This window comes from Melitaea cinxia, chromosome 12, assembly GCF_905220565.1.
Source record: "Melitaea cinxia chromosome 12, ilMelCinx1.1, whole genome shotgun sequence".
In the NCBI taxonomy this organism is placed as follows: domain Eukaryota; kingdom Metazoa; phylum Arthropoda; class Insecta; order Lepidoptera; family Nymphalidae; genus Melitaea; species Melitaea cinxia.
In genome coordinates, this window is record NC_059405.1 from 16,707,739 (window position 1) to 16,977,136 (window position 269,398).

General features: G+C 36.4%; 4 protein-coding genes and 3 long non-coding RNA genes across 7 annotated transcripts; 4 read left to right on the forward strand and 3 right to left on the reverse strand.

The window, feature by feature from the left end:
• Positions 1-36,340: 36,340 nt before the first annotated feature.
• Positions 36,341-91,487, forward strand: LOC123658350. Its single transcript, XR_006743861.1, has 3 exons — positions 36,341-36,352; positions 47,207-47,247; positions 91,190-91,487. It is a non-coding gene; the product is annotated as an uncharacterized LOC123658350 (long non-coding RNA).
• Positions 91,488-103,628: 12,141 nt separating this feature from the next.
• LOC123658297 (uncharacterized protein K02A2.6-like) lies at positions 103,629-107,864 on the reverse strand. Its single transcript, XM_045593735.1, has 2 exons — positions 105,299-107,864; positions 103,629-104,803 (listed from the first exon to the last, which is right to left on the reverse strand). Exons 1-2 carry the CDS (start codon positions 107,862-107,864, stop codon positions 103,629-103,631), a joined length of 3,741 nt encoding a protein of 1,246 aa, XP_045449691.1.
• An 8,348-nt stretch (positions 107,865-116,212) lies between these two features.
• On the reverse strand, positions 116,213-119,854 carry LOC123658349 (basic juvenile hormone-suppressible protein 1-like). Its single transcript, XM_045593779.1, has 5 exons — positions 119,764-119,854; positions 118,598-118,731; positions 117,662-118,495; positions 117,421-117,581; positions 116,213-117,291 (listed from the first exon to the last, which is right to left on the reverse strand). The coding sequence occupies exons 1-5, from the start codon at positions 119,852-119,854 to the stop codon at positions 116,265-116,267; spliced, it is 2,247 nt and encodes a 748-aa protein (XP_045449735.1). The 3' UTR covers positions 116,213-116,264.
• Positions 119,855-120,854: 1,000 nt separating this feature from the next.
• Positions 120,855-219,912, forward strand: LOC123658298 (syntaxin-binding protein 5). The gene is made up of 28 exons (XM_045593736.1): positions 120,855-120,860; positions 121,140-121,237; positions 138,388-138,570; positions 140,838-140,879; positions 150,786-150,920; positions 196,636-196,699; positions 197,240-197,456; positions 198,556-198,631; positions 198,885-199,039; positions 199,624-199,787; positions 200,345-200,475; positions 201,100-201,179; positions 202,459-202,613; positions 203,479-203,598; positions 205,907-206,061; positions 206,523-206,640; positions 206,683-206,706; positions 208,156-208,876; positions 209,730-209,819; positions 213,519-213,635; positions 213,707-213,829; positions 213,940-214,049; positions 214,143-214,368; positions 214,783-214,891; positions 215,999-216,088; positions 217,157-217,252; positions 217,928-218,052; positions 219,473-219,912. Exons 1-28 carry the CDS (start codon positions 120,855-120,857, stop codon positions 219,709-219,711), a joined length of 3,969 nt encoding a protein of 1,322 aa, XP_045449692.1. The 3' UTR covers positions 219,712-219,912.
• LOC123658381 lies at positions 152,182-171,664 on the forward strand. The gene is made up of 3 exons (XR_006743865.1): positions 152,182-152,192; positions 162,445-162,449; positions 171,563-171,664. It is a non-coding gene; the product is annotated as an uncharacterized LOC123658381 (long non-coding RNA).
• A 21,483-nt stretch (positions 219,913-241,395) lies between the features above and the next one.
• Positions 241,396-242,010, forward strand: LOC123658511. The gene is made up of 2 exons (XM_045593910.1): positions 241,396-241,526; positions 241,635-242,010. Exons 1-2 carry the CDS (start codon positions 241,436-241,438, stop codon positions 241,901-241,903), a joined length of 360 nt encoding a protein of 119 aa, XP_045449866.1. The 5' UTR covers positions 241,396-241,435; the 3' UTR covers positions 241,904-242,010.
• Positions 242,011-246,681: 4,671 nt separating this feature from the next.
• Positions 246,682-248,292, reverse strand: LOC123658368. Its single transcript, XR_006743863.1, has 2 exons — positions 247,759-248,292; positions 246,682-246,836 (listed from the first exon to the last, which is right to left on the reverse strand). It is a non-coding gene; the product is annotated as an uncharacterized LOC123658368 (long non-coding RNA).
• Positions 248,293-269,398: the final 21,106 nt, after the last annotated feature.

Genomic DNA, 269,398 nt, shown 5'->3' on the forward strand with positions numbered 1-269,398 from the left:
TTATTCTCATCGGAAGTCGTAAATCGTGCTTAGATAAAATATATCTTAATTCGTTTTTTAAATAATTGAATATAAACAGTCGTTAAAACATCTGATCTATGCACATTTTCAAGCACACACAACATACAACTGGGCCTCGTGTGCTCAACGATCTACATTTTGAAAGAAAATATAAAAGCTAGGACACAAGTTTTACCTAAATGTATTAAGAATATTCTGCTAGAAAATAAATAATGTCAAAAAATAAAAATTCTATTAAACTTTCGGATAACTAACGAAGAACTTTTCTTTTTTGCAGGTAAACATTAATTATCGGTAAAGGCTGAACTATGGAAGCATTGGAACCATTGAACATTGGGACCGTGGAGCGGTAAAATATTGGAACTAACAATTAAACTAATTGCAACTCTGGAACGTGTCGCGTGGCGTTTGACGGTCCCTCGTTTGACTATAATTTCGTTAGGTGAGTTAATGCATTTGACAGTTTCAAAATTAATTTTTAACTGACTTTTAATTAAATGAAATTGTTCGATGCGTGAATGGACTCGTTTTGAAGATTTAATTAAACAAAAACTTTTATATTAACGAATCGTTTTCGATTTAGAAAATAATTAATTTAGAAACAAGGATTGAGGAAACAACGATTACAAAGGCTTGATATTATATTTTAAGAAACTTTTAATTTCGGATTTTTGACAATTTTAATTTTGTTTTCGAGGCTTGAATGTACTCATGTTGTAAACATTAAATCATATAATTCTATACTGTTTTGACATGATGTGTAACAATTATACTTCTTAGACTGACGGTAAAAATTAAACTTTAATGATTATTGTTATTATACTAGGTACGTCTTAAATTACCATAGATCTCCAATTATGGTTCCACACACAAGAGAAGTTTTTATTAAAATCTACATATAATATACATATATTAACGTATATGCTCATATTATATATTTAAAGTGGATTTATCGGAGACAATCAGCGTATTGAAGAGGTTCAAGCAATCGTTAGCAGAGAAAGATAGATGGCGCTGTGCTGGCAACTACACGCTTATCCGCATACACTAAAGATGGCGTTCGAAAACCAGTATATTCTTTTTTTAAACTAAATTACGATACATATACAGAGCATTGGCAACTTGATTTATATTTATAGTTCATGTTCATATACAACGCTTTAACGCGAAGCTTCCTTAAGTTTCAACATATTTTAGACTGTAATACAGTTGGATTCACGAAATGGCAGGTTGTTTTTAGAATTTAAGTTTCTTTTGTAATTAATTGATAATTTTATGGCAAATCGCCTTTAAAACCTTCATCCAAGTTTTATAGAAAAAAAAAAAAAAAAAAAACTTTAAGGAATAATGATTTATTGTCGTTTATCGAATAAGTAATTCAATAAATACGTTGTTTTGTTTAAAGGCATAGCACTTTTACTTTGAAAGAGCAAGATAAAAAGACAGGCTAAGTCTACACAAAAAAAAAAACAAAAAAAGTTTGCCGTGGTCTGGGCGTTTTTGCTTGTGTATTGTGTGTGTTCCCGGATTCGTCGAGTTTAAGGCGTTTATTATTATTTGTGATGATATTACGAGATGAAAACTTTAATTTTAAAACGCTGACATGTGCCGTGTATTGGTAAAGTTTAGCACATATTTTTAATTTCGTCGAACTTTGAGTCCGCGACGGAGGTTGAATTTCGATTAAAAGATCCGATCTAAACGGCAAGTTATTAGAAGGTGTCCTTCGATATTACATTTTAGGTACCAAGTTTTATAGTTACAGAATAGGCCTTTTTATGTAACGGAAATAATTTAAGAGCGAAAATTTACTGTAGCCATGACTGGTGTTAAATATTTCGAGATTTTTCTTATACAGACAAAGTCGACGACGTTTTTATTATATTTAATTTTTTACTCTATGTATTATAAATATATAATTACATTACTAAACAATTTATTTTATTCGTTTTTAATGATTGGTTGTTTTTAAATATGTTTGTAATGGTACATTAATTATTATATATTAAGAAAGTTTTAAATCAAATTATGAAAGAAGTGCGTCGAACTGTTTAAGTTATAAATTATTTTTCATTAATACAGAGCTAGCGCTAGAGCTAGTGCTAGCGCAGATACAACAGTGCAGGACAACCGGGTTTACGGGTTCAGTTCCCGCTCGGGGTGGATATTTGTTTTTGTTCAAATATTTTTTTACGGTTTGGATGTATCCTTGTGGGTCTTCCCACCGTGCCTCGGAGAGCACGTTTAGCAGTCGCGCGTTGGTCGCGATTGTTATCATAAATACCTGATTACGATCGTTACTCATGGTATACGCAACCCGCAGCGTGATAGATTAATCTAATCCTTCTCTAACATGGAGAAAGAGGCCTATGCCCAGTATGTTACAGGATAAATCGTAGCGCAGGTTGACCTCAACCCTCGACAGCTATTAAAAATATTTTCATTACTTGCCTGTTACGTTATCTGTCTATTTATATACAAACAATAAATGTTTATGTACTGTTATGAATGTTTTTGCGATAAAATCTATCTATATAAATAAAAACGAATCTCCGATATGTATGTACGCGCAGAACTTTCGGACGAGAGCACCGATTCGTATAATCTTTTTTTTTTGTTTTAATATTGTCAGGAGATGGAGTGTATTAGAAACAGTTTAAAAAAAGCCAAATTTATTTTTTTATAAGCAAGTCGGTAAAGTTTGAGTGTCTGAAAGTTAACGTTATATAAAACAATTTTCCTTTGAAGCGGAGCGTGGTTTATCGACGACGGATAAAAACAAAACACGAGTTCTGGAAACTTCGTTAAATGCTTAACTTCGATAACAAAGAGCCGAACATTTTCTTACTTTATGAGCATTTTCTCATTTGTTTTTAAATCTATCGAAATCTTTGATTGGTTCAGTTGGAGAGAACTTTGAGATAAACGAGACGTGAATTTCGTTTGATAAAGTTTTCTAAAGCCTATTTTATTTCTCGTTCTAAATAAAGTCTAAGATCTGTCTAGGTATTTTATCTAGACAGAGCACAACAGCTAAAATATTTCGCGTTCACGTCTCTTATTTAGACGAGAATTTATTTCAGACTAGTAGTTACTTAATTGTATATTCATAAATAAATTCTACATAGTAAAATACACAGTGAAACGTAGCGGTACTTAGGCGGGATTGACTGAAAGACACATTTTAGATATATTGATTTTATTGAGGAAATATCTTGTTAAAAATCTGTAGTAGTTTGACTTCGAAGTACCTTAACTTTATGTTATTATTACAGTATTACCTTTCACCCGTGGCTTCGCTTGGATTGAATTGTTTTTAAATAAAAAGTATCCTATATTACTTTTAATACCTCCAAGATTATATGTACAAAGTTTCATGATGATCGGTTAAGTAGTTTTCGCGTGAAACCGTAGCGAACAAACTTGTTTTCACATTTATAATATTAGTAGAGATATTATATAATAGAAAAATCTCAAACAGCTGAAACTATAGTCAATTGGATTGGATATTAACGTGACCGTCGATAATACAGTGCAACGGTATTACAGTACTCAGGGTTGGAACTTCATTACTGGACTGCTAGATGGCGTTGAAGTAGCTAGATTTTGAGAGTTTATGACAAACATTTTTTTTTTATTTTTCGTAAATTTTTTTTTTTTTTTTTTTATAAAAAGTATCCTATGTTTCTTCTAATACCTCCAAGAATGTACAAAGTTTTATGATGATCGGTTCAGTAGTTTTCGCGTGAAAGCGTAACAAACAAATTTACATTCAAATTTATAATAATTAATATAAAAAATGTAGTATCAATTAGGGATTAAGGATATTACAAGCCAAACTATACTGATCTAAAATAGAGTTGTGTTTATGAAATGCAACTGTAAGAAGCTAAATATTTGTTACTTTTGTATCGTAAATCTCTTTGTAAACTCAAGCTCCTGGGGGGATTGGGGAATGGGTCGGCAACGCGCTTGCGATGCTTCTGGTGTTGGAGGCGTCTATAAGCTACGGTAATCTCTTACCATCAGGTGAGCCGTACGCTTGTTTGCCGACTTAGTGACATAAAAAAAAAAAAAAAAAAAAAAAAAACTAGTAAAAATGAGTAAAGGGACGAGAAGTTAACGTCCAGAGAGCTGCGTTCACCTCGTGAATATTCATTAGCCGTGAATTCGTTTTTGAAGGCGCGTTCAGAGTCGAGTGTGGATATATTTGCTGTACTACCTTTCAAATGAAATACTGTAGTGAGGGAATAGAATTTTCGCCATGAACACAAGCCAGTCCTGGATGCTACGATCTTTATCCAAGCGTTTCAGATGTCGGAATAATTACTATGTAGTAACGGAATAATTGTGTTGCTTGCAAACGAAAAAAAAAAATGATTTCAATTACACAGACGATTAACTGAGGTAGGGCACAGCAGGAATTTCCTGCTCAAAATATGGAGCAGCCCGACTGGGGTAGTAGCTCGACCTTACAGAAGATCACAGCAAAATAATACTGTTTTCAAGCAGTATTGTGTTCCTGTTGGTGAGTAAGGTGACCAGAGCTCCTGGGGGATTGGGGATTGGGTCGGCAACGCGCTTGCGATGCTTCTGGTGTTGCAAGTCTATAAGCTACGGTAATCGCTTGCCATCAGGTGAGCCGTACGCTTGTTTGCCGACCTAGTGACATAAAAAAAAGACGAGTAATAGAACGTATGTTGATTATTAAATCTATCATACACTATTTTTATTCATCCTTAAGAATACTGTACACTTCCTATCCGTCACTACTGTACCGTGTCCTGTGCCCAAAGGTTATCTGGAAGAAATTGCTCATCAACGATAATATCGCCTTTGTACATCTTTAGTTCAAGATAAGCTTCAAGTTAACGATAAGAATTAACAAACACGCTAGTCGTCACTACGGTTTTCGAAGGTTTCGCCTCGATTTCACTAGGATTCCATATTCAGATCCTGGTTTCCTTATCATGGTGCTACCCTTGGGATAGCTCCTTTCCAACAAAGAAAGAATTATCAAAATCGGTTCATAATCGAAGAAGTTATCGTCGAACATACAAATATATATTTATTGGATATAATCGAATTGAGTAACCTCCTCCTTTTTGAAGTCGTTAAAATATTTGTAGCGTGTTTCGTTGTGAATTGTAATGAGTGATTCGTCCTGTAACAAAACAATTGCTGACAATATCTTACGAAATCACACGTATTACCCCACGCAGGTACTTCAGCAAATTTGGCACATCACTCAGAAGACCTATCAAATGGATGTCTTTTAGTGGTAGTGTGACATGCATACAAATAAGACAATCCATCTTATCCCGGAGTTGAGGGAAAACTTCGGAACAATTCCTACTGAATATCCATCAAACCACAATGGAGCTGTGTCGTGAATTTAATTTTCCCTGACAAGGATAGGAATAGGTAAAGGGGTAGGGATAGGTATAGGGATGGCTACGGCTTCATTCTCACTTATATAATAAAACTATCCTAGTGACACCCGTATAGCGAACTTTTTTGTATAGTCAGCCTTACTCAAATGGGTCGAAACTGTGTTATGTTCTCAGATGTTCAGATATATCCTAACTACTCAAATGTCGATCTAGTTTCACTTTCATCCGTAATCTATTATTTTCGTGGCTTGAGTCGCATTTTCCCCTTTTTAAAACTTTAAAATGTACCGAATTTCGTCGTTGGATTGGATTTCGGAAAACAAATGAAAAGTAACTGGAAACTGTTTCTTATTTTTAATTTAATCTTTGAAATATCATAATTTCGTGGTATTCAAACCAGCCAGTTACAAAGACAACCAAAAAGATTTTATTTAACTTTTTACTAGAAAATACGAAAAGACTTTTTCCGTGACCTTATTATTAAAAACATTTTGAAACTAGCTAAATGTGTTTCAAAGTGCAATCTTAACGCCTCGTAATAAGAGGTTTATTGAAATTTAATTATATGAGCGCTATTGGAAATACTTTCCTTTTCCATTAAAGAGGAATAAGGATCGAAGACATCAAGGGGCTTGCTTCCACGTCGACAGGTCCTACGCCTGATCGCGCGCTCCTTCAGATGCTCTCAACTCTCGTCTGTAACGTATTTTGAAGCATAGATTTAATGACTTCATTTTTTTTTCGATGGGAAAGAGATAAGAAATAATTGGAGTTTTGTTTAAAAATAATATAAATGTTAAAAATTATATAAATATACTAGTCCTTCCCTTGTTTCCTTTAAATATAAATTAAAGAAACACTTGCTTTCACTAGCTAATGTGTAATCATCTGTATATTAAAGAATATGCATGTATTTACTTATATATTATAGTGTGTATATGTTTATGTATACGTATAAGTATATTTGTATTTTGGTATGTATCTTTATATGTATTTGTTAGTATGTACTATGTTACATTTTTGTATATATATAATTTTTTTTATCTTTTATTCATTTTTTTTTTGTCTTTGGTGTTTTTTTATTTTCTTCTTAATGAATACTTCTTGCACTGTTTGCCTCGCTATATCAAACACTTACTCATATGACCATGGGTTGACTGGAAGAAATCTCTTTCAGAGATAAGTCCACCTTTGCCATAAACCTTACTATTATTTTATGTTTTATATGTATTTTTGAGTGCAATTATTATGTGTGTATGATGGTAAAAATCAAGTTTAAATACCTGACACTTAATTAATTAACAATACAATTTTCATTTATACAAATAAATAAAATTGGAGTATCTGTTTATAATATTAAAATAACCGCTTTTTAATAAATGCATATGGATGTATACACGGTACATATACCAAAATAACATTTTTTACAATTTTTGTCTGTCTGTCTGTCTGTCTGTTTGTTCCGGCTAATATTTGAAACAGCTGGACCGATTTTGACGGGACTTTTACTGGCAGATAGCTGATGTAATAAGGAATAAGTTAGGCTACTTTTATTGTAGAAATTTATTTATTTTATAATTCTATCGCGGTCACAGCTAGTTCAATATAAAGTTATAAAGGTCTAAAGTAACAAAGAATTTTATAAACATTACATGTTTTTGCGTAATTTTGTTTGCGTAATGTTGTTAACGCTGTCAATTATTATTTAACTTGGCGTTTGTTTCGTTCTCCAAGTTGGTAGTAATTTGCAACTTTTAAACAGTAATTTTCAAAGAATACCTTGTTAAATAATTATGAAGGAGTCTCATGAAGTTTTGAAAAACATAATTTCAAATATTAAACTTCTGATATTGTTGTAAGTGTGAGTTCGTTAAAGACCCTCTCGTAATAAGAGGGCTCGTTAGGGCTCCGATGGAGGCAGTGACGGGGAAAAGGTGGGGTGACTAGGGGGGTAGGAGGCAACATCCTTTGTTTGTAATCATCACGGGACCCGTAACCGACCCGGTATCGTATTTTGATTCATATCTTGGAAATTATGAATATGCTGGTGAAATGCACCTGTTGACTCAGTTATACTAAATATGCTTAAGTATATTTGTTTTATATATTTGTGGAAACTAATTTGTTTGCTATTCACTGAGGTTACATTTATATTAATGATAGATGATATTTATCTCCTATTATTATTTATCTCTTAATCCTATATATAACACGTTTTCATCGCTTTTACTTTAAAAAAATAAAATTTATTTATACTATAAATATTAATGAAATATTTACGCTTCAGCCTGTAATATCCCACTACTGGGCATAGGCCTCTTTTCGTGACGGTGTGCGCGCGCATCGTAAAAATTTTCTTTCATAATTTTTCCCTAACGCGGCAAAAGACGTATAAATTCAAAAATGATAGTCACGTACTATTTCTCTTTTTTTTTTTAATTCACTAGGTCGGCAAACAAGCGTACGGCTCACCTGATGGTAAGTTGATGGTAAGCGATTACCGTAGCTTATAGACGCCTGCAACACCAGAAGCATCGCAAGCGCGTTGCCGACACAATCCACAATCCCCCCAGGAGCTCTGGTCACCTCACTCACGAACAGGAACATAATACTGCTTGAAAACAGTATTATTTAGCTGTGATCTTCTGTAAGGTCGAGGTACTACCCCAGTCGGTCTGCTCCATATTTTGAGCAGGAAATTCCTGCTGTGCCCTACCTCAGTTCAGTAAACTCTTAACTGCTCTGTAAACTCACTCCAATCTTGTATCAGGCACTTCATGATAATACAAATTTTGGATACTATTTTATCTTCCAAGGTAAGTGCGTCTTAGTTCATAGCACACGCAACTCAGTGACGAGGAATTGAAACGCATGTATTAGATTGCTTACCTTAGAATTTGACGACGATATGATATTTAAAAAATAGGAATACAACTTGAGAAATGATGAAATAAATATAGAATATGTACTACATATGTATTTGAAAAAGTAAGAGGGTATGGCCGAAAATGATTGATCGGTCGAGAACCGACGATTTGTTCAAAGGATTGGTCGTCTTTTGGAAATATTAGTATTGTGATTTCTTAGTCAAATGTGATGTCACTTTAGGATTTATTTGGTATATCGCTGATATGTCGATAGTTTGAGACAAATGTTGAAGACAAATACGTGTTTGTCTTGTTGGTGAATGTTTGTATTATATTTATATGTATTTATATTCTATAGCTGTTGCGTCATCACATCTTTTGTAAAATACTTGAAAGAAAAAGTGAGAAGACATATAAAGCAAATATTGTAATAAAACTGTTTCGTAGGTGTTTACAAATTGCCTTTATTTTCACAACTTCACTCAACCAAACCGATACTAGGAATGCGCCACTTCTCTCTTAACACGTATTTATATAATTTGAACAAAGTCAATTGATTGTCTAAATTACATTGAATTACCAAATAACATATTCAAATACATTTAATTATATAATATTACTATCAACTTAATTTTAACTAAATTTAACACGTACATATCTAAAACAATCCAATAAAATTATAAAATGAATATATTTTAAGTAGAACATTAATATATTTTTTTAAATACCCTACTTTAAAAATTACTAAAATCACAAATTGATAGTTAATTTAAAATACAACCTTATGAACTATGAACACTTTTAGTAGACTTTTAACAATTTTTAAAGGAAAACCAACAATATGTAGATTAGGTTAAAACTTTCATTGGCTATTGTCTATATTATTCTTTGATTTGGTCTGTAATTATATCTAGTGGACAAAGATCTATTCTTCTGAACTAACAATACATCTCAATCATTATACAACTAGCTGTGCCCGCGACTTCGTCGCCGTGGAATTTAACAATAAAGTTATTGTTCAGTTAGCAGAGTTGTAAAATAAATAAGTTTCTAAAATAAAATTAGTCTAAGTTACTCCCTATTATATTAGCTATCGGCTAGTGAAAGTCCCGTCAAAATTCAGCCATTACACAGCCAAAGATTAGCGGGAACAAACAGTTAGACAGATAAAATTTGTAAAAAATGTTTGTTATTTTGGTATATGTACCGTGTACATACATATGAATTTAGAAAAAATCGGCTATTTAAATATTACAAACGGATACTCCAATTTTATTTATTTGTATAGATGTATAGATAAACTATTGAACGTACTCTCCGAGTATTGTACAGATTTACCGAAATGTATATAAAAAACATTATTCCACAATTATGTATATATATATTCCAACATTATTAACAACTAATGACAGTAATGTTACGTTTATGATTGAGGTAAAAAGTCGATCGCGCGCGCCTGAAACCTAATCGCAACTAAATACGAGGACCCTGAGTGTATCGACTGCACAAACTGTAATTTCAAGTCAAAATATTTACGACGCTCCGTCATTGTTCACTGCTACGGAACTACGATGTTATACAGAGATTTTATTAAAGTTTTAATATTCTGTTGAAATATATAGCAGTATAATGTAGTGCAGGATACTTTATTTACTTTTAGTAAACTTGCTTTGTAATAAGAATGTAATATTTATAACAGAAGAAATGTGTTTTAACTATAAAATTCTTAAGCAGGGTAATATTGCCTAGGAAAGTCGTTTGACTTCTTTTTAGTTTCAATGAAAAGAAAATATACACATTAGCGTTACAATTTCTTGATATTTAATGACCTTTCGTACAACATATAAATACGTTTATTAATAATAATCGTAGCTATCTCCCCCCTCCTTCATTTCCGGTAGAATATGTATTATACCTGTATTGTCATGAAAGATGTACTAAGTTTTACTCTATCTAGTGTTAAACAAAAACATTCCTTATCATCGACTACAGAGAACTGATAAAATAAAAAATATTAATAATATCATGACGTCACAAAAAAAACGAGTCTGCTTTAGACCACACGACTGAAGTAACACTTCTTTAGTTGTTCCTACAGTAATGTACGAAATGTAACTCTCTCTCTTTCTATCTTCACTAATTTATATCTCAATTTCAACTTCCGTTCGCCTCGCCCGATCACATTTTTCGTAACGCTCTCGTCACGCATTCACTAGCTTACTCCCCAAGTAAAGCGTGCGTAAAGAAGTTTTACTTTAAAAAAAACAATAAGAAACGAAATATTTACGGAGATAAATGTTTAGCCGATCACTCAAACACACACACACACACACATACACACATACACACACACCCACATACACACACATACACACACACACACACACATACACACACATACACACACACACACACACACACACACACACACACACACACACACACACACTTCAGCCCATCGCAGTCCACTGCTGGACGTTGGCTTCCCCAAGTTCCTCCACATTTTAGCCGATCGCTAAAATATAAATAAACGATTGAATGATAAAAAGCAATTCTGTGAATGTACATTTCACGTAATATGGAAATATAATCCATGCCAATTTGGCACAACATAAAGCCATTTCAAAGAGTAATAAAAGACAATAAATGAACTATTTGCAAAAGAACAACCCTCGTCCACATAATCAACTTCATCAAATGACACGTAATGATTTTTTCATAGTTGTCGTGTTGTTAGTTGTCCATCACGACGAGTGCCAACAAGTATTGACGAGCGACCTTGAAGCGTAGTTTCATTTCCTTTTGATAACGGCTGAGTTGCGCTTTTAAAAGAGTTACGAGAGCAATGTAATTTGCATTTGAGATTTAAATCGGGAGCGAAAAGTATAAAGACGCGTAAGATAATTTTCATTCGTCGTTGATATGGAGTGGCGTGTGTCGTCTGCTAAGTAGTGCTACCTGACGGTCTAATAACGTCGTAATACATATTTTATTTGTGTTCAATAATATGGATATCTTAGGATTTGTTGTGAGTCAAATAAACACATCGATTTCATCGATCAACTTAACTGTTTTTTTTTTTGTTTATGTAAATGTTTAAGAAGAGTGATGTCAGGACGCGAACTTGTCTTTTAACTGAGCGTCAGCGATCAATATCCATGCCATGATGTGTTAAATTTAAAAAAAAATATTTGCCAAAGCCGGTTCATTAGGCGATGAGTTTCATTTAATTCTCAAAGGGTAGCACTAACTACTCTGCAGTTAGGTCACACAATTAAGTGAAACGGAATCGTTACCTCGAGATTGTTACTCTGCTAGCGAGTCAGATAAGTAGCGTCCAACAAAGGCACTAGTATCGAGAGCGGATTGCCGCCAACAATCGACAGCCATATTGAATTCGTTCGAAAATTTTGTAACTTCCAAAGTCTATGAATATTTTATTGTTTTGAAATTTCTTACTCATCGAATCGCTTTTTCGTAATGAAAGAACTTATTGTGTTACACGTTGTATTCATAAAGAGCATCCATCTTCGAGTTTGGTTCTAATGGTGATATTATTACTTTACTGCTACCATATGTTATCGCTTTGAAATATAAGAATTATTTTTAAGCTATTGCATAGCTTCTATCGCGGGCCTTGAGCGCGGGGACCGAATCCAGAAATTCCGTAACGAAAAAACCTCACGCTCCCCACTCCGACGGGCACGGAGGTGTGGCTTGAAGGCCGTGCATCGTCTAACGTCGTTTCAGTTCGGCAGTCTTCGACACGGCGTTGTGTGCGTGCGATTAGACGTATTGTACGACTCTACGAAACTCGCACGAATCGAGACGAGCTGCTCCGAAATCGGACGAATACATAAGCAGCTGTTTATGAGGATATTAAGTCGCAAACTTATGTTTCTTATTTCAGTTATCATAAACCTATAGTTTCAATGATAAATATTCCTGAATAACCAACAGCTACTGTAAGATAATAAAACCCACATGTATTGTAAAATAATAAAAATATTTTAAACAATATTAACTTTTTATTTATTTAATAAAAGAAAAAAAATTGTTTTCTTATCGGTCACCACGCTCAAAAAGTGTAACTTGAATTATTATCAAAGAAAAAGAAATACTGCATAAATAAAATAAATAAATAATTATAATTGCATAAGTTGATACAAAATGCTATGCAATAGCTTTACCGCGGCAGTCCCCGAGTACCACACGTCTTTTTTATTATTATTTGGTCGCTCGCTCGATTTTTAATCGCTTTCAATAAGAATTCTTGCATCACATGATACTTCGAGCAGTATTTGTGTCCCTGTGGTGATTAAGGTGACCAGAGCTCTGGGGGTATAGGGGTTATGGTCGGCAATGCGCTTGCGATGCTTGTGGTATAGCTTGTTTACCGAGCTAGTTGTATATTTAAACAAAACGTGATTTTTTTTGTAGTTAATTGGGAAGTAACAAATCTTGCTTCAGAAACCTACTTTGGAAACCTTAAACATTTAAAAATACACCACACTTAGCACTATAGAGTTGAAACAATATAACGCAAATTACTAAAAAAAAAATATGACTGTATCTAATGTAATATTTATGACATTATGATGAAAATGTTAACATATTCCGAATTAGGTACAAATTCATATTTAAATTACGTAGAACATTTCTCAGAGTTCTCGTATTACGTAATTTCATAGGGGAAATTAATTTGTACGCTAACGTTCAAGGAATTAATCCTTGCTTATACGGAATAAAAAAAAAAATAAATTATTGTTGTAAATTAAATGGTAGATAACCAAAACATATTCTTCTTTTCAAGATTCTGTAAATGACTGGCTATGCTCGCGGCTTCATATGCGTAAATTTAAGGATAGATACTTTCGGCTTCGAAGCCACTTGTATTACACCAGCAGTCGTTACAAAGTCTGTATTTAAAAAAAAAGTTAGAATATAATCTAACATGATTTTAAATAAAATAACAGTTACGACAATAAATACGAAATGTTCCAAGATAAACATATAATCCCGGTCTCAAAGGCAAGAACAAATACAATTTAAATGATATTACACGAAGCTACGGGATTCAGCGGGGCATTAGGTAAATTTCGAAAAAGTCGCGTTGGTATAAGAAATATTAATTTATTTTTCATCCTTACTTATCTTGAGACCTCTGATGACTATTTAATGAATGACCTTAAAGTACCAGGGGATATTATTATGAGCTTTAGTGAATACTAGCGACCCGCTTCGGCTTCGCACGGGTGCAATGCTGATATTAAATATACTACAGAATGTATTTATTTATAGTATGAAGCTAGCTTATAGCATGGTTATTAACATAATAACAACATTCAAATATGCGTCGTTAGATTACACGTTGTTACAGAATGCGTTGAAGAAATAAAGCTTCACTGCTCGTTCCCCGTAGGTGATAGCATGATAATATGTAGCCTATATGTTGACCCGACTTTTTAATAATATTCGTGCCAAATTTGAAGTAAATCCATGCGGTACTTTTTGAGTTTATCCCGGACATACATACAGACAAACAGACAAAAATTCTAAAAACTATATTTTTGGCTTCGGTATCGATTGTAGATCACACCCCAAGTATTCTTTTAAAAAAATATTCAATGTACAGTTTTGACTTTCCCACCATTTTATTATATGTATAGATGAATTATGGAATTATGTTTTGTTAGCTCTAGAATGTTGTCATTTTTGAAGTGAAACTTCATTATTGTTGTGATATGAGACTCAATGAAACGAAAATGAGTCACGATAAAGAAAGACACACAAAAATGTATGGGAGAGAGTGAGGTAGAATATATTACATGGTATTTTATATTCTCTGTGAAAATATTTCTCGTAGGCTACTTTCAAGAAGTTTACTTCTTCTGTAAATTGCACACACGTAATTTTTTTTGTTTCTAGTCTTTATTGTCTATGAGCTACTGATGTAAATTTAGTGTATCATTCATCATCATCATCATCATCATTCCAGCCTATTGCAGTCCACTGCTGGACATAGGCCTCCACAAGTTCGCGCCCAAAATGCGTGAACTCATGTGTGTTGCCCATAGTCACCACGCTTGGCAGGCGGGTTGGTGACCGCAGGGCTGGCTTTGTCGCACCGAAGACGCCGCTGCCCGTCTTCGGTCTGTGTGTTTCAAAGCCAGCGGTTAGATGGTTATCCCGCCATCGGTCGGCTTCTTAACTTCCAAGGTGGTAGTGGAACCTTGTTATCCCTTAGTCGCCTCTTACGACACCCACGGGGAGAGAGGGGGTGGCTATATTCTTTACTACTGTAGCCACACAGCACAAATTTACTGTAAGTAAATTGTAATAGAAATAAAAAATTTAAATAGCAACTCAGCGTTTCGCTGTGGCGAGGAAGTAGCAATTTCTATAATTTTATATTTATTCATTACTAGCTGTGCGCCACGGTTTCAAACGACTTAATTTGTGAAAAAATGGCCTACCTCGGTGAATGGACTATCCAATACAAAAATAATATTTCAAATAGATCCAGTATTTTCTGAGATTAGCTTTATAATATGTTAGTGTCATATTTTCACCCATATTTAAAACTGTCGCTTTGTTGGTAATTAGACTACACAAAAGCCACTTACCGAAGTCTATTTCTATAATTGATCTGAATTTAAAATATCAATTGGGTCATCTGCGGGCTTAGCCAAGTTGACAATCTACAATCGATAACGCTATTAGAAAACTAACCAAATGTATAGCAATGACATCATCTCAACGTTAAGTCACGTGATCATAACGAACGAATCGAAAATTCGTAGACAAGTTTACTCGTTCAAAATGTTACAACGAAATGGAAACTCATTTCTACAACGACGATCACTACATCCCATACAAATGGTAGCCATGTTACAGTTTTGACAAGCGTCAGCGAAACGATGTCGAAATTTTTGAACGATAGCTAAAAGATGGCCGAGACCCAGTAGTAAACGTTAAAAAATGGCGTCTAAAATGATAATATGAAAGAGTTGTGTTAGGACCGAGAATTGTTTATTTACGATAATTTTGAACTATATTCAGCATTTAGCCATGATGATTTTGGAAGAGCCATGCTGAGTTATTATTGAATAGTTATAGTAATTTTAAGTTAGTAAGATTTTATTTACATTGTCTAGCTACAAACTTTTATTCTTTTTTTATAAGAATTAATAAACGCTTTACACTCAACGGCTCCCCCAGTAGGACTTTGTCCTGCGTTGGGATCCGGAAACACACACAATACACAAACACAACACCCAGACCACGACTAACATCTATATGGTCGATATAAATGTCTGTCGGGAGCGGGAATTGAACCCGCGACCGCTAGCGCAACAGCCAATGCATTTATTGTTGCGCCAACGCGTCGTACTTAACGTCGTACGTCGTATGTAACTTTTATGTAGGTCCTTCATATTTAATTTATCATTTACCTACATATGATTAATAAGTTATTAATAGTATTTTGTCAATGTCCAGTTAATTTTATGTTCAATGTAATGTACCTACTTAAATATAAAATAATTAATAAAACATTATTATTATTACAAATAACTTTATTATTGTTTTATTAAAACACTATGATATTCGTGGCATGCACAGTTGGAAAGAAAGGATTTTTCAGTCATTAATACTTTTTATTTACAATTCACTCAAATCCTACATTTTAGGTATTATTTGTTACTTTACATAAAAATCAATTAGCTGCAGTTATTGTACATAAATATTAGTTTCATTATTACATTTTAAGTATAAATTAAAATGGGTTTTGTTATATACAAACAAAAATTAATTGTTCCTCTGATATTGCAGGCAATTTGAAATTGTTTATAGTCCTCAGCTGAGACCACTATCACTACATTAGACATTTTAAGGAATAGTGTTTCACGGAGGTAGCGATGATGGTCTCAACTTGTAAAAAATGGTAAAATTTGCATCAAATTGTCTAATTCTAGTACCAACTAAACGACTTAAAATTACATTTTGGCTTTCTTCCATTGCTATCCTTCGCAATTCTAATCACAACCTTTCCTTTTCTCTTCGTGGAATTTTTTTCCCTTTCCATGAATTCCAGTAAAGCTGCGAACTGTTCTGGGCTTGCTCAAGTTCTATATTCCATCATATAAACCACTTAATTTTTAAGGTTTTATTTTATTTTATTTAGGACAACAAACAATTGCATAATAAGTTTATCAGCGCCGTTATCCACATATAATATTATATACATGGCAGCACAATATTTCTGAAAATGTAAATTACGATCTATTACAATCTAAGAGAAAAGAAAAAATGAATAAAATTAATGAACATGACAGCTAACGAAACGATAAGAACAAGTCCTAACCAATTCTTAAAATTAAAATTACAAAGATTTAACACCTAATAATATTCTTTCAAGATATCTTTCATTCCTATTCAGAATCATGTTATCATAACATTTCGAGTTTTTCTAGAGACAGTAATGTTTAAAATTAACACTGTGATATAATAATAATAAACCAAATATAAGAAGAACTTTACCTTATTTCGGTTACGCATAAAACACTTAATAATTTAATAACAATTTCTTCTTCAGGATTAATGGCTTTCAATAGTTCTAATAACAATTTATAATTTTATATATAACGACGTTGTGACTTTGAAGATAGTTTGACGCTCGTAAAAACGCTAATCATAGACTAAAGTATTAGTTTTTTCTAAAGATGTTGTAGAATGAGCGTTTGACTCAGTCGTGTCAACTTGGCTACCAATTTAAAATGACTTACGCCGAGCCGTTAACGATTGTAGAAAGACGTTCGATACGAAACGTTTGTAACTTGGCTAGGCCTTCTGGTGTCAAGTAGAGAATAATATTAGACGTTAAATCGTTGGTTTGTTTTCATTATTTGTTTGACTAACTACCTAACCAAATTAATTGATTTATTGAGATTATTTTCGTGATTTACTTTTACGTATTTAAATATGTAACCGCTGATACTACCATTTAATAAACTCTTCACACTCAACTGATCCCTCAGTAGGATTTTCTCCTGTGTTGGGGGTCCCGAAATACACATAATACACAAATACGCAATACAAAAACCGTTGCGCCGCGTTGGCGGGAGCCATGGATTGGACCTGTTGCGCTGGCGGTTGCGGGTTCGATCCCCGCACATGACAAACATTTGTATTGGCCATACAGGTGTTTGCCGTGGTTTGGGTGTTTGTGCAGTCCTTGTGGGTCTCCCCACCGTGCCTCGGACAGCACGTTAAGCCGTCGGTCCCGGTTGTTATCATGTACAACTGATAGCGATCGTTATCCATAGTAGGGAATATATCCGCCAACCCACATTGGAGCAGCGTGGTGGATTAAGCTCTGATCCTTCTCCTACATGGGAGGAAGAGGCCTATGCCCAGTAGTGGGATATTACAGACTGAAGTGCACACAAACACAACGTCCAGACCACGACTAATATCTATATCTCGACAAATGTCTGTCGTGAGCGGGAAAGCAAATTATACTAACATTTAATTTCATTAAAATAAACAATCATTTAATGGTTTTTTTGTTTCATTTATCAATTCAATCTGTAACTGACTGTTAGTTTAAAATTTTACAAACAATTCAATTTAGAAGATGGAGCGTTGTTTTCGCAACATTAACGAGATAACTTGAAAAATTCGAATTGAAACCCCTCCAGGAGATTTACTGCCAGATCGAGAAACAATTGCAACTTGAACGCAATCGTGTAATCGAGATTCCTACCCTCTGGTTGATTGAATGCTAAGACGAAGTTTCCTAGGATCGCTTTAGTTGTGCATAAATAGTTTCACGGTCTAGTAATTAACAATATTGACTTTATCAGTTCATCAAAATATATTAATAACTAAAACTTATTATTCGGTGCAGGATTACATAAATGATATAGTTGTGGAGATTTAGCTACGCTGTATTTCATGCAAGATATTACAATTTTTTTCTAAAATACAGTTTCTTTTTTTTAAACAGTTCTCTCTAGTTACTTCTTCGGACTTTCTCGCCGATTCTTCTCTACATAATCTACATTCTCAATTGGTGGTGCTTCACTTTTAAAAATAATTAAAATTTTAATTTGTTAGATGGCGATTCGAAGATGCTTTTGAAGCCTGAATAAAGCTATTTTGGTTTACGAGTTTATGAGGCATCTTACTAAAATTTTTAATTTATATACTTTCTTTTATGTAACTTAATAAAATAAACAAACTATACTGTCATTGTACTGCGCTTCTTTAACAGTGGTAAAGATCTGTTACTTGCTGTGGCGCTTATTGACTACATATTACCTGATCCCGAGGGATAAATAAAATTACTACTATTTAAAATTAATAAATAAAATTCTGTCAAATATTAATTAATTTCCATCCATTCATCACACAACAACAGAGTTAATTATCCTGTGATTAGTGTGTTTGTGCAGTCCTTGTGGGTCTCCCCACTGTGCCTCGGAGAGCACGTTAAGCCGTCGGTCCCGGTTGTTATCATGTACACCTGATAGCGATCGTTACTCATAGTAGGGAATATATCCGCCAACCCGCATTGGAGCAGCGTGGTGGATTAAGCTCTGATCCTTCTCCTACATGGGGAAAGAGGCCTATGCCCAGTACTGGGATATTACAGGCTGAAGCGATATAGTATCGTATGTACTTTAGTGTTATTACTATAGAAACACAGTGCACTGTTAAACTGTTCATTGTTTTTGATGCACTGTTTATCACACAAATTGTATCTATTTTTTTTTTTTGTAAATAAATAAATAGATTCATATTGCGATTACGCCTGTGTGGTACAACGATTGCGAAGTATTTTAATTTACTCAGGTACCCCTGATGTTCATGTCTACATTTCTTTATTGCCATGTCAAAATTTTGTAATTCCTTAAAATTTTAAAACCAAGCGAGTCTCTAGTAGTCAATAAAAGTTTTAGTGCAACACAAAGCTCTATAACCAAATAAAAGTTCATTGAATCCATGACCGAATGGTCAAGCTGTGTGTACTCGAAACGGCCACTCGGTTCAACTCATCCGTATTATTAAAATAGCCACTCAACTATCCCGAGCACTCGACATTACTCGAAGCTTCTCGTTTGTTGTTCACAATTTTACATCGAGTTTTATTGGCCACTCCGCGGTCTCTTTATCGACGCCATATAATCTACATCAGCGTTTCTCTATCTTTTATTTCTTTATATTTTTCACAGGAGTTAAGTGGAGCGGAATATTTTAACTTGAATTTTGAAATTGAAAAAAATAAAAAAAAATTATCATGTAAGCAATAATGGAATATATGTACATATAAAATTGGTATTAAAATGTGTTTTAGACACGAAAAAATAAGCTACACCTCGCGTGTTTTCCTTCGTAACACTCCCGTGGGAACGGGTTGAGAACTAGTCTATATTATATTATGAATCTCTAGCTATTTACGTGCAAATTTTTTATTACAGTCTGTTTGGTAGATTTTGCGTGAAAGACGAACTTAACATGTAAAACCGTGAAATACAGCTAGTATTACAAGTATACCTTCAATAGTTTTGCCGTCGACGTTGTTTGAGGAAATATAAAATTTAACGTCAGCCCTTCTCGGCGAACCTTGTGATATTAACAGCGGTTTATTATCTGCGAGAACTACAATATCATCGCTGTGCTAAAACTCCACTAAAACGGGTTATTAAATTTGCTATACACCCAGAGTTTATTTAAACAGCTACAATTTTAGTATTAAAATGTATAAACGTCCATGTTTTAAGCCTAATTACTTGATAAGGAACCACTTTAATTATATAACGGGTGCGACAAAATGTCAATTATTATTATACTAGCGTTAATTTGAGGCAAAAGCATACTAAAATATTATGTAGCCTAAAACCTTCCTCAGTAAATATCACCATTAGTTACTGAGATTGCCAGTAGATAGTTGAGAGCTCGTTGAAACAAACAATCTTTTAGCAAACATCTTTATGATGATATTAGCATAGATGATATTTTGATCTAGATGCACATCAATCATGGTTACGGTCTAATAAACAAAAGCAATTAAATATACTTAACACGTCCTGTAGATAAAATTAATTTTTACTTCTGTAATCTTTAAATAATTAATATAAGTAAAAACTAGTATACTTTTTTTGGCAAAATCAAAAATACCGAGAAACTTTGGTCACTAAACAGTTGTCTAAAATATTAAGCTAAAGGCCAGTTACTCATTTCAATATGATTCATAAAAATACAATCTATTTCCCCTGACTTTTACCGCTAATCTGAATTTAATGTAATCAATAACAATAGAATTGAGACATATTTATTTTATCTCCTTTCGATAAAATGTACGGTATTATAAAATATCGTTGTTGTACATCTGGGTCGAATAAAAGCCCCGCTCATTACGAAGGGCTCAGTTGTTAGGCCGAAAACGAACAAATTGGTGAGTCCCTCGAGGGCTGTAGACTTAGCTGTTTATCGAGATACATTCACGAATTGTCCGTAACCTTATCACGATAATTAAAAAATACGACAGCACTGAAAAATACTTGGAATTCAGTCTGAAATTCTTGCCAATATTTATATCACAAAAGGTTTAATTTGGCACAGAATATTCGCAAAGAAATGCCGATCCAATTTTAACGTCGAGTCTGGTCACAGGATTACTAACTCTGTTAAATCTACTAACAGTCTATCATAATGATTGTATGAAGATATTATATACTAATATAAAAATATGATAGACATATATGATGAAAATATAATATAAAGCTATACAAATAATAGATTAAAAATTTTAATATAAAATTAATTTTTAACCGACTTCCAAAAAAGGAGGAGGTTCTCAATTCGACTGTATTTTTTTTTTTTTTATTTATGTTACATCAGAACTTTTGACCGTGTGGACCGATTTCGACAATTTTTTTTTAATCGAAAGGTGGTGTGTGTCAACAATTGGTCCCATTTAAATTTATTTGAGATCTAACAACTACTTTTCGAGTTATATCTAATAATGCGTTTTTACTCGTCGACCTACGTTGTAATATACCGCATAACTTTCTACTGAATGTGACACTTGAAAATCCGCAATAACTTTTTATTGGGTGTACCGATTTTGATAATTCTTTTTTTCTTGGAAAGAAGATATCCCTAGCTTAGTACCAAGATAAGGAAACCAGGATCTGATGATGGGATCCCAGAGAAATCGAGGGAACTTCTTGAAAATCCGCAATAACTTTTTACTGGGTGTACCGATTTTAATAATTTTTAATTTAATCGAAAGCTGATGTTTGTCATGTGGTCACATATAAATTTTATTGAGATCTGATAACTACTTTTTGAGTAATCTTTGATAACGCGTAGTTACTTGACTATTTTTTCGTCGATCTACGTTGTATTACTCGTCGATGTAATTGAAGTCGGTTTTTTTTCGTTTGGCAGCAAACACAATTATTTGTTATTTCATTACGTTTTAAAGAAATATTTTTAGTCGTTTAAAATGAACAGATCAATTTAATTTATTGATATAATTAAAAAAAAAAAAAATGGAGTTTTAATTATTACTTTCATGCGCTGAGTGGGTTTAGGACTCGGTGGGTGTCAGGTGGGTCGAAAGTTGAAAAATACAATGCATGAACTGCGAACAAAGTACAGTGTTAAATATATAGATACGGTTTAAATTCACAATTATTGATAAAACTATAGTTTTTAATAGAACCAGGTCAAAAAGTAATAAATTGTTAAGTAAACTTGTAACTTATACGTAGAAAACAATAAAATATAAATTCTTCACACTCAACGCCAAATCAATTAAAACGTTTCCATCGAATTAAACCTAACTGTTATTTTTATACAAAAGAAGTGTATAAAATTGTACATTTTACATACATATTCTTTTTCTGCTTTCTGGTTTACCTTAACGTTGAGAAAAAGGAAAAACCTTTTCGTTTCCGGTGGCGGCGACCTCTACAATCCAGATCGCCTGCTTGATAGCTGCGGGTTTTGTTGAACACTGCGGCAGATTTAGATTTACCCTAATTGTTAGGTCAGCATAAATCCGTCGCCGGATGCCTAAATAATAAGCTTTTTCATCTAAATTTGTTTTGTTGATAATGAAAACAATATTTTCGATTTTTTTTTTTAATATTTCTTTTTTCTGATGTCGTTTAAAAAGAAACTCGCTCGCCTGCAAATGTAAATTTCAGCTAGTTTCTTCTTGAAGCAAGTTTTAAATCATGTATTACACATAGAAACGATTTGAAATGAAGCCAGGACAGCTCGTTTATCGGCACCCTAAAGGGCTAATACACTCTTCATGTTACCATTGTTTTAGGCGCTCCTATAACACACTCAAGTTCTAAATTTGACTAAACTAATGAATGACTACTCCGTTATTTTACTTCCACATAAATACTGGCACCGCACTCAGACTTGTTTGAGCATGATAATTACACTCAGTCAACTCGTATGACGCACACTCATACATAATCAACACTCAATTCAATCTTGTAGAAACGACATCACCTAACTCCCTGTCATCATGTTACGTATAGACATGACCACCTCGCTTACTCAATTCGTGTGGCTACGATCGACCCACACTCATTCACTCATTCATACTCATGCAAACCCGACCACCGTAACTCAACTCGTGTGAACATAACACACACTCATCCACACTTGTACAAACGAAATGATCATACTCACTCTACTAAAGCTATTACTCTAACGTTCAGATAATTTGAATGAATATAAAGGTTACAGTAGCGAATATGGTGTAATAAAATACCGCGCCTCAGCGGGTAGAGCTGGCTCTCTTCCAGCCTCCTCACAGGTCTAGTGTGCTTTACGATTCTGAGGTAACCTGCTTCATACAACTGTGCCCGCCACTTGCAATAAAACTGCAGTAAACTTTTGTTCGTGCATAAAATACTATCATAATTTTAACTGCATTGTCGATATGTATGTTATACTAGCTGTTGCCCGAGGCTTCTTTCGCGTAGAAATTGGTTATATTTACTATAAAACAAGTGCTAAGCTTTACCAAACTAAACGTTTAACTTAAAGCTTAACGGACAGACTGACTGTCACATTTACACGTTTTAAATCTATACTAATATTATAAATCTGAAGAGTTTGTTTGTTTGTTTGTTTGAATGCGCTAATCTCAGGAACTAGTGGTGCGATTTGAAAAATTCTTTCAGTGTTAGATAGCCTATTTATCGAGGAAGGCTATAAGCTATATATCATTACGCTAAGACCAATAGCAGCGGAGCACCAATGATGAATGTTTCAAAATCGGTTATTTTTTCCTTTTGAGAGCTTCCTCTATGTGCGTTGCGTAAGCAGTTTAAGTGCGGGTAAAAGTTAGCGTTAGCCTAAAGTAACTGTTCCACGCGGACGAAGTCGCGGGCAGAAGCTACTATAGGATAATTTTAATGTATACTTTTGTAAAAGAATCACCGTGACCATAGCGTCAATATATTAAGAGTTCCAAAATGACAATCGCGGTAAGTTCTGCAGTATCAAAAGTATTTAAAAAGAGGTTATAATTTGAAAATGATAAGCTCCACATTGTTTTGTGTGAGAATAGATATCCAGTGCTTAGAGGTCCGCTGCTCACTTGTCCAACTTGGCACCGAGCCAGGCTGTAAATGAGAGGGGGAGGGGTAGCCAGGGTATTAACACGCGTTTTCCATGCGGTTTGTCTGTGAAAATTATTCACCTTTAAAACAATGCTGAATACCACCGCCATCTTGCCATCTTGTCCCACTAAAACTTTGTCTCAAGATTTGCTATCCTTTCTCATTAATTTCCATATTTTATGTAATATTATATTCGCAAAGTGCATACTAAAAATACATTCGATCGTACAATTCGTTCTTGCTAATTTGAATATGTTTTTGTCGAGTATGTATTAAATAGAAATCTGGACTGGATTTTTTTTCTATAGATATCGTTATTATTATTCTTAAAGTACCTTAATTAATACCAAATAATAGTTTTATAAATAGATATAGACAGACACATAAACTAGCTCCTAACTGGTTAGTCAGTACTTTCAGCCTATCGCAGCCCACTGCTGGACATAGGCTTCTTCAAGTTCGCACCAGACATCCCGGTTTTCCGTAGTCGTTTTCCTCAGTAATCATCTAGCCTGTACCGTAAATAACTTGAAATTGCCATATGATTGTTGACGTAGTCGTTTTCCTCAGTAATCATCTAGCCTGTACCGTAAATAACTTGAAATTGCCATATGATTGTTGATAAATGATAAAATAATTTTCTAATTACTCTTAATTATTAATAAGAGTATATTAAAAAAGTTAAATATAAAATGTTATTCTCTAAAGTATTCTCTGCGAAATATATTTTAAAATATCGCAGTAACCTGCTCGTTAGACAAAATAACTCTTCTTGTGCTTTTAAAGGCTTTATTCAGGTTAAATTAGCCTGCTTCCGTTCTCGGTAGACTTAAAATTCTAAATGGCTGACGTAAATGTTAGGTCTTTTAAAAATAATTTTTATGAGAAATTTATGTATTTGAATAAGGAAGGAGTATTAAAAGTGTACTTATTTCTGCAGTAGTTCTCTTAGCACGTATGTCGCTTAGCGACCATGACATCGATTCTACCATAACTATCAAATAACAAAATCAAGTTACTGATAGGAAAAAGTAGTTGTGTTGTAGTAGAAAATAATAATTGTACTGATAGAAGAAAGTAGTTAGTGCTGATAGTAGAAAATATATTTTTTATTTAGTCTGTATTTTTAGTATAAAGTTTGAAACGACTAAGTTGATTATAATTTTTTATTTTCGCGATTATAATAATAGTAAGAAGACATATCATATGCTATAAAACTACTCTTTCTCTAAAACTACTATGCTTTTTTTGACTAGCCCGTTGGTGCAATTTGTAGTAACCCTCCTTTCTGTTCCGCGGGTTGCGGTTTCGATTCCCGCCTGAGTCTGCGTGTAATATTTGTATTTATATATTTATATGTATTATATGTATGTATATAAAATAAAATAGTTATAACAGTCGGATGTTACCTGTAACACAAGCATTAAGTTGCTTATCATAGGGACAGACGACCGTGTGTGTATGTTATAAGATATTTATTTATTATATTTATGGACGTAAATTGCAATACAGTTGCCATTATTATTTGGGATTCGTTAAATTTTATCTATCTTCTATCTATAAATAAATGGAGAGCTGTTTTTTCGTTCGGTTATACTGAGAAAACTACTGAACCGATCGGAATGATACTTATACCATAAGATGCAGCGTGTTTCGGAGAAGGTTTTAGTATATGATATGTCGGTGATTACTTATCGCGTAAAATAATATGGACGGACAGAGGTCGCTAGTAATAATATTTAATTGTTAATTTTATATCAGTTGTTTCCACTAACTTTAAGTGGACACAACAAACTATGCTCGTAGATGATCAAGTATATGATGTAATTACAGTTTTTTGTTATTCGCTTTTAAATTCTTCATTATCTTTCTCACAATATGTGGTCAGAGTAAAAGGTTACGAGATCAATTGAAGGTTCATTTCCATATATTTTCCATCACAAAGAAATTCATCCATAACATGCTTCAGACCTTCTGAGTGTTTTCGTTATCTGACGTCGATTATTAGTATCTAATTGCTTCATCTCGATGTCTGCAGATCATTTGTCTGATCACAAAGGTCTATCTGTTTGATGGATTGCTCTCAAAATCAGTAGCAATGTTCTCGGCATTCGTTTGAACGTATTACATTTGCAATACGGCGAGGAACAAGTCGATAAATGCTTGTCATGTTTGACGTGCTCAAGATGATTTGAATAAAAGCAAATTCTGCATGAGTTTGCATCACGTGCTTTTTATTAGGAAATGGTAAACTAGTTGGTCATCCTTTAAGCGGAAACCGAGAAACCATAAAATTGTATTAGCTAAAAGAGATAAAACTATGGTAATAGGAGGGTACGATAAAAGGAGGGGTTAAATAAGAAATAAAGAAATTTGCTTGCAGCATTGTCTTTCACTTACAGCTGAAATAGTTACATCACATCTTGATTTTAAATTGTTGAATATATTTTAATCGTTTTCTATTTTATATTTGCAATAAATTATTAAATAAATAAATAAATATAACTGCTAATGCTAATGTAGAGTAAATTTATTTTCATAATATAAAATTTTAATAATTATTTATTTTAACTGAGATAACCCTACCGTTTCCTGCTTAAAATAAAGAGCAGATCGACTGGGGAAGTGCCTCGATCTTACAGACGATCATAGCTAAGTAATACTGCTTTCAAGCATGTGAGCATCAGGTGAGCTTTACGCTTGTTTGCTGACTAAGTTAATTTATTTAAACAAAATACTAATTAATATGAATATTATTTAATAATTACACTCTTGAGATGTAGTTTGAGAGCGAAATACAAACCGTATCATTAAACATATGTAGAATCTGACATTACGATAAAAAAATCGTTTTTTACCCGTCAAAATGTACGCGTATAATGTGTGTCTATATAGCCGTTCTCACGTGTTCCATTTTCTCATTAGCCTCATAAAACAGATTAAACAAAGAGACGTCGCTATTTCGTAAATATGGACGTATTGTCACTGAACGCGACGCGGTCGTTTCTGCTTTGCTTACTAGCGCAGGTGCTGAAATCTCGAATTTGAGTTCATAATTAATATCTCAAATATAAAGTTAAAAAGGTGTCATTTACTAAATTTTATGTTAAATTAACTCTGTACTTTTTTCTCTTTTTATTGTTTTAAATTGTACCTGAAAATGAATAGTCGAATGAGTTTGAAACAACTTACTACTTTATATTTTTTATTTCATTATTCTTTAAATTCTTTATAAACTAGTATATTTGGTATTTGTTGTTTATCTTGTCGAATTGAGAACTTCCTCCTTTTTTGGAAGTCGGTAAAAAATGAGTGTTTTGATTGGAAGCTACGGCGTAGTAGATGCTACAAAATCGTAGCTTGCGTAGTCAAAGCTATGGCGTAGCTGTTCTACGATATATCAATACATTATTTTTATTTCTTACTGAAGATTAATCCTAATTTAGTCTGAGTCTGGGTGTAATATTTGTATTTATGTATTTATATATGTAATATTTCTAAGTATATTAATTTAAAAAAAAAAGTATTTGACTATATCAGCCGGCGGTTACCTACAACACAAGCATTAAGTTGCTTACCTTAGGAACAGGCGACCGTGTTTATGTTGTAGATATTTATCATTATTATAATTAAGTGTTCATTTGAAATTTAATAGTTAACAAAGTAAACGCTTTGGTTCTATTTATTGATAATTACCAAACTGCCAAAATAAAAAATAATTAAACGAATATTGACGTATTGCAGTTCGAAACATATAGAGAAGAGACCTTACGACAACATAAATAAATGTACCAAACACATCGATAATACAACATCAACAAAATTACAAAAAAAAATTGTAAATTTTACGTCAAGTTAAAAAACGTTGCAAGCGCGCTCTTTAAGCCCGCGTACGTTCATTTCACAGATGTCTAAGTGCCATTTGACATTGTCATTACAGTTTGAAGAACTGACGAGCGGTAATTACACGCGTGAGTCGTATTGTTCGTTATTGTTTATCAGCGATGTTATCGATTTAATTGCTAATTGCACCTTTACAGCCCACGCCCATGAACTGCTGTCATTGGACAGTCGAGTGCTTAATGCGTTCATTGACAAGATGTTATGCTGACAGTATTTAACGGTCTATAAAGGGACATTACGAGACTTTCTGATGCCTCTTTTTGTATTTGAAAGCACGGAATTTGAATTCAGAATATATATTTTATCTTATATATAAAATTCTCTTGTCACAATGCTAGTTACCATACTACTTCGAAACGGCTGGATCGATGTCCGTATAGGGTAGGTTTGAGAACCGGCCAACATCTATTGTTCATACCCGTAAGTTATAAGGGGGAGGGGGGGATTATAACATATATGACAAAACAACGTTTGCGGGGTCAGCTAGTTTATTTATAAGTTTTTAAGCAGACTGTATTAAGCGGTCTTACTAGGACATTTCCAGATCGGATAGGAGAAAGCAAAGTTCCGCAAAGTTGCTTCGCTACAGGTTAAAATCGTTTCATTATCAGAAGTTGGATCGAAACGACTGAATTTTTAACCGACTTCAAATAAGGAGGTTCTCAATTTGATTCTATTTTTCAAGTATGTTAGCTCAGAAGTCTGCAATCATCTGGATTGAACTTCGTTACTTATCAGCTTATTATATGTATGTCTGCTCTACTTCTATAATTGTTTTGTGACTTTATTGAGTCTTATAAAGAAATATATTTATAGACGTTTTGTTAAATAAAATTTGTAGTCGTTGAAATCAGCACAAACATAATCATCAACAATATAAACTTCAAATTTTAAAATTACTATTGTCTTTAAAAGCTCGTACAACAAAATATGAAAGAAGCTATGTCTGTCATTATTAGCAGAGTTTACATAGGAGAGTCATATAACCTAAACCATACATCAGAGCGCATTTGCTAGTACATTAACTATATTATCAAACTGGTTCAGTCGTGTGTAGGTAATGCAGCATTTTGGCACACGGTCGAGATAAGAGTCCATCCGCTGGACTTCCTCTGAAAGTTAGATCGCTTTTAAAATTCTAACATGCTACGTGGCTTTTGTTGAACGTTCCAACTCGTTCATATTGTGGAACTTTTTCAACTAACATCCAGTTTTAAACAATGTTAATTTTGTTATTAGGTTTTGTGATATGTGATTTTGCGTTGAACAATCTCTGTTGTTATAAAAATAAATAATTATTTTGTAGAGTTCAGTAAAAGTTGCGTTCAGGTTTAAAAGTATTGCTACTAATATTACGCTTCAGCCTGTATTAACCCACTACTGGGCATAGGCCTCGTTCCCCATGTTGGGGAAGAATCAGAGTTTAATCCACCATGCTGCTCCAATGCAGGTTGGTGGATATATTCGTGTTCTTAACGTGCTCTCCGAGGCACGATGGGGAGACCCACAAGGATTGCACAAAAACCCAGACGGTAACGGTAAACGCCTGTATGGCCAATACAAATGTTTGTCATGTGCGGGGATCGAACTCGCAACCGCCAACACAACAGGCACAATCCATGGCTGTGACCGTTATGCTAGCGCGGCAGTACTAATATTGTTTTGTTTAATATGTGCAATTTTTTTTTTTTGTTTTATTTATACTAATATTATAAAGCTGAAGAATTGTTGTTTGTTTGAACGCGCTAATCTTAGAAGCTACTGGTCCGATTTGAATTTTATTTTTACTGTTAGATAGCCCATTTATTGAGGAAGGCTTATAGGCTAGTACTAATGAAAAATGTTTCAAAATCGAGTTTTTTTTCAAGTAACTATTCAACGCGGAGGAAGTCGCGTGTAGTAGCTAGTTTATATTAAAAGACATCCAAGTTACATCAGCTCACTGATATTATGCTGTTTTTGTGTTATGCTATTGGTAGTAAAATCTCCTGAAACAATCAATAATAGACTTTAAGTTCTAATCACTAATAGGTATTACGAGAAACTTCATTTTCTTACACTGCAATTTCATGTAAATTTTTATGTGTAGTTATTAATATCTGTTTATTACTAGTGTATGACGTAACAGATAGAAACTTCATTTATTTTTATATTTGTGTTAAGCACGACTATTTTTAATATAAACACGACCGCAGAGCGTTGATATAAGTTATAAATTAAAAATACGTGACCCCGTTAGCTCGCCGGGTGGAAAAACTTATGCTATGAACAAAATTAACGCTGTGGTCGAGTAACATGTTCATCCAAATGTTTCAACTGCAGTTGTAAGTTTGTACGTGATATTTCGGAAAATACGTTATAGATATAGAACTTCTTATGCATTTACGCCGCGTTGGCGCAACGGTTACAGCCGCCTGTTACATTGTGCCTGTTGCGTTGGCGGTTGCGGGTTCGATCCCCGCACATGACAAACATTTGTATTGGCCATACAAGTGTTTGCTGTGGTCTGGGTGTTTGTGCAGTCCTTGTGGGTCTCCCCATCGTGCCTCGGAGAGCATCAAGCCGTCGGTCCCGGTTGTTATCATGTACATCTGATAGAGATCGTTACTCGTAGTAGGGAATATATCCGCCAACTAGCATTGTAGCAGCGTGTTGGATTAAGCTCTGATCCTTCTCCTACATGGGGAAAGAGGCCTATGCCCAGTAGTGGGATATTGCAAGCTGAAGCGATGCATTTATACAAAAGTTTTCTGTATTATTTCTATGCATGTTCTATTTAGTAAAGAGTATATTACACTGAACAAAAAAATTACAAAGTTTATACTTAAAATAGTACATTAGATAAAAACACTACAGAATAATATTATGTACATTAATTTGTGTCTTGATTGATTGATTATGTACGGTTCAGCCGCACATACATATCGCCCGATCAGCAGTTTACGTTAGTTGCACGATTCATTAGCTAAATACATCAGTTCACGTTCACATATCATCATCGTACAGCGCGTTCGTGAGCTCATAATAGCAATTAATTATTAGCAAATATATTTATATTTTAACATTTATTTTTATATCTTTTATCTACCATAATCAGCAGCAGCAACTCAGGTGTAACATACAGATTAACTCTGTAACAATAAACTGCTGGACATAGGCCTTTTTGGCTATGTAAGAGAAGAGCCATACTAACCCACGTGTGATAGTGGTGGATATATTCTCTACTTTAAGTAACTTTCACAATCAGGTGTTGGATAATAACATAATAAATATGTCTATCTCCTTTAGCAGAATCACACCTGTTTCATGTTACTTTTCTGAATTATATTTCTATGAAATACACAACATTTGAGTTGACGAAACTTCCAAGATAACTAAATACACACAAATTACTTACTAAGACAGGAGCCGACAGTAAATATTACGTTCGCGTTCCTCTTGTTTTGTTTCTGTCACCGGTTCCACTTGGCCACACAAACTGGTACATGCTGCCCAAACAGCCCTTTAAGTAACGACAGGAGTAACTTTTGTAAACATATGCCTCATTGTGGTTGGAGATCATTTTGGAAATTTACCAAAATTATAAACGGCACGTTTAATGCTAAAAATTTTATGTTAGTTAAGAGTCACAAAATTGTTACGTCGCAGTCCACTGCTGGACATAGGACTCCTCCAGTTCGCGCCAAATATCCCGGTTTTCCGTAATCCTAATCTAACCTAAAATGATATTATACATATTTGAGACTAGCTATGCCCGCGACTTCGTCCGCGTGGAATTTGACTAAATAGTTATTGTTCAGTTCGCAGAGTTGTAAAATTAAAGTAGCCTAAGTTACTCCTTACTACATCAGCTATCTGCCAGTGAATGTCCCGTTAAAATCGGTCCAGCCGTTTTAAAGATTAGCCGAAACAAACAGACAGACAGACAAAAATTATAAAATATTTTATTTTGGTATATGTACCGTGTTATACGAGTACATACATATGAATTGAATATATAAAAGTGGTTATATTATTATTACAAACAGGCACTCCAATTTTATTTATTTGTATAGATTTCATGATATCAAAAATAACGATGGCATGGTTTTATTTAAATACGATTATTGCATTTTTTTTTTTGACTGATTTTGAAGTTCTTCTACATTCTCTCAAAGCAAACATTTTTATTGTGTAATAAAACTGCTCCTTAATATCAAAATCACTTCTTTTTTCGCAGTTTCACTTCACTAAGCCTTCACATAGAATGTCCCTACTTTCTTGTTTATTTATTATGTATAAGACAATAAAATTATATGAAATTTGTACATTTGACTTAAATATTTTTCCTGTTTTTTAAAGAAAAACCTTCAATATGGGGTTCAGCAGCGGTAACTAATTTAAATTCACTTCAAAGAGTCCAAAATAAAATAATTAAAATTCTATTCCATTATCACCACCTAACTCCTACAAAAACCTTATACGAAAAAACCAAATTATTAAATATTAGACAGCTATATATTTATTATACTTGTATTCTTATCAAAAACATTACAACTAACTCGATTCAAACTAATATACAACTAAAGAAAAAAACAATGTCACATAATTTGAGAAATAAGAACAAACTTGAGCTTATCAGCGTACGCACTAATTACGGTAAAAAAACCATATTGTTCGAAGGAGCACAGCTGTTCAATAGATTGCCGGCCGATATTAAAGAATGCGATAACGTGAATACATTTAAAAATAAGCTTAAGAAATATGTATGTACACACTGTAACTTCTAATACTCTAGAGGTAACTTTACTTTATTGTGTTATTATTTTTAACTTTGTATCTCATTATAAGTGGACTGTGAGTTCTTATGAGAAATAAATTTCTTTAAACCGAATATCCTCTAAGTACCCCTTAACCGTATCTCAAACAGTACAATAAGTAAGAAACTTGTTATGAAATCCATAAATTTTTAGCTCCAAAACTTTTTCATTAAACATTAAGTTCGTAACTTAACAGCAGCCGTGAGTAAAAACAAATATCTGTCAACACTTGACAATAATAAGTTACATTATTCAGTTATAGCACAACTGCAATAGAATAAGGCGGTGTGGGTTCGACTCCCTGGCGAGATGCCAGCGTATATTGGACCAATTTCCAAGTTGGCACGGCACGCTCGTAAATACAGAAGCATCGCTTGACATCCTATGTTTAAATACCCGATCCTACTTTTTTAGTTATGTCGAACTGAAATAGACGGAAATTGTTCTATTCTACATAGTACCAACTATAGTGGTAATATTTTATCAAAGTCAAAAGTAACTTCATTCAAATAGACTTTATTTAAAAACACCTTCTTCAGTAAAATCTTTCATGAATTACAGCGTCACTAAACCTTATTCTTCCCGTGTGGCTACGGCATTAAAGAATATAGCCACCCTCTCTCTTCCCGTGGGTGTCGTAAGAGGCGACTAAGGTATAACACAGTTCCACTACCACCTTGGAACTGAAAAAGCCGACCGATGGCAGGGTCTTCAGTGCGACAAAGCCAGCCCTGCGGTCATCAACCCGCCTGCCCAGCGTGATGACTATGGGCAACACACACGAGTTCACGCCATTTTTGGCGCGAACTTGTTGAGGCCAATATCCAGCAGTGGACTGCAATAGGCTGAAATTATGAAGTCCGATATCTGTTCATCACATGTTCTGTTTGTCACATTGTTAAGATGTTTCCAAAGAACAAATTAGCTTGGAATTTACATACTCATATTTTTCTTAAGTAAGACTACTTCTATACGACAATATTTCATTAAAAAGGCTCTAAAAGAGTATCTGCAGGTTAGCGTGCCAGTTATCTTCAGTAGTAACTACTCGTATGATCGAAGCTGGTGAGAATAACTGACAGGATACGTGGAACTGATAAGATGAATAATTGACAGGTGGAGATGAAATGTCTCTTTAATTGACAATTTAATTACATACCCGAAATAATTGTTGTAAAAGAATTTTCAAACAAAGTGATTTGAGTTTTATGAAAGGCAGAAAATATGGTTCATAACGTATACTAGGTACATGAAACCGTAACAAGTTTGATGTAAATAATAAAGTTGTTGAAAGTCACCCGGTGTTTTATCTGTAACATAATGTTTCCAAGAGTAATGTTATAGAAGCAGCTTTGTGTGTTTATCATAATAAGTAACAAAAGGACGCCTGCGGCGGCGCTGCAACCTTCAAAATGTTTCTGTCTTGGTGTTAGGGTTGACGCTACGTAAACTAACTAAAATTACATGTTTCTTTTGTTTTATAAAACACGTGAGCAAAAATATTTTTAAAATATCGTGAGAATGATAAGAGTTTAATTTTTGTAATTTTTTCTAGACTAAAAATTTTATATAAATTAGTACAAGCAATAAAGTATCAGTGTTGCCAGCGCCAGTTTAGTACACCTGTAAATAAAAAGAGCTTGTAAAACTTACGGAACGTGACACTGACATTTAGCTTAGCCTTTTTTGTGTATTTTTTTTTTTGTGAAATGTTCTCCAGAAGCTATTGCTGAGTTTCGCATGGCAGTTTTTTTATCTTTTTACTAGCAACATTCGTATTTTAAAGTTTATCTGGTAGCCCTGGTGGATATTAACGGCTTCACTAAGCGTAGGTGGTTTTATTATTTAGGCATGAGACCAGTAACTTTGCCACAGACCTTTTCAAAACATTATTAATTTTAAACGCCTTTTTAACGAGCGCACCTGCCTTAGAGTAGATTTTGTCTTATAAATCTTGACCGCTAAGTTTTATACTAGTAGTACTTACAATTCTAAATTATTAAAATTGAACGAGACCAACAGATGTACGAAAGTCATTTCTGCCCACCTTATTCACATTTATAAGTCTTTTGATGGCGAAGTTGATGCTAATTTAGATTCATGCTAAAGTTTTCGATCTTAAGTGTCCACTTTGTGGTACAGTGTGATGAATGAGGGCTGGGATTTTTTTAAAACACCTTTCAAGCAATTGAATAGAAATGAAACAGCGCGTAGATGCTCCATTACTCGCTCCAGAAGACTATAATAACACTAGCGGAATTAAATTTTTAGAACTCCTGATAATTTCTATACCAAGTATAACGATCCTAATTAGATGTTTCTGATGGGAAAAATTACTGAAACCATCTGGTTTAGGCTTGGGTCAAACTCCGAGACCAGAAAATAATTTTTGTGTTAGCATAAGTATCTGCTACAGACGGGAATCACACAAGTGACTGTCACCACTTATAGAAACTATGACATTCCTTCAACAGGGCTGTTATTTGAAACAATGTATCTATAGTTTTGCGTTGTGGGCTTGATTCAAATTGACATTTTTAAAGTCAAGTTCGAGTTCGCTTCTTTAAAAACTCAGCGACGTATCATATTTATAAAATCATTACACGCAGCTGTAGGTCAAGTTTTCAGACGACACTCCGTGCAGAGCTCTGAAGAGGCGTTCAAGAAGTCGAGGACGGTCTGAGAGGTTGCTGTTCAGATTAAAGTATTCTGAGCACGCCTCCCGTGTAATCATTCGAAATATTTGCATGTTTCGTATTTAGCGGAGTTAAAAACAGACGCGTTCGATGTTTTATGGTTTGTGGTTGAGATAATACACAGCCCCGTTGTGACACTTGTGCTGGATTTCTGTTTCAGGCAGGACGCATTGCTCGAAAACTTTTGTATGATTTTTTATTCGGTATGACCGCATGATAAATATCGGCTTTCGATTAAATTAAAAATCATCAAAATCGGTACAGCCAATAAAAAGTTATGCGGGTTTTCGAGGGTTCCCCTCGATTTCTCTGGGATCCCATCATCAGATCCTAATTTTGTTATCATTGTACCACACTTAAGATATCTCCTTTCCAACAAAAAAATATCGAAATCAGTTCATAAACGACGAAGCTATCACGGAACATACATATATAGACGGTCGAATTGAGTAACCTCCTCCTTTTTTGGAGTCGGTTAAATGAATTACTTTTCGAAACGTTTAAAGTTACTTTTAGTTCAAGCGTCATTAACCAATACAACGTAATATAACTACGCAGTGAATTTCCAAACTCTCAAATATATTGCGTGTCGCAGTGAGCAAGATTTAGGAATGAGGCTTGCTTTTATGCGAGTTAATTGTGTGTTAAGATATGGTCAGCCTTCCGCTTGACCGATATCTATATAAGTCTAAGTATTAAGTGCAAGTTAGTCGCTGGAATGAAGGAGTAACGTTGGGTTACTCAGAGCCCTGTGTTAGTATGCTGTTCACGGTTTGATTTACTTGGTTAGTAGCGAGAGAGTCATTCTTCATCTATTCATTCATTCATTTATACTTTTATTATACAACCAGGTATACGTTATATTAATTTACAAAATAAATTAGAATAGTTTCCAAGGTAAAATAATTACAAAATAAATTTGAAGCTGTACAAAATTTCGCTCTAAATATAAATCAACAATTTACATATAATATACTTAAGAGCACATTTTGGAAAGCTCTTGGAGAGCAGGTTGACGATATAATAATCGAGGCATGGTTGCGGAGGCCGCAAGTGACTAACTTTGTTGGCTAAATTAGTTTACTCGCCGCATCCAGCCTGAAGAACTCATTTAGTGTAACGGTCACATAACACTAGGTTATTAAGGCATTTTCTAAATATTTAGTGTGTATTTACGTAGTAGATACGTCACGCAATTTCACTTGATAAGGTGGTATTATATTTTAGCTTTAAGTTGACTGACAGCCTCTCTCAAACAGGAAAAATTATCTGTGTGTGTTAATATATTTTTTAAACAATTAGGTCAGCAAACAATTGTACGGCTGCAACACCAGAAGCATCGCGTAGCACCCCTTACGTCTAATTCCTCCCAGAAGCTCTGGTCACCTTACTCACCAGCTGTGATCTTCTGTAAGGTCGAGGTACATCCCCAGTCGGGCTGCTCCCTATTTTGAGTAGGGTATGTCCCGCTGTGCCCTACCTCATTTTAATATTTATTCTTTTTTTTATTGTGTTTATTGTGTTAAGGAAATACACAGAGAATTTAGAAAGTCTCAAACGGATTATTTTTCGTGCAATAATGTATAATAGATTAGTAATCGTGCAAACGTAGCAATCTGCAGTCGCGTGTCGCAGCTGAATTGCACATTTTTTTTAAACTTATTTCCTAAGACGACATAAAATATGAAGTTCTAAAATTTCAGTAGAGTAAAATTTTGTTGAAGCAACATTTGAATGTTAAAATTGAATTTATTTTAAAGTGCAATTCCGCGAAGCTTAAATATGAAACCACGGCTGCGGCGCCTGAAAAGCTCCCTCAGTGAAGCTATTTTGTAACCCAAAATTGTATACGATTTTTTTTAAAATAGTTATTCACATGTTTCGAACTGGTCATGCTTTAGTGCTTCATCCAACAGTTTTACCGTTGCTGTAAACTGTAGAAACGTTTAATAATAATAATAATAATACACTTTATTGTAGACCAAAAACAGAAATAATACATAGCAATGAAAGCTAAATATTCACAATATATTCATTAGGTACAAAGGGCGGCCTTATCGCTAAAAAGCGATCTCTTCCAGGCAATCTTATAGCAAAGGAATGGTGTAGCGTCAGCATAGGTGTACAAGTTAGAACAAATTTATAATAAATATTCAAATAATTAATGTTTAATAAGGTATTTTAACTAACATAAATAAAGATAACATAAATATATGTAAGATATTACGTACTCATTTTTAAATTTATCTTAGAAAGACAATCGCCATACAAATTAGTGAAAACAAGAAATAGGTCCATACACGGTGTAATAAGCCACTACACTAATATGTACACTACGATGGAATACGTACTAAGACATCATCATTTCAGCTTATCGCAGTCCACTGCTGGACGTAGGCCTCCACAAGTTCACGACAAAAATAGCGTGAACTCATGTGTTTTGCCCATAGTCACCACGATGGGCAGGCGGGTTGGTGATTGCAGGGCTGGCTTTGTCGCACCTAAGACGCTCCTGCCCGTCTTCGTTCTGTTTTTTAAAGCCAGTAAGTTCAATGGGTAACCTGCTATCGATCGGTTGGCTTTCTTAGTTCCAAGGTGGTAGTGGAACTGTGTTATCCCTTAGTCGCCTCTTACAACACCCGCGTACACGTGTCTTGGCACGTACTAAACTACTAAATACTTATAGTGTATAGTGTGTACACTATGATAGAATATTAGATAATTTCGCTACAAAATTAGTGAGATGAATTACGAGAAACCAAGGAAAAAGGTGAGTTACAAACGTTTAACCAATTACTTTCGCATTCATAGGGTCAGACTTGTTACAATGTAGCCATGAAACATCAGAACGTTGGATTTTATAATTAATCACAAAAGAGGCACATCCGGCTGCGGTGAGGGCCTTGTTTACATAATGCGATCTCATCTACCCTCGAGCCCTCAGGCCCTCCGCCCTCAGAGCTAGGTTCGGACGAGACCGCGCATATTTTATTTGAGTTCTTTTATTCACGCTCCTAAACTGTTTATTCTTTGGAATTTATTTAGAGCAATGCCTTTGTGGTCTGGTTTTAATTGGTGTTTGCTGTCTCTTAAGCGGGCAGTAAAGAAATAAATAAATATCTACACAATACACACACGGTCGTCTGTTCCTAAAGTAAGCAACTCAATGCCTGTGTTAAAGGTAACAGCCAACTGGTATATAGCTACATATTTTTTTTTTTCGATAAACATACTGATAAATAATACATATATAAATAAATATTTATATTACACCCAGACTCGGGGTGGGAATCGAACCCACAACCCTCGGAGCAGAAAGCAGGGTCACTACAAACTGCGCCAACGGGCTAGTCAAAGCAGTGGTATGAGGTCAATTGTTATTAATAATAGCTATTACCCGCAACACCATTTGCCATAAAATTATGAAGAGTTATGTGAGACCTTATAATTTAGTTACCCTGTGCTGTCTCATAAGGGTTGTGCTTTATTGTGGGAGAAAAAGTAGATAATGCCATTCTCTGATATATAAATTACTAATTATATTATTATAATTAGTAAAGGTTTTTATCCTGTAAGTAAGTAAAAATAGAGTAAGCGACTGTATTAGAATAAATAATAGTCTTGTTCTGCTCCAGACTGGCTATGCAACTGATGTCGAATAACATTCATTTAAATGTTCATTATTTTTTAGTTGCAGTAAGATGGTTTAGTTAAATATTTAAATGCGCTCAGCACCGGTTCGTAACAGGAGCTCAGGTGTTCGGTTAACGTACGTTTTCTGAGACATATTTAAAGCTCTATCTTTTCTGGGATGTAAATAAAATCCTTGTAAATAATTGCTTGTGTTGCATGAAACGTTTGTACTTATATTCGTATATATGTGTTTGCGTGACATAAAGCTCCTCTGTATAATCCAATTAAAATTTCCTTATTCAAGGCTTCAAGAGCACTTTCATCATATTATAAATTTTATAATTACATTAGTAATTAATGGATTGAATATAGATGATATTTTGTACTATAGTGAATATTTCAGTGTGTCTGGGTGTGTCTGTTTTTTTTTTTTGAAGTGGTACTTCTTTATTACCGTTGTGTATTGAAACTCGATGGAACGAAAATACATCACAATAAATGAAGAATGATGAATTATGTTTTGTCTGAGTTCATTTGATATATGCTAATAAAATTTTGATGACTATATAAAAGAAGGTTATATACATTTTGACTATTTTAACAGTATCGAAATGAAACTTCTTTAGAATCTATTTTTTTTACCCAGAGGAAATCCCTAACGGATGCCTACAGCCCGGGGGAGCTGGAGGGTATGTCCAAGTCGCGCGGGCTAAACCTCTGGGGTGTTCCTTCGACACGCCTGGGCGGAATCACGGGGACGCAGTTGCACTTCCGCGATACCGCTAGCGATTGCCTTAAAAGCTCGACGCGATTCATAACTCCTGAGAGGCTCTCTCGAACACAAAGGTCGCCTCCCTCCTCAGGACCGTGCAATGAGGACATATCCCCCGATCTATCGCCCAAATCTATATAAGTTTTTAGAATATTAGATTTTAGAATCTATATAAGATTTTAGATTAACATGGTTACTTCTATCACTAAAACTATTCATAAGCGGGATATTTACCATGTTTTTTATTTAAATTTGCGGAGCTCGATATGTCTTGTTCGAGAAATTCGTGAACAGTTCGAGAGCCTCGTGTATCCTTGTTATATCGGAGACTATCTAAAAAATATCTTATTCGCGAAATATTTTTTTAGATTCACTATTACGTACTAAAATTAAATTTCATTAGAATATATTTTAGTTTAATTATCTGCTATTATTTTAATTACACTTCAACACTTTTCTCAAAGCTTAAATATTAACGTTAAGGGATTTTCATCCCCCTTAGTAAGTAATTTATTATAAAATAATATATTAATTAAGAATTTTATAATTTTCAACCATTCTCTGCTATTTACGAGTTAGTTTTAAAGTTATAACAATTTCGTAATAAGATTTAAATTCATTCTAAATTTAGTTTTTGCTTCTGTCGGGCGTTCACCTAAGTTTCGTATTTCGCTTGTAATCCCCAGTGAGATGTTCGCTCTCAAAGCTTTATAATTATGACAAACGTCTAAAAAGATTCTAATAAGAGATAAATAAATCATAGTTAAATGAAGAACCAATTTTAATTAATAAATTTCAATCCTAATTTATAAAGTTTTAGATTGTTATCTGACATTTAACTATATCAAACTGCTTCATTCCCGCACGTGACAAACATTTGTATTGGCCCATCATGTGTTTGCCGTGGTCTGGGTGTTTGTGCAGTCCTTGTGGATCTCCCCACCGTACCTCGTGCACCTTAAGCCGTCGGTCCCTGTTGTTATCATGTTCACCTGATAGCGATCGTTACTTATAGTAGGGAATATATCCGTCAACCCGCACTGGAGCAGCGTGGTGGATTAAGCTCTGATCCTTCTCCTACATGGGGAAAGAGGCCTATGCCATATCACATGAAGCGTATAAACAACTACAAGTTAAGTTCAAATTCCAATTTATTTGTCAGATATCTTTAATAAGATACGTATATCACTGACGAGATATTTTATCATTACTTCTGACATAAATATTTTTATGTCTATTACAGCTGTTTATATATGTCTGTGCGTTTGTGTTTGTGTTAATATGTGTTGTTTGGACTCTCAAAATGTTATCTTACTGGGGCTGTTGAGTTTCAGGCATTGTACGAGTCTCTATCTGTATAAATAAAAATAAATGTTGCTAAACGCATTACTCAAAAATGACGTGACCGATTCGGCAATTTTTTTTGTATATTCCTTAAGGCCGACGGAAGATTTTAATATCAAAAAAATTAAAAAATAATCGAAATAAATAAAAATCCATTAACTTTTGACAGAACGAAGTCTGTCCGGGCAGCTAGTTATTCTGTAAACAACTTCAGCGTAATTTGTTTTATCTTTCCGAAAGCTTCCACAATTTGTATAGATGTTGATTTACAAACAGTCAGGTGAATAAAACAAAATGGAAACAGAGCGAAGAGATAATTTTATTGTTGCATCTCACGTCAGAGAATGAATTGTTTGGAAGTTAGATGAAACCATTATTTCTGTTATCGCCGCGAATTTCATTCATATTCAAATTCGAAATGGCTCTTATAAGAACTTCATATTCCATTTTGAAACTCATTTGATTTACACATTTTCTTTTAAGTCTTTGTTTTGTTTTCAATTATTTTTAATCTGTAGTATTTGAATGTGAAAAATATACGAAAAAGGAAAAGAAATCGCTGTGAAAAAGTTACATAAGATCACCTTAATGCAATAAATATTACAATGTCTTTAGTATTTAATTATTTGTTTTTACTATTATGTGGTAGATCGTCATGTTATAACTTCATTATTATTCAAGTCGTTTTCTATTTAGAGATGTTAATTTTGTACCATTTGATAAGCAATTTGATATCAATTGTCAAACGCGTAATTTTGTTAATCACAATTAATCGTATATATGATGGCGTTTTTGTCGTATAATGACGAATCTAGTCGCAACTGTTACGTTGTGTATATTTTAACATTCTAGAGATATAATACAAAAATGTTTTAATATTAAAAAAAAAAACCTGACATTCTAGAGATATAATACAAAAATGTTTTAATATTAAACCTGTAAAAATTTCCATAAAAAAATTTAACATCCACACGATTTTACAGTCTAACGCTATTCAGCTTTTTTTAATCTGTACAAATGACTAACAATTCCTGCAACTATCACAGTTCTATTCGAACGTAATACATTTTTACCTGGCTATTACAAAATCGTTTATATACCCCGGCCGCCGGGTACGGTATTAAATGGCTTGTTTTACAGCCCCACCGCATTTATATCTCCCGGCGCTGCTCGCAAAACTTGTAATGGAATTGTCGAGAGTAGCCGACGAGTTCCCGTTTATTAACAGCGCGGGTTAGAGCATAACTTTGAAGTGCTGCCGCTTTTTCATGCTTACCCAGTTTAAGAGTTTTATTTCTATACTGTGTGGCTACGGTACTAAAGAATATAGCCACCCCCTCTCTTCCCTTGGGTGTCGTAAGAGGCGACTAAGGGATAACACAGTTCCGCTACCACCTTGGAACTTAAAAAGCCGACCGGTGGCGGGATAACCATCCAACTGCTGGCTTTGAAATACACAGGCTGAAGACGGGCAGCAGCGTCTTCGGTGCGACAAAGCCAGCCCTGCGGTCACCAACCCGCCTGCCCAGCGTGGTACTATGGTCAAAACACATGAGTTCACGTTATTTTTGGCGTAAACTTGTGGAGGCCTATGTCCAGCAGTGGACTGTATAGGCTGTAATGATGATTTTTTGTTCGAAGACAAATACAATTATTTGACATTTTTGTAAATACAGAAATCTCATTAAATCGTTTCATTCACGAAGTCAAATGGAAACTCAATAACTATTAATAGTATTTTCAATATTAACGAAGCTTAAACTGTTGAAAGCGATTGTGCGGGATTAAACAAAAATTAAAATACATCGGCGCAATTATCACGGGATCGCGGATGACGGGCGGACTAATTGGACCCCGCGGGATTGTACCGTCGACGTGCTGAGATTCGGGTTGGGAACGAGATTTATTCCGAGATTTGTAAATGTCTGACGGATTATGTTTTGTGCGAAGATTAATATTGAAGTAAGATTAGATGTTACGTGGTAGATTTTACATTTTTGAATGAATTTTGAAGTGGAACTTCTTAACGCACGCTGGAATCGGGGAATAAGCTGGTGAATGCGTGACGAGAGCGTTACGAAAAGTGTGAACGGAAGTTGAGAGGGAGATATAAGTTAGATTAAGTAAGATTTGAAAATAAGGCGTTATAATTTTAATATAGATTACCTAATGTAACCATTTTTGTGTTTCTTGTATACTAGCATTCCGCCCTGGCTTCGCACGGATATTTAACGAGAATTTCAAAATAATTTATTCCCTAATTTTTCTGAAAACATAATATAGGCTACGTCACCCGCGGATAGTGTAACTTTCCAACAGTGAAAGTATTTCAAATCTGTTCAGTAGTTTCGGAGCCTATTCAATGCAAACAAACAAATAATCAAATCTTTCCTCTTTATAATATTAGTATTGACTAGCTAGGCCGGCAAACGTTGTTCTATTTTGCGAATTCTCAAATACATGCAGTATCAATGATACTTATATTTCCGATTCTTTAATAGTTTACTACGCGGTTGTCTTAATTATTAAAAAAATTAAAAAAAAACCGAATCGATTCAGCCATTATCGAGTTTTGCACTTATCAAACACATTGAGCGATTCGTTTAATTTATCTAGTTACTCGGTAAGTACAAGATTTTCTTCAGTCTTACAACTTTAAAATACAAGTCTTTCTCGTCCAGTTCAAACAGACGTCCAAGTTGAAGCGTTAAGTATAGATATTTCGAGCTGCCTCACGCTCAGTTTGACCCAGATAACAGGTACCATGCAAACAGACAAAGAACTTTCTTACGCTCGATTTAAACTATAACAACTTTTAATTTAGTTAAAATAAAGAAAAAAAGATAAATAGTTATTGTAATAAAACCTATGAATATGACAAGCGACCTCTAATAACTAGGAGCCTCGCAAACTTTAGTTTTATTGATGAAATATAATGCGATGTAACGTGTAGTTTCATTAATAATTAAAATGTATGCGTTAAAAGTTTATATCGGTGTGGTCCAACTGTCGCGTCGCCCGTCCTTAAATTTAAAAGCCGCAGCGCATCCGATACGAACGCAGCGATGACGAATGTATTTCCGACAATATCTACCTGTATGTAAAAAAACGAATCTGAAAATTCATAATTATGAAAGACTGCATCCAATGGGATAATTATTATTTTGCTATGGACGTTATTACCAGGAAAAGCTTTTCATAAAAGAAAATTAAAAATAAAATCAATATATTCACAAATAAAAATCGAAATGCGAGGATCGCTGGGTCAACTAGTTACATATAAATAATTGTGTTTGCTTGCAAACGAAATAAAAACAGACTCCAAATATTACATCGACAAGTAATACAACGTAGGTAGATGATAAAATAGTCAAGTAAATACGAGTTACTAGAGATATCTCTTAACTTACTTGTCAGATCTTAATCAAATTTAAATGTACATGACAAGGACAGCCTTTCGAGAAAAATTAGTCTAATTGCGAAGCTCCTACTTTTTTGTAGTTATTTAACAAATATATGTACACCAATATAAATACTAATATTAAAGAAGCAATAATAATAATAATAATAATAACAATACTTTATTTCAGACTAGATTTTAGGTCCATATTGGGTTAGTACAACAAAACAACATCTATAATATAAAAATGAGTCGCTGAATGTGTTGCTAAGCGCAAAACTCGAGAACGGTTGGACCGATTTCGCTAATTCTTTTTTTAAAATATTCCTTGAAGTACGAGGATGGTTCTTACGGAGAAAAAATTCTAAAAAAAAAAAATTTTAATTTCCTGAAAAAGTCTAAAAAGAACACGTTTCTATACTCCCATACAAAAGATTTGTGATAATACTTAAAAGTCAATTTGAACTTTAATACCATACGATAAAGTTTGTGTTAGGCGATACGAAGTTCGCAGGGTCAGCTAGTTTAGAATAAAAAACAAAACAAAATTATATTAAAAAATCAGAACCAAATATGTCATTGTAACAAAGAGTACAATTCGAAATATAAGTACTAGTGCTAGAAATACCGCTAGTGCAAACAGTCAAATGAGAACAAATCAGCCGATAAATGATCACAAAGGTACTGAGACGAGAAGCCAGCACAAAGAGGTTCCGGTTTGAGATCCGCCTGAAGCTCTGTACACCATTCGGTACTGTTAAACCTCGGCTAGACATGTTGAATACAGACGAATGGTTTCGCAAGCAAGCAAGTTTTAATAGAACGTCTAATTAAATTCACAATGTTTAAAAATAGTAATTGATAATTTATGAATTGCTTTTTAAATTTATAGTATTATTTGAAGATTTTTTTTTGCAATTGTTGTATTTAAATGTAATCTGCGTTGTAATCACACTCTATATGTCAAATATGTGTTGGTGTTTCTAGAGAGTTAATTATTCTATCGTCAGAACAAAGAGGAGAGTACTTTAGAGGAGCCACTAAGTAGAATTCTCAATCCGAGTTGATTGGATCAAGATTGTTTATACAAATATATAAAGGTATTTATGTTATGTATACTTTTATATAGATAGGGTATTTCTATTTCATTTTAATACGGCTCTCGGTGAGATTCAAACGATCTTCTGTATGTTCACAATCAGATAGAGTTCGTGTTCGCGCCCGAATTATTCGTCATTATTACTTATCTTATTATTCTACCCATTCGTCCGGTCTGATCGTTGCATTACAATCGACGTTTCCCCTCAGTTGTGGCGCTCTTTTGAAATAATACACGTTTGTTTAGATTCCCTTTGACCGTTGCTCTGTGAGTTCGTTGTTTTTATAAAGATTTTTAACTTTGTCTCACTCTCAAGCGTTTCGTTTGTTAAATATTTTCGCCTTTGAGACATACTCGTTGTTAGAGTCACCGTTTTGAAGTGGAAAACTTGACGAAATATATAGTATTTTAATATATTTATTATTATTTTTTATTTCACTTGTGTACCCGTCTAATGGTTTCTTTTGTAGGTATCACAGATCAACTATCGCATGAAAAAAATTGCAATTTTTTTTTAAGTATTAGTTTGTCATATACGACCTACTGTTGGTTTTGTATCTTCGAAGGACAATATATAGAAATCGGATATTTTATAGATCAATTTACGATATCAATAAATTCTTTCGGAATAGGGTATAAAAGTCAAAATGTATTATCACGAATTACATCACACGTTCACCTATTACTTTAGAAATGCGTATATTTGTGTGAGACTTTTTGCTACATCTAGTATTTATCTGTTCGAATATAGATTCGAATGGATAGCCATTGTGGCTCTTTTTTTGCAGTTCATTTCCATATAAGGCCTCCGGTATGAAAAAAATATGAGGAGTAGATCTACTGGACGAATGACCTCATTACGATTCTCGCAACGCCATCTATCGGATCCCAATAGGATTCCGATAGACGACGTTTTCTAGTATAGTATAATGTATATACCTTTTTTTATAAGTAATAACCTTGTTCTTAGACAAGTAAGCCTTTCTTGTGCATATTTAGACAGACGATCATGTTTCATCATGAATTGTAATTTCATGATGATTGAATCATGTTTCCATCATGATAATTAATGTATTTAATTTAATCCATTCAAATCTCCTTGAAATGGGGTAAGTGAAATGGCGTACATAACGTTATGAACACGGACGTATTGAGGAAAATTTTAGTTAGTTAATAAAAAAACTAGATTTGTTCGTAAGTTAATATATGTACTTGGGTGCGAGAGTAATGGATAATATGAACTAAATTAACTTTGACTTGAGGCGGGAATCTAACCCAAACCTGGAGCAGAAAGCGATTCACTGCTAACTGCGCCAACGGGTCTGTCAAAACAATTATAAAGATAGTGCATGTGCGGTTAGAATTTCTTGTATAAATAAACGCTTAAATAAAGGCTTCACACTCAACAGCCCTCGGTAAAATTTTCTCCTGTGTGAGGGGTCCACACACAATACACAAGACCAACGCCCAGACTACGACAAACACCTATATAGCAGATACAAATGTCTGTCGTGAGCGGGGATCGAACCCGCGACCGCCAGCGCAACAGCCAGTGCTATGACCGCTGCGCCAACGCGTCGTATATTCAATTAATAAATTCCTTCTTTTTCATTCCAGGTAAGAGCTAAGAAAACAAAAGTCATCGAATTACTTCGAACGTGAGTACTGTTAAAAAGTGTATTATCGTAGTTGCCATAGCAACGGAATATATTTGACATATTTTTTTTTATAAATATTTCAGCAAAAAGCGTACAATCGTACGGTACCTGATGGTAAGCGATTACCGTAGCCTATAGACGCTTGCAACACCAGAGCATCGCAAGCGCGTTGCCGACCTAATCCCCCGACCGATAAAATTGTTGAGTTGACAGATTTAATAGAGGTATAAATCGTGTGTTATGTTTTAAATTAAGATTTAATCTTATCGAGATTCAAATAAAGCTGTTCAAACTAATTTACTAATTATATAATTGTTCAGACAGTGTTATTTTAAATGTATCTCAAGACAAAGCGGTGAGGATGCAAAGATAAACACTACTGAGATGTGTGTGGGATCAAACACGTGTTACTGTGTACTTTACTAAATAAACGAACGAAATTAACGTCAGCTTATACTGCACTAGACATCTACTGAGGTAGGGCACAGCAGGGAATATCCTGTTCAAAATCGGGAGCAGCCCGACTGGGGAAGTGACTCGACCTTACAGAAGATCACAGCTAAATAATACTGCTTTCAAGCAGTGTTGTGTTCCTGTGGTGAGTAAGGTGACCAGAGCTTCTCGGGGGGGTCGGGAGTAGGGTCGGTAACGCGCTCGCGATGATTTTGGTGTTGCGGGCGTTTATAAGCTACGGTAATCGCTTACAATCCAAATACGCCATCAAAATCTGTGTAGCAAATATCAAATGAACACAGACAACACGGCAAGAGGGACGTAGGTTTAAATTAAGTAAACGGAACGCTTCCATAAATCATAATTAATAACAAATAGTAATTACGCGAGTAACTATCGAGGGCGGCTCCGTCTGTCTTCATCTCAGATGTAATTGTGTTTTAATTAGTTTGATGGTTTCAACATTAAATAATTACGCTTGGAATCTTCTCTTTACGTCAAGTTTCTGCATTATAAACAATTCATATTATACTTGTTATTAACTATTCATAACTAATGTTAAAATAACCGCTTTTTAATAAATGCATATGGATATACACGGTACATGTACCAAAATAACATATTTTATAATTTTTGTCTCGTCTGTTTGTTCCGGTTAATCTCTGAAACGCCTAGGCCGATTTTGACGGTACTTTCACTGGCAGGTAGCTGATATAGTAAGGAGTAACTTGGGCTACTTTTATTTTAGAAGTGTATTTATTTTATAACTCTGCGAACTGAACATTAACTTTTTTGTTAAATTCCACGCGGACGAAGTCGCGGGCCTAAATAAACCTTCCTCTGGAATCACGCTATTTACTAAAGAAAACCGCATTAAAATCCGTTGCGTGGTTTTAAAGATCTAAGCATACAGACAGCGGGAAGCGACTTTGTTTTATACTATTTAATGGTATTAGCAGGGATTATATTAATAATAAAGATGTGTGGGTCTGGTATCGCTGATTTTCATACAAAACTTGATTAAATCTGTAATTGATAGTTTTTTAAAAGAAATAATCTTAACCGGCTTTCTTATACATTAGCATACTTTGTACATTTAAGTATATTTTATATTAAATTAGAGAAAATAATAGATAAGAAATGAATGATTCGATATAAAAATCTGAAAGGGCATCCAAAGTTCCGATAGTAAATGTATGAATAATTCACTGGCTGAGGTTTAGCTGTTTTGTTTCGATCATAATATATTCTGTTCATTGTATAGACTCGACGTACAAGCGCTTTGAATACGAATAGCGATCGACTTGTTTGATAAATTTTATATGAAACGAGCGAACTTTTTCAATTTTATTAAATGTTCATTACTATTTTTCAACTAAAAATCGGATTTCGAAAGTTTAAAACTAAATTGCGGGTCGTTTTATTTAACGTCGATTTCACGGTCCGGTCGGCCGCTTAATGTGGTCGTACACGGCTATTGTGTTTTGTTTTTGATTAAAATTACTCAGTTGTTTCAACTTCTACTGTGTTATTATTATTTTTTTTATGTCACTAGTTCGGCAAACAAGCTTACGGCTCACCTGGTGGTAAGCGATTACCGTAGCTTATAGACACCTGCAACACCAAAAGCATCGCAAGCGCGTTGCCGACCCAATCCCCAGGAGCTCTGGTCACCTTACTCACCAACAGGAACACAATACTGCTTGAAAACAGTATTATTTAGCTGTGGTCTTCTGTAAGGTCGAGGTACTACCCCAGTCGGGCTGCTCCATATTTTGAGCAGGAAATTCCTACCTGTGCCCTACCTCAGTTAAAAGCTGTGCCCTACCTCAGTTTAATTTATATTTTTCATTCGATAAGCAATAACTAAATAAAATCAAACTTCAACTATCCTTGTAATGATTATACAAAGAAATTTCAAATAATTTTATTAGTCTAGATAAATTACTAATTATAGGATGGCCAGAGAGATATTAGAATGGCATATGTTGGAGGAGGCCTTTATCAATTGACAAACGGACTTACAGAAAGTTAAAAAACACCATATGCGTGAATAATTTTACTATGGTATATATGTAAACAATTGTAAATCTTATATCCGAGTAAAGGCTTTTTATTTTATTTTTATTTATATTATTTATATAATAAACTACACTTACTACTCACGCCCCGTGATTAAACTCGCGTTAATTTAAAGGACAAATAGCCATCCTCGGTAAATGGGGCATCCAACACAAAAATTTATTTTCTTTTCAATTCGAACAAATTTCTTCTGATATTAGCGCGTTTAAACAACTTTTCAGCTTTATATATAACTTTTAAGCTTTATAATATTACTAGCGACCTCTATCCGTCCATACTTTTTTACGCGATAAGTAATCACCAACATATTTTATACTAAAACCTTCTCCGGAACACGCTGCATCTTATGGTATAAGTATTATTCCGATCGGTTCAGTAGTTTTCGCAGTATAACCGAACGAAAAAACAGCTCTCCATTTAAAAAAAATAATAGTTTTCATTATACTATGATAAATCTTTTACATTACATAACAAAAGAACATTTACCAAAGAAACCCGCGGCTTCTTATTCGCTGTGTATTTGCGGACACAAAGCCGCTCATATCTCATCCTCTGAACCCAATATACGATTTATATTTGAAACGCTCCATTGACCGCATAATCTGCGACCTGATCAGCATTCTCCGATACTTATTCTTATGTTTACTGGCTTGTCAGAAATAGTAAAATTGGCTAAAGAATACACTAGAGTAATTATTTATCTATACTATAATATTATAAAGAGGTAATGTTTTTAAGTTTGTTTGTAAGTAGGGGGTAATCTTCGCAAGTACTGATCCGATCACGAAAATTCTTTCGCTAACAGAAAGCTACACTATTCAGGAGTAACAAAGGCTATATCTTACTGTGATCGAACAAAAAATTCAGTGAAAAATATATACGAAAAATATATACGAATTATTAAGAGCCATTTCACAATTTTACGCTCTGCAAGTTTAGGTAAATTTGGTCGCATCGCGCGAGTCGTACGAGCCGCGCGATCTTTGTGCTAGTAAATATAGTGTGACAACCAAAAGACCACCTTGATCATTTTCTGATGTATAATAAAAATTATAACTATGGTATAAAATGTTTTTTAAATAATTAATTTCTTAAAAATTTCAAGTATGTTATATAACAACAGTCAATAAATTTAAAATAAAAATAAAAAATCAATTTTATGAAACAATTTTTTTTAATTGATTTAGTTTTTTCAGTTTACGAATGAATCTAATATTTACGATATGAATAAAATAGCATTTTATGACATCGACACCGACAAACATATTAATTAACAAATAACAAGACAAACAGATTGAAATGCCTATTTGTATTGATAATGTGAGAAAAGAAAATTAAATTATACATTTGTTTACAGAAATTATCATTATATTATTTTACAGTCATTTTCGTAATATGTTTATTTTATTTATATTTTATTATGAAAGTATCAAATGCGTTTTATTCGCTATAACAACAGACGCTTGGCGCGTGTGAGCGTAAGAGACGGCCGCGCAGAATTTGGCGTGGACCTTACCTCTAAGAGCGCTAGCGCTCGACTGATTTACTGGGCTTGATGCGTGGTAATATATACTATCTTTTTATTATTTAATATAAAATGTATTAAAAATGATTACATCTTTTAATTATTTTTTTTTGTATTCCTTAATGATGTTAGTTTACTTTGATGAAGATAGTTTGTTAAAATTTCTTAGTTTTCTAAGAAAAATATCGCTTTTAAAATTGTACTTATTTGGAAAATATTCGTAACTTTAATTTTTTTTTTTATCGTTTAATAGAACAAATGGAATAAAAATCTGCGATAGTGCGCAACAAAATTATATTCCACATATTATGATATATTTTTAAAATGGTTTCAACGTAGAGGTTATTGAAAAGTAGGACTTCAAAGTATACATTGCGACCGTTTAACCAGGGAGGAGGCTGATGAAAAGGTTAATAATTTTATACACATAATATAAATCAAAATTCTGATCCGACTATGGACTACAACAAAGGTTGCTTTATTATATTTCAAGAATATAAATTACATTATTGCATCCAACACTGAGATTAACGACGTCAAAATATTACAATTTCGCGGATTGTTACCGATTTTTGTGAAATGGCTCTTAAGTATATTTCAAAATTATACTTTACAAGAATGTGTGCTTAAATTGAGACAATACCTGAAGGCATAATAAATGTCGAACAGAAAGTAAAAAAGAGAAACATCTATATTATTACTATATTTAAATAATTACTGTAATAGTAAAATGACAATTCTATTTTGACGGCCATTTCAAGAATTTAAATAAGGATTTGATTTAAACAATCGATAAGCGGTTGTTTTTATTTAATTTCATTTCCTTTTTTGTGTTTTCGATCTACCCTCTTTTATAAAAAGTTATAAAATGTAAATATATATTTTAATTATAAAATGTAAATATATATTTTAGTTATAAAATATTATTAATTTAATTGAATTTTAAGTTATATTTTATTTATTGGGTTAAGAGTTGAAGAAGAAGACAGAAGATGAGGAACAGAAGTAGAAAGAAGGAGTAACAAGGTGAGCCCGGCGTGTGATCTTATTGGTAGTGTGGTTGTCAATCTATCATAAGACACACGCGGCTCTCCCTGTCTCACTCGCAACCGACCACACAGAAGAATCATGACCGAACAGAAGATTCATCATATCATTCATTAATTCATTCATGTGTTTCTTCTTTTCCAATTTGGAAACCATTTTTCAATTACGATTGAGATAATATTTGGTAAGCTCATGGAAATTAGAAAACATTTCAATGTGATGTTTTCATTGAAAATATCTGTAGCTAGTACGAATTGCAAATTTTAGAATATAAATGGAAAGGGTGTAAGGGCTTTTCTTTATTTATTTTTAAGTAATACAGAAGATGACCAAGGTCTTGAATGATTGGACTAGAAGATTCGTTTTTTTTTATTAAGTTTGCGTGTGTACGTTCTGACTTTCTAATATGTAAGTTCTGACTTTGTAAATGTTGTTCATATGTTACCAGCTGACCGGCTATTTTTTATCTGTATTAATTGTAGACTTACACGGTTCCTACCCTAATTCTATGTGTGTAAGAAATAAATATATTAAGCGTTATCTAAATTCGTTAAATACTTTTTGAGATCAAAATTTTATAACATAAAAATTGCAATTAATTTAATCTTTCCAAAAATAATCAGTAACACATCTGAATCTTCTTTCTATTTATAAAATAATATAAAATAACTACAGCTACGTTAATATTAATATAATCTATATTTACGTAAACTTTTCGTCAAACAAACGACCTTCGTTTCCTCTCGGGAGGACCTTTTACTTTCCAGTTACCACATAGCCACGAGTGTTAAGGAATCTGTATGCGGAGTTTGTCCTATTGAAGAGGGTTCGGGCGCAGGAAATGACAGGCCACAGGGTCCACTCGTAAAGTGCGAATTTTTACACAGCCGTAAATATTTATACATGTATATTTGATGTCATTTATTTGATATGATATTTACATTAAAAGGTGCATTTAAAGGAGGGTTTAATTTACAAAGTTTTTATGTATTTTTTGTGTTAGTTCCTTGTTCAATGTTCAAAACACAATCAAACTCTCCCACTATCTGCTAGGTACGACTTAAGTATTCAAAAATACATCATCACTGCAGCCTATTGCAATCCAATGTTGGACATAGGCCTCCATAAGTTCCCTTCAAAAATGGCGTGAACCCTGTTGGACATAGGCCTGGACAAGTTCGCGCCAAAAATGGCGTGAACTCACGTGTGTATATAAATACATATCATATGTTAAACGCCAACTTTATTTATTCGTTTTAATTAGTGGTTTTCAATTTTGTTAAAATAGTCCGGAGGATTTCAATTTTACGCTAATTAATAGAGTCAACTTAACTGGTTTTCATGTTCGTCATATAATAAATAAAGTAGTGGTTGTTGAAATTCGCCAATAATTATTTTAAATTATAAGTTTGAACATTATTAAGGTGCTATTGTCAAAGACTATACTTCTATAATAATAGTATTATGTGTGTCGAATACGTGCTAGTGTGTGTAATTTTTTTTTGAACTTGTTTTAATGTATTTTTTACGCATAATTAAAAAAATATGAGCATTCTGCACACCTTCTCTATATAAACTATAAGTGTAAGGAATTTCATACTTCTCCGTCCGCACAATTTTCGTAAAAAGGGGTACATAGTTTTTGCTACTCGTATTAATATATAGATTGCCTGATTGCTCTATCATTGTATGTCAAATTCATATATATCTATAAACTTTCAGCTGCAAAATGAACATATAGATAGCGTAAATAATAAGTTAAGCTTTATAATTTATGTTAATTACAAATTAATAGGCTTTGGGTAATACCTATGAAATCCGACAGTTAATTAACTATCAAACATCAAGCGAACACTTTGAATACAAAATTATTGATCTGGGGGATTGAGGGTTGAACAATATATATCCGCTTACTAAATATGAATGTAAAATACTACAGTCAAATGGCGTAAATATCTAGATTACAATGGGACTGAGAATTATGCTAGTCCTCAACTAATACCTAATACTCTAACACATATATACATATGTTCATTACCACACATGTCCACATATACATACACTAAGACCTACATACACTAATACACATATACACTGACACATTCATGCTTTAACAAATACATACACTAACCCATACATGCACCACGAAATGCACCCACTTAAGTGTGAGTATATTTGTAATAATTTTACAGATCTAATTGATGTAAATAAATTCCATTCGGTCAGGATGTGGAGGGACTGGCAATCTGTAATACAGGTCTCCTAGTACAGTCGCCAGTCGCTCACACAATATTTCTTTTTTATTGTTGAAGTTTGTATTTTGTGTACCTGTATTTTGTGTGAGAGAGAAACAAATAAATATTTTATTTATTTATTATTATTATTATCATCGGAAAATACGAGCGTGTACGTGTGCACTTCCGACTTCTGCGCAGTCGTGTCAAACTGGATAAGTCTTTTATATTATTGTCTTCGTCAATGTCATAACAAGGTTGTTATGACAAATTTATTTTTGACGAAAAATAAAAGTACAGCGATACATAGTTTGTTGTCACGTAGTTATACAACCAGAGCTTCTGGGGGCGAAGGGGATAGTGTCGGCAACGCGCTTGTGAAGCTTCTGGTGTTGCAAGCGTCTATAGGTTACTGTCATCGCTTACAATCAGGTGAGCCGTACGCTTGTTTACCGACCTAGTTATATACATACATACATATATATAAAAACAGTGATTTACGGAATTGTGATTTGGAAATAATTATTTATACTGCAATATAAATCAAAAACGAGTGCGCTTTAGACCAGACGACTGAAGTAACACCAAACTTAAGAGCCATTTCACAAAAATCGGTAACAATCCGCGAAATTGTACTATTTTGACGTCGTTAATCTCAGTGTTGGATGCAATAATGTAATTTATATTCTTGAAATATAATAGAGCAACCTTTGTCGTAGTCCATAGTCAGATCAGAATTTTGATTTATATTATGTGTATAAAATTATTAACCTTTTCATCAGCCTTCTCCCTGGGTAAACGGTCGCAATGTATACTTTGAAGTCCTACTTTTCAATAACCTCTACGTTGAAACCATTTTAAAAAAATACGTAATATGTGGAATATAATTTTGTTGCGCACTATCGCAGATTTTTATTCAATTTGTATCTCTATTAAACGATAAAAAAAATTTAAAGTTACGAATATTTTCCAAATAAGTACAATTTTAAAAGCGATATTTTTCTTAGAAAACTAAGAAATTTTAACGAACTATCTTCATCAAAGTAAACTTACATCATTAAGGAATACAAAAAATAATAATTAAAAGATGTAATCATTTTTAATCCATTTTATATTAAATAATAAAAAGGTAGTATATATTACCACGCATCAAGCTCAGTAAATCAGTCGAGCGCCAGCGCTCTTAGAGGTAAGGTCCACGCCAAATTCTGCGCAGCCGTCTCTTTCGCTCACACGCGCCAAGCGCCCGTTGTTATAGCGGATAAACCGCATTTGATACTTTCATAATAAAATATAAATAATATAAACATATTACGAAAATGACTGTAAAATAATATAATGATAATTTCTGTAAACAAATGTATAATTTAATTTTCTTTTCTCACATTATCAATACAAACAGGCAGTTCAATCTGTTTGTCTTGTTATTTGTTAATTAATATGTTTGTCGGTGTCGATGTCATAAAATGCTATTTTATTCATATCGTAAATATTAGATTCATTCGTAAACTGAAAAAACTAAATCAATTTAAAAAAATTTTTTCATAAAATTGATTTTTTATTTTTATTTTAAATTTATTGACTGTTGTTATATAGCATACTTGAAATTTTTAACAAATTAATTATGTAAAGAACATTTTATACCATAGTTATAATTTTTATTATACATCAGAAAATGATCAAGATGGTCTTTTGGTTGTCACACTATAATTACTAGCACAAAGATCGCGCGGCTCGTACGACTCGCGCGATGCGACCAAATTTACCTAAACTTGCAGAGCGTAAAATTGTGAAATGGCTCTTAACTCTCTCTCTTTCTATATTCACTGACATATCTCCCTCTCAACTTCCGTTCGCCTCGCCCGATCAAACTTTTCGTAACGCTCTCGTCACGCATTCACCAGCTTACTCCTCAAGTCAAGCAAGTTTTACTTAAAAATAAATGAAAATTGTCCAGTTGTTTTCATATTACCAAATAGTTTGATATAAATAAACTATATTTCGACAGCAATATTGAAAGGTTTCCTGGAAACAGCAACAGGAAAGGCCTTTATTTCCGGGCCAAAGTTGAAAGTTGAGTACGGCGCAGTTGCACGAAGCGACCTGGATCGTTGGACGTATCACCTCATTGACTGTAATTCAATAACTGCTTATTTTTCTATTTCATTTATAGGAAAAGAGTAATCGCTTTTTACCATTTAGCTCTTCGTATTCTTTAGGACTTCATTCCTCAAGAAGGTCGTACTTAAGTAACTTCCTTTAGAAGTTTTAGACAACAGTGATTATGATTTGTAACTATTTTGCTATTATAAGCAACGTGACAAGACATTCCGCTTTGAAAGGGAACGTCACATTTTTCGGTCCGGTGTCCCGGTGTCCTTGAAAATAACCCTGGGACGCAAATCTGTCCCGTTTTTTCGAAATGGTGTTTTTTGTATTTAGTTGGATAAATTGATTGCTTAGTACAATACACGTGTTAAAGGATGTCTAAAAAAGCACATGTCAGATCTCGATTAAATTGAAATCGAAACTACCTGACAAGCACCACAAGCAAGCAAGAATCATTAAATTGGTAAGTTAAAAGTCCTGAGGTAACACACAAAATACAGTCAAATTTAGAACATCCTCCTTTTTTTTTAATGCAGTTAATAAAAACAAATAAAAAACTGCTAATTAAAAAACCGATGTCCCATTGTGAGCCGAAACAAAAATCACTTTAATTATGAGTAACAGCGAAATGTATTACAGCTTTTTTTTGACCCAAGGGAAATCCCTAACGGATACCCTCCGACGGCCCTCCTCACGGCCAGGGGGAGCCGCGGACTATGCCCGATTCGCACGGACTAAAACCCCTGGGGTGTTCCTTCTCTCGCCTGGGACCAAGCCAAGGTGACGCTGAGCACCTCCGCGATCCCACTGGCGTTTGCCCAAACTAGGACCCGTTGCATAAGTGACCTCCGAGAGGCTCCCTCGAACAATGTATTACAGCCTAATATAGGTTATATTATTTGATAAAAACGCTTTCTAATTCAAAATGTTTAAATATATACATTACATAGAAGAAAATATTTTTTATGAAATTAAAAGTAAGTACTTACAAATAAATTTAACAATATTTTCCGACGTCAATAAATATCGTGAATGTATTTAACGTCGTTCAAGTTGTTACGTGAACGAAATATACAACGAATATTAACCAAGTGCGGAGTCCGCTCACGTGTTCAATTAGGGTCCTCATGCTTAGTAATTTTAAAGGATAATTTTGAATATGAGATTTAAATCTTAGAAGTAAATTGAAAATAGCGACGACCTAACTGATAAAGTAACTTTATAATTGTCTTCAATATTATACTAGCGTCGTAATAATATCCACAGCAACATTTTCAGCTGAAAGCGCTGCACTCGGGTCCGCTTTAATTTGTATGAGGATATTACAAGTGTTTTCAGCTTATAATATACAAAAATGTAATTAATTTTTCTTACATTATTCTTATACGTATTAAATATAATATACTTATATATAAATAAATAGCATGTAATATAAACATATAAATAAATACACAAATAAATATATACCTATTATATTAATTATAAAGTAGGTAATGGTTAACATAAATATAAAATTGAATAATTATTGACAGCACATCATTGAAATCTTAAACAGTAACTAATACTAGGATTTTAAAGCATAAATCATTTTTGTTTTTATTTTTATATGACTAACAAGCGTACATTTCATCTACTGGTAAGCAGATACCATAGCTTATAGACGCCTGCAACACCAGGAGCATCGCAAGCACATTGGCCACCCTTCCCCTGAACCTCCCAAAGAGTTCTTGGCCACCTTGCTCATCACAAAAACACAGCGCCGCTTGAAAGCTGTGTTCTCCTGTAAGGTTGAGGTGTTTCTCCAACCATTCCATTTCCAACTGTGCCCTACCTCCATATAATCCTTACAAACATAACACATAGAACAAGTAAACAACATTACTTCATCAAATCGCAGACAGATTACGTAACACATGGTAAAAACTATTCGTAAATTCATTCGCACAATTTTCCATTTACCGATTTTGAATATATAATCACAGTAAGCGGATTACGAAAACAACGGCTTCGATCGCTGTGTGACGCGGCGAAACAGGTTCTGACGGGCTGTGTTTATGTTACGTTCATTACCATCGCTTAGAATTAATAATTAATAACGTTTAATTACTCATATGGGCGGTTACTCGAACATTATTATAAATACGTCGGTAATATTAGAATAGAAAATTTGAAGTGAGAACCTGTCAATATTATCATAATTTAAAATATAAATTATTCTAAGAAAACATAGGCTTGTCACCGAGTCTCAGAATAGGAACTCCGTTAATGTTAATACAAATGAAAGCAAGTAGGTACTGATAAAGTAGTTCATAATAAGATATTGCGTCTATATTTGTGTTCATTGATACTTGATTGATTTATGTTCATACAGGACACGACTTGAAAGAATTTGACCGTTATCTTCCGGATAAGATAACCTCAGTCGGGCTGCTCCAGATTTTGAAGATGATATGTCCTGCAGGCGCTATTTCAATTATAAAATTGATTTTAAAAAAGAAATTACCACATTTCTTGCTGGCTTGTCTTTGTAAAATCTTCATTCGATTTATGGAGTTTTAGGGATTAAGCCATACCATTTTGTTTGCATGCTTAGCATTGAAACTTTTGAGCGTCCACCTATGATATATTATGTTTTCGAAGTAAAGGAACGATCTAGAAAGAATTTACCGCGCTTGACAAACAAAAGGTAACATCCGGTAATTTTGTGATACAAGAGATTTAATTACTAACAGCTAAAATATGGTTTAATAGCTAAACAACGTAATGTCAAGCGAATTTCTCATAACACGAATACCAGTAATATGGAGAGAGTCATTTCGTGAACGTGTATTAATTAGCATCACGTACATTTTCGTTCCATCGAGAACAGCATTACAGAGCGCAGTGTAGCGCAGTGCTGTGGTCTAGCTCGCGACTGCTCGGAGAATAGAAATTTAAGTCATGTTCGCAATTGGACGAGTTTGAGCTATGGTTATTAAATTTACAATTTTGCAAACAAATTGCAATTTCGAAATGTTATGGAAATTTATCTGTCAATAACTGCGGTCGTAATTAGCTGTGGATATTGATTAGGTACATCAAAATAGGGGATGGTTTTTTCGGGTTTCGGATTTTTACTTAGTAAATCAAGTGACAGAATATTTTCCCATGACATTTGAAAGCATGACAAACATTTTTATTGGCCATACAGGTGTTTGCCGTGGTCTGGGTGTTTGTGCAGTCCTTGTGGGTCTCCCCACCGTGCCTCGAAGAGCACGCTAAGCCGTCGATCCCGGTTATTATCATGTACACCTGTTAGCTATCGTATATCATAGTAGGGAATATATCCGCCAACCCGCATTGGAGCAGCGTGGTGGATTAAGCTCTGATCCTTCTCCTACATGGGGAAAGAGGCCTATGCCCAGTAGTAGGATATTACAGGCTGAAGCGTACAGATAATTTTTCCTGTTTGAGAGAGGCTGTCAGTCAACTTAAAGCTGAAGCGTTATATATAATAGCGTATCAGGAAGAAAGAAAATCAGTGTTAGTTTCACATTAACTAAATGTTATTAATTTAATAAAAATCGATATAACGGTAATTTGTAAACAGACCATTTAAAAATGCTTTTGAAAGCAACTTAAATAAAAAAAAATCTCATATTTTTTCTTGAATTTGTTGTTTTTTTTTTTTTTTTTAAATTTACTTTAACGTCAGTCATTCAGAAGGTTCGCGCGTACATACACAAACTGAGGTATAGGACAGCAGGGAATATCCTGTTCTCTGAAACTCCTAAAATCCGGAGCAGTCCGACTGGGGACGTAGCTTTACGTTGACATTACAGAAGATCTCATCCAAATAATACTGCTTTCAAACTCCGGCTCCCCCTGGCCGTGGGTATCCGTTTGGGATTTCCCTGGGTCAAAAAAGCTGTAATACATTTCGCTGTTACTCATAATTAATGTGATTTTGTTGTGTTCCTGTGGTGAGTAAGGTGACTTGAACTCCTGTGGTACATTGGGTTAGGAACGGCAACGCGCATGCGATGCGTCTGGTCTTGCAGGCGTCTGTAAGCTGCGGTGATCGCTTACCATCAGGCGAGCCATACGCTAGTTTGCCGATCTGAATGTGTAACAACACATTTCAGCGATCCATTTTTTATACAGATGTGTGTATTACATTATAATGACGACTAGCCCGTTGGCGCAGTTTGTAGTGACCCTGCTTTCTGCTCCGAGGGTTGTGGGTTCGATTCCCACCCCGAGTCTGGGTGTAATATAAATATTTATTTATATATTTATATATGTATTATTTATAAGTATGTTTATCGAAAAAAATATGTAGCTATATACCAGTCGGCTGTTACCTATAACACAAGCATTAAGTTGCTTACTTTAGGAACAGACGACCGTGTGTGTATTGTGTAAATATTTATTTATTTAATTATTTATTGAAGCAACGTTTTAATATTTGCTCTCAACAATTCCTCCGACAATGCAGCTTAATTTCCTTTGATATTCTAATCCGTGTTTCTCTGGCTCGTTAGACGCGTGATAAGCTCGTGAAGGCACACAGACGTTGTTTGCGTTATATTAACAGAATATGTGTTTTAATCTCGCGCTCATCGTATTGGATTTTGGACAGCGATTAATTTGCTGTTGGCTTCATTATACGCTTATACAAATGTGTATAAAGTAACGCTGGCTTTGGCTGGATACACGGCTAAATTTATAAATGGTACAGTTGAGTTTCTTGCAGAGTTGTCTCAGCAGAACCTTCAATACCATTCCGGGAGTAGGTTCACGTGAATTGAAATTTACTATTGTACAATGTCGATTAAAAACTGCTTTTTATGGTTATAAGAATTAAATAAATTTTGAATATGATTACTTAAATTTGTTTGTAAATTGTAACGCTCTTTGTTACTTCTTATTACATCAGCTATCTGCTAGTGAAAGTCCCGTCAAAATTAGTCCAGCCTTTTGAGAGATTAGCCGAAACAAACAGACAGACAGATAAAAATTGTAAAAAAAAATGTTATTTTGGTATATGTATCTTGTATTCATCCATATGCATTTAGTAAAACACGGTTATTTTAATATTACAAACAGACACTACAATTTTATTTATTTGTATAGATTTAGAAGGTAATCAATGTTTCGCACTACCTTACAATATACATAATTATCTCTAATAACCCATACATAAACATCGATCCGGTGTAGTGGTGCACTTAGTCGCCTAAAACAACGACGGTGTGCGGGTTCAATTCCCGCTAGGGATAGATATTTGTATTTGTACAAATGTTCCTTTCCGGTTTTGATGTCTGTCTTTGTACATCTCCCCTCCGTGCCTCGGAGATTACTTTAAGCCGTCGGTCCCTGTTGTTATCATAAATACCTGATAGCGATCGTTACTCATTGTAGGGAACATACCTGCCAACCCGCAGTGGGGTAACATGATAGAATAAGCTCCAATCCTTCTCCTACATTGAGGAAGACGCCTATGCCCAGCAGTGGGATGTTACCGACTGAATTCTAGTTGTTTTGTTGTGTTTTTACTACAGCTCTGCAATAAAAACTCGACTACCTTATGTCACTGTATGTTAAAATGTCAATTACATAAATGATCTTGAAACACACGCTTAAAAGACATAAAAATCCCTTCTCAATCGGTTAAAAACTATTTACAATACAAATAATATTCGATACTTCGTAAAATTGCTTGAGACGGACTCGCTTTAATCTTTAAAAAAGAATAGCAACCGATCCATTAGTGACGAGCTGAGTCAGATATCGCAAGATTCAATTGCTATCTGACAGGGGAATGCTTTTAGCGGTCGCTGGATCTGGAAATAATTGATTTAACTAGCGTTATCCAGAATCTACATATAAGAGGTAACAGATTACGTGAATTAGTAAAAGAGAAGATTATAATAAATAGTAAGACAATCAAAAAAATAAATAAGTAGTATTGTATCATTTGGATAATCACATATATGTATATCTTGTGTTGTTCAAGTAGCTATACTCATTGTCGTTGTCGGGGATAAACACTGCATGCCAGAACACAGGTTTCCCTAGTATGGCAGCAGAGACGTCTTAAATATAATTGCTTTGTAAATATTTAAGTACAAATGTAAATCTTTTTATTTGGAAAAAATAAAGTAGTATTATTATAATAGGAATGAACGATACGAATGGTTATACAAATGTCTTTCACTCTAGGTGAAAGACATTGAAAATCTAAGTTTGTTTTGTGAGAGAGTGTGCTCTTCGGGGTACAGTAGGAGACCACAAGGACAGACATCCCAACAACAAAAGGAATATTTGTATACAAATATCCATCCCGAGCGGGAATCGAACCCGCTAACCGTTTTAGGCACCTACACGCACCACTACACCAGAGGGACTTTTGAACTTTTCTACAACAGACATTAAAAATCGTGATTGCCATCAACGTCGGTGGGTCAATAGCAATCACCGTTTGTAGATTATTCCATTATTCATATTAGATCTTTCCATTTCAATAATTTATTTATCTATTTACGTTATTCATTGGTGCTCCGCCCCTATTGATCTTAGCGTGATGATATATAGCCTATAGCCTTCCTCGATAAATGGGCTATCTGACACTGAAAGAATTTTTCAAATCGGACTAGTAGTTTCTGAGATAAGCGCATTCAAACAAATAAACAAACAAACTCTTCAGCTTTAATTCTAAAATAAATAATAGTATAGATTTATCACCTCATTCGGCCGTTATTGATCGTTCTCTCACCATCCTAAGCAATAATTCGCCTTGCTCGCACCAACTTCGACCGACGCTGACAGCTCGGTAACTAGAAGCTAACCGTGCGCTGCCTTTGTTTACAAAACTCGGAACTTCTGAAGCAGCGTCCATCATAGCGTTGTTTGCTTAAAATTATTTGCGCTCCCGTTGTGTTTGTATTTATTATTTTAAGTAAATAGTACTATATTGAAGGCATTTAAATTTAGTGTTATGAATAGAGGTTTTAATTATGATTTTTTTTAATAGTTAATCGTGAGAGACGATTTTTCAAAATGATTTAATCAAACTTCTCTAAAGTAGGAAATCACGTTTCAAGTAAAATAGAATATTATTACATAGTATAAAACGAAGTCGTTTTCCGCTGTCTGTATGCTTAGATCTTTAAAACTACGCAACGGATTTTGATGCGGTTTTCTATAGTAAATAGCGTGATTCCAGAGGAAGGTTTATATGTATAATACATGCATAATATAGTAGAGGATAATTGATAGTTTTAGAGGTTTCCAATGTGATGTCGTAAATAAGCATATTTTTGAGCTTACATTGCAAATATTTATTTTATATTTTTTTTTATATTTAGTATCAGCATTGCATCCGTGCGAAGCCGGTGCGGGTCGCTAGTACGGTAATAAAAATAAGTTAATGATAAGGTACAAAATTAATGGAAGCTTTCGGAAAGATAAAACAAATTACGCTATAGTGTTTTTCGTAACACACACACACACACACACACACACACACACACACACAACACACACACGGTCGCCTGTTCCTACGGTAAGCAACTTAATGCTTGTGTTATAGGTAACAGCCGCCTGATATAGCTACAGATTTTTTTCCGATAAATACATATTAATAATATTTATATAAATAAATACATATATCACACCAAGACTCTAGGCGCGAATCGCTCTCACGACCCTCGGAGCGGAAATCATGTTCACTGCAATCTGTGCCAACGTGCATGGTGAAGTTAGTGTTACCAACAAACTATTTCAACTACTGAGAATAATGCGATCAAATACAACCCTTTTCAAAAGGCGTTAATTTTTTTTTGTGTAACTACCCTCACCTTGAGAGTATTTTTCGTATTATAATTAATAAATCGCGTGTCGTACTCCTGCATGCGACGTGAAATCTGACATTTTTGTGTATTTGTACAGAATTCTCTTCCACCGCTGTTACAATTTAGCTCAAATATTATTGTAATAAATAATAAAGGGACATGTGTTACAGTTTGATTTATTATGATTAACTAGCGTTACATTCATACGCATATTTTTGGTAATAAAATATTTGAGGCAGAATTTGTGTAATTTTTTTTATGTAATCTATGTTATATGTTAAATCATTTGTTTTTTTTTATTATTATTAAAGTTGGTTTTGTAAATCGACATAAAAAATGGGTTTTGGTTTAAGACGGTATATTCAAAAACAACATACAAAAACAGTAGTTCCGAAAGGAAAATTTCCAATTAAAATATTAAAACAGATCGCTCTGATAATTAAAATGTGTCAAAATGAATGCACTAATTGTGTGAGTGATGTCGTTATCTGAATTAATCAAATCATCTTTTGGTCCTCTCTTCCGCTTTGAAACTTTAAACTGAATGTATCCGAACATGTTTTACTTCATTGTCTTAATATTGTACGTAGAGTCTACCCATCTTATTTTAAAGAGCTATGTTTAATAAAACATTTTTTTGACTGTAAACTAAAGGCTTTTTTTTTAAATTGAAGTCAGTCGGGAGCAGCCTGACTGAGGTACCTTGATCTTACAGCATATCACAGCTAAATAACACTGCTTTCAAGCAGTATTGTGTTTCTGTTGCTGTAAGGTAGCTCTGGTCACCTTACAACCTCAAGGGAATTGAGATAAGGTCGCCAGCGCGCTTGCGATGCTTCTGGCGTTGCAGACGTCTATAAGCTACGGTAATCGCTTACCATCAGGTGAAACATACGCTTATTTTCCGACTTAGTTGTATAAAAAAAGTCTGTTTCTACCATCTAATTCTAACTTCTACAAACAAAGCATAAGTCATCAATTTTTTAATAAAAAAATAGCAAAAAAAAACAGTTACTGCGATTCAAGTTTAATGACAAGTATTACTGACTATAAAGTTTTTAAAAACACTAAAAAGTTTATATATAATACAGATTTAAAAAAAAATTAAATCCGCTTTGGGTCGTGTTCGAAAAAGAATAAAAAATTCAAATTGAACATTCATCTTACAACGCACAAGTCACGTTGATACCAACAAGCGTTACGTAAATCCAAAACTACAGCGGAATATAAACTAGTTTTATTGAAATATTCTGTCGATGTGTCCTTTAAAATGATATTGCATGCAACTGCAATTTTGTATCTGAGACGTCACATACGTTTGATACAGATCTGAATTCATAACGGCGCCATTTTGAACATTACAGCTGTCACTGTCAGGATATTACGAATTAATATTTGATGTTATGTTATCAATTTTAGTAAATTCTCTCTGCTTGTTATTACATAAATATGAAATTACGTTTCTTGATTTTTAAACAAAAAAAAAAAAAAATATATACCTAATAACGTAGCTGTGCATTTTAAATATATGTATATAACATATTTGACTAGTTCGTTGGCGCAGTTAGTGGTGGCCGCGCTTTTTGATCCGTGGGTTGCAGGATCGATTCCCGCCTGAGTCTAAGCGTAGTATATATATATTTATTATTTCTATGTATATTTATCAAAAAAATATTGGGCTATAACAGTAGGCAGTTGTAACACAAGCATCAAGTTGCTTACCGTAGGAACAGAAGACCGTGTGTGTATGTTATATGATATATTTATTTATTTATTAACAATAATAAATTTTGAAGTAAATTTGTGTTCATTTTTTGAGCTTCCACCGAAAACTGTAATTAATAAAGACGTAACCGCAACTGATGATTCTCATCAGTTTCATGCAAGGAAATTATTTATTTTTATTACATTATTGCATATATTTGTTAAACAGCAACAAATATTTAAATAATTACGCTGAAAATAATTGTATTTGAACATCATCAATATCCGTATACGATTACATTGTATTTTCCGGTTGAACTTCGTTGTTACGAACGAAACAAACCAGTACAGTCTCTATTAATTCAGACGTCAATAGAACAATGCAGTCCAATTCAGAAACCGAACTCTTTGTGCCGCCTCCCCTGTAATTCCAAATCCTTCGCATTACGCTGCGCTCCGGCTAGGAACAGCGTATTTGTGGGATTATAGCTAGGTAAATAATGTCTCATATGGCGTTTGAATTAGATAGCTCTTTGTTCTAATACTGACGTCATAAAGAAACAGTTGAAATATTTATGAATAAATCTCTGAAATGTACGTATGAGTACGTTTCAAAGGACTGCTTGGCTATAAACATTTTTTGTGTGTTTGTTACTGTCAAGTCAAAATTTGTATAAAATAAAATTATAATATGTCTGCATATGTCACGAGACGAGAGATGTACTGTGTGGCTACGGTACTAAAGAATATAGCCACCCCCTCTCTTCCCGTGGGTGTCGTAAGAGGCGACTAAGGGATAACATAGTTCCACTACCACCTTGGAACTTAAAAAGCCGACCGGTGGCGGGATAACCATCCAACTGCTGGCTTTGAAATACGCAGGCCGAAGACGGGCAGCAGCGTCTTCGGTGCGACAAAGCCAGTACTGCGGTCACCAACCCGCCTGCCCAGCGTGGTGACTATGTGCAACACACATGAGTTCACTTGAGAATCTTGTGGAGGCCTATCTCCAGCAGTAGTCTGTATAGGCTGTAATGATGATAATGATGATGTCACGAGAACAAAATAAAACAGCTAGTATTAAATAAATATTGTTATTATACACTACCGGTCGTATGTTTCTAAGGTAGCCATTGCGTCAGTGGCCTAATCCAGAATGGAAATGGAGATGTAGCACGTGGTTCAATAAGTCCCGAGACTAAGTACTAAAAAAAGGTCTTTTTTATAAAATTAATTTTTATTCATCAACATAGTCTCCTCCAAGAGCGATACAGTCCCTCCAACGCTTTTCTAACTTTTCTATCCCATGTGTGTAGAACGATTTGTCTTTGGCTTCAAAATAAATAAATAAATAAATATTTACACAGTACACACACGGTCGTCTGTTCCTAAAGTAAGCAACTTAATGCTTGTGTTATAGGTTACAGCCGACTGGTATATAGCTACATATTTTTTTTTCGATAAACATACTTATAAATGATACATATATAAATATATAAATAAATATTTATATTACACCCAGACTCGGAGTGGGAATCGAACCCACAACCCTCGGAACAGAAAGCAGGGTGACTACAAACTGCGCCAACGGGCTAGTCAAATAAGCCTCCGTTGCTGCGATAACTTCTCTATTTGAGTCAAATTTCTTACCCTGAAGCATTTTTTTGAGGTCTGCAAACAGCCAGTAATCGCTGGGGGCCAAGTCTGGCGAATAAGGGGGATGAGGAAGCAATTCGAAGCCCAATTCGTTAATTTTGGCCATCGTTTGGCCATCGTCCTGGTGAAACACCACTTTCTTTTTGTTCATGTGAGCCCGTCTATCCGCAATTTCGTACTTCAATCGCTCCAATAAGCACATGTAATAGTCACTATTTATATTTTGCCCCTTTTCAAGGTAGTCGATGAAAAGTATTCCATGCGCATCCCAAAATATAGACGCCATAACCTTACCGGCCGATTTCTGAGTCTTTGGACGCTTCGGGCGGCTTTCAACAGCCGCTCTCCACTCCGCTGCCTGCCGATTGGCTTCCGGAGTGAAATGGTATATCCAGGTTTCATCTATTGTTACATACCGATGTAAAAAATCTTTTTTATTATGATTCATCAGCGCCAAACATCGCTCTGAATCATTGATACGTTGTTCCTTTTGATTAGTTGTAAGCAAACGCGGCACCCACTTAGAAAAAAGCTTTTTCATGGCCATATTTTTATGTAAAATAGTAGTAGTGTAACACTACCAGCCGAAATCTTCACTATCTCGGCTATCTCTCGCACTTTTACCTTCCGATCTTCCAATACGATTTTGAGGACTTGGTTAATATTTTGTTGAGTCACTGCTTCATTTGGACGACCTGAGCGTTCCCCATCATTGGTGTCCATGCGACCGCGTTTGAAGTCGGCATACCACCGACAAATGGTTGCTTTAGAGGGAGCTGATCCTGCATAACATTTTATAAGCCATTGCTGTGCTTCAACGGTATTTTTTCCCATTAAAAAACAATGTTTTATCAACACGCGAAACTCTTTTTTTCCATTGTATCGAAATTACAACCGTAGCGTCACTTAAATGTTTCAAAATCAATAATTTTATTGTTCCATTTTTAAAAATTTGACACATATTCTTGTATTGATAGCCAGTACTTTTTAAAAATCAAAAGAGTTTTTAATATATGCGCCATTTCCAGGTTAGTCTCGGAACTTATTGAACGATCTAGTATTATTCGGTGTACCAAATGACAGACTCATGAATGTCAAAAATATAAGATTTTAAATTATCGTGGTTATTTTTATTGTAAAAAGTATTCAAAAACTGGGATATTTATCATGTTATTTATTTTCATTTTGCGAAGCTCGATACTTCGTGTCTAGTAAAAAAGACATTCGCAGTTAATGTCGAAATATCGAGATACGCAAAATGAAAATAAAAAACATGTAAATATCCCGTTTTTTTGATCTTTTTTAGAAATAAACACAAATTAAAAACCGAAAGAATCGAATCAGTCACCGTCTGAAACATCGCCGAAATGTCGCGACTTTCATCAATTGTTAATAGTGACAAAGCTTAAAAACACTCAAAGTATTGTTCGTCAATATCATTAAATGTAGCGGAAAAATTGACAATAATATCAACAAAGTATAAAACATGCAAAAAAATATTGTTCATTAAAGTGACAATCTACGAGTAAATCCATTTTCGATGCTCAGTGTTGTGGCGGACATTAATCCATTGAGTGTGTCGGTCCGGTCCGCTGCGCTGATACAATTGGTTTCAAAGCACAATGTAGCATCTACCCTCACTCTGGTGTACGTGCTAGACACACATGTCACTAGCCACTGTATATTTTTGCTACAGGAGTATAACAAAAGAACTTTTTCGGATTTTATCGCGGTTTATTAATTTTTTACATGCCCGACGTTTCGGCGATCAAATCCAAAAAAGTTGTTTTGTTATAATGAGTGAAATTCACGTAAATATTAGAAAACAATACATGAGTATAGTTTAAAGGTGTTATTGTCATGGGATTATTAATGAGGGTCGGTTTTCCTGTAATTTTGATTTTTTTTTTGTTAAGTTAGTTTAACAGGTGTTATGGGATTCGTACTGAAGCTTGTGCGGTTTTCAGTGGCTTTGATTTTTCTATTAAATTAGTTTATTTGTCAGTTTGATCATGATTTGTTGATTATTGTACATATATGTATTAGATAGCGAAATATAAGTGTAATATTTAAAGTCTTAGTCTACTAATTATTATTGAAATACTGAAATATACCGGATTAATTCCCTTAAAATATTATTAGTGAACAAATGAAATTAATATTATGAAGGTGACTGAATAGAATGAATGATAGACGAAGCTGAAAACTTTTGTTGTATTTTAACATAACCTAATTTAATTTTTAATAATTATCGTTGTAAAACACGTTTTTTATTTGGGCTGGTTAATAATTATGAAGTTTTTTTTTAAGAAAAACTCCAATACATCTACAAGTAGTCTGGAATAATGAGTTAAGTAGTGGCCTTAAATTTAAGTAGGTATTATAAAAGAAGCCCTTGAAAGCCTTTGAAGTGCTACATTGATCTTCCTTATAAAATTATATATTTTATCACATCAAGATGCAGTCCAAATTTTCATAGCTTTAATTATTTTTAATTCGAATCAAATTTTTCTATATAATAATAGCAATAAAAAATTATAATAATGACATAAAAACAAACAAAAATATCTATTTTAAGCAAAGAATCAATGTCAGTGAACACCAAAAGGGTCTCTATTGATGACTTCTGTTGAATTTGCATTGATTCGTTCTAATAATTCAGGAAATTAGACACTTTTATTTCCTTTCCCAAGAAATCTGACAGAACATTCCATAGCTTCAAAGGAAGGCTATAAATTTGTGAAAAACGGTGTAGTAAAATGACTTCGGAAGGTTTTATAAAATATTGTCCATTGCTTATAATAAATGATAATAAATAAATGATAATAAATGTTCTTTATTGTACACCAAAGATAAATACAATATATTTAGATTTACAACGCAGCCTTGGCTTTTTTTTATGTAACTAAGTCAGCAAACAAGCGTACCCACGGCTCACTTGATGGTAAGCGATTACCGTAGCTTATAGACTGCAACACCAGAAGCATCGTAAGCGCGTTGCTGACCCTACCCCCAATTCCCCCCGGGAGCGATTCGAGATTTTAAAATAGAATGATTAAAAACTACTAAATAGCCTAAAAAAGGTTATTAATCAAACAATAACCCTTCCACTATTAATAGACAAAAAGGTGCCTTATTTTGTAGTTGTTTAGAGCCACTTTTGCTTAAAGGATTTAATTATAATTTATATCTAATACATGTTCTACTATAAATATTATTACGTGCGTACATAATGGTAAGGTAATAACAGAGTGATGCAGCACCGAAGCCTGTATAGAATAGATAAGTTTCCAGCAAACACAGGTAATTATTTGGCTTGCAAACAAGTGCCGACTTTGCCGCAGCCCCTCACGGTGTGGGCGAAAGTTGTAATCCCTAGCCACTGGAATTTGTAAAACGTTGAATAGTGATGGTTTTATTTTAACTTCTGTTATCGAACTAAGTTTACAAAATAGTGTTTCATTTTCTAGTTTAAAAACGTACTAAAATCTATACTAATATTATAGCTGAAGAGTTTGTTTGTTTGTTTGAACGCGCTAATCTCAGGAACTACTGGTCCAATTTTAAAAAATATTTTAGTGTTAGATAGCCCATTTATCGAAGAAGGCTATAAGCTATATATCATCACGCTAAGACCAATAGGAGCGGAGCATCAATGAAGAATGTTTCAAATCGGGGTTTTTTTCCCTTTTGAGAGCTTCCCAAACTAGTCCAGAGAAACTGCCACGCGGACGAAGTCGCGGGCACAAGCTAGTATTAAATATAAAAAAGACATTTTCAATTCGTACCAGTAGTAAACGATAAGGCCGCCTTCGCGTTCATGTTTCTTTGTACCTAATGGCTCTAAATTTTATCTTCCTTGTTTGCAATAAAAAAAATTTTTGACGGGAGTAAAATCCATCATGGACACCCAGCGCTGGGGCGCCAGAAGGTTATGTCAGAGTCCTAATGACTAAAAAACCACCACGTGTGAGCAGTCGTCCGCCTGGGTGGGGCGAGATGGGGTCGCGGTAGCATTCGCCACCTCGCCCCGGATCAATAACTTGCCTATCTTAACGTACGAGTGTGCTTTAGACCACACGACTGAAGTAAAACATTTTCAGCAAAAGGCTGAACAATAGGCCTGAACTGTGTCTTAGATATACGAAACGTAACTAAGAGAGAAAGAAAATGTGCTCCGTTCGCCTCGCCTGATCACACTTTTCGTAACGCTCTCGTTATGTATTCACCAGCGTACTTCCCAAGTCAAGCGTGCGTAACGAATTTTTACTTCAAAAACTTCGTTAGAATTTACAAAAGTACTATTTCAAAGATGCGATCTTCTAAATTGGTTTTAAATTTATCGTAAAAATCCCATTTCAGTCTACATTATCTAAGTAAAGATTTAACAATAAATTCAAAGTCCTTTGATTCTAAGTTAGATTTACTTGATTTATATAAAGCTACCCAATTAATCATCATTTCGAATGTAGCGTTATCTCATTTGTAAAAAAGGAAAACGGTAAAGGAAAAAGCTCTTAAAAATACTTTGATGAATTCAATAAAAGTATAATTACTATAAGTAGAAAATACAACTGTCAGTAAAGAAGGTTTTGATAAATTGATACAATAGCAAAGATTTATTACCATAAATTTAACAAACTAATGCACTTGATATCAATTCCTATTGTAATCTGTTAGATTAATTACAGGTCCTGCCGTGAGATTCAAACACCGCGCTACACAGTCACGATACATAATGTATAAATTAGTATTATTTATTATTGTGTTACCTACACGTTGGATATTATGATATGATATTAAAAATGTTTGAATGAAATGAATGAATGAAAACATTTATTTCGTCATAAGGTAATATACACACTTAACGAAACTCAAAATAATGTCAATTACAGAAATAATAATACAAATAAATTAAAAAAAAAGCTCGTAAATAATAAAAGAAAGTTAAGGCAGCAAAAAATCAAACAATAAAAATGTATCAATTAATTACAACCCCTGTATATATCCTTGTTGTAGTCAAACTAGTTACGTATTGGTCGCACTAAGTAACATCGCAAACAATATCGCATTCATATATACCATAAAATTTCTCGATATAAAAATGATAATAATAAATAAGGCCACAAACGCAAATAAATCAATTACCTATATATTTTCAAATTAAACTATTCAGTCTAATTCGTAGATAGTTAACGTTATTAAATTTACTGGTTTCCTATTCCATATATATAAGATTCGTAATACCAGAAGAACTTTAGCTAAACAAGTTTTAATTGATTGAATTCAGATAAGATGCCTTTGAGTCTTCTTTTCACATCTCTATTCACGCCGGGCGACCCTTCAGAGGGCTCGCATAAAGGGTTTTAAAGCGCCCGTCAGTTATCATTAAATCTTGGATAAAGATTGGAATTAGGCTTCATAAACATCACATATACGAAAAATATAGCACTTGTTTTATGATAAGAAAAAAATTACAAATTACTGAATAACCTCTCATAACTGTTGTACTCTCAGTGGGTCAGTATTTATGTATGCATGTATGTATGTGTGTGTATGTATGTATCTATGTATGTATGCATGTGTGTATGTATATGTACATGTGAACTTTGAATGTATATATTATAAAATAAGTATAGAGTTTTTTTTTACCTTTTTGTTCAATATTTTTTTACTGTATCACTCTTGTGCTTATGAGTCCCGCGGTAACATCTAACATCATTTCTCACCACCATGGGTAGACTGGTAGAGATCTCTTTTAGAGATAAGTTCACCCTTGCCTAAATGATTTGTGATTATGTTTTTCTTTTTAAGTGCAATAAAGAATATTATTAAAAAAAGCATACGCGCTAGAAGTGAAACTTTTGAAAAGTCGTAGGAAGGTAGGTGATCACGTGCTCGTGAAAAAGCTCGTAAGTGCCATACAAAACGTGTCGCTTTAATGTATTCTATATTATTCTCTCCTATACATTTTTGTGTGTCTTTCTTTATCGTGACGTATTTTCGTTTCATCGGGAATCAAATCTCAACGATTCTAAAAAAAGTTTAACTTTAAACAATTTGAAAGCAACTTATTTATCACGTAAAAAAATAAATAAAGTATACACTACACTTAACCATGTCTTCTAGTACTATGAGTTAACAACAAAAAACAAATCTAACTTAAGATCAATGAAAATAGTATGTATATAGGTTCCCAAATACGGACAAAATATCAAAAATTAAGTAATTTGACTTCAATATACTAGTCGTCTAGCTTTGAAATACACAGGCCGAAGACGCCTGCCCAGCGTGGTGACTATAGGCAAAAGACATGAGTTCACGCCATTTTAGGCGTGAACTCATGGAGGCCTATGTCCAGGAGTGGACTACGAAAGGCTGCTGTGATACAAGTCGTAAAAAATTTTTAAATGAAATTATTTAAAAAATTTAAATGACAAGTTTTAAAATGAAAGATGAAAGATATATCTTATAATCTACACAAATAAATAAACTTGGAGTGTCTGTTTGTAATATTAAAATAACCGCTTTTAACTAAATGCATATGGATGTATACATGGTACACAAATCAAAATAACATTTTTTTTTACAATTTTTGTCTGTCTGTCTGTCTATCTGTCTGTCTGTTTGTTCCGGTTAATTTCTGAAACGGCATGACCGATTTTGACGGGACTTTTACTGGCAGATAGCTGATATAATGAGTAACTTAGGCTACTTTTATTTTAGAAATTTATTTATTTCTTAACTTTGCGGACTGAACAATAACTTTTTTACTCAATTCCACGCCTACAAAATCGCGAGCACAGCTAGTATATCTATAATAAAATATTAAATAGTTGAAAAGTTTTTTGTTTTTTTAAACGCACTAATCTCAGAAAGTACTGGTTCGAGATGAAAAATTGTTTTTGTGTTAGATGGTACCCCAAAGAAGGCTATAGGCTACTTTTTACTCAAATCAAAGCATGTGAAACCGCAGCGCACAGCTAGTAATGTAATAAATAATTCATAAAAATCGTCCCAACAGCAATTTCAGTCTTGCAACTAACCCGATTACATATTTGCTGACAGTTTCTGATTACTCAGAAACATTCCAATCGAGTGGACTGTACTAACTTCATCGTAATCTGGAACAGTGGAAACAAAAAAAAAATCTTGACAGATTTATTATGCTAGCTGAATTGCTTCCACTCTGGTACAGGATTGGAGTTACTTTTAGCCTTAGATTGTGTTAAAGTTTAAAAATATTTTTTGCTTAATTAACCGTGAATATAAATTGGCAAAAGTTGAACTGAGCTAATCTAATCAGCCTAATAACGTCCCACTGTAGAAGAAAGGCCTTTTCTCCATATCAAAATTGAAAATAACTTTATTTAATCGTTCCAGCCTAACGCAGTCCACTGCTGGACATAGACCTCCACAAGTTCGCGTCAAAAATGCGTGAACTCATGTGCGTTGCCCATAGTCACCACGCTGGGCAGGCGGGTTCGTGACCGCAGGGCTGGCTTTGTCGCACCTAAGCCGCTGCTGCCCGTCTTCGGCCTGTGTGTTTCAAAGCCAGCGGCCAACTTTATTTAAATAGGCTTCAAAAGCACCTTCGAATCGTCACTGACGCAATCTTTAATACGTCTACCTTATGAAAAACATCTGGCAGGGAGACTCGAGCTCCAAGATCGTAAATGCCGCGAATAGCCCTTTTTAGCAAAATAAATACAGTCTCAATATCTGTAGCATTACACCACAGCAAAAGACAGTAAGACATAACACTACGGAAATAGCTAAAATATATTAAACGTGTAGTAGCAACGTTGTTCAGTTGTCGAACTTTCCTAACTGCGAATGCTGCGGAGCTGAGTCTACCATTCAAGGATGACAAATGGGAATTTATATATAGAATACGATAGAAGCTTTGTACTACGCTCTCTATACCTTATCCATGGTGATCAACTTTATAACGTTCCTATCATGAGTACCAATTGCTACCGGATGTCTATGATAACATCGATAATCAACGGCTTTGCGTCCTCTGCCAAGCACAACAATGAGAAATACCTAGACCAGTAACAAATATATACGTATAAATATCTGCCCACACAAAAAGTTACAACTCTACATCTAATGAACATTTACAAGCTATTTTTAAACTCTTCAAAGTACAGGAGACATCGTTATCGCCGAAAATGTCGAAAACAAGAATCATTCGAACTTCCGAATCTGTCCAATTAGTAACACAATAATTAATCTTTAACTGGTATAATTTCTAAATCTATTTATATTTCGGATAAATACACTGATTTTATCAAATAATACTTTGTTAGTTTATAAAGGAAAAGAACTTTTGTTTAGAACGTTAAGCAATATTGTTTATGATGAAATATCGTTGTATGTCAAAGTTATCCAACGCTCGATAGATGGCGTGCGGATGAACGTAGATCGCGCTAAAACTTTGTTTACGCGGTATAGTGTGTGAGATTAGTAATTACAATAAATGAGCGATCGGTGGTCGGTATCGGCGGTCGATACGTAGATCAGAATACTGTCGTGGTTTTAAGCCTACTTAAATAAAATAAATAAATATTTTATTTAAGTAGGCTTAAAACCACGACAGTATTCTGGTTCACGCACGTTCGTCTGTTCCTAAAGTAAGCAACTTAATGCTTGTGTTATAGGTAGCAGCCGACTGGTATAGCTTCATATTTTTTTCGATAAACATACTTATAAATAATAAACATATAAATAAATATTTATAATACACCCAGACTCGGGGTGGGAATCGAACCCACAACCCTCGGAGCAGAAAGCAAGGTCACTACAAAATGCGCTAACGGGCTAGTCTAAAAAAATCTAAAAAATCAATTTAAAGTTTGTGTTGTATACTATTATCTACAATTTTTCAAAACAATTATTGCATTCCTTCTCAACTCTGCTTTGTTCTATCTGATGTACTATCACAATACACTGTAGTATTTCTAGTTATCATTTCAAACCCATTGTTCTCTCTTTGCTAGGATATGTTATAAATCTCCTATGACATCTCTGAACAAAGGTTTGAACTTTAAAAACATTATTTCAACAGACATCCCGAGTTGTAGCGATATACTCGTATTTCCAAGTTATCTACGAAGCTGTTCATTTATCTTGTATTTTCTAAAACAAATCAAGATAGAGGATGACAATCGCTTATTCCCTTATCGAAAACTTCTTTTAGTTTTCATCTTATTATCGTAACTCATTGTATTTCGATGACATTATTATACTCGTATAATCATTAATCATTGTATTATACTCATTTGTAAAAAATAGGTTAGAATACTGTACTTTTGTGTAGAGTCCAATTTAACCGAGTTCCAAAAAAGGAAGAGGTTCTCAATTCGATTGTATTTTTTTTAATGTGTGTTACCTCAGAACTTTTGATTGGGTTGTACGGATTTTGGTGATTTTTATTTTAATCGAAAGGTGGTGCGTGTCTTGTAGTCCCATTTCAACTTATTTGAGGTCTAATGACTGCTTTTCGAGTTATATATAATAATGCGTATTAACAACGTAAGTAGACGAAAAAAATTAACAAACGCACTAGTAGTCACTACGATTTTCGAGGTATCCCCTCGATTTCTCTTGGATTCCATCATCGGATCCTGGTTTCCTTATCGTGGTACCACCCTTGGGATGTCTCCTTTCCAACCAAAAAAGAACTATCAAAATCGGTTCATAAACGACGAAGTAATCCCCGAACATACATACATTCATACGGTCGAATTGAGTAACCTCCTCCTTTTTGAAGTCAGTTAAAAAAAAAACAAAGAAGATTAAGTTAGCAAGATTCCATTTAACAACTACCTTTTGAATTAGAAAGAATAAAAGATCACGACACAATAATCGATCACGATAAAAGACACGACCAAAATGTCCATAAAACTTTATTACGACGACTTCAAACGCGCTCCACAATTAATTAAACGTCCACTATATATCTCGTGATACCTATATATGTACAATAATATAAATAAACAGTTCGTCTGTACGTTCACGCAACAGCTGAGGCGGTAATTGGCCCGTTGCTATGGTGACGCGGGTCGGAGCGACGGTGACAAACAAGAATTTGAAGATATTTCCAGAATTTCGGTTAAAGGGTTCTCGTAAAATCGTGAAATTGATACCGTCTACAAGTTTATTTCTTGTGTTTTCTCTAACGTTATTTCCGTGGATAGATGTGGCAGTTTTAATTTATATTAGTTTTTTTTTTTTTAGTACAACTTCTTTATACGCTTGATATGGGGGGTAAGCTGGTGAGTGCGTGACGAGTGGGTTACGGAAATATGATAAAAATATATAATATAATATATATTTCTTATGTGCGTGTGTATGTCACTGAACTTCTCCTAGACGGTTGGACCAATTTTCATGAAAATTTTTTGTGTGAGTTCAAGGGGATTCGAGGATGATTTAGATTCACAATTTGGTCCACTGGAAAATGTTTATTTAACTAATTTCTCATTTATAAGTAGTTTTTAATTTTGGAACGTTTTACATAGGATCCGGTAGACTGCGCTGTCATCGCAGCATCAAATATTAAATATTATTTTATTTTAATTTCAGTTTGTCCCGACAGTTGGTGCTGCGATCAAATTGAGAAAAATATTTGAAATTTTGTGTTATGGCAAAACAACGTTTGCGGGGTCAGCTAGTATATTTAATATAATATTAATAAGTACGAAGCGAACGGAAGTTGAGAAGGAGATATAAGTTAGTGAAGATAGAAAGAGAGAGAGTTACATTTCGTATATTACTGTAGGGGCAACTAAAAGAAGTTTTACTTCAGTCGTGTGGTCTAAAGATCACTTTTTTTTTGTTTTTTGTTTTTTTTTTTAAATCCTCTTAACATATTTTTTCTTCAAGAATATGTCGATTGTAATGTTATTTTTTTTTCTTTTATTCAAACCTTTGAAGTTATATACTTAGTACAAACGTACATTTTGGTTATTTATTTTTGGTTATATATATATTAGCTGTATGTACCCTGCGTGCGTTGCTACGTTTTTTTACTTAAATGTTTTGGTCGTATCAACTCAGAAATCTTTGTGGGCTCGTGCACAACACTTTGCTGAAGATCATGACATGATCAAATGCATAGGTTACGGATTCTATGAAGGACATACCGACAAACATTCATTTTTATATATAAAAAACAACAAATAATTTCACTCTTAGGTAAAAAAGATTAAATATTTATTTATCTATTACAATATAGAAATAACTATTTAGACTTGCGTATGGATATATATAAGACCAGCGACCTCTATCCGTCCATACTTTTTTACGCGATAAGTAATCACCAACATATCATAAACTAAAACCTTCTCCGAAACACGCTGCATCTTATGGTATAAGTATTATTTCTATAGGTTCAGTCGATTTTGCAGTATAACGAATCAAAAAAATCTGCTCTCCATTTATTAGTACAGATTAAAATTAAAATAACTATTTCATCTTTTGACTCATCATCTCAATTTTAAACATTTTTGACCGGTCTCCGACACGGTCAGTCGGAGACGCGGGTTCGAACCCCGCTGGAGCGGTCAATTTTTGATATGATATTCAAAAATGTTTACTATTCCTAATGTGTGGGTAACACAAAAATAAAATCGTACATCTCAATTTTTCTCACAAAATTATCGTTACGTAAACATTACACCGGGTAATTGGCACCATTACCCCCAGTTACCCTGTGAGTAATTGCGTTCAATTAGTCTAGAGACTGAGGTGCCGAGACATAGTCAATCAGATACACGGTAAAACTTATCGACTTGTTGCAACTGGATACGAATATTCATGAAGTATTACAACTTAAAGTAACTTGCTAGCGATCCTTTGTTTCTAGAATTTACATTTTGTTTTAGATCTGATGAACTTTTAGAAGAAGAAAAAAATACGCATAATATACGCATATTCAATTATATCGACAAGTAATACAACGTAGGTTGACGTAAAAAATAGTCAAAGTAAATACGCGTTATAAGAGATAACTCGAAAAATACTCCTCAAATCTCAATCAAAATGGAATATGACAAGTTGGTGCTTATGGAATTATTAAAATCAGTTCGTCGGTACAAAGTTCAAAAAAAAAAAAAACTAAACCAAACAATTCGCAACAAAATGAAAATCCTTGTATATGAATAGGTTTTTAATTGTAAAGAGACTGTAATATATTTATTGAAAAGAATTTTAAGTGAAAACAGAATAAGAGTAAAACTATGTCATACAAAAAGTATAATCAGTTAAAAGACAAAATATATACAACAACAGTAACTGCTTGAAGCTATTTACCAAGTCCATATTTGAATTTAAACAGTCATCCCTACTATCCCTACTATTATCTATAATATAAAATGAGTCGCTGAATGTGTTGCTAAGCGCAAAACTCGAGAACGGTTGGCCCGATTTCGCTAATTCTTTTTTTAAAATATTCCTTGAAGTACGAGGATGGTTCTTACGGAGAGAAAAATTCTAAAAAAAAAATTAATAAAATTAAAGAATCGACTGTTAGGCGATACGAAGTTCGCCGGGTCAGCTAGTTATAAATGTAAGTTTGTTTGTTACGCTTTCACGTGAAAACTACTTAACCGATCAGAGGTATTAGAAGTAACATAGGATACTTTGTACTAAAAAAAAATCAATGCAAGTGAAGCCGCGGGAAAAAACTAGTGTTAATATAATATCAAGTTGTAGCGAGTCAGATGCATTTCTATTTACCGCAATGCATCAGCTAGTTCTCCAGAGAACAGAGATTATTCATACAAAGCTAACATTGATCAAACTCACTCCATTGCAACAATTTCAAGCAACGAGAGAACGCGATCACTCCAAATAAAACAAAGTCTAATGGGAAATATGAAACTACATGATTCGCATTACAATTGTTTGATTTTCAAACATACAAATATGTAGACAGAGGCTCCTGGGGCTGCGCTGAGTTGACAGCGGGAGTAGGGTCGAAAATTCGCATGTAATATTCGTAGTGGAGTAAAAATGGAGTTCGCAGTTTATTTGACTGAGATTGGGCATGGCAGGATATATCTTTTTCAAGATGTGAAGAAGCTCGAAGTTCCTCAATCTCATACAAGATCACAGCATATAAAGCTCTTAAGAGTTGTCGATGTCGTGTGGTGAGTAAGGTAGTCGGAATTTTGAAGATAACGAAGTGGTGACTGGAATAGTGGGCGGAGTGTTTGTGATGCTACTTGTGTTGTATGCGTGCATAGGTCTGGAAAGACTGATTGTGGTTGGAAGCACGGACGGCAAAAGATCGCGCGGTCGTTCACCAACGAGACCAGGTCAAAAACTCATCTGCCACTAAGTTTTACACGGTCGTAAGAGACGCCATGGACAGAGACCGGTGGAGGCAAATCATCCGCACCAGATGCAACCCTGATGCTGACCACGATCCTCAGACATAACCGACAAGAGATAGGTCACGGTAACCGCTTTCCATCACATGGACCGTACCCTTGTTTGCCGCTATAGTGGTGTATGAAATATTACAACAGTAATGGCTATAAAGACTAATTAGTTTGTCATTGAAGCGGTCAATTAGCTGTTATTTGCGTGCTATAATGGCTGAAACAAAATGCAAGCATTCGCAATTTATGCGTTTTATGTGTATACTAGCTGTACCCGCGACTTCGTCCGCGTGGCATTTAACAAGAAAGTTATTGTTCACTTCTCAGAGTTAGTGAAAGTAGCCTAAATTACTCCTTACTACATCAGCTATGTGCCAGTAAAAGTCCCGTCAAAATCGGTCCAGCCGTTTCAGAGATTAGCCGGAAGAAACAGACAGACGACAGACAGACAGACAAAATTTATAAAAAATGTTATTTTGGTATATGTATCGTGTATACATACATATGCATTTAGTAAAAAGCGGTTATTTTAATATTACAAACAGACACTCCAATTTTATTTATTTGAATAAATTTATAACATAATTAATCGTTTGCGATGTGTGACATTGTATCTATCGGCGAAATTATATTTTTGAATAAAAAGTAAAATGGAGAAATTAAGTCTTAATTTAGTAGTACTTTTTGTTTGTCATATAAAATTAGATGACAGCTGCTTTTTATAATAATAACTAGCGACGCACCTCGGCTTCGCTTGGGTGCAATGCTTGATACTAATTATAAAATATAAAATAATATTTGCAATGTAAGCGCAAAAAAATGTGTTTATTTACGACATCACATTAAAAACCTCTAAAACTATCTGTTCTCTGATTAAAATTTTGGTTTATTATGGTCATTTTTATTTTATTAATTTAAAATCAATAAATCATTTAGATGTTTGCTAAATTCACACTCATCAAACAGCTTTCTTATCAGATTTCAGTTACAGTTGCGACTAACAGCGGCCTGCTAAAAAAGTTTTACGATTGATAACCCTGAACTCAGTGCGTAGATATGTATTTATAGGGACCACGCCAAACCGTTTTATCCTAGAGTATTATTAATAGCTCATACGTACACCAATCGATTTATTTCATTACTGAAATTTACATGAATATGTGACAGCTATATTATGCATATATTATACATATAAACCTTCCTCTAGAATCACTCTATTTACTAAAGAAAACCGCATCAAAATCCGTTGCGTAGTTTTAAAGATCTAAGCATACAGACAGCGGGAAGCGACTTTGTTTTATACTATGTAGTGAACTAGTGATGATGAAGTCGCCATAAAAATAAGTAGAAAAACAAAGAAACAGACGACTGTTTTATTACAAAGTATCTATCAATATTAAATTATTATCAATGTTAATAATATAACGTAAAACTATCATCAAAATCTCTCAAATAAGACTATATCCGCGTACTGCCTGGCAGGCCATACGATCGATTGCCACAATTTACTGTATAAAAAATGATTACCAATTTATCCAGAAAACTCTAAAATAAACATCTCAAATGGGGCAATACATTTAAAAGTTTGTGAAACGAGATCTGTCGACCGCTAAGTAAAAAGTTGGCAAACAGACGCGTCTCCTCGGGATGAGAATTAAGAAATGTCAAGATACAATCGGAATGGACGGTCTCGCTGTAATAAACTTCTCGAAACTTTCTTTGTTAAAAACGAGCGTCGTGTTTGATAATTTGAATAAATTAATGTACTTAAAATTGTAAATGAAGAAAACAGTTATAGCTATAATTCTATTTGTTTACTAGCTGACCGCGCAAACGTTGTTTTGCCATATATTTTATTAACCCTTTAACCCCCCCTTATAACTTAGGGGTATAAAAAATAGATGTTGGCCAATTCTCAGACCTACCCGATATGCACTCAAAATTTCATAAAAATCCGAGGAGTATTGTAACTAACGCTGTGACACGAGAATTTTATATATGTATAAGACTAGCTGACCTCGCAAACGTTTTTTTGCCATATACTCGTTTTATTAACCCAATTAATTAAATAGATTCAGTACGAACAAGCGAACCGTCTTCCGTCACCGAAGCGTCTTCGGTGCGACAAAGCCAGTACTGCGGTCACCAACCCGCCTGCCCAGCGTGATGACTATGGGCAAAACACATGAGTTCACGTTATTTTTGGCGTAAACTTGTGGAGGCCTATGTCCAGCAGTGGACTGTATAGGCTGTAATGATTGATTGATTGATTGAGTACGTAATAATAGTACGAGTAATACAACATAGGTAGACGAAAAAACTGTCAATTGATACGCGTTATTAGAGATTATTTATTAATTATTTGAACTTGGTTAAAAATACTAACCTTTGTGTCATTTTGTTTTCAAATTCAAACGGGATCGGACGGCGTAGCATGTTACATTATTAAAATATCGTTTATACAATAGAACCATATAAAGTCGTTCTCTATAGTTCGTTCTTGAGCGCTTGCTGTGCTGTAATTAAGAAATTTATGCAAATTGAACGCTACTCATCCGTGAGCCGGAGTTATTAGCGCCGTTATTAATTCTACTCGGAACAATTACTTGCTCACGTTCATAGAACTGACGAACTTTGTAATTTCTCTTTGATGTTGTAATACTTATTCTCGCGCGCAATTTTACGCGGATATAACTTCTTAGTCTTTTGAAACTAAACTTACAAACAATTTTCATCGATGTACAAAACTTTAAAAGAACATAAGCCCAAACTCTTAAGAAGGACACCTATTTCTAAGTTGTAGACTGTTACTTAAACTTATAAACTTAATATTAAATTAAGAGTGTTTGAAAGAACTTCGACGCAGTATGGGACGTCCTCCGGTTCGTTGGACCGACGATCTACGTAAGATTGCCGGTGTAGGCTGGATGAGGATTGCGGAAAACCGGGATGTCTGGCGCGAACTTGGGGAGGCCTGTGTCCAGCAGTGGACTGCCATAGGCTGAAGTGATGATGATGATGATGAAAGAACTTCTTCTAAAATTACTATTTTTTATTTATTCTTGTGATGGAACTTTTTTTACTGCAAAGGACTACAGTATTTAAATTATAATTATAGAACTAGTTGAAAGGCGAGTTAATCCAGGCAATTAGTCTAAATTTATTTTTTCATATAAAGCATGCTAACTTAATTTACATAGAGACAAAGTATATAAAATATTTTACATAATTGACTGTATAAATCTCTAGCTATGTATTAATAAATAGAGAAACGATTTTTTTTTCGGTTATACTGCGAAAACTACTGAATCGATCGGAATAATACTTATACCATAAGATGCAGCGTGTTTCGGAGAAGGTTTTAGTATATGATATGTTGGTGATGATTTATTGTGTAAGTATGGACGGATAGAGGTCGCTAGTTGAACCTAAAAGTGTGCAAATATTTCTCAAGAAAATAGCATCGTAATTATACTTCGAAGCAAGGATATGAAAAGGGCGAAATACTAAAAAAATGTAGTGATTTTTTTTAATAATTTTTTTTTAATTTTTTTTTTTACATATGTAAAAAATATAAATATGGAATATGTAAATATTTACTACCAATAAAAATAAATAATATATTGATGAATTGTAAGTTTTATAAGTCAATAAACATGTTTTGTTTTACAATTAAGTTTACTATCATTTGCAAAGTATTAGAAAGCTCACTAAACAATTCAGGGTCACCGAGTTTCAACGAAAAATCGAACACAAGTAAAATTCAGTTCGATCGTCGTTTGATATATATAAATGACTTATCTCGAAGATTCCATGACACCCCTGAGGATTCTCCCACCCCGTAGCTGACTCGCTTACAAGGATTTGTGGCCTCCCCTATCGGATATCTTTTGTTGGAAATATCACATTGTTCGCGCCTTACAAATTGTGTCTCCACAGAAATGCGGAAAACATTACATTATCCCTCGTTTTCACTCGTGATGTTTTTAGTGGCGAAATGTTTGCATAATTTCTTTGTGATAATGATATGAATCTCAAGTTTTCTAACGTTTCCAACGGGACTTTTCTTTTATGGAGAAGGAAAAGGTGAACGTTTAGATACGTGAATGGTCAAAAGGTCCTTGATAAAAACAGCCTTATCTCTGTCGTTGTGGGCATGTTTTTATGAAATTAGGTACTAAAAATTGGTGATTTTATCATTACTTTATAATGCAATACCTAGTTCATGTGCAGATTTTTTAAATTTGTCTTAGATATATATGGAAATTTGCGTAATTTTAACAACCCTTTTTAACCGACTTCAAAAAAGGAGGAGGTTACTCAATTCGACCGCTTTATTTTTTTAATGTATATTCGGGGATATAACTTCGTCGTTTATCGTCGTCGTCGAACCGATTTTGATTATTCTTTTTTTGTTGGAAAGAAGATATCCCAAGGGTGTTCCCAATCCCTATAAAATGAAAAGAATTTAATGAAAAGTATTGTTATGTTTATACCTATATGTTTTCTTTTCTTGATACTTTTAGATGACTTTAAAATCTAAATCTATTAAATTAGTCAAATTATAACTAATTTTACAACAATAAATTGAAATCGGTATACTAAATGCTTGTAATAATTACCTACCTATATCCTACTATACCTATAGTACAGCTAAAAGCGCTGTAAAGCGTCACTCTTCATAGTATGAAATTCGGCATAAAAATAATTGTGGTTGCTAGCAAACGAAAAAAAAACAACTTCATGGTACCATGATAAGGTAACCAGGATCTGATGATGGAATCCTAGAGAAATCGAGGGGGACCCTCGATTTCGAAATCTTAGTGACGACTAGTGCGTTTGTTAATTTATTTCGTCTACTTACGTTGTATTACTTGTCGATGTGATTGAAGTCGGTTTTTTTCGTTTTCTTCTTCTTAGTCGCACACTCTTGTCAGAGTGGTCGTGGCTGCGCTGACGAGGTACATAGTGGGGTGTTTGGTGGGTTGATAATATTTTCGAGGGTAGCTCTCCTGGCGATGTGCTTCCATTTCCCTCTGTTGGAGGCGTCGCGAGTACACTGGACCATGGTGGACTCAGTAGCTCTTATGATGACGTCTGTCCAGCGGGTTGGCGTCCGACCGCGTGCTCTCTTGCCTTCCACCTGGCCCTGCACCACTAGTTTCTCCATCGAGTTCTCATTTCTAGAGATGTGCCCAAAGAACTTCAGTATTCGTAGTTGTACAGTTGATGATAGTCTGTCTTTGATACGAAGTTCTCTGAGGATGGATACGTTGGTGCGAAACGCCGTCCACGGGATCTTTAGGAGGCGCCTCCAGCACCACATCTCTAATGCATCGATTTTACGGCGATCCTGCAGTTTCAGAGACCAAGTTTCGGCTCCATAGAGAAAGATTGGAAACACAAGGCATTTCATCAACCTGACTTTAGTCTTCTTGGTGATCCTTCTGTCTCTCCAAATCTTTCCCAGTCGTTCCACAGCAGACCTGGTCATGGCGCACCTTCGCCTTATTTCGTCGCCACATCCTCCAGTACTTGATATAGTGGAGCCGAGGTAAATATAGTTCTGTACCACTTCGCAATTAGCTATTTTGTGTACATTGCTTCCACTTTGTTCAGCCCGGTCCACTATCATCATCTTCGTCTTGTCTCGGTTGATAGCAAGTCCGAATTGGAGGCTGATATTTTCCAGACGGGTCAAAAGATTTTCAATGTCTTCTCTAGTCTGTGCGAGAAGGGCAGTGTCGTCAGCGTATCTAAGGTTATTTATCACGTGTCCCCCAACCGATATTCCTTTGTTCCAATCTTCCAGGACAATACGCATAATGTACTCTGTGTAGGTGTTAAAGAGTAATGGCGATAAGATGCATCCTTGTCGTACACCGGCCTCAGTCTTAAAATTACTTGAAAGGGTATCATCCACTTTTACCGCTGCAGTACCATCTTCATACAGCCTCCTCAACAGAACTATTAAATGATGCGGTACACCCATTTTTGCAAGTATTGTCCAGAGGTGTGTCCATATGACCGTATCAAATGCTTTGCGAAAGTCCACAAAGCAGATGTAAAGGGTTGTATTGAATTCTCTGGCCTTCTCAATAATCTGACGCAATATAAGAATTTGTTCGCGAGTGCCTCTTCCTTTAACAAATCCGGCTTGCTCGGGTGCGATTTGACTTGAAAGGTAGGCCAACAGCCGTCTATTTATTATGTGGAGCATCACCTTACTTGCATGCGATATCAAGGATATGAGTCGGTAGTTGTTGCATTTCTTGGTGGACCCTTTTTTGTGCAGTGGAATAAAAATGGATTTCGACCAGTCGTCGGGCCATATTCCGGTCTCCCATATTTTACTGCAGATGGTGTATAAGACATCTACTCCGGATTCTCCCATTACTTTGAGGACCTCGACTGGGATTTCGTCACAACCTATGGCTTTATTGCATTTTAGGTGTTTAATTGCTGCTCGTACTTCATCGCGCATTATGTCGGGTTCACGGTCACGTATATCGTAGGAAAAGCACGTGAAGCTTGATGCCGAGTTGTTGGAAAATAGTGATTGGCAATACTCCTTCCACACATTCACTATATCCTTTATCTCTGTAACCGTCATCCCAGCGGAATCCTCAATAGCCCACGTCTTAGGCTTAAATTGGCGTGTTATGTATCGCACCTTATCGTACAGATCTTTGGTCTGATATTTGTTAGAGTGCTGTTCCAGTTCATCACATATCCTACCCAGATGGTTATTGCGGTCACGTCGACAAGCAGCTTGTATGATAGCTGACTTAGCATTCAACTCAGTAATACTAGCACCACTGGCTTTAAGTTTTCGGCGCTCTTCAACCATATGCCAGGTGTCTTCCGTCATCCAATGCTGTCGTTTTAGTATGACGGTTTTCGGCTGTGACTCCGCAATCGCTTCCATAATATACGTCCTTGCCGAGGTCCATAAGAAATTAGAGTCATTATTTCCGATGCCTGTTCTCCATGCGGTATGTCTGCTCTGTATTGAGGTTGCGAGTAACTTTGGATCTTTCACCTCTATTCTTTTAGCCATTTTTATTTGTCTTGCTCTCTGCAATTTCAGTCGTATATTTCCAATGAGCAGTTGGTGGTCGGAATGACAATCAGCACCCGGCAAGGTATGCGCATTGGTTATTGAGCTTCTCCATCTGGTTCTCACCAATATGTAATCTATCTGATTGCGGTGCTTGCCGTCGGGGGATGTCCAGGTATATAGGCGTCTAGGATGGTGTTTGAACATCGTGTTTGTTATGGTCATGTTGTTGTCGGCAGCGAACTCTATGAGTCGCTCTCCCCTTGGGTTACGGACACCATGGCCATAGTTCCCAACAATATGTCGTATGCCTGTATCCATTGTGGTGTTTCCTACCTTGGCGTTAAAGTCACCAATGATGAGTAAAAGCTCTCTTTTAGGAATTTTAGCTATAGAAGACTCAAGTTGACAATAGAAGTCTTCTACTTCTTCATCTCTGGCAGAACTTGTAGGAGCATAGACTTGAATAATGTTGAGTGGGGTTGGTGATGCGCTAAGTTTAATGGACATAATTCTATCATTAATAGGGTGGTAGCCAAGCACCGAGTTTTTCCACGATTTAGGGATCGCAATAGCCACACCCGAAAAGCTACTTTTGTCGTTGCCGGAGAAGTAGATAGTGTGTTTCTCTGAGTCAAAGTGGCCGCTATCTTTCCAGTGTGTCTCGCTGATTCCTGCGATAGTGAGTTTGCATCGCTCAAGTTCTTGTTCCAGAATGTGAAGCTTCCCATCTTCAAGAAGCCCCCGAACATTCCATGTACCTATGCGAAGATTTTTTCTTAAGTTGACATTTATTCTTCTTCCAGTAGCATTTTTTCCATAAGATGCCTGGTTGCCCGCATCCTGATGGCCGGTATCCCATTTCACACCCTCAGCCCCGGAAAACTCAGGGCGCCGGTCGCTACGCGGGTTGCCAGGCGGTCTCACAGTGTCTTTACGCATACTCATCATTGCAACTCTCATGGGATAAATAATGTAGTAGGTTCCCGTTACTTTCTACATCGCGGTACTGTAACCTCAGTGGTTATAGTAATCCAAGAGTGAATCGGATCAGAACATATGGTTCATTCGCTTCACTTCGGTACTGATGGTAACCGCTGCCCTCCATCAGGATTCAGGTACTACGCCCCTGTGGCTTGCTTCCTCCGCTGGTTAGTCCGTACCAACAACTGTTGTCTCCGCATTTACCACCGTTGAGGTCTTCACCCGTAACCCTGGGTAGGGGTTCTGCGTTATACCCCGCAGTACTGGGTCCCTGCTGAACTTCGCCATCTACACACTCCGGCTTACTGAAGTGTAAGATGCCCACCCCCGCGACGTGGACGCGCCAGACAGGACCTACCCAAGTGAAAAGTAGAGAAGGTGACTCTACTTTCCCAGGGGCCGGGTTAATGGACGTGTATAATCCACGCCCAAAATTTTTTCGTTTTACACAAACACAATTATTAGAAAATACTTGTGCTAAAAAAATAATAAGAGAAAGAAAGAAAGAGTATGAGAGGAAGATGTTTAAGTTTAAAATTGACTCATTTCTTACCCTTGGTTATGCAAATATACTTACAAAAAGTATAAACGATATTAATGTGGGAATGTATCTACAAGCAGATGCACGAACAAATGACATTTTTATCACAAATACCGTGACCCGTCGTCGAGGACAACAACTGATTAAATTAAAATATTCCCGATTCCCGAACTCAAGTTCATGAAGTTATACAATCAGAGACTTAAGACGTCTGAAAACAATCGACTTGAAAGACATTCAACACTTGAATACACTTAAGAGCGTTTAATACCCCCTACTTACCAAGTGATCGATGTATTTCAAGGCCTATCTGACAAATGAACTGTGAAGGAGGGGAAATTAAAGCATCGTTATTTTGGTTTGAAGACAATGTTCGGCGAGAGTATAGAATTTTGCTTTGTTGACAAGTTGTTTGGAAATATGCATCTATGCTAATAGAATTTATTAAAATCAGAGCGAAGTAATACTGCGCTCAAGCAGTATTGTATCGTGGGGTGAGTAAGCTGACCAGAGCTCTGGAGGGGGGATTAGGGTTAGAGTCAACAACGCGCTTGTTATGCTTCTTGTGTTGTAGGCGTCTATAGGCTACGGTAATCGTTTACCATCAGGTGAGTGTTTCTGGCCGACCTTGTTGTATTTCAAAAATATTCAATAAAACATTTGTCCAATGGCTCATGACGGAGGAATAGCTAAAATCGCGTAATCCAGTTCAGCGAAGCCATAAACTAAAATTAATGAATTATTAACTATTAATAATTTATGAATTATTATCTGTATATAGTTCCAACGAACACAAAAAAAAAACTTCCAGTGTATTTATTTATTTAGTATCACCAACGGAAAGTATATAACACGTTTATAAAAATAACTAGCGACCCGCCCCGGCTTCGCACGGTTGCAAAAACTATCAGTGTTCCTCTACTATGTAACGCATGTATTATACATATAAACCTTTCTCTGGAATCACTCTATTTACTAAAGAAAACTGCATCAAAATCCGTTGCGTAGTTTCATAGATCTAAGCATGCAGACAGCGGTATGTTTTATACTATGTTATAATTATGTTCGTTCTCGAACAAAGGGTATTTAGAAATAACCCGAAAAACTAACAATCATATCCGCCCAGTAAAAAGTTATGAGGACACATGACAAAAATCGAAAAAATAGTCTAGGTGAGATGCTCCAATTTTTTTGAATTCTGTTGAAAAGATTTTTAAAGATAAGATTAAAGTTTAAAACTAACTTTAGAATAGTGTAAGAATTACTCCCAATGGAGTATTAAGTTCATTGGACTGAATGTTCGTCTCATTTGTTACAGGTAAGGAGATGAATGTGCTCCGCGTCGATGGGTTCGAGCCAGCTTCATTGTCTCCAAGGTACCGGCACTTAGTGAGAAATTCGTTCACATTGCTTCAAGTGAATATTCAGTCGAATAGCGAATGAAAATGTTCAGAAGTCTGTTACGAGTTAAGTGGATTACACAAGACGTACAAGCGGTGCCACCTGTTGACACGTAGCTCCTATGTTCCTGGTCCATTCTAATGATTATGACATTCTATTCTGTAAATTATAGTTGTCAATAAACATTATTCGATCAAAATTTAGATAGAAATCAATTTGTTACGTTTTTTTTTTTTACTCCTATGATATACAAATTGCCCTTATTATTTGTGATCAAAAAACATGATCAGCTGTACGTATAATATTTAAATTTGTCTATTATTACTAAAATTACATCTTACATTACAATCACCTTATTGTAAATTTCAACCGCTACACGAACTCAAGTTAATATATTACTTTAAGACAATAACCTTGAATGTTAACACTAAGGAAACGTGTTGTCTGAAAGAAGATGTAGGGACAAAAATTGAGAAAGGTATGCTCAGACGGTTTGGCCATGTCGAGAGAATGAGTGAAGAACAATTGACGAAAAAAAGTGTATAAGGCGAGTGTGAATGGAAAGGTTGGAAGGAGTAAACCTAGGCGGACGTTCAGAGACCAAATAAAGGATGTCTTAAAAAAAGGCCAGGTCAAGAGTACCCTAAACCGAAGAGCATGCATAAAGGTAATAATGAAAGTGGAAGAAGCGAAAGAAGTATGTAAGGGTCGTAGCAAGTGGAAAGAAGTGGTCTCTGCCTACCCCTACGGGAAAGAGGCGTGATTATATGTGTATGTATCTATGTATGTATGTTAACACTAAGAGTTGCAAACGCAGTTTTTATTATGTATCATTGTTACCAACAAACTATTTAAAAAATAAAGGAGGGAATACTTTTGTTTCTCGAATAACTGCACCCATTAGGACGTCTTTTTTGTTTCTTTTTGCCCGTCGAGGTTTGTATAAAATAGTCGTGTCAATATTATATTTTCTCATTAATAACAATCCCCCTCTCTTCCCGTGGGTGTTGTAAGAGGCGACTAAGGGATTAAACAGTTCCACTGCCACCTTGGAACTAAAAAGATCGACTGATGGCGGGATAACCATCCAACTGCTGGCTTTGAAATACACAGGCCGAAGACGGGTAGCAGCGTCTTCGGTGCGACAAAGCCAGCCCTCCGGTCACCAACCCGCCTTCCCAGCGTGGTGACTATGGGCAAAACACATGAGTTCATTCCATTTCTGTGCGAACTTGTGGAGGCCTATGTCCAGCAGTGGACTGTATTAGGCTGAACTGATGATGACTGATGAATATTCATGTGTCTTTCCGCTGCGTCTCGAAGAGCACGTTAGGCCGTCGGTCCCAGTTGTTATCATATACATACACCTGATAGCAATCGTTACTCATAGTGGAGAATATATACGCCAATCTAAGCTCATATCTTTCACCTACGTGGAGATTGAGGCCTATGCCCAGCAGTGGGATATTAGATACTGAATCGATGATGTATAGATTTAGTGAAAATTAGGTCGCTCATCTTGGGAACATTACCGAAGATGTGTTGATAGCGGTAAAGTCAGCAACGCGGTTGTGATAGTTGGATGCGTTCATAGCCTTTGGCAATATATTGGCATCACACTTGGATGTACAGGTTGAATTATACAACCAATAATGATTGTGTATGTTATTGTTTATTTTTCTCAACACGTTGTTTTAAATTCTAACATCGTCACAACGCTATGGAATTCATTATTATGTATCCAGGCCAAGAAGGCGGGCACCAGAGCTTAATGTAGCGTCAATTATGTGCCGAGATTAATGGAGAAAGAATTTTATTACACGCTTCGTAATTGTAGCAATAGTTAACACTGTTCTTGTTTTACTACTTATGATTTTATATTACTGGCTCCGGTTAATCCATATTCGTCTGCCTTGCTTATTATATTAACTAAGCAGCTATATGGGCAAAGAAAGTGAAAACATTTATTGCACGTACAGTATAAAACCAAGGCGTACGACAAACAAACATAAACAATATTACAACAAATACATAGCTAACAAGCAAACACATAATCACAATACGAGAATACACCAAACAATTAACAATTTAACTTATTATATAATATACATTTTAACACAACAACGCATTACTTAACACGGTTCTAAATACTTACAACATGATTTAGCAAATTGAGTCGACTCATATCAAATAGTATTATTGGAGGCCAACATACTAGTCAATAATCTCCTGCATCCGCACTCACCATCGCGAACAGCGGCCGGGAGCGCCTCATGACCGTTCTGCGCGGAGCGCATATACCACATGCCCTTGTCGCCGGGTTATCTATTTTATTATTTAGTAAATGGTAGTAAGGGCATACTTTCGCCTTAGCTCGAGTATGTCCAAGCCTACCATACCATTTACATAAAGAGTGTATACAACGAGTAGGAGTAGAAGACGCGTTGGATCAACGGTCACAGCACTGGTTTGTGGGTGTTACGCTAACGGCTAAGCCTTCGGTCCCAGTTGTTATCATGTACACTTGATAGCGATTAATACTAATAGTATAACATAATACCGCCTACCCGCATTAAAGCAGCGTGGTGGATTAAGCTCTGATCCTTCTCCCTACATGGGGAAAGAGGCCTATGGTAGGTTGACAACTCGCTTGTGATATATTTATGCAATGCAAGGCAACCGCTTGCCATATTTAGCCCTAAAGTTATGAAGAAACAACAGTTTCTTACCATTTTTTTAAATATTGCCACTTAGTTTTTTAACTCTTCTTAATCTACTGCCGGCCGGTTGGTACAGGGTGAGACTGAAACCATAAAACTTATAATTTCGTTGACAAAAGGGTAAATATGATTGATGATAATAAAACACTACTAGCATTTTGCATATTCTATACAAAAAAATGTAACTCGCGGGAACCAAACCCGTTAATATTCCATCAGATAGCACCTACTTAACATGTACCAATTACCCTTGTTGAGGTACACTCAACTGTTGCCTTTTAAACATACATTAAACACCTTTTAACCTTAAACAAACAAATGTCAAAAACAACAAATTAAGCGTCAACAAACAACGATGAAACATGAGAAATATAACCCGTGATGTTTTAGAAGGGTCTCTAATTTAATACATTATATATGTTAGCGAGAAGAGTAAATTTCTGCTCCTTTTATTTTCAAACGGTTAGCGTAAAAAATCATCTGAGACCAGAGAAAATAAAATATAAACGGCAGATATGCTGTAGTGGCTTATAGTAGAAAAAAATGTATTCTTGGTAAATTATGTTCATTTGGCTTTTTCGCACCTAAGACGCTGGTGCCCATCTTCAGCCTGTGTATTGCGGTCCTGCGGTCACCAACCAGCCTGCCCAGCGTAGTGACTATGGGCAAAACACATGAGATCACGCCATATTTGGCGCGAACTTGTGGAGGCCTATGTCGAGCAGTGCACTGCAATAGGCTGAAATGATATGGTGATGATGATGTTCATTTGTTTTATGACTAATAATCTAATATATATTAATTTTGTGTTATTATGTTCATCGTAAAGGACTTAAAAGTGCACAGTATATAATTTTCAACAGAAAGCGTTATAATTTTCTCAATTTAAATTTTTGAAAATTATGCAGAAAAACACACTTTTTTATGGTTTATAGGGACATAAATTAATGAATCTGGCACCGAAGATTATGGATTCAGATCACTTGAACAGGTTATTTTTCTGGCGTGTCAACTCAAACGTATTATTTCGAACGACCCCCAGGAGGTTGAGAATTCGGTTGAGGTAATCCATCGAGTCTACTAAAATAGAATATTTTGTTTATCATATTTAATGTAGGTACTATGCTTATACATTACCCGGCAATAAATAATACATATCGACCATTGGAAAGAAACAATCAGCTAATTTCGACTTTAAACAATCGATTGCCATGTGCGAGCGTAACACATATGACCGCTAATTGTTATAACTACAACGCCAAAGAGTTGTTAAACAAACAAAAAAATCACGATTTAAAACAATTAGTTTGTAAAGAAAAGCAATTATTCCATTTCTAACTGCTTGCTCTTTGCCCTCAAAACTGTAACCAAGTCCCTTTGGTCCTTTTGCCCGCCTCGGAGCCGACCTGAATAAGCTTTTAATGGATTTGTACTTGAAACCGTTTGAAATAGCACTCTTCGCCGCATCAGAGATTAGATCTAAATATTTGTATCTACTTCCAAAGTTCGGTTTCAATTGAAATGGGATGGGTTTTTTCATAATCTTAACAAAGAAAACTTTTCTGTTCGAAATGTTCGCTAAGCATCCTCTGAGGTTGAAATTATTATCAATTCTGTTATTGTATACGATGATTGGCATTTCGTTTTGCTGAGGAAAAATCCAACTACATTTATTATGGGACTATTCTACTATTAATATTATTTTCATTTGACCTGTGACTTTACACGGAGACTTTTTCTGAAAGAGCGAGAACACAAAATCATTCACTTCTTTATTTTATCTCATCGTATTAAAAAATTCAATCTTGTTGACTTTCAACGAAGACAATTTTTACGTTTACTGCCTTGTGTTTGTACATTTTAAAAGTTCGTCGGTCTTGTCTGGTGTTTTACGAGCGTCAACGATGTTCCGACGAAGAATGTGAGACTCGCTTTAATACTCAATTTTTTTAAACTTCTTGTGAACGAACGATGGCACTTTTTATGAAAAACGTGTTTTATCAACGAAACGAAATTTTTGTATTGTTCACGACTGCACTTACATTTTATACTTGTTCCATTTCAGGACTATACTTACGATTAGCTCTTCTTTAAAAAATGTTATTTTTTTTTTTTAGTTTTCTAGAAAATATTCAAACTTATCAAAGGACGAAATTGTTTCAATTTTAAATATACTTTCTTCTTCTGCTAGGAACAAGATTCAAATCTTAATCTGCTCTTACTGAGATTTGGCAGACACATTTCAGAACTTCCTCCAAAACATGCAGCCTTCCTCACGACCTTTGCGTTTACCACGAAAAGCAAGATTACTTTTGACAGCGGTGACACTAAATTTGCAACCACCCTACCAAATCCATATGATATATCCATTGAAAAAGTTTAATCATATATAAAAAATTGCATTTAGATTTATTTGTAAAGGCGTGGTCGTAAATCAGACACAGGTGTTTCAGTAACTGCTGAATCTAATCCGACTGAATATATGTCTAAATATCTAGACAGACAGATCTAACGTGTATCTGGAGTATACTAATTGATGTTTGTTTTATTCATGAAATAAAATACAGTTCGTGGTTTGCTTACTCTTTGTTTAAAATAAAAATTTTATTTATCAAGGGTTCCCCATCATTCATTTTACAAATTTTACAATTTTGAACCGATTCGGAACGTAGATTCTGCAGAGAAGAATCGGAAAGAAACTCCGCAGTTACTCTTTGGCACATAATATATAAACTGCATTTAAGTATAAAATTAGTAGGTAATATCTTGCATGAAATAAACTAATGAACTGAAAGCTCGAGCTTGTCCTGTGGTGCCGTTTATATTTAATCGAGATCTCGTGAATGTTGTAAATTGCCGATGTAAGATAAAGTCGGTCGTTTGAGAGCAAACGCAATTTTTCTTACAATAACATTGAGTCAATCTACTTGTACATATCCAACTCTATGACGGCCAATGTTCTTGTTTTTAGGTTATGAAAAGGGTTTTAAGGTACCCTGGGGTGTTCTGACTTACGTTTCACGATGCCTTTTAGTCCTAAATGACCGTCGAAAATTTATATTTTTCGACCTTTTCATATGACATTGACTTGGTTTAACGCCAAAAGGTGTTGCAGGAAAAATGGAAACATTATTATGTCTAACTTCAGGTATGTCTACGTAATATAAATATTAAATGCCTCTTTGTCTACAGAAACTATTTCTATTCCCTTTTATTACTACACCTGTATTTTTTTCCGACACACATATAAATCCTACAAACACAAACGGAATAATTGTGTTTGCCGGCAAACGAAAAAAACCGACTTCAATTATATCGACAAGTAATGTATGTATGTATGTATGTATCCGACCGAATTTCGGCCATGGCGACCACTTCGACCCCTTACAGGGCTAGGCGCTGGTGCGCACGGAGATGGCTTATATAGCCGATTTTTGCAGTAAACTCCCTTGCACAAAGTGGGCAAGTGAGCTTACCGCTCTCATAGTTAAAGTGAATGGCGGCGAGTGGACGGTCCCTGAGCTCATCGCGCTTGGCGTCGAGGTCAGCTAGTCGCTGCTCCTCAAATTCACCAGTACGCTCCCTCACGATCTCGCGCCATTCCGGTCGCTGTGCTGCCAAACTCTCCCATCGAGAGGGCTCTATATTGCATCTTTTCATGTGACGTTTCAGAACATCTTTGTATCTGAGGAGTTGTCCACCATGCTTTCGCTGGCCTTCCTCCAGCTCAGAGTAAAAGATGCGCTTCGCCACTCTCTCCTCCGACATCCGTGATACATGACCGCACCACCGAAGTTGGCGACGCATCAAATATGCCTCAATGCCACCAACATTGGCCCGTCTTAGAACTTCGGTATTACGTACCCGATCGGACCATCTGATCTTCATGATGGTGCGCAGGCATTTAAGGTGGAATCGATCGAGAGTGCGTATATGACGACGATACACACACCAGGTCTCGGAAGAGTAGAGAAGGTTTGGCAGCACGATCGACATATAAACCGAGATCTTAGTAGCCAGCTTAAGGTCATGCGAGCAGAAGACCTTGGAACACAGCTTTCCAAATGTTGCAGCTGCAGCACTTATCCTGCTGTTGATCTCGGCATCAAGGTCACAATTAGCTGTTATAGTGTTCCCCAGATAACGAAATTTATCGACCTGTTTCAGCACATCCTCACCAAGCTTAATGGTCAGTGTCTCCCGACCATGGATGTCTAGAGACATTACTTCCGTCTTTTTAACGTTGATCTTTAGGCCGAATTTGCAACATGCTTGGTGGAAAGCGGACATCAGCTGTTGCAGGCCGTCTGGGGATTCTGCCAAAAAGCACAGGTCATCGGCGTACATGATCTCTGTGATCAATGCATAAGAGACTTTGGTGCGCGCCTTAAGTCTAGCTAAGTTGAAAAGACTGCCATCAGTGCGAAAGCGAATGCGAACTCCTTCAGAAACAGCTTGTAGGATCTCCTTGACTACTACTGCAAAGTATAGGGCGAACAGTGTGGGTGCTAGGACACACCCTTGCTTTACCCCACAAGTAACGGGAAAAAAGTCGGACTGTTCGCCATCTACGGAGACGCAGCACTGCATATTGTCATGCAGGAGTCGCAGAAGTCTCACAAACTTCTCTGTGCATCCTAGCTTTCCCAGTACTATCCAGAGGGCTTCGCGAGGCACACTGTCGAATGCTTTCTCCAAGTCAACAAAGCAGAGATACAGCTGACGTCCCTGTTCTCTGCTTTTCTCCTGAAGTTGACGCACCGAGAAAATAGCTTCACATGTGCCTCGGTTAGGTCGGAAGCCAAACTGGGTTTCAGGCAGGATCCTTTCTGATAAGTCCCTTAGGCGGTTCAATAGAACTCTGGCAAAGACCTTCCCAGGAGCAGATAATATTGAAATACCGCGATATGAACTACAGTCAGAACGATCGCCCCGGTTCTTGTAAAGGGCACTAATACGAGACAATTTGAAATCGTCTGGGACTCGCTCCTCCGCCCACATTCGGACAAACAGTTTCCAAAGAGACGTGTGCAAATCCTTACCGCCGTACTTCAACAGCTCGCTTGGTATATGGTCAATGCCAGCTGCCCGCTTATTTTTCTGCTGTCTGATGGCGGTGACAACCTCGTCGAACGTCAGTGGCTCATCTAGCTCGATAGATAAAGGGAGTTGAGGCATTAAGCTGATGTTTCGCAGATCCGCTGATCGATCCACGTTGAACAGAGTGTTAAAGTGTTCAGCCCAGCGTTTTAATACTTCCTCCTTGCTAGTGAGGAGGTGTGAACTGTCTAAAGACCTCAGAGGTACTTTTGCTCGGCAGGAAATACCAAGCAGCTTTCGCAATTCGCAGTAAAACTCCCGAAGCTGATTAGTGTCAGCAAGCCACTGCATTTGACAAGCTTTGTCACGCCACCACTTATCTTTTATCTGACGAGACAGCTTGCGCAATTCTTGGTCACTCGCTTTGACCGCCGCAATGTTTCCGCCTCTTCTACTGTGCTGTCGCAAGAGTTCCCGATGTTTGTCGAGTGCTGCCCGGAGAGCCTCATTGTTGTCATCGAACCAGTCTTCACTACGCCGGTCTTTGGTGCCCAATGTAGCTAACGCGGTTTCCATAATATGACTAGACATAGCTCCCCAAGCAGCACTGACATCATCCGTCTCATTAGCAGGCAACAGATTTCCCAATAAGGCTTCGGCATATTGTTTTCTAGCCTCGCAGCACTTTAGCCTATCCACGTTTAAACACACAGGCTTTTTCTCTATGGATCTACGAGGCCGGCGGAGGCGGAGTCTTAGCTTGGTGACAATGAGTCGATGGTCAGTCCAACAGTGCGCACCTCTCATAACACGGGTGACTTGTACTTGACTGATATCTCGTTGCCGTATGATGGCGTAGTCTATCAAATGCCAGTGTTTAGACCGCGGGTGCATCCAGGTTGTCTTGTGCTTAGCGGCAAGCCGAAACATAGTGTTCGATATCGCAAGGTCGTATTGAGCACATAGACTGAGCAGCAACTGACCATTGCTGTTCATGTTGCCGACTCCATGTCTGCCCAGAACTCCAGGCCAAGCCTCATAGTCTCGGCCAACTCTGGCATTGAAATCGCCTAGCAGCAATATCTGCTCTTCGCTGTTGATGTTGTTAAGGCATTGAGATAATTCCTCATAGAATTTGTCCTTGATGTCATCAGACTTGTCCAGCGTTGGTGCATAAACACTGATGACATTAAGGTAGTTGTCCGAGTCCAGGTGAAGGCGCAGCGTGGTAACGCGGTCCGTGATGTGCACAGGACATTCATGAAGTCGCTTTGTTAATTGAGTTTTGATGGCAAATCCTACCCCAGACCTACGAGGTTCAGATGAAGGGGTACCCTTCCAGAAGAAAGTGTAACCGCCTCCAACCTCCACCAGCTCTCCTTCATCAGCGAGATGTGTTTCGCTGAGTGCAGCCACATCGACATTATAACGAAGAAGTTCACGAGCTACTATAGCGGTTTTGCGTTCGGGGCAGGCGTTGCCATCTCGGTCAATGAGCGTTCTTACATTCCACGCGCCAAATATCATGGTAGGCGGTTTCATGATTGTTTTACTCTTTCTGTTACGTCGACCACGAATTAGATTGATGCAGTGGCAGCCGCGGTTACTACCACTTTCCGGGTTGGGACGAGCCTTTTTTTAGGGCACCTTTTCTAGCCCCCTCCTCGGCTGAGCGAGGAGAGCAGTGCCTCCCTAAATAGGGCTGCTCTGTCACCCCAGGTGCTGCCGAGTTCGCATTGTCGTCCCATACTTGCAATGCGAAGGCGACCAGGACGTGTATTCACGCCCCTGGGGCCGCCTATGTGTAGGTATCAGACAAAGCCCGGCTCGCATCCCGCCGGACCTCTCTACCTCAACCCATCGCCATAGGACTTAGCGTACACGGAGTCCATGAATCGGAAGCAGTCAACTGCGCAGGATATATTAAGGTGCGCGAGCGTTCGCGCATACGCAGGCGCACACACTCGTCCTCCCCCTCCCTAATTCAGTGGAACGGTGAACCGATACGACTGTGGAAGAGGTCGGATGATGTGTCTGGCCGACGGTAACTATACGCCCTCTGCCGTCGCCCTAGGCCATCCACCTTGCCTTGCTGAATCGCCGAGTGTACCAAACCCCTTCGCAATATCTACATTGGGTTGCCACCCTCGCCGAAGCAGACAGCCGACAAGTAATACAACGTAGGTAGACGAAAAATTAGTCAAGTAAATACGCAGTATCAAAGATTACTCCAAAAGTTGTTATCAGATCTCGATGAAATTCAAATATGACCACATGGTAAACATCGGCTTTCGATTAAATTAAAAATTATCAAAATCGGTACACCCAGTAAGAAGTTATGGGGATTTTTCGAGTTTCCCTCGATTTCTCTGGGATCCCATCATCGGATCCTGGTTTCCTTTTGCCTGCAAATACAATTATGTGTTAGAAAGTAGCAGAGTATGCGTCAGACGAAAGCCAGAGGAATTCCATTCACTTCAGCCTATCGCAGTCCACTGCTGGACATAGGCCTCCCCAAGTTCGCGCCACACATCCCGGTCTTCCGCAATCCTCATCCAGCCTACACCGGCAATCTTGCAAATTCCATTCGTAACATTATAAATAATTAATTTGCGTTGCATTAATGCAAGAGAAAGAAATGAACCAAAGCCAATTGTTACGTTTTAGTCAACACAATATAGAGTAAGATCAATTTTTCTTTCATAATATTCAAATGTCATCAGATGTTTCCGCGATATTGTGCCCTTGTTCAAACATGTCAACATAATTGGTGTTTTTTGGGAGTCGTCTCGGGTTTGCGCATTTTGTCGCTTATCTCGGAGTTCGTGTCTCCGCTCCTTTTTATATTTTCAAGTCTTAGATTGATTACTGTTTGTAAGAAACTAAAAACTGTAGTACGTAAATATTTTGTTTTATTTTGAGAATTAACTGAGTTTGACTGAGTTAGGGTACAGCACAAAATTTCCTGCTCAAATATACTGTTACTGAATAATACTGTTTTCAAGCAGTGTTGTATTCCTGTTGGTGAGTAAGGTGAACAGAGCTCCTGGGGGGAATTGGGTATGGATTCGGCAACCCGTTTGCGATGCTTCTAGTGGTACAGACGTCTTCAAGCTACGGTAATCTCTTACGATCAGGTGAGCCGTGTGCTTGTTTGCTGACCTAGTTGTATTGCTTTGGCTAAGATAAAGTATGTATGTATGTAATGTATAAGTTACTGGCTTTGCTCATATTACTCACTCACTAGCTGTGCCACATTCACACGCGTTAATTTGAGAAAAAAATAGTCTATAGGCTTCCTCGACAAAAGGGCTATCCAGCATAAATATAACTTTTCAATTCAAAGCAGTTGTTCTTTAGTTTAACTTGTTTAATGAAAAAAAAAAAAACTTTTCAGCCTTATAATATCAGTATAGAATTGTAGTTACTATCATTATCATCATCATTTCAGCCTATACAGTCCACTGCTGGACATAGGCCTCCACAAGTTTACGCCAAAAATAACGTGAACTCATGTATTTTGCCTATAGTCACCACGTTGGGCAGGCGGGTTGGTGACCGCAGTACTTACTGGCTTTGTCGCACCGAAGACGCTGCTGCCCGTCTTCGGCCTGTGTATTTGAAAGCCAGCAGTTGGATGGTTATCCCGCCACCGGTCGGCTTTTTAAGTTTCAAGGTGGTAGCGGAACTGAGTTATCCCTTAGTCGCCTCTTACGACACCCACGGGAAGAGAGGGGGTGGCTATATTCTTTAGTACCGTAGCCACACAGTACAGTAGTAGATACTATGATTGCCTACAATTGTATGTTTCGTTTCTTTATCACGTTCAGAGCCAAAACAATGACTTTGTTATGGCATAGTTTTTAATCAAAATACTTTTTACCACCCCCAACGGCCCCAGCCCCGGCCAGTTGTTAATCACTTAAGTCTCTCAAAATAAACAATTATTAAACAGAGCGAATAGTTTCGTCGAGAACTTTGTAAAATTAAATTGTATCTGAAATAATATTTTCTGTAGAATTTCGACAAAATGTAGCATTATTATGATTCCTTTTGAAGTTAAATTTTAGTCAAAATATGCGTTTCTCATCATATCATTCATTCTCCTTTGATAAAGTATTTCGCGGTATTACAAGTTTCCATAAGACCTTTCTGGCACGTAATGAAATACAACTTAATAAATAATTTCTTCAGTCTCTTGCGAGAGAAACTAAACTTTGTTTATAACTTGTGCTTGAGAAATCTCTGGACTCCTGGGGATCCTACGAAGGCTTATTGAAAAGAAACTACGTTCATCCGGTTACAGCTTTAATGAGAGACTGCTTACAAAAGATTTATCTTACCCTCAAAAGACTAATTAAATAAATAAATACTACCTACATCACACCTCCACACTTAAATTACTGCACACTTAAACTAAGGGATTTTCCAATATACAAATACTTACTTTTAAAAAACTATCTGTATCAAACTTATATCTAACTTATATCTAACTTATATCTATTACAACCACACTATCTACTTAAATACTATGACGCTATATTAAACATGATTAAGTATATCTAATTAATGATTTCGTGTTCTCAGATAACTAACCTAATCAAACTCAAACCCATATCTAACTGGCTTTTTACCAATACGGGTGGGACGCTTCATGGGACTCGTGGTAGGTGCGGTCGGTGATTTATTATTAATCAACGGCGAGTGTGACGCGCTCACGTTACGGGTTGGCGAATCCTTTGTTGGAGATGCATCAGTCACCAGCGGTGGTTCCTGACCTCCTACTTCACCACTACCCGTCCCCTCACTATTCCTAGGCGTCGCTACTGTCGGTGGCGGCTGTTGCTCGACGACATCCTCACTGGCCTCCTCGGGCGTTGCATTTGGGTATATTATACTAGAACGTCGACTTCTGCGCCTAATCTGATCTCTATGTCTCGTTAGAAGTCGACCGTCATCACTATTTACTACATACCGACGCGAACCTTCTTGGCTTATAATTGTTCCCTTTACCCATTTGTCCTGACTTCCGTAGTTCCTAGCCCACACCGCATCGCCCGCTGCGTGTTTTCGGAGCGGCTCAGTGCCAGAGCTCGTCATCTGCCGGCGCTGTGCCTTCTCCACCTGGTTTCGGCGCGCGTGATCTCCACGCAAGAGGTCTAAACGCGACCGCAACGGTCTGCGCTGCAACAGCATAGCAGGGCTTTCCCCTGTTGTGCTTTGAATACTATTTCTATAAGCTAGTAGATAAGTTTGTAATGCTGTGTCAATATCTACGTCATCACGGATGGCTTTCTTTATTGCTCGCTTGCATAGTTTGACGGCATTCTCTGCTGCCCCGTTTGAAGCCGGATGATACACTGGAGAAAACGACTGTTTAATACCATTTAAAGCTAAAAACTCCTTTAACTCTGTACTCGTAAACGGCGGGCCCTGGTCTGATACTACCTCTAATGGTAGGCCAAAACGCGCGAATAGCGACCGCATTACCTTAATTACAGCTGTAGCGTTGGTTTTATTCATTTCAAATATCTCGATCCACTTTGAGCTAGAATCAATAACTATAAAGAAAATTTTTCCCTGATACGGGCCTAAAAAATCTACATGTAATCTACTCCACGGCTGGGTTAAATATGGCCAACTGCGAGGTGCGGCGTGCGGCGGTGCGGTCGCTTCCATCGCACAAGTCTCGCACGCCCGGCACGTCGCTTCTATGTCTGCGTCTATATTGGGCCACCACACATAGCTACGAGCCATAGATTTCGTCTTCACTATACCCATATGACTAACATGTAATTGTTTTAAAATTGTGTTTCGTAATGACGTTGGTATTACAATTCGGTAGCCCCACATAATACAACCCCGTTCCATATATAGCTCATGTCGTCTGTTAAAATACGGCTTCAACACATCGTCTACACACTGAGACGGCCACCCCGACTGTATGTAAACCATCGCCCTGCTCAGCACCTGATCCCGAGCCGTTGCTACGCGCACGTCATTATTTGTCACTGGCAAAAAACTTTCCGCGAAATTTAAATAAGTATATTCGTTTACGGTTTTATTTTTATTTGTCTGTTGCGGCAGTCGTGACAGTGCATCGGCGCAGTTTTTGGCAGACGCAACATACTCTATATCGTACGAATAACCTGAAAGGATAATAGCCCATCTTTGTAACCTAGACGCCGCCATAACTGGTATACCTACTTTACTACCAAAAATGTATGTTAGAGGTTTATGGTCTGTCCTCAAAATAAATTTCCTACCGTACAAATACTGGTGAAATTTCTTGATACCGTATATAATGGCTAATGCTTCCCTGTCTATTTGTGCGTACGAACGTTCAGCCGAGTTAAGTGTCCGCGAAGCGTACGCAATGGGCCGCTCGCCCCCGGGCGTGATGTGTGAGATGACGGCGCCGATCCCCGCGGCGCTGGCGTCCGCCGTCAGCACCAGTGGCAGCTCCAGCGAGTAGTGCACCAGCACCTCACTCGAGCTCAGCGCCCGCTTCACACGCGAAAACGCCGCATCGCACGCTTCACTCCAATCGTATCTCGCACCGACACGCAACAAATTATACAGTGGTGTAAGGATTGAACTTACATTTTTTATAAACTTCCCGTAATACATGACCATCCCAATGAAAGCCCTTAACTCTGATACGTTTCTTGGAATCGGAGTTCTAACAATAGCTTCTACTTTATCTTTAGACGTATGTACCCCTTCTTTACTTATGACATGCCCTAAATAATCAAGAGATTCCACAAAGAAAGAGCACTTTTCTTTTTTTACTTTAAGACCACTGGACTTCAGGCGTTCGAAAACTTTATGTAAATTATCTAAGTGTTGAGACGTGTCCCTCCCCGTTATTATAATGTCGTCTAAAAATACTCCCACGTGAGGCATATCTGCGAACAATTGCTCTAAACACCGTTGAAAAATCCCTGGGCTCGACGACAACCCATATACTAAACGTTTATACATAAAAAGCCCTTTATGAGTGTTAATTACCGCGTATTTCCTAGTATGATCCAGTTCCAGCTGAGCATACGCTTGTGACAAATCTATTTTACTAAATCTTTCACCCCCATGCAAGCGAGCCAAAAGATCTTCTACTTTAGGTAAAGGATAACGGTCGACCTCCAAAACCTTATTCAAAGTCAACTTAAAATCGGCGCAGATTCGAATTGTACCGTCTTTCTTCACAACGGGCACGATCGGTGTTGCCCAGTCTGAGTGGTCGACGGGGGTGAGGATGTCGTCGCGCACCAGCTGTTCGAGCGCGCGCTCCACCGGCTCCCGCAGCGCATACGCCAGCGGCCGCGCACGCATGAACACCGGCCGCGCTCCCTCACGCACACGAATGCTCACTTGTCCTCCCGTGAACCGCCCCAGACCGTCCGCAAATACTTCACAATATCTGGAACTAAATTCCGAGAAGTTAAAACCGGTTTCACAATTATTATTATTGACTGTATTATACTGTAAATTTGACACTAATATGTTCAACTCCGCCATCCATTGTCTACCTAATAAAACTGTATTTCCATTTTCAATAATGTACAAATCCAATATCTTTTTTGTATTATTATATTTTACAACTGGCCTAATAACACCCACCGGGCACACTAGTTCACCCGTATAATACCTTAAAACTAACTTTGTGGGTTTAATTTGTAAGTTTGAAAACATTTTTTGATATAACTGGTAATTAATACAAGAGATTGCACTCCCCGTGTCACATTCCATTTTTAAGTCATAGCCTTGCACACATAAAGAAATCATAATAGGCTTACACTGTCCAATTGATAAGCGATTAATAGGTACTATTACCTCGTCACTGTCGCTATCCGCCGAGTAAGCGCCACTGATGCCGTCGCCGTCGCTTCTCTGTCTGTTTTCTTGCATATTATGCAAAGAATTATTTTTTATCAACTTCGGACACATCCTCTTTAAATGTCCCTCTTGAGTGCAAATTCGACATACGTATAGCTTAAATTTGCACGTATTTGAATTATGTTTGCCCCCGCAAACTCTGCACTCGTCATGGCCCGCTCCGCTTGTGGTACTCGAACCGCCGCCGCTAGCTTGCACTGACTCACGCGCCACGCGCGTGTTTCGCCTCGCCGGCCGGTTGCCGCCGCCGATCGCCCCGCGCCGCTCGCTGCCGCCGCCGGTCGCTCCGCGCCGCTCGTTGCCGCCGCCGGTCACCCCGCGCCACCCGTCGCCGCCGCCGCTCTGTTGAAACTTGTGCACGGGTACGGTCGCGGTTTCTTGTGTGCTGCTGCCGTTCCTGCCCCTCGTACCATCCTCCACTAATGCTGCGTTCGTCTCTGCCGCCTCCATTGACAAGGCCAGCTTATACGCTTTGTCGATAGTGATGCTGTCGTCTTCGGTAAACAATTTCTGCCGTATGTCATCGTTTACCAAGCCGCACACGAATTGGTCTCTCATGTTTTCTTTTAAGCTGTCTGCCGTAAAAGAACAATCCTTGCTTAGTCTTTTTAGTTCCGAGAAGTATGTCGCGATATTTTCACCTGGTTTCTGGATCCGTTGCCGAAATTTAAACCTTTCAGCCAACATACTCGGCTTGGGGTTTAAGTGACCTTTCATTACTGCCACAAGCTCCGTATAAGTTTTTGAAGACGGTTTGTCCGGGGTACAAAGGTTAACCATCAACTCATACGCACTATTACCAATGACCGTAATTAAAGTTGCGACTTTCAACTCACTTTTTACATTATTGGCAATAAAATATTGATCTACACGATCCACATATGTGTCCCAATTGTCCTTAGCCACGTCAAACGCACCGATCTTTCCAACCGCCATCTTTTGTGCTCACTGTTCGCAACGCTATAATAAACACCGCACAGTCCCGGCACTTTTACACATATTACAATCAAACACTGAGTTTATTTAATGTACACGCGTGATAATCGTTATAATCGTCGCCACTGAGAAATCTCTGGACTCCTGGGGATCCTACGAAGGCTTATTGAAAAGAAACTACGTTCATCCGGTTACAGCTTTAATGAGAGACTGCTTACAAAAGATTTATCTTACCCTCAAAAGACTAATTAAATAAATAAATACTACCTACATCACAGTGCTAAAATTGTACTTACACCAAGGTGAAATAGACATAACCTTAGAACGGTTAAAGAACTATATTATCGATTCCATACTACACAGATATACTTGGAACTCCAAGTACAGGAAAATTGCCAAGTAAAGGAAGTTATTCATTCGAAAACAAAAAATAAAGCCACTTATACTCAACGGCTAATTATACGTTGGAGGTAACATGCGATACATAATAATATACAATAATGGCGAAAACACTAAGGGAAGTAAGACGACGTATATCTGTATCGTCAATAAGCCCGAATGAAAAGTTTTTGTAAAGGCTGACGAAGTTAGAAGAGCGTATCAAACACGTAGTTGTAGCAACAAACAGCGCTTCAAAAATTGTATAAACATTTTTTTTCCATTGCTGTAATAAAGACATTTCTAATTATTGCTGTTCGCTACGCTTCAGCCTTGTAATATCCCACTGCTGGGCATAGGCCCTTTTTCCCCATGTAGGAGAAGGATCAGAGCTTAATCCACAATGCTGCTCTAATGCGGGGTGGTGGATATATTTTCTACTATGAGTAACGATCGCTATCAGGTGTACACGATAATAACCGGGACCGACGGCTTAACGTGCTCTCCGAGGCACGGTGGGGAGACTCACAAGAACAAACACCTAGACCACGGCAAACATTTGTATGGCCAATACAACCCGCAACTGCCAGCGCTACAGTCGCTTCAATTTTCTAATTATTTTTTCCTAATATATATTTATCACAAACATTGAAAAGTTAATAATTTTATTTTATTTTCTATACATACTCGTAGACATATACATTATTGTATGAATTAGATTTTTTAAATTAGAATCTTATTTAAAAAAAATATTGATAGCTCAAAGCTTTCTGCTGAAATGGTTTCTCAATAACAAGCCACCGATTCTGGTCCCAGCTGAAATATTTATCCTTTATTTATTTTTTACAAAAGACAAATCGCCTTTGATCAATCTTAGATGAGAAATCGTACAAATTCAAAGCGTTTTGTTGAAAGTATTTAAACGTTTCTCAAAAGTAAATTGTTTTCAACTCTTGTAAAGGATTTAATTCTTTACTTGTTAGATCTATTTCAAGAAATGTTTCAATGAAAGCTGAATGTGAGAACGCTTTGTACGTTTTTGATCCAATGTGACTCCCACGTTAAAGTTTTTAGGCTATTGCAAATGTTTGACAATCCGTAATTGAAGTCGATCTTTGTATTATTATTTATTTTTTTATCTTTATTTGTTTATTTATTAAAAACACAAAAAAGAAGATATAATTTAGAACAATTTGATACAAATCAAATAAGTATGCAAAGGTTAACTAATATTATAAAGCTGAATTTATTATTTTGTTTAAACTGCTAATCTCGGAACTATTAGGATATTATTTTACAAGGCATTTTGTCCTTAAATTAACGCTTGGGATACAGCCAGTACAAACATTAAAGTACTCACAGTTAAAGTATAATATTAGTTACATTTTTCTGTATAAAAACTGTTAAATAATGGACGCTATTTACATTTTACATACAAACAAACATAACGAATATAAATAAAAACGTTTATGGTAGACAGCCTTGCCTATAGGTACTTCACTCTAAAAACACGATTATAGCATCACCTACGCTATATTAATCAATTCAAATTCAGATCCTGTCAATAAGAATCGGCAATAAATTCTCCTGTTGCTTTTTAAAATATCGCTAAATGATTAAAGCCATCAAAACACCATCCCTAACACATACATTACAATACTCATACATAAATTTCAATATACAAAGTACCAAAGGAAAAAAAATTGAAAACGGAAACCAGCAAACACTACGACTTTATCACGTTATAGATAACACAACAAACGCGATCAATCTTTTAGAAGCACAGTGGGAAAACAATGGTCTTTCTGAATGAGAGCAGATGGAGCGCCGGATGAATACATCCTCGCACTGACGCCGCGGATTGAGTGATCTGGACCGAGCCGATTGTGCTTTAGTACTTTGTTGAAAAATATTAATACCAAGGTAAATTTGTATCGGAAATTATTTATGTCTCAACAATGTATTGTTTAAAAGTAAAGCTCTTGATGATCAACGTTAATATTTAAAAAATATGAAAATATTTAGTAAAATGTATTGTACCTGTTGCGCTGGCGGTTGCGGGTTCGATTCCCGCACACGACAAACATTTGTATTGGCCATGCAGGTGTTTGCCGTGGTCTGGGTGTTTGTGCAGACCTAGTGGGTCTCGCCACTGTGCCTCGGAGAGCACGTTAAGCCGTCGGTCCCGGTTGTTATCATGTACACCTGATAGCGATCGTTACTCATAGTAGGGAATATATCCGCCAACCCGTATTGGAGCAGCGTGGTGGATTAAGCTCTGATCCTTCTCCTACAAGGGGAAAGAGGCCTATGCCCAGTAGTGGGATATTACAGGCTGAAGCGTAGTAAAATATATTTTATATCAAATAGTTAATAGAAATAAGAAGTATAAAATCGTAAGTCGTTTTTGTGTGAATATTAGAGATTCGTTTAACGTACATAATACGAAACTGATTTCAGAACTAAATTTTTACCTGCCTTCAAAGAGTATCGTAGATCTTTATAAATAGGAGAGATAACAGGCCATTAGCCTTGTAATACATCGTGTATTGGGGCTCGCTGAAAATCAGCGCCGGGACTAATAAGTAGGGTAACATGCCGAGTGAGAATAGTGAGGACCCATTTTCGAGAACTCGAAGACATTTTAGAGTGAGATAAAAATAAAAAATGTATTCGGTAATTCTTGTAAATTTTATGAAGTAAAAATTCATGACGCACGCTTGACTTGAGGAGTAAATGAATACGTGACGACAGCGTTACGAAAAGTGTTATCGGGTGAGGCGAACGGAAGTTGAGAGGAAGTTATAAGTCGTGTGGTCTAAAGCACACTCGTTTTTATTAGTTTAACTTTTCTATTTTATTTGTAATATATGTGAGTGAGAGAAATTATTTATTTAAATAATTTATTTTATTCATCAGCTCAGACTTAGAAGCGGGTTAAATTTAGCTAACAAGATTTTACCTAAACATACATACTCCTGTGCTTACCATGTTTATTGTTTTGTTGAGGTCCCCATACTTCGGCAATGTTTCAATCTGTGACTGAGACTGTCTCCCCGTCATCATGGCGACAATAAACGTGGTACGAGTAAGCACTCAAACAAATATAAATTTAAACATGAAAAGTGATCGCGTTAACTTAAAACAACATACTTAAATACTTACAAGTTTGCTATACCCGTGCGAATAATTCGCACTAAATAAAGTATAATAATTATCGCCTTTTGTACATTCCTTTTTTTTGTTATTACTATTATTATTTCTCGCTTGTTTCTTTTTCTGTTATGTTATTTCTATTGTTTTTGGTTGTACAATAAAATATATTTGTATTGTATTGTATCATTACAAAAAAGTATTCATACGTGAGTTGATTTGACATTGATTAAAAAATACTGAACGTCAATCATGTTGACGTTGTTTAAAAATTAAAGCCGTCATATATATAATTTTAATAATTAATTAATTTACAAAAACAAAATTAATAATAAATTTAGTTTTTGATGCCGGTAGAACAAGCAACTATCTATAAAATGATATATAATTTACGTGGAGTAATTGTGAGGTTTTTTCTAAAAAGGGTGGCAAACATTTTAAGCTTAGCGTATTAATATATATGATATTTCACGTTAATAAAAGCTTTTAAAAGTGAGCTTGGTACTGTGCTTGTACACAATTCATCGTGTTTTTTACAATTTGTCATTTATATTTTATTAAATGTATTCATTCACAATAAAAATTACCAACGTACTTACTCCACTAAAGTTCCAACCATCGTAGACTACATTTCAACCTACACTGTGATTTCCGCTCCAATACACCCGGGTCACATACGAAGCCACGATCATTTTACTGTGAGCGCTAGATACTAGCTACTATTTCGAATAAAATTTTACAACGAGTATTGGTGATACAAACTGGTATTTTGTATTTTTTGTTGTTTAATTTTTTCATTTTCACTTTCGAGGGAACTAGGCTGAATAAAAAAACCGACTTCTATTACGTAAAATATAATCAAGTAAATGAGTAGGTGTTATTAAAAATATCTCAAAATATTATCATATCTCAATCAAATTTAACTGAGGCCACAAAACAAACATCTTTCGATTATAAACCACCCAGTTAAAAGTCCTGAGGTAACATACACTCAGAAACTTTTTTGAAGTCTGTTAAAAACTATTTAGTATTAGGGCACTTATCATTCACGGGTACGTGATGTGAAATCGACTAAATATACTCGTATATTATACTGAGTTTGATTCAATAATTTCCTACAAGTATTTGAAAGACTATGAATAGCCTTGTGCAAATATTCCCTGAACTTGCTTGCTTACTTTTTGCGTGCCGAACACAGGTTTCCCTAGTTTGGCAGCAGATACATCCTGAATATAATTACTTTGAAATTGCTTTGTAAATATTTAAGTATAAATGTAAAAAAAATATTTGGATAAAATAAAGTATTATAATAATTATTATTGATGCTATAATTTGAGGGCTTAAAGGATCGATTGTAGGTACAGATAGCTTTAAACGAAGACCAGTAACGCATCCCCAACTACTGTAATCTCCTCGAGGTGTAACGTTTGTCACCCTTTTAATATAAAAAACTTACAATATTATTATCGGCTTAGAAACAGACCCAAACAAATTACAATTTCCGCTTGCATATCGATTATAAAGCTGCCAATTTTTTTTTTCAAAAATTTTTTCAACACAGAATACGGTTCTTCAGTTTTACTAAAAGTTTCAATTCTTATAAAGTAGATTTTCACAAAAAAAAACCGGCTGCAATAAATCCTCGTCGCCTGTTGCACGCGCTGGCGCGGGCGGGCAGTGATTGATGCAACTTACAAGGTATAACGTCTGTTATACTTTTTATTGAACCGACGTTTCAAAATAAAGTAACACGAACTCATGTGTTAACAAGCTAAATAGTTTTGTTTGAGAAGTGCTATATTTCCTAAAAAAGCAACTAGAGGGCGCTGCTAAGTAAGTGTAATGCGTGGAGACTGGAGGCGTGAACTTTTGTACTTAACAAATATTTTCTTCGTTTCAAAATACGTTCGAATCGTCATTAAACATAAAAAATAAATAAATTGTCATTAATAATTGTATTTATTTATTAAATAAATAAATAAAGTTCTAAGTTAAGCCATAAGCTATTCATAATGCAGGTTATACTGAGCAGAAAAGTCACTCGGCAGTGCTTACAGAACTTTTTTTTATAATTTGCCAACACAACACACAATAAATTATTAATAAAACAAATTCAATCATATGTATAAAAGCAAAATACAAAACCACACGCATTATTATTTCATAATCTGAATAAATATACATTCACTCACAAAAACTTAGACAAAGTTATTCACATTTCAACTTACAAGTGTTCACGGTGGCAAGTGTGCAGGTCGATACGTCAGAGGGCGCTCCTGTTGCTCAGCCGTGATTGATGCAGCCGCCTGATGAAGCAGATGACGTAACGGCTTCACTCTGTTCCGAACATTCATCACTTTTGCTCGCCTTCGACTTTATTAAAGATATAACACGAGCTTTATCAACTTTCTTTGTTTTCTATTTACGTGGACGGATTTCGTTTAAAAGAAATTTCTCGCTGATTTTTCTCGTTAAGTAGCTGAATGTAGAATCGGTAATAGTTATACGATAATTATAATTAATGAATTGATATTAACGACGATTTCAAAGTTGATTTTATCTTTCACGCCTCGTTTAATAAAAAAATCATTTTGTTTTTGATTTGATTGATTGAATTGTATAGTTTTCAGACTCTAAATATCTTATACTATTAAACGAGCAATTCTTGTATATATATATATATATAGAATCTGAATCTCGGAAACGGCTCCAACGATTTTCATAAAATTTAGTATTTAGGGGGTTTCGGGGGAGATAAATCTATGTAGCTAGGATTCATTTTCAGGAAATGTCGTTTTATCCCTGTTTTTAGGAATTGAAAAAAATATCGTTAGAATACGAAGGTAAATTTCGCATAAGTCAATGTACTTGAAATAGCTCGGTGGGAAATCGGCCGCTCGGGATCAACCGAGAAGATCATGGTTCAAATCCACATGTTATAATTAATTATTAATTATTTTTTCTTTTTCTTTTTCTAATTGCACTCGTTATTTTTTATTTAAATAGACTGTTCTTATTTTTTATTACTGACTGTTCGTATTTATACTTTATGATTTCCAAAAAACACGATTTACTAAAAATACCAAGCTTAGCTCGGTCACCCGGGTGTAGTGTAGTATATTATTGGATAATGGCGTCCGCCACCAACACCTACATAAAAGCATAGCTAGGAGTTTGAATTAAATTACTATTTACCTAATAATATGTCTATTAATTTTATAAGTCATTGGTTAGTCTTCTTTTCTATTTAGCTTTGTGTAATTTTCTCAAAACATACCTAAAAGAGATCGTTTTTCTGTGATAAAACCGCCTTTTGTACTTTTTTGTGTTATCTTATTTTTATTGTTTTGTTTCGTATATATTTTGGTACACGATGAAGAACGTTGAATAAAATGCCTAAGCTCGTTTAAAACTCAATCAATATTGGGAATTTATACCCAATATTTGAGACTTTGTTGCTACAATACAATATCCAACAAAGAGATAATTATTTTAAATTGAAAGTCTGCTCATATCTCACAGCTAGAAAAATGCCAAGGTAATAAAAGGCATCTATCGTAACCTGAGCGTGTCAAAGTCTCAAGAACCTAGACACGGCTTGATAGACAACGTCTGAAACAACAAAGGGTCCGAGCTAAACGCCTCAAGCTCGCATTTGCTGCCTTTGTTGGACAGAAATAGACCTCTGACCCTAATACGTCGCTAATGATTCTTCTAAGCTTACAGTAAAGTGAGTAATGATCACAATAATGCGTGGAGGAAAATTCAATTTTACACATTTTTGCAAAAACTCATTCAAATATTATAACTCCGAAAGCGATTTTGTTTATTTGTTTGTTTTCCTATTCAATGGCTAAAACCTATCGCCGTTAAATTAATCATGAACTTAATTTAATACCCAGAATAGACATAAGCTATCTTTCGTCCTGGAAAATGCACTATTTCCTAGTTATTAATAGTGTTATAAAGGAGGGTATTTTCACAGATAAAACTCTACGGCGCGACCGGATTTCTACGGAAATTACAAAAATTACATAATTCTTGTCTGCCATACGTACCAAATACCAACATTATATAAAGTGTGTTTTGTATTGCTCGCGTTTTAATGAATTTATCGCGACGCTAAATACGATTATCGGTGTACTTGCGCGTGTAATCGATTGAAATGAACTTCAAAAGGTGTAAAGTAACAAGATAATGCAAAAACTAGTAACTGTTTGAAATATTTCAAACAATAATTATTTTATTACCAGCCGAAAGATTTCAATGTTTAAAATGCTTAAACCGTTTTTGTTAATGTTTTAAAGATGCTCAGGATTTTACCAGTCGGTATTTCAAAAGTTTATTATACAAAGCGAGTAAGTCTGAGCGAGTAGTTGAAATAGTTTAATGTATCGGAAACAGTTGCAGAGAAATAATTAAAAATTCCAATAGAGCAACGCTCGAAATATGCTAAAGATTCTCTCTGTTAATATTAAATATCTATGAATATTTACTTTTGGAATAAAGAACTTGCATATGGATTGAAACAATTGCATATTTATGAGTGATAACTGAAATAACTGCTCAAACTATCGCTTAATTAATTCGAATGTTTCGAAAATTATGTTTCTCTTTAAAATCGAATCTTTTTTTTTTTTCTTTTGTATATATCTTTCCGTTACTTTTTTTTTTGAAAAGACCCAGTTAACCAAGTTGATGGTATTATAAGATTGGTCTCTGGTTTTAAAGGTTTGTCCTTATGTTAGCAAATACTTGTAATTTTCGTAGTTATAAAATATGGACACAATGTTATAGGGAGAAAGAAAAGAATGTAATAAATAACTTGCTTATTTTATTACATAAAGTACAGAAGATATGCATACCGCCCTACATTCTTAACATTTTGTCAGCGCTCATCATCATGACGTCCCTGTAAGACCACTTGACTAACATGTCGGTGTCTAAGTAGGTGAGGTCGTCACGTTTCATGACCATTTCTGACATATCGATGTCCTTAACAGTGTTGGAGATGCCCATGTCTTTTCTGTAGACGTTGATATCGATGAACTTCATGTTGCTGTTGAAGAAGCGGGTCACGTCGATCTCTCTGTCGAATGGGAAGCCGAGAGGCATGGTGTCGAAGCAAACGGAGAAGTAGCAAGCGTGACGGTTCTTCATGACAGACATGTCGATGGTGGGTAGAACTAGGCCAGTGCGTACAGGAGTAACGATGACGAAGAGCTGGAGAGGCATACCGCCGCGGTTACCGAGAGGGAGAAGTAGTCTGTGGCTCCAGCCGAGACGCTGTCTGTACCAGGAGCTGTCGACGATGCGGTCAGTGCTGTAGGTGGTGTCGACGAGATTGTCAGTGAAACGACGAGTCCATGGCCTGTCGCCGATCACGTTATGCATTTCATGTGAGTCGCGCACAATTGTGTTCTTGCCGGTTTCTAGTTTATAGAGGAAGCTGTCGATCTCTACCATGTCGAGGCGTTTGTCGTTGAAACTCAAAAGGCGACCCATGCAGTCATATTTTGGTCCGATGAACAAACGTACAACAGCGTCAACGGCCTTCTCAGAGACTACGTCGATGGTTACCTTGAAGGGTTGGTGGTTGAGGCGGCGCATGCGAGCTACGTAGGTCATGTCAGACTTCTTCTTCTGAACCTCAGTCTCGTCAAGGTACAAGGCGTTTGTGATGTCCACGTCGTACTCATCCATGAAAGTGACCAACCTGTCAGTAACGAGACGTTCTACTTTAACTCCGTCGAAACTGAGCTCTTCCTTGGTGTATCTGGGCAAGTACTTCTTGAAAAGAACTGCGTTTTCAGTGATTCGCTTCATCATCATCCAGAATAGAGGATCGCGCAGGCAAGTTGTGTACATGTCCAATGCGGTCGGGATGTAAGTGTATCTGTAAATTTAAAAAATTATGTCATATTAGCAGCATTAGCAATGACGAATATTTTACTGAAATTTGTATGAAAACTGAATTTCAACTACTCAAACAGAAATAATTTGATGAATACAATTAAGAACTCACTTGTCGAAGTTGTAAGTACCGTAAGACATGATTTTTCTGAACAAATGCACCAGGTGCATGACCTTAGCATCGTCCTTGGCGAAACCCATACCACCGAGAAGTATCCTAGCGAGGTTCTCGAAGTCCTCAACCTTTTTCAAACTGATAACAGTTCCATCGCGCTGCAAATAGAAAATTTTAGTTAGTCACGATTATTGCATTAAATTACAGTACACTTTAATAATATTCAAATGACACTTACGAATTCCATGCGACCCTTAATGATGCCCTCACGAATGATTCTTTCGAAGTCATCAAAGCGAAGCTTGTATTTCATGTTGTTCTCGTTGATGAGCACCATGTTGTTGCTACGTACGGGCATCTCGTCTCCAGTATGTAAGCGGATCTTGGGCCAGTAGCCGGTCATCATGGGCTTGTGCCAGTCGAGCACCTTGATGTCGCACATCTTGTGCGCGAGACGCTCCAATCTGTATCTTGCAAGCAATTGTTGATTGGCGTACATGACGACCTCACCGCGACGCTCTTTGTTTAAGCCGTATATATCGTCAGTCATCCAGTACGGGTAGTACATGTGCAGGTAGTAATAGAACGTGTTTAGGTCGATGTCCTCGGTGAAGTAGGTCAGGCGATCACTTTCGCTCATCACGTGACGTACACCCTTGCGCCAGTCGATGACAACGAGGTTCTTGTCGGTGACCTTGATGCCGTAGTAGTCCATAACCACGGGGTCCATGGCGGCTTTGGTCATTTTCATCATATGAGCTTTGTTAATGATGTGGCTGTCGACGAAGAAATAGGGGTAGATTTCATAGGGAGCAGGTAGAGTCACGCCGCGGCAGTCTTCTCTGTGGAACACGGCGCAGGTGAAAGCGTACACGAACATGCCACCGTTGATGCGCTCACGGAGGAAGCAGGCGGTCCTGATGAAGGTGTCGAAATCCTTAGCAAAGTACAGCATACGGAAGACCATAACGGCCTGTTCGACGTGTCTGCTGTTGCTGTGCACGAACACTTCACCGCGTGGCAGGAAGTCCATTTTGTAATGGTCGATGAATGTCTTCACTACATCGACTTTCTGTAAATTACAGTTTAAATTATGTTAAATAAATACAGTAAATTACAGTTTAAAATATTATATTTATAAAAGCATCTTCTCAAGGAGGCAATCCTATCTTACCAAGTACTTGTCGAAGTTCTCCTCCAGGACCCAGTCCCTGGCGACCTCCCTGATGTCATCGTAGACCGTCAGCTGGAGTATGTTGTTCAGTAGCTTCATGCAAAGCCATTCCTTCGTCTTGATGTCTACATTGACTGTGAATAAATATTTTTTTATAAAATAAATCCATTTCGTCGTGTGTATTGATGCCACATTATTGTACAAGAGCCAATTGGTTTAAATAATATTATTAAATATTTCTAGAAATATCCAAATATATAAAATTATTCTTGTGAAATACAAGCTTATATATTTATACTTTTGTACACTAACAAGTACATTAAAAATAAACAAAAAAATATGTACTGAATAAAGTGCAAAGGCGGTCTTATCACTGATAGTGATTTCTTACAGACAACCCGTCTATAAGGGAAACATTTGTAACATATAACAGGCACACGGTGCAATTTACAACAATATACTATGTATAAGACTCATATATACAGCGTATACAATACACCAAAAACTATATTCACATATACATAAACGTACACATACACGCATACACAGAATAATATGCACTAAAAATAATTACATACATATATAATACATAAATGAATAATTATTTGCTAAAAATAATATATAAATTTATAGAAGACTTCGAAAGACATTTTGTATCTTTCATCATTAATACATATATAACACAAAAATTTCGACGAGACCTGCGTGATACAAATAATTAAGTTTATATAACACCAGCCGTGCCCGCGTCTTCGTCCGCTTGGAATTTAACAAAAAAGTTATTGTTCAGTTCGCAGGGTTATAAATTAAATTCTAAAATAAAAGTAGCCTAAGTTATTCCTTATTACATCAGCTATCTCCCAGTGAAAGTCCCGTCAAAATCGGTCTAGCCGTTTTAGAGATTAGCCGGAACAAACAAACAAACAGACAGACAGACAAAAATTGTAAAAAATATCAAGTTATTTATCATATAAAGTTATTTATAATTATAGAACCATAATTATAATAATAATACACTCAACGGCCTCCACTAGGATTACTCCTGTGTTGTAGGTCCGAAAACACAACACAAAAGCACAACCGCCCACCACGCAAATGCCTGTATGGTAAAATGTACACCATGTGCGGGGAACAATATAAATTAATTAATGTAGAAATAAAATTACCTAATCTTTCCCTTCCAATGACGAAGCCGGTATCCTTGATGACGGTGGCCGAAGCCGCGGCGAGAACCGCCGCTAGTATGACAAACTTCATGTTGACCAGATGCCGACAATCTCCAACACCGAATGTGTCGACCAATCGTCGACACGTCTATTTATACCAATTGTAATTAATATTTTCTTATTTTTATCACCTTTGCCAGCTGCTATTGTTACCTCTATTCGATAACCTCTTCCCCAGGTGAACTTTAGCTACACAATCATTAAGCGCATAGCAATGGGCTGATTCGCTATCAGTAATTTTGTATTGTTATTGAACATTTCGATCGATATATATTTTTTAAGTATGGTGAGCGCATATGAACAATAAAAAAATATATAAATATCTGTACGATTTTATTTTTGTGTACCCACACATTAGGAATTCTAAACATTTTTGAATATCATATCAAAAATTTACCGCTCCAGCGGGATTCGAACCCGCGACGTAGTAGTAGTAGTCGGAGACGCGGGTTCGAATCCCGCTGGAGCGGTCAATTTTTGATATGATATTCAAAAATATATATAAATATCTTATAACATACACACACGGTCGTCTACTGACAGATATAGCAACTTTTTTTATAAAAAATAAATAAATACAAATAATACACCTAGTCTCAGGCGTAAATCGAACTCACAGCCTCCGAAACAGACAGTAGGGCCACTACAAACTGCGCCAACGGGCTAGTCAAAAAAACTTTAGTCCTTGTAAAGTATTATCAATATAAGAAATTGTAATGTTATATGCAGTAATAATCACCTGCCACGTGCACATGTATGCACTTATTATACGCAGGTAAATCTTGGAGTTGCCATAAGTCCGCCCATATGACGAGACATTCTATAACTTACTATAATCTTAAAACTATGTTTAATTATATATGTGGTGTGCGCTATAGTAAAAATCAGAGCCAACAGACAACCACAGCCACAGAGTAACAAATGTAGAGTCGGTTTTTTCTTCGGTTATACTGCGAAAACTACTGAACCTATCGGAATAATGCTTATACCATAAGATGCAGCGTGTTCCAGAGAAGGTTTTAGTATATGATATGTTGGTGATTACTTATCGTATAACAAAGTATAGGCAGAAAGAGGTCGCTAGCATATATAAACCCTAATAACAAGATATATATAGCTATCTGTCCATCTATTATCTATGAATCTGTTGTTCACATAAAAACATTATTTGTTCGTCATAATCTGTTGAATCCAGATTTTTTTTTTATTACATTCTCTATTTAGTAAGTCATAGCGTAGTTCATATAAGTGAAGTAACCATTCAAAACCTAACAACACATATGAATATGCTAAAATATTTTCTTCAATTGTTCCAGACATTCCGCCATGGGTTTCCTTTCTCCCCGACGGCGCTGGCGTGGGATCCTATTCAGAAGCTTCTGGCCATCGGAGACAAAGGCGGCAACCTCAGACTGTATCCTTTTAATATAGAACACAGTAAAATTACGCAACTAAATGATTTGATGGTATCGGACTCGCTTCAGCCTATTGCAGTCAACTCAATGTGAGCGAAGCCGCGGGTTAAAGCTAGTAAGTAATACATAAGATATTAAATTCAAAATGATCTGATCAAAAAATATATTATGACATCTGAAAAGTAATTCTCACAAAATCAGTTTTTAAGCTTTAATGGTTACTATTAGCGCTAACTACTACTAATAGTTATTATATCTACTGTATGGCTACGGTAGTAAAGAATATAGCCACCCCCTCTTTTCCCCTGGGTGTCGTAAGAGGCGACTAAGGGATAACACAGTTCCACTACCACCTTGGAACTTACAAAGCCGACCGATGGCGGGATAACCATCCAACTGCTGGCTTTGAAATACACAGGCCGAAGACGGGCAGCAGCGTCTTCGATGTGACAAAGCCAGCCCTGCGGTCACCAACCTGCCTGCCCAGCGTGGTGACTATGGACAAAAGACATGAATTCATGCCATTATTGGCGCGAACTTATGGAGGTCTATGTCCAGCAGTGGACTGTATTAGGCTGAATTGATGATGATTAGCGCTTTAAATTATACGAACAAGTCCATGTGCCTTGACCATGACTGCAACATCACCGAAACATCAGAAGCTTCAAAACGACTATCGCGGTACGGGCCGGTTCCACCAAATGTGGATAAAATTAATCTTGCACGTAAATTACGAATAGATTTTAAACAGGAGGTAGAATTAAGACCTGTTTCTCCTATTAAACTATAACTGTCAGATTCATATTTGCGAATAGAAATATAGTGGATTTCGGTGGTAAATAAATACATCAAAATTTTTTATCTGTTGGATACTACACTATCCGACAAACGGCGTTATCAACAACCTATGGCACAGATGCCAAGTCCCATAAAAGCATCTTATAACATTGTTTGCCAGCGTGTGTAGTCGAAAGTTCCCGAATAATAATTGACCAAAATAACATATAATGTACGTAAGGAGCGTGTTTTTATGACTAATACGTAAATAGTTACATGATTAATAATCGAGTTGCTACGCCTAGGTCGTACAGATTAATCACTAAGTGTTCAACCAAATATAAATCTTATTGAAACGTGATAAAGTTACAAATCGTAAAACGTGAGAGTTAAATTAAGTGGTTGGGCTTGTTTGCCAAGTTTTGCTTTAACTTTTTCTTGCGGTTTCGCTTGTTTATGTTTAGCGTAAATTTTTGTCCTAAATTCTTTATAAAATGATGTTTAAATTTGTTGTTTCTAATTTGTACGATTTTATTTTTGTGTTACCCACACATTAGGAAATTCTAAACATTTTTTAATATCATATCAAAAATTGACCGTTCCAGCGGGGATCGAACCTGCATCTCCGACTGACCGTGTCAAAGATTTTCATTGTAATATGAAACTTTGAATAGTTACGGGTTTTTCTGAGTAAAGAACTCACTATAGACCGCGCCACAGTCGCTTAAAACGAATATCAAAAAAAAAATCAATCTAGCGAGTACATCGTTTCATAGCTTAATTGACTATAGCACCGACACGGTATATATATATATATATATATATATATATATATATGTATATAATTTTTCTTTTACCTACGTACTATCCAGTAAAAAGATCTGAGGTAACATATAAAAATAAATACGAACAAAAACCGCCTACTTTTTTTGGAGTCGGTTAAAAAAATAACAATTTGATACATAACAATGTTGCAGTAATTCGGCCTGTTATCACGCGGCACTTGACCGCGAGTAATCCGTCGATAACCGGCCTATCTCCCGTTCACTTACGGGTTCAAATATTACTTTATCTTATTTGCAACAAATTCTTTATTTATTGTTTACTTTCACTATTACTAAACTAGATAACGACCGCGGTTTCGTCTGTTCTGATGTTTAAGCTAATGTTTTACTAATTACAATCGTAGCGGCTTAGAACCACGTTCTGACTTTTGCATTTTGTGGTTTAATGATGGAGTCTACGCTATTTGAGAGTTTGTTCATAAACAGCTAAAACCGCGACTTCGTTCGAAGTTAACCATTTTGATTTTTCAATTCCATAATCAGCAGGCTTACTCTTGAAACTCGATCCTATTTGAAATTTAGGATTGGGATCGAGAACTTGTCAATCGGTACTCTTGAACACTACACTAGCGCACGATTTGACTCAATTACAGTGGAATTTTATGTAACTAATAGAAATTGGGATTTCTCGATCTTACACATTTTTTGCACTCTTGACAATATTTTGACGTTGACTATCGACTTGGAAAACGTGATTGGGATCGAATTTACTCGTTTCATTAAAGTTAACTTTTTAGTGTTGGATTGTGTATCTTAAAGTATTTTTTATTAAGATAATGGCGCGGCTGGTGCTTATTTGTAACATATTAACTATGTATATTTTTATATTATCAACAATATCACAATCACAGTATTTATGTTTCTAATATTTAAATAAAAATCACAGTATTTAGGTCTCTAATGTCTTTTGTTTTAACTATATTAATAAACTTTTGTATTCACTAATTTAAGCTTAACACTGGTCAAATTGCAGAAATTATTACAGAAGTAAATAAAGAAAGAAGATAACTTAATTATAAATATAACAAAGAAAATACGTAATTAAGATAATTTGAAATTTAGAAGACTCAAAATTGGGCCAGTCGTGTTTTTTTTAACAACAACACACATTATGCCAGAATGTATAGTATATCTTGCGTTTTTATGCTTAAAAAAATCAGTTTAAGGTTTAATTTAAGGAATTACAATATAATAGATAATAATTAATTTTTGGAGACACATTATAATTTAAAAAACATAAAATTTCATGAGTTAAATTATTTTCTTATTATTTTTTATTATAATGGCTACACCGGGAACCGATCGTCAATTCGATTCCAATTTCAATTCAATTGGAAGCTCGATTTGGTCAAGAGTACCAAAATATTACAGATTGGAACTGGAACTGTATTTAATTCGTGTTTTTGTGAGATTGGGATTGAAGTCAAGAGTGCTTAAGCCTACAGGAGAATCGAAATTTTCGATTTTAAGAGTCTCCACATTCCTAACTCGTTCTGTAGACCTGAATAATTTGCCAGCAAGTCATGCCAAGTGTCATTCAAAAATATGCCTGTATAATACACAACCACATAATAGACAAAAACAAAAGCGTCTGCGGAGGCTGTAATGCTGTATAATTTGTATTAACTAGCAGTTAAGCAACGGTCACAGTACTGGTTTGTGGTTGGATCCGCGCACATGACAAACATTTGTATTGGCCATACAGATGTTTGCCGTGATCTGGGTGTTTTTGCAGTTCTTGTGGGTCTCCCCACAGTGCCTCGGAGAGCACGTTAAGCATAGATCGCGGTTGTTGTCATGTCCACCTGATAGCGGTCGTTACTCTTAGTAAGGAATATATCCACCAACCCGCACTGGAGCAGTGATGGATTAAGCTCCCTTCTCCTACATGGAGAAAAAGGCCTAAGCCCAGAAGTGGGATGTAATAGGCTAAATAAATATTTAAAAATATATATATATTACAATAACAAACCCTGTGATTACCTTCTAACAATAGACTAACTAAACCCCCTCACTCCTATATCCTCACAAGGCGGGTATGTACTATCAAAACAGCTAATTAAGAAACGTAATTAACCTCTAAGCTTGAGAAAATTAGGTACAAGTTCAACCCCAGGCGCCATTGTTAGCATTTGATACATCGTAAGACAGAATGTAATTAGCAATTAACTGTAATCAATAATTCTAAACTAATTTATGAACAAGGTATGTTCAGAGCAATTGCATTCCCTCTTTGTATCCGCTGTCAGTAATATAACGCCACCGACTTTTATGGTGCCCACACTGAGAGTAGTAACTCTCTCCACTCCTATTATTATATGATATCCCTATAACATGATGATGACATCCCCATTACATTTTTTTTAATTCCGATTTTTATTTGAATTTGACGAAAAAATATCTGTTAAAATTTTCACAGCGTTAAAATATTAGACGAAAAAAAATTCTCAGTGGTTCAATATACTGTAATGGTACAATATACATAGCTTATATTTAAAAAATATATAATGTTTTAATAATTAAAGTATTTTAAAACCAATTAAACGATAGTATAACTTATTTAAATTATCTTTAAAAAACTTATAATAATAATTCCAAATAATACTAGCCAAAGCTCTTGTCTCTGCTTGTGTTGCTTGCTTGCCACCCTATTACAAAAGAAACTCTCTAAATAACTTAAACACTATCATAAAGCAAAACTGTCCTACGTATGTTCGTCCGTGATATTTGTCACTGCATGTTACCTCTGGCGTGCGTCCAACAGCAATGGAAGTACCAACTACTCATATCCGTGCAGCAATGTCTCGGAAATTACGTCATTTTTCAGTTTTAACTCACCGAAGTAAGCTTAATGTTTTTCGGGAAATAAACTACACTGACTCTCTTCGTACTTAATACTTAATATTGTTGTTTCTTGGTAACAGGTTCGATAAATTGTTGTTTCTTGGTAACAGGCTCGATGAATTGTTGTTTTCCTTGCATAATAACCAACCAAAAGAAATTAGATAATCATTCATAGGCCTCTTTATCCGTGTAGATGAAGGATTTGAAATCTAGGTACTTTACGTGTACCAATCTATCTTAATAATATTTAATATTTTTTTAATCTTAAAATTATTATTCATTGTGGTAAACTCACAATTTATTTATTTGTTTATATCATATTTATATTACACATATATTAACTTATCATCATCATCATCATCTTCCTGCCCTTATCCCAATTATGTAGGGTCGGCACGACATGTTTTCCTCTTCCATTTCACCCCACATTCCTCTCTATTATTCGTCACTTCAGCGCTTACTCCTTTCTTTCTCATACTATACTCACACAATCTATCCATCGCTTTTTCGGTCTGCCGATCGCTCTTCGTCCTTCGACATTCATCCCTAAAATTCTTTTACCAACATAGCGGTCATCCCTCCTCATTACATGCCCATACCACGCTAACCTATTGCTCCTCATTTTCTCTGTCACGGGTGCTACTTTCAAACTTCCCCTTATATACTCATTTCTAATCCGATCTTTCCTCGTTACTCCACACATCCATCTTAGCATTCTCATCTCGGCTGCGTGCACTCTTCTTTCATCCGTCACACGGTTTTGTAAGTTCCAAGGTGGTGGTAAAACTGTGTTATCCCTTAGTCGCCTCTTACGACACCCACGGGAAGAGAGGGAGTGGCTATATTCTTTACTACCGTAGCCATACAGTAGATATAATAACTATTAGTATTTAATTTATAAAATAATATATATATTTATTAACAAGCACATCCGCACGATACCCGTTGTATACGGTGGATTTGACATGAGCTCTCGCGATCTCTCGTTTTTTAAATTGACATTTAAATAAAGGAACGATCTAGAAAGTCTTTACCGCGCATGATTGAGTTTTTGACAACTGTGATGTTATAGACGTCTTCAAAAGTCTCTCGCTTAATTTTAGATATCGATGTTAAATATCAACGCATAGCTAAATTAATTATCATCAAAATTATTGATATTTTAATTTTAATTCGTTAATTAAAATCATTAATGATTTTCATTTCAATACTTCGTTAAACTCGAAATTTATTGAATGAAATAAAAATAAAAGTATCAAAGAAAATAGCTCATTAAAATATTTCATTCCAATTATATATTTTTTTTTAAATAAATCTTCGCTGTCAGAGAATTTAGCAAATTACGCGTTAAGACTCGTTGTAATGACAAAAAGGTCTTTTAAGAAAAATTTCGAACGCGACGAATCTGAAATTACCGCCACAATAATTCGAAAGAGTCGCCATCTTTTTAAATAAATTCACTGGCAATTAATCCGGCTCGTTGGACGCTCGCTCGATTCATTTTTCTCTCACGAATTTAATTTGAAACTTCGTAAGAACTTATCCTTATAAATAGACTTCTTAGCGTCTTTCGAGTTTTGTGACTTTTTTGTTAATAAATGTCACCGCACCCATTGTTGGGTAATGTGGAACATTTGAATAATTGCTGACTTGGGTGTTAAAATTATTAAATAAAATGGTCTCGACTAACTCATTACCGCTAAGCCTGAAAAATTGAAGCCTGTTACATTAAATTTAGGAAGGCTGTTTTGCAATATATGCACCGAATGGAGTAGTATTGTTTAACTGACTTCAAAAAAGGAGGAGGTTACTCAATTCGACCGTATATATATGTATGTTCGGGGATAAATCCGTCGTTTTGAACCGATTTTGATAATTATTATTTTCGTTGGGAAGGAGATATCCCTAGTTCAGTACCACGATAAGGAAACCAGGATCTGATGATGGGATCCCAGAGAAGTCGAAGGAAACTCTCGAAAATCCGCATAACTTTTTAATGTTTGTACCGATTTTGATGATTTTTAATTTAATCGAAAGCCGATGTTTATCATGCGGTCACTTGTAAATTTCATCGAGATCTGATTACAGCTTTTGGAGTAATCTTTGATAATGCATATTTACTTGACTATTTTTTTAGAAATATAATCGCTTTAAATATTATTGAACATAACACAAAGTGAAATGTTAATGAACCAAATTTTATCATCGCGAATAATAAACAAAGAAGTTACACAAACAGTAAATACACAATTAGTGTACAGTTGACGGCCTTATCGCTAGTAAAGCGATCTCTTCCAAACACCCGACTTGGTAAGAACAATTTAACAGATAAAGACGCAACTTAAAAGTAATAAAAAAAGGTATAAAATTTATTCTGGAATGATATGCTATTGAATAATAATGTAAATTTAAAGTTTGTATTAAAACTATATTAATACGTAAAGCTTATTATTCGGTGCAGAAATACATAGATAACAAAGATGTGTGGACTTATTTAGACTTGGTGACTGTATTTCATGCAAGATATTACTAATTTACCATCAACTGCTAAACCAAATCAAACTGCAGGGTTTCTAGCCCGTTTTTACATTCCGAATCGGTTGTAGCTTCACTTTTAACAAGAACTTAAATTTTAATTTGTAATATAATGATTCGAAAGTGATTTCGAAGCTTATTTGAATAAAATTATTTTGATCAAAAGGAATGAGAGAAAAATGTATCGTATCGAAAGTGAAAAACCGAAATATACGAAATGTGTATTAAACACTTTGTTTTGGTTGTTTCATTAGAAATTATTAAGAACTTTTTTTAAAAATTCATTAAATGGTGCAATAAGGCATACAATTTTGTCAACATCATCATCATTTCAGCCTATCACAGTCCACTGCTGGACATAGGCCTTCACAAGTTCACGCCAAAAATGGCGTGAACTCATGTGCAGGTGTTTATACTACTACAGTACTACCACGGTAATCGCTTACCATCAGGTGAGCTGTACGCTTATTTGCCGATATAGTTGAATAAAATAAAAATCGGTTTTATTTCTCTAAATTATCATTTATTGTGTGAGCAAACACGCTATTTATTGAAGATTTGGGTAGGAAAGCCGTCTTTTTGGCAACAGAGTTGTAATCATCTCGCTACGCTGATTCTGTCCGGGTCGCCGATCCTACATATCAGGTAATTTTTTTCTTACGATATTTTCCTAAATCACCGACCGTGAGATTAATATGTACACTATATATTATGTCTACTTACATATATACATATCTTTTACGAATAGATTTACTTTTTTTTTTTTTTTTTTTATTTCTTTAATAATAAGGTTATTCTTTATAAATAAACAAATTGCGTTGCTCTGAAAATAAGGGAAATGACAATTTATGTTTATTATTTATGATTCTTACTGTATTAATTATATTTTGTTATTATTTTCCGTTTTCATCAAACACCAAAATTTTTATACTTTTATTATTTTTTCATGTCATCTGACAATGACAATTCAAAATACTAAATTTAAATATTTAGAGATAAAAGAGGATACTCTTTACGCAGATCTTCCAATATTTATAATTAGTGTACTTTGGTATTTAGTACCTTGGGTTGCTTCAAATTTTGGTCAAGATATTCCTACCTTAAGAAAACTATTTATATTCATAATAAAATATTATTCATATTTAATATATATATTTAGACTAGCTATGCCAGCGACGTCGTCTGCGTGGAATTGCACAAAAAAGTTACTGTTCAGTTCTCAGAGTTATAATATAAAATAAAAATGAAAAATAAAAATAGTCTAAGTTACTCCTTATTACATCAGCCAGTGAAAGTCCCGTTAAAGTCGGTACTACCGATTCAGAGATTAGTCGGAACACACATAATACACAAGCACAAACCTCCAGACCACGGCAAATATATGTATCTACATACAAAGCAGGAAATAATTTCAGCCTAATACAGTCCACTGCTGGACATAGGTCTCCACAAGTTGGCGCCAAATATGGCGTGAACTCACGTGTTTTGCCATAGTCACCGCGCTGGGCAGGCGGGTTGTTGACCGCAGGGCTGGCTTTGTCGCACCGAAGACGCTGCTGCCCGTCCTCGGTCTGTGTATTTAAAAAGCCAGCTGTAGGATGGCTATCCCGCCATCGGTCGGCTTCGCTAGTTCCGTGGTGGTAAGCAGGAAATATTCTGCAAATATTGTAGAGTCCGTCTGGGAAGGTACCTCTACCTTACAGAAGATCACAGCCAAATGACACTCCTCTCAAGTATTGTTGTGTTCCTGTGGTAAGAAAAATGGCCAGAGCTCCTGGAGAGGAAGAGGGATAGAGTTGGCAACGCGCTTGCGATGCTACTGGTATTCCAGGCGTATATAGTCTTCGGTAACCGCTTACCGTCGAGTAGGCCATACGCTTATTTGCCGCCCCAGTAGTGTAATACTACTGGTATAACCGCTAAGCCAACATGTTGTCAATTGACTTGTTTATACATGTTACAATACACTCATATTTCGTAACGCATTTAACATACATCAAGTGTCGCATCATCTCGCTTCAGCTTCTAATCCGATTAAGATGTGGAAGCATTTGATGACAAGTACGATTGTGTAATATATGTAGCGACATACAGATTAACATAACACTCGCACAACACTGCCTACTCTAATACTCATTGACTGAACTGTTTCAGTAATTTCACCGTTATACTTCATTATGTTTGACAGTGTGCTGATCATCCTTATGCTATTAAAGGCAATTTTGTTTTTCTTGTAGTACAAGGAAAAAATAGATACAAGCCCTTCCGAAAGTTTTCTAATCTTTGCTAAGAAGTGTTAGAGCACTATCCGCTACTACCCAATCAATGAATTCTTATTTTTTTTAATAATGATTGAGATCCACAGGCTACAACTTTATGCATTCGACCTGTAATATTCCACTGTTGGGCATAGGTCACTTTCTCCATGTAGAATAAGGATTGCAGCTTAACCCACTACGCTGCTCCACTGCGGGTTAGAAAGCCAAAGAGGAGTTCGTATGTCAAAATAAATATTCGTACAAATATCTGCTCTAAATTGATTGAAACCAACAACCATCGACGTTAATGTTATTTCCAGCTATACCAAAATGGGAACCCTCTAAATTTACTTGATTCTTATTACGGTAACCCGCATAATATTCAAATATTTCAAGACGCTAATACAAAATCCGAAATATAATCATACATTCCTTTGACAATCAACAAATTTCTTTCAACTTGGTACACAAGGTGAAAACGAATCAAGTTAAGTGAACACGTATCCAACATTTGCGTAACAATCTAAATAAGTGTCTGCCCACCAAATTTGTCCTACGACGAGGCAACTTTAGGCTTTTTTTATCACTTGGCCTTCGCCCTTCACCCCTGTGACCACGCGACCGCTCGCCTGGAAACGAAATTCCATCAATTACCGAAGTAAATTGAGTTTACGCTTTTATGGATATATTATTATCTCAATCGTAATGGAAATATTTCGATATTATTCAATTTTGATATCATTTTTTCTGTCTTGACATAATCTTGAACAATTTTTCTAACAGTTATTGGCTGCCTTTAATATTGATTCGACAGAAGACTGTATGTTGCTTCGTTATTTGATTTATCAAAATATTTAATTTTCTTTGTTTAAGAAATTAATTTTAAAGACGTTTTATTAAGTAAAAGGTTCCGTAGCGTCCGCCGCGCTGTTCTTCAAGTATGACTATCGTACTAACAAGTGCGAGCATTAGCATTCATTTATACGACCCTTATTAGATCATTAAATATGTATATCATAAATATATTTTTGTATTTCTACAAATTTTAACTTCTTGTCTAGGCGTATGACTTTGTGAAATTTCGCTCCTTGCCTCGAAGGACACGTAAAGCCATCGGTCCGGTGGATATCATACATGTCATAGTAGGGAAATTATCTACCTACCGTCAATGATTACCACAGTGTATTAAGCATCAAACCTTCTTCTATTGCCTTGTGAAATTATGCCTTCATCCAGCTGTAGCATACGATAATTCAATAAATGTCAGTAATATAAATTCATAAATACATATTCGACGATAAATAACATTGTTATGTACCAATATGTCAGCCACATTAAAAGTTACATATTGTGTTCACAATTATATGAATCAGAACTCTAGCTATTCAGACAATAACTCAGTTGAATCGAATATTTCACGTTGCCAAACGCTAACGAACTAAACTAGCTGAAACAACTGAGCGAGACGTATTAGCTAATGCTGTTACAAGATTTTAAATTGTATCAAATAAAGCCCAGAATACGTAAATAATCTGATTGCAAAAGCGCTAGCTTCGTGTGTGGTATATTTGTTCGACTCAAAACCTCTGATGAGGGTAGTTGGAAATTTTCCAATTGCTTGCTTAACTCAATTTATTATCATTAAATTGTATATAACTAATGATGTATTTAAAATTAAACCCTATAATTTTTTTTCTAAATTTTGTGGATTTGTCTGTAGCAATGAGATTGTTTCGTCTCTGAAAGTATGGATAAAAATTAGAATTTCTTCGGCGACAAACCCAGCCCTGCGGTCACCAACCCGCCTGCCCAGCGTGGTGACTATGGACAACTCACATGATTTGACGCAATTTTGGTGCGAATTTGTGGAGGCCTATGTCCAGCTGTGAACTGCAATAGGCTGGAATGATGAAGAATTTTAAAAAAGAAAAGTTATTAACTGCGCTTATTTTCGAATCTGTCGGTAATTTTTTTAAAGCCTACTATTTAACTTATGTTCAACATAGGCTAAACATCGTGCTGTAACTCGTATCAGCAGAACAGCAAACATAAACATAGACAAATATGAAAATCGAGTGAATTTATGCCAAAAACCATTCTAGCCTCAGATTAAATGCCCGTAAGCCGAGACAAACATGCAATAGATATATAATTGATACGATCAGACAGCAAATATACGACAATGTCGACAAACGTTCGGCGATGGAGACTGTGTTTGTAGCAAGACAAATGTTAGGACAAATCATTATATTACCTGTACGAGTGTTTGTTCAAAGAGTACATTATCCGCCGTCATATTACGAAGATAGCAGTGACGATTAAAACTATCCCTTACTACCTTGAGGTATGTTTGTATTAGATCTAAAATGATTAAAATTTTCACAAAAATATTTTAAAGTTACGAAAATGTCTCTCTTTCTTACCTACATCAGCAATAATATAGAGTAAAAAAAATATATGAACCAAGCAGCTACACTGATAAAGCTAAAAATTTATTAAGTCCTCTAAAAATCAAAAATGATTAAAATACTTGTAAATTATCATTTCGCAGCAGAATATCTGCAATTTAAATAATTATTTAATTTTAAAATCTAACTTTAGATTTTAAATGAAACAATTACTGGCTCGAAAGATAAATGCAATACAGCATAGCTGGCAAGACAGCTAAGAATTACTTTTTAACTCAATATACTTATTAGAATTCTTCTAGCATCAGATAACGTATATTGCAAAGCTTAAAACGAAAAAGAAAAAAGAAATGACTAATTGGTTCATTTCGTAAATAAGGTTCTTTTCAAAAGGAATTATACTCAAAAGGTTCTTATATTGATTCCACGTTGCGGGATCAAATAAAGTCAAAGTAAAATTCGAGAAAATTCTATACACATAATACTCGTACCGTTTGAACAAAAGAATTCGAAAGGAAACGAACGTTGTGGTATTAATAAATGTGATGTCATTTAATGATGTATGTTTATATAGAATTTTTGTTTATGTCATCATACAAATACATAAAGAAAAATGGGTTTTCACTTATATTCGAGTCTAACTTATAAGATAATAGCGACCCGCCCCGGCTTCGCACGGGTGCAATGCCGATACTAAATATACTACAGAATGTCTTTATTTATAGTGTGAAGCTAGCTTATAGCATGGTTATTAACATAATAACAACATTCAAATATGCGTCGTTAGATTACACGTTGTTACAAAATGCGTGGAAGAAATAAAGGTTTACTGCTCGTTCCCCGTAGTAATAATATGTAGCCTATATGTTAACCCAACTTCTTAATAATATTCGTGCCAAATTTGAAGTAAATCCATGCGGTACTTTTTGAGTTTATCCCGAACATACATACAGACAAACAGATAAAAATTCTAAAAACTATATTTTTGGCTTCGGTATCGATTGTAGATCACACCCCAAGTATTCATTAAAAAAAATATTCAATGTACAGTTTTGACTTTCCTACCATTTTATTATATGTATAGATACTCTCATATGGAAAAATTAATGATATAAAAATATTTAAACATTCTCATTGATTACACGCTCTAAAGTCGCTGTAAAAGGTAATAAAATATATTTTGAATTTTATTTACCAAGCTAATTGAGTACCCAATATACCTTTGACCCGTGGCCGTCACCCACATGAACCCAACAGAAACTGTTAACTCGCAACAATAATTTCTGAAACAAGCTCTCACAACCGACACACAAAACTTACGTTGTTCCATAGTAATTGTTTCAATTATATCACCAACAGTCTAACAAATAAATTTATAAATAACCAAATGACTAAATAATAATAATAATAAACAAATATAAAACGGCGTCAGGGATCTATGGAGCCCCGGTTAGAACGAAGTTCCTTTCGCTTTTTGGTAGACGTTTGCTGTACGGTCATACTTTATTTTGTAAAATATCAAGTTACAGAGTTCAATTGAAAATTTTCTTATAAATTATATTTACTTTTATATAATAATTTAATATAAGGAGTAAAGGGTATATATAAAAAGCACAAAGCGGTACACGGAATAAATAAATAAAATTAAAAAAAACGTACTACAAGAAATGTCGAGAAAAAGTCTTGTTACGTTCTTTTCGATCTCGCTCCCATCCCGCTCAGTGCGTGTAGCGCGCGAAAAGGAACTTCGTTCCAATTACCAAATCTATTTTTCAGTTCCGAGAGTTATAAAATTAATATATTTCTAAAATAAAAGTAGCCTAAGTCACTCCTTACTACATCAGCTATCTGCCAGCGAAAGTCCCGTCAAAATCGGTCTAGCCGTTTCAGAGCCGGAACAAACAGACAGACAGACAAAAATTTTATAAAGTGTTATTTTAGTATATTTACCATTAACGTGTACACATCCATATGTATTTAGTAAAAGGCGGTTATTTTAATATTACAAACAGATACTCCAAATTTATTTATTTGTGTAGATTGTGAAATATAAACTAAATATGTCAGCGGTGAGTAATTTACTGTCGTCAAGAGTTTGTAAATTAAGCAAAGGAACGAATCGTATCTCATCTCGCCTGAACGCTAACTGAACACGAAAATATTCATTCTCATTTTAATGAAGCAACTTTACCGTATGCATTTTAAACATAGCGAAGTTTTGCCAATTTCCCTCGTAACTCCGAACCCCTGCTTGATGTACGGCCTTCCTTGTTTAGATTATAAATTAATTTGTAACTTACACTGCTGGTGGATGTTTTCAAACTATTATTAATAAGCGTAAACAACGTCTTACTTTTAATATTTTAGTAAAAAATTTAGAATAATCTAAAACTTAGGTATTCTAGGATGAAAATTGGACAATGTTACCATACCTGTTGACAAAATGTTAACGAAATTGAGATTATACTATACTTTATAATTATACTAGCGACCCGAACCGGCTTCGCAAGGTTGCAAAAATTATCAAGTGTTGTCAACAATCATCGTCTACTATACTATACATGTATTATGCATATAAAACTTCCACTGCAATTACTCTGTTTACTAAAGAAAACCGCATCAAAATCCGTTATATATTATTAAAGATCTAAGCATACAGACGAGCGGTAAGTGACTTTGTTTTATACTATGTAATGATATTATTAGAAATTGACGAAAGTGAAGCTAGACTGAAAATATTTGAAGAATATTGGAAGTCATCAACTAGAATTTGTCTATACCATAAACTATAAATAAATGAATCGGTCACAGAGACACTGCTGCGTAGAGGAATATACGGGAATCGAGAAGCATGAAAATGGAAATTGTACTGTACCACAATAAGTATACTTCTAACACAAAGGAGCTCTTAGCCCGCACTATCATATCCATTATAATAACAATTCTAACGATAATTCCAATGTCTCACAGGCTCTGTGACGTAAGCTGTGATTGCTCATTATTTTGCACAAGGACACACAAGATTACAATAATTTCTTTGTTTTTTCATGCTTAAATATAAATGTAAACATAAGTAGACGAAAAAAATTAACAAATGCACTAGTCGCCACTACGATTTTCAAAGGTTTATCCCCGTTTTATCCCTTGGCATATCTCCTTTCCAACAAAAACAGAATCATCAAAATCGGTTCATAAACAACGAAGTTTTTCGCCGACACACAAAAAATATTTATACGGTAGAATTGATAAACCTACTCCGTTTTTTAAGCCAGCTATAAATAGTTTCATTTCTCGATTATCATTAGCACTGGAAACCAAATAAAAATAAAACAAGTAATAAACAAAATAAGAAATAATGGATAGAGTGGACTAACTAATCACTAGGAAGTTAAGATTTTAATTTAAGTATTTTTTTATGTCACTAGGTCGGCAAAAAAACGTACGGCTCACCTGATGGTAAGCGATTACCGTAGCTTATAGACGCCTGCAACACCAGAAGCATCGCAAGCGCGTTGCCGACCCAAATCCCAATCCCCCCAGGAGCTCTGGTCACCTTACTCACCAACAGGAACACGATACTGCTTGAAAACAGTATTATTTAGATGTGATCTTCTGTAAGGTCGAGGTACTACCCCAGTCGGGCTGCTCCATATTTTGAGCAGGAAATTCCTGCTGTGCCCTACCTCAGTTAGTAGTAGACTTAATAAGGAGAAAGATTCGAAAATTCATAAACAATTTCTGTGGTTCCTTTAAAATATGTCTATAGTCCGAGCCGAACAATCAGATCAGTATAATTTCTGCCTAAATAATTAACATAAAACCCGAAGACGCTTGAATATTCAGTAAATCAGGTAATTCAAATTGGTTTTGTCAATCAGCGTGTACAATTTAATCAACGTTAGTTTACAAAACATGACCCTTTGAATATTAGATCAGGCAGTTAAGAATGTTATCCTTTAATATTGATACATCGCTAAGTTCAGGTCGCAGTTCGGTTTATTATTCATTATTATTTAATAATCACTACAATGTTTCGGATGGGCCATTAGATGGACCATAAAATTGCGCAGTATATGCTCTGGTTTCGATAAATATTATGGGTCAGATTGATATGACACGTTCTATAATTAAAACTGGGAAAGAATTGGATAAAGGTATTTTAAAGTCTAAGCAATACGCATTAAAATAAATCGTTTTAAATTATAACATCAAATTCCAATACATAATGGATTGTTAAAAAATTAACTGTCGTGTTATTGAAGAGCGCGACAATTTATTTATTTGGTTCACCAGGCCGGTTGCTTAGATTAATTTATAAATATTTAATATTGTAAAAAAAAATATATATATAAATGTAACTGGACTAACTAAGTGGACACTTCACATTTGAGATATACCAAAACATATTATGTTTAGTAATATATTTTTTTTAATGATTGTTGAGTTTATTGTTGATTTTATTAGTTGTTGAGTTTCTTGGTTATATATCAGAAACATTTTCAATTCGAAATAAAGCTGAACAAATTACTTACTAATCTGACGATCGACAAAACATCCATCAGAGCAATTAATAATTCTCAATTTCGACACGTTTACCGCAAAACGACACATTTCAACGTAGCTCGCTCTGCATTTCAAACGCATCTCAAACAACGAGCAGGCACGCAGACGGCTCCGGACAAACAAACAACCCTCTGTGGTCGTCACCGCAAATATTTGCATTTGAAAGTACACTGCTATTAGGTTCATATAGAATCACGAATTCAACGTTAGAGATCTCAAATATTTTTTTCAAATGCACTATACATTTGAAAGTACTTGAATTTTAAAAACAACTTGAATGTATTTTTTCGTGGGAATCTTCGACTTTTAAGGACTTACAAACAGGGATAGCAGGTCTGATCTAGGACTGCACTTAAAAGTACGCTTTTAGAAGCGCTTACCTTCTGAGAACATGAAATAGTTTTAATTTAGTCTAAATGCCTTTGACTGTATGCACTCGTGTATTGCAAACAGAGAGTGGAGCCTGTGTAACATATCTTGACAGGACGTGCCGCCCGCCCCCGGCTCCGCATTAAAGTAATGGATGTCTAACAAATGCTTTGAAGTCACCCTGGAACGAACACGACGCATTTTATGTTATATTAATGTTTGGTATTTGAATTATTTTGTCTTGCATTCACAAAGCAATGGATGTTGTGTGGAAAGATAATGTACATGGCGCGCTCTCGAGTGGGAGTTTTTGTTTAAGTTCGTGAATTTAAATCTTTTTGGTAGTCACTTTAATTTCATCATCGCTTTGATATTAAAATTTTGTGACTGTTTTGACTTTAAGGTCATTTTTATTAGAAATAAATATGTATGTTTCTTAGATTTAAATTTGTAAATAAAACACACTTATTTTAGAAACTACAACTGAGTATCTACTAGATATTTACCAAAATTTTCAAATACCCAACTGGTTTCCTGAACCGCTCCTCAGACTAGGTGGTCCTGGCGTAGACGCACACGTGCGCCATGAGGTGGGCGAAGCGGTTCTGCACGTCAAGTTCCTCATCAACGAGGGTGCTTTAGTCACTGCGACCGCTGACGACCAGCTCCACCTCTGGACCTTCCGCCAGAAATTGCCCCAGAGGGTCCAGTCACTCAAGTTTCAAAGAGAACGGTGAGTATTTTTTACATCTCCATATATACTCAAAGATTAAAAGACTTGATAAAGTTCTATTATTTGCTGTTTCACAATAAACTGTTTAATTGTTTCAAAATTTGCTTACTCCTTCTTTCAATGTTAAAGCATGCCTTCTAAATTCTTCTTTTTTAAACGTATATATTTTCTTATTGAAATTAAAAAATTCGTTTTATCCATCTTTTTCATTTAATTAATACGTTTCGCAAATGCAAATGATGTATTTTATGATAAATGTGGCTTTTAAGTGCTATAATATCAAACAATAAATTAATTTAAATAACTTCCCATTTACATACAAAGGAGGATAACGCCGACGTCGAATTACAGCTAATAACGACCGGGAACAAGCAAATGACAGTAAAAACGGTTTATGGTTCAGCTTTTATCGTCCATTTTATTTAAAACTCATTGTCGCGCTTTATTAACTTAACTTAATAACTCTTAGTTTCGTTATCGACAACTTAATACATTCAGTATGGCTGCAAATGTTTCCAAATTAAATTGATTTGAACATTTTTTAACATTTTTTAGTATCATATCAAAAATCGACCGTTAGAACCGTAAAATTATCATATCAAAAATTTCGATCCAGCGAGTACATCGTTCCATAGCTTAATTGGCTAAAGCACCGACACGGTCAGTCGAAGATGCAGGTTCGATCCCTGCTGGGACGGTCAATTTTTATATGATTTAAAAAAATGTGAGGGTAACACAAAAATAAATAATAAATTTAAATTGATTTGGTATTAAAGCTCAGTGAAATTTTACCAATGAATCGAAAGTACTTGTAATAATAAGAGTTTACCAAGCTACTTACGATCCTGATATAGCAACTTACGTAATTAGCCTTTGTAGCAAACACTGTAGGTACTCTTCACTCGCAACTGCAATAATCGTATTGTGTTGCTACGGTAAGCAAAAGTTGGGAGACGACGTTGTTTAATATCAGCAATTATCACCATGCATCTAGAACAATTTGGCCCTACCTTGAGCAGCTATATTTTAAAGCTGATAGAATATAAAGAATAAAAATAAAGCGAAAGACATATAACTTTTTCTGAATAACGTAGAATTTTTTTTTTTTTTTTTTACTTTAAGGAATATTGAAATGCGTCAGTTATTTTTCATCAATTATATATTGGCAAAGAAAGTTTACATTTCATTTCGATGTCTTCGTAATATTTTCTTTAGGTAACTCGTATCTGTTCGTTTTTTTTTTTACTGTCATCTGTTTAAATAAAAACGTAAGTGAACGTGAGTCAATAAGAGCGTCACCTGGTATTAGATTGATCAAATTTTAGATTTTTTCAGTTTGAAAATTAAATTAAAATTAAACTTGGCGAAGAAAAATCCGATTTTTTTATCTTTGGATTACGAATGGAACAGGATTAGGGCAAGAATTTCGGGACAAATTAAAAGGCTTGTTTTCGGAATGTGAACAGGATTAAATTGTGTCTCTAAATGAAATATATTTATCAGAAAACATTGGCGCTGCCTGTAACACTCATTAGCTTCGAAACCATATTGAAACAATACAGAAATACTTTCCGGTAATTGTTGTAACCACTAATGACTATGGAAATCCATTTGTGATATTGAAATTTTAAATAAGAAATAAAATTCCGTAGCTTATAATACTCTAGAATTACACACAATAACATTTAAAAATCCATTTGAAAATGTTCGAGTTTATTTTGTGCAATTAGCTATCTACAAAACAGAAATAATATAACGAATTACTATTTAGCCTAAAATCACTAGAACAAAATTAGTATCTAATTATCACCACATTAGTACAAATATAGACAGAAAGATACATTTAGCTTCAATAAAGCACTAACTAAAATTTAATTTTCACAATTTTGCAAAATGAACTAGTCTTAGACAGATAACATAGAAATCACATAAGCGTTTTTACTTGTCTTTTGAGGACAAACACTAATTCTTATTTACTGTTAACACTTTAGGATCTTCATGCACTAAATATTACTAACAAAATGATATGCGGTGGCAATACATCTGTTTCATTCTTTTACCGTTTCATTAATTTCATCAATCTTTTTAAATTATATTTCTCTATCATTATCATTACTTGAATCATTGATTTCATCTCTAAACTGTGATTCATCATCAATATCATTAACTATATCATTAATTACCAGTTCGTTATTGCCACGGTGTATCGGAGTGTATCGTGTTGTATATAAAGCACTCTACTAGGCGTGGTTTGCACATTGTTACAGATATCACATCAAACTATCACGACAGACTAAAGAACTGAAGGGGTGAGTGTGTGTTAGTTTGATGTCGTTTGTCTGTTCGTTTGTCTCTCTGCACGACGAGACCACCCCGACACTCCCCACAATAGCATGGCTAGCATCTCCACAGCTAAACTTGTACACGATTCGCATGTCTTTGATACTTTTATGTTGCTTGCTATTTCTATCTCCGTTTCCAATTTCCTGTAGAGATTATTTCTGTGTCCCTTTGTACCTCTATGATTATGTGAAAATTGATATTATAATAAATGCGTTAAATATAAAAAATACTAAATGAAAGCAAATTAAAAAAAGAGGTCACATATTTAATCAAGAACTTCTATTCTTAAGTGTATGATTACGTAAAGCATATATTAATACCGTATAAAATCAGACGATACTAATGTACTAAGTTTAAGTATTATATATATCGTAATTACTCTTTAAAAACTTCGTTTAAATGCCTATTGAGAGAAACACACAATGCTCTAAACGTTACATAAAAATACATAAATATTTATGACCGCTTTTGTTTTCGAAACATTTCCAATATCCAATATACAGGACAATATGAATGTATTAAACCCATTTGAAGGGTCGACGACAATTGCTTTCCCTCTATCGTCGATCATGTCTAATGTATTTTGACAGCTATGTCTATGGGCGTAAAGGTCGATTTAGGATGGCCGATGCATTGAATTGTGTCACGTACCAACTGCTTTTACGCTTATATTCCACGTGCTTAGTTTTAATTAAGCTTGAATGGCTAGACTAATGACACGAACTGCTTTGTTTTACCAAGGTACAGTGTTTAATAACATACGTCTCCGGTTAAACTTGCCCTAAGTAACCTACAGAATGTGTTCTCTGAATTTGTACCGATATTAAATATTTGGGTTGGATAGTTTTCAGACAAGAATATTTAAATTGTCTATGACTTGCAAGTCTGTCTTATCTTATTGTTCTATAGATGGTGACTTCATGTTAATTGTACTCAAATATTTGCAAAATATATAAATACACTTAAAAATAACGACTCGAAATTTTGATTTTTACAGAGAGGTAAAAGCGAGCAAGCATTTTCAGGAGACGAAAGCGTTAAAACGTTAACAACTAGATTACCCTTAACATCTAAACATCAGATGGTATTATAACAATATAAATAAGAGAAAATTACAAGTAGCAATTTCGTTGAGGATTTCTCGCTATAATTCGTACGATGTAGATCGTTATTTAAACCGACATACAGCGCAATTTGTAGGGCTCATTTCCCTGAGCGCAGCACTCGAGCTCCTCCATTACCAACTAATGCGACGTAAACTTATCACAGTTTTTACGTCAGGCTTAAAAAATGACTTTGCACGCTTTCGTTGATAACGTTTTCATGTATCCACGCGATCATAAAACAAGGGATACGCCCGGATGGGTGTAAGCTTGCCGAAATTACACCTACGAAAAACACAAAGCTAAAACTCGGCACATTATGCTGACGTTCATTTCGTATGCAAAATAAATATCGTAAAACTTAACGCGTGCAAACGGTGCTCGAAAACCGGTACAGTTTTCGAATGCTCGTGAACCACATTCAGCAAAAAATGTCCACTAATATAATCACGTTTACAGAATTACCTTAATTTTCATTTTGTTACTTTAAAAGCCGTTAAAAACTGCCTACTTTCAAAATCACGTTCACTAGTTCTTACTTTTGATATGATTTCAAGTAATTTCAATATGTAACTTTTGATTTGAGTTTTCAGTTGTTGTTTTTTTCATCATCATCTGACTCCATTCATGGCTGACGAGGTTTAATCAATAAGCAATTGCAGTATCGCTTTCATTTTGCATCTGGTGTAATAGTGGACATATGTTCAAAAGCTCTGATTGCTTTTCACGGATAAATATGTACAGCTAACGAAGTCTGGCGCAATTACTGCAACCAATTAAAAATATCTGTCTTCGTAAATTAGTTCTCACCTGGCGTCCTCTTCAAACGATGTTATTTTTAATTTCGTTCAGCGCAGTGGCTTTGAAAACTCGCTTTGTACATCTTTTAATTGTGCCCCATTCATCTCTCACGTGGATACATAATTTCAATTTATTTCAATATGCACAATCAATTGCTAGCGTCGCAGCTTTTCAAGCGTGAATTTCATTTCATTTCGAAACACGAATGAAAAACATATTTGCAGAAAATAATATCGTGAAACCGATTACAACGTGCAATGGAAGGGACTATGCTTGAGGACGAAAGTAATACACACATAGCCCACAGAATAAGTTGAAGTGGCAGTGGGCTGGTCATCTGTGTCGCAGGACCGATGACCAAAGGCGATGGATTGTGAAGTACCGGGATGTGTGTCACGAACTTGGTGAGGCCTATGTCAGCAGTGGACTGCGATAGGCTGAACTGATTGAATGACTGATTTCTACGTGAAACAGATAACGTGAAACTGATACATACGAGTATTGAACAGTAACTACCGAACTATTATCGTCAAATTAGTTTTTCACCACCATTTGCCTTTCATTGTAATTGTGGCACCTCACGCGACGAGCTCGTCACCGTCAGGCTACTTACATAATCTATAAAATAACTTTTATAATACTTTACCGTAATAATTTTACCGTAATGTGATCTTTTATCAAAAATAAATCATTATATAATTAACACACACTCCCATCTGCTCCTAAGGTTGCGAATTCGATATGTTTTTTCTCTGTGTTTTAGGACATATAAATGAAACCAAAAATGTATGAACCTATTCAAGTAGACTTCAAAAGCACATTTAAATCGTCATTTTACAAGTTTAAATTATATTAATGAATCAATGATAGTTTACGTGAAGCTACCACCGATTCGGAATATAAATTCTGCAGAAAAGAATATGCATGAAACTCCGCAGTCACTCTATTGTATATAGACTTTATATCTCATATATACTATTTCAACTTATAAACATATATTTATATGTTATATATATAAAATTCTGAATATGTCCTTTATGAAATTGTTATTTATTACTTTAAATAGTCGGTGTTTTCATAACTTAATTAACGCGGTGACAGTAAATGTGTTGAGTGCCTAAAAGGCTTCACTGAACACGCTCACAGCCAAATCTGAATATTATTACGTTGATTTTACATTTTAATCTTTAATTGTTACATTTATAATATTGCCACATCTATAGTAAATTGTTTCTCCTATGTTTATCAACCGTAGTGTTCATTCTTGTATCGACTTGACAAAAGTAGGTTCTCATCTCGATTTTAGTCGACTTAGTCAATTCGATCGATCAATTTTTCAATCGAAAGGTGATGCTTGTTATGTGTCCTGTTTAAATTTAATCGAAATCTGTAAAGCATTTACTTGACCATTTTTTCGTCTACCTACGTTGTATTACTAGTCGATGTAATTGAATTCGGTTTTTTTTTTCGTTTGCGAGCAAACACAATTATAAATTTAATATTCGAAATGTTATTTAGGAACCTCCGATATTTCGACGTTACACACGTTGGTCGCGGGTGACTGAGGAACTACTTTAGTATTCCGATTGCAGTATTAGTCGTTATTAAATATTTTTATTCGTGGATCTCCCCACCGCGCCTCGGAGAGCACGCTAAGCTGTCGGTTCCGATGGACCAATCCTTCTACTATACGGAAGATTGCTAACCAGGGTTTAAGTAAAGAAATATTATACTACGTTTGACGTAAATCCATTGTTGCAAGTTCCAAACAGTGTGAAAAATAGTTGCAACGAAAAACAGTAGAACCGACGTATTCGGCTAAATATGGCGACGAAAATGCTGTCAAACTGTCACCACAACTTGTGGCAATGTATGAAGGGAAATTATCACCAGATGTTACTTGAAACAAAAAACTTTAGTTTCAAAAATAGAATATTTGCTTAATCTATGCCCTGTTTTAGAATTGTTTAAGTGAGGGATATAAATTTACAAGCTTAATAGGAAATTAGATTTCGATTTAAAATATAATAATTGAATTTAATGGCTTTCATTTTTGACAGGGAAACACTATCGATTTCGCCAATGTCACATCACTTCATCACATCACTTCAGCCTATCGCAGTCCACTGCTGGACATAGGCCTCCCCAAGTTCGCGCCACACAACCCGGTCTTCCGCAATCCTCATCCAGCCTACACCGGCAATCTTACGTAGATCGTCGGTCCAACGGGCCGGAGGACGTCCCACACTGCGTTTGCCAAGACGCGGTCGCCACTCTAGGACCCGTCTACTCCAACGGCCATCGGTCCTGCGACACAGATGACCAGCCCACTGCCACTTCAACTTGCTAATTCTGTGGGCTATGTCGGTTACTTTCGTTCTCTCGCGGATAGTCTCATTTCTAATCCTGTCTTTGAGAGAGACCCCAAGCATAGCCCGTTCCATTGCACGTTGAGCGACTTTAAACTTGTGGACCAGTCCCTTGGTCAGTGTCCACGTCTCGGCTCCGTATGTTAACACAGGCAGGACGCATTGCTCGAAAACTTTTGTCTTCAAGCATTGCGGAATCTTCGAAGTGAAAACTCGACGGAGTCTGCCAAACGCCGCCCAGCCCAACCGAATCCTCCTATCGGCCTCCTTCTCGAAGTTGTTGCGGCCTAGTTGGATAGTATGGCCTAGGTAAATATAATCCTGAACAAGTTCGAGAAGGGTACCATCGACCGATACCGGTATCGGTATGACTTGGTTGTTAAACATAACTTTCGACTTATCCAAGTTCATACAGAGACCGACACGTCGGGAGGACTCGTTTAGGCCGGCCAGCATTTGGCCTAACTCATCCAGCGTCTCCGCAAAGATGAAAATATCGTCGGCGAAACGAAGGTGAGAGATGAATTCACCGTTGAGGCCAATGTCACGTAGGATAGAAAATACACGAAGGAGAATGGTCGGAGTGGTTGAGATTGCAAGCTAAATCGACTATTACAGACAAAAAAAAGAAATGGTCGGGCTTTCGTAGTTGATATGAGACTTACACTTCTGCTTGTTGCTACTGTACTTACATCATCATTATAAGCACAGCAGCTTATACAATAAAGTATCAATGAAACATATTTACAAAACTACCGCAAAATAACATAACCATATACACAGCAAAACTAAATATTTTTTATTTTTTCATTCAATAATCTACCCGAACCCGCAAAGGAATTAAAAACATCGAAATATATAAAAATACGTTATGTATATGTAGTCTTTCGACTGAATGGAAGGTCCTTTTTCTATATTTGCAGGGCACGGGCGTAGGTTATACTCGCATTCTTTACAATACTATGTAGGTAGTACTTAAAATGATTATAACAAAATTGTAACGTCCACCGAACACGTGTCTATCGTGTGGCGGAGGGAATAACTCAGAGCAGTGCCTAGGACTTGCGACCCAGGTGTAGGTTTAAGGAGATCTCCTTTGAGATACGTATCAACGCTCACCTTCACTGCTCGAGTTATCCGCCATAATATGTAACAATTAATTCGTATGCACAAATTAATTATCGAATGAGTCTAGGTTAAGCTACTAGCAGGATACAACAAATGTATCGTGCCAAGCCAGAGCCAAGACTGCCTTAGCCGAGGTGACACCGTTCGTTTTATACACGTCAGAACAATTCGAGTAATATAATAAATGAGGGTAGGTGACTATCGAACGTTACATGTGCTAGGTGGCGCGATCGTTACATCTGTTGTTTATAAATTCCTTTCTAATTGCGTATGACAGCGCTAGTATTGACATATACAAAACCCGGTCTCACTATAAACAAAATACATACATAGGTGAAAATAAACAAAATATTTTTTGGAGACCGTTACACGTAGAGACGCGTGGGTAGATCAAAAATAATATCAACTAATCAACTTAAAAATATCTGTAAACAACAATAGTTTATACGAGATTATTTTTGCTTATCTTCTAATAGATTCCGAGGGTGATGTAATCGGGGCTGTTTCAGATCCGCTCTCAGTTGATTAGGGTGAAAGCCTCTGAAGCCGATCGGCAGTTCTGGAACATTCCGTCTTTGTATCAAAGCCTTTTGTCGGACGCTTTTTGATTAACATTACAATTGTAATTCACTTACACACGAGTGTATTCTAATTGGTGTGTAGATTGTTTATTAATTAATCCCGCTCTCGAAACTTTTAAACCGTATTTCGTGATTGTTTGACGCTGTTTAAACAAAAACTTTTTGCTTCGACGTTTGAAATTGAATTTTAATTTTTGTTCTTGTTCGTTTCGTTTAAATCTGTCTGAATCAGTCGCTTTGTTTATCTATTGTATGTGTTAATTTGTTTTTGTTTTTAATATCATACAGTAGTTTTTCTTTTTAACCGACTTCAAAAAAGGGGGAGGTTCCTTAATTCGACCGATTATATATATAGAGATACCTTCGAAAACCGTAGTGACGACTAGTGCGTTTGTTAATTTTTTTTCGTCTATTTACTTTGTATTACTTGTCAATGTAATTGAAGTCGATTTTTTTCGTTTGCTAGCAAACACAATTATACAACATTTTACAAGTATTTATCACCTAAGTGAGATTTTTAAATTCTCTTGTACAAGTTTCAGTTTTATTTCGTAAATCTTTTAGTTTTTCTTATAAACAATACATTTTTAATGTTAGTACTAAATTATGAAGTAAATTTAACTGTCAATATATATCAAGAACAGGTGAAAAATTGATAGCGGTTTTATTAACAGCTCCTGAATATTAAAAATTAAAAGAATAACTGAAAAAATAAATTAGAATCTATAGTAAGTATGACCTAGGCAAAAACCTTTCAATGTCATCAATCATTCAAAATCTGTTCATCTAGTACGTGTACATTGTAACTTCACGTTTTTTTATGACTATACTACTTCTTATATTTTAAAGTTAAATTTACACCAAAGATTCAGTCAGTCAGTTCAGCCAACTGCAGTCCACTGCTAGACATAGGCCTTCCCAAGTTCGCGCCAAAGATTCATCTATTATTAATTGCGTAGAAATGTCTCGTATATTTCAATAAATGACAAGAAGCAATAATTGTCTATTTATCGCTACTCAGTCGCTATTCGGATTGAAACATTCCTGTCGATATGTCGAATTGACATTGAAACAGAACCTGCCCTCGCTTGAAATAGGTCGGAATACCCTTAATATTATTACTATCGTTATTTTTTTGTTTCGCCGAGGAACCCTCCCCCGCCGCGACACAATATTGTTAGCCTAATGGGACTATTGTGTTCCAACGGGGAGTAAGAACTGTTGTTTTTTTTTTCTTTAAAGCTGCACAATGCTGCACATCTCTGTAGAGATCTCTCAGTAATTACTTTATAAAATGGGTTAAGCGTACAATGGTTTTTGGGTGTCTTTACTTACTTTTGTAATGCAATAGACGCATCTGGAACAACAAGGTTCTATTAGATATTTGAATGTAATAAAAATTTCATCTTGAACTTTTCAATGTAACTTTGTTATATATAAAAAAATTAATAGATAAAGCTTATTACTCGGTGCAGGATTACATAGTTGATAAAGATGTGTGGACTTAGTGACGCTGTATTTTATGCACATGTTACTAATTTTGTACTAAAACACAGTTCATATATTATTTTTAAAAGAGTAACTGCGGAGTTTCTTGCCGATTCTTCTCTGCAGAATCTACATTCCGAATCGGCAGTAGCTTTACTTCTACAAATATAATAATTAATTTTTAAAGTTTTAATTTGTTAAATGACGATTCGAAAGTGCTCTTGGGGCCTATTTGAATAAAGCTCTTTTTGATTTTGATTTTGATTGACGTACGGTACTAGGGTACAGTAAGAAATACAGCCCGACTGGGGAAGTACCGTACAGGTGATCACAGCTAAATAACATTTCATTAACGTTGTGTTTCATCTACACGATACAAAATAAAAAGCATTTCGCAACGTTATTATGATTAGTTGTGGTTGCCTAAGACTGGGTGAGCAGTGAACGAACACTTAGATATATTCCCTAGTGAGGGTAGGGCACAGCAGGAAATTTACTACTCGGTAGTACCTCGACCTCACAGAAGATCACAGCTAAATAATACTGCTTTTAAGCTGTGTTGTGTTCCTGTGGTGAGTAAGGTGACCAGAACTCTTGTGTCTGTTTATGTATGTTTATATTTTTAATGATAAATATATGAATTATTTGCTCATGGATATACCATTTCTTCCCTTTTTTCTTCTTTATCCGAATTTTACTAATACTCGATTTTGCACACCTACAAACGTCTGCTCTTGTACGTCCTAAGGTTGGCTGGTAGAGAATGCTTTTAGCATTAAGCCCGCCTTTTGTACAATTCTTTAATGTATTGTGCAATAAAGTATAAATAAATAAATAAACAAACTCCTTGGGGATATTGAGGGTAGAGTCGACAAAACGCTTGCGATGCTTCTGATGTTTCATGCGTCTATAAGCTACAGTAATTACTTACCATCGGGTGATTCGTACGCTTGTTTGCCGAGCTACTTGATAAAAAAAAAATTACACTTCGTAACTTTCGTTCACCAGGCGATCCCTAAAAAAATGTGTTTAGAAATTGGTGTATTGTGTTTCTATTTCATTACGTTCAAAGTGAAAGATATTCTTTTTATTCTCGACAAACGAAATGTGACCTGGGAACAATGACGACGTCAAGATAAAACAAAATCAAGTTTAAGGGAATGAAAATGGTATTTCAATTTACTTATTCAAATCAAAGGGTAACGTTACCTTTGTTGTTTGAAATAATTTTAAATTGTCCTTTTGCCTTATAATTTGACTAGCCTGCTGGCGCAGGTTACAGTGATCTTGCTCTGCTCCGGGGGTATCGGTTTCGATTACCACCCCGAGTCTGGGTGTAATATATATTTATTTACATATGTAGTATTTATATGTATGTATATAGAAAAAAAAGTAGCTATACCAGTCGGCTGTTACCTATAACACAAGCATTAAGTTGCTTACTTGTTGTAGATATTTATATTTATATATATATTATATACAACATTCGGAATCGGTGAAATTTATAGCTATAACTGTATAATATATATTCATCTCATATAACCATCATATATCATTCGGTTTTCACCTATGGAACTGTTTATTTATTATGTATACTAGTATTATAAAGTTTTTTTATATATATTATAACACACACACACACACACACATACACACACGGTCGTCTATTCCTATGGTAAGCTACTTAATGCTTGTGTTAGAGATTTCTATAGTACACGCTAGGTGGCTCTGTTGTTCGACAAAAACGTTGCACACCTTCGTGACTCTAATATTATTATTATTGCGTTTCATCCGTAAACATTTTAGCCTCATGCGCCTAAAGAAATTTATCAGGAAACTAAATCAATAATTTTGTAATACTGTAGTTCCAAATATATCGTATCCTAGCACTAACCCGATCTCGCTTATATTTCATTATAGAGAATGAACACTTGTAGCAGGTGAGCGACAAATATAAACAGTACGATGGGACGCGACGCGATTCGAAAATATCAAAAAAGATGATATTTAAAAATATATTTATGTCTATACCAGTATAACGTCATTTTTAGCATCACTGCTGCTACTATTTCACACGATTTTTCTTCCAATAGTTTTTCATGCCAAATGTCTTTCGTTTTTAAATTTCCTACGATGTTACATACACATCACGTAAATAAATAGTATTACGTCGCACTGTGCCGCGTCTAGTCATGTCAATTAGCTTCTAGTCGTGTCAAGTCGTGTCTAGTCGTGTCGAGTTGTGTCCAGTCGATTCGAGCCGCGTCGTATCGCATCCCGGCGTTTTACATAATTTTTCGTCGCTCACCTACGCCTAAACGTAATGATCCTCTCCTGTAAACTAGCTATGTGTTTGTTGTTCCATTGTTGTACTGTTGTTTAATTTGTTGAATTGTTGCCAGGATAACCTGCCTGCACTTGCCTCTGCAGTCGAAATGGATCCACGTGGGAACAGAGCGCGGGAACGTGCACGTGGTCAACATAGAGACGTTTGCCCTCAGTGGCTACGTCATCAACTGGAACAAGGCCATCGAAGTGTGAGTCGATTTATTTATAATAGTTAATATTAACGAGTAAATAGGTCACCTGGAAACATCACCTGGTACTGGACTTGATTGCCATTAGATTCAAGGGTTTCGGGAAGTTCTAGCGAGAATAAAATCCTTAAAAAAATAATTAATTAATAATTCATTCACTAACGCAAAAGTAGCAAGAATTACAATGAATAAAAAAAATATTAAAATGATTATAGACATAATTTGTGGACGAAGGAAGATCACTCGGCATAATCTGTCAAATGAGAAAATGACCCTGTTCAGAGCTGTTCAAACGTACCCTTCTATATCTTCTGATTCATAAATTAGTTATTAATTTTGTATATTGAATGTCTTAACCTCATCAACTCATATTAAGGCCTGGAATTTCAATTGAAGGGACCATTACATAATTCACTATCAAACGACGGTATCAATTTTATATTTATTTCGTTTCGTTACAGTCAAACAATATGTGTTCGTTAAATTATACGCTATAGAGAGAATGATATTACCAAAATAAACACATTGTTTGAATTCATAACGTTCATAATAGTCATAGAAAATACAATAACTAAAATCATTTCTAATTTTAACGTACAAGTAATTGTATGAATCATTTTTATAAAAAAAATTCACAGATTAAATTTGTAAGCGTATTAACTTCGAATTCAATAAAAAACGACTCGAGGTTTTACTCGAATGTTTTTATTGTGTACGAACTTTGGAGTAAATAGCCTACGTAATACTCTTTATTGTATCTCCTAATTTACAATCAACTAGCGAACCGCCTCGGCTTCGCACGAGTGCAATGCTGATACTAAATAATATAAAATAAAAAAATATATATATAATATATGTGCAAAAAAATGTGTTTATTTACGACATCACATTGGAAACCTCTAAAACTATCTGTTTCTCTACTATATTATGCATGTATTATACATATAAACCGTCCTCTAGAATCACTCTATTTACTAAAGAAAACCGCATCAATATTCGTTGCGTAGTTTTAAAGATCTAAGCATACAGACAGCGGCTACTGTGTAGTGATGTCTATCACTACACAGTATAAAACAAACTCGCTTCCTTTTGTCTGTTCATTAATTTAATAAAATTACACGTAATACATTAAAGAAAGATCTGTCTCTAATTGCATCATCATATAATCTCACGAATATAAAAATAGTAGGTTGAACAATATTCAGACTTGATTAAGTAAATAATAAAAATTATAATCATGGTCATAATTCACATAAATTAAAAACCTACAACGTTTGAATTAAATCCCAAAAATGCTTTTATGTATAATTTGTACATATTATTTTATATATAAAGAAATTACCTTTCTTTAAACATTTAATCTCCTGAAGCAAATGTGAAATGACACTGTTATATGGCACGGCAAGATGGTCGACTTATGAAAAAAAATGGCGGCTGATGCTATTTATTCGCAAATACGGAAATATAAACGCTCTACATTCAATGGCCCCCAGAAGGATTTCCTCGGAGGTCCAGAAAGACATACAATCGTATTGTTTTCTAATGTTTACGCGAATTTTACTCATTTAATGAAACAACTTTTTTCGGATTTTATCGCGGTTTATTATTATCTTTTGATTCCCGACGTTTCGGATACTTTACAGCAACCATGGTCACGGGAGGACTGAGGTGTCAGACGTCCCAACGTTACAAAGTTATTCGAAACTACCCGACATACATCAATATCTTATATAGTCCTATCTACGCAGAATGTGCTAATTGAGTCTTTAATCTGTGGTGAATTATGCTTGGTTTTTGATTTAATTATATTAATAATGGGGTCCCAAGCAGGCGGTAATTGCCAGCCATCTTCTCTATTGAAATTTGGATGTTTTTTAATTTCAATAGCCTCACGGATCATCCTTGGTAGGAATCGGTGTTCTTTTGCGAGGATCTGTGGTTTATCGAATCTAATATAATGGCTAGCTGTGTCTAGACTGTGTTCACAGATTGCGGACTTAGTATAGCGACGATGTTTTAAGTCTGCTATATGTTCCTTAACGCGAGTTTTGATCGATCGTTTTGTTTGTCCTATATAAGAGAGACCACAGTCACAATCAAGTTTGTATACTCCTGCATCTTGTAAGGGTATATGACACATTCTGCGTAGATAGGACTATATAAGATATTGATGTATGTCGGGTAGTTTCGAATAACTTTGTAACGTTGGGACGTCTGACACCTCAGTCCCCCCGTGACCATGGTTGCTGTAAAGTATCCGAAACGTCGGGAATCAAAAGTTAATAATAAACCGCGATAAAATCCGAAAAAAGTTGTTTCATTAAATAAGACATACAATCCACTAGCAGAAACGCACAGACTACAACAAACATCTATATGGGCAATACGAATGTCTGTCGTGAGCGGGGATCGAACCCTCGACCGCCAGTGTAACAGCCAGTGCTGTGATCGCTGCGCCAACGCGTCTTCAAAAGAAAGTGATAATTGAAAAGAGTGAACATTAAACATCGTTTCGTTCTTTTCAAAGCAACGCATTATCTTAAAGATTTATTTTATATGTATATAAATACAATAGATAATAAGTATATATAATAAGCTAAAATTGACCAATTGAAATAAATAATATATGGAAACGTGCTTGAGTTCGTAGTTGTCGTGGTCAAACTATACATTTCGATTGAACACAATGTAATTGTTACTCTACACTCGAATTAATTATTTTTATTTGTTTACAAATAATGTACTTGTGAGTATGCAATGTAAATGTTTGCTTTAAATATGTAACGAATGAGACTGACATCTACGATACAGGCTATGCCTAGTTTAGATATCGTGATGTAAAATAAAGGAATGTTATTGTAAATGTATTAAGCTGTGTAATAAATAAATAAATAAATAAATAAAAATCCTTTCAGTCCTGCTAGACACGGCGTCGTCGGGATTGTTCAGAGGTGAGCCGGACAGTCCCCATGGAGAAGAAGTCTGGCCTTTTCGCCGAGGCCAGCCTGTCGCTGGAGGGATCCTGTTACCTACAGATCCGGGACCCTCCAATTAAAGCCGCTGAAGGCTTCCGCAAGGGTTTGCTCGGTATTGCACCCTCAAGTGCTGAAGCCGACATACGGTCTAGGACTGCCTACCCGGGCATCCTGGATCACCCGTAAATGGGTTCCCCTGCGATACCAAAAAAAAAGCCAACGTATACACACAATTTCTAAATGGAAATTGTTAACTTAATGACCTTAACAAGTAGAAAAAATATTACAACAAGTAAATACGACCACACAACTGTACTTAACAAAACCCATTAGTCTATCATACTGTCTATTAATACAATTCTAGTAACACATAAAAATGCAAATTTCATAACTTAGCCATTTGATACTCATCAGTAAAACAATGAACGATGGATATTAAATAAACACGCAAACAGTTTTTTATCAGACTCAACGCTTTAATTAGGAAGTGCCAGGAATTATTTTAATTATGAAAAGGCGATATAATAAACGTTGAAATGGAATGATAATGCAAATAACCCCAACGACCTCCCCCCTCATTAAGGCCAATGTAAATAATGAAATTCGGCGCGTCGGATGTGCATACAAATCATTAGTAGACCCCGGTGAGCTTTCAAGTCCGTTTCTACAAAATTTTCTCCTGTACAAACAGGGAAGGAAAACGAATTATACGTAGCTGTTGAGTTTCTTGCCGGTTCTTTTCAGCAGAATCAATATTAAACCCTACATTAACTATATTTAATTAATAATGACATGAAATTAACTTTGTTTAAAACACACACACATATATATATATATATATATTTTTTTTTATTTTTTTTTTTTATTTATTTTGTTTCAGACATAAGTAGTCCATATCTTAATGTTAGTATTACAAAAACAACTTATATCTAATGTTAGTAAATCAATATAAATATGAATAAAAGTAAATAAAGATATCAAACAACAAATAAAATCAATACAAATCCATAACAAGCAAAAGTAAAAAAGTAAAAGTAAAAGTAATAGCTATCTGGACCCTCGTCAGTCAGAATGTAGCCGTATCCAGTGGCGCAGTATTGCTGAGTCCCAGCGGTCCGCCAGTGCACTCAGAATGCCGTTCGAGCTGGTTCGTAGCCTCCGGAGCATGGATGCACACCTCTTACGAATAATAGCCTTAAAGCTATCAACATTAAAGTTTAAAATTTATCAACAGTAAACATTTCGGAGGCACTGCAGTAACGCGGCAACTCGAGCAGCACTCTGAATGCATTGTTGTACTGGACTCTCAGGGCGTTGTACGCACGCTGCGTATACCTGACCCAAAGGCTGCAGGTGTAGAAGGATTGGCAATATGCCTTAAACAGAGTTATATATTGGCCACAGCATCTGTTGCAGATAATTGTTGCAGCGCTAGTGTGTTGGTAGGATCCCACATCGTCGTTGATGGCTATAGAACCCTACAACAGACAAAACACTTCTTACAGACACATAACTAACACAATAATGATATTACAAAATAATTACAAATAAAAATGAAAATAATTGTTTTTGCTCGCGAAACGAGATTTAAAAAAAAACTTAAATTACATCGACAAGTAATGTAACGTAAGTACACGAAAAATTAGTCAAGTAAATAGGCATTATGAGATGTAACTCGAAAAGTACTTGTCAGATCTCAATTAAAATGGGCTATGAGGTTGGGCTCAGCAGGAAATTTCCTGCTCAAAATATGGAGCATCCCGACTGAGGTAGTACTTCGACCTTACAGAAGAACATAGCTAAATAATGCTGTTTTAAAGCTGTGTTGTGTTCCTGTTTGTGAATAAGGTGACCAGAGCTCCTGGGGCATATTGAAGGTACGGTCAGCAACACGCTTGCATCGCTTCTGGTGTTGCAGGCCTACGGTAATATCTTGCCATCAGATGAGCCGTACGCTTGTTTGCCGTCCCAGTTGTATAAAAGAAAACTTGACAAGTCTCTATAACGTTGCAAGACTTAAGTGACGCTAGATTCTCCCGTAAAACATTAACAAAGAAAATTTAATTCTCAAACATAATCAAGGGCCACAATTTAATTGCAACGAAATTTCAATCTCCAAAACCTTGTTTATTCGCTTTACTGGATAATCGGGGAATCTGAGCTGCTAACCGGTTGCTGGAGCACAAAAGCCGGTTAACCGGCGACAGAATCAATTAACGGCAGCATTCATGTCGTCTTGCCGGCGTTGCCCGGACAGTTACGGTTACACGCGACCTCTGATAATAGATTTAATTTTAGAATCACTAAAGAAATTGTTTAACGTGAAATTTTCATCTGAGATAACAGAAGGCGGGACAAAGGATCGTTTATTTTTCCGGATATTTTACATCCGGATAAAATACCGGATATCCGGATAGATTAAATGTTGCTTCAGAACTTTTGAATGGGTGGACCGATTTCGATAAAAAAAAATTAATCGAAAGGCGGTGCGTGTCATTTGGTCCAATTTAAATATATTACATTATTTGAGATCTAACAATTACTTTTCGAGTTATATCTAATAACTTTTTACTGGGTGTACCGATTTTAATGATTTTTAATTTAATCGAAAGCCAATGTTTATCATGTGGTCACATTGACTATTTTTTCGTCTACCTACGTTGTATTACTTGTCGATGTAATTGAAGTCGGTTTTTTTCGTTTGCGAGCAAATACAATTATATAAATCTTATTTTATATTAATTTAAAATATTTTTGTTATAAATATATATAATACTAGCTGACCCCGCAAACGTTGTTTTGCCATACATGTTATTAACCCCCTTAATCCCCCCCTCCCTATAACTTAGGGGGATGAAAAATAGACGTTGTTCGGTTCTCAGATCTACCCGATATGCACACAAATTTTCATGAGAGTCGGTCAAGCCGTTCAGGAGGAGTTTAACTACGAACACTGCGACACGAGAATTTTATATATTAGATGTAATTTATATAATTCCTAACTTATACTATTTATATCAATAAATGTAATTTTTACCAACAGACAAAACACTCGCTAGCTTATCAGATGTTCCAAATAACCTACTTTTATGACCATACTAGTATTCTAAATTATTGTTTATCTGGATCGTGTGGGTCTAGTTGATTAAACTTATGTGATTTACTTAACAAGAACAATAACATTTCAAGAACTCTTCCAACTGGATTATTTTCCAACGTGATTTCATCCGTGTTATTTTTATAAATAATAATAAGGGCATGTTTCACCAGTTTCTGGTAAATTCTATCAGGCTCATATGCTTACGCTTATGCTTCAGCCTGTAATATCCCACTGCTGGGCATAGGCCTTTTTCCCCATGTAGGAGAAGGATCAGAGCTTAATCCACCACGCTGCTCCAATGCGGGTTGGCAGGTATATTCCCTGCTATGAGTAATAATCGCTATCAAAAGTACATAATAGCAACCGGGACCGGTGGCTTAACGTGCTCTTCGAGGTAAAGCGGGGTGACCCACAAGGACTGCACAAACACCCAGACTACGGCAAACATCTGTATGGCCAATACTAATGTTTGTCATGTGCGCGGATCGAACCCGCAACCGCCAGCGCAACAGCCACAAACTAGTGCTGTGACCGTTGCACCAACGTGTCATCAGGTTACGAATAGAAATTTCTGAAAGAGTAAATAGAGGGGAGATACAAAATACATCATATAACTATCTATTGGATACCGCTATACGTCAGAAAACTTTATCAGCAAGAATTGAAACAGGATTATAGAAAAGCAATTAATGCAAGAACATAGCTTTGAAAGACTTTTTAGTCTCAAGTAGCGTCGTGTTCTTGTGGTGATTACGGTGGTCTAAGCTCCTGTGGAGGGTTAGGGGTAAGGTCGACAACACGCTCGTAATGTTTCTGGTGTTGCAGGCGTCTATAAGCTACGGTAATGGTTAGGTTAGTTATATAAAAAAAAATGGTTGTAAAGTTGACTTACGGACGATAGTTTTACGTAATAACGTCCTAAAGAAACATTGATGAAACATTGCATACTTTTATGAATTGTATTGAATTATTATCAGTGTATTATTTCGAACTGCCAGCTCTGACGTCACGCGAGAAGAGATAAATGTGTCACAAGCCAACGCTTGGGCCGGTCGTGCCTCTCTATCTCTTGTTCCGCGCTCTGGCTTGCACGCTCAGGCTCAAGGGGAACGTGACACTTTTTCTTGCGTGCAGCCGGTGTTCATGTCAAAAAAAAAAACTTAATCAATATATTGTCTCTTAAATCTACGAAACTGAAATATTAATATATATTAATGTATGACGCATTAAAAATAACCTTTAAAAGGTAAATTAATTAATGTCATTGAAGTATATAATATATAATTGTTCAACAATTATTACCTAAAAAGGAACATTTCGCATTGTACTCGGTCAGGAAGGCTTTCATTAAAAGTAGGCTCAACTTTATCTTTACATTTTTATGGCGAAGTTACGATGGGTTCTCACTGCCCTTGTATTCTTACGTATTTTATAAAGGGCGGAAAAATGGCTTTTAGCTTTTTAAGAGAATATTTCGAATTACTTTTTATTAAAATTTGTTGAATATTTTTTTATTAATAAAAGACGATGGTGCTAAAATTATATTTTAATTTACAAATTGAAGTTCTATGTACAAACTGTACGCGTTACTTTGTTTACGTTTACATGGTTCATCTTTAATCCGTCTTCTAAATTTTACTAAATTTTAGAATAAAAACTATCCAGCGTTCTAGTTCGTAATGTGGACTCAAATCACACTAACTTTCGTTCAAGAATGGTCTGTAGCTTCGAAGTGACGCATATGCAAGATGCGGAAAGACAGACAAATAGTCAAAAACTACATTTTTTTGGCTTCAATATTATGTATTAGTTATGTGACCGCCTTCGCACTTTACTTAGAATATTAAGTTGTAATTGTAATTTTAAATTTGCAATAAACTATTAAATAAATATATCTAATACTAGCGAGCTCTGTCTGTCCATATTGTTTTACACGATAAGTAATCAGCAACTTATTATATACTAACTCCTTCTCCGAAACACGCTGCATCTTACGGTATAAATATTATTCCGATCGGTTCAGTAGTTTTCGCAGTATAACCGAAGAAAAAACCGGCTCTACATTGATTGGTATAAATAAATAGATACAGAGATGACTTAATAATTTATTTTCAATATACAGTATAAACGTTATAATTGTGTTTGCAGGCACACGAAGAAAAACCGACTTCAATTATATCGACAAGTAATACAACGTAGGTAGACAAAAAAATAGTCAAGTAAATACGCATTATCAAAGATTACTCCACAGATACATGATAAACATCAGCTTTCGATTAAATTAAAAATCAATAAAATCGGTATACTCAGTAAAAAGTTATGCGGATTTTCGAAGGTTTCCCTCGATTACTCTGGGGTCCCATCATCAGATCCTGGTTTCTTTAGCATAGTACCAAACTAGGGATGTCTTCTTTCCAACAAAAAAAAAAGAATTATCAAAATCGGTTCATAAACAATGGAGCTATCCCCGAATACACATAAATATATATATTTATATACATATATATACGGTCGAATTGAGTAACCCCTCATTTTGTTAAAGTCGGTTAAAAACTAATATGATTGTCGACTAACGACTGGTTTCAATAATCTCTAGTTTTGCCCACTAGCGATAGAACTTTGACACAATTTGTATGGAACTTACGTCAAAATTCTATCTTAATAAGCAAATCCAGAGAGTATAAAAACTGACTGTAAGTGAATAGTTACTTATCGAACTCCCTGTGTAAGATAACCCACAGAAGTGTGTAAAAAATGTCTATACTTATACCCCATTTAACACATATCTTTAGAAAATAAACACAGCGCGAGCGTCTATCGAAGTCGTAAAAAAGAAATTTATTGGCCGTTATTTTTATTATTTAAAAGGCCAAGTGAAGCCTGTCTATATGTGTAGACATATATTACTCTCAACCTCACACTCACTCTTGTGTCTATATGTATAGACATATATTACACGGTTATGTCCTGTATTTACTTAAGAAAAAAAATCTCAGTATTTAGAATATAGAAGTATTGAGACAATTTTTTTTTTTTTTTTTTGTTTAAATCTGACTGAAGTAACTGGCTTTTAACTAAAGCATATGTCTAAATTTATGATTGACAAATTATAAAAGCCTTATACTAAAGCCCCATTACGGTGTTACATTAAAAAAAGTAACTGTTTAAGTTATTTGCCACTTCTTTCCATTAGAGTCATATAAAATCCAGTTGTCTAATCAATCAATCCATCTATGTCTTTTAGTGTTCCGTGGCATTCTCCTGGTGGAAATTATTATAAAATTGGTCCACCAAAACAGTTTTTGGTTTCATCCGTTACAAATATAAAGAAATTCAAATCTTTTAATAATATTAATATAAATTTAAGTAGGCCTACGTGAGCACGTTTGTATTGTCACTTAAAGTCTGTCGTGTCAGCTTTATGGGAAGCTTCTTCAGAGACTGAATTTAGCGGACGGAGGAGTATGAAATTTTATACACTTATAGTTTATATAGAGGAGTGTTAATTTTTTAATTTGTGCATAAAAAACACATCAAATCAATAAAAAAAAACATTACACACACTACCATATGTATGTGACACACACTGCATATACATGTATACTCTTTTGTTTATTGTCATAGAAATACAGTCTTTGACAACAGAACCATAATAATGATCAAACTTATAAATTTAAATTAATTATGGTCGAATTTCGACCACTGGACATCCGCTGGTAATATCTGAATATAGAAGAAAACTAAGTAATTTTATTGCCAAATAATAATTAAATATGATTACAATTTCTTGCTAAATGAAGAGTCATTTCACTTAATATTTATTTAAATAAATATATTATACTTAATGTAAAACTACCTTAACCAGTATGTATGGCGCGAACTTGGGGAATCCCGGGTTCAGCAGTGAACTGCGATAGGCTGAAGGCATGTAATGATGAATGTAAAACTACCACCGCTTTCGAATGTAGACTTGACTGAAAAGAATCTACAAGAATTTCAACAATTTCCTCTTTTTTAAAATATGTATCGTGAATAAGGCTAACAAATTTAACTGCATGTGAAAAGTAGCTTCAAACCAGTAACCTTCAACCTATAAACAATTAATCTGATAACGCAGACAGTGACACCCTGAAGACGTCTATCACGCATATTGTGTTACTCCCACCCTTATTAGATGACCGTGAGTTAGACCGGCATTAGTAGCGCTAACTGCACCATACCTCAGTGTCGCCTCGTTAACCGTGGCAGGACACAGCAGGAAATATCCTGCTCAAAATCTCGAGCAGCCCGACTGGGGATGTACCTCGACCTTACAGAAGATCACAGCTAAATAGCATTGCTTGAAAGCAGTGTTTCCTGTTGGTGAGAAAGGTGATCAGAGCTCCTGGTGATTTTTTTTTAATCAAAATATTAAAAAAATAACAAAACTGATATATATATTTGCATAAAATATAACTTGATAAAAATATCTTAATTCACATCCCTAACATTTTAACCTACTTTTGTCTTTTATTACATATATACGTTGTCTGTCCGTCTATACCCAAAAACATAAACGTGCAATCTCCACAACGCGATCGGACCCACGATACGAGTATAGGTGTGCTTAACACGGGCTCGTGATCAACGTTTTGTGAGATATTTTACAGCGGAAGACCCTCGTAAATATCGGGATGGCGATGAGAAATCTCCCCCTGGAATATGAATCGATTTCGAAATGTTCTGTTGTGGAATGTGACTGGGAATTCACAATTATTTTAATTTATAATATTAGGTATACAAGGTAAAAGTAACAAGTCCATAAATAATCAATCTAAAATATATTCTCTTTTAACACAAGATATAATTACATTTTGATAATATTCTAACAACTAGGTCAAATATTGAAATTCATACTCCAAACAAGGCTATTTAATACTTTTTAATCCCAAAATTCAGAACGATTCCCTTTGGAGGAGGTATAAAAGTCAAACTGATTACTTACTGTAATTAATTAAAGCGTTGCTCGATTTTATTCATTATTTTTTTTACGAGTAGAAAATATTTTAAAGATTACCCTGTAGATATTTCAAAGTCTTTAAATTGTTAATTTCAGACGCCGCGTTGGCGTAACGGCCACAGCACTGGTCTTTGCCGGTTGCGCTGGCGGTTGCGGGTTCGATCCCCGCACATGTACAAACATTTATATTGGCCATACAGATGTTTGCCGTGGTGTGGGTGTTTGTGCAGTTTTGTAGGTCTTCCCACCGTGCCTCGAAGAGCACATCAAGCCGTCGGTCCCGGTTGTTACCATGTACACCTGATAACATTCGTTACTCATAGTTGGGAATATATCCACCAACCCGCATTGGAACAGCGTGGTGGATTAAGCTCTGATCCTTTCCCTACATGGGGAAAGAGGCCTATGCCCAGCAGTGAGATGTTACAGGCTATAATGGCTGTAATAAAGTAGGAGTGTACCTAGAAATAAAAGTAGGTCAAAGATTTGTATTAGATGTATATATGTGCTTGACCTACAAAAACCTAGCATTTTAATATTTAAATTTAACGTAGTTCAAAGTCTAGCTCCAGGGACGAAGAAAGGTTCTGCATGTTCTCCTTTACAACATAAATTTACACAAAATACTTCGTTCTACAATTTGGCAATACAATTTGCTTATCAATAAATCGAATCCCAAGCGGATAAGAGATCAAACTAGACTTTATTTTGTTCGATCCTATATTTTTATTTGTTACGTGCTTACGTCTTTCATTGTTTTTTTTTTTGATTTCGCTCACGATTGCTACCTTTTCTTATAAAGGCCGTGTTTCATCGGTTGTGGATAACGCTATTTGACGGTTAGCGGTATCCGATAGATAAAAAATTATTATAGATTATTCCTTTATACTATCAAATTCCATTATATTTGTGGCATATTTTTTTACCGCTCTTAATTCAGACAAAACACCAACGGCTTTACGAGTTCGATGCCCACATACATTCATTCCATACAAACATTCGATTTACAAATATTTCTTTCAGGTTTGAATTTCTGTCCTTATGGGTCTCCCCACCGTGCCTCGGAGAGCACGATAAGCCGTCGGTCCCGGTTGTTATCATGTACACCTGATAGCGATCGTTACTCATAGTAAAGCACTTATTCACCAACCCGCAGTGAAGCAGCGTGGTGGATTAAGCACCAAACCTTCTCTTACATAGAGAAAGGGCCTATGCTCAGAATTGGGGTGTTAAAGTCTATTCGTAACTTATTTGCTGGATAAACTTAACCCACAACCGGTGTGGTTAGAAACTGTTCCTAAGCCTATATATTACTATATAATGTTCTGCTTTATATGAACCAATAAATGTTTTGAATTATCTGTTTCTTATACTTAGAAAAGTTTGGCTCAGAAATTACCGAATGATCCGAATGAATAAAAACAGACGATATAAAAATAATTATTAAACTGTGCTTATAAAACCTTTTTTTTAAAGTTAAAATGAAACTTTTAATAAAACCTAAAAAGTAACGACCTCTTTGCCGCTAAAAAAATTTATTTTCAAGAAGCTGGCTGTTTTGTATTTTGAGAGATTTGAGTATAGCAGCCATTTTTATAAAAGTTTTCTTTTAAAGTATCACATTACATATTCCCATGTATTTGTTATTCTAAACAACAAAAACACTTCGACACAGTTTATTTATATTGCCTTTGTTTCAAGTTCTTGTTTAGTTTTAGTTAGTGTAGTAGTTTCAAGTTTTTGTTTTTTAGCTGTACTTGGATGTGCTGATGTAACCAGAAAGAGGATATTTTTGGTCAATTTAAAATTTTATCAAATGTTTGTATAGTGACGGCAGAACTCATTGCAGTTTCAGAGGCTTTAAAATATCTCAGTACACTGAATAACCAAAATATTGTCATTTTCACGGATAGTAAAAGTAGTTTACAACATTTGGCTCGATGCGCCTCTGGATATAGCAGAGGTGTATCGATAGCCTACACAATCGCAAATATTTTAAACGAACTTCGGATTAGGAATATAAATGTGAAGCTGCAGTGGGTTCCATCGCATATAGGTCTTAGTGGTAACGAGAAAGCTGACTGTCTAGCAAAGATAGCTGATATAAATGAAGGATTGGAACTTCATATTTTACCTACTTTTTCAGAAAGTTTGACCAAATTTAAAATTGATTGTCATCAAAAATTTAAAGAATATTTTGACCAAAGAAGTAAAGAAAAGGATATATGGTACAAAATTATTCAAATGAGTCCCCTCGTTTACCTTGGTTTATAAAAGCAAGAATTGGTAGGAAGTACATCACTACAGCATTCAAATTACGTTCAGGCCATTTTGCATCCAAAAAGTTTGTCTTTTTAATGAAAAAAGCTGAATCCCCTTACACATGCGTCCTTCTAGATGATGTACACCACATACTAAGTGAATGTGATAAATACGAAACGGAGAGAGAATCATTGATGAAACGATTTAGTATAAATAAATTTGATATGGGTACTTTTTTTTCTGTGTTAACAGAACCTTTGTCTGATGCAGCAAATTTGTTAGTTAATATAGTCTTACATCAACAATGATTCTTTCTCCATTTCTTAGACATAGTGAGAATTAGGGTATGATGGGGCTGGCGTGTCTATGTAGACAAAAGTCCCTAAAAAAAATAAAGAATTAAAAATAAAAAATGTTCTTGTTGTGAGTTTGACACGTGATTGGCGCAGAGTTCCCAGCGGTACTTTATGTACTCAGCTTTATGTAGGTACTCATCCGCCAAAGCTAGCTAGTTAGCCGGATTTCCGTTATCATACATGTGGATATTTAGACATCTTTAAAGGATACTACGCCAACTAGAACTTTTGTAGTTATACAGAGAGGCAAAATGTTGATAATTGATCATGCTATATTAAAAAAGCGATGTGACAAAATTTACACATCAATTAGTCCATAACAACACAGGCATATAAAATTAAGTCAGTACCTGGTAGAGTAGTAGTAGTCAGTACCACTCCTGGTTTTTCCCTTATAAAAACTAAGTACGAGTTAACTGACGAAAGCGATTACCGTAGCCACCAGACACGTAACACCAGAAGCACAGTAAGCGTGTTGCCGAACCTAACCAACCCAACCCCCCTCCCTCACCTAGAAGCTCTGGTTACCTTACTCACCACAGAAAGCACAGAAAGACGACACTTTTTGAGAGCAGTATTATTTAGCTGTGATCTCTTGCAAGGTCGAGATACTTGCCTACTCCACTTATCATTACTATTTTTTCATGATGCCCTACTTCAGTTAAACCTAAGATTCTTTTGGCATAGTATTTGTTGAAGAGACATTCGTGTTTGTAAGTGTGCATTTTAAATGTTCATTGAGACGCAAACATGCAAACACGCAAACTATTAAACAAAAGTGGCGCGGACTGACAAGCACTTTAACTGTAAATAGACGTTAATATTCCGAAAATTAACAATTTTCTGGCCAATTTCCTTAATATTCCACTCCCGTGAACATTTCACAAAGTATTACCAAACTTTTTTATAAAAAGATGAAATGAAATGGTTAATATCGTTCTTAAGTTATGGCGTGACCGAGGGAAATGGGATCTTTTTATATAGATTTCCAACTAAAGTCTTTAATTCAGACATGCAATGACTTTGCAACTTTCCAGTAATTATATCTTCATTTGAAACGACGATTAAACTATGAAGAATGTTTCCGATATTCAGCAAGTTTCTTCTTGTTTAGTTTTTAGTCTAAAGTTCCAGCCACCTTCTCGTTACTTATTTCTTTTAGCGCTCGTGTTAGCACTATTTCTATTTACGAAACATTAAGACATTTATAAAAAATATCTTTTCCTCATCATTATCATCATTACAGCCTATACAGTCCACTGCTGGACATAGGCCTCCACAAGTTAACGCCAAAAATAACTTGAACTCATGTGTTTTGCCCATAGTCACCACGCTGGGCAGGCGGGTTGGTGACCACAGGGCTGGCTTTGTCGCACCGAAGACGCTGCTGTCCGTCTTCGGCCTGTGTATTTCAAAGCCAGCAGTTGGATGGTTATCCCGCCACCAGTCGGCTTTTTAAGTTCCAAGGTGGTAGCGGAACTGTGTTATCCCTCAGTCGCCTCTTACGACACCCACGGGAAGAGAGGGGGTGGCTATATTCTTTAGTACCGTAGCCATACAGTACATATTTTTTCCTCGCTATTTCATAAATTTTATTGAAACATTTATTTGTTAAATTTAGAGAGCGTGCTTTTGTATTTCACTTTTATATTATACGTTTATAAAATCCGCTAAAACATCATAATAGTTTAAAATTATAATTATAAAAGATAATTTAGAATTTTGAATACATAAAGCGTACGTGAGCTTAAAGCGTTGAAAGCGCTTTGTAAGAATAACATTTTTAAACTAATACTATGTGCCTATTAGCTTTAAAAGCGCTCGAAATTATTATTATTTGCGGCCTCGGGGTACGTACCACATAAATTGTTTCGTGCAAAACTTGCAAAACGGTTATCGTTTGAACGAAAAATAGTCTAAAAGTACGTTCCTCGTTTGAGTCAAACGTACACTACGTTACTGAGGGCAAAACTTTCTCAATAGTATTGCAACAATGTGTTTATAAAATCATGCTTTTCGAGGCGTTATTATGAATAACTTTATGGTGTATAGGCTTCGGGAGGGTGTAAGGTCTTATATATCATACAACTTAAAATAACTTTTAGAGTGAACAATTTTTAATCATACGATCATAAATAAAAATTAAAATTCGAAATTAATCATTTCAAAGAGATAAAACTAGTACTATATATAAAAAAATACCGAAAATATCGATCTCTTGATCAGGACATAGTGGAAAAGTGGTCTGTTTCGAAAAACATGTATACCCGCCAACGCACTCTGAAGCTGCTTGTTAGATCTAGTCACAACTCTTGAACATATTACAATATCCGTAAACATCTAAAAACAATTACTTGCACGTTATAATGAAACAACTTTTTTGGGGTTTCATCGCGGTTTATTAAGGTTTTAGATGCCCGACGTTTCGGATACTTAACAGCAACCACGGTCACGGGAGGACTTGTCTGAATAATCCACAATAAAATCCGAAAAAATTGTAATGAGTGAACTTTTGTGAAAACATTATAAAACGATACACTTGCACGTGTTGCACGTTGCAAATTTATTTATTTATACTTTATTGTACACCACAACTACATTTTAAACAATAAACACATTTAAAAAATATTTACAGGCTGTGAAGTACAATGGGCGGACTTATTGCTATTTAGCCTTTTCTTCCAGACAACCCAAATAATAATTTATCATGAGCAATAAACGAAATAAATTAATAATTAATAAATAGAAAGCAGACAAAACAAATACTAGAGGCTATATCAAAAATGGCGAACATCAAAAGCGTCGCGTCCACGAGTACGTCCATCTGTCACCGCCACCGAATTACGTTCCAATCTGTCACGACTGCGAAACAATTTTAAATATTGATAACTGTCTAAATTAAACGTCAACATAGTTGTCGACACGTAGTTAACACGTGACAGGTGACAGGTGACACGTGATCTATGACACATAAACTAATGTATTCACTTTGTGCTGTTCAATAAAAGTAAATTTTATTGTTTAACAGCTTAAACAGGAATGTTACATCTACAGAAGATCAAAAATAATACTACGCTTCGCTTCAGCCTGTAATATCCCACTACTGGGCGTAGGCCTCTTTCCCCATGTAAGAGAAGGATCAGAGCTTAATCCACCACGCTGCTCCAATGCGGGTTGGCAGATTAAAAAAATAATACTACTTATTAATAATTTTTGAAGTAAAACTTGTTTAAGCACGTTCGACTTGCTGAGTATGCTGGTGAATTTGTGACGAGAGCGTTACGAAAAGTGTGATCAGTTGACGCGAACGGAGCAAGAGAGGTGCGAGCACACATTTTTTTCTCTCTTTCTCTCATAGTAGCCAATTATATTTCGTATGTCTAAGATACAGTGCAGGTCTATTGTGCGGCAGTTTTACTTCAGTCGTGTGGTCTAAAGCACACTCGTTTTTTAATGTTGTGTTTCAATCTCGGCTAAGGTAATCAGAATATCAGAAAAAGGCTAATGTACCTACTTCGTGTTAATCGACTTTAAAAAAAGGGGAAGGTACAATTCGACTGTTTTTTTTTTTAAATTAGAGCCGGTTGCATGGTCATCAGGTGTTTAGATATTTTTCGAGTCACCACGACATCTATCTTGTGCACTAGGTAGATTTAAGTCGTTCAGTTGGTTAACTAATCGATTCAGACTATAAAATCCCACTTTTGGGCATAGGCCTCTTCATGTAGGATTGGAGCTTAATCCACCACGCTGCTCCACTGCGGGTAGGCGGATATATTTCCTACTATGAGTAACCGCAAGACGCACCACTACATCAGAGCGGTTGGTAAATTATATGTACTTACTATTTATGCATATACAAGCTGGTGCTCGCGATTGTTGCGTTTCTTTTGTATTGGCAAACAAATTTTAATCCCCTATTTCAATCCCTTCAAGCCTTTTTTTCGTGATAAAATATATCCTATGTCGTTTCCCGAGATTGACTATATATCTGTAACAAATTTTATCAAAATCCGTTCATCGGTTTATGTATGAAAGCAATATAAACAGAAAGAGTTACTTTCGCATTTATAAGTATGGATTAATGTATGGGAAAATGTTAAGCTTACACTAAAGTTTAATTTATTCGGGATTCTTCATTTAAATCACTGAGGTAGGGCACAGCAGGAATTTCCTGCTCAAAATATGGAGCAGCCCGACTGGGGTAGTACCTCGACCTTACAGAAGATCACAGCTAAATAATACTGTTTTTAAGCAGTATTGTGTTCCTGTTGGTGAGTAAGGTGAGCTCCTGGGGGGATTGGGGATTGGGTCGGCAACGCGCTAGCGATGCTTCTGGTGTTGCAGGCGTCTATAAGCTACGGTAATCGCTTACCATCAGGTGAGCCATACGCTTGTTTGCCGACCTAGTGACATAAAAAAAATCCTTTAAAAATTAACAATAATAAGTCCTACAATTAAAAATGCAGTCGAATTTATTTTTACATGGAGAAACGTTATTAAAATTGACACTGCAATAGTCGCACGAACTCCACAAAGCTCGTTCAAAAGCTCGTGTCTATCGACGCTGACTAATGAAGTCAATTAAAATTTTGAAATTTTCCGCAACTTCACTTTTGATCATTCACGATCTCAGTTCGAACTGATCGAGTATATTTGACAATTGTCGCTACTCGATATAAGTGTAAAAGTGACAAAACACTAGAAAAATAAGGTCTGCACCGTTTATTTATATTTATATTTATATGTGGAGGAGCGCCGAGCGAATTCTCAGGTCCCTCAACGCGATGTATTTTTTTAAACGACTTCCAAAAAAGGAGGAGGTTCTCAATTCGACTGTATCTTTTTTATGTATGTTACATCAGAACTTTTGACCGGGATGACCGATTTCGACATTTTTTTTTTTTTTTTAATCGAAAGGTGGTGTGTGCCAATTGGTCCTATTTAAATTTATTTGAAATCTAACAACTACTTTTCGAGTTAGATCTAATAATGCGTTTTTACTTGACGTTTTGTTCGTCGACCTACGTTGTATTATACCGCATAACTTTCTACTGAATGTACCGATTTTGATAATTCTTTTTTTGTTGAAAAGGGGATATCCCTAGTTTGGTACCATGATAAGGGAACCAGGATTTTTTATCTGATACACTTCGGAGAGTGTGCGCAAGAACTCCATGACCTGATTCCCCCCTCCCCCTTCCATCATCGTACAACCAGACGCTCTGCGTTACGTCACCCTTATATGGTTGACATTCCCCCTATACGCACTAAGCGATTCGCTAGTACATTCTTGATCCGTACGGCCAAAGAATGGAACTCTCTACCAGCGTCTGTGTTTCCCGAAAGCTATGACCTGGGGATCTTTAAGTCGCGAGTGAATAGGTTACTTCTAGGTAAGCGTACTCCATCTTAGACCGCATTTTCACTTATCATCAGGTGAAATAGCGGTCAAACGCCAGCCTATCTATGTATAAAAAAAAAAGGATCTGATGATGGGATCCCAGAGAAATCGAGGGAAACTCTCGAAAATCCGCAATAACTTTTTACAGGGTGTACCGATTTTGATAATTTTTAATTTAATCGAAAGCTGGTGTTTATCATGTGGTCACTTATAAATTATATCGAGATCTGATAACTGCTTTTAGAGTAATCTTTGATAACGCGTAGTTACTTGACTATTTTTTCGTCGATCTACGTTGTATAACTCTTCGATGTAATTGAAGTCGGTTTTTTTTTAGAATTATTAATACTCGTACATACTTAGGTACTTTAAGATTGACTTTCTTTAATTTTTTTTTTTTTTTTTTTTACTTTTTAAAGGCAACTCAGGTTCTTTTGTCGGGGTTACTTTTTTTATTTTTAAATTAATTTTTCATAACTAAAATTCGGTAATTTTGCGAAGCTCGATATCTCGACATTATCTACGAATGCCTTGTTTACGAGATTTTTGTATATCATATTATATTTAACTGTTAATAATACAGTCAATAACTTATTCAAATAATTTAAATATATATATAAACGAAAAAAAAACATTATAATTTAAAAAATTATGTCCAATCATTAATATTTCGTCAATACAACTCGCTTAGAAACATCTTTTGAATCGACAACTAAGAAATTTATTTGAAGCAACATTTCCTTTGATACTTTGAGAAATACGCCTTACAAAACCTTTTCATTAACAATGATACAAAGTTTACCGTTACTTAACATCAAGTGAATAACTTAAATAATTCCAAAAGCCGGCCGTTTGATATTTTTATTTCTGTACCGATCGATTTTCCCCGGGGCATTACGAAATTCTATCCAATCTAAGAAGAATCACTTTCGATAAATTGGACGGATAGGCAAAACCTAAAGGACGGGCCTGTCTGAAGGTTGAAGGGTATTAGGGCTGTCGGTTGTGCAAAGGCTAAGCCTTTCTTAGCGACCTCGTATACAGAGCTACGAGGTATGTAAGGATTACCTGTTACCTACTAGAGGTTTTATTGTATTTTATTTTGTAACTACTTATTGTTTTTTTGGATTTAGTTTATATGTACATATACAACTAGATTGAAAACCTTATACCTGGTCTTTACGCAAGAGGAGAAGAGGTTGCTGACTGACCAGGGATACGGATCCGGGGAGGGATCGCGCGTCTTAACCATCCACGAGGCGCAGGGCCAGACCTACGAGGACGTCATAGTCCTCCAGACGAAGACGAGGAGGCTCAGGATCCACGACAGCGTTTCGCACGCTGTAGTCGCGGTGACTAGACACACCAACATCTGTGTCTATTACACCGACGACAGGGACGACGCAATTGGTCGCTTTGTGGCGAGGGCAGTGGAGACCACGGACAAGGAAATACTCGAGCACAGTCTCAAGATGGCGATTCATCATAGAGACGCCGCCGTCACTGAGAGTGTGCTCGATATGTTGAAAATTTTTGGCGTGTGAAGAAATTTGTTTCAGTAAATAAATAGGGTGTACATAAACATATAAAGTTAGTGTTAAATTAAATAGTATTAATTACATATTACAAAACGTGTGCAAAATAATTATACATGTGTACCAAATTAATTAGGATAAATTATATAATATTGACTAAAAAAAAAAAAAAAAAAAAACTTACTAACAGTAACCTAGGCTAAGTGTATATTGTAAGTAGGCCAGCAGGCCATAAGTGTATATATAAGGTAACTAGGACATAAGTGTACATATACGGTAACTAGTATATAAGTGTAAATATAAACTTAGATAATAAAACTGACAGTAGGAATACAAAAAATATATAATATATAGTAATTAATATATATAGAAGTAAATTTAGTATAACTTTAAATTTTTGGTCGGTGGACTCACGTAGGATTAGAGATACTAAGTCTAGTTTAATTAGTCCTCTAAGTTGCATGTGTAAGTACCAAGTTATCGAAACTAACAAACTAATATTGGAATAATAAAAGCACGGGCATTATGAGCTCGTGGATATATATTGTTATAAAAAATAAAAAAAAAAAAAAAACTAGATTGAAAAACAAGAGCACGACTCACCTGATAGTAAGCGATTACCATAGCCATAGCGACTCTGCAACACCAGAAGCATTGCAAGAGCGTTGCTGATCCTATCCCCAATTCCCCCCAGGAGCTCTGTTCACCTTACTCACCAACAGGAATAAAACACTGCTTGATATTTAGCTGTGGTCTTCTGTAAGGTTGAGGTACTACCCCAGTCGGGCTGCTCCATATTTTTAGCAGGAAATTTCTTGCTGTGCCCTACATCAGTTAGGAGCGAAATCATCGAGTTAAGTGATTAAATTTTAACTAGTTATGGTTTTATTGGTTTCGTTTGCGAAACAAATTGTCACTTTTACAAGCATTCATAACTATATTAATAAATTGAAACGTTCATAAAATTTGTTAACATTTTTTATTATTTGCATCACCAAATTAGTTTCCCATATACTCATCAGAACTGACTAATAATTTTGACATCCTATTGTTCTGACATATGGTAAAAATATCAAAAAACCAGAATATATTCGTATATCTTCAAGTAGGTTTGATACAGGAAATAGTTGTCGAGTTCAGTTAGCTACTGTATGATGTAAATGTTTATAATATTATATACATGATAGCCTTCGTGTTCGACCTTATTTTATTCAACTTACAAAAAAATTATATTCCAATTTTCAAATGCTATTTTTTTTTTTACAAAAACCTTGTTTCATTAATAATATTATAAAAACAACACACAAAAAAATCAATGAGCTTTAGACCACACGACTGAAGTAAAACTTTTTTAGTTGCTCTTACAGTAATATACGAAACGTAACTCTCTCTCTTTCTATCTTCACTAACTTATATCTCCCTCTCAACTTCCATTCGCCTCGCCCGATCACACTTTTCGTAATGCTCTCGTCACACATTCACCAGCTTACTCCCATTTAAAACATTTCCAAAGTACAGGCCAACCCGCTATTTTCACAATACACAATATTGTACGAATATTACTACCGGGTATTAACCCGGTGTACCCACGTAATACCTACGTGACCAGCTGTAACTAAGTCAGCGCCTAACCCAGATAAAATAACTGTGAGGCGGGCCGCGTCCTACAGATAAGCCCGCGCTAACAGCTAACCAAAAGTATCATTACTGCTGATATACGGTCATACCTAACCTATGAATGTATCCCACATGACTGCGTGGCCGTGGGTTAGTTCCCTTTAGGCAATCGATTAATTACAGCCTGTCTGTGGTGCATTGGCATTGTTGACGATATTAAAATTAATCTGTCAAAGTAAATTACGTCCAGACGGGATGGTTGGCGCGAGCTTGGGAAGGCCAATTAAAAGTAGTGGATTACGCTGTCACTTGTATCTGAAAGTATGGTATGCTTTTAATACTAGGTCGTTCAATAAGTCCCGAGACTAACCTGGAAATGGCGCATATATTAAAAACTCTTTTGATTTTTAAAAAGTACTGGCTATCAATACAAGAATATGTGTCAAATTTTTAAAAATGGAACAATAAAATTATTGATTTTGAAACATTTAAGTGACGCTACGGTTGTAATTTCGATACAATGGAAAAAAACGAGTTTCGCGTGTTGATAAAACATTGTTTTTTAATGGGAAAAAATACCGTTGAAGCACAGCAATGGCTTATAAAATGTTATGCAGGATCAGCTCCCTCTAAAGCAACCATTTGTCGGTGGTATGCCGACTTCAAACGCGGTCGCATGGACACCAATGATGGGGAACGCTCAGGTCGTCCAAATGAAGCAGTGACTCAACAAAATATTAACCAAGTCCTCAAAATCGTATTGGAAGATCGGAAGGTAAAAGTGCGAGAGATAGCCGAGATAGTGAAGATTTCAGCTGGTAGTGTTTTCACTATTTTACATAAAAATTTGGCCATGAAAAAGCTTTTTTCTAAGTGGGTGCCGCGTTTGCTTACAACTAATCAAAAGGAACAACGTATCAATGATTCAGAGCGATGTTTGGCGCTGATGAATCATAATAAAAAGGATTTTTTACGTCGGTATGTAACAATGGATGAAACCTGGATATACCATTTCACTCCGGAATCCAATCGGCAGGCAGCGGAGTGGAGAGCGGCTGGTAAAAGCCGCCCGAAGCGTCCAAAGACACCGAAATCGGCCGGTAAGGTTATGGCGTCTATATTTTGGGATGCGCATGGAATACTTTTCATCGACTACCTTGAAAAGGGGCAAAATATAAATAGTGAATATTACATGTGCTTATTGGAGCGATTGAAGTACGAAATTGCGGATAAACGGCCTCACATGAACAAAAAGAAAGTGGTGTTTCACCAGGACAACGCGCCTTGTCACAAGTCCGTGAGAACGATGGCCAAAATTAACGAATTGGGCTTCGAATTGCTTCCTCATCCCCCTTATTCGCCAGACTTGGCCCTCAGCGATTACTGGCTGTTTGCAGACCTCAAAAAAATGCTTCAGGGTAAGAAATTTGACTCAAATAGTGAAGTTATCGCAGCAACGGAGGCTTATTTTGAAGCCAAAGACAAATCGTTCTACACACATGGGATAGAAAAGTTAGAAAAGCGTTGGAGGGACTGTATCGCTCTTGGAGGAGACTATGTTGATGAATAAAAATTAATTTTATAAAAAAGACCTTTTTTTAGTACTTAGTCTCGGGACTTATTGAACCACGTGTTACGATTATTTATGTAAAATTACATAACTCTGACAAACAACGTTATAAATTAACAGCAAAAACATTTATTATTTGTATATGTTGCAGTCAGAACTCTTAACCAGTCAAAAGTACTATTGACTAGCGAAATCAGTCAAAAGTACTTTTGACTGGACAAGTTGGTCAAAAGTGGTTTTGACTGAAAATTATTGGTTATTAGTACTTTTGACTGCAAATTTGCGGTTAAAAATACTTTTGACTGACGCTCTCCGTCAAAAGTAGTTTTAACTGCAAAAAAGCGTCAGTCAAAAGCACTATTAACTCGTTAGATGTGAATAAATTTAGTCAAATGATCCTGATAAACCATAATAAATTTATGCCCACAATCTTCTTGCGACTGCATGTCAATCAGATCGACTTGGCAGCGGCTGTTCATTTCAGTGTGCAGGATCGGTTTCTAAACCTGACCCATCCTTTTCTTGCTTTTCTTCCTTTGGCATACTTCGCACATTGATAAATATATATTAATCATTTCTTTTTGTAACATTATCATACTTTTTTGCCGTTTCATTCTTAAGTCTATCGCGACCACCATGCCCTATAGAAATATGAGCAGCATCAATAATGTCGTAGATTTCCTCAGCCAGCAAAACTATTTGACAGGTTCTGTGTTTGTAACTAATTTTTTTAAACCACAAACTTCAATGTGTTAAAGCGTTGTAGTCTACTGTACTGTAATGGTGTTTCCTGTTCATTAAATTTCGCGTCTTCCACATTCATTGCAAACTTTTCAAATTTTTCTTGTGTCATCACATTGAAATGACTATCTTTCATATCTTCCATCGCTAAAATTCTTTGCAAAAAGCCTTCTTTCTTTTCGTAGTCACTCATTTTTGTTCTAATATCAGCACGTTCTCCACTAATAATGAGTAATATAAAAGTTTATATGTGCGTTTGTCGTTATTTTTATGGACCACCTTAACTTTGTAAGAGTTTTGACTGATACAACCAGTCAAAACCACTTTTGACGGAATCATTTAGTCAAAAGTACTTTTAACCAGCTCCATTGGGAAAAAGTACTTTTAACTGTTATTTTAGTCAAAAGTATTATTGACTAAAGCAAACGGTCAAAAGTACTTCTGACTGATTTTGCTAGTCAATAGTGCTTTTGACTGGTTAAGAGTTTTGACTGCAACATATATATTTCATAAGTATTTATCTAATCTTTACTATTATTATTATCATTTTTAATGTTATATTACTTTCCAAATATACCTACCATTAATTGTTTGTAATTTAAACTTACCAAAGGTATTTATTAGTTTAATACGAAAATGAGTTTTTTTTTTTGTTCGGTTTCATCGTCTTGTTTGTTTTGTTGTTTTCCTTTTCTTATTTGCACGTTTGTTAATTTAATTTTAAACGTATGGAGGGTCGTGATTGGCCGTAATGATTTTATTTCATTCTTTTTTCTTTTATAACTTATTCTGTGCTGTGTACCATCCCTAATAAATCTAATATATAAAATTCTCGTGTCGCGGTGTTTGTAGTTAAGCTCCTCCGAAACGGCTTGGCAGATCATCATGAAATTTTGTGTGCATATTGTGTAGGTCCGAGAAACGAAATGTTAAGGGTAGTCCACCCCTGTTTTTTTTTCATTTTTAGATAAATTATTTATTTTTTATTTTATTATGATTTGGCGTTGAAAAATACATACAACCCTAAATTTTCACCCTTCTACCACCAAACCCTATTTTTAAATAGCGTTTAGCGGCAAGACAACGCTTGCCGAGTCAACTAGTAAATATATAAAATAAATGTTTCGTTATTAACTAAATTATCTCACTCTTGGCTATCTAGGACCTTCGACTGCTAACTATGTCCCATTAAATGGGGGGTTTTGTAAGTATAGATTACGTTCCACGTGAATAAAAAGTTCCTAGTCAATTTTAAAATTTTACTTTGTTTTAATATATTATATATTGTAATATATAATATACATATATAGATATACAAATATAGATAAATAAGTTATTACTTAATCAAAAAGTAAAAGCGCGTACAAGGGTACATGGCGAGGTCTGATAAGGACGAAGACGCGCGTGGGTCTACGGATAACTTACATATTATAAATATACCCGATACTATGTTGTTATAGCCAAAATCCGTTAATGTTTTTGACCTTTATATCGACCTCTCGTGTTACCGAAAATAAGCGTTATCGAAACTATGGTTTTAGGTGAATCTTTTTAATTATAAATGTTTTTGCGTCATGTTTTTTTTTTGCTGTAACTTGTTATTCGTTAAATAAAATAAGTTACCGATATTATGAGTGTTGCATCTTGTATGTAAATAGCTGCTCATGACAATAAATACAAGAGAATAGTGGTATGGTCTAGTTGCAATATTGTAATTGCAGATTTAATTTCATAATTTTTATTAAGAATACAATGTAATGTAAAATCTTTTTTTTTTTGTACCAATAGGTCGGCAAACAACCTGGTGGTAATAATCACTACACCGACACACAGGCTCTACTGATTTCAATTGAAAACTTCTTATATATAATATTTTTGTACGTTTTTTCCTTAAATGAAAGCGAGCGAAACCGCAGAGTAAAGCTAGTAAATAATAAAAATCATGTAAAATAAGTATTTTCATATCCCTTTCATTTTATACATACCCACCTAGCTTTCGTTTTATATAAATTCTCCAACACACTATCACAGTTAACAGAGTCAATGCCACATGTAATCCTTGACAATTATCGGATGTCCGACGAGATTAGCCGAGATTACGAGTAGCCTCCAGATAGCCAGCTAAGAGCCTAAGATACGCAAGCCATCTAAGTTATTAACCGTTAGTGGCCTCTATCAAATGCTTTTACTTATACGGGACTACAATAAAGTTGGTTTTAATTCGACTGTATTTTTTATATATGTTACCTTTACTGGATGTTATTTTTTTACTGGATGGACCGATTCGGATGATTCTTTTTTTTATCAAAAGATGGTGCTTGTCATGTGGTTCCATTTAAGTTTAATTGAGATCTGACGAGTACTTTTCGAGTTGTATCTACTAATACGTATTTACTTGACTATTTTTTCGTCCACTTACGTTGTATTATCAGCACGTCGTGTGGTGTCGGCCGAGTAGAATAGAACAACCCCTTTTCTTCCCGTGGAGAAGCAACCGAGGGATAAACCTGACTTAAAATCATGAGGGTCCTGGAGAAGGAAAACTTCATTTGAAACCCGGAATGGGGTCCGTCAAGCATTCGTGGCATAGCTCTAAAATGCGAAAGACTCCTGCAGCCGAACTCGATCCACACGTATCGACTCGTCGTTCCTGTGGGTCTAGCCAATGAGGTCGAGTGGGTGGCGCAGACTTTAAACAACTCTGCGTTTCCCTGAAGAGTGTCTTAGGCAACAAAGTGTCTGTTTGACACTGTCTAAATCGTCTGCAATAGACGTACTAAGGCCAATTATTGCGTTGTATTACTGGTCGATGTAATTGAAGTTGGTTTCTTTTTAGTGAGCGACCAAAAACCAATATAATCAGACCTAATTCTGATGGAGAACACAAAAGAAAAGAAGAACCCAATTTGGAAGCAAATTATGCGCGTACACACGTTACCGCGATGCAGATTACGTCTATTAATAAAACCCAACTCATTGTATTAGTTACGCAGTAAAATCTCGTAATAAACACTATAAACTTTGCTTTTTGATTTCCTTCCTTGTAAATAAAACAATATGTCCTTGTAAACCTCTATGAAATAACAATGTCTCCAAACCCCCCAATTGTTCATATTAAAACACGGCTATTTCATACGGCCTTGATAATACTAGTACCGACTTATTAGTAAATACGTTATTACATAATGGATGCCTTTTTGCTCGATTTTGTCAATCATATACCTATAAACATAAACCGGTTAACTTAGTAAAAAGTTATAAGATGACGCACAGATAAAATACAGTCGAATTATCTCCCTTCCTTGTTTGAAGTCGGTTTCTACATGATTGATTAACTTAGAACTTAACATAATCAACCGAAAATTAGTTTTGATTTTAAAAGCATATTGTTAGTAAGACTACATGTAAATGTGTGAGCAAAATTTTTTTATATGTAACAACAACATAACAATACACTTTATTGTACACCAAATAGAAATAATACATATCAGATTGATTTTAACAGAGTATCATAAGGTACAAAGGGCGGCCTTATCGCTGAAAAGCGATCTCTTCCAGGCAACCTAGGGGCAGAGGAGATGGTATTGTGTCGGTGTAGGTGTACAAATTGAGACATAAACGTGTGTATTAATCATATTTTGTGACGCCTAAAACTAAAATCTAAACCTAATCCATAATTTGTAAATATTGTTCTGTAAAAATTGTGTCCGAGTCACAACTTTTTAATAACAATAACGGTTGTGCGTTTGATTTTAACTCATGGCAAAAAATCTGGGCTATTCCACTGTTATCATTTGTATTTGTTCAATAGATTATACGTCTGTGAATATAAGTGTGAAGCTTTTTGAAGTAAAAACTTTTTTTGGTGCACCGCACACACATTTTTTCGTAGGTAGTAAGTTAGGCTGATCCGTCACGCTCTGAGGTGAAAGGCTCGATCGGGTGAACTCGGGACCGCCGAATGTAACCGAGCAAGAAAGATCCAGCCAGCTGCTCTTCGCTGCTGAACGGTGAAAGGCTCGATCGAAAGAATTCGGGATTTATTGCGTTATTGCTTGATTGCTATTGCCTATTAGATTTTCACTTCTGACGTGCGGTCTTAAGAACACACTCTATTTTTATTATTTTTCCATTCCATTTCTGATAAGAAACTTAATAAAGGAAGCAAGATAAAGTTAGTGACAAGTTAGTAACATTGCAAATTATTTTTACTTGTAACTTTTGGGTTGAGATTTCTGTAATTTAACTGTCAATCTCATTGCTACCAATATGTATAGTTTTAGTTCTGGCTCACTATAGATACTCGTATGTTTTACCGATTCACGCGCAAATTAAATATATTCTATTGTAATTCAGTTATCAATAGTTAGTTATAAACTATACTTATTATCTTCTTAAGCCGCACTACGCCTGGTAATTATTTATTTGAGTTGTTGAATCCCACGACACAAGCATTGCCTAGTATGGGATTCACTGTTCCTTTCATGTAATGTATATCTTTACAGTTAAATAAACTATTTTTGATTTGATTTGAGATACAATTTTAAAACAGCGCGGTACGTGCTCGTTCGAGTGATATATGACATTAATTTAGTGCGTCATATCTCTGGACGCTATAAATTGTCCCTTTAAAGTTCACGCTACATCGATACTGCGGGGGTTTTGTAATATGTGTGATATTTTAAACCTGACTGCACATCGTGAGAATTTTATTTTTATAACTATCCAAACCTATATTAATATTATAAAGCTGAAATGTTTATTTGTTTTGATAGCCTATTGACTGAGGTAGTATTTTTTTCCCTATTTAGCATCCAATGTCCATGTTCAGAAAAAGCCTTTTAATTTAATAATATCTTACGGTCTTGTGACCGTGTGTGAGTGTCCACACAAACACACACTTCATATTAATTAGATTATGTATGAATAGTTAAATGTAATTATAGTAAATTAGAAGTTACCAAGTGACCCGAGCGCTTGATTGCATTCATTAACAGTTTATTAGAGGCTGCTGACGCAGATCATTTGTGACGTATAGTTAGTCCATCGCTGTAGATATTACTTCGAATCATTATTCGAAGTAATACGACGATTACTACGATTGTGCTTGTAACATCCCACTGCTCGGAATTGGCCTCTTTTTTCATGTAGGCAAAGGATCGAAGCTTAATTCATCACGCTATATATAATATGAGTAACAATCGCTATCAGGTGTATATGATAACAATTGGGACCGACACCTAACGTGCTGTCTGAGACAAGGTGGGGAGACCCACAAGGACAAGGTTTAACTTTTAAAATAAGCTTCAAAATGATATTTAATAACTTTTAAAAGTGCCTACCTAAATAAATACCACCGTAGGGTAATCACTAGCGAATATCATTCACTATTATTAGCATTTTTTTCTGAAAGACAATTACTAGAATCTCCTAAAATGATGTAATTTTGTTTTTACTTAATATATGACATTTCGACTGAAAATCCTAGTTTTCGATCCGCATCCCAATCAGTACTAGGATAGCATAAACCGGAAACGATTTGCTGTCGTCCGTTGGATTTCCGCTTTCAACTCGGTTTCCATTGGATCATGATCGAATGTGTTTGAATTTATTTTCAAACACAATTTCGGAAAAATATAAAAATATTTATATACCTAAATATTATATAAATATTTTTATATTTTTCCTTTATAAAAATATTCCAAAAATATTGAATTAAACTAAAAAAAAAACGAGTGTGCTTTAGACCACACGACTGAAGTAAAACTTACGAAACGTAACTCTCTCTCATTCTATCTTCACTAACTTATATCTCCCTCTCTTTTTTATTTATGTTCGGATATAACTCCGTCGTTTATGAACCGATTTTGATAATCCTTTTTTTGTTGGAAAGAAGATATCCCTAGTTTGGTACCATGATAAGAAAATCAGGATCTGATGATGGGATCCCAGAGAAATTGAGGGAAACTTTCGAAAATCCGCATAACTTTTTACTGGATATATCGATTTTAATGATTTTTAATTTAATCGAAAGCCGATGTTTATCATGTGCTCACATTTAAATTTCATTGAGATCCGATTACAGCTTTTAGAGTAATCTTTGATAATACGTATTAACTTGACTAATTTTTCGTCTACTTACGTTGTATTACTTGTCGATATAATGAAGTCGGTTTTTTTTTTCGTTTGCCTGCAAACACAATTATGTTACGCTTTCGTCACGCATTCATCAGCTCTCTCCCCAATTCAAGCGCGCGTAAGGAAGTTTTACATCAAACATACGATGATTTCTTTAAAAGCGTATTTAACAGTTGTATGTTCGAGCTTTGTATTTTATTTATTTAACAATTTGTTATACGTACAAAACTACATACATAATATATTTAGATCGTATATGATAAAATTAAACAATAACCTAGAGTACTCGGCTACATATATTTTGAGTAGCCCGTTGACGCAGTTTGTTGTGAGCCTGCTTTCTGCCCCGAGGGTTGTGGGTTCGATTCCCACGACTATTCTGGGTGTAATATACATATTTATTTATATGTTTATACATATATGTAGTATTTATATGTATATATATCGAAAAAAATGTAGCTATACCAGTCGGCTGTTACCTATAACACAAGCATTAAGTTGCTTACTTGTTTTAGATATTTATATTTATTTATTTATATTTATTTATATATACAACATTAGGAATCTGTGCTAACTTAACTTTAAATATTCTTAATTCATTCAAAACAAATATAATTTTCATTTAATACGATTCGTACTTTTAAAACCTATTTGAAATAATTTTTAATTTTGAAGTAACTAGAAGTTAACTAAGTCTAACAAAAAAAGATTAGAGGTCGTCTTTTGACCCCCAGTGCTTGCTGTTTCATGCAGTCTCACCATTAGTTCAAATTCAATTTAACTTTATTACCTATATCGAGCAACGACATCTAGTGAAATAATTTTAAAGTTTGATTTTGAATTATTCAATACATAGTTGCCGTTGCAAATGGAACGGTGCAGCGGTGATTCGTGTGTTTTGTAATAACTAAACTTAGTATGTAAGAAATATTGTTTACTAACCAAAATGAGTCACTGGTCACTTTAATAAAGAATATTATTATTATAGCACATTACATCAAGATTTGGTAATCAAGACACTTTGAATCCCGGCGCAGCCGTAATTCCAATAATTTATACGTACATTCGAAGCAAAACCATATTTACTGCGCTAATATGCTAATTTTAATGCGATAAGTTGAATATATATTGACGTATTATGTTATGAGATTAACCTACAATGTTTTGCTGATACTATTACAAAATTTTCAGCAAATGTGACTTTAATTCATCATTCCAGCCTATTGCAGTCCACTGCTGGACATAGGCCTCCACAAGTTCGCGCAAAAAATCCGTGAACTCATGTGTGTTGCCCATAGTCACCACGCTGGGCAGGCGGGTTGGTGACCGCAAGGCTGGCTTTGTCGCACCTAAGACGCTGCTGCCCGTCTTCGGCCTGTGTATTTCAAAGTCAGCGGTTAGATGGTTATCCCGCCATCGGTTGGCTTCTTAAGATCCAAGATGGTAGTGGAACCTTGTTATCCCTTAGTCGCCTCTTACGACACTCACGAGAAGAGAGGGGGTGGCTATATTCTTTGGTGCCGTAGCCACACAGCACGACTTTAATTAGATATCAAATTATTAATGGATTAGTTTATAATTTTGTTTTCTCACAAACGAAAAATATCCATCAGTTACATCGACAAGTAATACAATGTCAATTAAATACGCGTTATTAGAATTAACTCAAAAAATAGTCATCATATCTCGATCAAATTTAATCGGCTCACATGACAACCATCAGCTTTCTAAATAATAATCATCAAAATCGGTACACCTAGTAAAAATTCTTGAAATTAAAAAAAACATGCAGTCGAATCGATATCCCGCTCCTTTTTCGAAGTCAGTTAACAAACTTTTCCTCGTTTTTCAATAATTTTGTTTGCTAGAAAACGAAAAAAACCGACTTCAATTACATCGACAAGTAATACAACGTAAGTATAGACGAAAAAAAGTAACAAACGCACTAGCCGTCACTACAATTTTTGAAGATTCCCCTAGACTTATCTGGGATGCGTTGATCAGATCCTGGTTTCCTTATCATGGTACTACCCTTAAGATATCTCCTTTCCAACAAAAAAAGAATTATCAAAATCGGTTCATAAATGACGAAGTTACCCGCGAACACATAAAAAATATATACGCTCGAATTGAGAAACCTCGTCCTCCTTATTTGAAGTCGGTTAATAAATATGTAAATACACTTTTCTTCTATAATGTATTTGGCCGCGCGTCGTGTCGTTCAATACAAATATGACAGCATCGTAATTTTCACCAAAATGACATTCAATTTGCGATTAAATGAGCGCCCCGGCTTAATATATTGATCGTCGTTACCTCGTGTGGGGGAGAATCTCAGAGATCGGTTATTTTACGCAAAAAATAAATTTGTAGATTATAATTTGTCAATATATACAATACAATCTAAACTTATAATAAAACTCATCATCATTATTACCTTAGCCTAATACAGTCCACTGCTGGATAGGCCTTTACAAGTTCGCGACAAAAATGGCGTGAACTCATGTGTGTTGCCCATAGTCTTAGTTTGGCTATATTCATACCTAATAAAACTGTGACAACTGCAATTCTCTGCATTGAAGATATTTGTCTATTATTATTACTATTTATTTTTATTTAATAGTTGATAATAAGGTTATGTATGCACTAGCGACCCGCCCCGGCTTCGCACGGTTGCAAAAACCATCAGTGTTCCTCTACTATATTATGCATTTATTATTATACGTATAAACCTTTCTCTGGGATCACTCTATTTACTAAAGAAAACCGTATCAAAATCCGTTGCGTAGTTCTAAATATCTAAACATACAGACAATGGGAAGCGACTTTTTTTGTACTATGTAATGATGTATGCATTTATTTAAATATTTTGTATAAATATTAGTATGTATATATTAGCAGGTTAGTTTATTATTTAACCGCACTACCCTGTCTCGAAATAGACATTAATTTAGCTTTTCTTTACTTGACTTGTCTGGATGAAATGGCTAAACAGCCGTTAGTCTGCCCATTGTACTTCACCGTCTGTAACCGTCTTATAATATGTTTAATGTGTAGCATGTAGTTTTGGTGTACAATAAAGTATAAGTATTTATTTAATTTTATTTTATTTAGTTAATAAATGTATTGGATTTATTTTATGAGAACACTTTGTTATCGCCTAAAATGTCTATTTTTTTTTTCATGTTTGTTTGTCTGTTTATCTATATATTGGTTACGAATCGTGCCGAAACTACTAAGTGTGAACTGTGCGAACTAAAGCGAGTAATAATTGTGTTGGTACATCCAGTAAAAAGTTATGTGGTATAATACAACGTAGGTCGACGAAAAAAGCGTCAAGTAAAAACGCATTATTAGATATAACTCGAAAAGTTATTGTCAGATCTCAAATAAATTTAAATGAGACCAAATGACACACACCACCTTTCGCTTAAAAGAAAATTTGTCGAAATCGCTCCACCCAGTCAAAAGGTCTGAAGTAACATACATAAAAAAAAGTACAGTCGAATTAATAACTTCCTCCTTTTTTGGAAGTCCGTTAAAAAGAGAAACTTCATTGCGTCACGCATTTATTCCAAAATATGCAAATATCTCCTGGACATTTTCTCCTACAAACTTGATAAATCTTATTTAGTAAAAAAAGCTGTTAGTGTCGGACGATTCAAGCAATTGTAGACAGTCTTAGAACTGCTGGTCTGAAGTTATACTTTAACTTACTTTACTTAAACTTTTTTTAATATTTAAAAAAAAACGCAAGCCGATAATAAAACAAATAGACATTGGAATCCACGGAGCTGATTTAAGATCGACGTCATTGTAAAGAATGTAATTCAATATTTTGCGGACAATCTGTTCATTCTTCATAAAAACTCAAAATCTTTTGTGATATTCCCTACAGTCATGAAAAATCTTGCACCATCGCCTGAATTATTCGCCGAACCTTTTTCAGGTCTGTAATCACAAGAAATCTCGTACTATCGTTATTTTCTTCCAACAAGTCATATAATAGCATTACAGTATAAAATAAGAACAAAATATTTCCCACAAACTCTGTGCAGCTTCATAAAAACTGTAACTTATTACTTAAAGCTGCTCCAGCAAACTGACGGGGCTGCGGAACAAAATCCCTGATGTAACTTACTCCGATATCCCGAAGCTTGATAACCAAGCTAACGTCAAAATAAAAGTTAACTAATAAATTAACGGAATATAAGCTAAACTAAATGAGTCTGTTAGTGTTCCACTGCTGGGCAGAAACAACTTCTATTGGAGTAGATTCGGAGCCTTATCTATAACGCTGCAGTAAGGATGGGTTAATATCTTTCTTACCGAGAGTAAGGATCGTTAGTAGTTATTAACGATAACAAACAGACGACTTGACTTGTTCACAAAGATACGGTGAAATATACATCGACAAAAAGTCTGGCCAGAAACAAATTATAAGTATAAATACCAACATTAATCCTCTTCGAAAGGAAATCGAACCTATGATCGTAAGCGACGTTGGAGCTCCGGTATTAAACCTCAATCAGTCGCTATTATAAAAAAAAAAAAAACAAATTTTTAACTTTTGAGCGAAAAGCGTTACTTACGCATATTTTTTTCATGCAGTACTTTGTTTAACAATTAAAACCAACATTTCCAATTATTCGAAACATTAATCAAAATGTAAGAATACTGCTACAATAATTGTGAACGATTTACTGAAAAGCAACATGGCGGCCGCGTACATTCATTAGTAGTTTCGCGCCAACTGATCAGTGGAGTTTTACTCATTAAATTAAATGACGACGCGTTGGCGCAGCGGTCATAGCACTGTCATAGGCTGTTGCGCTGGCGGTCGCGGGTTCCATTCTCGCTCACGACAGACATTTTTATCGCCCATATAGATGTTTTTCGTGGTCTGGACGTTGTGCTTGTGTATTGTGTGTAATTCCGGACCCCCGACACAGGAGAAAATCCTACTGGTAGTTGAGTGTGAAGCGGTTATTATTATTATTTATTTGTAAATGAAACTGGACTTTTAATTATCATTTTCTTTATATAATATTGTACACAAATATACAATCTAAATTGCATTTTAAAATATTTAAACCGAAATTAGTTTTAATTGATGTTGGGAGACCCGATTCATTTAATCACCACAAACCAATAACTTTAATGCAAAATTGTTGCCACCGTTCTTACCGCCTAAATTAAATTATCGATTATCCCTTACGATACTACTCGTATATAAAGGACAAAAAGGCGTTGCTTTAGGAACAATGGGTTTCATACAGAACGTGTAAACCAATATAAAATAATTATATGATGTATTGATAATTTTTAAAAGATTAATTGATGAGCTTATGGTCGACTCCTCTCAACAGAACCTACATTCCGAATTCATCACATCATCATCATCATCACATCAGCCTATCGCAGTCCACTACTGGACATAGGCCTCCACAAGTTCGAGCCAAAAATGACGTGAACTCATGTGTATTGTCCATAGTCACCACGCTGGGCAGGCGGGTTGGTGACCGCAGGGCTGGCTTTGTCGCACCGAAGACGCTGCTGCCCGTCTTCAGCCTGTGTATTTCAAAGCCAGCAGTTCGATGGTTATCCCGCCATCGGTCGGCTTTTTTAGTTCCAAGGTGGTTGTGGAACTGTGTTATCCCTTAATCGCCTCTTACGACACCCACGGGAAGAGAGGGGACATTCCGAATTAGTCCAAGCTTTACAAATATATTTCGTATAATTACGATTGAAAGTTCCTTTAAAAAAATAAACTCATGATCGATTGACACGATTTGATTCAAAATACAATACCGTGGTAGATACAAGTAAATCCGCCACGTATCTGCCTGGATCTATACTGTGACACGTGCAATGTATTTTCATTACAGATGTCCAGTTCGTATGAATACAAAACGTTTACCATTCGACTGTCCATCTAAAAATATTTGTTATTCGAGGAATTTATGGAGTTTATGCGAATGTGGAAAACTTGTTCTATTTGAATTGGAACATGGTATGGCACATTTATAACAGCGAGTAACTTTTGCAATTATGGTTACGAATACAATCTCCAATCTCGACAAATTTTACAAACTACATTTGTACGTTAACTGAGAGTTTGTACTCGAAACTATATTTTCACCGCACTCGGAGCCGTTCAATGTAAAAATATTGAATTATTATTTTTTACCAGATACATCTTTACTTGGTTTTGCACATGTAACTTATTCTCCTTCGGGAATTTTGGATGTCTTTTTTTTTTAATTAGTAAGAATGACGCTTTTCGGATATCATCTGATTAATCTATTCATCATTTCATTAATACCAACTTGAGTTGTGCGCAGAGTAATCCGCTTGGTATTATCATCGTTTAATTTTATATTTGCTTTTCAGTTTCAGAGTTTCATACTCTTCTCTCTCTCTTTTCAGCCTGTAATGTCCCACAACTGGGCATAGGCCTCTTTCCCCATGTATGAGATGATCAGAGCTTAATCCGCCACGTTACACAATGCGGGTGGGCGGATTATACAACGTGTCATAGTTTGATGTATTTTGGCTGATAATCTTGCTTGATAGATAGGCTAGAAGAGATAAATTAATATCATCAAAAATCATCAAAATCACTCTAACTATATATTCAGATAAATAATTTAAATTTAAAAAATTTGTCACACAAAAGTTCTCCTTAAAATTTCTACTTTTATACTTCACCTGTTACATACAAATGTACAGGTTCGCCGCAGGTTAAGTGAAGAGATTCCTTTTATCTATAAACAAGGCTCTTAATTGCACCGGCGTCGTTATTATGAATGAACTAAAGCTGCTCGAAGCCCTGCGGCGGTCCGTCAAGTACAATGCCCTGCGACGCGTCGTTATAACGCCAGAGACATTTATAACGTCAGTTTCCGTCAATTAGGCAACGTAATTAGTTTTTTTTTTCAAACTATATAGAGTTATTATTACATTGTTCCTTTTATTGTTTATTAAAATTTCATCAATGTCGTGTACGAATTGGGACACAAAGGAAGTCAATTACGATCGAGATGACAACCTCAATAGAATTTTCGAGACCAATAAAATCGTTGGTATTTTCTAGCCAACACATGGATTTAATATATTTTACTAGTGATAAGATAGCTAATTAATATTTTTGCTATTGTCACGTAGAATATTCAAATTCTGTTTTACGGAAACATTAACGTAGCCTTTGTGTATTAAGACAGAAACAGAGAGAGCTACAGACGAGTAAATGCAATTTTGATACCGCTCCACGTACAACAATAATTTTATTAGAACGGAAATGATTATAGTATTAATGTAAATTAAATACAATAAATAAAGATAGACAACACTGTTAATTTTTCCTATAATTAAAAAGAAATTTTGCGAATAATACAAAGTATCTTTAACTTTTTTAGTTGTTTTAAGTAATATTTTTTATCAGCTTTATTATTATTATCATTTTCTATAAAAAATCCGACGGTGTCGTTGTCCAACATTATAAAACTAACTCTTCTTAACTAATTCACTAACTCCTCCCTCTCTTTTCTATTATAAACAAGTACACACCTAACTTACATATTTAAAATCGACATTTCGAGAATATTTTATTCCTGTTATATGTGGACAATACGAAAGATAGCTTACATTTCAATATCAAGTGCCACAGATGACATGACATGGAATGGCGTCGGCAACATGGCGGCGCACGGCGCCGGACTTGTTTTGTGCACTCAGACATTTACTACGCTTTATTTACTCTTGATTACCAACTGTTGCCTCAGATATTTATAATAATTATATACATCTAATTATATAGAATTTTTTCATAATAAATGCTTTTTTGATTTTATGGTTACTTTTTAAAACATCTACATATATATAAACAGAAGACTCTTTTTTCTTGAAATTTTTTACAGACGAACTCCAATTTTAATGTAATCAGATTAAAAATACAGGACCTTAATCTTGTATACAGTCTTCAATTATCAGGATTAATATCATAACACAAATCGAGGCTTTCCAATTTCCGTTTTACGGTGCGACAAAGCCAAATTCTACATCATCACATGCATTATGACTTGCTTAGTAAGTAAGAGGCTTGCTAATTATGTTTGATGATTTTTTTATGTTTTTTATACAACTAGCTCGGTAAACAAGCGTACAGCTCTCCAGAAGCATCTTAAGCGTGTTCTAGTCGACTTCCCCAGTCAGATTGCTCCATATTTTGTATCATAAATCATATACCATTTATTAATTAAAAAAAAATCCAAAACATTTAACTGATATTTCTCAGCTTTAGACTTTTTTTATAATAATTGAATGCCTTCTACTTAAGCTCAATAGAACTGTCTTTATTAAATTTTATTTTGTATTGATTACTGTCGGAAAATTTTACTTCTCATTCCCGAGGCCTTCAGGGAGAAGAGGGTGAAGTGTGCAGTCAGTGACCGGAAGTGATCGCCGGAAGGTGTTCGATGAAATATTCTAATACCCACTTTCCGTTGTTCCGGTTTAAACAATTTACTCGCATGCGCCTAGGTTTAATTTAATACTAAACTACTAACCCTCACTCCAGCCCTCCAGTGATATTTTTTCTTTCAAATAAAATTATTTAGAATAGTTTTACGAAACTCTATGCCTTATTGTTTTGCGCTTGTTATCTATTTACTAACAACTATCATTATCGATATAAATTCGACGCGATGTATTTTTTTTTTTTTAGAATTATTAATACTCGTACATACTTAGGTACTGTAAGATTGAGTTTTTTTAATTATTTTTTAATTTTTACTTACACAAACGTGTGTAGAGAATTGTAAAAGAAGGTCCGAATTAAATATAAACACAGACCAAAACGAAATTTAACTATCATAAGAGATAATAAAAAAAATGAGTGTGCTTTAGACAGCACGACTGAATTAAAATTAACGAAACGTAACTCTCTCTCTTTCTATCATCACTAAGTTATCTCCTTCTCAACTCCCGTTCGCCTCGCCTAATCACACTTTTCGTAACGCCCACGTCACGCATTCACCACCTTACTCCCCAAGTCAAGCGTACATAAAGAAGTTTTACTTCATAAAAGTACTTTTAAAGGGTTCGATATCATGAAGTGTAAATCGCGAAGATGATTTAAAAGACACAATCCCTTAATAATAAATACAAGTTGCTCTTCATGCTACAAAAATAAAATTTACACAATTATATTTAAGTTAGTCACGCGAATGTCGAAACTGAGCTAATTATGAAACTGAAAACATGAAAACACTATTTTAATAGTACTAAGGTTTCCGATACTTAAGTTAGTGCGCTTACGTGAATTTGATACTTTATTGGTTACACACACACATACTCACACGCAACTTTTTAACTAATAATATATATGTTATCGATATTTTAAATTAATACTTTATATGTTACGTGGTCGCGACTTTTTACTGTTTGCATTTATGTTTCTTGTTGAAATTTCCTGCTCAAAATATGGAGCAGCCCGACTGGGGTAGTACCTCGACCTTACAGAAGATCAAAGCTAAATAATACTGCTTCCAAGCAATTTTGTGTTCCTGTTCGTGAGTGAGGTGACCAGAGCTCCTGGGGGTTTTACAGTATAACAAAAAATAATAAAATGGTAGGAAAGTCAAAACTGTACATTGAATATTTTTTTTTAAGAATACTTGGGGTGTGATTTATAATCGATACCGAAGCCAAAAAATATAGTTTTTAGAATTTTTGTCTGTTTATCTGTTTGTATGTATGTATGTCCGGGATAAACTCAAAAAGTACTGCATGGATTAACTTCAAATTTGGCAAGAATATTATTAAGAAGTCGGGTCAACATATAGGCTACATATTATCACGCTACTGTCTACGGGGAACGAGCAGTGAACCTTTATTTCCTCAACGCATTCTGTAACAACGTGTAATCTAACGACGCATATTTGAATGTTGTTGTTATTATGTTAATAACCATGTCATAAGCCAGTTCACACAATAAATAAAGACATTCTGTAGTATATTTAGTATCAGCACTGCACTCGTGCGAAGCGGGGCGGGTCGCGAGTATAACAAAAAAAGTATCAAAATAAGTTAGGTCCATCTAAAACTTTCATACTTAATATGATAATCGCACCAATATTTCAGTTAGCCGCGCCTTGTTGGGCTAAATTATTATCCATTACTAAAATTGTATACAATTACAGTCGCAATAAAAACTTTCCCGAATAATACAAAAATTAAACATACACTGTTTATAAGAAATTACTCTTTACGAAGCCAAAATCTGGGTTTTTTTCAGCCCATGTCAGCTTTCTTACTCTACTACGGATCAGCTCATTTAGCCGTCATTAGTCGACTAAGAGAAAGCTCTGCGAACAACCGCTACGGTGTAAGGGTTCGAGTAGTCGCCTAAAACACCAGCGGTTTGCGGATTCGATTCCTGGTTTGGTTGTCTGTCCTTGTGGGTTTGCCCACCTTGACTCGGAGAATTAAGCCGTTGGTCCCGGTTGTTATCATAAATACCTGATAGCGATCGTTACTCATATTAGAGAACGCATCCGCCCATCCGCAGTGGAGCAGCGAAGCGAATGAAGCTCCAATCCTTCTCCTACGAGGCCTATGCCCAGCAGTGTGATGTTAGAGGTTGAATGCGTAGCCGACTGTGTCACTTCTAACTCTGCTAATATCTAAAGACACCTTTTTGTCATGATACTAATTTAACTGAGGTAGGGCACAGCAGGAATATCCTGCTCAAAATATGGAGCAGTCCGACTGGGGTAGTACCTCGACCAGAAGACCACGGATAAATAATATTGTTTTCAAGCAGTATTGTGTTCCTGTTGGTGAGTAAGGTGACCAGAGCTCCTGGGGGATTGGGGATTGGGTCGGCAACGCGCTTGCGATGCTTCTGGTGTTGTAGGCGTCTATAAGCTACAGTAATCTCTTACCATCCGGTGAGCCGTTGCCGTTGTTTGCCGAACTAGTGACATTAAAAAAAAAGTATAGAAAACAACTTACGTTCTTAAACATGGGTTATGGTATTCGCATGTATAATAAAATCCCACAAACGATTTTGGAATTGTCTCAACATAAATTTAATGTTTTTATTTAAAAAAAAATTAATAGATAAAGCTTATTACTCGGTGCAGGATTACATAGTTGATAAAGATGTATGGACTTAGTGACGCTGTATTTTATGCAACATGTTACTAATTTTGTACTAAAACACAGTCTAATATTATTTTTCAAAAGAGTAACTGCGGAGTTTCTTGCAGATTCTTCTCTGCAGAATCTACATTCCGAATCGGTGGTAGCTTTACTTCTAAAAAATAAAATAATTTATATTTAAAGTTTTAATTTGTAAAATGACGATTCGAAAGTGCTCTTGTAGCCTATTTGAATAAAGCTGTTTTTGATTTTGATTTTGAACACTTGTAAATTCAATGATCATTACTAACCTTTATTTATTGCGAAAAATTTAAAATTAAAAAATTACTTCATTCAAATAAACTTCAAAAACTTTTTAAAACTTTTAAATTTTACAAATTTAAATTATAATTGGTATAAATAATCAGTAATGCTAAAGTTAAGCTACCACCGATTCGAAACGTAGATTGTGCAGAGAAGTATCGGCAAGAAACTCCGAAGTTACACTTTGAAAAAAAAAACTATGCATGGAATACAATGCCAATGTCTACCATTAACCTTAAACCGAATAACATGCTTTCGGTATTTCATATATTGTGAGTTGAAGTGTTACATTGGATATAAACATTTTATCTTCAAACGAATTATACGAATCAATTTCATTCACTCGCTTACGACTCTCGTCGTAAACCAGAAACGGGAATAATGCGCGTAATACGCGTATAAAATATCAATTTGTCTCAGATCGTTACGATAAGAGCAACACCATGGTTGATCCCATAAATTCATGACCAACTTTATGCTATGGTATGGAAAACTATGGACCAAATTGAATGTCAGATTTTATAGCTTGTGGTACTTTTTATGTTGGTTTTCTTTACCATTATTCAGTGTAAGAAAAATATTCTGTTCTCGATTTAAAAAAAAAATGTGTTTACAGGTAAACGAAGAAAAACCGACTTCAATTATATCGACAAGTAATACAACTAAGCTAGACGAAGAAATAGTCAAGTAAATACGCATTATCAAAGATTATTCCGAAAATTGCAATCAGATCTCGATGAAATTTAAATGTGACCACATGATAAACATCGGCTTTTGATTAAATTAAAAATCATCAAAATCGGTACACCCAGTAAAAAGTTATACGGATTTCCGAGTTTCCGTCGATTTCTCTGGGATCCCATCATCAGATCCTTGTTTCCTTATTATGGTACCAAACAAGGGATATCTCCTTTCCAACAAAAAAAGAATTATCAAAATCGGTTCATAAACGACGGAGTTATCCCCGAACATACTTAAAAAAATGTATATATATATATATATACGGTCGAATTGAGTAACCTCCTCCTTTTTTGAAGTCGGTTAAAAAACGAGTGTGCTTTAGACCATACGACTGACGTAAAACTTACGAAACGTAACTCTCTCTCTTCCTATCTTCACTAACTTATATCTCCCTCTCAACTTCCGTTCGCTTCGCCCGATCCACACTTTTCGTAACGCTCTCGTCACGCATTCACCAGCTTACTCCCAAGTCGAGCGTGCGTAAAAAAGTTTAACTTCAAAAAAATTATAGATTTATAATTCCTAAAGATAACATATGGCATACACACCAAATACTCATCAAAACGGACAAATTAATAACTTACTTCTTTTCAAATTGGCTATAAGGCTTTTTATTATGTTTGTCAAGAGGACAAAAGTAATAGAACCAACGCAGGCTTTACTCCTATGCCACATTTCTAAGCGACTTCCTCATAACTCTTTATTACGGGTGTACGGATTTTGACGATACTTTTTGTAATGAAAAGCTTGTGTTTGTCACGTGGTCCTATTTATATTTGATCGAAATCTCGATTTTCCGAGTTATTCCTAATGATGCGTTATTAATTGATTGTTTTTTAGGCTAAATAGGCTATATTACTTGTCGATGTAGATTCAAGTCGATGTCTTTCTTTTACAATCAAACTAAATTATTTACACAATATAATTTCTATTTGTAAAGAAGTTTCCTTAATATTTATAACAAAAATAATAAATCTATGCTAAAAACACAATAATTATACGCAGAGAATAATACCACCCCTGTATAGACATAGTATCATCAAAGATTGCAAGCGATTACTGAGGGAGGCTGTCAGCGGCCGCCGCGACGTCGCAACAAGTGGCGCCGCGTCGTCGGTACTAGCGCGCCGTCACGGCGATCTCCACTTGTTGAGACGTGTTGATAACACTCGGGATATTTAACGATTAAGTATTAGTTATTCGCGCTATAGCAATCTAAATGGTGTTGCTATTTTTGTTGTCTTTTTAATGAATACGTAATAACGGTTGTGTTACTAACGTGTACTAGAATGTAATACGTTTGTTGTTGGTTTTTTCAAGTTTTTATTACGGTACATGGAACAAATTTAAAAAATTATTACGATAAGCTATAAACACGTGACGACTCATGACAAAAAGAAATTACTTTATCCAATTCGTTTCAAAAGCACTTTTGAATCGTTATTTTGCGTCTTAGAATTGTAGTGGGTTCATTTTTAATAAATTAATTATAGTTAATGTGACTGATGACTGTGAATAGACGCCGATTGGGCGCAACGGTCACAGCCATGGATTGTACCTGTTCCGCTGGCGGTTGCGGGTTCGATCCCCGCACATGACAAACATTTGTATTGGCCATACAGGTGTTTGCCGTGGTCTGGGTGTTTGTGCAGTTCTTATGGGTATCCCCACCGTGCCTCGGAGAGCACGTTAAGCCGTCGGTCCCGGTTGTTATTCTGTACACCTGATAGCGATCGTTACTCATAGTAGGGAATATATCCGCCAACCCGCATTGGAGCAGCGTGGTGGACTAAGCTCTGATCCTTCTACACAGGGAAAGAGGCCTATGCCCAGTAATGGGATATTACAGGCTGAAGCGTAGTTAATTTGAAACTACCACAGATTCAGAATGTGGATTCTGCAAAGAAGACTCGGCTACAATTTTTTTTTTCAGTGAAAACTTTTTTAACCGCGTTGGGCAAAAAAAAGCTTGGTTCTTATTGTTTCACTTCTACTTATAACTGCAACTTTAGGCTTGACACGTAGCGAATAGAAACTTCCGACAGAACTAGAAATAACATATAATTATATCATCAGGTTTTAACTATAGAGAATAACGTTCAACATCAAATATCTTTATCAAGTAATCGGTGAATTGTACATCATTAAATGGAACAAGTTGCCTCGACTATAAACCACGTTTAAAGATTCTAAATCATTTTGCACTTTTCGTAATTAAAATTCTCACTCAAACAACGAGTAGGTTAGATTAGATTGTTTGCGAGAATTTCTACTGTAGTCAGTAATTGTATTTGTATGAGGAATACATTTTAAAAGGAGGTGAGTCTTTGTGAGCTAAAAAGATGTTATGAAAAATATTTTATCAAGATTAAAGATTTTTCTATTTTTATTATAAACGCGAACTTTAAAATGTTTTTGACCTATTTCCATCTTTAATATTTTTTTATTGACAAATTGATTGACATCTTGCATAAAGCTTCTCATTAATTCATCAATAGAGTTTTAATTATTAATTAGTTTTTATTATACTATCATTTTACATTTATGTATCAGTCAGCCGTAACTACACACAAGTAATAAGCAAGCCCATTTTAGAAACAAATGACCGCTTGTGTGTGTTAAAAGTATTTATTTATTTATTTTATATAAAACTTTTTATTAATTCATAAAAAAAGTTGTCAATAAATAAGTATCAATTAGTTTTATTACAAACAGCTTAAAAATAAACTTGGAAACACTTAAGATTCCTCGCGAGCGTGTCTTCGTTTTACATCATCTGCGCCACTTGACGAGTTTCTTTTGTTGCAGGACGAGGCCGAATCACCCCGGCGCCGTCGTTGACGTCAGCGAGAACCCGCTAGACGCCAGCAAAGTTAGTTTTTATCACTCGGATTAATGTTCAGACTTACGTTGCAAACGTAATATTGAGAAAAACTTTTTGATGAATTCAAATAAAGTTACTTTAAATATTTATTAATCTATACTGATATTATAAATCAGAAGAGTTTGTTTGTTTGTCTACTTGAACGCGCTAATCTCAAGAACTACTGGTCCGACTTGAAAAATTATTTCAGTGTTAAATAGCCCATTTATCGAGGTAGGCTATAGGCTATAACTTTAATATTTTAGTACCGCTGCCGCGGGCCACATCTAGTCATGTATACGACAATACATATACAATACACACTACGACGAATTTTACGTACTTTAAACAAATTATTTAAAAAAAATATATTTGTCGAAGTATACCTGTTTACCTATTTTTGTCGTACTCCAATTAATAAGTCATAGATTAATTGTTATTCATCATTATGACTGCGAAATAGCCATATATTGCGACATCAAACAACATCCTTCATCAACAGTATATGGTTAACCATAAATAATATCATGGTGTTATCCACAATTTCAGTTAGTAATCGCGTTCGAAATGGGTCTGGTTGTCGTTTGGGACTTACGCGCGCGTGCAGCGGAATGGCGCGGGTATTTGGGCACTGGAGGCCCCGGGGACGCCGTGCGCGCTGCAGCCTGGCAACACGATGGCAAGCTGATGACCGCCCACGCGGATGGGGCCCTCGCGACCTGGAGCATGCGGTCTCCTAGACCGACTTCATTGTCTTACCCACATGGTGAGTCATCATCTCTAACTGACTGAGGCACATCAGGAAATTTCTCGCTCAAAGTTTGGAGCAAAACTAGACACCTCAACCTTACAGAAGATCACAGCTAAATAATATAAGTCTCAAGTATCGTAGTTCCCGTGTTGAGTAAGGTGCCCGGATCTTTTAGGGAGGGTCCCATTGCATATATTAGGGTGTATTCATTTATTAGGACATTTCGTGAATGTCAAGTTTTGTATGAATATTCTTTTCGACGATGACGTTGCTTTATAATATTTTCCCAATATTAATCAGTTCTGCTTGGTTTTAGTGATTTTTTTTTGTCATATCAGAATATTACTGTCAATTAACCCTTAAAACAATAATATCTGTGAAGATAGTTCCCCCTATATGTTATAAACTCTTGTAACATGCATGAATGTACGGGGATTTGAATGTTTATCTAACAATCAGAGATTAATACTTTCAATAAAAACTAATTATTAATTATTATGACACAAGTTGAAAAACCTAAATTGTTGCTGATATTTTAATGAGCTTTAAATTAAAATTAGTTCGATTTCAAAATGTAGTTAACGCGAGTGGGTTCAAAGCACTTTTTAACCGACTTCCAAAAAAGGAGGAGGTTCTCAATTCGACTGTATTTTTTTTTATGTATGTTACATCAGAACTTTTGACCAGGTAGACCGATTTCGACAAATTTTGTTTTAATCGAAAGGTGGTGTGTCCCAATTGGTCCCATTTAAATTTATTTGAGATCTAACAACTACTTTTCGAGTTATATCTAATAATGCGTTTTTATATGACGCTTTTTTCGTCGACCTACGTTGTATTATACCGCATAACTTGATGTACCGATTTTGATAATTCTTTTTTGTTGGAAAGGGGATATCCCTAGTTTGGTACCATGATAAGGAAACCAGGATCTGATTATGGGATCCCAAATAAATCGAGGGAAACTCTCGAAAATGCTAGCGTTAAGTGCTAATGTTATTGTTAAAGAATGTGATGAAATTATAAATATTGAGACGACATTTTATTGGTGTAAATTACAACAAGAGACCACAGACTACAATATTGACACTTATAAAAAAAAAACTGTTTTCAGCAAAAGCGAATAAAGACGGAAAACCGGAACCATGCAAACCGATACTCCGATTAGAATGGAAAACTTCGAGAACTGGGTGAGTAGCCCATCTTTTATTTTGTACATATAAATAAATAAACATAGATAGAACATATCTATAAGATGGCAAAATGTTTCTATTAAACAGAATTGTTAGAACACTCACTTGAACCAGATGACCATCTGGATAAAATCCTTAAAAAATTAACGATCCTTTTGTGCATTGGCCATTTTTAATGTAAGGTAAATATTTGTACCAAGCAACCTCTATAAACCTCATCCTCAAGTCATGAAATTTTACAAATTTCCAGAGAAAGTCTCGTGATCTTCTCCGGAGGCCTGCCGACCGACAAGGCTGGTCGGACGCACAGTATCACAGTTCTCAACGGAAAGAGCACCACCGTGCTAGAGATGGAACACAGCGTGGTCGACTTTGTTACCCTTTGCGAGAGCCCTCATGCAGCTGGTTCGTTGATTACTTATTATATTTATGTGTTCTTAAAGTTTCGTTCATGAATACACACAACCTGTAATGGCTAACACCAGTTAAACCACGAATGCTTTGCTGACCCTAGAAATAAGCGGTAGTTGAAGGTAGTTAAGCATAAGGGATGGGGATCAAGAAATGATAACATGATGTATGGAAACGCTAAAGCTCCGTAAGACCGTTCAAAGAATAGGACATTTCTTCCAGAAAGAGTGGAATAAAAAATTTGTCTTACATTAAGTAGTCAAATAGAATTATTTTAAAATATTTGTTAAATTTAATTATAATATGAAGTTATTTATACCGTTGGACCGACGATCTACGTAAGATTGCCGGTGTAGGCTGGATGAGGATTGCGGAAGACCGGGATGTGTGGCGCGAACTTGGGGAGGCCTATGTCCAGACGTGGACTGCGATAGGCTGAAGTGATGATTTATACCCACAAATATTGATATAGTATTGATATACTTAGACATCGTAGCAAATTTGTTGACAAATGGACTTGACTCGATACACCCCGATGTCATTTATGATTGAAATAATCGAAGAATGTCACATTCCAGATTACCAGGAACCGTACGCGATAGTCGTGCTTCTGCAAAATGATCTGGTCGTGATCGACCTGCTGACCCCCGGCTACCCCTGCTTCGAGAATCCCTACCCTATGGACATACACGAATCGCCCGTCACCTGCTGCTGTTACTTCGCTGATTGCCCTTCGGACTTGGTAAGGAAGTTTTCTTTTGGGTAGTTTGATGTAAAAAATCCCAAAAGTTAGATGAACTCAAAATCTTTGATAACTTTAAAAATGGTTTCAATCTATAAAATCAAGTTTTTTTGTATGAACAGGAAAGTAGCACCTCTATCTTTCAGAAAATTTTCAGTTTTCTTTATTGTGAAGATTCAATTAATATATGAAAGACATATCATCACAAAAGCGTCACAAATTTTTTAGATATTGCCCCAACAATGACATTATACTCGTAGAATTTTCATTGAAATCAAAAAAACGAGGATGATTTCGACCACAAGACTGAAGTATAACTTCTGCACAATAGGCCTGCACTGTGTTTTAGATGAAAGCAACGTAACTGGCCATGAGAGAAAGACAGAAATAAAATGTGTCTCGCACCTCTCTCTCTTGCTCCGTTCGCCTCGCCCGATCACACTTTTCGTAACGCTCTCGTCACGCATTCCCCAGCTTACCCCCCAAATCAAGCGTGCGTAAAAAGTGTCACTTCAAAACTATTTCAATAGTATTGATTTGACATCTTTGCTTCTCAGATTCCAGCATTCTACTCGGTCGGGCGGCAAGGCAACAAGAAGGCAGCCGGCTTCAGTGAGAAGTTGTGGCCTATCAACGGGGGGGAGTGGGCGCCTGCGTCCTGTTCCTACAGTGAAATTATTCTGACTGGGTAAGTCTTACCACCAATCATGTATTATAATTTCGAATATCTTTATATATATATATATATATATATATATATATATATATATATATATATATATCTTGTGTGCGTGTGTATGTCACTGAACTCCTCCTAGACAACTGGACGGATTTTGATGAATTTTTTTGTGTGAGTTCAAGGGGATTCGAGGATGGTTTAGATTCACAATTTGGTCCTCTGGAAAATGTTTATTTAACTAATTTTTCATTTATAAGTAGTTGTTAATTTAATCCGGTAGACTGCGCTACCATCGCAGCATCAAATATTAAATATTATTCTATTTTAATTTTAGTTTGTCCCGACAGTTGTTGCTGCGATCAAATTGAGAAAATATTTGAAATTTTGTGTTATGGCAAAACAACGTTTGCGGGGTCAGCTAGTTGTTTCATAGAAAACGTCTTTGTTTGATGTGTTGGTAAAATGATCGCTACCTTTAACTTTTGCGTTTTTGCCCGTGATGATATGTGACGCTTGTGTGGGGTATCAATTATACACATTTACATTTACTTACTGTTTTTGTCAAAAAGAAACTTGTTACAATAATCAGACTACCAAAGAATAGAACGAACAAACATATTTCTCTCATTTCAGACACGCAGACGGCAGTGTGAAATTTTGGGATGCGAGTGCAGGGACTTTACAAATTTTGTACAAATTAAAATGTTCTAAAGGTGAGTAAAGTTAGTCCAAAAAGTTCATTATAAACTTTTGAATTCATCACTAATATTTTAGTAATATTGATAATATCTTTATCTACACTAATGTTGTAACATTCTACTTATGTTTCCAATACTTGACTTATAATTACTACTGTTATAGCGCAGACAAAAAAACACTCAATTTAAGCAATTTCACATGATGGTATAATATCCACATCGATATCGTAAAATCTCATTATAACATCGCGCGCATGCGCGCAGCTGCGCTCTCATTGGTTAGATTTTAATGGCGGCAAAATCACTGTGACAATACACGTACGCGTGAATTTAATTTAATAAATTAAAAGTTAAAACTGGATAGCGACGATGATATTTGTACGCCTCCGGATATTCTAGAATTGGCAACAAAATTAACTCACAATCTTTTGCCAGAAAAATCTAGAAAATTATATGAAAAAGAATATAATAACTTATTCCGACTCCGTCTACGAGCTCTACTGCTTGCCCCGCGACCGCTACAGCTGCTGGAGCAATAATTAACATTAACTTTCAAAATTGTACCATCCAAAATTTGAACAATTATTATAAATAAACTATTGTCAGCTTTTACTCTTGTTGTTTGATTAATTGCATTAGTGAAGATAAAGTAGTGTATGCAACTGCATATAACACGGGTATGAAAACACTCGTTACTATTATGAAACTCGCTGCGCTCGTTTCATAAACTCACACTCGTGTTTTAATACCCTTCATTATATGACAGTTGCTTAAACTACTATTTTGTAACTCGTTTGAAAATATTTGTAATTTACCGTATGCGCGAACAATACGTGCGCGTTTGTGTGCGTGCGTGTGTAACATGTTTTCTTGAAGGTATGTGTATGTTTGGATCTGAGTGTGTATATTTGTGTGAGTGTGCGTGTTTCCTTGTAGAGATGTATATGTTTGGCTGTGTGTATGTATATGTGCATGCGTGTGTGTACGGATGCATGCAACTACCCACCACCGTGTGACGGACCAGACGGGCTCCTCATGTGCGTGTGCGCAGTGTTCGGGCTACGAGGAGGAGTCCCCGCTGGCCATCCAGCAGGCGGCGCTGTGTGTGTGTATATGTGCGTGTGTATATGTGCGTGTGTACGGGTGCAAGTAGCAGCTCCGCTCGTGTGCGCAGTGTTCGAGCGGCGCGCGGGCTACGAGGAGGAGTCCCCGCTGGCCATCCAGCAGGCGGCGCTGTGTGTGTGTATATGTGCGTGTGTACGGGTGCAAGTAGCAGCTCCGCTCGTGTGCGCAGTGTTCGAGCGGCGCGCGGGCTACGAGGAGGAGTCCCCGCTGGCCATCCAGCAGGCGGCGCTGTGCGCGGAGTCCCGCCGCCTGTGCGTGGCGCTGCCGCACGGCCACGTGGTGCTGTTCAAGTTCCGCAAGACCGAGCAGGCCGCCGAGACGCACGTGAGCAAGCTCGTAGTCCTGTAGATATTTTATATGTAGATAGGTGGAAATTGCTGCTGTGTGGTTATAACCACCTTCACTCTTCCCGCGGGTGTCGTTAAAGGCAACTAATCGATAACACAGTTCCACTTCCACCTTGGAACTTAAAAAGCCGACCGATGGTGGGATAACCATCCAACTACTGGCTTTGAAATACACAGGCCGAAGACGGCCAGCAGCGACCTCGGTGCGACATAGCCAGCAGCCCGCCTGCCCAGCGTGGTGACTATGGGCAAAACACATGAATCTGCGCCATTTTTGGCGCGAACTCGTGGAGGCCTATGTCCAGCAGTGGACTGCGATTGGGTACTATTAACTGAGGTAGAGCACATCAAGAAGTTTCCTGTCCAAAATATGAAACAACTCGCCTGGGGTACAAACTGGGGTCAAAATACTCTTCGACCTTACCGTACCTTACCGAAGATCACAGCTAAATAGTACTGCCTTCAAGCAGTATTGTGTTCCTGTTGGTAAGTAAGGTGACCAGAACTCCTGGAAGGGAATTGCGGACAGAGTTGGCAACTCGCTTGCGATGCTTCTGGTGTTGCAGACGTCTAAATGCTACAGTAATCGCTTACCATCTGAAGAGCCGCTTGTTTGCCGACCTAGTTATATAAAAAAGAACTAAGTTTATCTTGGAATTATCACGTAATCGGAAGTCTTTATCATCGACTCAAGCAGAAGTGTATGCAAGCGGGTTTGGGATGTAAATAATACTACAACTGAATTATCTTCAAGAAAATGATTAGCCAATAGTTTATTGACATCTCAGCCTATTATATATTTATGTAATAGTAAATAAGGCGCATTCGTTTTAACATTTCAGGTAGTAGAAATTCCGGTAATCAGTGATGCGGTGGAAGAGGAAACGTCTCCAGAAGTGGAAAGCACTAGATCTGCCTCTTTCAGCAGAGGTGGAGAGAGCGTTGAAGGCGAGGGCCGGAAGGTAAAATTACCCCTACATTATTTATTAGATATAAGCCTTATTTATGAAGTTTAATGTAATGCTTAAAAATGATATTATTGTTTTGTTGCTAATACTTTTTTGTATGTTATATGTAAATTACAAGTAACAGTAAGGTGCCACTAAAATAATATTTAATAAGATTTGTCATACATACTTTCGCATAACCAAAACCAGTTGAGTTAGCGAGTTGATGGATCCACGCTCTAGTTTTGAAACCGTTCCGTACTGTAACAGTTACGTAATGATCCTCCACATACATAATTCTTACGCTCGGTTCCGGTAGCACTTGTGCGTGACAGCTACGTAATGCCCCCCGACCCCCCCTCACCCCTTCACACACACACGGAAACAAACACACTCCCCCTCCTTTTTTTTTATACAATGATGGGCTTGCGTTTGACCACTATTTCACCTGATGATAAGTGAAAATGCGGTCTAAGATGGAGCACGCTTACCTAGAAGTAACATATTCACTCGCGACTTAAAGATCCTCAGGTTATAATTTTCTGGAAACACAGACGCTGGTAGAGAGTTCCATTCTTTGGCTATACGGATCAAGAATGTACTAGCGAATCGCTTAGTGCGTATAAGGGGAATGTCAACCATATAAGGGTGGCGTAACGTAGAGCGTCTGGTTGTACGATGATGGAAGGGGGAATCAGGTTATGGAGTTCCTGCGCACACTCTCCGAAGTGTATCCGATAAAAAACCGACAGGCCGGCCACCCTCCGTCGATGATGCAAGCTTTGCAGCTTTGCAGCGACCAGTGCACTATCACCGATGAGCCTCCTGGCTCGTCTCTCAATTGACTCGAGAAGCTCCAGCTGGTACTTGGCTGAGCCATCCCAAAGATGAGAGCAGTACTCCATGCATGATCGAACTTGCGCTTGATATAAATTTAGAAGCTGTTCCGGAGTGAAATACTGTCTCACCTTCGAGAGGACGCCCAGTTTTCTGACAGCTGTTTGAGCCTTTGTCTCTATGTATGAGCCGAAATTGAGGGTGGATGATAAAGTAACGCCAAGAAGCTCTAGGCGGCCGGTTATGGGCACGGGCACACCTCGGAAAGAGGGAGTCAGATGGAAAGGACTCCGCTTTGCCGAAAAAAGACACGCCTGGGTCTTAGAGGCGTTGAACCTGACCAGGTTTGCGTCACCCCAATCGCAGACAGCTTTAAAGGACAAGTTCAGACGCTGAATCATAGCTTCCCTCAGCGATTGGATCTCAGACCCACTCGCTCGTGCGTTGGACACGTAACGCTCGACAACGGTGCTGTCATCTGCATACCCAAAGGTTCCGGGTTTGAGCAGGTCGTTGATGTGCAGCAAGAATAACGTTGCCGAGAGTACAGACCCCTGAGGAACCCCGGCATTGATGGCCAAACGATCGGAATCGCAACCGTCTATGACTACGCGGATCGATCGATCCCTCAGAAAGTCAGATATCCAAACACAGAGAGAAGCGGGTAGGCCGTATGAAGGAAGTTTGCTAATAAGGCCGTCATGCCAGACCCTGTCAAATGCCTTCGAGATATCGAGCGAGACCGCAATGGCTTCCCCGTGTTTCTCGATAGCCTCACTCCAAATGTGTGTGGCATACGCCAGAAGATCACCCGTGGAACGATTACGGCGAAAACCAAACTGTCGGTCACTAAGGAGATCGTTCTTCTCAAGGTGTGCCAGGAGCCGGTTATTCAGTATACGTTCCATACTCTTACAGAGTATGGACGTTATGGAAATAGGTCTGTAATTGACAGGGTTAGCTCGACTGCCCTTTTTGGGCACAGGCTGCACGTTAGCTTGCTTCCAGGCTTTCGGCACTTGTCCTGTCGCTAGAGAGAAACGAAACAGACGTGTCAGCTTCTGACTCCTTACCAGCCTGGCCCCGTTAATCCAACAGTTAAGCCTCCTTTTTCCTTTTACCCAACTACCCAGCCTAGTTTATGCTGCAACAGTTCCGTAATGACCCCCCACTCCCCCTAATTACCCTCTTGGCTACCTCTACCAATGGCGACGCGTTGGCGCAACGATAAGAGCACTGGCTCATGACCGTTGCAATAGCGTTTGCGTGTTTGATTCCCGCACAGTGAATACATTAGTATTAGCCATACACATGTTTGCTGTGGTTTGAGTGTTTGTGTATATTAATAATTAAGAAATCGTAAAGTATTTGGTCCAATAAAGAATTTATTATTGTGTTTCTGGGCCCCCCACACAGCAGTTAATGAGTAATCGTACTTAGGGGCGGTGAGTGCGAAGCGCTTGTTTATTTATTTCCCCTCCCCCAGACCGCCCCGGGTGCGCTCCGGGTGCGCAGCAGCGCCGGGGCGGGCGGGGCGGGCGGGTCGCGGCGCTCGGCCGGCTTCCAGGCGGCGCTGGTGGCGCTGCAGCAGGGCGCGCCGCACCCCGTCACCGCGCTCACGCTCAACTCCTCGTACGGCCTGTGAGTAGCTGGCTTCGTGATTTTAGTTGTACATTATCTAGCACGAATTTCAGAAATGAGTGAATTTTGGTTAAATTTCGTTAGATATTCAATGTGATTTATTTTACTAACGAACATTTAAGCAGTCGTTAAGAGTCGCTTTATATGGTCTATCTGGTCCTCGAAATCGATTTTGAGTACATAGGTGGTTTTCTAGCGACGTCATCGGTACACAACTGAATAAATGTTCTAATTGAAAAATAAAAGTTTCACGTCCGTCGTGAATGACGAATTGGAATGACGGTTAATCTTTGCTGATACGAACTGAATCTTTCGGCCGTACGTTATTAACTCTCGCCGCAACGTACTACGCGCGCTGTCGCCTACCTTCCTTCGCTACGTACACACTACCCGACGCCCCGAGCTGCCCCGCTCGAGGCGGAGGCGGTGTGGGCGCCGGGTGAGTGAGAGCCGTTGCGCAGCATGGCGTGGGGCGGCGAGCGCGGCGTGGTGGTGCTGGACGTGTGGCGGCGCTGCGTGCTGGCGGCGCTGCCGGCGCACGCGCTGTACCTGCCGCACCCCGAGCTGCGCGCCGAGCGCGCCGAGCGCGCCGAGCGCCCCGAGCGCGTCGAGCGCGTCGAGCGCCGCTCGCCCGACCTCGACCAGGTGAGCGCCCGGGCGCCGCGGGGCGCTGCGGCGACTGACGTGACGTGACGTGACGTGACATGACGTGACGTGACGTGACCTTGATATAGAGACTGGTGCTCAGGCTATACTGAAGCGGAACGGTACCACGTGACGTAATGCAAATTTACATTACGTTGACGTAGCCACAGTTTAACGCGAACAATTTACCAATGACATTAATTATATTTATCATGAGAAGCTGAATTCTAGTCAAGATTGGGTATTGCACGGTTTTTGAAGCCGTATATTTTTCGCGCCTTAATTATTGAGACTATAACTGTCAGTGTAACCGAAGCATCCAATATAGCTATAACCAGTCCGACACGATCACGGTGGTAACGATCGCGGTCGGCCACGTTACATCATGTCACGTCGCATTGCTTCGCGTCATGTCAGCTCACTTAGGACTGCGCCTGAAGCCGATATAGACACTTAGATGGTTTTATTTATTAGGATGTATATAGTCGGATTGCGACATCACTTTGAGACGAGCACGCGCAAACACTGCGAGATTCGAGTTTTACGTATTACTATTGTAAAAATTATTGACAAAACACTAATATCATATCTGTTAAAGTAATTCTTGAAAGCCACCGGATGTCTCCTGTCGATTAATCTCGTATCAAACTCAAGTATTTGACGAAACAGGAAAGTATTCGAAACATTTTCAAGTTCTAAACAATCTTTAAACTCAGTATAAATAATACTGAATACTTAAAAGATTAAAATTAAAACACGTAAATATAAGTACGATAAATTAGTTGTTGAAGTAGAAGCTAGACCGTTCCGTTTTAGCTCGATGTTGATCAATGAAATAGTAATTTCTTCAAAGGCAATCTTTTCACATTACATTTATTTTGCTCTTTTGTTTTATTACATTTTCAGTTGCTAAAATCAAGGATAATTTAGCTGCGCTAAACGTCCCTGGTTCGATCCCGATGTTATTATTTTTAACTGTTTAATTTTTTATTATTTTCATTTATTAGAATTTAGCGCTAAGGGCGTCCCGGCTTTTCCCGTAGTGACATTTGGCATGGCATTTAGACATTTTTTACACTAAGCCTGTCTTCACTATTCTACAACGCCTATCTTCATAGATATCGACAAGTGCCACTTGTTAGATTTACATTATATACTTACAAATGATCTTCTGATATGGCTGTCGTAAGTTTGCCATGTCTCATACAACTCAAGCTGAAAACTAAAATACAACTGCTCTTCCGAAATTAAACTTATCGTTTCTAGCGAATATGCGTTCATTACTTATGTAAGTATCAAACTAATTTTATCTAATGAAAAAGCTATTTTGGAAGGGCAGTTTTTAACAAAATTCTGGTCACCACGCCCGAACACGGCCGGTAGATGCCAACGCTCGATGCGTGGTCGAGGTCGAGCTCTACAAACTGATGTATTCCCCTGTCCCTGAAGTTGGAGGAGTCACCGGCCAGCCCCGAGCCCGCCGAGGAAGCTCTACCGGACCCGAAACTTGACACGAGACGCAAATCCACTCCGTGGAAGACCTTCAATCTAAAACGACAGCTGTCTAAAGTTGACCTTAAATTAAAAGCTGCCTTTGCGCCTCCAGAAAACGAAGAAGCAATCGAAAAATCAAACTCTCAGTTCTATTCCGATACGACCGGTACCGGTACATCCGAGGTAGTCATTGAATCCAGCACCGAATCGCCCGATGGCGAGGAGATGGGAGAGAAAAAAGTAGAAGAAGACAAAAGCCAACTTTCGTCACCCTTAAGAGTCTGTTCCGACGTTTTCGAAAGAATGCATAGAGAATTACAAGAGAAACGATCGGCGGACGTCTACGACAGAATGCACAAGGAACTGCAGGAAAGGTGGCAAGATAAAGAACGCGGCGAGACGACACCCGATATTTCTCCCTCTCAAATCGGTGATGACGAAAAAGCGACCCGACCCGATAATCTTCCGCTCTTCGACGAAGACGGGAAGCCGCTACGACCGCCTCGTTCGAAAGGAAAGAAAAAAGAGGATCCGACCAGGGACCAAAGAGACCAGAGATTGCTGTCGGTGCCGAATATAAAGTACAGCAAGCAGGAATCGGTAAAAGACCTGCGGAAGAAGCAGGCGACGAGCCAGCAGTCGCAGTCGTTCGCCGGGAACCTGATGCGGCGTTTCAGTAAGTATCCGCAGGAGCCATCCTCACCTCACATCATGCCGTCTCACGCGGGTTGCGTTCTCTCGTAGCACTAGTCATCATGTAACATAGTGTAGTTACCGTTGCTCTGGGATTGGAATGGTAATGGTATGGCCAATTTTTTATATCGTTTACTAATATTGTAGATAAAGTTTTATCAGATAGAAGTTTTTGCTCGTAGATAATCAGTAGTTACAATTTTTAACATTTAAAAACATATAATTACGTAATAACTAAACGAACTGTTAAAAGAGTCGATTTTAGAATTCACAAGATAAAGGATAACCATATTAAAATATATCCATCATGCTTTTCGCTTCTTGTGATATTTGGCTTTTTATTTATTTTAAAATTTAAGTATATAATTTTGAAATAGAGCGTCATAAATGGTGCATATATAATATGTAGTGATATGTATCTATATACGATCACGTGTATAAAAGTACACTGTATACATGCTGGTATATTATCAGTAGCCAAGATGCAACACATTAGGTAATCGCTGTGTTTTTCTTTCCCAAGGACAAGGACTCATCCGACGAGGATTCGAACTGCCTAAAATATCTATTCGGTGATTTATTCGGTAAATTTCTATCTTAAATAATTAATACTGCATCGAAAGTAGGCGTTAAGATCTCTGTGTTGTCGATGTCCGTTTGAGATGATGTTAAAGTAAAGAGCTACAGTAGTCGGAACCTAGCTGTGCACCTCCCCGCTTGTTAGCTTCCCATCAGTCCATAGCGAGCTAACGACGCGCCCGGGACTTGCGACGGTTAGCCGCCGAACCGTTCGAATAGGTGCTGCTACACTTTTCTGACCGATCTGCTTTCCCCAGGAGAGTTTCTAGCGAGACTTTGCCCGAGAATCGAACGAAATGTCGAAGAGGAAACAAACGAGCAAGTAATAGAAGTGCCCGAGATTATAGGTATGGATCTCCAGATAACCGGCTAACATCAGCACACGACTAACAAGGGACCAACATTCCGAACACGCCTGACTAATCTCGATGTCCTGGCGCAGAGTCGCCTCGTCGTTTCTAAGTCCGCGTCCGCGTCCCGACCCCCGGACCGGGGTCTCTATCTCGCTTTTCATGTCATTTATGTACATCAGGTGGCGGTTTATTCGTTTATGTACTCTTAATTTGTTTCCTTTCATTTCTTTTATCTATCATCTTATTTATACGCATACTTATATTTATTTTATGAAGTATCAAATACGCTCAGCGGTCGGTTTAAGTATGTAGGTAGATGCAGTGTTCTTACCAAACACCTTGACCTAATACTGTACTTTGCGGCTTTCATCTACAAACTCAGTTAAGCGGTGTGTCAGTAGGTAATCGTCGGTCTTAACGAGATTTCAAGATTATTTAAGTTACGTGTCTAAATTTTCAGATATATTTGTACGAATAGATAAACCGACATACTCCAGTGATAGCACGAGTGACGCTCACAGTCCACGGCGCGGTAGGGGTGCGGCAGGTCGGACGTGTGTGTGTGTTGTAGATGAACGGGCCCGGCGGCGGGGGCGGCGGGGGCCCGGCCAGCGGGGGCCCCGGCGGCGGGGGCCCGGCGGGCGGCGCTGGCGGGGGCGCGGGGGGCCCCGGGGGGCCTCGCGCGGTGCGGCGCTCGCGCTCGCAAGGTACCCGCAAACTGCACAAGTGCCTCTCCACCGCGTCCGACGTGTACGCCGCGCCCCCCGCCCCGCAGCATTCTCTACTCACGACGCGACAGTATTGCAGTTTTGGTAGTACAGTCACCTTTATACGACCTCTCGGTCTTCCTTCCGATCTAAACAGTCGCAATTTCTCCTTGCGTTTTGTTTTTTTTTTTCTTTCTTACTTTGATTTTTTGAATTTTATGTTCGATGGCGAATCGCTGGAGATGCGTTGAGATCGATGCCCGTCTTTATCGTGTGCCTCGTGCGTCTTGTTAAGCTTTGGCTGGAGAACGTATCAAAGAGCTGACGGTGTCAACCGCTTAATGTTTATCGCGCTTAAACGTTGCATCGCAGTAAATATCATATTTGTTGAATGTGAATGTTGTTCAAAACGTAAAAAGTACGCGTTTAAATCGAGCGATCTCGCCTTACTGTCATCTTTTTCTTTCGTCTATGTTTTTATTTTTTATATTTTCTTACTGATACTACAATTACTTCACCTTTACAACCTACCACTGAACTTTCACGTACTGTCTGAAATTGAAGATTAAACCTGTATTACTTTTAATTAAATTAAATAACAGCGTATAAATCTTCAATTTCATAAGCATACGACCATAACTTATTTTTTTCTAATTTTGGTGAAAACCATTAAAATTTTGCCGTCATTAATCTTAATTGGCTCTAACGTCTTGTTAGACTTGACAAATCATGCTCATTCAAAAATCTGACTCATTATTCTTGGACAGAGAGCATGCGTCTCTAAATTATGTGTATTTATTTGATCAATTTCCACTTTCAGATCGGAATCATTTAATAGGTAATCATTGCAGTCTGCCACATCACCGTTTGTTATTTTAATTTCTAGCTGTTCATATTGAGTAGTGTTCTCTTCCTGTGTTGTACCATGTCGACATTAGAATGATCAATAACTGTGTGTCCCTGTCATGAGAGCCAATTAGTTGTTTTCCAAAAAAAAAATTCAAGTACTGGTTCGCCCTCTACAGTTCTTCCGCTACAAACTTCACATATCCCAACATCGCACCACGAGTCATGTTTGCGTGCTAGAAGAATTAGTAAACGATAATCATCTTACAGCATTCAACTACCTACACGAGACAATCAAACACATGCCTATAGAGCACACGTATGACGTGTAGCGCCTGTAGACGACGAGCCAGCCCTGTCAGTAATATGTGGTGGCAATGCTTTAACATGTTGTGGTTTTTGTCGATACAGAACCAAGCATTCCGCAGACTCTCGCATCTATGGAGTACTTACAAATAATGCAACCAAATGGTACCCTATAAACATATGCATTGAAATTTTTACTTTTACATTTGTTTAGTTTTTATCTTTTGTTTCGTGGCTTGTCACGGACTCCGGTCCTGTATTGTCACACGGTAGCTGATTGTTATATTACTTAGAGTCGAAATTGTGGCTGTGACTTTCCTCCGATGTTTCCTACACTGCACCTCAACTGCACCGTACGAACGACTTCCGGCATGACTCTTAGACATAATAAAAGGTGACTTACTACTAAAAACTATCTCTTCTCTATTCTATCACTTGCTCAGCGTACGAACGGTATCTCTTGTATGTTATATGTGCATTCTATGAGCGAGGCTTTACATATTGTATACAATACACGATCTTTAATTAAATTGTCTTTTCTAATTATTTTCTGCGTTATCGTTATAGTGTTCAAAGTTTTCAATATTACCTATCACGAGCGGTCTCACATTATTTATTTCTTTGCCTTACCCGCAACTTGTTTTTACTATTGTATTTACCGCAGAACATCTGACCTCGAGTGCCGGACTGATTCGAGCGGTCGCCTCGGTGACTGGCACTCGCTCGCTATTAATATTGTTATTACTATTCTTACTAACCGCTGTTGAGTACATGACATTATCTTTTTGTTTCTAGCTCGACCACAAAGCAAAAAGTTTAAATGGCTCGTTTTTGGCTGCCTCTATGTACGGCTGTCCTTATGTCTATGTATGCTTACAGTAATATCTTTATTCAATGCACTAGACGCATGCGCCGCTATGAAATATTCACTGCACCATGGATACACATACATATATAGATGTCACTTTTTTCTTTCATCGAATTGTTTGTCCGTCCACGAGTACGCTTCACATTATTTTAGTGGGTCATAAATTTTTAAGAACTGAGCGGAAAATTAGCTGATAGTAAATTTAGGGGGTAACGATGAATGCGAGTTTGCGCTTTATAGTGTTAGTGTGATTTAGAATGGCCATGTGGCGAGACGTCACAGCGGCCAGGAACACCTCGCTTGTGCCTTCTCGACTTCCAGTTTCACCGTACCATACCATCCCTGCATCTCATCCATTACCATTAACTCTGCTCTTGGTTCGCTTCATTCGACATTTTCATTTCTATTCCTGTATGTCTAATGTATTATGAAAGTGTTAACTGTGAATATGTAAAGAGATCGGGTGTGACTCGCAACATCACCATCAACTTCATTCATTAAAACCTCTGTAAAATTCTGTCATGAGCTAATCGAGTAACTTGGGAATAAATATTATGATATAATATAGTCAGTTGTGCAAATAAGCTGAGATTGGACGGGCATGCAACAGAATGGTTATCTAGCATGACTCCTCTTTGATATTTTAATCTATTATATATTCGGCACAGAAGTATGCTGCAGCTGAATGAATGGTTTCAGCTAATTTCACAACCGCACATAACCAGCTAGCTCTAGAGTGCAACTTCTTAGTCTAACTGTGAAAGCGGTAGCGGCTGCGACAGGTTGGAATCGATTACCCAATGTGGTTTTTTTTTTCATTTCAAATTAAATCTAATAAAGCAGCCGTCACCGCAGTACAAACTAAGAGTCCCTTAGCATGCGTGTATAGCGTGGTATTGGACTTTTAGCTAGGTGATAGTCAAAGCGGAGAGATAATCTGTCTATTTACACCAACCGGCCGCGTAGACAAGCTGGACAGCTCGTTCTCGCGGTCGCGCTCCAGCTCCATGTCCAGTCTTGAGAACATATCGCAGGAGGGTATCCAGTGCCTCGCCTTCGCCGACAGCTACACGAAGAGATCCGGTGAGTCACCACTTCTAACACCATTACAGTCAAAGTTGTTTCTTCTACTATCCAGTTACTCTGGATTTTAGATCCTACGACGTTGCTGCCGACGCTGTGGATTGGAACGACACTCGGCTCAGTGCTAACGATGATGATCAGCTTGCCGGAGGCCGACCTGCGACACACGCAACCAGTCGTCGTATCCACGAGTGGTAACTGTCGTCACCGTTAACATCATACATATAATTTCTTGAAAAAGCACAATCTCACATAAATTTGTTCATAGTTGTTCGACTTCAATTTCTTTCGTTATATTTTCCAGGTGGTCCCATATTTAGGTTAAAAGGTTCAATATTGGCAATGTCATTTTTGGACTGTAATGGTGCTTTAATTCCCTACTCGTACGAGAGCTGGAAGGACGACAGTAAAGATGTGAGTCACAAGTACAACACTATTTAACAATCTACGTCACAGGCCAGTGGTGTGTGTATATTATGTGTGTGACGGGGTGGTCGCTTGCCCCAGGGCCGGGAGCGGCGCGAGCGCACGCCCACGAAGCAGGGCTCCGCGGGCAGCCACACGAGCCCCACGCCGGCGCCGGGCGCGGAGGCGGCGGCCGACCGCCAGTTCGTGGTCATCGCCTCGGAGAAGCAGGCGCGCGTCGTGGCGCTGCCCAGCCAGAACTGCGTCTACCGCCAGCAAATCGTCGATACGGACTTCGTCGTAAAATCTGAGATCGTCAGCTTGAAAGGTATTTCATTCAAGTTTCGAATCCCGTTACAAACTAATGTAAAAGAAATTATTGTTAAAATTATTTATTTGTATTAGGTATTGTTTATTATTAATGTGATTTTATTATTTTATTATTGTATTTTACAAATTGTCGTGACATTCATTAATTTTTCTAGTTGTTATAAGAATTGTTTAAGAGGATTTGTTTTATGAGTCAATTGTTACCTGAAATAAAGAAATTATTATTATTATTATTATTTAAAAGACTTGTTAATAACGGAATTGTAACGTTATCTCATCCAAGCCTGGCAAACTAATTATATAGCTAACAATAAAGTTTTGTATTATTGCAGCGAATTAATATTAGTTCGATCGATTCAAATACGATGAACTATACCGTGATGAACTATCGTCATCTATTTGTGCATTCCAGATAGCGTATGTCTAGTCAACTACTTGTCGACGGGCCACCTGGCAGCGTACAGCCTTCCCTCCCTGCGGCCACTCGTGCACGCAGACTTTCTGCCACTATCCGAACTCAGGTAACCCGCTGGCCTATATATTTAAAATCTTTCATTCTCCACTAACTTTTTTCTGTGAAAACCGAAACCGAACTTTGACTAATGCGCTAGAATTCTTTTTAACCATTATGCGGAATGATATTGCTAATTCACGACGTCAACGGTTCAGTTTCAATTTTTCGCATTGTAATAAAAAATAACTTTTACCTTTTATCGAGCAAGCAATAAAAGTGAATGACTTGGTGTCGAGGCTCACGCCCTCCCACGGAGACACGACCACTCTTAGACGATTACACGCACCCGACCGAGGCACTAAATGATAAACGGCTTGTTTTTATATTTACATTCTCTAGATACAACTAGCTTCGCAGTACCAGCATGAGAATGCTGTATTTATATACGCTAAAAAGATTTAAAAATATATCATTTTACGATTTTTACATTCATTGCCAGTCACTGTTCAAATCATGTTACACATCTGCTACTTTATCATTTGGGAGCCGACGAAGAGACTTCCTTTGAGTTATGATCGATGTTAGATAAGCTGGTTTGATGTACGACCATTCTTTAAAGTAATAATAAAAAAGTTGTTTCCTTTGAACGTGAGCGAAATGAATGTACCAGTCGTGCACCAAACCAGTGACGATGTCATCTTTACTCGGACACGGCCAGCACCGAGCCGCTAGAGGCTGCCGCCGCGCTATTTTGAATCACGAAGTAGACAAAATTTTGCAAATCTGTCGAGCACCTCCTGTGCTTTCGATATTTGGCACTCTTCATCTATTTTTCAGTTGAATTATCGATACCGATCGGACATACCGATACCGAACACGACTCAAACACATCTCAAGACAGAATGAGCCGACACAGACTCACTCTCCGTTCACGACTCGCCACTTGGTGCTGATTTGTGTAACGACACTAACCCCGCGGACACGCTCGATAACCATTCTATGTGCTCGACATCCGACCGCATTCTAGTGCTAATGACGTACCTCATAGCGTGTAACCCTCATAGAGCTCGATGAAAACTACTGACCGTGCATCACTAGTGCCCCGCGCGCCCCGCGGCCCCGATCGCCGCGGGGCGCTCGGCCTTGTACTGACCGGTGTCTGTGTTCCTGGTAGCTTCCAGACACAGTCCAAACAGAGGGGTATCGTAGACCCTATGCTCTCCATATGGGGCCAGCAACTGATAGTTAACGAGGACACGGACCAGTAAGTCTTCGTTCATAGCGGAATTGCGTTAGCCATATACCATCACCCCCGGTGTCGTCACGCGCTCCTCCGTTAGTCGTGCTAGTGTTCATGTTACCCCTAGCTTACGTTCCTCCCCTGCGATCATTGGACCTGGACATGGACGAATCCTATCTATCAACTATTTCAATTGGATTTCTCTTTCGATCAAAATTCTTTTCAGTAATTTAACTTGTCCCATCAATACCATTGGCGCACATCTGATACAACTAAAGATACACAAATAATTGTTTTAAGACATCTCGCGTAATCGAAAATATATTTTGCTGTAATGCGATAGTCGTAACTACGAGGAAGGTGTTTCGAAACATTTGGTATCTTTGGTCTGAAAGATCTTGCATATCGTTTGCAATTCGCTCCAGTCCGTCCGCCGCTTGCGACCCAGCTTCAGTGCCCGCTCCCGGCTCCTACACTCGCCCCACACCACACTACACCGTCTCACTACACGCACACGTTTTGTACCACTACATCGTTTCCCTCCTGACATTATACTTCACACATTATTGTCTTCTTTTTCTACTCTTACTCTTTCTTTTCTTTGCTCTACGATTAATCTTATTTCTAATTTCTAAAGCATGCGAGCTTCAGAATGTTCTAGAACTGTTCTTCGTCTGGCATTATCATTTTAAATATAAGTTACGCTTTTTAAATTAAGTAGATGTTTAAATATTTTAAAGAATTTCCGACAGAATAATCAGAGGATAAAAATTGAAGGTAAGATAAAATTCAAATTTTTGCAATCCATTTAATAATTAGGTTATATTCTATTCTTATAAATTTTAGTAAGTACTTAAGGATGAAACAATTTTGTTTTATAACAAAATGTAGCATTTGTATGAAAAGTCTTTTTCTGAAGACTTTAATATAAAATACGTACGAAAACCTACTGAGACATAAAACCGTTGATTTATTACGTAAAAAAATATAAGAATGTAAATTTTGCATTTTCTTAAAATTGAAATTTTGGAAAGAAACAATATTTTGAAGATGGTATAACTCGATAATAATTCTGTAACTGTGGTCTTGCAGAATAGCGAAGACTTTCTGCTTCAGCAACCGCGGGCACGGCCTGTACCTCGCCTCGCCCACCGAGATACAGAAGTTCACCATTGACGCTGAATTCTGGTGAGTCCGATCAAAATCCAGTAAAATATTACTTCATTCACGTAAGCTTCAAAATCACTTTCGAATCGTCATTTCATCAATTAGAATTATATTTCTTTTTAATGAATGTACGTATTTTAGTTAATGCGAAGTGTTCTATATTTCACGCGATGTAACGAAATTGACACTTGTAACCCTATTTTACCAAACATGTCTATAACTCATTTAAGAACTAGATCTTGTAATCAAGTCTCTTATTTCCAAAATGCTGTGTGGTTTCGGCATCAAAGAATATAGCCCCTCTCTTCCCGTGGGTGTCGTAAGAAGCGACTAAGGAATAACACAGTTCCACTACCACCTTGGAACTTATAAAGCCGACCGATGGCCGGATACCCATCCAACTGCTGGCTTTAAAATACGCAGGCCGAAGCAGCGTCTTCGGTGCGACAAAGCCAGCCCTGTGGTCACCAACCCGCTTGCCCAGTGTAGTGACTATGGGCAAAACACATGAGTTCACGCCATTTTTGGCGTGAACTTGTAGAGGCCTATGTCCAGTAGTGGACTGCAAAAGGCTGCTGTGATGATGTGACGATGATTTCCATTAAGTAGGCCTCTGTTGAGAATACAGAGCTGGTGCTATATGATAATTAGTGAGCTAAATAAGTGTATACGAACGTTTTCGATTACCAATTCCAGTCAGCAGCTAAACGAAATGATCGGCGAGTTGTTCCTGCCGCGTGACATGCCCGAGCCGCCCAAGGAGAGTTTCTTCCGGGGTTTGTTCGGCGGAGGGTCCCGGCCGCTGGACAGGGAGGAGCTATGTTAGTATTAGAACCATATTTAATTAATTTATTTCTCGATTTCTTTGGAAATGAAACTGATTTTAATATATACTAGCTTTGCCCCGCAGTTTAAACCATCTTAATTTGTAGGGAAAATAGCCTTAGTCTTCCTCGATAAATGGACTACCCAACACAAAAATAATTTTTCAATCGAAATCAGTAGTTCCTGAGAGTAGCGCATTTAAACAAACAGTCAACTTTCAGATTTGCAATATTAATATACTTAGATAAATAGATTTGCTTGCAACAATTTTACAGTCGCATATAATAAAAAAACGTTTGATTATTTCATATCTATCTGGGTGTTTGGTACTCGTGCGCGGTAAACACGGGTTTAATTCCGGGATAAAAGTAGACTATATGTTGCTCCACAACCTTTTCTATCTTCTAGTGAAAGTCTTATAAAAATCGGTTCAGCCGTTCCAAAGATTAGCCCCGACAAATAGAAAGACAGACAGACAAAAATTTTAAAAAAATCTTTGTGTTTTAGTATCGTGTAAATAACTATATGCACTCGAAAAACACAGTTATTTTGAAATTACAGACGGACACTACAATTTTATTTATATGTATAGATATAGAATAGTCATGCATTTTTCCTGTATTCTCATTTCGTTCTAGTGTCCAGAAAAAGGACACGTCCCCCAAAGTCGAGCTTACATTTGCAATGTACTTTAATCGAGCAACTACGCAGCAGCAGTAGCAGTACTTAGTACGCAGCTACTGAAATTTAGTAACAAAATCAACTAACTGAGTTGCTAGTGGAGAAAGTCGTTTTTCTCCTAAACCGGACATTAGAGTTAAGGTAGAGTATAATACTGGACTGAAAAAACGGTTGAAAGAACCGCTTCCTCTCAAACTGTTTAGATAAGAAATAGTCATTCCACTTAGATTAATCTACGTAAGTGTATGCTGTAAACTGAACTAAGTTCGACCACAATCACGATTCAACCAGAAATTCCTACCGCTGGGCATAGACCTCCTTCTCCGTGTACGATAAGAATCGCAGCTTAATTCACAACACTGCTCCAGTTCGAGTTGGAAGATTTACTCCCTAGAATAAGTAACGATCGCTATCAGGTATTTACGATAACAACCGGAACTTAACTCGCTGACGGCTTAATGTGCTCTCCGAGGTACGATGGGGCGAGCCATAAGGACAGACATCCAAACTGTAAAGAAATGTTTTGAACAAATTCAAATATCCATGTTTGTATAGGATAATAGTAGGGAATAGGGAACCGCCAACCCGCAGTGGGGTAGCGAGGTGGATAAAGAATTCTTCTCCTACGTGGAGGAATAGGCTTATGCCCCGCAGTATGTATCCAATGTCCACCCCGAATGGGGATCGAACCCGCAAACCGCCGGTGTAGTCGAGCGCCCGCTATGTCTCCCGCAGTCGGCGAGAGCAGCGGCAAGCCATCCCGTGCGGTGGCCAAGCACGTGCCCGGCGCCGCGCGCGTGCAGGCCGTGACCGGCGAGGTGGCGCGCGCGCACCAGCAGGTGCTGGAGCGCGGCGACAAGCTGGGCCAGCTGGACGAGCGCGCCGAGCGCATGGCCTCGCAGGCCTCCGAGTTCTCCAGCTCCGCGCACCAGCTCATGCTCAAGTACAAGGACAAGAAGTGGTACCAGCTGTGAGCCCCGCGCGCCGCCGCAGCCGAGCTCTGTCCCGTTCGACTACTTGGCACTTTTTATAGATACGATACGAGCGATGATTGGATCGCCGCAGTCGTCGAAACGTGTCGACCCGTGTAAAGTAATGTTTATAAATAAATGGATAATTATAAAAGTGAGCTATTGAAATTTTAAGCATTGGATGACAATAATTTTGTTACACTTCTCTGGTGTTTGATTTCGCGCCGAACGGCGTTCGTTCTTCTGTCGTTCTTCGCTCCCGTTCTGGATCTGTCGAGTGCCTCTGGCGCACATATATTTCCGGGTGCCACCGTGTTTCGTTGATCCGTTTCCCGTTATCGTTGCTTTACTTTCGAAATATTCTAAATTATTAAATCGTAAATATATTTTAGGTACGAGAAAAGCATTAAAGATATTTTAGTGATAAAATTTAACGAGTAGGATGAGGTGCGCCCTCGACGACGAAAGCAATACAAGGCGCGGGCCGCGGCCCGATGGACCGGACCAATAGGTGTCGTGTCGTGTACCTGTAGCGGAGTAACTGACTCGAGCGATAAGTAATATTACGTGTAAAAATAACGAAGTAAGCCGCACTACGTATCGCAAGTAATAGATAAGTGGGGGCGAGGGCTCCCGGTAGCAGTAGCGTAGTCTCCGTGTATCGCGCAAGAACGCCGCTTGCGACTCTTTCTGGCATCCCATTTTACCTTCCGCTAGTTTCGTTTAGCTCATAGCGACTTTTGTACCTCGTGATCGACCCTTTGAAAAATCTCATAAACCATGGACAAAACATGGACAAATGCAGACCAAATTCGCATACCGGGCTATGAGTTCTTTGTGATGTATGATACAAAGTTTATGGGATTATTTGACATGGGGCTCTCGTGTAGTCTGATGCCAAAGGCGACGGTTTCGATGCTCCGTTTTGTATATAGTCTGTCGTTACGCCGTTCGTTTTAGGATACTTTATAGTTTGTTTAGAGATTTGCGGATACGACCTAGCGTTACTATTAAAGGAATATATAATATTAAACTGGTGAAGCGTGACACTGAAGCTGTTCCGGTGTTATATTACAAATAATAATATTTTAACCAGATTATTTTGGTATGTAGACGTATACACAGCCGATGGTAGATTTGATTCGAGATATTTAATATTTTCTTAAATATATTTCGTGTTACGCTTATTTGTTATAAGTCCGAGGTTCCGAGGTGCGTAGATGAGGCTGGTACGTCTGATGTAGATCTCCGACTTTCTTTGCATCTCTCTATTTTAGGTATGAAACTTAAGCACATTTTTGATTTTATTTAAATAAAAGCAAAGTCAAAAATTTATGATATAATTGTTTATAGTGATAATTTTACATTGCACATAAATGTTGTAATTAATCCTGAAAAATATATTTTATATTTTTAATTATTTTAAATTACGTTATTATAAGTAAAAAATATTAAATCAATAAAGTTAGAAATATAGTTTAAAAAAAAATATGGTGCTTTACCTACACACAACATATATGTTTGTTTTTCTTGACAAAGTATTAAATGTACGTTAAATTGTTAATTTAATTCGTTAGTTGAGTTGACCCGACATGTGCCTCGTTCCGTGCAATATATTACATGTGATGTGTCATACACGTTAAGTTTAACAATTCTATTGATCGTTACTAGCGACCGGACCGGACTGGACCGAACCGGTTTGGACCGGATGAGTTATTTGCGCTTTCTATATACTTTTAACTAAATGTTCCCATACAGATGCTATTCATTCGAAAATTATGGGACTAAATTAATATAAGGTTTGTAAATAAATAAATAACAAAACTTGTGGCAAATTATTACTTGTTAATCTTTAATAATCGTAGTTCATTTCAATATTGTTTTGTATGGATTAGACGACTGTCTCTTTTGTAAACGTTCGGAAAGAGGGGAGTTATAAAGTTTAACTATAAATATTGTATATAAAGGATGCTGTTGAATTATATTATTTAGTTTGGTAGATGATTATAGTCATTATATATAAATAAAACATACAAATAAAATTATATCGAAATCAATGTGGTTTTTATTCCAACTGCCTTCCTTGTGTGAGACCCAAATATTAAACAAATGTAATATGTCTTTGAACACATTTTCGCCTCTATTTTTATATATTTCACAGTACACTACTATCTATATGATTGCGTATGATGCGTGATACGCTCCGCAGATTGAGTCATCTTCTACCCATTCCTACTAAAATTGCTCTTGCACATAGTCTCCTATTACCAATTCTTGATTATGCTGATACTTACTAACTTGACAGTACAGAGGAGCAGCTTAATAAGCTTGAGCGCATTCAGAATTTATGTATAAGATTTGTATTTAGACTACGCAAATATGATCATATTTCGGAATTTCGCAAATAACTCACGTGACTCCCAATTCGCCTTCGCAGGAATACTCATATCCTTAACCTACTTTACTCTATTTTATTTAATCCCATTACCGCTTCCTGTCTGAAAGAACGTTTCAAATTCCTTGATTATTCCCATGAACGCTGTCTTCGTTCTGACAGTAATTTTCTTCTTGAAATTCCTTCTCACTCCTCTTCCTTATAAGATAAATCTTTTACAATTCAAGCCTCTCGCCTATGGAATACCTTACTCTTAAATATCAGACGTGTACAAACACCTGCAACTTTTAAAAAGACTGTTTGGAAGCATTTTCTTCAAACTCAACAATAAACAAGTAATTTATAATCATAATGTATGTATGTATATTAGGGTGCTTCTTATTTTTCGACTTTTGAAAAATTAATGCGTCAGTCCGCCATTCGCGTCTATCACCTAAAGATGAACCCTAGTTTTTTATTTATTTTAGATAGGTTTTTAGGGTTCGCTACCTTGTGCCAAAGTTTGAAAAAATTACTATAATGATAACTTGCAGCTCAAGATACATAAGACAGTTATATTCATCATTTATATATGATAATTGTGTTTGCTCGCAAACGAAAAAAAAACCGACTTCAATTACATCGGCGAGTAATACAACGTAGATCGACGGCAAAATAGTCAAGCAACTACGCGTTATCAAAGATTACTCAAAAAGTAGTTATCATATCTCGATAAAATTTATATGTGACTACATGATAAACATCAGCTTTCGATAAAATTAAAAATTGTCAAAATCGGTACACCCAGTAAAAAGTTATTGCGGATTTTCGAGAGTTTCCCTCGATTTCTCTGGGATCCCATCATCAGATCCTGATTTCCTTATCATAGTACCAAACTAGGGATATCTCCTTTCCACCAAAAAAAGAATTATTAAAAGCGGTGCATCCAGTAGAAAGTTATGCGGTATAATAAATACAACGTAGTTCGACGAAAAAAGCGTCAAGTAAAAACGCATTATTAGATATAACTCGAAAAGTAATTGTTAGATCTTAAATAAATTTAAATGGAACCAAATGAGACACACTACCTTTCGATTAAAAAAAAAATTGTCGAAATCGGTCCACCCGGTCAAAAGTTCTGATGTAACATACATAAAAAAAATACAGTCGAATTGAGAACCCCTCCTTTTTTGGAAGTCGGTTAATAAAAGCATACTAATGCAACTCTTTGTCACATAATTCCGTACAAGGGCACTCGTAGGGGTAAATACCTCTCTCCCCCTCCCGTACGCACCAGTCACGCCTTGAGATAGGCAACAAACTAGTAACAAACAGTTATATTGAAAAAGTTACACTGAATCGCTGCGAAAAAAGTGTATAAGTACTATTTTATTCGAGCAGTAGTGGTAATGAAAGTAAAAGTTCAACATCCAAAATTTTAGTGAGACCGGGTCTTCGACGTTAAGAAGTCTGACTTAAACGCAAACGCGGCAGAAAGAACGAATTCGAACGCTTGGCTCCGGGTGCCTTCCCTCCGCGCCTTCGGCTTAAACAAAAACACTCTAGGGATAGGGTAGAGCAAGACCACGTGGACAGTGGAGTGCTCCGATTCGGTTTTGGGTATTTTTCGAATTTCTATACCTATATTCTAGCACGCAATGTTACTAATTTTATTAGAATATTATGTCTGACGCGTTATTTTGTTTAAAAGTGTCTATTTGTTAGTTGTTAAAGGTCAGTTCGTATCGTATTTTTATCTTGCAGTAAAGATCGTTTTTACGTAGATTTGTTGCAAAATAACGCGTGATAGTCGCAGTACGGAGCATGAGTACACTTCCCGCAGCACGAGAATTAAGGTAGAGTCAGAAATAACAAAAATTAACCTCACATAAAAAAATCTATCTGTAATGTACATTATAGCCTAAGTTTAGTATAGTCTCTTTAGACCCTGACGCTTTAAGATACGTAGAAAATATTTTTTTTTATTATTGTTACAGCCTATACAGTCCACTGCTGGACATAGGCCTCCACAAGTTTACGCCAAAAATAACGTGAACTCATGTGTTTTGCCCATAGTCACCACGCTGGGCAGGCGGGTTGGTGACCGCAGTACTGGCTTTGTCGCACCGAAGACGCTGCTGCCCGTCTTCGGCCTGTGTATTTCAAAGCCAGCAGTTGGATGGTTATCCCGCCATCGGTCGGCTTCTTAAGTTCCAAGGTGGTTGTGGAACCTTGTTATCCCTTAGTCGCCTCTTACGACACCCACGGGAAGAGAGGGGGTGGCTAAATTCTTTAGTGCCGTAGCCACACAGCACGTAGAAAATATAGCAGGCAGTAAAATTTCATTTGCTGAAAAGCAGCTATTTTTTTTTTTTTTTTTTTATATATAGACTAGCGCTTGACTGCGATCTCACCTGATGGCAAGTGAAGATGCAGCCTAAGGTGGTGCGCGCTTGCCTAGAAGATGCCTATTCACTCTTGATTTAAAGATACCCAAATTATAGTTCGTTGGAAAAACGGAAGCCGGAAGGGCATTCCAAATTTTTGCGGTGCGTATTAGGAACGAGGAAGCAAATCGTTTAGTGCTAAACGCTTATCAGCCACGGGACGATTACAAGGAACTATTGACACTTTCTATAATATTTTTGGGAGGTGTGCCTAATAAAGGGATATCATTCAGAGCTCCAGCAGGTCTTCATCGCGCACGATGGATCGCAAAAGCAATTTATTGCCTTGAGGCTCCTAGGACATTGTGGTACATGTACGAAGAACTTGTTGTGCTTGCTTTTTTGATGACGAAGTTTTCTTAAAAACAAACAAAAGATGGTGATTTTGATGGTGAATTTTTTTAACCTAATAGTTATATACCCCTAATCCCTAAATGTTACTTTAAATATAAAATAAAAATTACGAATTAGTTTTTGTGCCTTAGAACAAAATAAAAGGGTCATAACGCGCATCATAATAAAAATAATTAATTTAATATAAAGAATTTTACCCAATTATGAAGCACCCTAATGTATGTATGCACGTATGTATGTATGCATGCATGTATGTAGGTATGTGTGTATGTATGTATGTGTGTATGTATGTATGTATGTATGTATGTATATGCTCAAATATTTGAATATTTATTATACACTTGTTGTAACTTGTACACCTATGCTGACGCTAGACCATTTCCTTTACCCTAAGGTTGCCTGGTAGAGATCGCTTTTTAGCGACAAGGTCGCCCTTTGTACCTAACAATATATCTTATACTATTAAACGAGCAATTCTTGTATATATATATAATCTGAATCTCGGAAACGGCCCCAACGATTTTCATGAAATTTAGTATACCTACAGGGGACTTCGGGGAAGATAAATAAATCTAGCTAGGATTCATTTTTAGAAAATTTCGTTTTATCCCAGTTTTTGGACAACGAAAAAATATCGTTAAAATACGAAGGTAAATTTCGCAATAAAGTTGTAATGGCTACATACCAAGCTAAGCTCGGTCACCCAGGTACTTCAATATTCAACGGAGATGAAACGGCCGGGTTAGGGCTGTAGGCTGAGAAACCGGCAAACAATCCTAGCCGAGTCAAATAACACCGCCTTCTGCATCCTGGCTGCGAGCAAACCGTCCCGGATCTCCAGTTGCCTCAGATGGTGAGCCAGGCTAACGGAGAACAAGCCGTTGGCAGATATTACGATAGGATCGGATTTCAGTGGACCTCGCATCCCACATATCAACAATCTCGTGCGCCAGATCCAGATATTTAAGTTTTTTCTCAGTTTCGGCTTTAACGAGGTTCTCGTCATGCGGGATGGTGATGTCCACTAAATACACCCTCGACCGTGCCCTGTCCATCACCACGATATCAGGCTTGTTCGCCAGTATCGCCCTGTCTGTGACTATAGGCAGGTCCCAGTAGAGCCGGACTCCGTCTGTACTGGTAATACGGCATCCTCTGTTCCTGGAGACCGTATATAAGAGCAAAACTCCGCTAAGATTAAAAAAAAATATGTTAATTTTTACCGCAAGGCACCTACCCTGCCGAAAATTCCTAATAAAAAGCGATCATTTGTATGGGAAGATACAGCAAAAAAATCATTAAATATATTTTGTCAAAATAGAAGCAATAGACAGACAATCTTTAATAAATAAAATGACTAAGTTTTTTGTCTCTGATAAAATGATGTGAGACTTGAGATGATGAAAAGAGTTGAGAACCATAATCAGCGCGTTCCACCTAAGGCCCACAACGCCTCGATTACGACCGCTGAAATTGCCGTTCCAGTAAGGGAAAAAACGCCGCAGGCGTTATACTTGTAGGCGAATTTTATAAGTGAAACGAATGTTTGGGCGCTGTCAGGTGTCAGCTGTGTGGTCGCAATATGGCAGCATGGTGAACATACAGCTGTGGGGGTTGAGTGAATATTACGCGAGGAATTGGAATAAACTTAATTCAACATGGATTCCCGGAAATTAATCGTTGCGTTCTTGCAGAATCAAAAAAGAGATAACATTCACAATTAGACATTGACAGTTTATTTTTTTTTTTTTTTTGAATTCCTGCCACGTTTTGATGAAAGCCAACTTTGACCCACCTATCTAGACGATGTGGTCGCGAACAGTGACGTCATCACTGACGTCGAGCGATCTCACGATGACCACAGCTCTTAGGTAAAACGATATGATGGGCGTTGCGGACAGTGATAGCACCAATCGCACAAAGCATCAAAGCAAAGACTAACGTGGGCTTGATTTTTCATTTCTTTCAATTGCGTTTCATCTCGAGTGTAATTAGAAAAATAAGTATTTGTTCATCGTTTTATTGACTTATTTAAGAGCGGTTTAACTAAGCGGTGGCTAAGTATTGCTTAGCGAGATTTTTATAAGTAAGACCGTTAATGTCATTATTGCTAAAACAGATAAGTAGTCCTATTACCGTTTGTGATTTTGGGTAAGGTGTTGTGCATCGTATATTATCATAACTTTTACGCCTAATAGGAAATTAATGAACTTAGCTTACACTTTTATGTTAAATATAATTGTGTTTGCTCGCAAACGAAAAAAAACCGACTTCAATCACATCGACGAGTAATACAACGTAGATCGACGAAAAAATAGTCAAGTAACTACGCGTTATCAAAGATTACTCAAAAATTAGTTATCAGATCTCGATAAAATTTATATGTGACCACATGATAAACATCAGCTTTCGATTAAATCAAAAATTATCAAAATTGGTATACCCAGTAAAAAGTTATTGCGGATTTTCGAGAGTTTCCCTCGATTTCTCTGGGATCCCATCATCAGATCATAGTTTCTTATCATGGTACCAAACTAGGGATATCCTCTTTCCGGCAAAAAAATAATTATTAAAATCGGTACATCTAGTAGAAAGTTATGCGGTTCGAATTTCTATATCTATATTTTAGCACACAATCTTACTAATTATTAGAATTATAAAGCTCCTTAATCCTCCCCCACCCCCCACCCCCTTATAACTTAGAGGTATGAAAAATAGATGTTCGATTCTCAGACCTACCCAATATGCACACAAAATTTCATAAAAATCGGTCAAGCCGTTCCAGAGGAGTTTAACTACAAACACTGCGACACGAGAATTTTATATATTAGATTATGTCTAATTTGTCTAATTTTAATATGTCCTACAGTGCACAAGTATTTATTTAAGCTGATATATAAAAACTATGGGCTTAATGCATCTATATAGTTAAAATAAATAAATAAAACAATAAATTGTTTTTAATATATATAATATGTAGTTTATTGAAACAAAAACTAAAGTTGTTGCTCTGAAAAGAGAAATTTATTTTTTATAAAACATCACAAATTATTTTTCAACATTTCTACACTTATGTACAAATTATTATCATTACAAACCTACAAAGAGAAACAACAATAAATGCTATCGCTTTAAATACTATTTTTTCACAATCAGAATTATAGTTATTTATTTTAAAAAAGTTTACTTTTAAAGTACAAAAATAACTCTTATTTTGACTATACATGTAACAACATTTCTATACTTATTTACAAATTATTTCCATTACAAACCTATAAAGAGAAACAATATTAAATGCTATCGCTTCAAATACCATTTTTTTTTTCACAATCAGAATTATAATTATTTATGTTAAATAATTGTGTTTGCTCGCAAACGAAAAAAAAACCGACTTCAATTACATCGACGAGTAATACAACGTAGATCGACGAAAAAATAGTCAAGTAACAACACATTATAAAAAGATTACTCAAAAAGTAGTTATCAGATCTCGATGAAATTTAAATGTGACCACATGATAAACATCGGCTTTCGATTAAATTAAAAATCATTAAAATCGGTACACCTAATAAAAAGTTATTGCGGATTTTCAAGAAGTTCCCTCGATTTCTCTGGGATTCCATCATCAGATCCTGGTTTCCTTATCATGGTACTAAACTAGGGATATCTTCTTTCCAACAAAAAAAGAATTATCAAAATCGGTACACCTAGCAAAAAGTTATTGCGGATTTTCAAGAGTTTCCCTCGATTTCTCTAGGATCCCATCATCAGATCCTGGTTTCCTTATCATGGTACTAAACTTGGGATATCTCCTTTACAACAAAAAAAGAATTATCAAAATCGGTACATCCAGTAGAAAGTTATGCGGTATAATACAACGTAGGTCGACGAAAAAAGCGTCAAGTAAAAACGCATTATTAGATATAGCTCGAAAAGTAGTTGTTAGATCTCAAATAAATTTAAATGGGACCAATTGGCACACACCACCTTTCGATTAAAAGAAAATTTGTCGAAATCGCTCCACCCAGTCAAAAGTTCTGATGTAACATACATAAAAATAAAAAAATAAAAAATAAAAATACAGTCGAATTGAGAACCTCCTCCTTTTTTGGAAGTCGGTTAAAAAGTTTAAAGTATTAACGTACAAAGCCAGAGAGAATCTATCGTTTGATAAATTTAAATAATATCCTTATGAAGAGTTATTAAAATCTAAATTCTTTTATTTGGAATATACATATTTGATAGCTATTAATAACTCTTCATAGGGATCTAAATTATTTATATGAATCCTCCTCCTCCATGAATACTCTCCGAGCCAAAGAGTAAAATCTTGTTTCGGCCTTTGCCTGAAGTGTTTCTTCAGACCCCGCCACTCCCTCTGAATTTTCTGTGTCCCATCTGGTGCCACAAACTTAGTGGGGTCACTATGGTTGATGATTTTGTGGGTATATCCATGGTCAGGAAGGCTCATATAAGGTCTCCAAGAATCGGTGTGTATGATTGAACCTTCAGCGACATGTTTTTTTATAAGTGGCACCAATATCTCTGCAGATATTTCATTATCGGGACACACTTCGAGCCTGAGGTCATCGTTGCCATCTTCTATCATTCCGATTACCCAATGACCTTTAATCTGCCGTCCACGATTATATTTCGTTTTTCCACACTTTAATTCATCAATTTGCACCACTTTATGAGGGCCCCCTATCTTTCCTTGGGCCCTTTGGTTTTGTATTTCATGGACGGCAATTACCTCTCTGCAATAATTAAACCAGTCACAGATTGTGTGGCAGGAAATAACTGGACTATTTTCACACGCCAGTTCTATCTTTGTTAGATGATAAGACAGTCCTTCGCAGAATGCATACATGATCTGAAAGATCAAAGTGAGAGGCATTTTGACATGCTCAAACCATGTCCCTTTAGCACGCGATTCATCCTTCTTCCTGCAATTATTCCTCAAACACCTGAATCTGCCAAATTGGCCAGCATCCCTAGTAATAACCATCGGTTTCTGGTGAAATGGGCAAATCCTTTCTGTTCGAACCAGACCCCTCTCCTCAGCAAATTTAACACACTGATCAAATGTGCCCAATTTAGAAAATATTTTACTCCAATTCCACATTGATCTGAAACAAATTAAAATATAATTGAAATTAGATTGAAACTAGGTTGATTTAAAATATATATAAGATAAAATTAAATTCCTGTAAAAATGGAGGCTAGAAGAATTTAAAGCTATTATAATACCTTTGAGCTCGTACTGTTTGCATTGTGTGACAAATCGACACTTTTAAACAAAATAACGTGTCAGACATAATATTCTAATAAAATTAGTAACATTGCGTGCTAGAATATAGGTTTAGAAATTCGAAAAATACCCAAAACCGAATCGGAGCATCCCACTGTCCACGTGGTCTTGGTCTGTCCTACCCCTAGAGTATTTTTTTTTTGTGCCGCGGAGGCGCGGAGGGAGGCCAGCCCTCGCCCGCCGTGCTTTCGCACCTAAGGGCGGAACGGCTGCACTTCCCGCAGCGCCGGAGCCAAGCGTTCCTCTAACTTTCGAAATTCTTCTTCTAACCTCAAAACTTAAACCATGGATATCTCCATAACCATGGGGTTCTGAGGTGTGACAGTGGTACCAGGGGTAGCGTTCCATACCCTCCCCCTCCCTTCCCCCCACGGTCCCGAAATTCGGTTTTACCTAATCTAAAGCTTTACCAAAATGGAAAATAATTTATACTAATAAATTGCATAATGAAGTCTAAACAGTACCCAATTTTTTTACGATAATTTTACTAAAAACACTTATAGTCTCACCAAAACATAACCTAATGACTCAAATAAGTTGAAAAATCCATACAAACAGTTCAACATAAGTATATAAAATAAGTTAAATTAAATAGATTTACCTGATCTCATCCGAGGAGAGATGTATTCTTCTGCCAGATGAACCAGTAGGTCTATACACCGGCGTCGTAACAAACTCGTCCTCATCCGAAGAACTTGTGATAGCCGGTTGACTACCACCGGAACCGGGTGCTATGCCTATAGGACCAGCAACCGGTTCATCGAGGATAGATTGCACAGTAGGCACAAGCGGCTCCATTGAGTCCATCACTCGCTCACTACTCGAAGACGGCATAGAAGAAGAGACCGTGACAAGCGGCTCTATTGAGTCCAACACTTGCACTTCACTCGACTCTTCAGAACAGACTCTTCTTCTCTTCCGTGAGGTATAGGGCTTCGAAGATGCCATGGTAATCACACGTTGTTTTCGAATAGAAGTACGTGAAAACGATCTCGACCAAATCTCGACCACATCTCGATCTCGACTGCAAGAAATCTGACAGATAGACGTTTTCAAACATTTAACGATAAAATCTCAAAGTCTGTTTCTCTATGACTTGTTTATGGATATAAATTTGAAAGTACTTTGGAAAAAAAAAATACAATTATTATCGATATTAACAAGAAATCAGAATTGCTTAGATTATTAAATCTCAAAAAAGATTTTTTATAAAATTTATACGGATAAATCTAAAAACACCCAAAAAGTTAGAGCAGCATATTTATGGCGTATGTCAATTACGGTAGAGAATTACGAATACCAGTAGACCTATTGACTGGAGGGGCACCGGAGGGACCAAATACCGTACAAGACTATGTCAGCGATTTAAGGGAAAAAATGCGCTATATACACGCCTTGATTCGGGAAAATGGGTTACAGTCAAGTGAGAACATGAAAACCAGATACGACCGGAAATCGAACACGAGCGGCTTCAAGGAAGGGTCACTGGTGTGGCTGCATAACCCGACCCGCCGGAAAGAGAAATCTCCAAAGTTGCAGACCAAGTGGAAGGGTCCACACAAAGTGGTTACCCGACTGAATGATGTGACTTACAGGATTCAAAAGCAACCAAGAGGGACATTCAAAATGGTACACATAGACCGTCTGGCGCGTTACCGTGGCAGTAACAACGATGCTCGGGACGAGCATCTCTAACGGCCGAACCCAATATTCAATCTAAAGATAGAGATAGGTAGTTATCATCGACTGCTAATAACTAACTATCTATCCTTTGTAGTTGTCCCAATAATTCGCCTAGGGGACTACTATCTCCAGTTAGCTGTAGATAGACCGGCTACCTGAGCTCTTCCTTACATTCCAGTATACGCAGCGTCACAGACGGCCTCAGTTATGTTACACAGATGTTTTGTAGTATTTAAATTTGTCATACAAATTTTATTCATATTAAAGTAATCTTGTTTTATAAAAATATGGACAAATTAATTTTTACACAGACTTTTTAATTTATAATAAATGATATTATTTTAATACGGAATCCATGGTAAATCTAGTAACGGAACGTTTTAACACGACACGAAAAGACGCTACGACGCCATTACGCTTTATTGAATCGTTGTTTCGTTTGAATTTGTATAATTTTTTTACAAATCAAAATTCAAATTATACAAATCATTGCAAATTATAGGTACAATCATTCACCAAATTGTTTTATTCACAAGATGAGTAAAGTAAGTATTATTTCACAAGAAACATATTATTTTTATTCAATTAATTGTTGCAAAAGAGCAATATCACTTGAACTGCTACTTGAACTTGAGTCTGCCATTATTTTTCACTCGAAATTAATTTTATTTTAAACAAAGAAAATACTTTTTCAATTAATAAATCTTAGTTATCCCCCGAAAACTATAGATCGGATATTGTTGTTACTAAAGATAACCAACGTTACTGACAGATAGAACTCTATTATTAATGGGACGCTTACACTGTCATTTTCATACGAACTGTTATCTCTAGTAAGCTATCCTCCCTCTCGTCGATAGACAGCTTTGAAGGATAAGATTGCCTATCGTCGACAAGTTTATTGGGTCAGTAAAATGAATGATAGATAGATATTTCTGTCTCTAGTAGGACATAACCAGAGATAGATTGAATATTGGGTTCGGCCGTTAGAGGGGAGTAGTGTTACGGAAACAAAGAAACTAGCGCCATCTAGCGGCAACCATTGAAACCACACAAAGACAGCGATAGCATGAAACTCTCTACTCAATACTAGATGACGTTAGAGGAACTACTGTGGAACTATATAGAAGTATAGTCTCGAAAACCGGGTACATACGCGAACTTTCCAGAATGGTCTGGGCCTCGTGTCGGCCGATATAAATAGCCGCAGGTAGGCGAGCGACTGCAGTTTAGTTTGAGCGATCTTCGAGGCGACTTCAAGAGTGAAAACTAGTGATCAAGAGTGGTACTAGCGAAACCTACGACATTGGCTACGACATAGGACATTGTTAGTGCTTAGTATTTGAACCTAGTGCTTTGTGTTGGACCTAGTACTTGTGAATAAAGTCTTGAAAAGAGTCAGCAGGTTTTTCTCTCCGTAACAATATTATAAATAATACTGTGTGGCTACGGTACTAAAGAATATAGGCACCCTCTTTCTTCCCGTGGGTGTCGTAAGAAGCGACTAAGGGATAACACAGTTCCGCTACCACCTTGGAAATTAAAAAGCCGGCCGTTGGCGAGATAACCATCCAACTGCTGGCTTTGAAATACACAGGTCGAAGACGGGCAGCAGCGTCTTCGGTGCGACAAAGCCAGCCCTGCGGTCACCAACCCGCCTGCCCAGCGTGGTGACTATGGGCAAAACACATGAGTTCACGCTATTTTTGGCGTAAACTTGTGGAGGCCTATGTCCAGCAGTGGACTGTATAGGCTGTAATGATGATATTATAAATAATATTTTCGTACAATTTCAATTAAGTCATCCATTTTAAGAGCCAAATAAACTATTATTTTACAATTTACGTAAATAAAGAAGCGACGCTAACGCTTCATAGCACAACACTGTTCACATTAATCTGACGTGTCTTGATGGCACCGTTTCAGCACCCCCGCAACCCGCTTACCCGACGCGAATCGGGATCGGTTCTGATGCGACAAATCAGAAGCCATCACGACATTACACAACACATCAATATAAACGTTGTCAACACAATGTATGATACCGATTCTGTTCTGATGCGACACAAATATAAATCCGCCCTAAGTGACGCCATTTTGTTTGAAAGCATCTATCTGTCAGTCGTTAAACGTCAGTTCGTATCGCTTGTTAATCTTGCAGTCGAGATTGTTTTTACGTACTCCTATTTGAAAATAACGTTGGAAAGCTGCGGAACGGAGCACGAGTGCACTTCCCGCAGAGTCGGAGCTCGAAGGTATTGTAGTAGCTTTAAATTCTTCTTCTAATCTCAAAACTTTAACCATAGATATCTCCATAATATCTCCATAGCCATGGGTTTCGCATAGTAGGAATGGTACCATATGGTAACCCACTTCCCCCTCCACACCTCACCCCCAAAACCCCATAAATCAACGCCCGATCCTGTAGACTAGCCCTTTTTTAATTTTGACAAATTGTGCTAAAGCTTTAGATTAAGAACCATCGAATTTCGGGATTGTGGGGGAAGGGGGGGGGACTGCCCGTGATACCACTGCCACACTTCGAAACCCCATGTTTATGGAGATATCCATGGTTAAAGTTTTGAGATTAGAAAAACAGTTTCACCACTTTTACACGTTATTTTCCCATTTCACACGTTATTTTCACAAGTTATTTTCAAACGGGAGTACGTAAAAACGATCTCGACTCCAAGATCAACAAACGATACAACTTAGGCTACTCATACTCCGTTCCGTAGCTTTCACAGGTTATTTTCACATTTCGCACATGATTTTAACATTTCACACGTTAATTTAACGTTTTCACACGGTTTTTTAACAAACAATACAACTGATGTTTAACAACTGAGAGATAGATACTTTAAAAAAAATGGCGCGCCACTTAAAAAAATCCTAACCTATCTAACTTTAATATTAGACCGTTTATAGGCATAATTTCGTTACAAAAAAAAATTTAACCTACCACCTTTGATGTTAGAATAACACTTGGCTCCGGCGCTGCGGGCAATGAAGCCCTTCCGCCCTTGCGTGCTAAAGCTCGCTCACTCATGCTTCGTTTCGCCCTTCCGGCCAGCCCTCCCTCCGCGCCTCCGGCTTCTAAAAAACACTCTAGGGGTAAGACAGACTAAGACTACGTGGGGTGCTCCTATTCGGTTTTAGAACAAAGAATTGTTTTTGGAACAAAGTTCCTTACGGCAGGCTTGGAGGAGATAGGGGTTTTGCTGGGCGACCGAACAAAAAAAAAATGTGGGACTAAAATCATAAGAAAAATATATATCAGAAGTGACGTAATATCAGTCAAACGACTATATAATATGACGTATGTAAAACCGAACTCATTTAACATTAACAGTTATAAATCTATACTAATATTATAAAGAGGTAAAGTTTATAACTTTGTTTGTATAGAAGAGGAAGATCCCGTCCTTTGATTTGTATATTAGGGGTCAAAGCATTCACTTCACAGATAAGGTCAAATTCTTAGCATTGTTCTCGATTTCAGACTGAGCGGATTTTCTCATATAGACTACATTATTAAAAAATGCGAAAAAAACATTAATACCCTTAGAGCAGTATCAGGTGTTTGGTGGGGTACCCACCCTTACACTTTAAAATTAATTTACAATGCAATAGTACGAAGTCATCTGGATTATGGAATATTTATCTTAGACCTCTTTAACAAGAGTGACTCAGAAAAATTAAATAGAATTCAATATAAATGCCTAAGAATTATTGTTGGTGCAATGAAATCTACACCAACAAATGCCTTACAAGTAGAGTGCATCGACCCTCCTTTACATCTCAGAAGGAAATATCTGTGCAATCGTTATGTCATTAAAGCTCTCCAAATTTCTTCCCATCCCTTATGGTCTCGACTAAACGAGCTTTCCCTTCTTTGCTCCAATAGTATGAGAACTCTCCCATCCTGCCTATTAGACAGCTTTCTTAAATTCACCAGATTACCCCATCCTCTAGCATCATATCCCTCTAACCCTCTTTTTAATACTTCCTATCAAGCTTTAGTATATCCCCCTCCCGTCATCACAGATGTTGGTCTAGTTAAAGGTGCATCCGGTACAAAAACAAAGTTTCAAGAAAAGACTTATTAAAATTGGTCAGACTTTTTTTCACATCTATACAAATGCATCAACGCTCTCTCCGACATTGAAGAAAGTTGTACAACTAATTAAATTATTTCAATGTTTGTATGTATTTTAGATGCCTGATGATGGTCCTGATAAAGGATCGAAACGTCGCATGAATTTGTAATTAGTGGTTTGATTGGCACCTTATGTCCACTTTCCTGCGAACCGTCAAAGAATATTTATAGCAAATGGAGACAACGATAAATAATTGTTCACTTTATTTGCATTATTGTAGAGGTGAGCGCCAATGATATAAAATTGCTGTTTTGGAAGAGATGTATTATGTGGCGGTATTGTACACACCCTACTTCTGTTGCGCTTTTGAGAGGGATTATATATTAAACCTTTGTGCTTACGAAGTATTGACTGCATGATGAATATCTGCCTGACAGTGAGAACAGAAAATTCACGATATAGGAGTGCTGTGGAATGTCTTCGTGGTCTTTTAGACAAAACTTTGATAATTGCAAGCTGCGCACGCTCCAGTGGTAGCAGCGTAGTAATATTAGTGCCTCCCCATGTGACAACACAATACTGAAGCAAGGTCTGAACAAGTGCATAATAAACATTCATTAGTATGTCACGGTCTGCAAACATCCTAAGTTTATAGAAAATAGGAATCAATTTTCTTACACGTGCTGTTAAAGCCTGAACATGTAGGGACCAGTTGAGATGTTTATCTATAATAATACCAAGATATTTTGTGTTGGGGGACAGTGACATTCACAATCGTCGTCTGACTTATCACAATGGTGAGCTCTTATACAAAAATCACTTGAGGGTTGGGTATTTGCACGTAGTGAAAATATCATATATGTGGTCTTATTCAGATTAAGAGTCAGCAAGCTATCATCTAGATATTTTATAATTTGTTTCAATGCATTTTCTGTGTGATTGTGCACCTCTGCCCAGTCTTTCCCATGTAGAATCAGCGCTGTATCATCTGCGTAGGTATTTATTTCACAATTAGTTAGTCGAAGACCACACAAACTGTTGATGTATACCAAAAACAATGTTGGACCAAGGACACTGCCCTGTGGGACTCCATATGTTAACTTAGTGTCACTACTGGTGCAATTTCCTATTTTGACACATTGGGTACGATTCGAAAGGTAATGCAATAAATTAAATTGTAAATAAATTAGGTGATTATTTAGCATTGTGAAGTTGTAAATAAATTATTAACAATATTCTTGTTTATGTATATAGTATATTTAGTGCTTGTGTTGTTTTAGGTTTATAGTTTGATATAATATAATACCTACTATTTTGGCATTCTTCAAAATTCTACTGAGGTTGCTACCTCTAATTCACCGACTAATCTCCGTCGTGTCTTCTCCATCTTACGTGACATTGACAAAATCATCTGTGCTATTCGACACTAGTGAAAGCCATTAATTGGGAGCCAAAGTAAAAGAAGAAGAAGAAGAAGCCATTAATTCTAAATTCATTCATTCATTCAATTACTTCCTGTTAATATTTATTCTACTCTATGTTAATTACTCAAGAAGTAAACACGTTTATTTTCGTATAGTTTTTAAATCTTCAATACGATATTAAATATAGTAAATGAAACTGCCAGTGCTAATAGTGGAAAATTAATAAGCGCAAAATTAAATACAAAAGTATTAGTTTTTAAATATAGTTAATATACATGGTTAATAATTAATATTGTATATATAACTCTGCTCTGCTTTGTACTTGCAATAATCGATACTATAATTTAGAATTGTAGACCAATAGATTTTGGAAATTGACTACATATTTTTAATTATGATTATGCAGTACATACTTGCTACGTTTACTGTTTATTCATTTAGCATATAACTTTTTTTGTAACAAATACTAACTAAAGCCAAATATAGTAGAATACCATTACTATATTTTTAGTAGTATTAAATAATATTCCTGAATCAAAGTTTATAAGACTGATTACATTAATAATTAAGGCTATAATGTACATGACAGGTGACTAATTTATGGGAGGTTAAATTTTTGTTATTTCTAACTCTAACTTAGTTCCGGTGCTGCGGGAAGTGCGCTCATGTTCCGTTCCGCGACTTTCACACGTTATTTTCGAACAAATTTTCGTAAAAACGATCTCTACTGCTGGATCAACATACGATACGAATTGACCTTTAACGACTGACAAATAGACACTTTTAAACAAAATAACGCGTCAGAGATAATATTCTAATAAAAGTAGTGACATTGCGTGCTAGAATATAAGAGAAATTCGAAAAATACCCAAAACCGAATCGGAGCTCCCCACTGTCCACGTGGTCTTGGTCTGCCCTACCCCAAGTGTTTTTTTTTTAAGCCGGAGGCGCGGAGGGATGACAGCCGGAGCCAAGCGCTATTATATCCTCAAAGTTGATAGGTTGAATACTTAATTCACGAAGACACTGATAAATTTAAATGAAGAAGAAAAAGAACCCAAGTTCCTTTTATACTCATTAGCGGGAATCATTTCTTAAGTTTCAGTAATTCCCCGCGACGTAGTAAAGCTAAAGCGGTTATTGGGCAGTTAAAAAGCACGATTTGTGGGGAATCCCTGTATATTATTTGTGTAACTGTTCGAAAGAGGCAAAGCAATACAGCTTTGGTAAACATCAGACAAAGACAGCACTAAGTGATGAATGGAAGTTAGTGTTGCCAAAAATAGTGCAAAATATGCTAAAATTTGTTCTAAGTTTAAAATTGTACCAAAAAATACCATATTTTGAAATTATACCCACAAAAAACCAGATCAGTTTTACGGAGCCCAAATTATACCAATTTAGTACTGAAAATACAGAAAACGGTCACTCTGATACTCATAAACAATGAAGTACGCGCGAATCTATATCTAGGGGTGTCCTCGCTCATGGAGTCGTGACTACGTCTAGTGATGTGCACTATAATGACTTATTAACTATTGATAAAATTATTAGGAAAAATAATTACATACTGAATGTACATACATATTGGCGTACAATAAAGTAAAAAAAACTGCGCAATTTGGATCCGCCATCACCTTTCCTACCACCGAACCGCTGTTTGCGGCATACCAGCTGTTTCTTGACGGAATAATAAGTTCTCCTGTGGCCGTTAGGGAAGCCAGTATCACCAGCGAAACTAGCGGATATTCAATCCATATTACATCTCATTACACAAGATGCAAAGAGCTTTTATAATAGTCTCATTAGTGATTAATGCAATAGAAGACGTCATAGATGGACTATAATCGGCGCGGCGAACCTTGATCCCTATGACAGTTCGTGTTAGTGATGGGTCGTGTCTTTGGTCGTGTCGCAAATTTTTTTTTTAGGCAAAGGCGTGGCTTGCTTTTTTGCTTTTTGTTTGTTAATTATAGCGCTCCAAAGTTTTCTCAATATGGTTTTTGCTAAATATTTAAATTTAAATTTTTTTGCTAATTATATAATTTTTTTGTTATTGTAGGTTATAATAATATTATAGGATATTTTTAGATATAGCCACACTATTTGGTCGGTCACTACGACGCGACGCGCGCGATTTCTCGGCGGCCGGGGCCCGGCGCCAGTGTTGCCGTTTTAGCCATTTTGTGGCTAGATCTAGCGGATTTTCAACGGTTTTAGCCAAAAAACAATTCATTTTAGCCACCAAAATAAATCTAGCTACTTCTGGCTGCTTTTTAGATTGTTACTGCATACGTATTTTTATTACTATAAAAAGTCCACCGACTAATACATACCACCATACGGTACCAATACTACCAAACTAAAATACATAGTTAATTTTAGGCAGTACCAATAATGTCCGCATTATGGCAGGGGGATTCCCGAATGAATGTTTATCTTTAACGTAATTTAGGTTCGATCGAATGAAAATGGACCGTATTGCTATTGCTGTTGAGCCTAGTTTGTTTTGCATAACGTTAATAGGTACTACTCATGTCAAAATGTCAAACGGAGCGCAATGTTGTTATTGTTTACGCATACGCATTTTTTTTTAATTAAAGCGTGTGAAACCGCGGGGCTCAGCTAGTATATTATAGTTAGTAATTCAAAGTAAAGTAAAGTTGTCGTAGTTTTTTTAGGTGTATTTCAAAACGAATTCAAGTTCCAATAAAGCATCAGCACAATTTAGTATTGTGCTCCACTGAGTCACATTATGCTCTGTAATTGGAAAACTCACACTTTAGCCACTTCTAGCGGAATTTCGAAAGTGATTTATTTACAAAACTAGCAACTTTTTTCTTTGATGTAGCCACAAACTAAATTGTCCTAACGGCAACACTGCCCGGCGCTCGCTTCTTCAGTACGAGTGCTAATGCCTTGTATGCGCCACGTGTTTTTTGTTATCGGAGTGTTACTTGTTATTACTGTTTTCTTGTTATTACTGTTTTTTGTTTTTGTTGCTGTTTTGTTATTGCTGGTATTGAAAAATGCCGAAAAGACTACGAAAAACTGTACTCAACAGTGAAACGCGGGAGTTTGTTGTGCGTTTGCGAGATTACTTTGCTCGTGAACAACAAAATGGCGGCCCTTTGTTGCCACTTGACAACGTACGCGACCGTGTTGCTGATGCTCTAGGGATTGGCAAGGCTACCGTTTCCCGAATCACAAAGGAAAAGTTCGGCGAATCATCGATGGAGGAGAACAAACTCTCAACTCCAAAGAAGAAAAAATGTAATAGGGTACATCCCGTCACCAGTCCAGATGATTTCGACATGTCTGCGATACGTAACCATATTTACGGCTACTACTTCCGAGGTGAACTGCCGACTTGTAAAAAGTTATCGACGTCGCTGAAATCAGCCAGTTTATTTAATGGCAGTATGACTTCGCTCAGAGTAGTCATAAAAAAATGCGGATTTCGATATGGGAAGTGTGATAAAAGAAAAGTGTTAATGGAGCGTAAGGATATAGCATTGATGAGGTGTGATTTTCTACGAAAAATAAAGAAAATAGAGAATTGGGACAATGTGGTCTATCTGGACGAAACGTGGCTTAACGCCAATCACACAGTCTCCAAAACATGGACAGACGATACAGCGAAATCCTGTATCAAAGCTCCTGAAGGCAAGGGCCAGCGTTTGATTATCTGCCACGCTGGTACAGCCAAAGGTTTTGTGCCTAATTGCTTGTGGGCCTTCAAATCAGTCAAAACTACAGATTATCACGAAGAGATGAATTTTGAAAATTTTAAGCAGTGGTTCATAAAACTTTTGGATAATCTGCATGAGCCCCACCATATTTTGATGGACAACGCCCCATACCATTCCGTACAAGTAAACAAACCACCCACCAGCAACAGTAATAAAGGTGAAATACTAGAGTGGCTGCAACGCAATGGTGTGGAGGCTGACAGTCAACTGTTAAAAAAAGAGTTGGTTAGATTATTAAACTTACAAAAACTCCAAACAAAGCGGACATATTTTTTGGATGAAATGGCAAAATCTAAAGGTCACACAGTGATTCGGTTACCGCCATACCACTGCCAATATAATGCCATTGAGATGATATGGGCGCAAATCAAAGGTGGGTAATTTGTATTTATTTTAACTTTTATGTACAAATTAAATATGTACTTTTACTTCAATCTCACTCTTTTACTTTGCATCATACTCAAAATAAATATTGTTTCAGGTTGTGCAGCCAGGCTTAACACCACTCCGCCATTTACAGCCAATAAAATGATGACATTATTAGAAAAATGTTGTAGTGAAGTGACTCCGGATAATTGGAGGAAAGTCGTAGAAAAGACCAAAAAACTTTGCTACGATGATTGGGATCGAGATGTGCGATACGACACTCTTGAAGATCAACCATTATTAATAAATGTAGGTGACAGCAGTTGCAGTTCAGATTCCGAGTCTGAGACGCAAACACTCATGTCATTATCAGATTCAGAATAAAATACAGAGTGTAACAAAAGTAAGGAACACATGCAAACCCTAAAGTATTATCACTTACCTTTGTTACACCCTTGACCCTGTGTAAGTAAATAAATAATTGTTAAACAGATTTTGTTTCATTTCATTTTGTCCTATAGCTGTTATTTTTTAATTTTTTTGGGTATAATATAATCATGTGCTGTGTGGCTACGGCACTAAAGAATTTAGTCACCCCCTCTCTTCCCGTGGGTGTCGTAAGAGGCGACTAAGGGATAACAAGGTTCCACAACCATCTTGGAACTTAAAAAGCCGACCGATGGCGGGATAACCATCCAACTGCTGGCTTTGAAATACACAGGCCGAAAACGGGCAGCAGCGTCTTTGGTGCGACAAAGCCAGTACTGCGGTCACCAACCCGCCTGCCCAGCGTGGTGACTATGGGCAAAACACATGAGTTCACGTTATTTTTGGCGTGAACTTGTGGAGGCCTATGTCCAGCAGTGGACTGTATAGGCTGTAATGAATATAATCATGTGTGTATGTATGAATGGTATGATCGTAATATTCTGTTCCATTCCATAATATATGAACTAAAATGTGAGTATGAAAAAAAAATGTGCATTCGTTCCCATTACCGACATTTTTTTATCGATACTTGCCGCCCTAGTCGATAAACGTCACACGACGTAAGTTACCCGTATATTCAATGTACTCTGTGACGTAAGTTTTGCAGGACGTAAACATAAATTCAGATTGAGATAACTTCTTGTAAATGTTAAGAATTGTTGAAAATATCAACGAAATATCATTACTAATGGTATAAAGCTACGTGGTATAGATACGGTGGATTTCGAAATCTAATTTAATGATAACGTCAAATAAACGCATCTAAGTATATGTATAATTTAATATATTTTTTGGTAATTAAAGCTATATTACGATATTATAAATACACAGTTTTATTTGTATCAGTAAATCCCTGGGGTGTGGTTCTTTTTTAACCGACTTCCAAAAAAGGAGGAGGTTCTCAATTCGACTGTATTTTTTTTTTGCATGAGAAAAGCTATCAACTAGTAAATGTTAAAAGGAACCACTTGCAGACTCTCTTAATTATCTAGAAAGTTTAAGAGTATTCAAACCAAATTTGTATACAAATACTTTAATTAGTAATTTATCCATGAATTTAAATAAAATATATATTAAATTTGCTTCATCTAACAGAGCTGCACATGTTTTTGTAAACTCTTTGATATCTTAAAAGTTTGTTTTTGCTGGGTGGTTCCTCTTTGCACAAATACGGACAATTTGTCCTACAGTGGACAAGTATTAAGCTGATATATAAAAACTATGGGCTAAGTGCATCTCTATAGTTAAAACCTATACATATAATAAAATGGTAGGAAAGTCAAAACTGTACATTGAATATTTTTTTTTAAAGAATACTTGGGGTGTGATCTACAATCGATACCGAAGCCAAAAATATGGTTTTTAGAATTTTTGTCTGTTTGTCTGTATATATGTCCGGGATAAACTCAAAAGGTACTGCGTGGATTTACTTCAAATTTGGCACGAATATTATTAAGAAGTCGGGTCAACATAATTATAGGCTACATATTATCACGCTATCACCTACGGGTAACGAGCAGTGAACCTTTATTTCTTCAACGCATTCTGTAACAACGTGTAATGTAACGACGCATATTTGAATGCTGTTGTTATTATGTTAATAATAACCATGCTATAAGCTAGCTTCATACTATAAATAAAGACATTCTGTAGTATATTTAGTATCGGCATTGCACCCGTGCGAAGCCAGGGCGGGTTGCTAGTAAATAAATAAAACAATAAATTGTTTTTAATATATATAATATGTAGTTTATTGAAAAAAAAAACTAGTTATTGCTCTGAAAAGAGAAATTTAATTTTTATAAAACATCACAAATTATTTTTCAACATTTCTACATTTATGTACAAATTATTATCATTACAAACCTACAAAGAGAAACAACAATAAATGCTATCGCTTTAAATACTATTTTTTTCACAATCAGAATTATAATTATTTATTTTAAAAAAGTTTACTTTTAAAGTACAAAAATAACTCTTATTTTAAATATTCATGTAACAACATTACTATACTTATGTACAAATTATTTTCATTACAAACCTACAAAGAGAAACAACAATAAATGCTATCCCTTCAAATACCATTTTTTTCACAATCAGAATTATAATTATTTATTTTAAAAAAGATTACTTTTAAAGTACAAAAATAAGTCTTATTTTGAATAAACATATAACAACATTTCTATACTTATTTACAAATTATTTTCATTACAAACCTATAAAGAGAAACAACAATAAATGCTATCGCTTCAAATACCATTTTTTTCACAATCAGAATTATAATTATTTATGTTAAAAAAGTTTAAAGTATTAACGTACAAAGCCAGAGAGAATCTATCATTTGATAAATTTAAATAATATCCTTATGAAGAGTTATTAAAATCTAAATTCTTTTATTTGGAATATACATATTTGATAGCTATTAATAACTCTTCATAGGGATCTAAATTATTTATATGAATCCTCCTCCTCCATGAATACTCTCCGAGCCAAAGAGTAAAATTTTCTTTATTTGGCCTTTGCCTGAAGTGTTTCTTCAGACCCCGCCACTCCCTCTGAATTTTCTGTGTCCCATCTGGTGCCACAAACTTGGTGGGGTCAATATGGTCGATGACTTTGTGGGTATATCCATGGTCAGGGAGGCTCATATAAGGTCTCCAAGAATCGGTGTGAATGATTGAACCTTCAGCGACATGTTTTTTTATAAGTGGCACCAATATCTCTGCAGATATTTCATTATCGGGACACACTTCGAACCTGAGGTCATCGTTGCCATCTTCTATCATTCCGATTACCCAATGGCCTTTAATCTGCCGTCCACGATTATATTTCGTTTTTCCACACTTTAATTCATCAATTTGCACCACTTTATGAGGGCCCCCTATCTTTCCTTGGGCCCTTTGGTTTTGTATTTCATGGACGGCAATTACCTCTCTGCAATAATTAAACCAGTCACCGATTGTGCTGCAGGAAATAACTGGTCTATTTTCACACGCCAGTTCTATCTTTGTTAGATGATAAGATAGTCCTTCACAGAATGCATACATGATCTGAAAGATCATAGTGAGAGGCATTCTGACATATTCAAACCATGTCCCGCTAGCACGCGATTCATCCTTCTTCCTGCAATTGCCCCTCTTACACCTGAATCTGCCAAGTTGGCCCATATCTTTAGAAATAACCATCGGTTTCCGGTGATATGGACAAATCCTTTCTGCTCGAAGCAGACCCCTCTCCTCAGCAAATTTAACACACTGATCAAATGTGCCCAATTTAGAAAATATTTTACTCCAATTCCACATTGATCTGAAACAAATGAAAATATAATTGAAATTAGATTGCGACTAGATGATTTAAGTCAAATTATGGTAGGTCTATTGACAATCGCGATCTAATTATATTTTTGTTACAAAAAAAATTACTCTATCACCTTTGAGGATATAATAGCACTTGGCTCCGGCTGCATTCCCTCCACGCCTCCAGCTTCAAAAAAATACTCTAGGGGTAGGGCAGACCAAGACCACGTTCACAGTGGGCTGCTCTGATTCAGTTTTAGGTATTTCGCGAATTTCTATACCTATATTTTAGCACAAGCCCCCCCTTTCACCCCCTCTCCCTCAAACCTCATAAATTAGATCCTGATTGTGTATAGATTAGCCATGAAGTCAAACAGTACCCAATTTATATACGATAATTTTACTAAAAACACTTATATTCTCACCAAAACATAACCTAATGACTCAAATAAGTTGAAAAATCCATACAAACAGTTCAACATAAGTATATAAAATAAGTGAAATTAAATAGATTTACCTGATCTCATCCGAGGAGGGATGTATTCTTCTGCCAGATGAACCAATAGGTCTATACACCGGCGTCGTAACAAACTCGTCCTCATTCGAAGAAGTAGTGATAGCCGGTTGACTACCACCGGAACCAGGTGCTATGCCTATAGGACCAGCAACCAGTTCATCGAGGATAGATTGCACAGTAGGCACAAGCGGCTCTATTGAGTCCATCACTCGCTCACTACTCGAAGACGGCGTAGAAGAGGCCGTGACAAGCGGCTCTATTGAGTCCAACACTTGCACTTCACTCGACTCTTCAGAACTTCTTCTTCTCTTCCGTGAAGTATAGGGCTTCGAAGATGCCATGGTAATCACACGTTGTTTTCGAATAGGAGTACGTGAAAACGATCTCGGCCAAATTTCGACCACATCTCGATCTCGACTGCAAGATATCTGACAGATAGACGCAAAGAGTAGGTAATATAGATTATACACTTATATACTGGTATAGATACGCCACTCAGAAATTAAAATTGATGTATCACGACCTCCCCCACTAACAGATGGCGTGCACATACAATTTTATTTCTATAATAATACTACAGGTGGCGCTGTTTATTTATTTTTTACCAGATTGATTATTATTTAAATAATATACTGTATGTACTTTTCACACTTTTTCCACTTATTTATTAATACAAACAGTTCGTATTAATAAATTGGTGGAAATAGTGTGAAAAGTATTTCATATTTATCATTAACTTTTATCAAAAAGTAACAAGTATAAGAATATTTTCTATTTTTTTTGTGTTAAGTATTAAAAATTCTATTTTACCTAATATTAACAGATAATCGAGGGTTTAAAAATAAAACACCAGTACCATATAGAATTTATAAAACTGTTGTTTATTTTCATCTTTTATTATAATAATCGGATGCTTGTTTTTTAACATGATCATTCCTATCAAAATTTCAAAATTTTCATTGGTTTAACTTCTCTGTATGAGGATATTCCCATTTGGGAAAGCGATGTAAGGGTCCTGAAAATTTTTAATATTCTTAAAATATTGCTTTATACATAAAAGTGATACTAAAGAGACATAGTAATGAATTCTAAATGCCATGAAAGGAATAAAAAGAGTTAATTATTACTTCTATTTTATTAAGGGTGTGATTTAAACAGTTTGCAAAGTATTTGTATCATTGTTAGCAAAAAAATATTACTGATTAGCTAGTACAATTGGGCAACAACATATAGTCAGCAAATATTTCTAAATCCGTCTGCAAATTGTATTGTCTCTGAACAGTTATAGTATATTTTTTTTTGTGGCTGAATATATGTAAAAGCAGCAATGAGTGACCCATGTGCTGGTAATATAAGCCTTTAAGATAATTATGCCTACTGAAATAGTATGCCAAAAAATACCTAACTGCAAAATTAAATTAGAAAAACAAAAATTCGAAAGAAAGGGATCCCTATTTAGTAATATTGGGATAGTGTCATATATATAGCTTTATTTTCCACCCACTTTTAACGAAGACTGCTGATTTTGAAAAAAAAAAACGTAATCTATTTTTATTGCTAACCAAAATTTAAATATGAATGCCAATCAATCTAGCTCCGACAAATAATTATTTTGCAGTATGACTGTTTTTTTTTGTAGATACATAATAAGACAAGCTGCTTGCTTATGTTTGAATTACTAACTATTATTATGATTTTATAAAGAAAAAAATTTTGCAGCCTGATTTTATTATTACTGAAAAAATCCTTGTATGCTTGCCAAATGATTTATAGACTGTTTTTCTTGCTAACCAAATTTTAAAATGGCATACAAATTAATTACTTCTTTTATAATTTTTTTTACTGAGTCGAATAGAGAAGAAAAGAGTAATCTTGGTATAATACTTAATGTCTAAATACTGCTTTGAAACGTTTCTTTAAATAATTTGAATACTCACCATCAATATCACATTTGAAATAACATTTTAATTCAGCTGATTTCGGCATTTTAAAATACTTAATCAAAATTGCAAAAATTGTAATCCGTGTAATAAAGAGCCAAGTTAACAGTCATGCAATCAGTCCGGGGTCCAAATAACAATCCAGGTAATGTCGTAACACGTAGAAGATCAAAAAGTCCGTAAACAAGCCAAAACGTAGGGAATAACACAATAAAATTAAAATCACTACGAACACTGAACAAACACAAATAAACGAGTGATTCAAAATTCAAATATGGCCGACTAATGCACGATGGGCCTCAATAATATTGCCACGGCAAAAAATATTGGAGATAAATTAAAATATACTTATATTTTATAATATATTTTTTTATACCTATGAATCGTACAAAACATGTTTGATTGATTATTTAAATTAATTATATTTGCAAAAATTCTAGACTCTACTGCTGCTACTGCCATCTATTTTTGGCACATTAATCTATCACCCCGAACTCACCCTCCTCCTCTAAAAGATGGCGTTAGTTTGTATGAATATTTTTGAATTGCGATATTGTATGAGAGTTTCACACCCCTGGTAGGTAAAGTAACTTGCTTAAACAAGATAGACGTTTTCAAACATTTAACGATAAAAATTTCAGTCTATTTCTCTATGACTTGTTTATGGATATAAATTTGAAAGTACTTTGGAAAAAAAATTACAATTATTTTCGATATTAATAGGAAATCAGAATTACTTAGATTATTAAATCTATTTATTTATTTATTAAGTTGCACCAACAAGATAAACACCAATACATCACAAAAAAAAGTAGCTTGAATATAGAATGTTGAATATTGAGTGTCACCTCAATTACAGTTGCAAATCACAATGCGAATTAGACAATTTTTACTTCAGTTGAACATAACAAGTAAATACTAAGCAACCAACATTGAATTAAAATGTAATTATTATAATATATATAATAAAACAATTAGAATAACATTGATTAATACTTAACTATTATAACCAAATGAAAATATAAATATAAATAGACGGTATAAGCTAGATTGAATTAAAAATTCTTCTTTTTCTTTGGTTTAAGAGGAAAGGGTACCGAAGAGACTTTTCAAAAATAGGTATTTGAATAAAATGTTTCTGTCGCGCTGCATGCCGCTACCGCGCCCCGCACCATCTCCGCTCCGTTTTTTCTACGTGTGACTGTCGCGTTCTTAGTGTGCGTGCGCCGGCTATTCAGCTATTAATTGTTGACGATATTTGAGTATTCGCATCTTTCGTTTCTTATTGACTACGAGTACATATAGCGCATAGTGCTATTTTTCTGAATTTGGCTTGTTTTATTGAATTTGTTCTGCATCGTATTGCTGTGATTCGGCTTTACTATTATTGGATTTCGTAAACTACTTATTATTATGTTTTATTATTTTGACTTGGATACTCTTTGTGACTTGATACATTACTATATTTTTGTGGGTAATTATCGAAATACTTAGGTACTTTATTTATGAATTAGGTATGTAATTACATGGTTGAGGTGTGTGTAAGAATGGGTATTGAGATACATACATAATTATAGTGTATACATGTAGTATATAGTATAAGTGTAAGAATAATATATATATTATGTAATGTAGTACATACATAGTATAAAACGTTTGTCTTAGTACCTAAATAAATCACAACAATTTCACACATTATGTACTGTACACTCACAAAAATCATGAAGGCGGCTTTTTCAATTATTATTTTAATTATGTTTTTTTAGTTAGGCAAATTACGTAATCTATTCAATTTTTTTAAAGAGTGGTTGATTAACATGACATAACATAACAATACACTTTATTGTACACCAACAGAAAATAATAATACGTATCAAATTGATTTTTAACCGACTTCCAAAAAAGGAGGAGGTTCTTAATTCGACTGTATTTTTCTTTTTTTTTGTATATATTTTACTTCAGAACTTTTGACTGGGTGGACCGAGTTCGACTTGTACGCAAAGGAAAAAAAGCCGACTTCAATTACATCGACATGTAATACAACAAAGGTAGACGAAAATATAGTCAAGTAAATACGCGTTATTAAAGATTACTCAAAAAGTTCTTATCAGATCTCGGTAAAATTTAAATATGACTACACGATAAACATCAGCTTACGATTAAATTAAAAATCATCAAAATCGTTACACCCAGTAAAAAGTTACGCGGTATAATACAACGTAGGTAGACGAAAATAGTCAAGTAAAAACGTATTATTTATATAACTCGAAAAGTTGTTGTTAGATCTCAAATAAACTTAAGTGAGACCAAATGACACACACCACCTTTCGATTAAAAAAAAAATTGTTGAAATCGGTCCACTCAGTCAAAAGTTCTGAAGTAACATACATAAAAAATACAGTTAAATTGAGAGCTTTCTCCTTTTTTGGAAGTCGGTTAAAAATAGAAACCGATTTTACACGTCTATAGAATTCCTAAGTCGACAAGCTTGAACAGTGAAAGATTTAGTATAAAAGAAAGAGGAGTGAGAGGGAAATTCAAGAAGTAAGCTTTCCTCAGAACGAAGACTGCGTTCATTGGAATCACTAAGAAATTTAAATCGTCGTTTTAGATAAGCAGGTACAACAGGGTTAAAAAGAATAGAGTAAAGTAAGTTGAGAATATACGTATTCCCGCAGTAGGGAATTGGGTGCCACTCAGGGCGTAACTACTGCCGTATCAGCCGTATCAATGATACAGGGCCCCCTATTTACAGGGTATTACAGGTAAGGTGTGTAAGCAAAAATTAGTAAAATATTATCCACAATGTCACTTAATCTTGTGCTTCCTGGAAAAAAGAATAAAAAAATGGCATACATACCTATAGAGTTTTCACTTCAGAAATGACTGAAGTCTGAAAAGCAATCCCCTTTTATCCAAGTCAAGCGTGCGCCCAATTGTGGATAACATTCTGTATCGTTTATTTCGGGATTCAGTTAATCATTATGAACAATGAATTAATCTTTTTTTATATAAGAATGGGGCACACAAGCAGGCGAAGCCATCTGATTTATAACGGCTACCGTCGCCCATGGCCTTTAGAGAAAAGATGTAGACACTAGACGCTTGAAAACCCCCAAATTTTAGTAAGGTCATTCCACACTTTGAATGTACGCGGAAAGAATGCACACGAAGCTCACACATTGGTTGCAAACCACTGGTGGATACTATTAGCACCACTAGACTTCTTGGCATCGAAAGAATGCAGAACACGACAAACGACACTGCTCATAGTGCACATTACGCATCGCGTGCTCGCACCGTGGAATGCTCGATGGTGCTTTTCCCTCATCGTCAAGAGTTGAATTCGACGCAAAAAGAGTGCAAAGAATTTTCGCTTACTTTTTCGCATAATGTGCCAGAGAACCTTCAGGTTCGCGCAATGATGGAAGTGTAGACTAAAAAACGTTACCTTCGACAGCTTTTGTAAGAAACAAAAGGCACGGGTTCCATTTGGAAAGCCCAATAGTCTCTCGCCAATTCTGCTGTGTTTGAACTTTGCCCTAGCGATTTACTACCTGTAAGACCTGGAGGCAGCGTTGAATCTCTTCTTCAGGTTATGCGCCTGTGAATCCCCCTTATAGATGCGGAAGATTCATAGGAATTCACTAATAGTATTGGCCTCACAGGCTGAAGCGAACGATCCCCCGCATCTATTGCTGCAGGTCAAGGCTAATAATTCTCCAGCTTGGAACTACAAGCTCTTTAAATTAGCTTAAAATCCGAAATTCAAAACATTCATTCCATTAAAGAACTCATGGAATTATTACTGATAAAATTCAATAACCTTGCATCCAGTTTTCCGGAGGTATTAACTTGATGTTTTTCAAAACTAAAACTGATAAAAAATTAACTAAGGATTTCGATGGAACAGGAACAGCTACAGCAGACTACACTCACTATTGTCTATTCTAGGAGGAAGTAATAACTTATAATCAATAAATATTTATTTTAATTCAATGCAAGAATTTTTTTGTGAGAAATCTTTACCCATCATTTGCCTGCCCCCCCCCCCCACTAATTTTGATACAGGGCCCCAAGGTTCCCGGGGTTCCAAGGAATGCTACGCCAGTGGTGCCACTTGAGTTTTTTACGCAATTCAGAAATATGATTCTATTTGCGAAGTCCAAATACGAATCGCATAGGTACATAGATTCGACCTAATTTAATAATCTGCTCCTCAGTAATGTCAAGAAAACAACTAAGCAATTTTTTACCGATGAAAAAAACAGAGAAGGTTCTAAAGTCGCTACGTACCTATATTTATTTATGTTTGACCATGCATAACTTTTTACAGTGTACTGTGTGGCTACGGTACTAAAGAATTCAGCCACCCCCTCTCTTCCCGTGGGTGTCGTAAGAGGCGACTAAGGGATAACACAGTTACACTACCACCTTGGAACTTAAAAAGCCGACCGGTGGCGGGATAACCATCCAACTGCTGGCTTTGAAATACACAGGCCGAAGACGGGCAGCGGCGTCTTCGGTGCGACAAAGCCAGTCCTGCGGTCACCAACCCGCCTGCCCAGCGTGGTGACTATGGGCAAAACACATGGGTTCACGTTGTTTTTGGCGTGAACTTGAACCTATGTCCAACAGTGGACTGTATAGGCTGTAATGAATGAATAAACTTTTTACAGAGTATTCCGAAATTGATAAAAAAATATATTGGAAAGAGTAAACCCCGAAGTTGTTTTTCGCCTAGCAGGCGAGGAAGAAGCGCGGCTCGCAGCTTGCTTGGCATAGGCATGGGAAAGAGCAGAGTCCTAATTTTTTAAACTTTCTTATTCTATTTTTTATTAGTATTACGGTAATAATAATCATAATATACTTTTTTCAAATCCTTGTATTGAGCCCTCTAATTTGATACCAAAAACAAACAACACAGGTTTTTACCATAATTATCATTGTTATTTGTTAGCGAAACCCTTCGTTAGCCCAGGTTTACACAGTGTTACAATAAAAATCGCATATACAAATACGGTTTTATTGTAGTTATGAAAAGAGAAATTATTTAATTTTGTTAATACGAATTTTAGAAAATATCGACTAAAAATTACATCACTAGTGTATCGATATAATTATCGACTATGAGGCATCACTTCGCTGGCGTATATACGTATTGCTTTGACCCTTCCCTCCCCCAGACCTATCCCCCAAAAAGCAAGAAAGGGACAACTGCAGCTCAGACCGTTTTAGGTAGATAATTTTTGACCAAAACAGTGTTTCGTAGTCGACTGTTTTCTCCTCAAAACATGACAATTTTTTTTTAATTTTTTTTTTAGAAAATAAAAGAAGACTTCGGCTATGCCCCTATGTTCTCATTTTTTTGAAAATATGCATATATTTTTTTAAATGAGTGTCTGAAAATGTACAAAAAATTATGCAAGATTTCGAGTTTTTGAAGTCTCCTAATTCCTATGATAATAAGAATATGAAAAAAATCAAAACATAGGGGCATGGTCATGGCAGCAAAGAGTTCTATGACACAAAAATATTTGATCTAGTGTCATTATCCAGGGAGAAAACAGTCGACTACGTTTGTATGGAGAAAGAGCCGGTACCCTTTCCTCTTAAGCACCCTTGCGGAATTGCCAGTATCAGAGTCGATGCTTCAATGTTCGGTGAGTGTCTGTTGTTCAGAGAGTTCAAAAGATTGACAAGACGTTGCTTATTAACAAGATTTGTGGAAGTACAAGTTAAATAGAAAGAAAAAAGTTTTTTTTACCGATATTGAAAGGAACTGTTGCTCTACCTAAAACAAAACACAACAAAGCTTAGTAGGACATTACTCTATAGTCTAATGTTATTTTCTGCAATAAACGCACACAAAGTAATTATATATATATATATATATTATATATATATATATATATATATGTTATTTTTATTATTGTCTTGCATATACAATGCTCAATATTAGCGGTACAGCTATTTCTGATGATAATAGATAGTATAATTGTCCTTTTCTAGAGATGCGGCTGTATTGATTCAAAATATTGTTCTTAGTGCCTAGTGCGAGTTTTATTCACAGAAACATGAGAGAAACGCGTTTATACGTGAAGATTATTTTGCATGGGAATTTAAACACTGCAGCCTAGCACCTCCCACAACCAGCTTTTCTGATGCGAATCGGGATCAATTCTGATGCGACACATCAGAAGTTATTACGACATTACACAACACATCAATGTAAACATTGTCATACAATATGTATGTTACAGATTCTGTTCTGATGCGACACAAATATAAATCCGCCCTAAGTAACGCTATTTTGTTTGAAAGCGTCTATCTGTCAGTCGTTAAACGTCAGTTCGTATCGTTTGTTAATCTTGCAGTCGAGATCGTTTTTACGTACTCCTATTCGAAAATAACGCATGAAAGCTGCGGGACGGAGCATGAGTGCACTTCCTGCAGCGTCAGAGCTAAGGTGGAGTCAGACGCGAAGCTCGAAGGTATTGTAGCAGCTTTAAAATCTTCTTCTAATCTCAAAACTTTAACCGTGGAATCTCCATAGTCATGGGTTTCCCCACTTCCCCCTCCGCCCCTCACCCCCAAAACCCCATAATCGTCTCCCGATCTTGTAGACTAGACCTTTTTTAATTTTAACAAGTTGTTTTTCTCTCAACATGAAAATAAGAAAAAATACATTTAAAAAACGTGTGCTTTAGACCACACGACTAAAGTAAAATTTTAGTTGCCCCTAGTAATACATGAAACGTAACTCTCTTTCTATCTTCACAAACATATCTCCCTCTCAAATACCGTTCGCCTTGCCCGATCATACTTTTCGTAACGCCCTCGATACGCATTCACCAGCTCGCTCCTCAAGTCAAGCGTGGGTAAAGAAGTTTTACTTCAAAAACTGGTCTGAATACAAATAAAAAGCTCATTGTGACCAAACCAACAGATTGGCTAAATTATTGCAAGTCAGTGTTGTTAACCAATCGGCTATGTTTTGCCTATTGCGGATCGCCTCACTGCGAGGAATAAGGCCGCACTGCGGTCGGCGCAGAGGACCATCGCGGTGAGGGTGATCTAGCTGCTCTAGCCGGCGACCTCCCGTGGGAGCTCGTGGCGGAGGTCCTTACCGAGACCTACGTCTCGGGTAGGGGGGCTCTCGGTGAGAACCCCACGTTGGACGGGATCCTACGGGTACGCCGGATGGGGCAAGAAGCGCTAATGCGGAGGTCGAGGGAAGACCTGGCGGACCAGCCGTATGGCACACGCGTAACGGTTGCCTTGCGCCCGGTCCTCGGTGGATGCGCCGTAAGCGCAAGCCCTTCACCTTCCGTCTGACGCAGGTTCTCACCAGGCACGGCTGCTTTGGTGAATACTTGTGTCGGACGGTGCAAAGCGAGCCGACGACTGGATGTCACGATTGTGGCACGGCGGTGGACTCTGCCCAGCACACCCTCGGGGTGTGCCCGAAATGGGCGGCGCTGCGTCGCGATCTGACGACAGTCCTCGGAGTTGACTTGTCACTGCCGAGCGTTATCACCGCGATGCTCAGCGACGACAAGTCCTGGAAGGCGATGGTCTCTTCTGCGAGACAGTAATGTCCCAGAAGGAGAATGAAGAGCGAATGAGAAAGGGGGGCCGACGAGGCCTACGGGGGTGCGTAGGAGGCGCTACTTAATGCGTTTCCAGTAACGCCCCTATGCCCGTGTCGGGCCGGGATGGGATCCGGTCCTGCTAGACATGGCGTCGTGGGGATTGTTCAGAGGTGAGCCGGACAGTCCCCGTGGAGGAAGTCTGGTCTTTTCGCCGAGACCAGCCTGTCGCTGGAGGGATCCTCCAATTAATGCGGCTGAAGGCTCCCACAGGGGTTTTGGTCGGTATTGCACCCCCAAGTGCTGAAGTGGACATACGGTCTAGGAATGCCTACCCGGACATCCTGGATATCACCCGTAAATGAGTTCCGCTGCGATACCAAAAAAAGTTTTGCCCGTTGAATACATTTGGGTTCAATAGAAAATTTTGCTTGTGTGAGGTAAAGAAATAAAACTACAGTGATTGAGCAACTTTTTTTAATAAAACTTTTTTAACTATGATATAATAAATACAATAGAATACATTACGAGCATTTATTATGTCTCGGGCGGGCGGGCTTCGGGCGGGGAAAAGTTGAGGGGTGGGGGTAGAAGGAAAAGGGGGAAAGGGTTATTACACCGCGGGCCCGACGCCCCGAAGGCACAGTTCTCGTTAGCTAACGGATTCATCCGTATTACACCGTCCCTATCCAGCTTGTACACACATTACATGCTACGGAGCTTCACACTGAACGCGGATCAGCGCGATTTTCAACTTTGTAATATTTCATAATAAATCCCAACGCAAGTCAAGCGCGTTCGTGTTCGTTCGTCCGTCAACGCAAGTCCGCGTTTCGTGGGTTACACTAAAATGTAACTGGCAAAGAATTGATCCCCAGAAATAAACTGAATCACTAAATAAGTCTTACATCGTATGTAGTAATGGCATTTAATTCTATCCTTAGGTCAATAATAAAAGCATTTTGGGTGATTTGGCTCAAGGAATGTCAGCCGAAATTTATAATATTTTCATTTATTAATACTAAATTGGCAAATTATTTCGATACATAATAAATTCACATTTAAAAAATACAAAAAGCCAAAACAGTTGTTAACAAACAAACTTACATTAATTTTTTTACCACATTGCTAGACCTCTACTTGTCAAGGTGTGATTTTTTTATAATTTCTTTATTACTGGTCTGTAATTCAACAAGTTTTTAAAACGTAGACAAACACGCTAAGGAGTTTCCGTCACCAGTAATAGACCACAACACCAGCTCTTAATTTTCAGACTTTAATCTGTTGTTCTGTAAGTAACTATAAGAAATAATAGCATGTTACACTTTCGTGGTGTGTACGAGGCTTTTAAAAATTTGATGTTCGACTTATATTACGAAAAGACGTATTAAATAGTTACGGGATGGAAAATTTTATAAGTTTTAAAATATCTAAGCGCCACCAGACGCGGTGGACGGCGCTGTCGGAGAGGGCAAGGTCAAGCCTACAGTATATCACAAAAACACGTCCTTCGTAAAAAAATCGAAGCGTAACCAGACCGAATACAAACGATCGCGCGGAACAATCGCTCGACCGATACAAAACACGCGTATAATTAACTACCAAAATGACTATAGTATATTCAAAATTTGTAAAAGTTAGCCGCATTAAGACATCGAAACATCTTACCACGGAGACATCGCAGTTACGGAAGATCACGGGATCGTAACATCTCGACATTGCGATTCCGTGTCATTGTTCACATATCGTAACGCGCTGCGAATTCGATACATAAATTGGTACCACGGTTCCTTTAGAGAAAGAGCGGAGATACGAATTGCGCCAGATCAACAACTGCCTATGCCTACGCTTACGACAATGTATATATAAAACGTGACAACAAGATCCAAAGGCAACTAATTGCACTAAATATTTTATAAATCGTTCACATTTCTCAGCGCGTACTGCTAACGACTATAATACTGGGGCGATGTCGACGCCGCTCGGACTTTGGGTCACTAAACTTATCAACATATATAATACAATATCAACTTTATTGCTAAACCCAAGCAAAGTCCGCACTCGACAACGGAAGTACAAATCCGACGATATATTTATGTTTAATACTAGTATAAAGAAATTTTCTGTTTTGTACCGTAAAGCGAGTTTAGTTTTTTTCTCACTTCATTTCATTATGACTAAGTCGTGCGCGGCTGGAAGTGAACGAGACAATGTACAATATAATCTTATATTTAGCACCTTTTAAGAGGCATTCACCCCGTGATGACCGACTTGAGTCGGGAAGATCGAGCCACCGACAGACTGCGCGTATAATTCATGCTCAGCGTACTTTAGTACACGATACAAGGTACCTACGCATGTATATGTGCAGAGGCGTGATTTTATTTTTATGTCTAATGACTACAACTACCACAATGAATTAAAAAATAATGTAGCTGAGCTGTAAACGGCTTGTACAAAACGGCACAAACTTGTGCAGCGCTGAAATCGTTTTCATTTCATACGTCGATTTAAGTATCAATTCCTGTTTCGTAACGAGAATTGATACTTAAATCGACGTATTTGATAAATTTATTCGACATAAAATAACCATCTCTAGTGAAAAAACGCAATTAAAACGCAGCTCGGAGGTGGCCTAAAGATAGATAGGACACAATGTGAGTCGCCGCGTGGCGAGATCCGTCAATATTCACTTTACACTCTTTCACTCGCCGTACATTCACAATTAAAGATTCGCCTAATGTGCTCCGAAAGTCATACACACAAAACACAGATGAACGGGTAATTGCACACATACGCAAGCGACTACGGGTACAACTTAACAGTTTAACGATATGAACGTACAATATGTTTTGACACTTGACACGTGAATATGAAAGACTGAACACTCTTGACCCTTGAACACTTCATATCGAAACGATAAAGAACCCTTTTTATTTCATTTACACGGTTTAAAAATGATAATATAGTATACAAAAAAAAAATATTTGCACGAATTCATAACATTAAAAAAATTGTATAATAAAAAAATTTAAATACATTTTTACCAATTATTACAATCAATGTCGTAATATTTAAATTGTAAAGTCGATACTAAGATATTTCACTTAACGATAAGTTTAATATTTTAATGAAAAAACGGACGTGACCGCACCATGACAAAAAACTGATGGTACAAAAAGGAATTCTTTCATCGCAATCATTAGACTACAACAAAATCGTTAAAACCCACGATAATTTATATGCAATAAAAGTATATTAATATTATAAAATGATAAATTTTACAATATAATAAACTTTATATAGACATTAGTTTGACGCTGCGTTAGAGACAATAATATAAGCCAATCAGCACCGCTATACAACGTAAAGTGAAAATAATTGAACCGGTAATAAGCGGCCTTTTACGATAGTTCATTGACTCAAACAATAATAATCTTTTGTAAATATCAAACGAAGCGACAAGTGCAATAAAAATATAAAGAATATAAACAAATTCCACGAACGACCCAAATACATCTCAAACTTGTAACAATGGCCGCGCGATAATGGCGCGATATGTCGTTAACGCGACTCGTATGACGCGACACCGGAACGCGTCGATATGTTCACTGATATATTATACGATATGGTCGAAATTAATTCTGCAGTAATCGATGAAAACTATCGCCGTTGTGAAATATTTGCTCTCATCATCATTAAGTCAAATTTATTTGGATAAACTGCATTGTTTTTGTAATAATTTGTCGCAATGGAAGTGCTTTTTTTTAGTTTTTTCGTTTAAAAAAAAGTCCTGAACATAGCTTTAATAGACCGTTAACAAATTGAAGAAACATTAATATATACAGTTTCACACAATTTTTTACCGGCAAAAACAAATTTTGAACAATTTACGCTTATTGCGCAAGCAACCATAGAATTCGAGTAACTTGTCAACTTATTCATAATAATACCTAATACAAGACTGCACTACCTATGTACATAACAGATACAACAGTTTGTTACTAACAACGCGAACCTCTCGAGTAGCATCGAATAAAATTCATTACTTAAAAACTAAAAACGACCGCCATTTTTGCACAAGATGGCGATGAAATGGCGCCAAATTGTCTTTTTTTTTTAAATTCTGTCGAGGATTGAAGGGATTTAACTATGAAATATATTTTATAATCGGTTTTTTTATAGTTATTGTATATTTTTTTATGGAGAATATTTTCATTCATTTATATATTTAAAGAAAACGACTACCGAAAGAAAAATTGACTGAAAAATTCAACTTTTTTTTAAAGTATTATACATAAAATTAATTATATTACAAATAACTTTCTCATACCTCCAATCCTCGAAAAAATCGGTATAATTGCAGCACAAGCTATTTACATGTGACTGATCAACAAGCTCCAATTTTCTTGTAACACGATAATATGACAAGCATTTAACTTTTACTCAATAATAATAATTTTAGCGACGTGTAAATCACGCAAAACTTTTTGAAGTGAAAACTTTTGACGCACCGCACTCACATTTTGTCGTAGGTAAGTTAAGCTGATCCGTCACGCTCTGATGATGGCCAATGAAGTTTTCACTTCTGCCGTGCGGTCTTAAGCACACTCTTTTTTCTGTGCACAGTTAATAACTTCATTTCAACGAATTTTCACTCAAATTCGATTAATGAACCCATTGATAATAACTCATTTTGGAATCATAATTAACTCATCTCATGAGAAAATAAGAAAATATATTAAATATGGTTTAATTTCGAGGAGTAGAATTGACTATCTCAGTTTACGTATGTTGATTTATTTAGCTAACAAGTTGAACGGTAGAGTGTTTGTTTGTTTGTTCTCTTGCTTAAAGTTATTCTAAATGTTTATAAATTGTGATTACATTGAAAATTTGTTTGTGATCGAAGTGACTGGAATAACATCAGCATTTATTAAAGATACATTAGTATAGTGAACTCGCGTCGATCATTTATGTTATAATACATTTTTTATTGAATATTTTGTACCCGTCGATTTGTAAAACAATACATAGGAACAAATTAAGTGACAAATACATTAAGAATATGAAACCGTCCACTAGCAAGCTCGGCAAGCCAAAGTCGAATTCGACGACAACTGTGAAACGCTACAGAATATCGAATAACTTACGCTCCTTACATCTAGACACATCTATCGGTAAAAAAATGTAAGATGATATCATCACAGATCAAACACTGGTTACGATTACATATTCAGAAAGTTAATTGAACGCTACCTTCGACACCGCTGTTCCGTTAAATAATAAAATTGACGACGTCATCCAGTAACGAGCCATCGACCGGTCGTACGGTACGATCATGTGTTTGATTTTTATTAATCGGTGCGATGGTTCGCTACTGCATGACACCGTCCCAGTTCGAAGGTCAAGGGGTGGGGAGACTCGATCAGCTATCTGCGATCGAAGTGTCCTCAGTCGCGTTCGAGCCGTCGTCGGAGGTGGACGTGTCGCTTGCGTTGACTTCGTTGGCCCCGGACAGCGTGTCGTCCGCCGTAGTATCTCGCTTATTACTTGTGTCTTTAGAGTCTTGTACTGAGGTGGAGGTACCAGCGTCTTGGGTATCACTTGCGGTAGCAATAACCTGCGCGTCACTAGTTTTACTAGAAGCCTGCGTGTCACTAGTTTTATCAGGAGCTTGAGTGTCACTAGTTGTGCCAGGAGCCTGGGTGTTACCAGCATTGCCAGGACCTTGCGTATCATTATTTGTACTAGGAGCCTGGGTCTCACTAGTTGTCTCTGGAGCTCGTGCGTCACTCGAGGCTCCAGTAGCCTGTGTGTCGCTAGCTACCACAGAGGCCTGCCCGACACTAGTTTCAGCAGTGTCTTGCATCAAGGGTTGGTCAGGTGGCATATTGAAGAAAGCGGTGAGCATCTTGCTGGCCAGCAAGATGGTGAGCGCGTCCTTATTATCCTCCTCGAAGCCGCATTGCTCCATGCCGCGTTGAAGGGACGCCATTTCCGACGTCTCGTCTCCTCCTGTAATGTAAATAGAAAATTCAATGAACAGACACGACAGTATAAGCTACACATACAGCTAATAATATACCACTAAGCTGAGTGGCCGACTTATGTTTGGTCACACTACTGAAGAATATTTATTTTTTCTGGTTTAGTAATCTTATGTTATTTTGTAATCAAATAAAAATTATTTTCTGTCTCTTTATAACTACACCGATATTATGTATGTTTATATGTATAAATGTTGGCTCGTAGACAAAAGCTCTAAAGGTAGTTTTTTGTTCAAAACGTTTCACCGTTAAGGAAACATATTTTTTTTTCATTGATCAATTAATTTATTAAGCGTTGAAACAATTTAACAACTTGACAGGGCAGATTAGGCTGATAAAAATAAAGATGGTGCGAGCATGTGTACGATTGTGCATACCCGTGTGTGCGTGCGCACGATTGTACATACATCATTGTGTGCGTGTGTACGATTGTCCATCCATCCCTTTGTGAGGTGTACGATTGTGAATACAGTCCTGTGTCAAGGTCTTACCGCTCGAAGGCCAGAAGGATTCAGTATTCGCGAACGGGTCGCCCTGTCCAAAGGCATCGTTTTGTCCGAAATCATCGAACTGCGCCCAGCCGCCGTCGTCGCCCGCTGCGTCCTTCACCACGCCGCCATCCCACGCTATACGACATACAAATGAACATTAGATCAACCTGAGACAAGGAAATGATGTAAAATAATTCAAAAATAAGAACATTTAAATAAATGTAAAAAGGATTTACTTACTCAAGAAAACGACGATAATATAGATATATAACTACACGATAAATGTACATACACAAGACATAGATATGAATACATATGTACATGCTATAAATGGCATGTCATGAAAGAAAATGCTCTTGTTAATTTGGATTTAAAAGGGTATTGACTGATTTACTGGTGTAAATTGATGATAATAACAAATTCTATAAGTATGCTACATGGATAGTACTGGAATTAAAGGAAGATAGAAAAAATGAAGATGAAGATAGACCATTAATCGACGATAGGACCTAAGGCGATGGAATAAGCATTTTTAAGGATCATGGAGATCATTAGGCTATATTATATATATATATATATATATATATATATATATTATAAAAGATACAAAGTAGGACCATGCGAAGCCGAATAAGAAGCTATAGGAAGAAAATGCAAGTGATTAAAAGCATGAAATGAGAAATGACCTTTAGGCGAAATTTTATTGCGCTTGGACCGGGACAAGTCACCGCTTGAATGAAGCCCCAGATATTAAACTATATCTATGTGAATAAATGGCCCACCATTACACACAGAAGGTATATTGTTTGAGCACAGGCATACGTGCATATAACGGTTTTCATTAATTTTTTGACTTTGTAGGAGTAATTACAAGACCAAAAATTCCAGTCAAGGGTCTATGGGGTTAAAATTTTCATTTGCACTAACAATAGCTGCTGCAACATCCACAATACTAGATTGTCGATACAATTGTAAATCAGCAGCACACACGAAACATACAAAAAACATCTTCTACGCATAATTATCTCTTAAATATATAAAATTTCTTAACTTCCTTCTGCGTAATCTGTTAGCAGATAAAGGAAAAACACTGCGAGAAATTTATGAAATTCTGGATAAATCTGAAAGTTTTGATTGATTCGAAGACATCCAAAAACAGGAGAAGTTAAGTGTCTGGAGGCAACCGTACCTACTGAATTATCACTAAAACTCTTCAATTTTCCATTACTGTAAAGTTTTCTGGAATTTCCAAATTTGCTATATCAGAATTATCAATTGTGATATGGATATAACGGCGCCTGCGCCTATATTATGCAGTGACCTGTACCGAACCAAGCGACACTCAGATGAGTATCTAGTAACAAAGAAAATAAAGTTTAACCGGCCAGTCCGGTCCGATCCCGACCAGCAGTTAAATTACATCTAAGGCTTGATCCACATAAGAGTGTTGATCTCAATCCGGTAGAATATTGTTAAACGAGAAACAATAGAGGGATCGTTACTGGGAGTCTGATTTTATCGAAACTTGACTGTTAGGGATAGGGATTTAGGACTTAACAATATTACTTCTTTTTTATGTCACTAGGTCGGCAAACAAGCGTACGGCTCACCTGATAGTAAGCGATTACCGTAGCTTATAGACGCCTGCAACACCAGAAGCATCGCAAGCGCGTTGCCGACCCAATCCCCAATCCAGGAGCTCTGGTCACCTTACTCACCAACAGGAACACAATGCTGCTTGAAAACAGTATTATTTAGCTGTGATCTTCTGTAAGGTCGAGGTACTACCCCAGTCGGGCTGCTCCATATTTTGAGCGGGAAATTCCCGCTGTGCTCTACCTCAGTTCTTGTATTAAAATACAGCTTGGATCAACACTGAAATGTGGAGTGGCCTAAGGCTGTATACAGGTGGAGAGGGCCGGTAGTACTCACGCCAGGAGTCCGGTCTGGCGGCGGGCTCGTCCTCCGGCACGTCGTCCCACATGCTGCACGAACAGTACACACACGGTTTATTTCTGACCCGGCGACTAACGCTTCTTACACAACTAAAGGTCCAAAATTAAATATATTCGGGTCTTACGCCGTGGCGCCTATCTTATCTTAATATATATAAATGTGATAACCGATTTTAATCAAATTTGAACACCGTGTGCAGTTTGATCCAACTTAAAAGATAGGCTATATTTTATTTTGATATATTATGTTATTATTCAGAAAAGAATAAGGTGATACGAAGTTCGCCAGATCAGCTAGTAATATATGAAATTCTCGTGTCATGGTGTTAAATATTGAATTCCTCCGAAACGGCTCGACCGATTTTAATAAAATGGGCATATCGGGTAGGTCTGAGAATCGGCCAACATCTATTTTTCATCCCCCTAAGTTATAACGGGGGGGGGGAGGGTTGAGGAAGTTGCTAACATATATGGCAAAACAACGTTTGCGGGGTCAGCTAGTTTGATTATAAAATTATTACTTTCAATTTGTTGACATTGACATATAATCGACGGAGTTTTTTCACCGGATATAAGCCGATCTGGTGACGAATTGACTATAATATGTACTTAACTCGGTGGTATCGACTATAAGTATAATTTTATTATGAATATTCGAAACGAAAGTATAGTACTATAGCTAAACAATGCGAGATTATCATTTGTTGAACTAAAAAGGGATCCTAACTCAAATAACGTGATACTCACTTCTCATCGAATGTCGGTTCGCCAACCTTTATCGTGTGTTCCCTTGATTCGTTCTGCGAAAACAAAGCGTATTATATTTATTGTAATTTGTGATATATTTTTTTTTGAGGTAAAACTTCTTTACGCACGCTTGACTTGGGGAGTGAGCTGGTGAAAGCGTGACGAGAGCGTTACGAAAAGTGTGATCGGGCGAAGCGAACGGAAGTTGAGAGGGAGATATAAGTTAGGGAAGATGGAAAGAGTTACGTTTCGTCTAAGGCACACTCGTTTTTTAAGTTGCATATAGATTATAGATATGTAATACACGGAATAATACACTGAAACAAAAAGCATAGCCACTATAAAGTGTGCTAACGGCCTACTTTTATATTTTCCATCTTCATAATGTTACTCATGGCGCCATCTATTGACGTTTTAATAAGTTTCTGTTTCTTTCCACTATATCATTTATATAAATTAATTTATTATAACTAATGGCCCAAACTTTATCAAGTTGTTCATTTCAACAGTATACTTGTAACGTATTTTAAGTTAATCGAAGTCACACGAGACGCACGAGGCACCTCACTTGTTTCACAGCGATAGAGATATAAAGAGATTGGGACTGAGTGAGGAAGAGAGGTGAGGGTTAGAGGGGGAGGTAAATGGGGAGAAAGAGGGAAAGGGGTGGAGAGAGATAGATAGAAAGAGATCACTCACCAGGAGTTGCAAGCTCGCTGCCGCTTCTGCCGCGGCCTCGGAGTCGGTGGCCGCCTCCGCCGCCGCAAGAAACTACACATAGGTATTAACTGTGTACACCTTTGTCATTTGAACGTTATCAAACAATCCTACATACAAATATGTACGATTTTATTTTTGTGTTACCCACACATTAGGAATTCTAAACATTTTTGAATATCATATCGAAAATTGACCGCTCTAGCGGGATTCGAACCCGCGTCTCCGACGTGACGTATGGACAAGGGCCCGCCTTACTACGTCCACACAAAGTTTCAAGTGATTATTGACTAAACTGTGGATAATCCTCATTCAAATCGGATATTTCGTTGACCAATCAGGACCGACATTCATAATGACACGGTGAGTTAATGTTCGAGGCTGAAGTAACAAACACCTTATTTTTTTATGCGACTATTTCGGCAGATAAGCGCGCGGTCGCATGGTGGTAAGCTGCCGTAGGCTACAGACGCCTGCAACTCCAGAAGCACCTCAAGCGGCAGCACCTAACCTACCCTCCCCAGGAGCTATAATATAAGAGCTACATTATCATCGACTTACATCGTACCCAGCAGGTATGGGCTGTCCGACGGCATCCGTCATCTACAAATGACGAAAAACAATTAATATCGTTTGAAAGGTGTCATAGATCAAAACGTAATAAGAATAATTACCTCGTAAGTATTTTCTGACGGATAGACGCCGCCCTGGAATATTAAATAGTTGAAACGTATTACTTCATGGAAATTATTGAAACTTATGAGCTAGCAGCGAACTGACATTTTCTATTCTAAGGTTGAGACAGGCGCTCTGAAATTGCATTTCTCCTTGACACACTGCAAGCGCTAGCGCAGCTATTTTTAATCTCTGGGGAAATTTACTTCAAGACTGTTCTGTTTTGTTAGTTTAAGTTAAGAATATATTTAGTTGTTAATGTGTTAAGAGCCATTTCACAATTTTACGCTCTGCAAGTTTAGGTAAATTTGGTCGCATCGCGCGAGTCGTACGAGCCGCGCGATCTTTGTGCTAGTAAGTATAGTGTGACAACCAAAAGACCGTCTTGATCATTTTCTGATGTATAATAAAAATTATAACTATGGTATAAAATGTTTTTTACATAATTAATTTGTTAAAAATTTCAAGTATGTTATATAATAACAGTCAATAAATTTATAATAAAAATAAAAAATCAATTTTATGAAACAAATTTTTTAAAATTGATTTAGTTCTTTCAGTTTACGAATGAATCTTATATTTACGATATGAATAAAATAGCATTTTATGACATCGACACCGACAAACATATTAATTAACAAATAACAAGACAAACAGATTGAAATGCCTATTTGTATTGATAGTGTGAGAAAAGAAAATTAAATTATACATTTGTTTACAGAAATTATCATTATATTATTTTACAGTAATTTTCGTAATATGTTTATTTTATTATGAAAGTATCAAATGCGGTTTATCCGCTATAACAACGGGCGCTTGGCGCGTGTGAGCGAAAGAGACGGCTGCGCAGAATTTGGTGTGGACCTTACCTCTAAGAGCGCTAGCGCTCGACTGATTTACCGGGCTTGATGCGTGGCAATATATACTATCTTTTTATTATTTAATATAAAATGTATTAAAAATGATTACATCTTTTAATTATTTTTTTTGTATTCCTTAATGATGTAAGTTTACTATGATGAAGATAGTTCGTTAAAATTTCTTAGTTTTCTAAGAAAAATATCGCTTGTAACGTTGTGCTGGAACGTTACTCTAATAAATAAGATCTTGTAGTAAAAGTTAAGTTTTTTCACTTTATTTTATCATGCTTCTACTTGTGGCGCCATCTATCGGCAACTTTTCGACACTTTGTGACTATTGGTGTTTCATATCGGCGTTTTTTCTCTAACGGACTTGATAGATGCCGCTGATGTTTTTTTGGTAATTATTGATCTTTCTTTCATAAAATCAATTTAATTGTAATTAGAAATTCTAAATTTAATATTCCTGTCTACTCCTTAAATTATAAAATAATTTAATATCTAAATTTAAACTTAATAATTTATAAAAATACAGACTATGCTTAACGCATAGACTTTTGCTTGTCAATATTCCCTTGCTCGCGTGTCTTTGCTTCTCTTTTTCTTTGCATTTCGTTGCCGCCGAACCTCGAGACCTAACCTCGACCCTAACTCGGCTTAAATCCCGCTGGGGTAAGTTCTCATGATATCTATTATAATTACATATTGCTGGTGTTCTTAACTTAACAAGAAAATTGTAATTATTTATTATTTTGCTAATTGTGACACTGGTTTCTGAATTGTTCTTTTCCTGACTCGGAACTTTCTTCGTTCCAGGATTTTTACTTTAAGATTTATATCTTTAATTATACTTTGCTACAAATCGAGTCACTGCCCTCGATTAATAACGGGCTGACTGATTACCGGCATTTACACCGGTGGAGATCTCCGCCGGTCATCGGACGAAGACGGAACTGAAGACCATCATCACCGGGAATTAGTCAGGCCAGTGTCCTTCCATATTACTTTCTAAGGTACGTTGTCGCGGCGTGGGCCAGCTAAGGAAATAAAGGCTGAAAATCAGGTGCCTAACGCGCCTGATTCCGAACCTACCCCCTGTTTTCTGACCGCGTGCTATTAAAATTCATAACTTTAAAAACTAGTCTATTATTCTATTTCTACAAACTACCACAACTACCTCAATCAACTCAGCGCGGCACGCTTTTAAAATTGTACTTATTTGGAAAATATTCGTAACTTTAATTTTTTTTTATCGTTTAATAGAGATACAAATGGAATAAAACTCTGTTCTATTATTCAAGAAAATTATATTTCACATATTACTTGTTTTTTTAAAATGGTTTCAACGTAGAGGTTATTGAAAAGTAGGACTTCAAAGTATACATTGCGACCGTTTACCCAGGGAGGAGGCTGATGAAAAGGTTAATAATTTTATACACATAATATAAATCAAAATTCTGATCCGACTATGGACTACAACAAAGGTTGCTTTATTATATTTCAAGAATATAAATTACATTATTGCATCCAACACTGAGATTAACGACGTCAAAATATTACAATTTCGCGGATTGTTACCGATTTTTGTGAAATGGCTCTTAATATTCTTACGTCACCACTACTGTCTATTGAGTTTCAGCCCTACGAGACTGAACTCAACTGAGATGAGATCGATGAATTGGCAAACACGCGTGTAGCGCACCGGCACAGCGCATGTGTCACGTGATTTTTACTCACAAATATCGTGTTGTTTCTCTTCTGAAATAGTATGTGAAGTATCGTGTATACGAACTGGAAAACAGCGTGTCGTTTCGCTCACGTGTATCACGTATGACGTGTGTCACAAACTGGAGTCGAAACGTACGCCCCTGCGTGTGGCACGAGTGGCGCGTCATACTCACGAGCGGCGTGTGGCACGAGTGGCGCGTCATACTCACGAGCGGCGTGTGGCACGAGTGGCGCGTCATACTCACGAGCGGCGTGTGGCACGAGTGGCGCGTCATACTCACGAGCGGCGTGTGGCACGAGTGGCGCGTCATACTCACGAGCGGCGTGTGGCACGAGTGGCGCGTCATACTCACGAGCGGCGTGTGGCACGAGTGGCGCGTCATACTCACGAGCGGCGTGTGGCACGAGTGACGCGTCATACTCACGAGCGGCGTGTGGCACGAGTGGCGCGTCATACTCACGAGCGGCGTGTGGCACGAGTGGCGCGTCATACTCACGAGCGGCGTGTGGCACGAGTGGCGCGTCATACTCACGAGCGGCGTGTGGCACGAGTGGCGCGTCATACTCACGAGCGGCGTGTGGCACGAGTGGCGCGTCATACTCACGAGCGGCGTGTGGCACGAGTGACGCGTCATACTCACGAGCGGCGTGTGGCACGAGTGGCGCGTCATACTCACGAGCGGCGTGTGGCACGAGTGGCGCGTCATACTCACGAGCGGCGTGTGGCACGAGTGGCGCGTCATACTCACGAGCGGCGTGTGGCACGAGTGGCGCGTCATACTCACGAGCGGCGTGTGGCACGAGTGGCGCGTCATACTCACG

Coding starts and splice junctions, on each gene's coding strand:
- LOC123658298 (XM_045593736.1), top strand. Junction 138,571..140,837: donor CTCAAGTTTCAAAGAGAACG/GTGAGTATTTTT, acceptor ACATTGTTACAG/ATATCACATCAAACTATCAC. Junction 213,830..213,939: donor AGTCGTCGTATCCACGAGTG/GTAACTGTCGTC, acceptor TATATTTTCCAG/GTGGTCCCATATTTAGGTTA.
- LOC123658511 (XM_045593910.1), top strand. CDS start 241,436: ATGGCAAAATCTAAAGGTCACACAGTGATTCGGTTACCGCCATACCAC. Junction 241,527..241,634: donor GATATGGGCGCAAATCAAAG/GTGGGTAATTTG, acceptor ATATTGTTTCAG/GTTGTGCAGCCAGGCTTAAC.
- LOC123658297 (XM_045593735.1), bottom strand. CDS start 107,864: ATGGCGGTTGGAAAGATCGGTGCGTTTGACGTGGCTAAGGACAATTGG. Junction 104,804..105,298: donor ATTTCACCAGTATTTGTACG/GTAGGAAATTTA, acceptor ATATGGGTATAG/TGAAGACGAAATCTATGGCT.
- LOC123658349 (XM_045593779.1), bottom strand. CDS start 119,854: ATGAAGTTTGTCATACTAGCGGCGGTTCTCGCCGCGGCTTCGGCCACC. Junction 118,732..119,763: donor CATTGGAAGGGAAAGATTAG/GTAATTTTATTT, acceptor ATTTATTCACAG/TCAATGTAGACATCAAGACG. Junction 117,582..117,661: donor TTAAGGGTCGCATGGAATTC/GTAAGTGTCATT, acceptor TTCTATTTGCAG/CGCGATGGAACTGTTATCAG.